This window comes from Podarcis raffonei, chromosome 6 (assembly GCF_027172205.1).
Source record: "Podarcis raffonei isolate rPodRaf1 chromosome 6, rPodRaf1.pri, whole genome shotgun sequence".
In the NCBI taxonomy this organism is placed as follows: domain Eukaryota; kingdom Metazoa; phylum Chordata; class Lepidosauria; order Squamata; family Lacertidae; genus Podarcis; species Podarcis raffonei.
In genome coordinates, this window is record NC_070607.1 from 26,725,563 (window position 1) to 27,013,920 (window position 288,358).

Genomic DNA, 288,358 nt, shown 5'->3' on the forward strand with positions numbered 1-288,358 from the left:
CTGTTATTTAATGTTATTAAACCAATTAAAAGCATATGTTTAAAAAGAAACCTCTGCACTTCTCAAGAACTCTGAGTGCATTGCGGAGGATTCTGGGTCCAGTTCTAGGGCATACGGGATTCAAATGGGGTAGTAGAGAGACCCACTGCTGTGCATTTACCCCATCTGGTCCAAGTGTGACCAAGAGCACACCAAATACTCCCCTGTAGCTATGTGCTACAAGTCAACCCAGGACTAGCCTAGAAGCCATGTGTCAAAAAGTGTTTCAGAACCGACATGAGTGGGTTCTGGTACATACATTATTCCATGAACTTGGGAGTCAACTGGTGTTGGCCACAGTTGCATCCTTTGGATTCTCTTTTCCTCATCAGCTGTATTTAATAGCAGTGAATACAGACAGGCAGTCAATGATAAACCACCCTTTCTGGCCTACTGCCCTTACTAAGTCTCCAAACAAGCTGATCTGTGATTGGATAACTGCAACCCTGGAAAAGTCAGCAGAGTCAGCTCAGGAGATCTGAGATTGTTCCTATCAGAAGCTAGTTCTACCCCTCTTGAGGAGCAAATTCTGTGAGGCATGGAGAAAGGAGCTGCTGTTGTCACCATAAGCAAACTACAGACAACTGACAAGGGACAAAGAAGAAAGAAATGGACATTGCCTCTCAGTTCTGATTGTGCTCTGGTGTGGTACAAATAAGCACACTGGCCTAGAATTGCAGAGTTTCCCCCTCCCTCATTCATCCCTGACCCATCATACTTTTAGCTGATGCTAGATAAAAAGGTGAGAAGAGAAGACTCCTTGGAAAAGACCCTAAAGTTGGGAAAGATTGAGGGCCCAAGGAGAAGGGGATGAAAGAGGACGAGATGGTTGGACAGTGTTCTCGAAGCTACCAACATGAGTTTGACCAAACTGCGGGAGGCAGTGGAAGATAGGCGTGCCTGGCGTGCTCTGGTCCATGGGGTCACAAAGAGTCGGACACAACTAAACGACTAAACAACAAAAACAGATAAAAATGAAATGGCAGGATGCAAAATAGAGAAGCTTGTTGGCACCCCTATCAGCACCCGTCATAATATCCAACTGACCACTTAGAAGAAGCAAATCCTACCAAACTCTTTTAAATCAGAGAATGTTCACCAGCCTGTGAAATCTGGAAAACATATTTCCTCTGCAACTTGGATAAAAGATGTTAGCAAGCCTGTAATCTGTTAATGGACAGATGCTGACCTGAATTCAGACTGCTTCGGAAAAAATACTGAGGTCATCAACAACAACAGAGATTTGTATCCAGAGCTCACTCAGTTTGAAGCAAAAATAATAATAATAAAGCACTCTACCTTACAAACACACAAAGGCAATATCCGTTTTCTTTTCCTGTCACACAAGTTATCTGCAAGTCATCTCCCCAATCCTTGGTACTGATGGAAACTATGTATTGATATATGAAATGCTTAATAACAGATGAACTCCAGAATTAGATACAGTGACCTGCAGTTAATGACTGACAGGGGACTCAGTCCATATTTATCATCAGCAGCAGTAACAGCAATAGTTAAGATCAGCAGAGGAGGCCCTCTTCCATCATTCTCCAGGGTGCCACACAGTGGCGTAGCGTGGGGGGTGCAGGGGGGGCCGGCCGCACTGGGCGCAACATCTGGGGTTAGGGCAAATCCACGGGTTAGGGGGCGCAAATCCACGGGTTAGGGGGCACAAATTACTTGCCTTGCCCCGGATGCTGACAACCCACGCTACGCCACTGGTGCCACAGAATCTATTTTGTATGTTTTCTTAGTAAGAGGCAACAAGATTATTTCGTTTTTTAAAGTGAACACATTTAGTCTTCACTGGTATTACTGAGGACAGACTGTGTGGGACACAATTCATGTACCAGCTTTAGTTAGTTTCATCACTGATGAAAAATTACCCTCCTTGCCACTTGCTACATCTGTTTACCCTTTCATAAATTCAATTGTAGTCTCTGAAAACCAGGAAGATAAAATGTTAGAAAGACTGTTTGCTTGTAATAATCCATTAACATGGCGATTGCTGGAGTGTCAAGCTTTCCATTATCACAGAACTTGGACTCCCTGAAAGCACGGCAGACGTTACAAGGGTTATCATTTATATGTCATTTTCTGAAGTCTTGAAATGGGGGGGGGGAGTATCATTTTCACAGCAGTGATACACTTTTGTCTGTAAGATTCAGGAAATGGTGAGATGATTGGTAGAAGATGAATAGAAGAACATCTTTACTTCTTCCATCCGGCTAATTATCTCTAGGGTCTCTTCCAATTTTGTCTGCTAGGTGCCTATTGATGGAACCCAAAGGAACTCACCCATTTCTGGTTCCAACCCTGATCCCAGTTACCTAACAAGCTCATTATCTGTGCTGCATAACTGATGGTGAGATTATACCCTATGATACAGGTGGCAGAAGGCCTAGATCTGCCCCCCCCCCACACACACACACGATACGATACGATATATTTATTGTCATTGACCCATACAGAATGATGAAATTGAAAAATATACATAAGACATTCAAAAAAAACCTTAAAAACTCAGAAACCCCATTTTAAAATACAATATATTCCTATGGAGACTCCTTATACTGCGTTTAAAACCAGAATTGCATTTGGGTAGAAACTGTTTCTCAGGCGGCTAGTCCTAGTCTTTATAACCCTGTACCTTCTTCCAGAAGGCAGAAGCTGAAAGAGATCATTTCCGGGGTGTGCACTATCATGTGCTATCTCTGCAGCTTTCTTATGGCACCTGGCAGGATAGATTTGATCTAAGGTGGGAAGAGTGCACCCAATTATTCTCTCTGCAGTCTTTACAACCCTGGACAGCATTGTTTTCCCCCTGTAATATTCCCTGTAACACACCATATTTGTATATATTAAGTGATTGGAGAGGTGGTCCCTGAGTCCAAGAACCTAGAAAATTCTCAAAATCCTCGACCTTATGTAGTGCAATTGCCAAGAGAATGCCATATTTTTCCATGTATTTGATGAGGTTTTTTGACTCAAAAATCATGTAAAAAACCTGGGGTTGTCCAATACACAGATAGTGGCATGGGGGGGGAGAAGTGGGGTGCCACCAGCCAGCTCATTGGCGGGGGTGCAGCTTCCCCCTATGTCGCTGCACCCAGCGGGTGCTCCCTGGGTCGTTTCCAGTGTGCAGCGGCATCGGGAGAGGTTGTGCTCCCAGAGCGCAACTTCCCCTGATGCTGTTGCGTGTGGTGGGCACTCCCTGGATTGTTTCCTGCGTGGCGGCGGCAGCATCAGAGTGCAATGGCTGGCAGGAGCGCAAATTCCCTGTGGCGTTTGCCTCCTAGGTGGGTCATAAGGAAAGGGTTAAATGAGTGTGATGTGATGGGCCAGTGGGAACCTGAGGGGAGGAGTTAGAGATAGAATTGGAGTTGTTGGAAAGTCAGTTGAGAGTTGGGAGTTGGAGAAGGAAGAGGGAGGATACGTCCGAGTTGTGTTGTGAGAGAGTGAGAGGAACTGTTAGGTGGAGTCAGATAGATAGTTGGGATAATCAATTTGAAGTTGTTAAGAACATATAGGTCAGTAAACTGTCTGGACCCTGTGTGATCACAAAAGTCCCAGCAGCGGTGGGATAACATCAATACCTGCCACCACTTTTGTGGCGATCACACAGGGTCCCCGGACGTTTGACAGTCTATTGATCCCTGTGCCACCACTGTGATTGCTTTCCCTCTCTCAGGTACACACAGAGTCCAGACAGTTGTTAACATTAACAAATAGTCAAGTTTATTTTATAGGCATGAACAAGTTTATGGTTCCAGTTAATTTTTCTTGGCAGTTTCTTAATCTTAGTTCCTTTACTGACCTATATGTTCCACCTAGGAGGCAAACACCATATTCCCCCGATGCCGCTGCGTGTGGGAAACAATCTAGGGAGTGTTTGCTGCCCCCAGCTGCATGGGGGGGAGGCTCAACAACTCTGGCCCATCTCCCCTCATTTTCCTAAAATTGAGTCCTCTAAAATGGGGGGGTCCTTATACACAGGGACGTCCTGTAGACGGAAAAATACGGTAAGTTTGTGGCATCAGAAATGGTAGATGGAGAGAGGGCTTCAAATGTTTAGAAAATGGAACAGAGAGTCACAAGACTGTTTCGCTGTGTTACATAGTAAGAGCTGATTCACGAATTTATCAAAATGTGGGGTGGAGGCAGTCTGCACCTGATTTTGCACAGAACTTATGACACAGTATATGTGGTGGACATTTCAACTCCAGTAGACCTCAGTCAATCAAGCAGACCTTGGCTGGATCTTCACACAGGAAAAAAAACCCGCTATAAAGAAGTCATAAATTTAATCGGTATAACAAAAAAAAAACCTCTATGTAAAATTGCATTGATAAAGTTTTGTGCTCTACAGCGACATCTTGTGTCGCATGTTTATAACACAGTTATAGCATTCTAACATGGCTAATGTAGCTGAGTCCACTTATTATTAACAGTCAGAAGGAATCATGGAAAAGAATCTTGTTTACTCAGGCACTTGATGGCTGAAAGATACTGTTCCTGACAACCTTTTGAAATTATCAGTTGTGAGGGTACATGGTTATTTCAAAAAAGGTTTTAGATTTTCTGAATTGTTTTAAAATATGCATTGTTGTATCACTTTGTTGTTTGCTGCCCTAGGCTGCTTAGGGAGGAAGGGCAGGATAGGAGCCTAATAAATAGATAAAACTTGCTTGCCACAAAAGGGGTATGTGTACATGGAACTCTGCTTCCCTTGCAGAGTTCAGAAGCATAGTGCCCATTTCACAGCTCTCTCCTACTAAACTTGTTCCTACGTACCTGGCCATTTCATTTGGATGTCAGGTGGTTATTAGTCCTACCTGACAGAGAATAGCCCTCTGTTTCAGTGGCTGCCTGGTTCCAGATCCCTTTAAAGAGCAAGGAATCCTAAGAACAGAGAGAAGGGGCCTTGAAGCTCCCCACCCAGTGCCGGATTTACGTATAAGCTAAACAAGCTATAGCTTAGGGCCCCACTCTCTTGGAGGGGCCCCAAAAATTAAAGGGGGAAAAAACCTGGATGTACATTTCCAAAATATAAGATAAAAAACAAATAAAATAAAACCTACACACAGCAACAGTGTTTTGTGTTGTGTAGGCTCCTATGATGTAAGTCAGGCTTCCTCAACCTCTGCCCTCCAGATGTTTTTGGCCTACAACTCCCATGATCCCTAGCTAGCAGGACCAGTGGTCAGGGATGATGGGAACTGTAGTCTCAAAACATCTGTAGGGCTGAGGATGAGGAAGCCTGATGTAAGTAATGGGCCTCGCCTGCTAGCCTGCTCCCCAAAATATCACTGGTTTGCTCATTTCTATATATAGGGTGCCTATATTCTGCACGTGCAAATGACTTTAGATACCTATTAGGTCCATAAATTGCCAGATAGCATATATTCAACACAAAAAAACAGTAACAATTTGTTGTTGACAAAGGACAGCTGGACATATAAAGGGCCCCATTACCTTCAGTAGCTTAGGGCCTGGCCTCATCAAACCTAAATCTGGCCCTGTTCCCACCCACAGTTACAACCTTGACAACAGGCTCAGCAAACACAGTTCACCGGGTCACAGTCTTCCCCACTATAATGAAATTATTACATTTATATTTAAATTATAGTAATTATTTCCAAAATTATTGGACATACAAGTCTTGACACATAGTCATATAAATTAACCTACACCAATGTTATGCAAACCAGCACCCTCTTTTTCAGTGATGCATAAGTGACCAGCCTGTCTGGTTGCATAGATTTGGACCCCACATGCAACCTATTGCATGTGACATGGAAAATGTCCTGTTCACAGATTGCCCCCCATTGGACTGGGGTCTTTGGTTTTAATCTCCGCTTCTTTGCATCTGGTATTATGCTTAGTTTTCAGTCTGCTTTGTGGATTATACTGTTTTGTCAGGGGCAGAGGAAGATTAAAATATACAAGGTCAGATTTATGCTGTGAAAAGTTCTACAAAATATGAATGGATGGCACAGATGTCTAAGAGTATAATATTGGACCCTACCGAAAAAGACCTCCATGTTTCTTGCCTCTGTTCTGTATTAAGCAGCAGACAAACGTGTACAAATTATTTGCAAACTGCTGAACCTTTTTACATAGTTCCACTCACTGGGTATTGTGATGGTTTTAAATGGATTGCGTTATTCCTTATAAGAGGGTCTCAGCAAGAATATTTTGACATTGCTGTTTTATCTCTATGTGTTGCCATTTACACTAAGGACACATCTTGCGCTAATAAGCATAACTTCTGGAGAAAATATCCCAGCAAAGCTATATTTGAATCCCGTGTTCTACTTAGGAGAAGCAGAAGAATAAATGAATCAACCATCTCATTTTCAGGCTATGGCTTTGGAGCTTCAAAATGAAAAATGCAGTTTTCTGAAACGACTTCTGTATATGTCTATGCTGCAAATTCAAATAAGTTTTGAAGGAGCACTGAGAATTGTAGTTTTGTGGAGGTGCTAGAATAGTTTAGTGCAGGGGTAGGGGTCAGCTGATTGAAGCAGGGAGCACTTCTGCAAAAAGAATCTCAGGAAGGGATTTCTGTAGCCAAAAAGGAGAAGAAACAATTGTTCTCCGATTATCAAAAGTCATTGTTATGGTCTATGAGTTCTAAACTCAACATACACACACCCGAAAAGGTGATTTCCTTGGGCCAAGCTGCAAAACATTATTTACCAACTCCAATTTGCTTAATTGACAGCTGCTATTAACTAATGAATTAGCTGGCTGAAGACTGCTCTTTGCTTCTGGGTTCCATAAGCCATAACATTTGGAAAGACAGAATGTGGGTGGAGAACAGAGAAAGCCATAAGAAGTGAATTTTCAAGGCAAGAGAACCTGAAAAGGCCAAGAAAGTATCAAGGGGACAGCATGAAAATTTCAGAACAGAATTTCAGTGCTGAGATTTCTGCTCCAAAAATCGATGCACTAGAAATCTATCTTGTACATTTGGAACAAATTCCACTCTGGGCTGCAGTCTTGGATCCTGCTTTCCACTTCAGAGAAAAAGGCACCCAGCACCCAATTGCAAACAGGGTTTCATGGGAAACAAGACATGCATATGGCATCAGAAGGATCAGGATGCATCTATCCATGATCACTCATTGCCATGAACTCAGGAATGTGCATTTCATCAACTACAAAGTGCCTGCACACTTTAAAAAAAATTATTTACTTTTTTCCCGATACAAACAAAAACCGCAAAAGACACATACAACAAAAATCATAACACCAATAATAACACCATTTGACAATTTTGATTTGAATACACTGATATACCTATGACTACACCTTTTTAAACAATATTTTCCCACCTCTCTCTCCTCCCTCTACTTCCCACCACTATCCGCCTTATCGCTTAAATATTCATTCCAGATTTATTCATATTTATCCATTCTTATTTTGTGTCGACATGCAATTCGTTTGTATGTAGCTAATCTGTCCATATTATCAATCCATGTGCTCAATGGAATCTGCCTGCAAATTTGATCCCTAGATCTTGGCAGCAGGACTCAAGTGCCTTACTCTCTGGGCCACCAGCATAACTTATAGGAGGAGGGTTGGGTCAGTGGTGCAGGGTGCACTTTGGGAATAGTGGGACGGAAAGAAAGGGGTGGCATTCAACTAAGTTTTATTCAGGGCAGACCCATTAAAATGAATGAACATGACTAAGTTCATAGAATCACAGAATTGTAGACTTGCAAGGGACAACGAGGGTCAACTAAACCAACTGCCTGCAATGCAAGAATCTTTTGTCCAACGTGGGGCTCAAACCCTGAGATTAAGAGTCTTCTGCTCTACTGACTGACTTCAGTTGGTCTACTTTCAGTAAAACGTAGGTGAATACCACCCACAGTATGTAGACCTGGAGCCACTGACCAATAGAGCTAACTAATTCTAGTTTTGTCCCCATTGCCCTCCATTCTGAGTTGCTCAAGAGGAGGTACCGAGGCTACAGAGGAGGAAGCTGATAAGCAACGCCCCATACCCTGAACAAGTAATAAGATGGCAGGCAGACAGGGCTGGCGAAGGGCAGACTGAGGTTGATGGGGCAGTAGAAGAAGAAGAGGAGTTCGGATTTGATATCCCACTTTATCACTACCCAAAGGAGTCTTAAAGCAGCTAACATTCTCCTTTCCCTTCCTCCCCCACAACAAACACTCTGTGAGGTGAGTGGGGCTGAGAGACTTCAGAGAAGTGTGACTAGCCCAAGGTCACCCAGCAGCTGCATGTGGAGGAGCGGAGACGCGAACCCATTACAAGTCTACAAGATTACAAGTCTACCGCTCTCAACCACTACACCACACTGGCTCTCATTCAGCCAATTGGCCCAGCTTCTAGTGGTCTTTCTATGTCACAGCACTCACCTGACCATTCTCAGAAGGGAAACAACACCCAGTCAGCCAAGAAGAAATGGGACTTGGAGAACAAAAAGGACTCCTGCTGACCTTTTATAAGGATTCCCTTGAGATTTGTTGCAATTTCAAAGACTTGCCATGCCTCCTCCTGAACCTGACCACCTACCCAGTTTAGATCACACCCATCAACCTCTGGCCTTTTGTATTTTTATCTGCCTACTCCAGAACCACTGGCCTGTTTGGACCACGGCGTCTGCCTGGGATACAACTGGGCACTGACAGTAGCAAGCACAGTAATGTGCGTGAGGATTCTGCAGAACTCTGTAGTTCTGACACTAAGTAGCTAGCATCAGTCGCAGTCAGCTCCAGCATCCTTGGGGGACAGAATGAGCTGCCTAGCATATAACAATTAAAGTATGCAGCACTATAAAAACCCAGGTGCATAAAACACACACACAAAAAACATGCACATCAGGAGATCAATCTAAATTTGAAAGAAGGATATGCATCATGGTGGATGCAATTGTAACAATAATATATAAGAAAACTTGCCAGTCCATAATAACCCCATTAATTATACCTGTAAATGTGGGATGTTTGGAATTATAGGCCCTCTCGTACTGTATCATCATACTTATTATTCACTTCACCCATGAACTTTAATCCATTATGAATTATTTCTGTATCTGTGGATTGACTGTTGTCCACAGTTTTTTCATAACCTTGCTTCTTGTGAATTAAATAAGTCAAACACTAATCAGCTTCTCAAGACAAATATTAAGTGGCTAATTTTGAAAATCTGAGTCATGTTCACATAATACTGTACCAATTTAAACTAGGTTTTCTTTCTGTTACTAGTGAACTGAGCCTATGACTCAGCTGTCTACGGCTTCCAGAAGAACTCAAACTATCAAAACAGAATCTGTCTGCTTATAATCAATTTTTACTTTGCAAAGACTCTGTTTCATTAGTTAAAATACCTTGGAAACATGAGAGGATGCTATAGCTTCAGGGTTTATTTATGTAAACACCCATGCTTAGGAAATGTTGCCAGTCTTCTGGATTGCATGTATGCCTGTGATATTATTTGGCTGTAGGGTGGTCATGTTGTCCTGATACATTAACATTAGAATTTGGGGACATCCACTGTAGGTGAATGTTGGAAGTTTCAGAACAGACAAAAGAACTTTTTTTCATAGCACATAGTTAAACTATGGAATTCACTCCTACAAGAGTAATGGCTACCAAAAAGGATTTGATGGCTTTAGAAACAGACTAGACAGATTCATGGACGAGACAGCTGTCATTGGCTACTAACCATGACAGCTATATTATACCTCCACTGTCAGAAACAGCATGCTTCTGAATACCAGTTGCTGGATCCTACAGGATGGGAGAGTGGTGTTGAGCTCAGATCGTGCTTGCTGGTTCCCTGTAGGTTGACCACTGTGAAAACAGGGGGCTGGTCTAGGTAGGCCAATGGCCTGATTCAGCAGGCTCTTCGTTTGCTCTTGTGTCCTCCATTTGAAGTTCTGTATCTGAAGGTGTGTCCAACTCTAGTCCAGCTTAAGGGCAAAGATGCATAACTATGAAGATCAAGAGCCTTGAAGTTGCTCATCAGCAGTGAGAACCAGCATGGGAGACTGAGTCAGCACACAGGTCACCTGGTCTTCCCCACTATGGTGAGATAATAATATAATAATAATTTATTATTTGTACCCCACCCATCTGGCTGGGTTTCCCCATCCACTCTGGGCAGCTTCCAACAAAGATTAAAAACACATTAAAATGTCACACATTAAAAACTCCCCTGAACAGGGCTGCCTTCAGATGTCTTCTAAATGTCAGGTAGTTGTTGTTCTCTTTGACATCTGGTGGGAGGGCATTCCACAGGGCGGGTGCCCTCTGCCTGGTTCCCTGTAGCTCAGCTTCTCGCAGTGAGGGAACCACCAGAAGGCCCTCAGCGCTGGACCTCAGTGTCCGGGTAGAATGATGGGGGTGGAGACGCTCCTTCAGGTATACTGGACCGAGGCCATTTAGGGCTTTAAAGGTCAGCACCAACACTTTGAATTGTGCTCGGAAACGTACTCAGAAGTGTACACTTCCACCCATCCTATTGATCACTTCTGTAACTCCCAGTTTCCCACAGATAGGAACGTTTCAATTCAGCAACCAGTTCTTCCAAAGCAGAAATATATTCAGTCTCAATTTTAGCGTTAGCATGCTTTGAATGTACATTTAGAGATGATTGGAAAATGTTTATTGAATATATTGGGGGGTTGCGTATACTTCAAAATGTTGGCAGCATTAAGATAAATTCAACAATGTAAATAAGTTTTGGTGGAGGTAATAATTGAATACTGAATTGTTTAGTTTCTGAAAAATATGCAGGGATTTAAGAGCACCACAACCCCAGAGTCAGTCACGACTGGACATAATGGTCAGGGGTCCCTTTACCTTTTTATAATATGCAAAATGAACCATGGAAAGAGGAGAAGGGAGTCATTGATGTTTTAAGGATGTTTAAATGAGTATTCTAAATTGTAAAACAGAATACACACACACATGAATGCATTCATTAAATGGGAAAGAAAAACACTTCAGCCCTAAAAAAAATAAAGCTCTATAGCTGCAGTTGCCATGGCCCCACCACCTCCAAAACCACAACTTGCGACAATCGGCTCACACCTTTCAGTCTTAACAAAGGCTGCCACGGGTTGCAATATATACTAGTGTTGTGACATAATCCAAGGAACTCTGCATCAAATCTGTTATGTACTGAAGTTCTCACCCTGGGCCAGCAGGTTTTCACTCAGGCCCACATATGCAGATAAGGGATTGAAAGTGACGTTCAGTGATTGGATAGTTACAGAAAATGGTTACTGTTGCGTTCTAGTGGAGCTCTATATAAGCAGGCTGGTTGAACCCTTCAGTTCAGTTCTGTTCTGGCCTGTGAATAAACAAGAGCTGTTTGAAGAATTGCTGTGTTGTCTGATATGTTCACCCACAACTTAACAAAACCGTTGACTTCAAATGCAGCTTCATAACTACCCTTGCGAATTAATTCAGGTCGGGCAACATCCACCTTGAGGCAGGTCATGGCCCAAATTGGACACTGAACGACAGGCAGCTCTGTGGATGCTGTGTCCTCCTTTCCCTTTCCCCTAGAAAGCATCACTTTTGTGCTCCAGGATTACTGCCTAACTTCTGGCCTACTTCTGTGACCTAAGCATCGAGAGGCGAATCAAGGTTGGAAATAGGCCATTTATGAGCCATGTTTGTCTGTGTCGTGGAGTGTACTGAACTGAAGAAGAAGGATAATTGGCATGTTTCTGGGGCATTTATGCTTGGCTGGGAGCACATTGATAGCCTTAAGTGCAGCTGACGTACCTGAACGGCTCCAGTGAACGATTAATGAATTCCTTTGGATTACTCTTCATCCAAGCTTGGGGGTGCAAACAAGTCATTTACAATAAACCTCAACTGGAAGGGTCACTTGGATGAATGATTTATTCTTGGCTGACATTGGCGGGGGGTGCAGTGAAGCAGCAGTTGCTACAGAGCAATCATCTTAATGATGCTGGAAACAGTTGTCAGGTGTTAAGCCACAGGGTCTGGGTCAAAGCCAGCCCTCATGCAGTCATCTGGGCAAAAGGGTCAAATACGCTCAGAGTCAAAGACGCATCGATGCCAAAAAATCAGGAAAGGAACATGATCAGGAAAAGATCGAGGTTAAGAGGCCGGGAGAATACTGACTGGTGGGAGGAAGTGTACTCAAAGCCAAGGACAATCGGGAATTAAATAGACAGGGTGAAAGCAGAACTGGAAGCCAAAGAAAAACAATAAGATGGCATAAAATGAATACACAATTGATTCAATTTCATTCTGTTAAAGAAGGTTTCTCCAGTCCAGAGCTCCCCAGAAGCTGTAGGATGCGAACTCACTTCAGCACCAGCCATTGTAGCTAAGGGTCATAGATGATGGGAGTTATTGTTTTTATTTACTTATTTATTTATATCCTGCCGTTTCCCAAGAACCAGGACTCAAGGCAGCTCACATAAATCAAAACAAAAATGGGAAAAGGAAAGCTAAAAACATATAAAAGATAATAGTTACAAGGTAATTAGACTATAATGGAATTAAAAGGATACCCAAAAATAAATCTTTAAAAATTCAGACAGCATTTAAGACTACATTTATGAGCCCTTTCCTTAAAACCGCTTAGTTCCCCAAAGCCTGCCAAAATAACAACAACAACAACGGTCTTCACCTGCTGGCAGAAAGACAAGGGGAGAACCAGTCTAACCTCTCTAGGAAAGGAGTTTCAAAGTCTGGGAGCAGCAAAAATGAATGCCCTCTCCTGGGCCCCCACCAAAAGTGCCCGTGAGGGTGGCAGGATAAAGAGAAGGGTCTGCTCCAAACATCTCAGAGCCCAGGCAGATTCATATGGGAATATATGGTTCTTCTGATAGCCTGGGCCTAAGCCAGGGGTCAGCAAACTTTTCCACTGTCCCTCAGACCTTGTGGGGGGCCAGACTATATTTTGAAAAGGGGGAAAAATGAATGAGTTCCTATGCCCCACAAATAACCCAGAGATGCATTTTAAATAAAAGCACACATTCCGCTCATGTAAAAACACCAGGCAGGCCCCACAAATAACCCAGAGATGCATTTTTAATAAAAGGACACATTCTACTCATGTAAAAACTGTTACGAAAAAGGAGCAATGCAGAAGCAAGCACCAGGTGGCTGGAATGGTAAACAGGATGTGGATGTTATTGGATTGTACCGTGGGAACCAGGGACAGTCTATTCACTGCTCTGAGCGCCGGATGTTACCTCAGAGTGACACATGACCCTGTACTGGAAGTACATGGGTGGAGTTTATTCTCTCTCTGCAGTTGGAATCAGAGTGTACAGACGTGTTTCTCTGTACTGCTGAAAGACAGAAATAAAGACATGTAGATATATTTCTGTCTGTCTCTTTCCCCCTCCCTGGGGGAGGAGTGGTGTGTTCTTCTTCACGTTGAGGAGAATCGCCGATTGGAGACCTCCCTTGATCTCACCGGGAGTCGCAGACAGGAGGTCATAAGGATTCAAGCCGGGCACCTGGAGGGTGGCCAAATTCCTTTGGACTAAGCTGTGCTCTGCTCGCTTGAATTCCGACATCTGGTAGCAGAGGATGGTTTCGATCCATCGACCTCTGGTAGCAGACCGATGGTTATCTGATCTATGAGAATCTGCATGAGAGGTGAGAGGTCGATGAATCGTTGCCATCCTCTGCACCTAAGGAGATAAAGAAAAGCGTCTGCCTGCAGCCAGAAGCTGAACAGAACAGACAGCTGGACACCGAGAGGAGTGTATGCTCAAAAGGTATGCTGCATTTCGGGCTAGAAAGAATGAACGCAGAAAGGCTTATTTTCTGGTTCACAAGAAAGAGCTGCGTTTGAAAAAAACAAGCTCTGAGGGCAAGCTTGCATACCAGGAATTCCTGTGGTGAGATAAGGAATCCCGTCCTGAGCAGGTTGCTAGGCAACTACCACAAGTACTTAGAAAGTTACTGAGTGGCCTAAAAAGAGCCTGGGAAATCGAAAGTGTATCTGCGCAGCTGTGCAAGGGTTTTGAAAAAACAGCCCAAAGGTTTGCCTGCCAGTGAAAAAGTAAACAGAGACTTTTGGAGTATACTGGCGCAAAAGTGAAAGCTGGCTTGAGAAAACTGACCCTTGGATTCAGCATGGATTCCAAGAAGGCGGGAGGTTTGCCCTATCCCCCTCCCCTCACTAATGACAATTATTCATCTTGGTCTATAAAGATGAAGGCCCTGCTGCAGAATCAGAGGGTCTTTGACGTGATTGAGAACCCCATCCCAGTAGCACCAACCCGAGGTTGGGAGTCACAGAATCTGAAAGCCAGAACGGCTATAATTCTGTGTGTGTCAGATGACCAATTGGTGCATATTCAGGGTTTGGAATATGCACGGGAAATTTGGGAAATGCTGCGAAGAACACATCAGAGGGATGCTGGTTCTTCAGCGTTGCTGTATTTTGAGAAGCTGACCAATCTGAGGCTTGCGCCTGATGGAGATGTTCAAGCGCACCTGACGGAGATGAAATATCTGCGCCAGCAGATGGTGGAACGCAATTTCCGTCTGCAGGAGGAAGTGTTTTGCTTCATGATGATCAACAGCCTAAATCGGACTTACAAAACGGTTGCCAGTCAGCTTGGTTCCCTCCCGGCTCAGGATTTGACCGCGGAAAGGGTGTCTGCCGTCGTATTGAATGAACATGACAGACTTGCTGCACTGGAAGAAAAGGACAGGGGGAGGGAGGAACGGAGTTCTAATTCCCCCGCAGATGAAGCTACTGGAGAAAAAGCTCTAGCTTTGAACGCTGTCCGATGTTACAATTGTGGACAGGCTGGGCATCTTCAGCGGAACTGCAAGAAGCCACGTCAGCCTAAAGGAGCGAAGGGCCGCTCAGCAAAGCCTGAGGCGTCAGGCAAAGGTCACACCAAGACTTCGGTGAAACCTGGAAAAGCTTTGATGGCGACAGGAACCACGCCAGACGTTGGGAACTCGTTTGTTATTGACACGGGAGCGACAGTTCATATGTCTCCACACAAAGAACTCTTTTCATCGTTTAAGAAGCAAAGCTTCGCTGTGAAACAGGCCAACGGTCAGGAGCTGGAAGCGGCCGGCGTGGGGACTGTCTATCTTAAGAGTCTGGACTTGACAATAAACAATGTTTACTTGGTTCCTGAATTGAAGTTCAATCTGCTGAGTGTTTCGCAGATTGCAAAGAGAGGACTGAGATTGTCCTACGATGCTGAGAGCTGCAAGATCTACAAAGATGGAGAGTTATATCTTTCTGCCAAACAGAAAGATGGACTATATTTGTTGACTTTTGCACAAAGTGATTACATGGAATGTAATTCATCTGTGTCTAACTTAGTTTCTCTTGCAGGTGTGAGCAAGAAGAAGACCGGAGTCAACAGAGCATTTCAGCGGGTGTATGCTGATGTGATTGGTCCTCTAGAACCATCTAGAGGCAATGCAAGATATTATCTTGTGTGTGTGGATCATTTCTCTAACTATGTCTGGGTTTATGTGTTGAGAAAGCCACAGGAAGCCTTGGAGAGGTTTCAGGAGTTTTGTGACAAAGTTAAGAGTATGCATGATGCTAACATTGATTGTCTATTCACAGATGAGAAGCAGATTTTTCTTTTACAGGATTTCCAAAGGTTCCTGCAGAAGAAGGGGATCAGACACAAGATTGCTGTTTCAGCGGAAGCGTGGAACAGGGGTGTCTGTGTACGGGTGAACAGAGAATTGCAAAAGGGGATGGAAGCGCAATTGCTTAGTTCACATCTGCCACATGAGTACTGGGCCGAGTCTCTAATGTCGTTCTGTTATACGAAAATGAGAAAGGTTTCAAAAGAGTTGGGAAGTTCTCCTTTTGAGAAACTGTTCCACAGAAAACCTTCTGTTGCCCATTTCAAGGTTTTTGGGTCTCATGTGAGAACAGAAGCTCCAGGTGGAGTAAAGAATGCCAGAGGCATTTTTGTGGGGTATGAAAAGGGTCTCTACAGAGTAATTTTGTCTGAATCTGGTCAGGTGATTCTCACAAAATTTCTAGAGAGTGCTCCTGAACAGGAGAGAGTGATAGTACACACATTTCCCACTGAGGAGATTCAGATGATGATGATTTTACTGATTACAGCTGTAATGAAAGTGATGACACTGATAGCTCGGAGAGCTCAGTTGTCACAGTCATTGAGAGGAAGTCTCACACAATAGATAGGCCTTCACAACTGAAGGATGAACCACTGTTTACCATTGGAACTAGTTCTCCAAAGAGTCCTGAGACTGGACCAGTGAGCAGAGAGGATCAGCACCTCATACGTAGGTCTGAGAGAGTTACAAAGGGTCAACCACCCAAGAGGTACTCAAAAGAGTTTGCTAACTTAGCTGTTGCATGTGTTGCTGTTGTAAACAACCGAGGACAGGTTGGAGCTGTGTCTAAGTCAGAGACAAAGACACAACAGAGAGTTGCTAGCCAAGGTAATGCAGATGCACTCATTCCTTGGAAACCAGACAACCAGAGAGGTACACTGGGGAAACCAGTGGCGGGGAGTTCCAAGGGTGGAACTGAAACAACAGGGGAGTGTTATGTGTATAACAACTGTTTGTTTTCTTCTCTGGATCATGCTTTGCTTGCTGCAACACGCATTGATTCTTTTGGGGGAGGATGTTACGAAAAAGGAGCAATGCAGAAGCAAGCACCATCCGCTGGCCGGATTTAGAAGGTGATTGGGCTGGATCCAGCCCCCGGGCTTTAGTTTGCCTACCCATGGCCTAAGTCATATAGGACTTTACAAGTCATCACCAGCACTGTAAAGAGTAGTTATACACGCTTTGATCAGCATAGCCTTGCCGCAGTTGCCCTCCTGCTGATTGGAGCCCACGAAAAGACTTCTGCTCACACGTTTCTTTAACACTGTATTTTACCTATCACTGAAATAATTCTCAGCCTTGCAAAAGGTACTTTCACTTTCAGGATATGCTATAGGCACAGAGGGGGGTGGGGGAGATAGCTCCACGAAGAGCACATAGCAGACAGCCAAAATGAAGTAACTAGAGCGTGTGTCATCGTGGCCAAATCTGATGTCTCAATGAAAGGACACACCTGGCGCTTCTGCTGAAATTATGCAAATGGGCTCCTGGCAACAGCCATCACCTGTGTATCTGGCCAAGTCCAGAAATACTCCCAGGCGTCCTATGCCAGACACTGTAGTGGAAAGCAGTATAGTTTAAAAGTTGTAACTCAGTAAAGTTCACTATGGCTATTAGTGACTCAAACAAAGACGTAGGTCATGGGTAGGCAAACTAAGGCCCGGGGGCCGGATCCGGCCCAATCGCCTTCTAAATCCGGCCCGTGGACGGTCTAGGAATCAGTGTGTTTTTATATGAGTAGAATATGTCCTTTTATTTAAAATGCATCTCTGGGTTATATGTGGGGCATAGGAATTCGTTCATTATTATTTTTTTCAAAATATAGTCCGCTGTCCGCCCCCAAGGTCTGAGGGACAGTGGACCGGCCCCCTGCTGAAAAAGTTTGCTGACCCCTGAGTAGGTGGTATATATTCAGAGGCTGTACACGTGAAAAGTGAAAGAAAGTGTATGGACATTCTTTCATTACATCACAATATGCTCAATTTCTATTTTTTTATTTTTTGGATATTGCATCTAAGACCCTGGTATAGTTTTAACTCAGGCACTGGTGATACTTCATCTGGGGAACTGTGCTCTGTTTCGGTTTCAGATTCAGCAAATCAACAAAGGGTTTTTTAACTGACAATTTGAAATTTTGGAAGACTCACAGCCACTTCCTTACAAATGTCTTCCATTGCCTGTTGCAGAAAAAGTTCTCATGCCCCAATGTACAGCTAGGGAGGAAATTAATGTTTCTTTAATATTTCCAGTTATGGAAGGCAGTATCTGTATTGAGTCATGGAAAAGAAGAGCGGGCTAAACGTCTCAGGTTTAAAGGTAATGACAACTGGCAGATCTTCCCAATTTCACGCCAGCAAGAGCAGTATGAAGACCATATGTTAGCTTTTCCAAATGGTTGGCCTTACGGAGCATCAACAGACTCCAGAATGACTGCGAGGTGAATTGCAGTTTGACCTAAATAATCTGAGGAGATCTTTAACACCTTCAGTTCATGAATGCCTTCCCTCTCCCCCCGCCAACAGCGTAATTTGATGCTTGTGTTTACTTGGAACGCGGGTGGCGCTGTGGTCTAAACCACTGAGCCTCTTGGGCTTGCCGAGCAGAAGGTTGGTGGTTCGAATCCCTGCGATGGGGCGAGCTCCTGTTGCTCTGTCCCAGCTCCTGCCAACCTAGCAGTTCGAAAGCACGCCAGTGCAAGCAGATAAATAGGTACCACTGCGGCGGGAAGGTAAACAGAGTTTCTGTGCGCTCTGGCACTCGTCATGATCCTCTGTTCGCCAGTAGCAGTTTAGTCATGCTGGCCACATGACCAGTGGCATCGCAGCAGGGGGGCGGTGCGCCCCAGGTGCCATGTCCTGGGGGGGTGACAAGAAGGCACCCTGTGAGGGCTCGCAGCAATGTGAGCAGCCATCGTGCCGCTGCACCCGCATGTGGAGGATCCTCCGTTCGCAGCTGCAGCTGCAAGCAGAGGAGCCCGGCACCATCCGTATGGCGCTGAAGCGCTGGCGGTGGCAAACTGCTATGTACGGCACATGTGTGGCGTTGCTACGTACGACGCATGTGCTGTACGTAGCAATGCCACACATGTGCCGTACATAGCAGTTTGCCGCCCCGGGTGTCACGACACCTTCGTTCACCCCTGCTCATGGCCCAGAAAACTGTCTGTGGACAAACGCCGGCTCCCTTGGCCTGAAAGCAAGATGAGCATCGCAACACCATAGTCACCTTTGACTGGACTTACCCGTCCAGGGGTCCTTTACCTTTACCGTTACCTACTTGGAAGGAAGTCCAATTGTATTCAAGGGGATGTACCCCTAAGTAAGCATGCATAGAATCACACACTTAAAGGCTCCTGCACATGACCTGTTTATCCAGAATTCCTCCCAGTGCACTTGCACAAAGCTTACACAGTGGTTAGCTTATATCAGCATTCATTCAGATTTGTTTACAGGGCAGTGATATGGCAATGAAAAATGCAGTTTACTGAACCACTGATCCTGTGCTCATCCTGCTTCGCTTGTGGGCTGTTTACATAACTTTCCATTAATTGCTCCTTCATGCTGCACTTTTTCATGGAATCATAGAATTGTGGAGTTGGAAGGGACCCCATCTAGTCAAACCCCCTGCAATGCAGGAATCTCAGCTAAAGCATCCATGACAGGTGGCCATCCAACCTCCAAGGAAGCAGAGACCCAAGGGAGACCGTTCCACTCTCAAACAGCTCTCACTGTCAGAAAATGTTTCCTGGTGTTTAGTCAGAATCTCCTTTCTTCTAACTTGAAGCCATTGGTTCGAGTCCTACCCTCCAAGGCAGGAGAAAACCAGCTTGTTCCCTCTTCCATGTGGCAGCCCTCGAGATAGCTGAAGATGGCAATGATATCTGCTCTCAGTCTCCTCTTTTCCAAGCTAAACATACCCAGTTCCTTCAACTCTTCTTCATAGGGCTTGGTTTCCGGAGCCTTGATGCATTTCCTCGCGACTTTCCAAACCACCACGCTTTTTCTTAAAGTGGATTTGTTGTGCTACAGCGACAGAACACTCAAACCTACTCTAAACACATAAATTTAAAAGTTCCAATATATGCACTGCCATCTCTCCTGCAAAATGGTGACAGTCTGAGGGCACTCTAGGTCAGTGGGTCAGAACAAAGGTAACACTGCACAGTCACAATTTATATAATTTGATGTGCCAATTTATTTATTTTTTAAAAAAGGGATGAGAGATTGGAGAGGCTGTTTGGAGAGGCAGAACAAGGAACTGTAAGAATCTTACCAGGGCACTCAGGAGTCTCGCTAGATCTTGCCAAGCACATTAAATCTTACTTCTTCCAGTGGGTTTCATTTCTTCACAGTTTTAACATTTAGTTTTGAACTCTGCTAAAGCAGCCAACAATAACGTTCAACGCAATAGTAAAATAGCAGAGGGAGGGGGAGAATGATATGTTTGCAATCATCTATCATCCAAATTTCAATGTCATACTTAAAGAGGAAAAACTAACGGTTCATTTAATAAGCAGAATATATAAGAAGCAATTATTAAATCAATACATCCCTGAAGCACAAACATTTTAATAAATAACAAGGGATTTTAAAAAAGCAAATGGCACACATATTAATCAAAATAAATACGCTTATAAATATGAATTTTTTGAAATGCTGCAGATATAAATCATTGTAATTGTTATTTTTAAATGAATGAATTGTTTCCATATATACATACATGCTCATGAAGAATCTAAAATATACCAAGGCATGGGGTGACGAATGGGAAAGAAACCCTGCATGATTAAACTCACTCCGAACCTGACCAATACATAGGTGTGAAAATGCTTTAACGGTTTGAAAAATACATTGAATTTTGCATAGCTCACTCTCGCCATCTAGCGTTACATTTGTATATTGCAGTTTGCAACACGTTTAAAACGTTTTATTTGCAGCTGTGTTGCTGAGTCCAGTGCTGAACAATGGCATTTACTCCCACAAGATGTAATCCATGTGATGGCCACCAACTTGGATTTTTAAAAGAAGAATTAAGACTAGTTCATGGAGGGCAAGGCTATCAATGGCTACTAACAATTGTGGCTGTGCGCTACCTCAACGTTTGGGAGGTGCCATGCTTCAGACTACCAGTTGCTGGGAATGATAAGTGGGGAGACTTTTGTTGTGCTCAGAGCTGGCTTGCAAGCTTCCCACAGGCTGACCACTATGACAACCGGATGCTAGACTTGACAGGCTTGTGGCCTGAATGATCCAGCCCAAGGCTCTCCTTGAGCCAGTGTGGCGTAGTGGTTAGGAGCGGTAGACTCGTAATCTGGTGAACCGGGTTCGCGTCTCCGCTCCTCCACATGCAGCTGCTGGGTGACCTTGGGCTAGTCACACTTCTCTGAAGTCTCTCAGCCCCACTCACCTCACAGAGTGTTTGTTGTGGGGGAGGAAGGGAAAGGAGAATGTTAGCCGCTTTGAGACTCCTTCGGGTAGTGATAAAGCGGGATATCAAATCCAAACTCTTCTTCTTCTTGTATCCTTAAAAAATTGGGCAATGTTGGGAATGTAAAAAGGTGAACAACTTCTGGGAAATGATATACAATGAGATGAAAAAAATGTTGAAATATACATTTGTTAAGAAACCAGAAGCATTTTTATTAAGCATTGTAGGAGACGATATAAATAGAAAGGATTGTAAGTTGTTTTTATATGCAATGACGGCAGCAAGAATATTATTGGCACAAAAATGGAAGCAAGAAGTATTACCGACAAAAGAAGATTGGAGGATGAAATTGATGGACCATGCAGAATTAGACAAACTAACAGGAAGAATTCGAAACCGGCGGGACCAGAGATTCACAGAAGACTGGTGTAAATTTACGGACTATTTGAAAAGTAATTGTGATGATCAGATTACGTTTGTAGGTTTGCAAGAAGTTTTGTGAGGTGAATAATTTGAATTAATTGGATAAAGAGGAGGATTGTTAGTTAAGATAATTAAAGCCAATATGAATTTAAGAAATGATAAAAATGGGGGATCATCAGAGGGCTAATGGAAGTCCAAAAAGATTGTATAAGATGTGAAGTTTTGTGGTATGTATGATAATTAATATGTTTAAAAATTAATAAAAATTATTTTTTAAAAAAGTGGGCAATGTGCTCAGTGTGCATGGCAAGCAATTATTATTTCCCAGTCCTCTTGGAGGCAAAAGTGAGAGGGTGTGAAATTCGCCTCATTCTAGTCATCATTATATATTATCTACACCAGGTGCCACAAAATGATTTAAAAGACATCACCTTGTCCACAAGATGAAGACCATACATCTCTTGGCAATATGAATGTTTTGTCATGCGGGTCCCAGGCTCAGGAGCTGTAGCCCTCACTGCTATGTCTTGAATTAATCACTTTGAAATTTTCCATTTTGTCCGCAGAAGCTTCTCCTGTCCCCACATTTTTGTATTAGGCACCCGCACACACTTGTCTACGAACAAGCCCACTCAAGCACCTGTAAGACTGATTTTAAATATTTCTTGAGTATGTACATAGCAATAAGAAAGTTTTTGTTAGCTTCTCGTCTTTGAAAGAAATGGGTAATTGCACATGATGAAACATCGCTGCTGGTGATTTATTGGAGGCTTGTGTTTTGAAAAAGAACCTTAGAGCATATTTTATTATGAGTGATCTTCTGAAGATCTGCCATATAATTTATCTTATATAGCACTATATCACTTAAGAGATGTTTAATGGGAAGTTTGAAGGGCACAGTAGGAGGGCTTGTCAACCAGGTTATTCCTCAAAACAACACATAGAAAAACACTTTTTACTTGTTTGATGCAATAGTCTGAGCGTGAGCCCAAAGCAACTCATTTTGTGGCTTCAAAACCCGTGCAAGAAAGGAAAAAACTGGTGAGGTTACCTTCTTTTCTGGAAAACAATTGGGGCCTGTGATACTATAAGGCAGGTATAGGCAAACTCGGCCCTCCAGATGTTTTGGGACTACAAGTCCCATCATCCCTGACCACTGGTCCTGATAGCTAGAGATGATGGGAGTTGTAGTCCCAAAACATTTGGAGGGCCAAGTTTGCCTATGCCTGCTATAAGGGATTGGACTTGGAGTTGGCTCCAGTGGTAGCTAGTCTACAGATTTCACAGTTGTATGCCTCCTTCCAGCAACTCCGGCAGCCATTGGTCCATGTAGCTGCCTACACTGATTTGCAGTGACTTTCCAGGGTTCTGGCAGGGTTCTCTCCCAGCCCTACCTTTGCACACCTGGACCTTCTGCATGTGCTCTCCCAGTGAGCTACAAACTCTTCTCCTGAACCACAGCAAACATGCTGTTGTGGTTTGAACAAAGTTGATCCTTTTGTAATGATTATTCAACACTGGGTCTCTTGTGTGACGTTTCTAACAGCCATGTCTTCTTTCTCTTCAAAGACATATTTACCAGTATAGTGGTCCTTCTGGCAGCAATCACAAACAGACCACAAACTGAGGGCTCGTCCACTCTTAACGTTTGTCCAGCTGCTTCCCTGCCTCCATGGAAAACCCACTTTTTACTGATGAATTGGAGCAAAGTCAGCTGGGTTTTCTGTAGATTGACGTAGAGCGGGTCTTCCCATGGAAAGCATGGGGGCAAATGGAAAACAGCTCAGACCTATGCCTGTTTAGGGAAGCTTCTAATGTTTGATGCATTACTGTATTTTAATATTTTGTTGAAAGCTGTCCAGAGTGGCTGGGGAAGCCCAGCCAGATGGGCGGGATATAAATATTCTTATTGTTCTTATTATTCTTATTCTTATTCCTGTTGTTGTTGTTGTTGTTGTTGTTGTTGTTGTTGTTGTTGTTGTTGTTATTTCTAGGCATGGGACAAGAAAAGCATGGACAACTTAGGTGGTGATGGTGATGGTTGAAGTGTCCTCAAGGGCAGGCGGGTAGCAAATGTGACAGTCAGCCAGACAGTCCCCCGTCCTTTGCAGATTGGCATGCACAAAGGTTGTTATTACAGTATTTGAAAAGGCATTTTTAATATGAAGTCAAAAGCGTTTTGAAATGAAAAGAGCTGTCTTCATCAGCATGTTGTATTTTGCATATCATTTGGAAAAGGCAAGAAGCCAGTCAGAATGGATATTTCTGCCTGCTTCTCCTATACTGGCAAAATCTTGCGCGCACACACACACACACACACACCCGACTGCCCACTCCTGCCTTCCTTTGTAAGCAGGGCAGTTAATAGAGCTCAAGTAATGTTGCATCAGACTGATTTGTATTAGATGGCTCGACTCTTCCTTCCAAGCAGACAACAAGAATCAATGTGTTGTGGTTGTTGGGGGTTTCCCCCCCCCCGCAAACAAGCTGTCAGCCTTTTATTTACACTAAAGTACAAAATGTTTTGTTCTTTGGCTGTTTTCCTATATACGTGTTAATTAGAAAGCTTCTAAGTGCCAAGGAAAGTACTTAGTATAAGCATGAGACAGCACCAGAAGAATTCTCAATTGACAGGAAATGTCAAGGCGCAGGGCATATTGTTGTCCTTGGTAGATGGCTCACTGATATATCTGGCTAGTGCAAAGGTTTCCCAGCATCCACACAAGATTAGCTACTCCTGGAAGGTTCTCTGGGCAAGAAGCATTTGATGAGGGCATAATTTACCACTCAACAGATACCCAAAGCCAACCCTATAAATTTTCAGCCCCAATATGATCAGTTTTGATAAGGGAGGAGGACCATTGACTAGCTGTGGAAGGGGGGCGGATTTTGCCATCCTATTACTACTACTACTACGACGACGACTACTACTACTACAACTACTACTATTGGGATGCTGGTGGCGCTGTGGGTTAAACCACAAAGTCTAGGACTTGCCAATCAGAAGGTCGGCGGTTCAAAGTCCTGTGATGGGGTGAGCTCCCGTTGCTCGGTCCCTGCTCCTGCCAACCTAGCAGTATGAAAGCACATCAAAGTGCAAGTAGATAAATAGGTACCGCTCTGGTGGGAAGGTAAACGGCGTTTCCGTGCGCTGCTCTGGTTCGCCAGAAGCGGCTTAGTCATGCTGTCCACATGACCCGGAAGCTGTCTGCAGACAAACGCCGGCTCCCTCGGCCAATAAAGCGAGATGAGCGCTGCAACCCCAGAGTCAGCCACGACTGGACCTAATGGTCAGGAGTCCCTTTACCTTCTTCTTCTTCTTCTTCTTCTTCTTCTTATTATTATTATTATTATTATTATTATTATTATTATATTTGTATACCGCCCTATACCCGTAGATCTTAGGGCAGTTCACAACAAAATCGCAACATAAAAACCAGAAAATACATAATAAAAACAAAGACAGCACAACGATCCCTTTCAATGGGGATCACGTCTCAGCCCTAAAAAGGGTAAGTTATAGCCAACTCTGCAATGCTCAGGGTAGCATACCCCTCAACCATCCTGACTTAAGCGGGACATCCTGGAATTACAGAAGCAATCCTGGCTTCTGGTTGGATCCCAGGATCATTTTTTCAGTCTGGTGATCTGGTGCGAGTCAGCAGGCTCCTACGAGAGCTCAGGACCAAAGAACGATCTCCCATTTTGATCAATAGGATGTTGAAGGGTATGTTATATGTGTGCCACTGGCACCCTGGCCATATACTTTTCGCTGCCCTACATCTTCTTCTCATCTCTATTCACTGCTGCAAGGAACAAGGGGAAGGGCCATAGCTCAGTTGGAAAGTAGCCCAGGCTCAATCCCTGGCAGGTAGGACTGCAAATGTCCCATATCACTCTTGGGGAAGCCACTGCTAATCCTTTTTTTTATATATATACTTTTTATTAGTTTACAACCAAAATTGTACATTTTTAACCAAATTTTCACAGATTATACTTTTGAGACTTCCTTCGATTTTTCTGGTAATCATCCATATTTACTCCTAACTAAAACACATTTCCTTTTTTGCATTGCCTTTTAACTTTCACCTTTTCCAATATATATTTTCCCAAACAATACATCTTAACCTTTACAGTGCTTCTTGAAACCCCACTAGCGTTGTTTGTAAATCACATACATTTTTCAGATAATCTACAAACTTCCCCCAATTTTCGATGAACTTTTGATTTTTAAAATATCTTATTTTTCCAGTCAGTTTATCTAGTTCCGCATAGTCTATTAGTTTCATTCTCCAATCTTGAATTGTCGGTGTTTCTTCCTGTTTCCACTTCTGGGCTAGTAGAATTCTTGCCGCCACAACTGCATACTGGAAAAGCTTACAGTCTTTCCTTCTTATTTCTTTCCCTGTGATTCCTAAAAGAAAAGCTTCTGGTTTCTTGACAAAAGTATATTTTAACATTTTTTTTAATTCATTATATATCCCTTCCCAGAAGTTCTTAACTTTCTTACATTCCCACCACATGTGATAAAATGTTCCCTCCTTTTCTTTGCATTTCCAACACTTATTGTCCGTTTTATACATTTTGGCTAATTTAACAGGTGTAATGTACCATCTATAGAACATTTTCATCACATTTTCCTTCAATCCCATGCATGCAGTGAATTTTAAATTTTCCTTCCATAATTTTTCCCAATCTTCATATTGGATATTATATCCAAAATCTCTAGCCCAGTGTATCATTACTGATTTAACTTCTTCGTCCTTCGTACACCATTCCAACAATATCTTATACATTTTTGACAAAATCTTATTGTCACTATTGATTATATCAATTTGGAACCTGGAGTCTTTTTCTACATACCCCTTTTCCTTTGCATCTTTCTTAAACATTTCATTTACCTGGAAGTAATGTAACCAATCATATACATAATCCTTGACTTGTTCATATGGTTTTAGTTTCCATTTTCCTCCTTCTTTCATTACCAATTCTCCGTATGTAGCCCATTTACCTCTCATATTAACTTTCTTTACGCTCATAACCTCTAACGGAGATAACCAGTGTGGAACCCTTGGTTCTAAAAGACTTTTGTACCTGTCCCATACTTCTATTAACGAGTTCCTGAAGATGTGGTTTCCAAATCCTTTATGAACCTTTTTCTTATCACACCATAGATAAGCGTGCCACCCAAACCTATTATCGAAACCTTCAAGATCTAATAATTCCTTGTTTTCTAACTTAATCCATTCCTTTAACCAGCAAATACATACAGCCTCATAATATAGTTTCAAATCTGGCAGGGCGAAGCCTCCTCTTTCTTTCGCATCTGTAAGTAATTTATATTTTATTCTTGGCTTCTTGCCCTGCCAGATATACCTTGATATCACTTTTTGCCATTCTTTAAAGGTTCCACTCCCCTTAATTATGGGGATTGTCTGAAACAAAAATAGCATCTTTGGGAGCACGTTCATCTTAATTGTAGAAATCCTGCCCCAAAAGGACAGTTTCATTCTATTCCACACCTCCAGGTCTTTCTTTATTCCTTTCCACATTTGAACATAGTTATTCTGGTACAGGTCAATATTTTTAGGTGTTAACCATATTCCCAAGTATTTTACTTTCTTCACTACTTCTATCTCCGTCTGTTGTTGCAATATTTCTATCTTACCTTGCTCCATATTTTTAGCCATTATTTTAGTTTTTTTCTTGTTCAATCTGAACCCGGCCACCATCCCAAATTGTTCAATCTCCTCCAATACCTCTCCAACACTTTCTAATGGTTCTTCCATCGTTATAACCAGATCATCGGCAAAGGCTTTCACTTTATATTCATTCTGACCTACTGTCACCCCTTTTATTCGACTATTTTGTCTTATTGCATTCAAGAAGACCTCCAGAACCGTTATGAATAACAGTGGTGAGAGCGGACATCCTTGTCTTGTTCCTTTAGATATTTTTATATCTTCAGAGACCACATTATTAACTATCAATTTAGCTCGCTGCTCTGTATATATTGCCTTGATGCCATTAAAGAACTCTTCTCCTACCTCCATATACTCAAGATTTTTCAACATAAATTCCCATATTATATTATCAAAGGCCTTTTCAGCGTCCACAAACATTAATATCGCTTGCTTCTCATTCCTGGCATTCAGATATTCCAAAGTGTTAATTATGTTTCTTACATTATCTTTCAATTGTCTGGCTGGCAGGAACCCTGCTTGGTCTTTGTGGATAGTACTCATTAATATCTTTTTAATTCTCTTTGCTAAAATACCTGCAAATATTTTATAGTCTGTGTTCAATAAAGAAATAGGCCTATAATTTTTGACTTGTGTTAAGTCCGAATCTTGTTTGGGAATCAATGTTATAAATGCTTCTTTCCATGTTTCTGGAATCTCTCTTGCTTTTAAAATATTGTTCATTACTTCTTTCAATGGAGTCATCAGAACTTCGCTCATTTCCTTATAATACCCTGATGTAAATCCATCTGGTCCCGGGGCCTTTCCCCTCTTCAATTCCTTTACAACCTCTTTAATCTCTTCAATTTCAATCGGGGTGTTCAGCTTGTCTTTTTGTTCTGTCGGGATCTTCTGCACCTTTTTATTTCTTAAGAATCTTTCAATTTTCTTCACATTATTTCTTTCTTTATCCTTATATAGTTGTCTATAAAAGTCCAAGAATCCTTTCCTAATTTCTTTTGGGGAGACTTTCTCTTCTCCATTCACGATAATTCTATTGATTGTATTCTGTTCTTTTCTCTTTTTAATTTGCCATGCAAGCAGTTTGCCTGATTTGTTCGCGTATTCAAAGTTTCTCTGTCGCAGTCTTTTGATGTTCCATTCTATTTCCTTATTTATAATCATTGAGAATTGCGTTTGTAAAATCTTAATTTCTTGTTTAATCTTTGAACTGTTTGGTTTTTTAATTAGTTTTTGCTCCTTATCCATAATCTGATTCAAGATTTTTTTTTCCCTTTTTCCCTATGCTTATTCTTCAATGAATTCTGCTGAATGAAGAAACCTCTCATTACTGCTTTGCTTGCATCCCAAACAATGTTGATCTTTGTACCCTTGTTGAGATTATCCATGAAATATTCGGTTAGTTTCTTTCGTGCCTTATCCATAATCTTTTCATCGTCCAATAGATAATCATTAATTCTCCATCTGAAAGATCTTTCCTCAAACCCTTTTAATTCCAATTCTATTGGGTTATGATCCGAAATTACTTTGGGTTGAATTTCAATCTTTTGAATTCTTGGAGTCAGTTCATTTGAAACCCAAATTTGATCAATTCTTGACATTGACTGATTCGGTTCTGAATAATACGTGAATTGCTTTTCCAATGGGTGTCTGAGCCTCCAAATATCAATCAAGTTACAGTTCTTAGTCATTGAGAAAAAGGTCTTTGGTAGTTTCCCTTCTTTGTTTCTTCCTTCTCTTAGTCTATCCATCTGTAGAGAAACCACGCCATTCATGTCACCCATTATTATAATCTTCTGATCCATATATTCAAATAGTTTTTCTTCCAAAACTTTGTAAAAATCAGTCTTATTTCCATTAGGTGCATAGATCCCGACAATTATTAAATTTTCGCCTTGCAACTTGGTCTGGACTGCTATAATTCTCCCATCTTCATCTTTAAAAAGTTGTTTGGCTTCTATTTTGTTTTTGATGTATAGAACAACACCTCTTTTTTTCTCTTTATCCGATGATATAAATTCATTCCCACTGCTAATCCACGCAGACAAGACTGGGCTAGATAGGCCAAGAGTTGATTCAGTATAAGGCAGCTTCCTCTGTGACAGGAAGAAGAAGAAGAAGAAGAAGAAGAAGAAGAAGAAGAAGAAGAAGAAGAAGAAGAAGAATAGTAGTAGTAGTAGTAGTAGTAGTAGTAGTTTGGATTTGATATCCCGCTTTATCACTACCTGAAGGAGTCTCAAAGCGGCTAACATTCTCCTTTCCCTTCCTCCCCCACAACAAAGACTCTGTGAGGTGAGTAGGGCTGAGAGACTTCAAAGAAGTGTGACTAGCCCAAGGTCACCCAGCAGCTGCATGTGGAGGAGCAGAGACGCGAACCCGGTTCCCCAGATTACGAGTCTATCACTCTTAACCACTACACCACACTGGCTCTCTACAGCAAGCAAAGTTAGGGTGCTGTGGGCCTGCTGGGTTCAATAGAGACCCAGAGAAACTGTGCAGAAACATGGCGCCTGAAGGAAGCAACTGGCCATGCCTCCCAAAGCAATTCCTCCTGAAACCCCGCTGTCCACCCCACCCCCCCAAATGGTAGTCACAGAAACATGTCATGGTCTTGAATCTGGAAACGCTAATCACATCTCTTTGAGTCAATCTTATAAATTAGGCTAGCTGCATTATGAAGCACAAGGAGAAAAATTGCGCTGGCAGGCTGCTCCACACAATGAACAGACCTTTCTCAGAGATGTTGACAATGCCACAGTGATTGCACGAGCATCGAGAGAACTTCATAGCCACATAACACGAGGCCCATTTTCTTTTTGTCATCGTGGGCTGCTGAAATTGCCCTTCTGTGCATGCTGAGGCCCATTTTGCCCTGGATCTAAGCAAACCGCAGGAGAAGGAAAGCGGAGGTTTTGCTCTAATCAACATTCACCTTCAATATCACCTTTAGTGTCACTTGGATGAAAAGGAACATCAAGCGCTTTATAATTTGAAGTCAACAGAATGACAAATTCCAAGCCATGGAAACTCTTTTGGTTTTTAATCCTGTTCAGATTTTGTGTTTTTTCCACCCCGTACCTGCAAATTGCAAGCTACAGTCCTGGTGTAAATCAGCAAGGACTCGTAAATAATACAGTTTAAAAGAAAACCCTTACTTGGTCTGTCTGGAGATGTTTCACATTTTGATATTTCAAAACAGGGAGTCTCTTGAGACGACGCTTGCTTCATTGCAAAGGAGCTGTCTCTTTTGCATGGAAATCAAAGGATTCTTTCATGAAATCACTCTGCTGCTACCTGGTGAACCAGAAATTATTCCTTATAGGAGGGAGAGAACATGAAAATACTTTTTACCCTCAGCTACTTGCACAGTCTTACTTTGGTCCATGTGTCACACAAAGCCTGAGTCTTCTGGTGCCTATATTACATCTGCTCAGTAATCCACCAACTTTCAATCTAGGTTTAGGTTCCCTCTAGTGTGCCTTGGGTTAAACCACAGAGCCTAGGAATTGCCGATCAGAAGGTCAGTGGTTCAAATCCCCATGACGGGGTGAGCTCCCGTTGCTCGGTCCCTGCTCCTGCCAACCTAGCAGTTCGAAAGCACATCAAAGTGCAAGTAGATAAATAGGTACCACTCTGGCGGGAAGGTAAACGGCGTTTCCGTGCGCTGCTCTGGTTCCCCAGAAGCAGCTTTGTCATGCTGTCCACATGACCCGGAAGCTGTATGCCGGCTCCCTTGGCCAATAAAGCGAGATGAGCGCCGCAACCCCAGAATCAGTCACGACTAGACCTAATGGTCAGGGGTCCCTTTACTTTACCTTTAGTGTGCCTTATTCACATCATCATCATCATCAAACTTTATTACAGTCGCAGACCAACATAAGATAAAAACATGCGAACAAAATAAACCATATAAGACTTAAAGAGGAAAGGGATAAAAGCCATTTTCTCTGCTTTCTCTTCAGATCGTATATAAATCTTTTGCCTTAATCCAGAGATAAGGAACCAGGCCTCCTTATGAGGTTAACAGAGCAGCTAGGAGCCACTTTTATTTTAAAAAATGCCCATTCATGATTTGACTGGGATACCAAATCATGATTTGCCATTTTGCTGATTTTTGTTTTAGCCTGCTACTGGACCACTAAATTTGAACACAAAATCTATTGCATTTGGTGGAACAAACGCATTAAACCACAGAGCCTAGGACTTGCCGATCAGAAGGTTGGCGGTTTGAATCCCCGCGATGGGGTGAGCTCCCATTGCTCAGTCCCTGCTCCTGCCAACCTAGCAGTTTGAAAGCATGTAAAAGTGCAAGTAGATAAATAGGTACCACTCTGGCGGGAAGGTAAACGGCGTTTCCGTGCGCTGCTCTGGTTCGCCAGAAGTGGCTTAGTCATGCTGGCCACATGACCCGGAAGCTGTACACCAGTAAAGCGAGATGATCACTGCAACCCCAGAGTCGGTCACGACTGGGCCTAATGGTCAGGGGTCCCTTTACCTTTACCTTTACCTTTACCTTTATGAGGTGCAGAGCATGCTAATTTTGGCTGGTATCTTCCCCCAATCTTGCATCCATGATACACAATCCAGATTGAGGAAGTGGCCTTTCTCCCACCAATTACACTATTTTGCAAGGTGCTTTTGAAGCAGAAAGAAGAAATCTAACTGGTTTCTCTTTTGTGGGTGTGTAAAATGCAGAATCACCAGAGAAAGGCCGGCAGGGATAATGATGGGCAATCTAAATATATAGCGTTTGGCAAGGAAATTTCCCTTCCAAACACAGTGTTTTTGGCAGAAGGCTATTTCAAAGGCACACACATCTGAGCTATTGTTTAGAGTGGAAATCTAGGAGACAGTCTGCTGGTAAGTGGCGTCCTTTAATCTCAAACAAGGCTGATGGCATCCTTGTTCCTTTCAACTGCCCCATCAACCATTTTTAAATCCTCTTTATTATAGCCCAGTGTTCTCCTTCCCCCCTTCACGCTCTGCACATAATATCCCCCACAGCTATTCAGAGACCTATATAGACACAGCATTAGATTAAATTTAGGCGAAGAGGCCGTGCAGACTGTACAAAGAGATGGAGAGTAGGCAGGTGAATACTGCAAGCAAAAGGTGAAGGAGGAGAGATGTGAATAAGCCCAGAGCTGGACCATAAAGAAGGCTGATCGCCGAAGAATTGATGCTTTTGAATTATGGTGCTGGAGGAGACTCTTGAGTGTCCCATGGACTGCAAGAAGATCAAACCTATCCATTCTTACGGAAATCAGTCCTGAGTGCTCACTGGAAGGACAGATCCTGAAGCTGAGGCTCCAATACTTTGGCCACCTCAGGAGAAGAGAAGACTCCCTGGAAAAGACCCTGATGTTGGGAAAGATGGAGGGCACAAGGAGAAGGGGACGACAGAGGACGAGATGGTTGGACAGTGTTCTCAAAGCTCCCAGCATGAGCTTGACCAAACTGCGGGAGGCAGTGGAAGACAGGAGTGCTTGGCGTGCTCTGGTCCATGGGGTCACGAAGAGTCGGACACGACTAAACAACTGAACAATAACAACAAGATGGCCTGGTAATATTTTGTACCATGTGATCTGGCTGGTCACTGTGAGAAGCAGATACTGGACTAGAATGGGTTTTTAGTATGATCCAACAGAGCTCTCGTATTCTTAGGAGGGGAGGGGAACAAGGCAGACAAAAGGAATAGGCTCAATAAGCAAAAGCCTCACAGTCTCCCAACCCCTTGATATTTTCACAGCTACAACAGGAAGCTCCACAACCTGGCAAATCCATGCTTAAATGCTTCTTCCCTGGCCACTTTCTGACACCTCTTGTCCTCCTCCGCTGTGAAAAACAGAATGTCTCATCATGCACATGGTGTGCTTGGCAAAGACAAAAGGCAGTCATTGCAAATTTGGGAATGCACCGTTCCCCAACCCCCCACACACATAATTTCTCTGTATGGTGCATTTCACCAGAGACACACACAAAAATACCACATGGATTCTCTCTTGCATGTGTCCTCCTGTTCATCTGTCTGTCAATCAGGTTTAACTGTTTCATACATAAAGACAAACATCAGTGATGGATCTGCTCCCTGTTTCCTACATCAATATGATGTGTGTGTGTGTGAGAGAGTCCAATCTAGTTCAGTGTCAATAAATGATATTCTTGAAATTAGCTCAGCTCCACCAGCTTTCTAGTCATTGTTTCCCTTCTAATTGTCCATCTGAATGCTCAGATGACTAGGAAAGAAAGGTGTTCCAACACTCTTCAGCAGCAAGAGGGGTCATGTGTCCTACTTTAGAGATGGAAGTCCTCACTCTGAAGGACAAATTGGTCTGCATCCAATTTAAAGGGCCATACAAAATGGAGAGCAAGGGCCTTGAAGCTCTCCATCAGCAGATCACACTTGAACATCAGTCTCCTGACCACAGTCCTCTTCCCTACAGTGAGATGTGCAACGCTGCAATTTAAACTTCAGCAATCATCTCTGAAATTGCACCTATACATGTAAGTGAATATATATCTGCACATTTTGTTTAGATCTATGTTCTCTTTTACCATGCATATGTCACCACCCTACACCAGGATGAGCATTAATTCTTCAGGGGGTGGGTCTAGCCTGATCACTTCCCATGAAGCCCTGTCTGCACTCTCTCTCACACACACACATTCACCCCCTCCCCCCCCCCATCTCTAGGAAAAAAATATATTTCACTACAGTAAACAGAGTACATACAAATTGCTAAGCCATCCTTGAACGTTTTAGTCAGAATGCTGCTTTTGGGGGCTTTTAACAAGTTTGCAGTGTGCATGCTAAATCCATATGGAGCAGAGCATGTGTTTTATATTTCCAGAGCTTCATTTCTGCTTCACTGCCTAGAAAGAAAGGTGGGGAGCGATGCACCGCTCTGTACCGTACTATGCGTAGCTGACTGGGTTTTTTATTTCTTGAAAAAGGCGGCGACATGTAATAAAATTTAATTGAGCCAGAAGCAATTAGAACTGAGACCTAGAACATGCTTCTAATGCCAAAACTCCTTTTTGCAAGCATGTGAAGAAAGATAATGGGGATTTTATCTCACTGCTTGCAGATAAAAGAACCACACAATGCGGTCCTTATCTTCACAACAACCCCACAAATGCTGGGATCTTCTAAAAGATTGTAGCAGGCCCAGGAGCATGCACTGAGCTTTTTGGTGGATTGGAACCCGTGACCTTCCAAATGTTGCTGGACTTCAACTCCCATCATCCCTGCCTGTTGACTATACTGGATGTGGTTGCTGGAGCTGAAGTCCAATGCTATCTAGAAGACCATAGGTTCCCTGTCGCTACCATATAATGCTATGTATGGCTACATTGCAGCGTAGAAAAGATTCAACTAGAGATATGGGGAAGGAACCCTCCTCTCTAAGAAATTTGGCTAATCTTATCAAAATTATTTCTTATTTTCCCTCAAATTTTCTGCAACTCGTTAGCATCCAGATCAAGCATCAATTTTCAGGTAAATTCAGAGGCAGCTCCAGAAGATAACACTGCCTCTACTCTGGAATATAGCTATAGTGGAGGAGACTGTGCTTAATTTGAGTTTTTGCCAGGGACTAGACACTTTTTATATCATTTGGCATTTCTTTATTACATATACGAGGGAGCCATCATTTTCAAGACCATCCTCATCACAAGCCTGGCAAACCTGGAACTATACTTGACAATCAAATAACACTAATAGTCATGAGGACACGGGTGGTGCTGTGGTCTAAACCACTGAGCCTCTTGGGCTTGCCAATAGGAAGGTTGGTGGTTCAAATCCCCAGGACGGAGTGAGCTCCTGCTGCCCTGTCCCAGCTTCTGCCAACCCAGCAGTTTGAAAGCACACCAGCGCAAGTAGATAAACAGGTACCGCTGATGCGGGAAGGTAAACAGCGTTTCCATGCACTCTGGTTTCCATCACGGTGTCCCGTTGCTCCAGAAGTGGTTTAGTCATGCTGGCCACATGACCTGGAAAGCTGTCTGTGAACAAATGCCAGCTCCCTCAGCCTGAAAGTGAGATAAGCACTGCACTCCATCGTCACCTTTGACTGGATTTAACCATCCAGGGGTCCCTTACTTTTAAAAAGGTAAAGGGACCCCTGACCATTCGGTCCAGTCGTGGCCGACTCTGGGGTTGCGGCGCTCATCTCGCTTTATTGGCTGAGGGAGCCTGCATACAGCTTCCGGGTCATGTGGCCAGCATGACTAAGCCCCTTCTGGCGAACCAGAGCAGCACACGGAAACACCGTTTACCTTCCTGCCGGAGCAGTACCTATTTACCTACTTGCACTTTGACATGCTTTTGAACTGCTAGGTTGGCAGGAGCAGGGACCGAGCAACGGGAGCTCACCCCGTCACGGGGATTCGAACCGCGACCTTCTGATCGGCAAGTCCTAGGCTCTGTGGTTTAACCCACAGCGCCACCCGCGTCCCTCCCTTACCTTTACCTTTACCTTTAATTGTCATCCCTTATACTTTCTTACTGTCTTCGCAAGTTTTTTCTGTAGCGACTTAGACTTTGCTATTTAACCCAGCCTCATTCCAGCCTTGCAAAGCAGCTTGAGGCTGGTGCTGCTCCAGCAGCGAGGGTTGGGCTGGCATGCAGTGGGCTCCTTTCGCCCTCTGTGCCCCATGCCCCGTGCCCCGCCCTGTGCATATGTGCACACTCTGGGAGCTATTAAAGGATGCTCCATCACTGGACATAAGCAAGCTGCACTGGCAGCCAGTGAGCTACCAGGCCCAATTCAGTGTGTTAGAACTAGCATATAAAGCCCAAAGCTAGTCCTACTCAGAGTAGACCTCAGGGTTGTAGACCATATGGGTAGGAAACTCCTCCATGTGACAATGATTCCCCTCACCACCATAAAGTTCAGCACTGCTCAAGTTGTCTTACCTAGAGTGGATCTACACACAGGGGGGAAACACTATAAATAAGTCAGTAATTAAATCGTTATAACAAAAAAAAAAAGAACTCTATTTTAAAAATTGCTTAGATTTTTTTGCTCTCTGGCACCATCTGGTGTTGCATGTTTATAACAAATTCAAAACATTGTTTTTTGACTAATGTAGTTCCTTATCACATAACGCTAGTTCTCGCCAGGAACAAATTACTGCATAGAAGTGCTTACAGGTGGTAAGTGTAATGTCTAGACCACTTAATGATTTGTTCCCGATTAGTCACAGAAGTGCCTTGATGCTCTCGCAAAATTAACAATAGGCATTCCAGGTTATACAGCTATAACCAAGGCCTTTTCAGTTGCAGTCTTGTTTGATCAGTCCCTCCCATTAGTCTCATAGACAACCAAAGCTAATTTGCTTTAAGTACACAATGGGTGAACATTTTCACTCCCTTTCAATGCAATACCTGAAAAATTACTGAGAGGGAGGGTTCTCTTAAGCACTGCTGAAAATGTTCCCCAAAGCACACATGTCCCACTTTTTTGCCCTGACCCAAGGCTCGCATTATGATTTAACTTTAGACCCACAGTGACTGACTGATGTTAGAACCCCAAAAATTCAAGTCTTTCAATCATGCCTGAATTTTGCTATAATCATACACAAGACACAACAGACAGCCGGCAGCTCACATTGTATACGACACTGGATTCCTAGCTGTGCCTGCAGAATTCACTACGACTTTATGTCAGGGACTGGACTGAGGAGGAATTGTGGGGACCCACACTCTTTCTGAACCTTCCCAAGAAGAGAAGGACAGTATAGATTTAGAACAGTGGTTTGCAGAAGGTCATAGTTCAGAGGCTGCAGAGGGGAGAAGCTGGGAAATATTGGAAGAGCAACAGGAAGAAGAAGCAATAGGGGAGAGACAGCTGACAGACTTAATGTCTTTAGAAAGCATTCCAGAACCCCCCTCTCCCAAAATCTGGCGGGCATTGAAAGTAGGAGAACAGAAAGCTCAGAGGCAGAAAGCACAGATCAGCTGGTGTAGGGATGGCGTAGAATAGGAGAGACTGAGGGGGTGAGACTACTTGGAGCAACGCCATTATCTAAGAAAGATTGCATTCCTTCGTCTCTCTCTGTGAATATTGAATAAACTACTTGGTAAGAACTCTTCTTGTTTATCTGCTTCTTGGCTGCCAACGTGGGAGGGATGGGATTCCCTGAAGCCTGACACTCAACTGGAAACCTGTCTCCTCTCTTGTGGGGACACTAGCTCATCCAGACCTACCATATTTTTCGCCCTATAGGACGCACTTTTCCCCCTCCAAAAATGAAGGGGAAATCTGTGTGCGTCCTATGGGGGCGAATGCAGGCTTTTGCTGAAGCTTGAAGAGGGGTCGGTTCCCGCAGGGCTCCCTAGGCTGTGGATAGCAGCCTGCTGGCCGGAGCGCAGGGCGTGCTGAAGCAGAGCGCCCCGCGCTTCGGGCAGATATCCGCAGCCTAGGGAGCTGGGGGGGGGATAAAAAAAATTTCTTTATTTCCCCCCCAAAAAACTAGGTGCATCCTATGGGCCGGTGCGTCCTATAGGGCGAAAAAGATGGTACTTCCTTTATGGAAATGTTTCAGAGTCTAGTGCTGTTAAAGAAACATGGCCATTTCACCAATGGTTCCTTCTGATGCCAGCTTCCCTGGCTGAAATATACTTGGAGTTGAGAGTGGATTTCATGCTTTTTATTCAGCTCATAGTGGTGAGGAGGAATGAAAGTTTCCCCAAAATATCTGCTTTATATACATTATTTACACAATGGGCTGCACGTGATTAGCTAATTCCGGGATTCTCCTGTAGGCCAAATAGGTTGTGGATTCACTTCCACCTGGAGCTGGATTGGGTGGCTCCTGCGGACCAATCAGACTGCTGCATTCTGACTCCTATTGTTCTAGGACCAATCAGACTGCTGCATTTTGGATCCTATTACACTCAGTACATAACACCGGCATTTTGGATAAATCCCCAAATTCCTCCATCTGTAGATACAGCTGGAAGAGGGTGGCCCGTGATCACCCTCCAGCATTTTGCCAATGAGAATAAGGACAAACTAGTGGCACGTCTGTTGAGAATTTTGTGCTGAGGATTGATCTCCAGGCCTCACCTCCACAGCACATTGATAAAGGCTGTTTCCGTGCTCCATCTGCAGAACACTCTCTTCATTCCCTTGCTTTGCTGTCCTGCTCCATTTTATAAGTTGAGAGTACATCTATGATTAGGGGAAAGAGATAAAGTTGCAAATGCATATCCCAGGCAGCACACATACTCGCATCTAGTGCACTCCTTTTTGAAGCCAGACACACATACTTCATAAGCCACAATCCACATCAATATTGCAGTCGCTTGAGAAAAAATGCATTGCTATGTGTTTCGCCCTGAACTAGCTTTGAAAACGTCAGCCCATATAAAGACCTCCAAGCCCTCTCTCCACGCACAGGTGTGCACAGACATCAGGCAACTTAGAAACACTGGTTTTTTTCAACTAGAAGTTGGGCACCATTGCCCAGATTTTGCAGCCTCTCGGGTGAGTATCATTGCCATTATAAGAGAACAAGGGAGGTGTTCATGGCGAGTTCTGGCACCTCTTTTCCTAGATAGGTTGCTCACCAGAGCAAGAAGGTTTGAGCATATTACACTGATTGTGGTGTGACTGTACTGGCTACCAAGGAGTTTCTGGGCCCAATTCAAAGTGCTGGTTTTGACCTATAAAGCCTTAAACATCTCAGGAGCACAATACCTCAAGGGCCACCTCTTTCCATATGAACCACCCCAGACCCTGAAATAGTCATCTGAGGCCCTTCTTCATGTGCCTCCTCCTTGAGAGGTCCAAAAGGTGGCAACACGAGAACGGGCCTCCTCTGTGGTGGCCCCCATCTGTGGAATGTTCTCCCCAGGGAAGTTCGCCTGGCACCTTCATTATACACCTTTAGGCGAGGCAAAAACATTCCTTTTTAATCAGGCCTTTGGTTGACCTGATGGACATCCTATACCCTTTTAAAATGTGGCTCTTTTGGGGGGTGTTATTGGGTTTTTGTTTTTGTTTTTATTTTATATAATGTGATCTTTTCTGTGAACCATCCTGAGACCTCCAGGTATAGGGCAGTATATAAATTCAATCAACCAATCAATCAATAATAAAATAGCACTAACAACATGCAGATGAGATTTGAAACAGGGCATGGGGGTAGTGACTCAACTGTGCTTTAAGCCAATAAAATCCCAGTGGTCTTGACAAAGATCCTCCCCTCCTCCCCACGTCCACATACCAATATTCCATTACACTGGCTACCTCTGTGATGGGATGGCAGCCTAATATTTTTACCCTTAAAGATCTTTCTAGCAGACAGTGTGTGTTGAACTATATATGGGTCAATTTCCAGTTTCCTAGGTAGCCTGGAAGTACCTTTGCTCTTCTGATAAACACTTTCCCCTCCATTTTGAAGTAGAAATTTAGAAGTAATACCATTACGACTTTTCAGCTATATCCTTCCTTTAAGAAGAAAAAAGGTGCATGAAACTCTCCCACTGCAACCAACAGGTGTTTGAATTATTTTATTTATTCAGAACACTTCTTTTTAGGTTGAATCCATAAAAATCAGCAAAACGCAGCAATAAAAACCTGTTCCATTTAACAACCAGACTGACTAAAAACAGGACAATAGCTTCCATATTTGAGCTTCCCAGTTTAAACTCCAAAAGCTATTCTATTTTCAAAGCTTGCTTAAAGAAGGTCAGAGTGGGCACTGGCCTAATTCCCCTAGGATCAAATTTCATGAGGAGTGGGTCAATGCAAAGAAGGCCCTGCTTATTTTACCTGCTAGCCAAATCTATTTTACTGACAGACATCACAACAGGGCCTGTATCATACATCTGAACCTATAGCCAATCTCCAAGGTAATCTGATCCCATCCCCCCAAGGTAATCTGGTTTCCAGCTGTTTTGGGACTACAATTCCCATCATCCCTTACCACTGGTCCTGCTAGCTAGGGATGACAGGAGTTGTAATCTAAAAACAACGGAAGACCCAAGTTTGGGAAACCCAGATTTAAAGCCTTCAGGGTTGTCGCCAGTTGAATTGAGTCCAGAAACATAATGGCAGCCTTTGCAACTGGTGCAGAATTAGTATAACATGAACTGGAAGTCATTGATGAATGTATGAATTACCCTGGATAAGTGCTGGACCATGCCCAATGATGCTGAATTTGAGGAGATGCTGGAACCCACCAAGCTAAGCCTTGGGTCCAACCTCACCAAAGGTAAGCACTTTCAGTGGGAGAGTTAAACACCCATTAAAACCAAGGGGATTTTCACTATACTGTGCCCATTGCTAGCAAGGGTGTACATGCAGTATTTGTACTTAGAAGCTCCTGCATTTAGTTATAGGAGCATGACTGATGATTAAACTTTTATGGACAGCTCCTTTTATTTACCCTGCGTCTACATTTTTCATGACAACGAGCGAATGCAGCAAAGAGTATCGTCTCCAAAAAGCACTAAGCCCACTAGTAGGCCGACAGAATCAGAAATATTAATGTTCTTCGTGTAAATATTTAAAATCACAAGATTAACCCTTCCTTTTAATCATCTGTTGCCTGCCGTTAAGTTTTCCCCTCTGCAAGTCACGCGAAAACAAAGCCCAATCAAGCTATTTTCTTTTTATGAAATCCTGCAAAACTTGGAAATGAAATAGGAGGGGAGGCTCCAACAATACATTTGCCCCTTGGGAAATAACCGCAGCTGAGAGAATGTGCTAAAAGAGACGGAATGCATAAAATATGTCATTGGAAGAGCCATGAAACATCGCAGCCTGCCAAAATCATAGCGCACATGAGATTCTTTGGAGTATACATTCTTCACATTGCAATATATTTAGAAGAAATCAAAAGTGTAGCAAGACAATTAGCAAGAACCTATAGTCATACACACACACACACACACACGTTCATTCTATGGAGCAAAAGTAATGTCATCATCAGGGGACGCTGATGTCATCACTGAGAGGGCATCCATTTAGATTTCCCAATCTTGAGAAGCATCACACTTCATGGTGAACTGTGAAACAAGGTGAATTTCTGGCCAGTTCTGCATGCAAAAGATTCAGACAAATCCCAAAACAAGAACTGAAGCACAGCCACTCTGGAATCTCTCTGAAGCAGCCCAAACCACAGCAGGAAGGAACTCCTAAGAGAATCTGGGTGTTTCAAAGATTTGGATGTTTTGTTTTTAAATGTATGTTCATTGATTTTCACATTGTTAACAAATGGATCACAGCATTAACAGCAACCTTTGGATGTTTAAAAAAACTGCCAACACTGCAGACGTTGTGTCTGTAAAAATTCAAACGTTCTCCTTAAACTAGCCATATAAGGAAAATGTCAGAGTGAAATGGGCTAGGAGGGAGAAGGAAGAAATTCTCCCAACAGTTTTGAGGCATGAAGTTCACCATTGGCAGTGGAAATAGTACAACAGCTTTCCTTTCTCTTAAGGTAGTAGTAGTAGTAATTAATAATTTTGCTTCTTTTGTGAACAGCAATAGCAGCTGTGTTGACAGCCTGGTGGGCACCATTTTGAAGTCTTCATGATGCCTGGAAACTAGGAACATTCTAAGGCATTATGCACGGGTGAAGGTGGCTTCCGCAGTGGAGAGTATCTGGACACAATTCTGCAAAAGTGGCCTTCCTCTTTGCTGGAATGGTGAAAAAAAGAAACGAAAAATCAGAAATGTGCTCCGTAAAAATGTCTTCCAAGAAATTTTGGCTCAGCTCTATGCCCTAATATCTGGTACTCTGTAGGACACTGTCTCTGAACCTCTAGGTTCTACATGTCTGACAGGTATCTTGACAGACACATCCTCCGTGAATCTGTGAGTAAATAAATTCACTACCACCAGATAGGTTAAATAGGTTTTAAACATATAAACCAAAAGAAATCAACACTGTCATTTTCTATCAAAACTAACCTCATTAAGCAATTCCATGTCTTTAAATGACTCCCTCCCAGTGGCGTGGCGTGGGTTGTCAGCACCCGGGGCAAGGCAAGTAATTTGCGCCCCCTAACCCAGGTAGGGGCAGGTAGGAGCAGAGTGCTGCGAGTGCGAGTGCGCCCCCCCCGATGTTGCGCCCGGTGCGGCCGGGCCCCCCTGCACCCCCCACGCTACGCCACTGCTCCCTCCCCCCACTTTTGAGATCCTTGCCCTAATAATGCAGGTCCGCTCCATTCACAGACTTTCCCATGTGTTGCTGTCAGCTTTGACTCAAATAGGCTGAGAGCATATTGTAGTTTTATGTATCCATAACGTGCACTCCCTCCAGGCATTATAAATAATTTCCATGGAAACGGGGCTGAGGAGAATTGCTGCAAACCCAGGAGAGATCTCTATGCCACTCTCCATCTGACTTCTGCCCTTCCTATTTATTCATTTTCCTTCGGTAAACTGATAGTAAATGTGTTTATTTTTTCTAAATCACGGCACAAACGGGGGTTAAAGCTGCTGAGGGAAAGGAATGAAGAATGAAGAGCTCACGTAGATTAAGTCACCACTCAGATGCTGCACCTTGAGTCTCGGAGAACGGATGGACTTCTTATATACCGTGTTACACATTCGTACATAACTTTACACCAGGGCTCTGGGATTGGGGATTGAGAGGCGAGTGGAGTCTATCCCTTTCATCTCTCGTTCCCAGCGAAGCTAGGAAAGCAGTTGCTATGCCACTCCATATTTCTCTGTGCTGAGTAAAAAGCATGCAGAGAGCACTGCTTTCAAAAGAACACTCTAGACAACTATTTGTGCCCAGGAAATAGGCAGCGTGGACCTGAATTTCATTCATCGTTATGTGCTAAAATGTCCCCATTCATGCCACTTGCAGTCCAAAGAGGAAATAAGGGATGGCTGACTTTTGTCAATTTCCCATCCTTGTGACATTTGTTCACTAGATTCCAAGCACCTGGGGCTTTCGCATCTCTGAGCATGTACAGAGTTCTTTCTTTTCCCCAGTTAAAGTGAAGCCGGGCATTCCAAATGGAATATTTCATTGCCTTTCTGGAGGCGGCCCTTGTGTGATGTGGGATCTGAGGCTCTGCAACTCACCCTCAGCCTTCCTGATGAGGGTGATGGAGGCCTTACAGGTGTATCTAGTCTGGTGGCAGGTAGAAATTCAACTGAGGGCAGGAGAGAATGAATGACCAAGCATGGTTTTAATGTAAATTTGAATCACAACAAATCAGCACTTCACAAGCTGGTGTTTTGTATGCACAAGATTTTGAAAATAATGGATCTGTTGTGGGAGGGGGGGTATGTGCTTAGCTCCAGAATCAAGATGATAGCAGACCTGCCCAAAAATGGTTTGGTGAGAGGAAAGGAAAGGAAATCTCAGTAGCTTGGCAAGTAGGTGAGTGATGCCTCTGGTGGAGTAGGCTCAGGTGAGGGTCATATGCCTCGTAAAGCCCAGAGTATATCACAGGAAGACCGTCCTGGCCAGGCCTGTATCCAGATGAGTTACCTAAGGGTCAAGCTGAATGGTACAATTAATCTCACACATTTAAGCTAGAAAGGGAGGAATGTGGTGATACCCCAAAGGGCCACAATAAATGTGAGAATGTGTACCTCGGAAATCCTTGAGTTTGCTTGAGTTCTAATAGAGAAGTTATGGTAACCTGTTGCTTTATGAAACTGATGATTTTGCAAGTCCCCCCCCCCCAGCAATTGGGGCAGGAATACAGCTAATATGTGAATCACGAAGATGCAGCTCAAAACTAGAACATAAGTTGCTACATGCTACTAATGGTTAAATGTAACACAGGTTCCCAACATTGCATACAATGGAACCTCGTGTTATGGACAGGATCCATTCTGGAGGCCTGTCTGTAACACGGAAATGATGCAAGCTGAAGTATTGTGTCTGCGCATGCGCGCAGCGCGCTTTAGCACTTCTGCGCATGCACGAGCGGCGAAACCCGGAAGTAACCCTTTCTGGCACTTTCGGGTTGCTGCGGGACACAACACGAAAACATGTAACCTGAAGCAGGCGCAACATGAGGTATGACTGTACTAACACAATGTAACAAATCATGATGGGAATCAGCAAAATTGCCAGTGCTTATTGCACATGTGTATTAAATATTAAATGAGGTAATGATGTATATGATTGGTGAAAATTGAAATGCTTTGTTTGAAACTTTATAAATATCACTGCCTGAACCATCGGGCGGGGTTGTAGTTTTGTGTAACTATCTGACTGTAACCTATTGCTTTGCAATAAACCACGATGGACTCTTAACACCTCAGGATTCTGAATTTATACTGGCATAAACTCAGGAGATAAGCCATTTTTGGCTTACAACCAACTGGTCAGCTAAACCAGGTGAGGGTAGTCAATGGGTCTTAAACCTTTGGTGAGCTATGGACTTCCCCTGCATGCGAAGACAGGCTCTGGTAGATTGAATGGATGGGACCAATAATTGGTCCAGCAGTCAAGAAGACGTAGAGGGAAGTGATATGTGGATAGAGCCACATAATAGGAAGCATGTGAGTAAAAGGTAAAGGTAAAGGGACCCCTGACCATTAGGTCCAGTCGTGGCTGACTCGGGGGTTGTGGCACTCATCTCGCTTTATTGGCCGAGGGAGCCGGCATACAGCTTCCGGGTCATGTGGCCAGCATGACTAAGCCGCTTCTGGTGAACCAGAGCAGCGCACGGAAACACCGTCTACCTACTTGCACTTTGAGGTGCTTTCGAACTGCTAGGTTGGCAGGAGCAGGGACCGTGCAACGGGGGCTCACCCTGTCACAGGGATTCGAACCACCGACCTTCTGATCGGCGCCACCTGCGTCCCTCTAAGCATATGAGTACAAATCCCCAAACAGGACTTATCTCTGCATCTTTCTTTGGCTTCAATCTTCTATCTGCTTACTTGCGAGATCTCCACCGAACTCAGTGTGACTGACTTCTGAGCAGACATGCAGAGGTCTCGTTTTTTCTCAAACGCAAAAACCACCGTCTGTTGCTTCTCCTTACACAGAGACACATGGATTACATCATCATCAGCTGGGAGCTGGAGAGAGAGCTTTGCTTTTGCCCTATCCAAAACTCTTAAGGAAGACGTCTAACAATTAGTTCCCATGGAAACACATTCGCCTGCAGTTTTCTAAGAAAAGGATGTGTCTGGTACCTTTGATGTGAGGCTACCAAGGAATATTTAAAAACCGTTCTTGTCTGATTAACCCTTTTGCTGTCAACCCCCCAAAAAAACTTAACAATCAATAAACACACGGTGCATGCAGTCTTGCAAAACGTTCGTTGCAAAGAGATCCTGGCGACTTTCACAATGTGTTTGTGGAGCAACGTAAACAATGCCCTGATCTGGCATGCACGCATGGTGTTAAATCAGGTGCTTGTTATTGATTTATTGTAACATTTACTAACTGCTCTTCAGCCTTGGCTCTTGGAACTGTGCACGGCCTGTGATATAATATACAACAAGTGCTATAAATAAAACAACAGTGACAAATTGCGGGAACGGTAGATTAAAAAGTCCAGCACAAAATCAAAATACAAACTGTGGGAGAATACAAAGGTTTTCACTGGCATCAGGAAAAGAAGCGCCATAGAACTGCAGAGTTGGAACAGACCCTGAGGGCCATCTAGTCCAACCCCCTTGCAACGCAGGAATCTAAACTAAAGCATCCATAATAGAGACAGTGCCTGAAGAACCTCTTGTAAAAACATAGGCCCATCTAATCCAGCGCCCTGTTCTCACACTGGCCAACCAGTTAGCAGACAAAACATGAGGCCAGCAGCATCCTCCTCACTAGTGGAGAGCCAGTGTGGTGTAGTGGTTAAGAGCGGTGGACTCGTAATCTGGGGAACTGGGTTCGCTTCCCCGCTCCTCCACATGCAGCTGCTGGGTGACCTTGGGCTAGTCACACTTCTCTGAAGTCTCTCAGCCTCACTCACCTCACAGAGTGTTTGTTGTGGGGGAGGAAGGGAAAGGAGAATGTTAGCCGCTTTGAGACTCCTTAGGGTAGTGATAAAGTGGGATATCAAATCCAAACTCCTCCTCCTCCTCCTCCTCTTCTTCTTCTTCTTCTTCTTCTTCTTCTTCTTCTTCTTCTTCTTCTTCTTCTTCTTCTTCTTCTTCACTAATGCTCCCCAGCAACTGGTTTTGGGAGTATTACTGGCTTTGTTGGAAAGCAGTGTGGGGTGCCACAACTGAGAAGGCCCTGTCTCCCATCACCACCTACCTTTACATACCTACCAAGTGCCCTGGGGAAAATGGGACATCCTGTTGTTTTGCTCAAGATTGCGGTGGCCATTTTGGGTGCAACAATCAGGCGTGCTTTCGTGCCTCAGTCTTGTCCCCAAAAAAGCACTTTTGGGGGAGTGAGGTGTGGGTGAGAGTGAGGTGTGTTGACATCTTTCCGCAGGACCTGCAAGACAGAGCTGTTCCGCCTGGCCTTTGGTTTGGACTCAGTCTGACCCTTATACTGCCCTCCCCTTATGGTCTTGATCTATTGGCTACTTTTAAAATGAGGCTGCATTTTAAATTGCATTTTAGCCTGCATTTTAAATTGGTTCCCCCCCCCCCATTATGTTTTTACTGTGATTTTATTGGTGTTAGCCACCTTGAGCCCGGCTCTAGACGAGGAGGACGGGGTATAAATTATTATTATTATTATTATTATTATTATTATTATTATTATTATTATTATTATTAGACTCACCTGGGAGTGCATCCTGGAAGATGCTCACACTGGTTTTGTCTGAAAAAGTTTACAAAGGCACATAGCAGGACCTCTAAAAAAATGTTTAGGGGTACTCTCATTTTCCTACACATATTGAAATACTGCCCCTCAATGAGGCCCAACTTAGGTTCACAAAATGCTTAGGGGTATGTGTACCCCTGCATCCCTCCAGGAAAAAAACACTGGCTGGGTCCATAGGGATAGGTGGTGCTTTAGGTTTGTTGCTCCCGAGCTATTTAGGACTTTAGAAGCCATACACCAGCACTTAAATCATGTGCTCCACATGGCAGGGCCCACCCAAAAAAAATGTGCTGCTGCGTCTTCCACTATCTGCGATTTCAATACCATCTTCAAAGGCAGAGCCACAAACAGCCTTGTGTTGCAAAAGTCTAAATGAAGGGAGATCACTGCGGCCAGGCTGTTTCACCCTATTACAAAAACCTACCCCTTATCAAAGGAAAACATCCTTTTGAAGTGTCCGGTATTACGAGTAGTAATCACCTGTAATATCTTTGAAGTTTTCCAAGTTTGCGGTGAGCTAAAGTGCAGGCATGTAAATAGACATTAACCTGATCACCTCTGGTGAGCAAAAACCACCTCCAGGCAATCAAGCAAAGAATTTTTTTTTAATATCTTTTTTTAAAAAAAAAAAAAACTATATACACACAATTCCTTTCAGGCTGCCAGCATGCTATGTATCTTAGGAACATAAGAAAAGCCTGCTAAATCAGGGCAATGGCAACTGTGGCTCTCTTATCCGGGATGCAGAAAGCATTGCTTCAAGTCATCCATGCCATCATAGCCCCCCCTTTTGGATTATTCTAGTATGTTTCACATTGGACTGCCACAAAATATGGTCTATAAACGTCAGCTACTCTTCAGTAGGATATATCCAGGACAATTTGACAATGATGGAACACTTTTCACCAGTACAGTGGTACCTCAGGTTACATACGCCTCAGGTTACATACACTTCAGGTTACAGACTCCATTAACCCAGAAATAGTGCTTCAGGTTAAGAACTTTGCTTCAGGGTGATAACAGAAATCGTGCTCCGGCGGCGCAGTGGCAGCAGGAGGCCCCATTAGCTAAAGTGGTGCTTCAGGTTAAGAACAGTTTCAGGTTAAGAACGGACCTCCGGAACGAATTAAGTACTTAACCTGAGGTACCACTGTACTTTTGACACTGCACTGACTTCCAGTCTCTTTCTGGGCTCAGTTCAAAGGGATGGTTTTAAGATTCAAAGCCATGAGTGCCTTAGGGCTAGGCAACCTGAACAATTGTCTCCTCTTGTTATACACCTTTTGGTCTTTGGTCTGATTCGGCACAATGCTTCTTATGTGTTTATCTACCTCAACCCTGAGATTAAGGCCCTTTTTGATCAAGTGAGATGCAACAGATGGTCTTCTCAGTGGTGGCCCCTCATCTGTGGAATGACCTCTCCAGAGAGGCTTGCCTGGCACCTTTTTTGGGTGGTCCTATCAGCACAAGGATGAATACCTGCTCATTTTCCAGGGCTTTTATTTATTTATTTTATCTGTTGTATATTTTCAGTAGCAATGTGGTTTCCTTCTCTGACACTGAAATTTTTATGTTGAATTTTCATGTTGAAATTTCTATCAGAATTGAAGAATGGCAGATGAAGATGATGGACTATATGGAACTTGCCGAACTGACCGGGAGACTCCGAGACCAGAAAGAAGAGACAGTGGAAGAAGACTGGAAGAAGTTTAAGGTATATTTGAAAAAATATGTTAATATTTATATCTTAGAATAGCTTTGGAAGTGGATGTAGGTGGAGGGTTAGAAGTAGAAGATAGTGTATTTTATAAGTGATAAAATGTGAAGTTTTTTATGGTTAAAGTAAGTGTGATTTTTAAAAAAATATGGTTAGAAATTATGATATATGTAAACTGCTAAAGATGAAGTAAAATGAAAATCAGATACCGTAGGTGGGACTTGGGGAAGCCCACTTAACAATGTTTAGGAAAATAAGGATATGACAAGAATTTGTTTGTATTGTTTGTCTTTTCTGTTTCTGTTTTTTATTTGTGTTATATAATGAATAAAGGGGGGAGTTTCTATCAGGATGCTAAGCAGAGACCAGTGAGGGCCGTGGCCTGTGGAGAGTGCCTAGACCTGAGGCACCACAGTCCTGAAACAAGTCGCTGCAAGCGCAAAACCCAACTTAATATTGAGAAAAACTTTTTAACCCCCATTGTTCTGCCCAGATACTGAGGTCCAGCTCCGAGGGCCTTCTGGTGGCTCCCTCCCTGCGAGATGTGAGGTTACAGAGAACCAGGCAGAGGGCCTTCATGGTGGTGGCGCCCACCCTGTGGAACACACTCCCATCAGATGTCAAGGAAATAAACAACTATCTGACTTTTAAAAGACATCTGAAGGCAGCCCTGTTTAGGGAAGTTTTTAATGTAAGATGTTTTATTCTGTTTTTAATCTGCTGGGAGCCACCCAGAGTGTTGTTGTTGTTGTTTGTTTGTTTGTTATGTGATGCTGGTTTGGCAAGCCAACAGATGGCAGCATTTATAGCCAAGATGGATACACAAAAGTAATATATTCATCACTGTGCTTTAACTGTCTTAACAAAACTGTGTTGGTATCTTAAGAAGGGATGGGTAAAAATTACATCAGCCACAGAGAACTGTTCATTTTTAATCAGCAGATGAAACGAGCCGGGTCATTGACCCCACTGAGTCCAGCCACCTGCACAGATTCTGGACAACGCATTATACTTTCCCAAGTTTTTGCCAAGCACCACTCTCACTAAATATTTGGCTGATTCTGCCCCCTGGCGGGGATATGTGGCTTTGGCTTATAATTCATCGGTTTCGGAAAGAAATGCGTGGGGGGAATGCAGTCACGAACCAACTAAAAATATCCAATACATTACATCCGCAGCTTAAAAATCAGTTCAGGAGGAGGAGTAAGTGAAATAAATAATCTTCTTCTATTTGGTGAATTCTCAGGTGGGGGGGGGGGGGAGGTTGATCGATTTCCCAGATTTTTACTTCTTGAAATACGGCAACTTTATCTTCTGACTCCTTTTATAATGAGACATTTCCTCCTTTTTGGCAATGCAGATGTGGCCAGTGTCTCTGAAGCTGACAGCTGCTGAACCAGGGTTCAGTGAGGTTGGCACCGTGCATGGAGAATTAACATGATATCTGGCTCCATTTTTAACTGAGAAAGAAAAAGCACTTAAGATAATATGCCCAAAATACAATCCAGACAGCACCCCTGATTAATTAGCATGTTGCAGAAAGAGATGCATGTTGGACATTGCCTTTTGTACACACGTATCGTCTCTTCTGGCAGTTCTGAGAGAACAGTTGTTCTCCTCGTATCTAAAATTATCCTTCCCAGCAAAGACAAGACAAATACAGATAAGCCGTGTGTGTGGTGACATAAAGGGTAATTTAGTCCTCAAGCTAAGGGGGCCCAGGATTCTGTAAATGCTTTGAAAATCTGCGCAGGTTTTCCCTCTAACAATTCAATTCATGTTGTCATTGGTGGGAGCAGGGGCTTTAAAAAAATAATAAATCAGCAAATTAGAGTTTTTTTAAAAAAAAATATTTGTATTGTAGAAATAATGAGACACGTTTTAAATCTGTTAGGATTTATCCAGCCCTTTAATCTGTTAGGATTTATTAGAACTCCCTACAAGAAAACCCATTGGGATAACTAGATGTGAATGAGGTCAGGTCTTCTGCAGTGTAGAAGGCAGGTGTTCTACAGGTGTAGCTAGCCACTCAGAGCCCAGCTGTGCCTGGTGAAATCCTTTTTCCGACAGAACTATTAAAGAAGCAAGAGGTTTGTCATCCTTGGCATCCTCTGGATGCCATCCAACAGAGGTGGAAGACGGCCAAGGTCTGCGTTCCCTTCTGAGCAGCCTTCTTCGGATCCCCGTGGCAGGAGAGACCGAATCAACAGTGGGAAGAGAAACAAATTTAAACTCTGCTTTTCAATAGACTTGTTTCTTTGCACAGGCAAGCAAGCAGCACGGCCATCATTTAATGACACATTCCAGCAAGGGAAAACAATGGTCATGGGTGTGGATGCCAAGCCTTATGAGGAACTGTTGAAGGAGCTGGGTATGTTTAGCCTGGGAAAGAGGAGACTGAGAGGAGATATGATAGCCATCTTCAGATATCTCAAGGTCTGTCACTTGGAAAATGGAGAAAGCTTGTTTGCTCCTCAAGAGGGTAGGACTTCGAATGGCTCCAAGTTACAAGAAAGGAGATTTCAGCTGAACGTCAGGAAGATATTTCTTATGGTAGGAGCTGTTTGACAGTGGAACGGTCTCCCTCAGGAGGTTGTGGACTCTCCTTCCTTGGAAGTTTTTAAGCAAAGGTTGGATGGCCATCTGTCATGGGTGCTTTAGCTGAGATTCCTGCATTGTAGGGGGTTGAATTAGATGACCCTTGGGAGGCCAGGACACAGGCCTGGCCAGGACGGTCTTCCTGTTACAGTGGTACCTTGAGTTACAGACACTTCAGGTTACAGATGCTTCAGGTTACAGACTCCGCTAACCCAGAAATAGTACCTCGGGTTAAGAATTTTGCTTCAGGATGAAAACAGAAATTGTGTGGTGGCAGCGCGGCGATGGCAGGAGGCCCCATTAACTAAAGTGGTGCTTCAGGTTAAGAACAGTTTCAGGTTAAGAACGGACCTCCAGAACGAATTAAGTTCTTAACCCGAGGTACCACTGTATATACTCTGGGCTTTACGAAGCATATGACCCTCACCTGAGCCTACTCCACCTGAGGAATCACACACCTAGCCCTTCCTGGGCTATTTCACAATTCAGGTCAACTTTACAATGTTTCATTTCCTTTCCTCTCACAAAACCTTTTTTGGCGGGTCTTCTATAATCCTGATTCCGGAGCTAAGCACACAAGGCATACAAAACACCAGCTTTGTGAAGTGCTGATTTGTTGTGATTCAAATTTACATTAAAACCATGCTTGGTCATTCATTCTCTCCTGCCCTCAGTTGAGTTTCTACCTGCCACCAGACTAGATACACCTGTAAGGCCTCCATCACCCTCATCAGGAAGGCTGAGGGTGAGTTGCAGAGCCTCAGATCCCACATCACACAAGGGCTGCCTCCAGAAAGGCAATGAGATATTCCATTCACAATGCCTGGGTTCCATTCTACAATGACTCAAGGAGGGTCTGACACAGGGCTAGTGAGCCCTGCAACCTGGGAGAAGGGATGACTGGGGAAAGCCGGGTGGTTTGGGGAGAGTCCCAAGCTCCAGACAGAGAGGTCCAGAAGGCCACATTCATCCCCTAGGCCTGTGTCTACCAAAGTGTGGTACACATATGCCACTAAGACTCTCAGCAAACATGTACACCACAAAACTTTCAAAAAGGGTACGTGTTTAATGTAAGTTTGGAAACCCTGGCTTGCGTCTCAGGTTCCACCCTATGGCCTACGGCCCTGCCCTATGGCCAGCACTGTGACTGGTGGGGCCCAAACAGTAGGCGGAGCCAGAGCCAATGACAGATAAAACCAAGAAATTCCACTTTTGTCCCCAACTTCCTCCCTGCTAGAAGGGCAATTGAGGAGGAGGAGGAGGAAGCTGACAGACTGTGGTGCCTGGACTGGCTGTATGAAAGTAGGTGGGGGGGTCTGGGCGAGGGAAGATTGCAATTGGTCAGTGCCCCATTTTCCCTCATGAAGCAGTCCTGTGATAGAAAAGAACCCTGCCTGTCTAAGATCCTGAAGGGCTGTCGCCAGTCGGAGTAGACCAGGGTGGGAGTCTGTGGTCTTTTGGATGTTGTTGGACTCCCCAACAAGCCTGGCCAGTCAGGGAACACAGGATGATGGGAGCTGTAGTCCATTTGAGGGGGTCACACAGGTTCTCCAGTCCTAGAGTTGATTGGGCAAGACAAATACAGTGGACGCTCAGGTTGCGAAAGTGATCCATGCGGGATGCATGTCCGCAACCTGCAGCCGCGCGTCTGTGCATGCGCAGGTTGTGATTCTGCACTTCTGCACATGCTCAAAGCGCGATTTAGCACTTCTGCACATGCGCAACCTCTGAAACCCAGATGTAACCCGTTGTGGTACTGCCGGGTTTCGGCGGTCCGTAACCCAAAAAAAATCCCCGCAACCTGAAGTGTCTGTAACTTGAGGTATGACTGTAATCCTGTAGAAGTTAGGTCCCTATCTTCCTAAAAAGCCTTCGTACTCATGAATATGTGTGTGTGTGTTCAGTCCAATCCCTTTAGTTCATCATTTTTAAAACATCTGTTGGGAATGCCTGTGTCCCCTGCACAGCTGTATTTCAAGGGATGCATTTACATGAGTCTGCAGCCTGCTGTGTAAAACAAATTTAAAATATTAGGATCTGCCCTTGATAGATATGCAGCACAGTTAATTAAATATCACACTGGCTTTAGAAAAAAGGAAACACCAAGAGTGATGCCCAGGAGAATTGCTCGGGCTCAGTTCAGTGACCAGAAATTGACAGCTATAAGACCTGCCAGAAATCGACAGCTAAAAGACCTGTTGCACACATTGTTTATTTCTCTTTGTTTATCATAAACCTCATGCCTTGGGATCTTCTTCCCCTCGGCACATCTGAGTGCCACAAGCTAATATAATTTGGCAGAGATTTTATTCAAAAGTATTTTTGCTGCTGTCATCTCATTTCCTTTTGTGCTATAAAGTCACTGTTTCGGTTGATGTTTCGAATGGAAAGGTAAACAAAGAAATGCAGTCTGTTGGAGGAAATGATGGGATTGAATTGTGAAGTTTTTTTATTGTAATAAAAGACTTGCTGAGAAAATTGCCTCTTGAATTGGTGAAAAGAGGTACCATATAGCAATCCAGAGAAGAACTGCAGGCATGGGGACCAAGATCAGAGTTTATAAATGGAGCAGAATGTTAGGGCCAAAAGAAGTTGAGCAGTTAACGTATGCAACCAGTCACCATGTGCATTCAGCAGACCTCATGCAGAATGCATCCATGGAGAGGGAGCTGTGCACATTTCCCGGTCAATATGCATGATAACCAACAGGTATTGAGGATTTTGCATATATTGCCTGCATTATGCATATCTTGGCTGCATATATGCAATATACATATACAGTGGTACCTCGGGTTACATACGTTTCAGGTTACATACGCTTCATGTTACACACTCCACTAAGCCAGAAACAGTGCTTCAGGTTAAGAACTTTGCTTCAGGATAAGAACAGAAATCGGGCTTCAGTGGCGCGGCGGCAGCAGGAGGCCCCATTAGCTAAAGTGGTGCTTCAGGTTAAGAACAGTTTCAGGTTAAGAACGGACCTCCGGAACGAATTAAGTACTTAATCTGAGGTACCACTGTAGTTGTTTGTTTCCTTGACAACTGATGGGAGGGCGTTCCACAGGGTGGGTGCCACTACCGAGAAGGCCCTCTGCCTTCTTTAGAAATAATTGTTCAGCCACTGACAAAACTTTAGAATATTAGAACTTGATTTCACCAAAGACCCACTACCCAAGATCCATAGTGACTCTGTGGGCGCTATATAGTTTTGTCACTAGCAATCCTTCCCAGTTTCTCTATTTTCCAGGGGCAGTCCCGGATTTACAGAAGCCATCCCAGTTTCTGATTTGATCCTGGAATGTTCCACTTTTCATTAGGATGTCCCTATTTTCATTGGAGAAATTTGGGGGCCAAGGTGATAAATAACTATACAACCATCAGAAGACATCTTAAGGCAGCCCTGTATAGGGAAGCTTTTTAAAAATGTTTTATTATGTTTTTATGTACGTTGGAAGCCACCCAGAGTGGCTGGGGCAACCCAGTCAGATGGGTAGGGAATGAATGAATGAATGAATGAATGTGTTGTTGTTGTTGTTGTTGTTGTTGTTGTTGTTGTTGTTGTTCTCACTATTATTAGTTGGGTATGGTCACTAGGTGACACAGGACTTGGTTGCATTATGATGGACTCAGGAGTTTCCTCCTGCTTTTCTGTTCTTGAAAGAGACAATCAAATACTTGCCCTGCTGCTTCCTGACTAGTGTGTCCTCTGAGCTTTCCATCACACCGAGCAACAGCTCTAAAGCATGCTCATAAGCATTAAGTCTGCCCTTTGAAGACATTTTATTCTGAGTCACCGGCCATCAGACTATTAGCCAATCCAACTGGTGAGATTAGAGTCTTTCAGTGCTGAGTGTAGCTGCATCTTACAGCTTTGTGTCTCGCTCCTTGGTGCAAGGAGTGACCATTAAAAAAAACCTCCCCTGTGGAGGATGAGTGAGCAGCCAGCACACTGCTGCTGTCATAGACTTGAATCAAATCCCAGAGTGCATGTAAGCAGCATCTTTCTAACAAAGAGCTCACCTTTCTGGCCAAGTCCGTTTTTAGCTCTGCTAAAGCAGCCTCTGATGAGAGAGCACCTTTTAACACACCTTCATCCGTACAGGATTTCTCCCTGCCTTTTTTGAAGGACTGGATTCCATGCCGATGCTTGAGTTTTAACACAGACATGAATTAAGCTTCAGCGTAAGGGTCAGGGGTCCCTTTACCTTTTGTGATGCAGCAAACCAGCATCCGCAACAAAACCTTACACTCACAAGCAAAAGGGCAAGGAGAGAGAGAAGTGGTACTTTAAGTCCAGCACATAATCAGAAAATGGTGATCAGTGCTGCAGAAACAGAGACATGGCTGTAAAACCTACATTATCATGCTAAGCGTATCAGCCCTGTGCCTCTTTCCACTACTATACTGTAGTGGAAGCCTCTAATCCAGGTGAAGGATGCTATATTTGTTGACATGCAGAGCGCCGGGAGGCAAGCTGGCAAGCCCCAGCTGTGCCATCTCTTTCCATCGGCCCGTGCTCCAACGTAAATCAGCGACCTGGACTTCAGAAGCCAGGGCACGCTATTAGCAGAGTGTACTGCGCACACAGAATAGGTGTGAGGTTTGTGAAGTCATACTATAGCTACATATTTATTAATCATAAATCAGGACAAAGAAACATGTTGTCTCTCTCTCATGTCATCTCAGAACAGCAAAAGCAAAAGCTATACACAAACGAAAGTTCCCAGCATACTGTGCTGGAATGTAAACAGACATGTGACACACAACATTTCCACATGCCTGTCCCTTGAGGTGGAATGGAAATGTCAACAGTATTTGTTTTTCCCACACCTACCTATCACCAAATTAAAAACCATAAGGTATGTTCTTGTTAAAAATGCAATAGGCAGAAAAACACAAGAGGACTTCCAATGCAGTGTTGCAGTGTGGAAGTGTTGCAGTGTGGAAGTGTCCTGCTCAGCATTCCATAGCCCTTGACCACACTCGGTCCTCACTTGCCTATTTGAGGGAGCTCTTTTCTTTTCTAAGTATTTTTCTGTATTTTTGTAAATCGTCATGGTCCCCCTAGCCTGCTCTCACCTCCCTCTTGTCCATGGGTGGGCCTGCACTGTTCTAGCAACCTAAGCATTGGCACTTACCGCCTAAGCATCAGCAATGGGCTGGTGCTCCCATGATGGCCATGTTTGCTTGCTGATGGCCTGGTCTTGCCATCACAACCTTCACAGATGAGAACTGGATCAGGCCAAAGGCCCATCTAGTCCACTTCTCAGAGTGGTGAAGCAGATGCCCTTGGGAAGTCCCCAAGCTGGACCTGAGTACAACAGTACTCTCCCTGCCTGGGGTTCCCATCAACTGCAACTCAGAGCTGTACTGTCTCCAAGATGGAGGTAAGAATGGAGCCATTATGGCTAGTAGTCATTGCGACAAAGGCAAAGGCCCCTGACCCAGTGATCAGGCAGAGGCCACCCAGCCCCAAAATGCCTTTACCATGGGACATGCCCTGCATCTCCTAAGCTAGCCTCCTGCCTTCAGGTGTGGTAGAGGACACTGTTGTGCCTCAGATGTTGAAGTAGCCCAGCTGGCTTCTGTATGTGGAATGGTTATTGAGGGGGCACCATATTGTCCTTCACCACAGGCAAAAAACCCAAAAAAGTCTGGAACTAGCCCTCACGTTTACTCAGAATGAAATTCCACTGTGTTCAGTGAGGGTTACCTCCAGTTAAGGTCTGAAGAACCCACCCATTTTGGTTTCCCTCCATTCCTCATTGTTCCAGGCTTAACTCTAGCTCACCACATTTCTACCAGTTTGATTTCTCCGTTTTTGAAACCCCTCATGAAAATCCATCAACATTTTTAGTGTGCATGGTACTACAATTTTGTGTGTGCAGATTTTGCTCAAGACACACAGTTTCCCTAATGAAAGGCATGTTTGTGCTGCATGTTATTTCACCCATACAGACATATGTGCACTTCTTTACTTTTTTGGCTGGAGAACTGCATCTCAAACTTTTTGAAAAGGGTGCGAGTGTTTCACTTCATGCATTGCGTCATGAAGATTAGGGTAGGATGACATTCAGGGATTTCACACCCATCCCTAAGTGAGCACAGAATTGCAGCCTTGGCACTACATAACACCAAGACTGGATATGTCAAAGATACCCATCCTTGCTTGCTTGCTTTTCAGGGAGGGGAAAAGTCAGTACTTTCAGCCAAGCAGATGATGAAATGGATGAGTCTTAATGCCATTTTTTTCTGTCTATTTGAGATCTATTTTTACCTCTGTCAAATGAACGCTTGCCAAGCTGTCTAGTACATTCTATACTGCCACCATCTGGCCTTTGCCAAATATGTGCATTTCCGAAATCCTGGGTTACCTAAAAGAAAACAACGAAATCCTGTGGGATTGTAAAGGCTTCTCGTATGTCCATGGCTCCACTGTAGCACACCTGAAACCAATCCCAAGCTCATGAAAGAAGTGAATATCTCTTTTATAGATGTGCTAGTTCCCCACCCCAGCATTTATTTCCCCTTGTCCTCTTGTCAATCGCTATTTGCTCTGTGCATTTCACAGAAATACCGGGTGCTATTTCTGCATCTGAGGCCTTGAAGCAGTTTCATCAAAATTAAATGTTGCTTTGAGAATTAAATGTAAAAAAAATAACAAAAAAATAACAATTAAGGCAGACTAAGAATAGTTTGGTTTTTATAACAGGCATGCCAAATGTTCCATTTTGTTATTATACAAGCAGTTTAAGAGTGCTAGCGAAACAGATGCCACCCACAAAGCCACTACAGAAGGAATCACTTGTAAGTCACGATTTGGTCAACCTTCTACAAAGCTGACAACACTAGTGCAGAAAGAGAGCAGGCAGAAGGACAATTATATTGCAGAGGAAACTCAATTTCGTGTATATCAGCCCATCTGCAAAGGTGATCAAGAGAGTCAGACTGCTTGGAGAAACTGGCAATGTTCCCTTAGGTTACAACAGGGATGGGAAGCCTGTGGCCCCTCCAATGTTGTTGGGCTCCTAACAGTCCCAGCCATTGTAGTAAATGGTCAGGGATGATGGGAGTTGTAGTCCAACAATAGTGTTGTATTCAAATCCCCCTAATGCACACATCTTTGCAAAGCAATTTCCCCCCATAATATGCCCACTTGTAGGCAAATTTCACTTACACGTACATTTTAATGTGATATTTTGCCCTAACTTATGCATTTTGGACACATTACTTGGCTGGAGAACTACATTGGAAAATTCAGAGAAGTGTGAATTTTGAAGGATGGCTTTGTTTCAGTTCACACATTATTTCAGAGAGTGTGAATTATTTGGTTTGCCTATAAATGTGATCAAATTTCTCCTGCATTCTATAATTTGTGACCAGTAATCAAAAAGCATACATTAATGGTATAAGAGGGGAAGTCATTATAGAGAAATATATTTTTCAGCCTCCCTTGTCTGACTTGGGTAGCCTTGCTGAAGGCAAGGAAACTATTCTACAACATGCGGTCTAAAAATTGTGTGACAGATTTTATGGAGTATAAGTCTCCTGCAATATCCATGCAGTGCTCAACACTGACACCAACATGTCCTTCGTTCCTTGTAAAATTCATGATAAAAGCATCACAAGCCCAGCCATGTAGGAGCAACACTGCATGCTGCTACATAGGAGGCCTAACGGTCCATTCCATCGCTCCACTGGCAGTGTATGAATACCAGTGAATTCTGGCAACACAGACAAGGAACTGCTTTTGCAAGATGAGAATGGGCTCCAATCATAGGATTGTAGCATTTGTTCTCTAAGGAAGCAATTCTCTTAGAGATAATTCTTGTACTATACAGAAGCAAGGCAAGGAAGCCTAGCATTAACTTAACAGAAAGAAGAATGGTTTCTATTTGCACCTTACCGACCTTCACATGATGTCTAGGCAGCTAATTTCACCCCACTATTTATAATGGAAGAAATTGGCCTCTTAGCTAGCCACATCTTGGGCAGGTTAACTAAGGCAGCAGAACAGTTATAACTAATAAATCTCAACTGGAAATTCTTTGTTGGTCTGCAACAAGCAGTATGAGATTTATAATTTTGGGTCACTTACTGTATATTCACAGTGACTCTTTCTTTTTTTTAATTAAATATTTATTAGTTTTTCACAAATTATAAAAACACAAATCACAACAAAAACATACACACACACAAAACACAAAAGAACACCACATGTATAATTTCAAACCCTATTTTCATAAAAGATTTCCCCGACCTCCTCATACCTCCCCTTACTGCATTCCAATTTCTAATTAATTTTGATCAACAAATCCTTCCCTAATTTCTAATAAATAAATTTTAACCTTTCTTTTCATATTACATAATGGTTACAGCATTCAACCTCATATTTTCCAGATCCACAACGTCTCAACATTCCACAATTTTACAGTGTTTCTTAAGATAGTCTTTAAATTTCCTCCATTCTTCTTCCGCTGTCTCTTTTCCCTGGTCTCGGATTCTGCCAGTCATCTCTGCCAGCACAGTGACTCTTTCTTAATGGAGCATAATTCTGAAATATCTATTTGCCTAATACAGTTCCTTTAATAATATTAATAAAGTTCAGTTTAAACTGTTTAGCTTTCTTCCAAGCTTATAAGAGATTTCCACTTTTGCAATCAAAGAAACACTTCCTATTGCCACTATGTATGGCAGAATCAAGGGGCAGAAATCACGGAATTGTAGAGTTGGAAGGGATCTTGAGGGTCCTGCAATGCAGGAATCTCAACTAAAGCATCCATGACAGATGGTTATCCAACCTCTGCATGAAAACCTCCAGTGAAGGAGAATTCGTCACTTCCCAAGGGAGTCTGTTCTACTGTCCAACACCTCTTACTGTCGGAAAGATATTCCTGATATTTAGTTGGAATCTCCTTTCTTGAAACTTGAATCCACGGGTTTGTGTCCTAGTCTCTGGATTAGGAAAGAAAAAGCTTGCTCCATCTTCTATGTGATAGTTCTTTAGATAGTGAAAGATGGCTATGACATCTCCTCTCAGTCTCCTCTTTTCCAAGCTAAACATATCCAACTCTCTCAACCGATCCTCATAAGGCTTGGTTTCCAGACCTTGATCATCTTGGGCACCCTCCTCTGCACACATTCCAACTTGTCAATACCCTTCAATTGTGCTCCAGGTGTGGTCTAACCAAGGCAGAATAGAGCTGTACCTTTGATCAGGACACTCTACTTCTGTTGATGCAGCCTAAAATAGCATTAGCTTTTTTTGCGGCTGCCTCACACTGTTGTCTCTAGCTTGTGGTCTACGAAAACCTCTAAATCCTTTCCACATATACTACTGGTAAGCCAGATGTCCCCCATCTTAAATTTCTGCAGCTGATTCTTCCTGCCTAAGTATAGAACCTTACAGTTGTCCTTATTGAAATTAATTTTGTTTGTTTTGGCCCAATCCTTCAATCTGTTAAAGTCAGTCTTCTTGAATCCTGATTCTGTTGTCTTTAGCTCCCAGTTGGTGTCATCTGCAAATTTCTTCATCCAAGTCATTTATAAAGACATTGGACAACAATGGGCCCAGGACAATGGGCCCTGTGGCACCCCACTTGTCGCTTTTTTCCAATATGACGGGGAACCATTATCATTTATCAGTTTCAAGCAGGTCTAATGACTTTAAACTGGTCATCACATAGTAGTTCAGGAATTGCCAATATAGTGGTTGCGAACACCACAAAAAGGTGTCAGTAACTATCTCATCAAATTTCTACAATGAATGGGAGACGGTTTCCTCTTCCTGCTCAGTTCCAGTTTTCTCAACCTCTCCTACACATCCTTCAATTATGTTCACTTCCATGAGACTGGAAAAGCAGAATTTAAATGATGAGATATGACCGTTCTGAAGAAACTGATTTGGGCCATTTGAGCTAGCCAGGGAATGTGCACTTGTACTAGTAATAATAATAATAATAATAATAATAATAATAATAATAATTTATTATTTATACCCCGCCCATCTGGCTGGGCCTCCCCAGCCACTCTGGGCGGCTTCCATAAAAACCAAGAATACAGTAAAATATCACACGTTAAAAACTTCCCTGAACAGGGCTGCCTTAAGATGTCTTCTGAATGTCAGGTAGTTGTTTATCTCTTTGACATCTGCTGGAAGGGCATTCCACAGGGCGGGCGCCACTACCGAGAAGGCCCTCTGCCTGGTTCCCTGTAGCTTTGCTTCTCGCAATGAGGGAACCGCCAGAAGGCCCTCGGCGCTAGACCTCAGCGTCCGGGCAGAATGATGGGGGTGGAGACGCTCCTTCAGGTATACTGGACCGAGGCCGTTTAGGGCTTTAAAGGTCAGCACCAACACTTTGAATTGTGCTCGGAAACGTACTGGGAGCCAATGTAGGTCTTTCAAGACTGGTGTTATATGGTCTCGGCGGCTGCCCCCAGTCACCAGTCTAGCTGCTGCATTCTGGATTAGTTGTAGTTTCCGAGTCACCTTCAAAGGTAGCCCCACGTAGAGCGCATTGCAGTAATCCAAGCGGGAGATAACCAGAGCATGCACCACTCTGGCGAGACAGTCCGCAGGCAGATAGGGTCTCAGCCTACGTACCAGATGGAGCTGGTAAACAGCTGCCCTGGACACAGATTTGACCTGTGCCTCCATGGACAGCTGTGAGTCCAAAATGACTCCCAGGCTGTGCACCTGGTCCTTCAGGGGCACAGTTACCCCATTCAGGACCAGGGAATCCTCCACACCTGCCCGCCTCCTGTCCCCCAAAAACAGTACTTCTGTCTTGTCAGGATTCAACCTCAATCTGTTAGCCGCCATCCATCCTCCAACCGCCTCCAGACACTCACACAGGACCTTCACCGCCCTCACTGGTTCTGATTTAAAAGAGAGGTAGAGCTGGGTATCATCCGCATACTGATGAACACCCAGCCCAAACCTCCTGATGATCTCTCCCAGCGGCTGCATGTAAATGTTGAAAAGCATGGGGGAGAGGACAGAACCCTGAGGCACCCCACAAGTGAGAGCCCAGGGGTCTGAACACTCATCCCCCACCACCACTTTCTGAACACGGCCCAGGAGGAAGGAGCGGAACCACTGTATGACAGTGCCCCCAGCTCCCAGCCCCTCAAGACGGTCCAGAAGGATGTTATGGTCGATGGTATCAAACGCCGCTGAGAGATCCAGCAGAACTAGGAAACAGTTCTCACCTTTGTCTCTAGCCCGCCGGAGATCATCAACCAGTGCGACCAAGGCAGTTTCAGTCCCATGATGAGGCCTGAATCCCGACTGGAAGGGATCCAAATGGTCCGCTTCTTCCAGGCGTGCCTGGAGTTGTTCGGCAACCGCTCGCTCAATCACCTTGCCCAAGAATGGAAGATTTGAGACTGGGCGATAGTTGGCCATCGTGGCCGCATCTAAAGATGGTTTTTTAAGAAGCGGTTTAATAACCGCCTCTTTCAGCGGGTCTGGGAAGGCTCCCTCACGGAGGGAAGCATTCACCACCCCACGAAGCCCATCGCCCAGTCCTTCCCGGCTAGCTTTTATAAGCCAGGATGGGCAAGGATCCAGGAGACAGGTGGTTGGTCTCACTCGTCCAAGCAGCCTGTCCACATCCTCGGAGGTAACAGATTGGAATTGATCCCACTCAACTTGACTAGACAGAACTCTAGCACTCTCTCGCCCCGGCCCTGCTCCCACGGTGGAGTCTACTTCTTCCCGAATCTGAGCGATTTTATCTGCAAAAAACTTTGCAAAATCATTGCAGGAGAACATGTGGCCCATACTGGGCCCCGATGTTGCAGGTGGTTCCGCTAAATTGTGAACCACCTGAAAAAGTCTCCTGCTGCTGTTTTCTGCAGATGCAATAGAGGCGGTGAAGAAATTCTTCTTCGCCGTCGCTATCGCCACTTGGTAGGCTCGACGTTGAGCTCTAACCTGTGTCCGGTCAGATTCGGAATGAGTTATCCGCCACCGGCGCTCTAGCCGTCTCAACGATTGTTTCATTGCCCTCAGATCCGTGGAAAACCACGGGGCTGTCCGGGCTCCATGCAATCGGAGAGGGCGCTTCGGAGCCAAACAGTCAATAGCCCTGGTTAGCTCCGCATTCCAGCGGGCCACCAGGGAATCAGCTGAAAGGCCATCAACATGGGATAAAGCATCCCCTACCACTCTCTGGAAACCATTTGGATCCATTAAGTGGCGGGGGCGGACCATCCGAATTGGTTTGAACAAGACCAACAAGGTTTGAACAAGACCAATTTAAACTGTTTTAGAATTACAAGCAAATTGCAGGAGTTGGCATATCGACCCATTTCTTAATGTCAGTGAGTTGGAGGTACGTAGTAGCAAAACCAACACAGGCATTGAAGAATCAGGGCTTACCCCCAAGTAAATGGCTAAAGGATTGCAGCCTAAATCAGGCCCAACTGATCATTCAGTATCACTAAAATGCACATTTAAATTTAATCAACAAGATCCACTTATTAAAGGGGAGTTGATTGGTTAAAGGTGAAGCAACTAATCAGCTATCATTTACTAATAAAAAGCTGGGAGAGACATCAACAACTGACAGTGCAAGCCAAAACACATCTACTCAGAAGTAAGCTCCACTCGGTCCAATAGCACTTACTCCCAGGTAAGTGTGTAGAGCATTGCAGCCCTAATTTACTGACATAACCAGCTTGACAAACTCTTGCTTTATTTAGTTCTTCACAGCTCTAGTTCCTAATGTAGCTGAAAAGCTTCCGTCAGCTGTTGATGTAATACTGACCTCTACGTTTCCATGGTAGCTCTCATATTGCCATCTCTGTCAACAATCTGCTTCCAGTTCTAATTTGATCAGGCTCGTGCTATTAATAGAAAGATTCTGCAGGCAGCTATTCTATTCATCTTCTTTCAAATCCAAGGAATGGTTATTGCTGAAAATCAAATTTTGGTTAGCACAATTCTAGTCAGGTTTCAATAGCACATTGTTGTTCTGCTCTCAGGAACAATTTGCACTATCCTTGGAAAGGTTCCTGCTCTCCAGCTGTGTGTGTGTGTGTGTGTGTGTGTGTGTGTGGTTTTCTCCACCCAGGTTCAAACTGCCTCTTTTCCCCTCTCTAGCTACACACTCACACAGGGCTCTGACCAGCTCATTTCGGTTTGTCATCTAGGAACATCAACTGGCCATCAGGATCCATGAGTGTGAGAAAGATTTGATCCAAAAAAGTTGTCCTCTTAGTACAAGAACTTCTGCCTGTACAATGGGACTCTCCTTGTGCACCTCCACCCCATAATCTGTTCTGGGGAGTTCCCTCTGGAGCAGATTGAGGGGGGTGCCAGGAAGAGGAGATGGGTAGAGGGTTGGGAGAAGGTTAGAAGGTTACAGAGAGGATGGGGTGGCAGGTGATGCATGTAATTATCCAGAACAGCCTGGTTTGTCTTGGTAAGGAACAGATGAAATGAATTGTATTATTTTCATGTTCTTTTTAAGGTTCTTTTTTATTTTACAGTGCATTTATGAGCAATTCTTTTTTCTGGGGGTGCTCAAGGCTACACAGTACTGACACCTTCCCTCCCCCCCCAAAAAAAAATGTCAAAAGTGTGACACTTACTGTAACAATTGCATTGTGAGTACTGGCACTTTTTTCCTTTAGGAAAAATAAAGCACTGGTGTGTGTGTGTAATATTTGTAGCCTGCTTTGGAATCCCTTTGCCAATGAAGAGTGGGCTATACTTTCTGCAAATAAATAAATAAAACAGATGGCCTCTCGCATCTCTCTATCCTGTTTGTGTGTAGGAGAGACTGGGAGCAGCGTTTTGCTGAATTCCTCCAAAAGGAGGAGAATTTCAGCGACCATTTTTCAAGACTGCCGCTCACCGTTCATGGAAGAAGCAGTTGGCGGAACATGGGATGGGCTCCCCTGCTGCATCTGCACTGCCCTGAGCTCCTCTCTGCCTTGCCTGCTCCTTCCCCTCTCCCTCTAGGTAACCAGCAGTGATGGACAGCCTTGGGAAGTCAGGTGAGCAGTGTTGCAATGCCCACATTGCCCCAAATGCTGCAAGGGCTGTACCACCATGTTGGCCACTCTTCTTTCCTAAGAGTGTGTGTGTGTGTGTGTGTGTGTGTGTGTGTGTGTGTGTGTGTGTGTTTGCTGCAGTGATGACAGCAATTGTGCTAGATCCTCAATGATGTTCTAGATGTAGCATCGTTCCAGGTCACTGAGGAGGGGAAATGGAAACTGCTCCCCACACACACACACACACACACACAAATCCAAAACCAGTGGAGAATATTCAAAGAAAATTCTGTAGGGTGGCCTTCTCTCTCTCTCTCTCTCTCTCTCTCTCTGATGAGTAAGAAGAAGACAGAACTCTCAGAAAAAATCTATGGTGTGAAATTGTGGCTCAGCTTTACAATCATATATAGCCACTCTGAGCCCGGCCTTGGCTGGGGAGGGCGGGGTATAAATAAAAATTATTATTATTATTATTATTATTATTATTATATAACTGTAAGGTGTCCTGGGGTCATCTAGTCCAACCCCCTGCAATACAGGAATCTCAACACACTGTCCCCCATCCAATTTGAAACCAGACCAGACCCTTCTCAGCTTGGCAAATGTGCTCGCATTTTTATTGCTGCACCAGTGGTGTTAACCATCAGAGAAAGCTCTGAGAAGATAGATCTCTCAAAAACTTAGAGATTCCTAAGTATCATTAGAAGAAAAGAACACAAGAACAGCCCTCCTCGAACAGCTCAAACCACCCAGTTTTCCCAGCAGCCAGCCAAATGCCTGTAGGAAGGCTGCAAGCAAGACTCGAGTGCAACAGCCCTGCTGTGATTCCCAGCAACTGGCAGTCCCAGGCTTCTGAGAGCGGAGGGACAGCATAGCCATTATACTGTAGTAGCTATTGATAACCTATTCTCAAATCTTCTTTTAAAATCATCAGAGTTGGTGACCATCACTACAACTTAGGGAAGTGAAATCCAGGGTTTTTTTTCAGCCAGAACTCACCAGAACTCAGTTTGGGCACTTCTCAGTTTGGCGCCATTGTCATTATGAGAGAACAAGGGAGGTGTTCGTGGTGAGTTCTGGCACCTCTTTTCCTAGAAAAATAGCACTGGTGAAATCCATAGTTCATCTGGAGACCATCTGCTAACCGCAAGTTCCTATTGAAGAAACATCAGCTGATCAACCTGAGCTATTAACACTTGGGTAGGCAAACTAAGGCCCGGGGGCCAGATCCGGCCCAATCGCCTTCTAAATCTGGCCCGCGGATGGTCCAGGAATCAGTGTGTTTTTACATGAGTAGAATGTGTCCTTTTATTTAAAATGCATCTCTGGGTTATTTGTGGGGCATAGGAATTCATTCATCATTTATTTTTCAAAATATAGTCTGGCCCCCACAAGGTCTGAGGGACAATGGACCGGCCCCCTGCTGAAAAAGTTTGCTGGCCCCTGTATTAACAGCAACCCTTCTAACAAAGCAATGGTTAGGCAGCAACAGCAAAAGTCGTAGCACTCAATCTTGTCTGCTGCAATTGAAGAAAATGAACAACATGGAAAGCTTTCACTTTCCACAAGGGGGAGACTTCACCTCACTGGATATGAGTTGTTCATTTCAAATGAAACTTCAGTGATTTTCTATGGAAGCACAACCAGAATTTTGAATGTCTCAATTACAGGGCTTTTGATGTGACTTCATTAGTTTTCCAAAGAAACATCTGAAAACTTGTGTCGCAAATTTGTCGGGTATGATTTTTAGCTGCGTCTTAACTGGCAGTGCTGCAGTTGGATATCTCTGGGGTTAAAAGTGACTAGGCTACTCAAATTCAAAATCCATGAGTCATTGTTATTTCTGTTTTGGCAATGGGCCAGAACTTTCTGCACATCAAAAGCAAGATGTTAACCTTCCCTGGGTCTTTCCTGGGTCATCTCTCCTGCTGTTCACCAGCCTTGACTCAAGATTTGCCCAGGCATACATTCCCGTCAGTTCATGATTGCATTCAAACCCTAAATTTACCGAGGTTAAATATTTACTAATCTGGTTTAGTGTGCAGCTGTCATGTTGAAATCAATAACAGATTGGTGATATTATGCTTGCTATGCCAGCAGGTGCCTCTCCCGTAAATTAGATACTTACGTCAACAAAACCCAATAGCAGTCAGATGGTAGCCTTCATTGTTACAGATTCGAAGTTCCCTACGTACACTCTGACCCAATGCCATTTGCAGTGTGGCACCAATAACTGCTGCAGCAGTTCAAGGCAGTTCCTTGGATTAATCACTGCTCTACGAAGGCACAAAGGTAAGAGATGGGGTGTTTCATGCTATTTGCAAAAAGAGAAACAGATGTATGGGCAAGGTTTTTGCCTAGAGAATTCTACTGTATGACTCTGTATGAGGTTTTCTCATTTCTGTTGTGGTTGGGTAGCATAGCTGTCAACTTTCCCCCCTTTTTAAGGGAAATCCCCTTATTCTGAATAGGATTCCTCGCAGGAAAAGGGAAAAGTCGACAGCTATGTTGGGTAGTGCAAGACCAGCAGGATGTACCCAACTCTTCGAGACTTTACTCCAGCTTTCATAGGCTGCCTCTTCGATCATCACCATACACACCTGTGACAGCCCATTCAAAGTGGACCCCCTATTCTGGATACTTCCTGGGAAGAAAAAAACATCCAGCTTAGGGGTCTACCCAAGCTTTCCTGCTGCCCCTGTTACATAAGAGTGTGAGGGTTCTCAATCTTTTAATGCAAATGATATAGGGCAGAAATCAGGAACCTGTGATCTTCCAGACATTGTTGGATTCCATCTCTCATCAGCTCCAGCCGGCACAGCTGATGGTCAGAAATGATGGGAGATGGAGTCCAACAACAGCTGGAGGACCACAGGTTCCCCATCCCTGATACAGGGACACCAAGTGATGATGCAGCCAGGATACACAAAGAAGGTGTCATACATATCAGGTGTCATCTGTAAGCAGGGGTGCCAACTTGAATAAAATATGGGGGGGGACAGGTAAACCCCACCCCACATAATCGACCACATGATGCGGCACGCACACACCAATTGAATGGCAATACCCATCAACTGGGGGAGGGGGCTGGCCCCCTCAAATATTTTATGGGGGAAGTGAAGGGATCTCAGCTCCTAGGAGTTGGCTCCTATGTCTGTGGCATAAATACACATAGGTAAATAAAAAGTAAATACAGTGGTACCTCAGGTTACAGATGCTTCAGGTTACAGACGCTTCAGGTTACAGACTCCACTAACCCAGAAATAGTACCTCGGGTTAAGAACTTTGCTTCAGAATGAAAACAGAAATTGTGTGGCGGCAGCAAGTGGCCCCATTAGCTAAAGTGATACCTCAGGTTAAGAACAGTTTCAAGTTAAGAATGGACCTCCAGAACGAATTAAGTACTTAACCTGAGGTACCACTGTACACTGATTCACGGGCCACTATGGTTTCGACAAATACATTCCAAATATCATTACATTTGTCCATATATAATTTCCATCTGAAAGTGATCTGTTCATGGGTTACAAGCTTTGGCGTGTCATCTATCCATTGATTGAAGGAGGCTGTCCATCAAAAGGAAGAACATGCATACTTCCCCTAACCACCTTGCAACAAGAATATGGCATCTGCTGCTGAATTTTGCTGTGTTTTCTTTTGACAAACCAAGGGGAAATGGCCAGCGACTCAATGCCACCTGGAAGCTGGAATGTAGAAATCTGGCGCCTAAAGCTTTACAATGGAGGGATCACTGCTGCTATCAAGAGCACTGTGTGTTAACAGGAAGGGAAGGAGGAACCTGAAAGACATATCACACAAGCTTTCCTCAACCTGATGCCCTCCAGATATTTTTGGACCACAGCTCCCATCATCCCTGCCCACTGGCCATCCTGGCTGAGTCTGGTGGGAATTGGAATCCAGCAACACCTGAGAGACACCAGGTTGTGGAAGACTGCACAGCATAATCTCAACAAAGACGAAGGCCCATATCTGAAAGGACAGGTTAAATTGAAAACCAATCTTAGAAGAACCTGAAATTGAGTCTGCATAATTTATGGTGAACTTTAATAGGCTCTTTTTCTCCAGGTGGCGTGAAGTCACTGAAATGAAATACATTTGCGGCAAAGATTATTTAATTGCTTTGCAATTTAAATTAAACCATGATATATGTCTCAGAAATATCCATTTTACTTGTGTCTGTTTAGCAGGCCTCTGTTTTATTACTTATTTATTAGCTTAAAAGGTTTTAATTTTAACTTTCAATTGAAAAATTCAGAGTGGTTTATAATAAATCTGTTGTATCAGATGCGCATGGGATTATACTTAGAATTCTTGTGTTTCCCTTCTTTTTTCCTTCCTTGCTCTGGTTCTTTATTATTATTTTGAAGTACATTAGTTTTGCCCTCAATCTATAATGATTACTGGGGAAGGAATAAAGGAACATCCTCTAATATGATTTACATTATTCAGGTATGCTAACAGAGCATGAACACAGTAAATTTAGACACTCCTTTTATTAAATGGATGCCATTTAATACGCTTTCCCTCCTGGAATCATAAAATCATAGAACTACAGAGTTGGAAGGGACCACAAAGGTCATTCCCTGCAGTGCAGGAATCTTTTTGCCTGATGTGGGACTTGAACCCATGACCTTGAGATTAAAAGTCTCAAACTCTACCAACAGAGCTCTCCCTATCCAACAGCATTGCCTTAGATAGGCTTCCAAGTATTAACGGAATGGCCTGAACTTCAATTACGAGCACCACATGGGAGATGGCTTGGATGTGAGTTGGATGTACATTTGATACTATATGTGAGATACCCTCCACCATAAGCGGTATCTCTCAGGGACCGTGCTGAGGAGGGCTGCACTGAGGAGGAATGGTGGGAGCCTCCCCCTCCCCCTGAATCTTCCCAGGAGCAAGAGGACAGTATAGATTTGGAAGAGTGGTTTGCAGAAGGACATAGTTCAGAAGGCAGAAGCTGGGAAGTACAGTGGTACCTCGGGTTACAGACGCTTCAGGTTACAGACACTTCAGGTTACAGACTCCGCTAACCCAGAAATAGTACCTCGGGTTAAGAACTTTGCTTCAGGATGAGAACAGAAATTGCGCAGCAGCGGCATGGCGGCAGCGGGAGGCCCCATTAGCTAAAGTGGTGCTTCAGGTTAAGAACAGTTTCAGGTTAAGAACGGACCTCCGGAACGAATTAAGTTCTTAACCCAAGGTACCACTGTACTGGAGGGGGAACAGCTAAGAGGAGAAGCAATGGGAGAGAGAGAAAGTTAACAGACACACTGTCTCTGAAAAGTGTCCATCCGCTCAGCCCAAGGTCAAGAAGAGCAGATAAGGTGGCAGCACAGGAAAGCACAGTGGTTGAGAGATCAGGTTACAAGACGCGGTAGTGATGTGGGTGACTAGGGAGGAAGTGGGTGCACCTTCATTCCTAGGAAATGGATTCTTTGTTCCCTCACTGTGATCATTAAAGCTTCTAATTGGTAAGAAAATTCCTTTGTTCTGCTTAGTAAAGGTAAAGGTAAAGGGACCCCTGACCATTAGGTCCAGTCGTGACCGACTCTGGGGTTGCTGCGCTCATCTCGCTTTATTGGACGAGGGAGCCAGTGTACAGCTTCCAGGTCATGTGGCCAGCATGACTAAACCGCTTCTGGCGAACCAGAGCAGCGCACGGAAACGCCATTTATCTTCCCGCCAGAGCGGTACCTATTTATCTACTTGCACTTTGATGTGCTTTCGAACTGCTAGGTTGGCAGGAGCAGGGACCGAGCAACGGGAGCTCACCCCGTCATGGGGATTCGAACTGCCGACCTTCTGATCGGCAAGTCCTATGCTCTGTGGTTTAACCCACAGCGCCACCTGCATCCCTTTGTTCTGCTTATCTTCTGCCAAAGGGGGGAGGAAGCCTGTTCCCTGAAGCCTGACATATCCATTGCCAATGATGGGAACATTACTGACTGCATTTAGTCTCACTGCATTTGGACGTTCCAAACTTAAATTGCTGATAATTTCAAAAAGGATTAACTCTTGATATACTAATTGATGGGCAAAACAATTCAACCCCATGATCTACTACCCTAGAGGTGGCTTTGATGAAGGAGAGGTGTCCCTCTGCCCAGCTCCACCAGTGTGAAGGGTCCTGCTCCACCTGTAGAAAGATGAGTAGAAGCTGCTGTCAACAGTATGCCTATTAGCAGTAGCTTTTTGTATGCTGCCTCCATAGCTCACAGATCTAGTGGGATTCGAGACCAAATGCTTCATTCCTACTGCACAAATTTATTGGGGGGGGGCGTGTAGCACATTTTTTTCCTCAGTTTCAACACAAAGAACCCCAATAGATCCAGGCATTTCAAGTCACCAGAAACAGATGAATATCTGAAAAAGCATATTGAGAGGAAATTCTGCATGTGTTCTCCAAATGCTACAGGCTCTCTGAAGGATCTTGGGCACGGCCAACATTTGATGTCTAGGGCTGATGTTCTCATAAAAACAAATGGGTGAAACAAAAGGGGGAGATTCCTGAGCTACTCTGCATTTTTGCTGCATGGAACCATCCATGTGCTTTCAGGTATTTCCATTCATGGCTATTTTGAACATTCACACACTAACAAAAGCATTTGTGAAATGCTACTGCTATGGAATGCAAGCAGGGAAACTATACAAGATGCAGGGCCTGTCAGAAAACAGTCAAATCAATAAAACTACTTCCATTTCTTTCCCTCCTTCCATATATTATTATCAGGCCTTTTTTTTAAGCCAGTACTCACAAGAACTCAGGTTGGCGCCATTGCCATTATAAGAGAACAAGGGAGGCGTTCATGGTGAGTTCCAACACCTCTTTTTTCTAGAAAAATAGCACTGATTATTAATATTTATTTTATTATTTATTAAATTAGTATACAACCCTTCACCCACAGATCTCAGAGTGGTTCACAACATAAAAATATATATGATAACTTCAGCAAACTATCAAATGTAAAAATGAAAAACAGCAATATGCCAGTAGATGACACAGATAGAAAGAACAAGAGTGTTCCAATCCAATTTGTTCAGATTTGAAAGTTGGGATGGAAATGAGTTTCAGCCAGTGGGCCAAATCCTAATACCCCCACCCCCAATATCTATGTGGGCCACTTTGACAGGTGGGCAGAGCCTGTCAATCACCTGACATCGCCATGATGTCAGCCAATGTGTTTCCCTTTGCAGACCACCTTCGATTCAAGTCAGTCCGCAAAGGGAAAATGTTCACTTGCCTGTCGGTTTTGAAATCAAGCTTCTTGGGCAAAGGAAGCATGGTTTGCTGCATGCCCACTCGGGGAGCTCTTGAGTGGAGCCAATCCCAGTAGGGCTTGCACTGGGTGAGAAATACTTTAAAAGACCCTGACTACAGACCTTGCTTACCCAGGGACAACTGGGATTTGTTGAGATATGAAAATTGGGATATAGCATCATGTAAAGCAAAGACATCACCTTGCCAACAAAGGTCCGTATAGTTAAAGCTATGGTTTTCCCAGTAGTGATGTATGGAAGTGAGAGCTGGACCATAAAGAAGGCTGATCGCCGAAGAATTGATGCTTTTGAATTATGGTGCTGGAGGAGATTCATGAGAGTCCCATGGACTGCAATAAGATCAAACCTATCCATTCTGAGGGAAATCAGCCCTGAGTGCTGATCCTGAAGCTGAGACTCCAATACTTTGGCCACCTCATGAGAAGAGAAGACTCCCTGGAAAAGACCCTGATGTTGGGAAAGATGGAGGGCACAAGGAGAAGGGGACGACAGAGGACGAGATGGTTGGACAGTGTTCTCGAAGCTACCAGCATGAGTTTGACCAAACTGCAGGAGGCAGTGGAAGACAGGAGTGCCTGGCGTGCTCTGGTCCATGGGGTCACGAAGAGTCGGACATGACTAAGTGACTAAACAACAACAACAACAAAAATGATGTCAGTTACGGAGCAGATGGGTGCAGCTTGGGGAAAACGACCTGATGGGCCAAATTAGGATCCCTATGGGGCCTAATTGGTCCCACAGGTCAGGGTATCATACCACTTTTGAAAGAAAGAAAGAAAGAAAGAAAGAAAGAAAGAAAGAAAGAAAGAAAGAAAGAAAGAAAATGCAAAATAGAAAACAAATGGGACAGACTTAGGCAGAAGTGATATGGACTGAAAATAGGCCATATCATCTCCACCCATAGGTTCCCATATGCCGGGGTAGTCAACGTGGCTCCCTCCAGATGTTTTTGGACGATGACTCCCATCATCCCTGTCTATTTGCCATGCCTGTTGGTGCTGATGGGAGTTCATGTTGGCTATTCCTACACTGTGCTGTTCCCAACAAACCCACCAAGATCTAATCAGCTGTTATTTTGTGTCATGTATTGGCACCATCAATCCCATCCAGTTCACAGATTTAGCACACTCTTTTTAAGTATTTATTCTTTTAGGACTTAGAATTTAGGTGAAAACATGTAAAGGTAAAGGGACCCCTGACCATTAGGTCCAGTCGTGGCCGACTCTGGGTTTGCAGCGCTCATCTCGCTTTATTGGCCAAGGGAGCCGGTGTACAGCTTCTGGGTCATGTGGCCAGCATGACTAAGCCACTTCTGGCGAATCAGAGCAGCGCACGGAAACACCATTTACCTTTCCGCTGGAGCAGTACTTATTTATCTACTTGCACTTTGACGTGCTTTCGAACTGCTAGGTTGGCAGGAGCAAGGGCCAAGCAACGGGAGCTCACCCCATCACGGGGATTCGAACCACCGACCTGCTGATCCGGCAAGTCCTAGGCTCTGTGGTTTAACCCACATACCAATGTTTAAATTCCTGTCTTTTAACAGATTAAAAATAGCACAGTTCCAATGAAGAAGAAGAAGAAGAAGAGTTTGGATTTGATATCCCGCCTTTCACTCCCCTTCAGGAGTCTCAAAGCGGCTAACAATCTCCTTTCTCTTCCTCCCCCACAACAAACACTCTGTGAGGTGAGTGGGGCTGAGAGAAGTGTGACTGGCCCAAGGTCACCCAGCAGCTGCATGTGGAGGAGCGGAGACGCGAACCCGGTTACCCAGATTACGTGACTACCGCTCTTAACCACTACACCACACTGGCTCTCAATGAGTTCTTGGAGACCACCGAAAGGGACTGTAGTTAAGTCTTCACTAGTGATAAATGGTAGTAAGGCTCTCATGGGCAGCTAAACCTCCTGCTTTTGTAGCATGGTTTAGCTAAAACCAGCTGGTTGGTGCTAGCATCCAGTAGGGACATGGGAAAATCCCCCGAGGGCCTCATGCCTACTGGGTGGTGAGGAGCTCACAGAAGCAAAGCGAGAGATAATTCCCTCCCAGAAATATGTGTGCGTTGCTCATTCACATGCAAATGCCCTGGATGTTCTGTGAGCTCCCAGCAATTGTAGGGAATCGACACTGTCCTAATTTTGAGAGCTGGCTGTATTCATGGTGAGCCTTTGTGTTCATTTTCTATGAAGAATGTAATTATGTGTGTTTTCCATAGAGCAGACTGGCAGCACAAGAGCCTCCATTCAGCAGAAAGCTTTCCATTAGGGCGTGAACAGATAAAGTCAGCCGTCAGGGCCAAGGAAACAGTGAGTCAGAATATATAGCAGCAATTGTTACGTAAGGCAGAGAGACGTGGAAAGAGTCACGAGTGTGTTCCTGTCAATCTCGGAGGACGAGGGCTTGCACATCAACTGGATATCAGGTGCGAGGGCTGCTTGGTAGCTCGTTCTGTGTTTGCCGGTAAATATTTGCACACTACATCAATGGAATGCCATGCATTTGGCTTGCATGTGCAACTCGCCTGGCCTATAAGCTGCCTGAGCTCAAGTTGGACTAAAGAAGCATGCACAGCTAATGAGATCATGCTGGAATTTCACTTAAGGACCCACAGATGTAAAAATGGCCAGCCAGCCATTCTTCTTCAAAGCAGACATCAAGCAGCCACGAGGAAAGACTGAAGGACATCTGGGACTTATACAGCTCCAGGGAAGTCCAATTTATACAGGAAACAGTTGAAAGGATCCATGCACAGCCCATTATATTCCGTGCAATGTACCTATTATGGCCCAAATGCATGTTTAGCCCCTTCTGGTGGTGCAGCACATTTGCTAGCTGCTAGCACATTTGCAAAGCTAAGCAGGGCCTGGTATGGTTTCAAGCTGGATGGGGGACCTCATGTTGAGATACCTGCATTGCAGGGGTTGGACTCAGGATCTCTTCCAACTCAACAATTCTATTATTCTATGGTTCTATGAACTTCCATGGTGTGTATGGGACCATAACCTACTCATAAAGGTTGTATTTTGGAAGATGCACTGCTGGCACACTAATGTTACACACAGATGTGACAGCACATGTAGAAAGTGCATTTAAACATAGAAAGACACACATGGGAAGCTTAGCTGATTAAGGGTTTTCTACATAAGCAGAATCCTTTATGAATCAGGACTGATATATGTGCATATGAATTAGTTTTCTTTATCGAGTACATTCTCCTCAGCCAAAGGGGAAGATCCCATCAGAAAACTGAGATTAAAGCAGTATGCAGGTTTATCACAACCTGTAGGAGAAAAGGAACTGAAGAGACTTATGTATCTGCTGACTAACCATGTTTCTACAAAGCAGGTCTCTATACGAATGAATTAAAGGTGTGTAATGATTTGACGTGGTTGGTGCTGTTGGTTAAACCACAGAGCCTAGGACTTGCTGATCAGAAGGTTGCGGTTCGAATCCCTGTGACAGGGTGAGCTCCCGTTGCTCAGTCCCAGCTCCTGCCAACCTAGCAGTTCAAAAGCACATCAAAGTTCAAGTAGATAAATAGATACCACTCCGGCAGGAAGGTAAACACTGGTTCTGTGCGCTGCTCTGGTTCACCAGAAGCGGCTTAGTCATGCTGGCCACATGACCCGGAAGCTGTACGCCAGCTCCCTCGGCCAGTAAAGCGAGATGAGCGCTGCAACCCCAGAGTCGGCCACGACTGGACTTAATGGTCAGGTGTCCCTTTACCTTTACCTTTAATGATTTGATGTAGGACCAAAAGAGGCACTGGCCCACAATATACAGAAAAAGAATCAAGTGCTCTTGCTTTCTTCTCAGCAGCAGACACACATGTCTGGGCATGCTGAATGGCAAAGGATATGGGAAGCTAGGACAGGCATGGGGAGGGAGTTCAAGTTGTTGTCTAGCAATCTTGTGACTTGCCAGTGAAATATACTGATCTGGCTGTAAAGAAAAGTGGACTTCTAGCAGAGGTTTAAGAGGCTTATTGACTCAACTCAGAATGTGGAATGCCTTCTGAAGAAGGATCAACACAAGATTACAAAAGTAATTTCTTCTTCTTCTTCTTCTTCTTCTTCTTCTTCTTCTTCTTCTTCTTCTTCTTCTTCTTCTTCTCAGCCAGCTGAACTGAGAAGTCTAATCTGAAAAGACTTAATTTTCCTTTCACCGTTCAAAAGAGCCTATTGTGTTTGCAGTAGATTTATTCTAAAACATTTCCTTTTGGCTTATTGCCAGCTACATCTCTGAGTTATCCATTGCTATTCTCTTCATATTCTTATTGTTCCATCCAAATTAATTGCCAGAACACTTGGGATTCCCATTTAAAATTCATTGCATTTTAATTTTCTTATACTCGGCAAAATTTGTCGACATCTATTCTATGAATAACACCAAATTCTGAACCAAAATGGGAAGAGAGAGACAAGGGCCTTCCTTGCTCAAATCTGAGAAAGCCCAGTTCCAACAGCGGGGCAAAAGGAGATGAGAAAAAGCATTTTGTGTTTAATAATGATACGTGCACATTTTTAGCCTGAGTATTTATAAAGATGAAGAAAGGGGAAAGACAAACCTTCATGATATGTACAAGGCCAGTCAACTAAAAGAACAGACGTTCTCTTGGAGGAGGAGAGCTCCAACTTTCAGCCCTCCAAATGTTGATAAACTACAAGTCCCATCATCTTGGACCATCGCTCTTGATGGCTAATAGGAACCACGGAGAACAACATCTACAGGACCATAGATCAGGCTACCACCCACTTCTCGTGGACATTTTCAAAGACAATCTTTTGTCTTCAGCCAGCAAACATCTTAGTTGGGAGCAGGGGCAGCGTCATACAGTACCTGCATTACCTCACAGGCATAACGAGAGCCAGTGTGGTGTAGTGGTTAAGAGCGGTAGACTCGTAATCTGGGGAACCGGGTTCGCGTCTCCTCCACATGCAGCTGCTGGGTGACCTTGGGCCAGGCACACTTCTTTGAAGTCTCTCAGCCCCACTCACCTCACAGAGTGTTTGTTGTGGAGGGGAAGGGAAAGGAGAATGTTAGCTGCTTTGAGGCTCCTTCAGGTAGTGATAAAGCGGTATATCAAATCCAAACTCTTCTTCTTCTCTTCTATATATGTTGTGTGCAATCACAACTTGGATGTATGTTGCTTGATATTGTTTTATTATAGGGTTTATTGGAAGCAATAAAAATTAGTTTTAAAAACAGACAGACAAACAAATAAATAAACTACTTCCGAAGGAAAATTATAGAATACAGTTTTATAATAGGGCTTCCAGGCCTATGTGTCAGTACAAAGTCTTAAAAACTGATCCTGAAAATCAGGTCCTATTTGCATGCATGTTAGGAAGATAACTGCTTCCTTTGCCCACTACACCTCTGTCGTAAAGTCTGACTGTGCTTTAGATGCAGCCAACGACCTTTGGATATTGAGCCAATCTTCCAGTGCACTGAAAACAAGTCTTCCTTAGTTCAATAGGCTGTATGGCAAAAGACTGAAACCAGTGATGTCAATGAAATCTTAGGGGAGTTTACAGCAATGGAGACTGTGCTTTACACCTGGAATTTATACGTTCAGTTCCTTCCCAAAAATAAAAGCAAGATGTATTACGATTGCAGTAACAAGTAAAGGTTGGCATGACATCTGACACTTCTGTGAATGCAATAATAAATTGCTGATAACATCACATATATCCAAAATGGCCTTTCTCTTTTTTTAAAAAAAATTAAATAGTATAGTCATTGTTTAAACAAACCACTGACTTGGCTGCCCCTGATTTATATTGTTCTACATTACAGAGAAAGGGACAGAATGTCACATAAACACATTAATCAAACATACAGACCTTAGTATGACTCATGCTAAATAACAGACCAACGCATGTTTTTTTAAAACCCTCAATATCAGAAATCACTGAAAGTCTCTTGTGATTCTCAGCATTTTTACTCATAAGATTTGATTTGATTTTTACTTTAGCCTGTTAGCCAATGCTCCAATAGAATCTCTAATATAGAATCTCCTTTCCCCTTGTTAGGACCAGCCCAAGACATTTTGCTGCCCGAGGCAAAGATGGCTCCTCTTGCATTGCATGTACAAAAGCTGACCAGACCACTAATTCAATCTTAGGTCAACTGTCATGGGGCAGTGTCTTCCACTGCACCTGAGGGCAGCAGGTTGGCTTAAGGGGCACAGGGCAGGTCACAAGGCATACACAGCTCTAATATCCAAAATCTTGCTCTCCCCGCCATCCCTCAGGAGCTGCCTCCCTTCTGCCTAACAGTAGGGCTGTTCCCATCCCATGTCAAACCCACTTTCTGAAACTAATTTCCAAGGTAAATCCACCCGAACTCCAACTCCCTGGTTTGTTTTTTCTCAGCTGATAAAAACATTTCTATGTTGGAATGCTTTTTCCACTGTCAAAATGATGTGGGCTGCTCTTTGACTGGCAACTTGCTGTTGAGTTTTGGTTTGGGGCAAACACCTAGATGCCATTATGTTGTAACGAATGCCTTTGGGAAGGGAAGGCAGCTGCCAAATGTTCTAAATAAATAAGACAAGCCTCTAAAAATCTAATTTGCAAGAGGATCTTACAAAATCATTTTTTAATTATCTGGCCAGGCTATGGTTCTAATGTTTACATACCCACCCACATGAAGTAATCTGTGCTCAGGCATTAGTCTCTTAATTCTACGAGTTAGTGACACAGAACTGAACAGGGCTACTTCACATGTTATGAAGTGAGATGCTTTTTCATGGGGGCTAGGATCAATATGTAGGTCGTTTGATGGGGAAGTGTGGGCACATGCATGTACTTTTCCTGCACGCCTGTATACACATACAGTGGTACCTCGGGTTAAGAACGTAATTCATTCTGGAGGTCCGTTCTTAACCTGAAACTGTTCTTAACCTGAGGTACCACTTTAGCTAATGGGGCCTCCCACTGCCACTGTGCTGCCGCCACACGATTTTTGTTCTCATCCTGAAGCAAAGTTCTTAACCTGAGGTATTATTTCTGGGTTAGCGGAGTCTGTAACCTGAAGCGTCTGTAACCTGAAGCGTCTCTATCCCAAGGTACCACTGTACTGTGGTGATCATTGGAAACCCTTGTCCCAAATCTGGTTCTCTAAGATGAACTAGCTGAATCCACTGCTGTCAATTCAGAGGGATGATATATCAGTGGAAGATGCAGTGGCTATGGCAACAAGATTTGGAGGACAGCAGTGTTCGAAACGCCCATTGTTCTTGGTGCATTTTGCGATAGAGAATGTCATTTGTGTGAGCAGTTTCTAAGCTCTGGGCCAGGGGTCAGCAAACTTTTTCAGCAGGGGGCCAGTCCACTGTCCCTCAGACCTTGTAGGTGACCGGATTATATTGGGGGGGGGGGGAATGAACTAATTCCTATGCCCCACAAATAACCCGGAGATGCATTTCAAATAAAAGCACACATTCTACTCATGTAAAAACACACTGATTCCCAGATCATCCGTGGGCCAGATTTAGAAGACAATTGGGCCAGATCTGGCCCCCGGGCCTTAGTTTGCCTACCCATGCTCTGGGCACTGTACTGAGCCTAAGATTTCAGATTAAAACTGCAGAGTGGAAGGAAAAGAGGACCTTTTTCTGCCTCCCCACTTCCGGCCACTCTCTGAAGACTGGAGAAGAGACCCTCTTAAGAATATTAGGGGTTTGGGCAGGGGAAGGACTAGACCATGTGAAAAATGAACATATTTTAGCTGCAGTTTTGTATATTCTTGTTATAAAAAGTGCACCTAGACATTCCATTGTTGTGCCCCTAACCTCGGTTTAAGGTGTCATTTAGCTCCTAGCTTTCATATCTGTTTCTATCACTGGAGGAGAGGGGAACTGGTGTACCATCCTCTTTCCCCTCCTCTGTGCATGCCACCCCACCCATGACCAGAGAGTTATGCATGGATTGCATGCAAAGTGCTTACACTGAGCTGCTAAAGCAAAGACTGGAGAGCCATTTGTCAGGGATGTTGCACTTGAATCCTGGACTGCAGATCCTGCACTACGCAGGAAGATGAATTGGGCCAGATGACCTCCACAGTTCCTTTCAATTCTACAAGTCTACAGAAATCTGGCAAGAAGGAATTTTTTAAATCTGTGAAATGGTTAATGAAGCCCTGTTTAAATGATGCACACCAGTGGTGAAACAAATAGTTTTGGGATTGCATGGTGTTCTTTCACAATTTGCAAAGCATCAAATCATGCGACTGGTGGCTGTGAAATGCTGACCGCTCCATATCTACATGGGCAATGTAGATCTGCTTTTGAGAACTGCGTTCTCTGTCTCTGTCAGAACCACGGTCAGTTAATCATCTGTCCTATAGTCTCATTGCTGCTTCAGGCAATGGTTTAACAACAATCTCAGCCTGTCAATCCCTTGCCTTTATTGCACCTGATTCCACTGTCACTCCAATTTATTGCCTGCCCAGCAACTCACTTTATTTGTCAGAGGACGAAGCTCATCTATGCAGTCTGCCAGGGGAGCCAACCCAGCGATTTGTGGGCAAAGAATGCAGAAATGCACAGCTATGTACCTTTTTCTTCCCCAGGAGGTTCCTCTTTTACAACTCTTGACCAGTCTCTTATTAACAGGGGCTCTCCCCCCACACACACCTCTCTTCAGCATTGTTTCTTACTTGGACTTACTTCCAAGGTCACATCTGTCGCTGCTAATGTTCCCTTTGACTCATTTTCAGCAGATAGTACCAGAGATCCAGACAGATCTAGACTGCCAAATGCATTTACCATTCTGTTGGCTTGCTGTATTACTTTCCTAGCATTTGCTTGTCACCTTGGTATGGTCACTGAAAGCAAGGTGGACCTCTATTAACATAAATTCTGATTGGGACTATGTGTTGGTTTCTCTGGGCTATTGTTTCAGGATCACAACTTTTTTCGTTTTAAGTTCTGCAGCAGCTATATCTGGGCTGAGGTTATGAACTTGCTATGGCTGAACTTGACAGGGGTGCCATTCAAATAAGATAGCAGTCCCTAGCAGTCCCCCTCCTTTTTGTTTTGGATGAAGAAACGTCCATCTAGTTCAGAATCCTACAGAAATGGCAGCCACCCAGAAAATCCTGGGAAATTTACAAGCAAGGTGTGAAGGCAACAAGCCTTCCCTTTCAGTTCCACTTGGAATCAGATACTCAGAGGAACACTGCATCCAAACACAATGGATCCATTTAGCTGTCATCATGGCTACTTGCTATTGACAAATTTATCCCCACCTCACAATTCTTTAATCTTTTTACCTGAAACCATCCAGGGATGTGTACGCAGAGGAGAGGAAGTCCCATTACATGAGAGGAACACCACTCGTGTTGGGTACAAATCCAAGCTTTGTTTGTCACGGTCACACTATAACGGGACAGAATACTTAGAACTGGTGTGTTTAAAAGATATGTATCTTACAAACTTGCCCTTCTAAGGGCATGTCTCCATCAAGCACTGGCACTGAACAATGTCCCATTATTTCATATTAAGCATGCATTAGAAGACAGAAGACGGTATCAAAACATATCACCCACTTAATAAGAAGACAACAGGGGCTTTGATGTTTAATTGCATCCAACTAGCTTGTCTTGGTCTTTTGCTGAATGCAAAAGAATGTTTTCCAAATACATTGTCTGCGAAAGGTTTCTCCTAATACAAAGCCTCAGGTCCATGTTTAGTTTGTTCCAGGCAATAAGGTCTGGAACACATATTGCACATCAAAGGCCTTCTTTCATCTTCATCTAAACTATCTCAGATTTAACGCAGAAGGCCTTGGTGGAATAAACAGCACAATGGGGTTGCTTTGCTGGGCAGGCTTCTATGGCATCATCAGAATGTGAAGTACGTATTGGCCAAAGCATCTTATCCTACCGAGACGTGACGCCTCATCTCTAGGAAACCTCTGTTCAAGAAGTACACATCTAAAATTGAACTAAGCTGGATTCCTGAATTTTACTTCCTTTGCACAGTACAGTAGTACCTCAGGTTAAGAACTTAATTCATTCCGGAGGTCCGTTCTTAACTTGAAACTGTTCTTAACCTGAGGTACCACTTTAGCTAATGGGGCTTCCCGCTGCCGCTGCGCCACCAGAGCACAATTTCTGTTCTCATCCTGAAGCAAAGTTCTTAATCCGAGGTACTACTTCTGGGTTAGAGGAGTCTGTAACCTGAAGTGTCTGTAACCTGAAGCATCTGTAACCCAAGGTACCACTGTACTCTGCAAGTGGATAAAAAAGTATTTATACCTTTACATAACTCCATTTGAACCTTCAGCAAGCCCAGGAGTTCTGTCTCATATACTTCAGTGCCAATCCTTATATGGCCAAAACAGTGCCATCCATGCACAAGAAAGAGGCATCAACATGTTTCAGGGAACCCAAAGCTTTCACAAGAGGCATAAACTGGAGAAGAGAGGTGGAACTGAGGATCCTGGAACTCTGGATCAGGAGCAATCAGGAACAATCCACATGTTGTTGCAGGTCCCATTCTTATATAACCTAGTAATTCTAGATGACTTCTCAGCTACAGCACTCGCTATAAATTGACATCTCAAAACTCAGAATAATGGGAACCATCCACTACAGAAAAAGCTACTGCTGGTCTTGGGAAAAATCTGTAAAACATGGAGCAAGATGCTAACCAGAAATCCATAGGTACATGCAGTGCTTTTTCAGGGCGTACTCAAGAGTACACAGTACCGGCACCTCTTTTTTGTTGTTAAAAAGTGTAACAACTTCATGGTGTGTACCAGCACCTATTTTTCTAGGGGGGAAAGCACTGGGTACATGTATGATCTCACAGAGGGAGGGAGGGAAAGATGTTAGATATTACTTTATGAAGCTGGAGGTTGCACACAGTTTTGGCTTCTATGGCTGGGACACAGTGATAGGTCCAAAGTAACGCAGGGAGCATCATGGCTTAGTGTGGTTTTTAACAGTGGCCTCTCTGGTCCTAGTCCAGCACTCTAAGCATAGTTTGACACTGGCTGGTCTTGGCACAGTACTTTGGTGTATTATTCTGCAGAGAGGAGGAGGAGGAGGTGGTGGTGGAGGAGGAGGAGGAGGAGGAGGAGAGAAGTGTGACCAGCCCAAGGTCACCCAGCATGTGGAGGAGCGGGGAAGTGAACCCAGTTCACCAGATTACAAGTCCACCACTCTTAACCACTGCACCACACTGGTGTGCATCATTTAAACAGAGCAGAGAGGAACAGTGAGGCAGAAGCCTGAGAGAGCCAGGGGTGTGTTTCTGTTTCAAATACGTAAGGGGATCTCTACGACAAGTAGAGAATGGTGGGTGTCATACAACCGTGGGCTAAGTGCAGAACACCACAGCACTGTTTACATTTGGACACTGCAAGGGAAAGCTCAAACGCTTCAAAACAACACCAAGAATTTCATGACGAATATGGAGCAGCCAATGTCCAGCCAGTGTGCCAGAACTGGAACAAACATCCCCTCCACCCACACCAGAAGTAACAGCCAGGGCTTTGGCTAAGGCAGAACAGGAAACTGACATGGGAAACCCAAAACCTGATTGCTGGTTTAATTTTCCTGGCAGAAGCTGCTATTAAGTTATAAGCGGAAGAGGTTTCAGTGTTAAGCCTCCCCCATAAGGGCGTCTTCTGTGTGGATGGGAGGGTAAAATACAACAGAAGTGTTTTGGAGTTGTTTTTTTCATGATCACAGTCTCAACAGAAACATGTCACAAAGGCCCCAGATAATCACCATATTTGACTTTCCCTGGCAGCCATCTATAATGAGCTCTGTACATTTCCCCCTTAATTAATAATCTTCTAATACTATTTCCTGAGGTAGTTAGGAAAGGTAATGACATTCCAAGGGGAGTGTGCTATTCTGATGAGACTGCAGGAGAAAGGCTAGTCTTAATTAAATCTGGTTTCAGAAGCTGCCAGTTCTTTATCACAAAAACACTGTGTGTGGATGTCAGCCCCTAGACAGCTGTTTCCTCCATCTAAGGCTGCAAGGGAGGGGAGAGGAGGGATGTCTCATTAAACAGAGAAATTGACATTTAAGACTCCAGGGAAAGCCAAGAAAGCTGCAAGAATCCTTTCAAAGGAGCACATGAGCAAAAATGCAGAAATATGTTACAAGCAGTTGTGAAATGACAGGGTGGCATTCAAGGGTCAGAGTGCTGAGAAGTGTTGTTTACATGAGCAAATGATATACGCTCTGTCAGAATGGCCTACTTTTGGTGACCACGGCAATTAAGTGATGCCAATGGCGCTGGAAATCATCGCAATATGCTGAGATTTTTGTCCTTCAATGCAGAAATGTAGGGCATCGTCCAGAAGGCTAAGATTTAGGTCATATCAGCACTGGGAGACAGAGATTAAAATGAAAGTTGGAGACACAACCATTTTGTTTTTGTCATTTAATATTCATCGGCACCCGACATTTCCTATCGGCCTTAACAAAAAGAAGTCAATAAAAGATACAAGGCCAAAGAGAATGTTTTTAGATAACATTATTATTTGCCTGCATGGTGACGTTTTTAATGCAGCTTTTGTTTCTTGTTTACTTTTCTTCTTTTATATTGATAATTCATATTTTTGATGGTTTTGTAACTTTTATTCCATTATTTCAATATTGCAAAGCCACCTTGTGAACTTTTTGCAGAACCGAAAGGCTGGAGAACTTTTTTTTTTTTAATTATGTTTATTAAAATTTTCAAAAGAGAATACAGAAGAAAAACAGGGAAAAAAAGAAAAAAGAAAGAAAAAAGAAAAGAAGAAGAAAAAACAACAGTTAAAACAGTTTACCTTAATTACATTCCATACCCAATTTCCTTGACTTCCCCGCACCTGCCCTTCTTGTATTCCAATTCCAATTTTTAGCTCAGCAATTTTTATCCCCCCCCACTTTACCTTATTTCCTCTAATTCAATTAACTTAATCAAATTTTAACTTCTAAACCTCTATCTTTATATTTCAAAACTTATTCTTAACATACTTTTCATAAATTCCTCCATTAATTTAATTAACCTATTTAAACTTAAAAATCTCAATCTTTATACACCAACACTTATTCTTGACAATCTTTTACTAAGGTCGGCCCTAAATCTCTCCCCAAATTCCCCCTTTTTATGTTAATGGCAAAAACCAACTTAATTAAAACAGAATTATATTTTTACACCCTTTAGATTCCCGAAGCCCTACCACCCCCTTTCCCGGTTTCGATCCCCAGCCAAAGTCCATCAGTCCATCCAAAATCAGCCTGGCGATCTCACATCCGAGGCACTTAACCCTCTCTCAATTTCTCTCTGCCGGTTTTCTTGATAGTCCTTTATTTTAAATTCCGAATCTCGAAAGGCTGGAGAACTTCACTCAGTGGGGGCCAAGCTTGTATACTAGCTTCCCCCTACCTCAGTCTCTTCTGGGCATTTAGGCTTTTTCCTCCAACACCCTGACCCCTATGGCTCTTATTGAAACCCCTCGCCCCCCCAGTCCAACAGCAAAATGTTTGCCTTTATGAGAGAATCATTACAGCCACCATTCTGAAATTTGGCAGGCTTCATCCCCTCAGAAGAGCTCACAATGCCTGCAAATTGTATGCCATTCTGGCAAAAAAATAAAAAATCAAAGCGTTATAGGCTTGTCCTTGGTTGTTTTTTTAAATCAGAGTTGAAAGGTGCCCTAAATGAAAAGCCCTGAATTTATTTGCCCACAATTTGGCAGGCTTAATCCACTCTGGAGGGGCTTCTGTGCCTGTAAATTTCTTTCATTTTGGCCAAAAGTGGGGAACAATCATTTTTAGAATTCCCATTGCAGGGAACGGGGCACCCATTTTGTACAGGGTGGGCTTGGAATCAAGAGCACAAATTGAAGCAGAAAGAACAGAGTATGACTCAAAAACAGATCAGATTGTTTGGGGGGGGGGAATGTGTATATACAGATACAAAGTGATTCTTGGGACCTGTGCACTCCCCTTATCAAGTGCCCATTCATTACCCTGGTCCTTTCCCTGCAATGATATTTTCCAAGAAAGTGTCACCCCATCCATGAGGAGAATATTTCCAATACATATCTGGGGAAAGTGCAAAAAGCTTTCAAATAGATTTCGGGTTGTCAGGTATGAGAACCATAATACAAAACATTTAAGTTATGCTTTGCTGGACATGCCAAATTGTAAACCAGCTGAACACAGATGCCGTCAAATATTTTGCTTGTAAAATTCTGAGGATAATTAGATTCAAGGAAATAGATTACTAATTCAATAAATGTACGTGTTTAACATGCAAGGGTTTATGTAAGTGGTGTCTTTTTGCTGACGAAATACTATTTGATTGCCGGAGCGATTGCCCCAGGAGCTTTTTCTTCCCTGAGCCAGCCCTGCGTGACTTTGCCAGGCTGGGATTTGATTAGATCCCAGCCTCTCAAAGCGGCTTGGGGAGGGTGGCATGAGAAGGATGCCATGCAGCCTTCAAACACAGCCTCTCCCCTGAGGGGCTGGGATCGAATGGCACATGACTGCTGCATCCTTCTCACATTGTCCTCCCTAGAGATCATCCTCAGAAAGCCTGACCCAGACTGACCCAGAAACTCCAGCGGGTGCAGAATGCCGCGGCAAGACTCCTTACAGGGTCCTCGCCACGGGATCACATTCATCCGGTGCTATACCAGCTGCACTGGATCCCGGTGGAGTACAGGATGAGGTTCAGGTGCTGGTTTTGACCTTTAAAGCCCTATACGGCCTAGGACCCATGTACCTACGTGACCCCCTCCTGGTATGTCCCACGGAGGACCTTACGGTCTTCAAATAAAAACATCTTGGAGATCCCAGGCCACAGGGAGGTTAGGCTGGCTTCAACCAGAGCCAAGCCTTTTTCGGCTGTGGCCCCGATCTGTCACAAGAGACTAGGGCCGTGTGGGACTTGACATCTTTCCACAGGGCCTGCAAGACAGAGCTGTTCCACCAGGCCTTCAGCCAAGGCACAGTCTGACCCCCTCCTTTGGTAATCCTCATAGAACTCTAGCCCAATGGTTGCCATTAATTTGATTCTGAATTGATTTTAGAATGAATTGATTTTAGAATGAATTGATTTTAGAATGTATTTCAATTAATTGATCATGATTTTATGAAAACTGTGTTACTTTTACTGTTGTTAGCCACTCTGAGCTCAACTTCAGCTGGGGAGGGCGGGATATAAATAAAAAATTATTATTATTATTATTATTATTATTATTATTATTATTATTATTAACATCTTATGTTCAAGATTGCTGTTTTATTTTTGTATGAGAATGAGTTAAGAAAGAAAGAAAGAAAGAAAGAAAGAAAGAAAGAAAGAAAGAAAGAAAGAAAGTTAACTACATATAAAAGATCCTATATTTAAAAGACAGGAGGGGAACAAGTCTGCCACAAAACACAAAGGTGACCATCATGGGACTGGTACATGCCAGTAACAGTTTTTTTAAAGTATGTCACTATTTACAGAGACCAGAACAGTTTACAGACCAGAACGCTGCTAAGGAGGCCTTTTTCTTCAACTTAAAAGGTTTAACAGGGTGGTTATGAATAGAAATAGGAAGGGTGTTCCACCCAGAGGAGTCACGGAAAGCTTTCTTCCAGAGGTTCAGGGCGTGGAACTTCTTGTACGAGGGAGAAAGACAAACAACATTTGCCACTTGCTACGGTGTAGGATTATCTCAGCAAATGTCCCAGGACAACGTCAAGAGAGATGTTCCCACTAGGCAGAGGGAGCTATAATCACTTAGTCCAAGGTTTTAAAATCATTTCTCAGGCAAAGACAAAGCAACTATGGCTGGAAGAATCTGTCAATTTCACTTCTCATTTTTTCAGTTTTAAGTTTGTTACATTTCCACATCAGCTTGCCATTAAAAAAGAGAGAGAGTCCTCAAAAATGTGTCAGCATTTTAGTGTCCTTTTCTCCCAATACACCCATTTTGTAATCAGACACAACACAATGAAAGTTGAGGTGTTTTCTCATTAAATACACAAATTTAGTGTATTACTGTGGTTCACCCTTCTTGTGCTGTAGTGTTCCTGCTATGGAGGGCCCAACCAGCACCAGATTTAGGGCAGTGTTGATGCAAAATTGAGATGATCCATTTGGGGACACCAAATTTTGGCCTTGAACAGGGCGTCATGTTACCAAAGATTACCCAAGTCCATCCCTGGCCCACCATCCTCCCCAAATCAAGTGTCTCTGCCTCTGTTTACATACCCCTCAGCTATCGCAGTGAAACTGGCATGTCCCATTTTTATTTTCGTGTCAGAGTTTGGTGCCCATTTTGGGTGCCACACTCTCGCCTTCTAAAAAGCGTGTCTTTCAGGACCCCGATCTCATGCAGGTCACATGACTTGTGTGGGAATGCCTTTCTGGAAGACGCATGTTGCAGTTTTTCTCTTTCTTTCTTTTATTAAAGATTTTCTTGTTTTACAGAAGTATGTGTATTGTCTCTCGTATTTTTTCCATGTAACATTTTTACAAATCAGTTTCATTTGTTGAGACATTAGGAAGAAAAGGGGTGGAGGGGGGGAAGATGGGTGGGGTCGGGTGCCGATGTTTCTATTTTGCTTAATGTATGTAGGGTTTGGTGACAGCGTTACTTGTGCTGGTTCTCTGCTGTTCACTTGTGTTCCTTTGGTGGTGAGAGAGGTTGGGGTTGGCCTAGGGTGTGGTTGTTTGTTTGTAATTGGCTGTGGTGATCTTTGTTTTTGTGTGTGAGTGGGGTGGGTGGGTGTTTTGGATCAGGTTAGCAATATTGATTTATATGCTGTTGGTGGATTATTGTCATTGTCGCAGTTTTTCGCCTCGACATGCTGCAAAGACTCCTCTGCTCCCTCTGGTTCAGTACCATCACAAGAAAGTCTTGGAGCTCAGGCAACAGGCTTCCTGTTTCCTGAGGCCTGAGACCTCCTTCCAATGGTGATGAGGAATAGGCTCCAGCATGGTCAATGGTCAGCACAGATGGTCCTTAGATTGTCCATTGCTGCTTAAGACAATTGCTCACCTTTGCCTTCTCCATCACTTTAAATGCAGTCCCATTTCCAGCTGTGTGGACCTCAGTTTTTCCTCCAAAGATCTCACAAGGCAGTGAATGTGGTTCACTACCTCACAGTTCCATCATCTCAAGAGTCTTGGAAAGTTAGACTGAGAGAAAGTGAGTGGGCCACTAGGGAGCTCCCTGGCTGACAATGTAGTCCCAACTATGTCTACTCAGAAGTAAGCCCTGCTGAATTCAATGGGGTTGGGCCACAAGACAAGTGATGACTGCATGCCACTAGAAATAAAATAAATAATAATCAAAGCATCCACCCACAGAAGAGACTGTGTATCACTCCATCTCTCCTTGACTCATTGCCCTGGCCTTGCATTCTGCTTGGAGAGGGTGTGGAGATGCAGAAGGATCTGCCATCAGAGGAGGCTCACTCTGCTATTCCTACACTAGTCTACATGATTTGGACTTCCTTTCCCCCACTCAAGCCAGGAGGCTTTCTCAGAACAGTGATTCATGGAGAAACACAGAGGCTGGGCCCTGGTGTATGTTCGCGTGTGTTTATGTATTTCAAATGCAGCTCAGTGTTTCTTGTATGCTGCCTTGGAAGGATTTATATCCCGAAAGGCAGGATATGAATTCTTGCAATAAATAAATAATAATAATAATATAATAATAATTTATTATTTGTACCCCGCCCATCTGGCTGGGTTTCCCCAGCCACTCTGGGCAGCTTCCATAGAAACCAAAAATACAGTAAAATATCACAGATTAAAAACTTCCCTGAACAGGGCTGCCTTAAGATGACTTCTAAATGTCAGGTAGTTGTTTATCGCTTTGACATCTGCTGGAAGGGTGTTCCACAGGGCGGGCGCCACTACCGAGAAGGCCCTCTGCCTGGTTCCCTGTAGCTTTGCTTCTCGCAATGAGGGAACCACCAGAAGGCCCTCGGCGCTGGACCTCAGTATCTGGGCTGAACGATGGGGGTGGAGACGCTCCTTCAGGTATACTGGGCCGAGGCCGTTTAGGGCTTTAAAGGTCAGCACCAGCACTTTGAATTGTGCTCGGAAACGTACTGGGAGCCAATGTAGGTCTTTCAAGACCGGTGTTATGTGGTCTCGGTGGCCACATAAAAAGCATGCCTCCAATTTCCATTCAAAAATGAAAGTGATTTCGTCTCCTGATCAGCTCTTTAAAATTAAAATGTAAAAATAAAATACAACAATAATAATGTTTTATATCAGGGTTGCAGAATTGGAGGAAGCAGTCTTAGAAGATGTTAAAAGCTGTGGGTGGTGGGATATCAGGTGCAATTCTGATGTACTGGTACCAGTCTGTGCAGTTATTTAAAATTGCCTTTAGGATCAAAATATCCATATTCATGTTCAGCTGCTGGTGTTGCCATGAAAATCCCCTATGGGGTTTTTTAAAATAATAATAATAAAGATTATCTAGTCTTCAAGAGCCCCACCCACTTCCTAATACAGTTGTTTCGTTATTTGCTCTGGTAATGCATCATGAAAGCAGACTCCTGCGGTAAAAATAATCCATTATGAAATAGAACTGAATACAAAAAGCATGCAGTGAGGGGTGGACCCCACAAAAGAATGCAATCAGCCTGCCAGATCAAATTGACTACAAATGTTGCATTCATAAGTCAACATCCGTTAGGTCAAAAGAAACGTTTGCTCAGTATCTGCTACAGAGAAACGAAGGTTGGAAACAGTTTTTAGTAGATCGTGCTTCCCAATTTGGACAACAGGCTTGGTAAAAATAGCTGTAAAGGAAACTATTTTAATTGTCACAAATCTCACGAACTCTCTTCCAGGAATCTTACAGAGACCGTGCCTGTTGAAGTTTCTGAGCTATCTGTATGTGATATCTTGGTTATGGCACCATCATAGACAAAGTGGGCTTAAGGCCAGACAAAACGACAGCTGGTCCATTTCTCCCTTTTGCCATGCAAATCCAATTCAGAATTGGATTAAAGTAAATGGTGGGAAAGGGATGTGAGTGGCGCTGTGGTCTACTGAGCCTAGGGCTTGCCGATCAGAACGTCGGTGGTTTGAATCCCTGCGATGGGGTGAGCTCCCGTTGCTTGGTCCCTGCTCCTGCCAACCTAGCAGTTCAAAAGCACATCAAAGTGCAAGTAGATAAATAGGTACCGTTCTGGCGGGAAGGTAAACAGCGTTTCCGTGCGTTGCTCTGGTTTCGCCAGAAGCAGCTTAGTCATGCTGGCCACATGAACCGGAAAAACTGTCTGCGGACAAACATCAGCTCCCTCAGCCAATAAAGCGAGATGAGCGCCGCAACCCCAGAGTCGTTCGTGACTGGACTTAACTGTCAGGGGTCCTTTACCTTTTTTTAAATGGTGGGGAAAGAACATACAGTAGTGATTGAAGGGGGGAAACTCCAACTATCAACAAGTGAGGAAACTATTGAAGGGATTTTTGCAACATGACTCACTTGAAAAACAGTGACATTATTCTTAGTCTGCAATGATATCTATGCAAACTAATCTGAACATAAAACCTACTGAAACTATTAAGCAAACTTTGCGCTCAGTCTATGTTTCCTCATGTATACCTGACAGTAAAACAGATTCTCCTCCCTCTTAAGTATGGGTGAGGACTGAAATATCCCTTCTTTAGCAACCGGCAGAGTGATATGATGTTTGCAGAGGTAGAACATGCCCTGATTGGCTGGGTAGTTCTAAGTGAGTTCTGTCCTCTGCATGTTTGGTTCAGTGCCTCACTGCTATGTGCAAGGCCTAACGTAAGAAAGGCTTTGCTCCTTTCTCCTCAAATTATACACCAGGGGGTTTTGTTTCTTTGTTTCTGCACTCAAGTGTTATCAAATTTATTCTCTTTCTAGGCCTTGTCTGGATTATTTAAAAGACTTTGCTAATACTTACAGCCATGCTTGGTTTAAAAGAAAGGCAAATAACATAAAAATGGGGAAAGAAAACATGCTGACTTGTTCACTGAAGATTTATAATTATCCAAAAGTAGGGGCAAGCAGATAGTCTGTGATTTAGCACCACTATGCAATTCACTTGCTATATAATCAACTATGGAATCAAAACAGAAATTTTGCAAGCAACATGTAGCAATTGGAACACCTTATAAAAGCGAGCAATTCACATACTCCCGTTTACAGGGGCAATACCAAACCATATTAATTCCTCTGGTTATTGTGTCTTTTAACAGCTGGGTGTTGGTGGTGGTTTTGTTTTTGGGTTTTTTAAAGAAAATGACTGGCTAGGTCTGAAACTATTCTGCTACTTAGCTTTGGCAGAACCAGAGACCCTAGAGGGAGGATAAAGCAGGAGTCTTCAAATGCTTAAAAAGTTCTTTTGTAAGATAAAATACCAGCTGTTCAGTATGACCAAAGATGGATAGGCCAAAAGCCTGGGCATCAGGTTACAGGGAGGACAAGTGTGGCCAATTATTTGGAAATTCTTTGTACGTGATTTTGCAACAGGATTTTGACCTAGGTAAAAAAAGTCAAACTGATTGCTGGAAAATAATCATTTCTACTTCATTTTATTCATTTTGGGTATCCAACTTAATCATACTCATGGTAGATTAAGTCATACTCATATCTGTATGATTTACTGTGTTCTATCTTACAGAGTTTAATTTTAAATTATTTATATTTATATGCTTTTTTTATTGCATATGTCTGTATTTCTGGTCTGTGACCATAATAAATCAATTTATTCCTTCATGGTAGACCCATTGCTTATTGACATCAGTGGGTCTGCTCTGTGTTGGATGCCACCTTTTAAGTCTCTTTGGGCTTCCTTTCCAAGTAAGGTCCTTATTATTATTATTATTATTATTATTATTATTATTATTATTATTATTATATTTATACCCCGCCCATCTGGCTGGGTTTCCCCAGCCACTCTGGGCGGCTCCCAACAGAGGACTAAAAACAGAATAAAACTTCAAACATTAAAAATTTCCCTAAACAGGGTTGCCTTCAGGTGTCTTCTAAAATTCAGTTGTTTGTTTCCTTGACATCTGATGGGACGGCATTCCACAGGGTGGGTGCCACTACCGAGAAGGCCCTCAGCCTTCTTTAGAAATAATTGTTCACCCACTGACAAAACTTTAGAATATTAGAACTTGATTTCATCTTCTGATCAGCTTTTTAATATTAAACACATAAAAATAAAACACAGCAACAATAATGTAGTAAATTGCCGTATCTTTCCTTTGTGGTCATCAATCTGCATAATTCCAGCTTTGTGGAAAAGATATCAGGTCTACAGCACAGTGCTTTGAGATGAATAATGTAGAATGTCACTTTTTGTAAACAGAGGCCACATTTGCCTGATAAATTTAAAGCCCTGTTGTGCCAATTTCACAGTTTGACCTAGAGAATTCTGGGAAATGTGATCTGCTAAGGGTTGTGAGGCGCCCACAATTCCACCCCTCCCACTTCCCAAGCAACAATTCCCAGAGTTTCCTGTGAAGGAGTTATTGTTAAACCACTCTGGGAATTGTAGTTCTGTAGGAGGTGAACGATGGCCTCCTAACAGCCGTCAGCACTCTTATCAAACTACAGTTCCCAGGGTCCTTTGTGGGGGGGGAGAGAAGACTGTTAAGTGGTATAAAGGTAAAGGTAAAGGTACCCCTGCCCAAAGGCCAGTCATGACTGGCTCTAGGGTTGCGTGCTCATCTCGCTCAAGAGGCCGGGAGCCGGCGCTGTCCGAAGACACTTCCGGGTCACATGGCCAGCGTGACAAAGCTGCGTCTGGAACGCTGTTAACTTCCCGCTATAAAGCGGTCCCTATTTATCTACTTGCACTTAGGGGTGCTTTTGAACTGCTAGGTTGGCAGGAGCCGGGACCGAACGACGGGAGCTCACCCCGCCGCGGGGATTCGAACTGCCAACCTTACGATCGGCAAGTCCTAGGCACTGAGGTTTTACCCACAGCGCCACCCGCGTCCCATCAAGTGGTATAACAGTGCTTCAAATCTATGGCACCAGGTTGAGGAAAGCTGAGATACAGTGATAGGGAATGTTTCGCCTGTTCATTCCTCCTTGTAATTCAGATAATAAAGGCACAGAATCTATGTGCTATGGACAAGTGGCACTGCATTCCCTTCAACATTTCTCCGTTGAAAATAGGGACATCCCATTCCATTACAACAACAACAATTTTATTATTTATACCCCAGCCCCTCTGGGCTTCTTCCAACATATCATTCCCTCCAACATTTCTTGGATGAAAATTGTTGTTGTTTAGTCGTTTAGTCATGTCCGACTCTTTGTGACCCCATGGACCAGAGCACGCCAGGCACTCCTGTCTTCCACTGCCTCCCGCAGTTTGGTCAAACTCATGTTCATAGCTTCGAGAACACTGTCCAACCATCTCGTCCTCTGTCGTCCCCTTCTCCTTGTGCCCTCAATCTTTCCCAACATTAGGGTCTTTTCCAGGGAGTCTTCTCTTCTCATGAGGTGGCCAAAGATGAAAATAGGGATGTCCTATTGCATTATTATTATTATTATTATTATTATTATTATTATTATTCTATTTATACCCCACCCGTCTGTCTGGTTTCCCACTCTGGACTGCTTTCAACATAAAAACATAATAAAACATGAAACATTTTTTAAAAAAAAAAACTTCCCTCTACAGGATCCCCCTTCAGACGACTCAGGAGTCAAATAACTCCATACCCTCCAGTATTTCTCCAATGAAAATAGGGACAGCCTAAGGAAAAGTGGGACATTCCAGGATCAAATCAGAAACCGAGATGGCTTCTGTAAATCTGGAACTGTCCCTGGAAAATAAGGACACTTGGAGGGTCTGAACATATATAAAAATATAATGCAACATTAAACATTTAAAATCTTCCCTATGCAGGGCTGCCTTCAGATGTCTTCTAAAGGTTGTATAGTTACTTATCTCCTTGGCTTGGTGGTCACATAACTCCATGCCCTCCAACATTTCTCCAATGAAAGTAGGGTTGTCCTAAGGAAAAGTGGGACATTCAGGGATCAAATCAGAAACCAGGGCAGCTTCTGTAAATCCAGGGCTGTCCCTAGAAAATAGGGGCACTTGGAGGTTCAGGCACAGCTTCACTGCACATTTTTCAAAAAAAAAAAAAAGCATATACTGATTCCCATGTTCATCTATATTTGAAGAGATTGTGAAGTTACAGTTACATGATACCAAAGGCATGGAACAATTTCAAACCAACTCAGATTACACATTGAAGAGATTTGTCAGTCTTTTTGCAACGAGCAGATATTATTTTTCATCATTCTACCTGTTTTGCAAGTTTTGTGTGTATTTTTAGAATGCTTGCCCTTTTAACTTGGAAGATAAAGAACTTGCTCAATGTTCTCAGCCGTATAAAATCACATTCAGCTTCACAGTTGTTGAAAAAAGCTCAGCTTTACTTTCAGAGTATGGAAACTCCCCTATAATGAAAGGGGGAACATTAATTTTCTATGTATAGAAAAGATCAGGTCCTTAATCATTCTGAATTAACACTTTCTTCTTTTCCTTTCTAAACACTTTTAATTTATATCCTGCCCTTCAGTGTATGCTAAAAACTCCCAGGTCGCCTTACAAAAGACAATCTGATCACTATGAGTAGGTTATGGTCCCATATACACAATGGAACTTCATAAAACCATAGAGCTGGAATGAACTTCTGAGGGTCATCTATAGCCCAACCCCCTGCAATGCAGGATTCTCAACATATGGTTCCCCCATCCAATTTGAAACCATAGCAGACCCTGCTTAGCTTTACAAATGTGCTGGCAGCTTTTCTTTTTATTTGTTGCACCACTGGGGGACTTCAAAACTTTAGGGTCCATATATATTGCTAATGTCAGGTGAGTACCAGTGATTCTTGCACCAGATTTCAAATTGTCAGCTCAAAGCATTGCCATATTGGTGACCTAGAGAACCATTTTCTGTGACAGACTGAGCTCCCATTGCTCTGTCTGAGCTCCTGCCAACCTAGAAGTTCGAAAGCACACCAGTGCAAGTAGATAAATAGGTACCACTGCGGTGGGAAGGTAAACGGCATTTCCGTGCACTCTGGTTTCCATCACAGTGTCCCGTTGCACCAGAAGTGGTTTAGTCATGCTGGCCACATGACCTGGAAAGCTGTCTGTGGACAAACACTGGCTCCCTCAGCCTGAAATGTAAGATGAGCACTGCACCCCATCGCTACCTTTGACTGGACTTAACCGTCCAGGGGTCCTTTTTCCTTTAATGCTGCCTCTGCAGAGGCCAAGGCATGACTCTGGCAGTACTTGCCTGCTTCTCTTCTCGCTTACCCCAACCCCAAATTCCTCACCACACAGAGACGGGGTGGCAACCAAGGTAGGGGGTGGTTCTGTTGGCACTGTACTGCCGAATGGTAGCCGCTGACATTAGTGCCCCACCTACACACAGCTGGTACATACATTGTACACAACTGTACAATGCCATAAGAACCTGCTATGCAGTGGTACCTCAGGTTAAGAACTTAATTCGTTCTGGAGGTCCGTTCTTAACCTGAAACTGTTCTTAACCTGAGGTACCACTTTAGCTAATGGGGCCTTCCGCTGCCGCTGCGCCGCCGGAGCACGATTTCTGTTCTCATCCTGAAGCAAAGTTCTTAACCTGAGGTACTATTTCTGGGTTAGCGGAGTCTGTAACCTGAAGCATCTGTAACCCGAGGTACCACTGTATAATTCTATCACTAGATTATAAAATGTTTTTAAAGCCTACATTTGAGTTTAAATTTAAATTTAAACTCAGTGGATAGGTCAGTTGGTTAGAGCATAGTGCTGATAATGCCAAGGTTCAGTCCCCATACGGGACAGCTGCATATTCCAGCATTGTAGGGGGGTTGGACAATGATCCTCAGCGTCCTTTCCAACTTAATTCCATGATTCTAAATTACCACACATAGAGACAACACTGTGGGACGGCAGCATTTGGAGCTTTGTTAACTATGGAGCCCAAAATTTGGGATCCGCTCCAAACCGCTGACAGATTTTTGCAGGGTTTCATAGCAAAGGAAACACATTTTGCAACACATGCCCCCCCCCAACTGAGTATTCGAAATTTCAGGGTTTGTGGTTAATTAAGCTAACATCTGGTGTAGTATAGCAGCTAAGGACTTTGAGGAAAAGTTTGAAGCCAGCAAAAGAGAGCTCTGTTACAATTTAGGTTGTGATCTAGGTGACCTCAGGCCAGCTAATTCTTCACAGCCTCGAGCCCTCATCTGTATTATGGGTACAAGTTATAAAGTCTGCCCTTACAGGGGCAGCTGTATGGGTTACAAAGGAAAAGCTTTAAATACTACAAAACTGCTAATTATTCTGATGACGGCATCTCAATGAACATTAAATGGGGGTATGGCTTATAGATGTCAGGGATTTACATTTCACCTCCTTAAAAATAACTACTACCATTGCGCATTAAAGAACTCCAGCAAATATGATTTGCTGGGGGGGTGGGCAGTTAACGGTTAATCTATGGCATGCCAAGTGTGCATATGATTACGACAAAGAATTGGCAGCTGCAGAAGGAAAAGGGCTTGTGTTCTGCCGTTCAAACTTGTCAGTCAACTCATGCCAGTATTCTGGATGTCTGCCTCCCTAGCACACCCTCATTACATGTGTCTGTCTGAGCCGACTCGCTCATCTGTTCGGAGACACACCACATAAGTCGGGAATTCTCTCTCCTCTGTGGGAATTAGATCATAACCCTTCAGAAGCATTTGCCTCGTCGCCCTCCTCCTCCTCTTCCATACGGGAAACCTCTGTGCCTATGTAGTGTTTCTTTGTAGATTTCAAAACCTGTGTGTTTGTTTGATTTCTAGAATGGAAGAAGCTGAACTGCTGAAGGAAAGATTTCAGGCCATAACCGTAAGTACTTCTTCTCTATATCAATCTTTGTGTGTGCTTGTGTGTGTGTCTGTCTTGTAATATATATTTTAGAAAATCATGATCAAAGCTGCTTAGAGGTTACTAAGGTGGCTGGAACGTCTCCCTGTTCTGTATGAAATCCTTCGTTTCTGTCCTTATTTTTTTCTGTTTTGTAGACTACAAACTTTGGGCAGTCAGCAAAATCCTGCGTATGACTTGCATTTATGGCAGGCACATAAATTTGACCATTAGCTCCCAGGCGCTGAATGCCAGAGATGTAGGAGTCAGGCAATGTTTTATATCAGGCATATGTGATGCTGTCATTAAGACCAAGTGGCTCAGTGAGTGTGCACCTGTGCATTAATTTGAAGGACACCAGGTCAGAAAGCTAAGAATGAACTGGAACAAGGAAATTCCATAGTTTAAAAAGAAAAGAAGTACCCTGGGCAATTAATCTTCTGCTTAATTAAATAAGTATTTGTTGGTAGTTCATGGGAACACCAACATTCTCTGTGTGTGTGTCTTTTAAAGGAGTATGATATGGGAAATTCAATCAGTTCACACTATGGTGGAGTTATTTTATTCATAAAGAACCCAGCGCTTGCAGAAAGTTGTCTCAGAACTGTGCTTTTCTTAAGAGGAAGAACGACATCTAATAGCATTAATGTCTAGCTCCCTATTGATCTGATCTAACCCTCATTCTCTCATCTCATGACAGGTTTAGGCCGGTAGATTAGTTCACTGACTATTCTTTAAGGGCAGAGCTATGATTGGCTGTGGGTGGCATCATAGCACAATAATGATCATGTTCCTTTGAAGCGCTACTAAAGCTAGACGCAACATGCTTTGGAAGAATGAGAAAGCTCTTTCTGACATTTTTGTTCCATGCATGTTCCCATTGATCCCAGTGCTTCCCTTGCTTACACAACTAAAGAGCTGATGGTTAAAGAACGGAATAAGTAAATTCAGCAGTTCTTTAACTTTCAGGAGCTATTTATTTCACAACCCTTGGTTCAAACTCTTATTTTGTTTCTCCATGAATAGCAAGACTTCTTGCTGGTGAACTGGCATCACTATCAAACGACTCCATAGTCAGGCTTGCAAATGCAATGTACCCATGACCAGCTTACAACACAACTTGGTCGTTCTTTTTCTCAATTCAGATCAAAGCTGGTTTGGGGCGAAAATGCATCAAAACACAATATTTCATAGGAAATGTCAGGATAGATAAAGGATAGTGGCTAATGTCATGTATCCATTGCTTCCCAACCCAGCTGCGAAAAGGCACTGGATGTGGGCTACTCACTTTGTAGCCCATAAATAAAGAGATCTGCTGCGGAAATATTTTCTTCCTCTTTTTTTTAAGATGGAAGAGAGTCAAGCCTTCCCCATTCCACTTTTCAGACCACAAGTGACTTAATTCACGGTGCGCAAATATCTGCAGGCTAGTAACTTTTATGGGCTTGTTTGCAAGGTTGTTCACAAGAAACATAGAGGATATCTTCCCGCATCCATAGGAATGTAAAGGAGAAATGTTGCTTTCTGCTTTGAGCCCATAGCAGTAGTACAACACTAGACAACTCAAAATAAAAAATAAATCCTTCCAGTAGCACCTTAGAGACCAACTAAGTTTGTTATTGGTATGAGCTTTTGTGTGCATGCACACTTCTTCTTGCATGCACATGAAAGCTCACACCAATAACAAACTTAGTTGGTCTCTAAGGTGCTACTGGAAGGAATTTTTTTGAATTTTATTTTGTTTCGACTACAGCAGACTGACACGGCTACCTACCTCTAACTAGAACTAGAACTAGAGCCAGTGTGGTGTAGTGGTTAAGAGCGGTAGTCTCGTAATCTGGGGAACCGGGTTCGCGTCTCCGCTCCTCCACATGCAGCTGCTGAGTGACCTTGGGCCAGTCACACTTCTTTGAAGTCTCTCAGCCCCACTCACCTCACAGAGTTGTGGGGGAGGAAGGGAAAGGAGAATGTTAGCCGCTTTGAGACTCCTTAAAGGGAGTGAAAGGCGGGATATCAAATCCAAATCCAAACAACTCAGTTGGTCAAGCACTGTTGATACAGTGCCATCAATATACATGACTGCTTGATACGATACAAGAGGACAGGTCCCTGCCTTAGACAGCTTGCAGTCCCAAATTCAATATGGAGGAGACAATAGGGGAAAGTATAGGAAAAGGAGGCAGGGGTATAGCGAGGGGGAATGCATGTTTGTTTCCATTACATGTATTTAGACTTGGTTACAATAGGATGCGGGCACTTGAGGTTGTGCCAAAGGCTTCATGGGAAAGCTGGGTGTGTTAAGAAGGGGTTTGAAGAAAGAGAGAGGGCCTCAAGAAGGTATGGGGGTTTTTTAGGGGAGGTAAGCTGGTGGGGGAAAGAGGGGGAGCTTTTTTGGGCACCCTAGAAGTAAGTGAGGAACCTCACTACAAGAAGCTTGACCAGGCATCTTCATCCACAATCCACTGGAGATGAGAAGTTGGCTTGTTGATTCTGGCTGGTCCTTACATTATTACATTTTCTAAGCTATTAGTCTCAACATTGGCTATGTTCTGGTACCCTTATTTAGCTTGCTGCTTTTGAAAGATTTGTGCTTCTATGGCCCTTTAGTGATAATAAATGCAAGTTAATATAGAAAGTGGTTCGATTAAACACATAGATTTCTTGCTGGAAATGAATGAAGTTTTTTTAATTAAAAAAAACCGGCTGAGAAATGCAACAGCTTTTAAGCTTTAAAAGTGTGTCAACTGACATATATTGAAAGGGGATGGAATAAAGGCTAATGCATTAGTGGAACTTGATAGCTGAATAATAACTCTTTCGTTGCTGGAAGAAGCTCAATTCTTTTCCTCTCACTGCACTGTCAAAGGCCTTTTACATATAATTTTTCTGTTTCGTGAAAGATTCGTAGTAAGAAAGGCAAACAACAACAAAAACAATCCTCACTATGCTTCTGGAATTTTCTGTGACTACAAGCCATATCTATATAAGATCCCACAAGTCATTTCAATGACTGTAGTGAGATGTGGATTTTTTATTTCAACAACAACAAATATATTAGAAGGAAATTCCACTTGTTTCAGTAGGACATATTTTCTTCAAATAATTGTGCCTAGGTTGCTGGTAGCTAGTTTGATCCTTAGGGGGAATAGGATTGCTTTAGCAGATTGCAATGGTAAAACTGGAGGTTCGGAAAAGTAGTATCCCAAACTGTGCTCCAATGCACACATTCATGCCATTCCCAGCAGTGGTACCACAAATATATATATATTGTTAGAATTCCTGCTCCATGATTGCAGTCATGGGATTTTTGTCTATCACATGACGGTGTATGTTTTGACTCCACAGAGTGGGAAGTGAAGGAGACAGGATATTTGTGTTACTGTGTTCCGTGAAGTGGGACTATTGTCCTTTGTTCTTTTTCTGTTTGCTGTCTGATGCTAGAGAGAGAGGGAACCATGTTGAAGTGCTCCATGTGTGTTTTTATATAAATAAAGTAGATTAGCCAAAATGTTGAGTTGCTGAGGTCTGTTATGCAAGCTATGAAGACTCTGCGGATCCCTAAGTGTGCCAGTGTCTGTTGGCATAGGTCGCTGTGATGTTCAGGCAGAAGAAAGCTTTTGAAGCTCCTGAACAATCGACCAGGAAGGCAAGAACATGCCAGTCGGGCATGTGTCTCGGCCAGGGTCCTACTCGAGAGTAGAACGAGCTCCTAACATATATATGTGCAGGGCACTAGGGGTTTTTTTTAGTTTAGTTTAGTTTAATTATTTATCCCTTCACACAACTGAAAGGAGTCCCAAAGCTATTTACAAGAAAATATATAAAATTACATGATACAATATCCATAAGTATGCAAAAAAAAAATACTAAAAGTCTTTATCCAGAATAATCAAAAACAAGAATATCACCTCCACCACACTGCTGTGAACTTCTATGGCAGGAGTCACTAATGGGCCTGTAGGCACACATGTCTTTCTCTGGCGCCCACTGAGTCCCTTCAACCACCTCTCTCCTCACTGAAATTCAGCTTGAAAGAAGAATTCTGTTGTAGCCGGTAGATTAGACTGAATTATGTGCTCATCTGTGGTACGTGTCTGGTGCCCACAACAGCTTCTCCAGTTTGAAAATGAGCCCACGTGCCCAAAAAGTTTAACGGTCCCTGCAATACAAAGTAGTGGTAGCATTGCCTTACGGAAATCCCACAAAACCTGATGGAACACCTTCTGCTCTCTCTATATTGTACTCCAGTGTAAAACTCCACTGCAAATTCATTATCACTTAGGGCATGTCCGGATATACTTAATAATGAGTGGTGATATGTTGCTATATATTCCAATACAGTGGTACCTCGGGTTAAGTACTTAATTCGTTCCGGAGGTCCGTTCTTAACCTGAAACTGTTCTTAACCTGAAGCACCATTTTAGCTAATGGGGCCTCCTGCTGCTGCCGCACCGCCAGAGCACGATTTCTGTTCTCATCCTGCAGCAAAGTTCTTAACTTGAAGGACTATTTCTGGGTTAGTGGAGTGTGTAACCTGAAGCATATTTAACCTGAAGCGTATGTAACCCGAGGTACCATTATATTAAACTTCACAATTAATCCATTACTTTTCACTTTGGGAGGGACCAAATTTATGTTATGTGTGCAGCAAACTAATTCTGGAATTGAGCTCACCTTGTTTTGGCCTTAGTTTATGTGCTGAGCTCAAGAGAATCCCATTTGCCAAAAAAAAGGGGGGGGCTGTGCACTGTTCTGATTGGTTGGCCCTCATAGTGATCTTCCCCCACACCCCCTCACCAAATACCCCAAATTTCCTTAGAAGGGAAGTCCCGCCTTCCTGGAGTCAGGAGAGTGAGCAAAGAGGAAAATTAAATTGTCCCTGGATTTGGAGCCAAGAATGTGCCATTCATTTCTCAAGCAAAAGTGGGGGGAAATCTGAGATCCTTTTGCAGGATACTGTGAAGGTATATCTGGAGGCATGCTCTGAGTTAGGAAAAAGAGCTCTCTTTGGGAGTTTGCTTTTAATCTACAAAGTCATTTTGATGACCTACTGCACCATTCATGGCCAAATTATTTCAAGGCCCTTAATATAGTGGCATTCAGAAGAAAGGAAGGCGTGAAGTTCAGAGACTGGCAGCAGGATGTTCTTGAAATCTGGATTAACTGAACCGTTCAAAATTGCTACTGGGGGCGTACCTTAGTAAACAAAGTTTAAAAATGGAACGACAACACCAGCTATCATTCTTCTCTCAGATATGTTCAGCTGTTTCTCTCAGCAAGATGCGGAAGTAGAAGCAGGAGGCCCTGCTAAATGTATAAACGTTATAAAGGATACATGTAAATACAGGCTAGCAAACTATTTACATCCCAAATGCTGTTTATAGTTGCATTATGGGATGTGTGCCAGAAATAACTCCTATCTGCAATGAAGATTATTCCAAGTCTCTAGACAATGATGGGAACAGAGCCCAACTTGGTTGCTAAATTTTCTGTGACTGAAATTACCTCAGTTAACACCACCCTTGCTGTTTCTCGCTTGTAAATATGTAAAGAAAACAGAGGCATATTTGGGGACTTGAAAGAATTGCCTCCTGAAATTTGAATTTGTTTCCCTGGTTTCCCTGATAAATGAAGGGAAACAATCATTTAATAGTTTTGCACGCCTAAACCTTTAATACTAGACACAGCTGGTATGTACTAAAAAGAAAATGATATGTTGAAGAAGAACCCTGAGATTTGTTTTCAGAAGATAGAGATGGATTTTAAACTATTTTAGCAATCCTTTCCTCTTCCTAGGGAAACCAGGAAGTTGCAGTTCTGTGAGGTGGCATTCTCTAAATTCACACTAAACTGCCATCTCCAGGGTTCTTGAGGGAATCCACAACCATTGAAGAGGTATAAAAAAAACTGTATGTTTGTAGTGCCCAGTGACTTCCTTTCCTTTTCATTTTTTCGCTTTGTTAAATGAAGGCAGAAAAAGGCAGACAACTCCCACATCCCCATCTCAAGCACTTCAAATAGCTTCTAAAATCTAAGATCTCATTTCTTACTACACAAAGTTTTCATATTCCAAGATATACTGTACATTTTATTCTCTTTGGTTTTCTACCATTTTTGTAATTCGCAGGACAAGAGGAAACTTCAAGAAGAAATCACTCAGAAACGCCTTAAAGTCGAGGAAGAAAAACTAAAACATCAGCACTTGAAGGTAACCTGCCCATGAGGAGACTCAAATAATTTTCTTCTTTTCTTTTTTGGAAATCCACTGCATAAAAATTTAAGAAATCATTAATAAGAGTATCAACAATTGGCTTATACAGGTGTGTACATCCCTTGCTTTCTCTACACTGGATGTCTGTTAGCTCAATATTTGACCTGAGTTGATTGAAAAGCAGCTTTTCCCCAAGCAGGTGTACAAACACACAAACACACACACACACACACACACACACACGACTACAATTCCCATCAGCCCCAGACAGTACAGCCAATGGTCAGGGATGATGAGATTTGTATTTCAAAATATCTGGAGGACATCAGGTTGGAGTATGTTGATTTGTGGTGTCACATCTATATTGGCCCATTCACACATGTAAGTAATCACTTGACAAATATGCATGTGTGAACCAGTCTGACACAAGTGTCCTGTCTAATCGATACAGGTCCAGTTACATACGTTCTTTCCTTCACAAATCTAAACATTTCTTTAATTTTTGCAGTTTGAATGTCATCTTTACTTAGGTGTACAGGTGAATTTTGAGTTTTACTAGCTAGAAAACAGAGTGCATTAGTTAATAATTGTCAACCTGGGCTCCTTTGAGAGGAAAGGCAATATATAATTTTAATTAATAAATAGCAGCACTGGGCATTTCTTAAAAGACTTGAGTTGTTTAGTGATGGTTTAGTGATGGCCAGAAATAACTATTTAATAGTATATCTGAAGAAGTGTGCATGCACACGAAAGCTCATACCAAGAACTAACTTAGTTGGTCTTTAAGGTGCTACTGGAAGGGAAAAAAAATTTTGTTTTGACTATGGCAGACCAACATGGCTACCTTTCTGTAACTGTATTTAACAGAAGTATAACTGCACGTTTTTCAGACAAATCAGGTCCTCCCTTAAAGAGGGCACGTGTTGCGGTGAGACCTGGCAACCAAACCCTGTGTTGAGGGTGGGTACGATTGGATAGCCACAACACCCAATTGGTAGGTCCCTTGATGCTGGGTTTAATCAGGCCAATGGGACGCAGGCTAAATGGATAAAGGGACCTATATATACCTATGCACGTGACCCAGAACTTCCTCTTTCGGTGCATGCATTGGAAAACCTGCCAACTTTTAGGGCGTGTTGCTCTTGACCTTGCTATGCCGTTGTTGGGACAGGGGCACAGTAGGAATTTCCCCACTTGGCTGATTGGCTGTTGCCGTTTGGGTTTCGCCTGCCACATAGCAAATCATCACAACTTTTAAGGTTGTGGATAGGCACTGGTTCAGGTGATAGGGATGGGAGAAGGCTCTCGTCATCCCTATGTGAAGGGTATTCCATTAAAGGAATCCAGGGACTCAGTGGTTTGGTCCACCCTGTGAGGGGGTTGTGCCCATGCCTGAGTCCAGGGGGACATCTGGGTGGTGGACATAGCCTGTTCCCGGCTTTCTGCCTAACGGGTGTTCACCATAGGCTGACCTATGCTGGTGCTCTGGGTCAGCGCTACCTGCAATGGTGCAGGGAGCTAGAAGAACCAGAGCCTATGCAACCACTCACTTGCTGTAATCAATAAAGTTGTGGCCTAAATTCTGCCAAAAACCAAACAAAAATTTGAGTCTTGTCTGAATTTATTTAAGCGGGAGGTTTAAAGGTCTGAACATGCAAAGCATTTTCAATTTAGTATTGACTATAGACTCCATAACAATGAGATACACCCAAGCATTAAATAAAAGATTCTTCTAAAATCCTCAGGCAGTAACTTGGTGTATCTGCCAAATGTTTAGTCAATTAACTTAATGGTCCTATATGAAAAGATTTTCTGACCCTGCTTCCCACGCACTACAGAAGCACCTACAGATGTCAAACTTGCCAAGTTCCTTGGTACAAAATCCCAATTACCGATGGATCAAATGGCCAGCCTCATATGAAAAGCTGAGCTTTTCAAGGACAGCTTGACATTGCTTGTCATATGAAGAACGAAACAATAAAAAATAAAAACTCACAGTGCTCATTTGTTGACAGTAGTCAAAACAGTGTCACAAAAATCTCAGCACAAATTGTGTCCTGACTAGAGGCTCAGAAGTAGGACGTGGTTGTCGAGGTCAGTGAGAAAGTGCAAGAACTGCAGAAGTCACAAAAGTGATCTCCAGGTTCTCCATCAGTTCAGCAGTGAAAAGGTTGATGCTGCTGTGGCTGTCATGGCTGGGCGCATTGAGTGTATGCAGGCCACGTGACCCGGAAGTGTCTGCGGACAGCGCTGGCTCCAAAGTGAGATGAGCGCACAACCCTAGAGTCTGTCAAGACTGGCCCATATGGGCAGGGGTACCTTTACCTTTTTACCTTGGGTTAGGTACTTAATTCGTTCTGGAGGTCCATTCGTAACCTGAAACTGTTCTTAACCTGAAGCACCACTTTAGCTAATGGGGCCTCCCGCTGCCGCCACACGATTTCTGTTCTCATCCTGAAGCAAAGTTCTTAACCCGAGTACTATTTCTGAGTTAGTGGAGTCTGTAACCTGAAGCGTATGTAACCTGAAGCGTATGTAACCCAAGGTACCACTGTACATTGAGTGCCTGAGCAAGGGTCCCGCATAGAACTGTATGCCCAGAAGCATCTCTGCAGACAATCTAGAACCCTTGACTGTGCAGGGATCTCAACTGCGAAAACAGAGTGCTCTGCTCATTCAGCTGGACATGCAAGGAACCTATCCAGGCATTCAGTAAACATGGGTGGATTGAAAAAGATGGAACCTGCTGCTCCCTATCCACACATGTTCACCGCACAGGGATTTTCAGTGTACGGATTAGAAGGGATAGGAGTGGGTAACATGTGTCCTCCAGACATTGCTTAACTACACCTTCCCTTTACCCCTGACCTTTGACAATGCTTGGCGGACCTGTTGAGGGCCAGAAGTTGCCCATCCCTAGAGTAGAAGAATGACAGCATAACACCTGAAAAGGACTTCTTTGTGTTTTCAGTTATGACCACCATCCAGCACCCACTACCCTCCCCTTATTCATGGGTGCTTATAGCAGAGAAGTTGTGTCCTGCCAAGGACAAAATGATCAGCTGTTCTTCCTCTACTCAGAGGTCCAGGATATGGTTTAATATAGCTGTGGCACACCAGCTGCAGAATGATTGTTTGGGAGCCCTTAAGTTGCACGTGCAAATGAGCAATGACGAATCTTTTTCTTCAGCCATTGAGAATCTGCATTGTCTTTAACCAGGGAGAAGGGGTGCATGGAGCCCTGGAGCTCTAAAAACCAGGAAGCATGTCCCATCAAACTGGTACACTACTTCTTTTGGACAGCTTCTTGTTTAATTAACATACCCATCATATAAGCTTGCTTCATCAATTTTTACTGCGTCACTTCCACTGTTAATGACCCAGACTGTGTTATGTAGTAGACAGAATTACATAAATTTAACATCTTCTCGCTCTTAAATGAGGTTCTCATTGCTGTCACTCCCATGCTTTCCTGTTTTACCCCCATCCAACAGAGAATTTTAATAGTGTTATTGCTAATAAGTATGATTGCGCAAATTATTATACAGGGATTTAGATTCCATTACAGTATTTTGATAAAATATAATTAAATAATCTTGAGAGAGGCGTAATTAGAAAGTGATGAATCGCTGTAGGAGCAAGGGTTTTCGTGAGCACGCTGCTCTCCGTGCTAAAGAAAGGGCACAAGTACTTGCCTACAGATTGCAAAGCTGGAAACAAGGAATCTCCCACCAACATTAGTGCACATCTCATGGCTAGGTTCCCAAGTGAAGTCTCCAAGCACACGAAAACATGCTCGTTTTTGTGGAATAATTCACATAACACCCTTAATGACTGCAGCACTCATTTAATGGGTGTGAGATACAACTAAGCCTCCTTTAATGGCAAATTATGTTCCTTGGATGCTTTGCAGCCACAGGGGAATGTCGTCACTGGAACTAGAAAAACCCTGGAGTGGGTATAGAATATGGTCAGCTATTGGGAATGGTCAGTTGCTGAGCAAGAAGAGAGGAGTTCATAATCGATTGCTAGTGCTCACAGTCCCAACACGACCTCTGTGAAAGGGACAAAAAGATGGCAGGAGAAGGACAAGAGGGCATTGCTTGCCTTTTGCTCTTGGAGTCTTTTCGCATATACAGTGATACCTCAGAAGTTGAACGGAATCCATTCCAGAAGTCCATTTGACTTCTAAAACGTTCGGAAGCCAAGGTGCGGTTTTCAATTGGCTGCAGGAAGTCCCTGCATCGGACGTTCAGGTTCCAAAGAACATTTGCAAACCAGAACACTCACTTCCGGGTTTGCAGTGTTCGGGAGCCAAAAACGTTTGAGTCGCAAGGCGTTTGTTCAACCAAGGTACAACTGTATATCGTTTTGTAAAGGAGGGTTACCCAGTGTGTAAATGTGTAAATGAGGGCAGTTGAAATGGAAGTGGCATCATCTTTGGCCATATTTCCATGACAATTAAAAAGGTTTTTTATTCTCTCAGACTTCTAGTGGGAACTAATGGGACTGTGCTGTTATGATGTTGAGGAAGGCTTTGACATTCGCTGCAATATTTTGATGGGAATGGGCTTTGATAATTGCTGTCAGCTGCTGCTTCATATTGTGTTTTATTGTATGTTGTTTTAGTTGTGTTATACTGCAGTTTCTTTTTAATGTTGTTACCCACTCTGGAATCGCAAAAAATATATATAATTGAACAATCAATCAATCAAAGCTCTTTATCAATGAAATTTAGGGATATGAGAAGGCAACGGTGAACATTATTATCAGACCAGTTGTTGGTTGACTGCCATGGCTCTGTTAGGCAGCTAAATGCTACATTAAGACCTCAGCTTTCATGGCTACCTTTCCCCAGTTTGAGAGTGGAGAGAGCTGGAATTGCAGTTGCTATGCAACCATGGAATACATTCCTTAACTCCTTCAGGGCAGCTCAGAGATGTTTAGAGACCATGTCCTTTGGTTGCCCAGCAAACCCTGTATGTGCTTGCTAAAAATAAATGAGAACTGTGCCAGGACTGAAACTCTGGCACGAACAGGTTGGCATGACTAGTAAAAGAGAACAATGCTGCAAGGGAAAACAAAAGCCAAAAAAACCAGAAGTAATTATCTGTGATTATAATGGCAGGCCAAGTCCAGGTGGCACATCCCTGGAAGGAGATGGGGGAAAACAGGCCTTAGGGATGCTATCTCCATTTTAATGACATACAGGAGGGTCTTGAAGTATATTTTACAGGTCCTCTTCATTTATTGTCTCCGTTATCCTAACTAATGGGTAAAATGTTCTCATTGAGTTCCGGCTCATAAAAGGAATGTACTTGACTCTTTTAAGAAATTGGTGCTGGGGCAGAAGAATCTGTCTAGAGCCTTAAAAGGGAACCTTTTAGATCTTTAGCTCTTAAAGCACTGTAGGCACATGTGAAACTTCAAGCAACATTTACTTCACATTATGAAACGGTTGGCTACTGAGGAAGTATTGTGGGAAGTATTTGCTTCCAGGCATGCCTGGATCCTGATGGCAGAGGTCCGTGCTATCTAATGCCTCGGTGCCAATAATATGGTGGAATGTGAACCACGTTAGACAAATGTAGCATGCCATCACTGAGGCCATTCTGAGAATCTTATCCCATCATACTGTGTTAGTAGCCTCTGTTTGGCATAATATACTGCAAGCAGTTGCAGCACCTAAGAAGCCACTCCATAAGAGAGACATCCTCTCTTTTTGAACCTCCTTTTTACAAGTTCTCCAAGATTCCTGGTTTGAGGGCCACCCAAGGGACAGGAAGAAATTCCTACATAAGCACTATTTCTGTACAAGTAGCCTCACATTGGAAAGGGGAGGAGGAAAGAGGAGGATGGCAGAAATCAGATTGTTTGTCATGGAGCAAGAATTAAAGATTAAATATAATCATTCAGATGATCTGCTTATGAAGCCAAGATATGAGGCTTTGGGCCATGTACCTAGCCCTTTCAAACCTTCCTTCACTTGAGATGGCAATCAAATCAGGAAGTCTCTAACCATAGTTTCCCATTTCATCCAAACCAGGAAACTAGGGCTTCAGAACAGGATACTGAGCCACCTTCAAACCATGGGTTAATATCCTGGCTTGTTCCATACTGTTGACCACAGTTTCCCAGTGGAAATGAATGAAACAGGAACCTATTCATTAATGGAAGGCTTCCTGGCTTTTTCGCTTGCTCAGAGGGGTTGTATGCATAGCCAAAAGGCTTTTTTAAGCCGAGACATGAAACTTCTGAATGTCACCACTGAGCGACCACAGCTTCTTCAGCCTTGCAGATGCATATCTGGCCTGTGGTAAAACAATTTGGTTGTTCATCAAGGTTGAGCCAATGCATGCTTGATATGGGAATTTGTGCCAGATGTGTGGCAGTCGAAGGAAACTGGTAATGAGATTCTTTTAAAATATGTTAATATCTGTAGAAAAAAGCTCTGCGTGAGAAATGGCTCTGGGATGGATTAAATACTCTGACTCCAAAAGAACAAGAAGAAATGCAAAACCAGAATCAAGAGGATCAACAACGGATGAATGAGCTGGAACAAAATATCCTCAGGTACAGCACAAATTCTTCTTTTTATTGCTCGGTTATTAAAAGCTATGTGATCAGATCACTTTTCTATTCTTAATGGGGATTATTGTCTCTGGGGCCAGCTATTTGCCTTCTGCTGTTTCAATAATACAGCCAAAATTTTCCCCCCAAAACACCTTGTTTTAAAATATCATGTTCTGGATATGCTGCAAGTGGGTGAGATTTCACCATGTTTTTAAAAATCATTACTTAAAATTGGCAGCAACTGAGCATTTTAACATTTAAAATGACACTTCAGTCCCTGGTATCTTCAGGTAGGACTGAGAACAACTGCTTAAAATCCCGTACAACCACGCCTAGTCATTATAGAGAATGCAGAGTTGCATAGGCCAATTTCTGACTCGATATAAGGCAGCTTGCCATGTTCCTGTGACATTTTGAATAGGACAGAGTTTTTAAAATTCTGATGTTCAACTAACAATAATGAAACAAGGAATCAAAGTTGCCAAAACTGTTTCGACATATTTGCATTCCCTCTGTTGCAACACCCTACTTCATTATGAACGCTGGTATCGCAAAGTGTTGACATTCATATTGGTAGAGTAGAGCTCAAATCTTGAAGTTAAGAATTTGAAATGGTTCTTTTAAAAAAAACATTTCTTCTACAGAACGTGGTGGGTTTTGAATTCAGCAGAAGTACAGTCATACCTCGGGTTACAGATGCTTCAGGTTGCGCTTTTTCGGGTTACAGACCGCCGAAACACAGAAGTACCAGAACGGGTTACTTCCGAGTTTCGGCAGTCACGCATGCGTAGAAGCACCAAATCGCAACCCACATGTGCGCAGATGTGCCACTGTGGGGTGCGAATGTGCATCCCACACGGATCACGTTTGCAACCCAAGCATCCACTGTAGTTATTTTCCATATTCCATTCAGTCAACTTTAAAGTGCACTCAGGGGTGTAGCTAGCTGTTCTGGCACCGGGAGCGGTGGGGGCAGGGCGAATTTCCCGCAGGGGGGGCTGCAGCAATCCGCACATGGGGGCGCCGAACAGGGGCGCAGCAGCAATCTGCCCACGGAGTCCACCTGGTTGATGCAAGCCCCATGCTGCCATTTCTGTCAGCGCAGGGCCCTGAGCCACCACGTCACTCCCAGGAGAGATGTGTGGCTTGGGGGCGCTGCAGGCCAGGCCCTGCTGTAAGTGCCGCCCCCCACATTGTACCATATTGTCACCCCCCCCCTCAAGGATAACACCCGGGGTGGTCCACACTGCACCCCCGCACCCCCCTTCCTATGCCCCTGAGTGCACTACCTGGTCTACATGCCTGAAATTTGCCTCTCTGCCTGAGGTGCCCTAATCACCTCGCAATCAACGCAGGTCTCTCAGCAACCATGGAAACTGGTTTCCCACATGCTGTGAGTAGGAAAGATTTGGAGCGTGGAATTAGCATCAAAAGAAACCCCTGTAATGTTGTTACCAAGGAGCACACAACAGCACCTGTTCGGATCCTCTGTGGTCTTATTAGAACTTTCTCGGCAAATTCTTTAGGAAAGAATTCTTTAGAAGCCAAACACCTTAGAAACCTCAAATCCTATCCAAGGCTCAGTACATAACAGTAGGCAGAGCTAAAAACAACATTGGCCGACGCTGGTGTGATTTGGAGTTGCCCCACACATTACACAATGCATTTTCAGTCCTGTGCATGTACATATATACGTGGCAGGAATTTGCGGCCAGTAGATGATACGAACAAGAGAAGATGTGTACCTGTTGTGAGCATGTGTTGCCTCTCTTACATGTACATATTTGGGCCTGGATGAGGCCTCTGCGTGGCAATGGGGAGGGGCACCTCCCCCCTCCCTTCCTCCGTGTAGTGCTGTCTCCCCTCCTCACCCCAGGGGAAAGGAAGCCTGGATGAAAGATTATTGACTTTTAAAACATAATTTGCTTTGTTTGCCAGCACTTTCCTTTTTAATTATTTTTATTTTGACCTTTCACACGCAGGACTCCTCCAAATTGTTGTCACGCCCAGAAAGTCTGTTTTGATGCATATACCCGCCCCCCCCAAAAAAAATAAAAATAAAGAAGAAGTACCCTGGCTTTTGTTGGAATAGATGCTAGCCGATTCCCAACCAAATGTCATCCGTACAAAACCAGAAAGGTTATCTGACAAAAGAGATTCCGTTAACTCCTGGATACAGATAATCATGTAGCAAATTAGATGCTACATGGGGGGAGGGGACAGGGACAAGCAAATACCGCTTTACTCAGAATTGATAGCATCAGGCCATGTTCTACTCTGTTGGCACATTTACAGTGACTCAGTAACTGCTAACTCTTCAGTACTATTTCTCACCAACGATTCTGTGCATCTTTTTTTTCTTAAGCAGTGTTATCAAATCATCCATTTTCAGATTGATTTGGCTGCTAAAAACAAGTATTCATGCCCAAGCTGAGTGAAAGTATTTCTGTCCATTCCCAAGAGAATGTGAACTGCAACTCCTGGCAATAATACATTGTTCTTGACATTCAACTTTTATGAAGTACCAACCCAACAAAAAGATGCTGTACAAAATACAAAATGGAAAAACCCTCTCCCTCACCACACTGCTCCATTCAGTGTTGCACAGGGCAGACAAGAGCACAGCTTTCCAAACTGTGTTTTGCGACACATTAGTGTGTCGGCTGCAGTGTGTAGGTGTGTCGCACGAATGCTCCCTGCTCTCCTCCCGGGGCTAGAAAGGAGTTAGTTTAACCTCCGGTCTGCTAGTAAAACTGAATTACCGTGTTGCGAAATGATGCATGTCTGCAAAGTGAGTCACCAACATGAAAAGCTTGGAAAACTGTGGAATAGAGTGTGAGGCAATTGCATTTGATGACGCTCCCTTTGAATAGCTGGCAATGGAGGACAGCCCTGTCTCTTCATTATCCCAGCTCCCATTTTGAGTAGGGATGAAAGAAGGCAGCAAATTCCATTCTAAGCTGTGTTCATAACAAACAGCACTGTTTCCATTCCACTGCAGTTTGGTTTCTGTCAAATACTATGTTATCTGTCTCACTGTCCCGCTATTTTACATATGTCATGTAACTATTTAGGTAACTAATGTAACTTTCATTCATTTCAATGTAAGAGAAGCAACAAAACAATGTTCAAAAAGCCACTTATTGTATATTGTTTACGGAATTAAACAACAACATGCTTGAATGCTGAGCATATTCGTTTGACTGGTTTCCGTTCCTGGTTTCCACAGACTAACCATGCGAATTGCAGAAATTTCTGCTTCCTTTTCTATTTTCCTCAGAATTTTCTGACATCCATCACTTAAGGTAAAGGGACCCCTGACCATTAGGTCCAGTCGTGGCCGGCTCTGGGGTTGCGGCGCTCATCTCGCTTTATTGGCCGAGGGAGCCGGCGTACAGCTTCCGGGTCATGTGGCCAGCATGACGAAGCTGCTTCTGGCAAACCAGAGCAGCGCACGGAAATGCCATTTACCTTCCCGCTGAAGCAGTACCTATTTATCTACTTGCATTTTGACGTGCTTTCAAACTGCTAGGTTGGCAGGAGCAGGGACCAAGCAATGGGAGCTCACCCCATTGCGGGGATTCGAACCGCCAACCTTCTGATCGGCAAGTCCTAGGCTCTGTGGTTTAACCCACAGCGCCACCCGCGTCCATCACTTAGAGGGTCACTAGTCTAACCAAGCTGATGCGACCCACAACAAAATGTGGCAGACTGTCATGTTCCTTATTCAGTGCCATTCTCCAGGATACTTCATTTCATTCCTCCTCCCACATAGTTTTCTGCAGTATTCCATGGTCACTGAGCATGCTCAGTCCTCGTGGGGATGTTTTCGGAGATTTTTCGTAGCTTTACCAAACCTTGGATTCCTTCAGACCTGCAGAGACCTCCCTCTTGTGCCTGAACATCAGAAATAGGGAAAATGACGAGCTCGAAATAAAACCACTGTTGCACTGTTGGAGATTAGGTGGTACATAGTATGTTTTATCTTGGCACCAGTTGGCACCATTAACCATTGCTTCTCCAAATATTCTACATAATGCAGACTTGAAAAAGAAATTGAGGACCTTGAGAAAGAAGAACTGGCCATCTCAGCTAAAGAAAAGGCCATACTGAAGAAGCTTAAATCGGTAGAAAGAACCACAGAAGATATTATAAAGGTCAGTGTCTAATTTTAAAGTCCTGCTACTGATGTAATCTCTGTTGCTTTGCAAAAAATAATCAATTGAGGGGGAGGCAGGGATGAAGGCAAGGAAATGTCACAGAGCTCCAATGTGAAGTTCAGCAGGGGGAAATAGGAGCGACTAAAACTCACAGTGGTCAAGCCCCTCCAAAACATGCAGATTTATCGAGATATGTTATGTTGAGATTGCCACAGGAAATGTTGCATCACATTTATACCCTAATCCTAATATTGGAATATTTGCACTTTGTGCTCTGAACTACAGCATTATTTTAGCATTAAAAATAGCTCAGGGTTAACTGTTGACTGTATATCTACGTTGGCAGAGTATCAAGAACATATGGAGGGAGGGGGGAGCCTAAACTCAGAGAGGAAAAAATGCTCTCTATGTTTATTCACCCTTCAGTCAAAGACTGAACAAACACGCAAGCTTGCCAACGTGTCCTGAAAGTCAAATAGGCCCAAAGGGGTATTATGCAATCACTTTTGTAGAGAGAAGCTACTGCCATCCATTGCCCCAGAGTGGTTTAATTGAAGATGCGGCAAGGCAGAGAAAGTCATAGACGAAAAGCTATATTGCAAGAACAGTTGTCATCTCACCCAGGAATGACAAATATATTGACCAATAGCATATGCCTCATAGGAAGGTAAAATACCTTATTTAATAACCCAGCAAAATTATTGTTCTTTTTGATGTTTATTAAATTTGTATACAGTCCTATACCCACAGGTTTCAGGGCCATTCACAAGATAAAATCACAAAAATACATAATAAAAATAAAGACAAAAACAACCCAATTATCCCCCCTCCCCAACACATTATAAAAGGGCATCAGTTGTCAATTAGCCAAAGGCCTGGTTAAAGAGGAACGTTTTTGCCTGGGACCTAAAGATATGTAACAAAGGGGCCAGGCAAGTCTCCCAGGGGAGAGACTTCCACAGTCGGGGGGCCACTGCAGAAAAGGCCAAGTCTTGTGTTGCCACGCTCTGGACTTTTAGTGGAGGAGGCACACGAAGAAGGGCTTCAGAAGATGATCTCAGGGTCCAGAAAGGTTCATCTGGAGAGAGGCGGTCCCTGAGGAAATGTTTTATATATATGGAGGATATGGGGTAGCAATTTATAGACATATACACACATATATAGTCCACTGCCGCTACATATTCTGTAGCTGTGTGGTTGACAAGCAGTGACACTTTCAACCCTACTGGTGGTTATTCACAATACTTGTTTCTTCTTTTTTCTCAGTCTGTGAAGGTGGAAAAAGTAGAGACTAAAGAAGGTATGTTCACTCAGAAGCCTAGAATTTTACATTATTTGTGCCTAACATTAGAGGTAAAAGTGGTTATGTATTAACCATTCTCTCTTTTCACAGAGCCACCTGACTACATTTATGCCAACATACCTGACCTTCCAAAATCTTTCAGGCCTTCTGCACTTAAAAGGACAGGGCATCTAGAAGCAGAGGACGATGAAGAAAAGCGAAAAGGTAAAATTCAGCAATGCAGTTAAAGAAAGGGTGTAGATTTATAATGGGGTACATCTAAAATGGGGTACATCTAAAAGGAAATGAAATGTGTATTTGAAATAAATAAGTATGCATAGATTAGATAGATGATAGATAGATGATAGATAGATAGATAGATAGATAGATAGATAGATAGATAGATAGATAGATAGATGATAGATAGATAGATAGATGATAGATAGATGGATGATAGATAGATGATAGAACACAGAGAGAGACACAAATCTTTTTTTTTCTAGTCTATGTAGCTCAGTATTGTCTACTTCGACCTGTAGTGCTCTCCAGGGTTTGATGCATTTGACTAAACTTCTAAACAGACTTTTCTCATAAGATATATACAGTGGTACCTTGGTTTACATACGCTTCAGGTTACAGACTCCGCTAACCCAGAAATAGTACCTCCGGTTAAGAATTTTACTTCAGGATGAGAACAAAAATCATGCAGCGGTGGCATGGCAGCAGCAGGAGGCCCCATTAGCTAAAGTGGTGCTTCAGGTTAAGAACAGTTTCAGGTTAAGAACAGACCTCCAGAACGAATTAAGCACTTAACCCAATGTACCACTGCATATATTTGAGGATGTGTGGCACTGGCTACACACAATGTTGTTTTGTTTGTTCTATTTTGTTTTGCATGAGTTCTGCGTGTGCTTCGTTTGCCAAGAAAAGAGTGTGATGGTGAGCACACTATTCTTCCTTGTCAAAGACACCTTGTTTCCAGAATACTTCTAGCTATATCTGTTCCATGTTCCCGAATATATCAAATGCTGAAAGGAGAGGGTCAGCAGGTTTTTAATTAGTAAACATTTTGAAACGCCCAGAGCTTGCCCTAGAGCATTGGCAAAGACTGAACGCAAACCAGTGCCTTCCAGATACCAACACAGAAATTCAAGCTCAACCCCATGGCTGATCTTTAGCGAGAGCCAAAATGACAAGCTGGAAGATGTTCCCTTAATCGCTCCTTTTGTTTCCTCAAACCTTGCAAGTTGGCAGAAGAACATGAGGTCCAATGAGTGCCATTGTCTACCTTAACTTTATTGTGCTATATCAAACTTGCACGTTATCCCAGTAGCAGGAACGGAAATTGTTGTCTCAGCTCTGCTTCCCTGTCGCCATGGGAGTGGCGGGCTCTTGCTCTTCACCAGCACTGCATAAAAAAATAAGAGTCTTGCTGAATCACGCCAGAGGCCCATCTAGCCCAGCTGCCTTAAACCAAGTCAGACGATTGATCCATCTAGTTCAGCATTATCTTCACTACTGCCAATAGCATTTTGGCCTTTTCCTGCCCTAACCTGGAGATGCCAGGGATCTAGTGGATGCAAAGCACAGTCTCTACCCCTGAGCTTTGGTCCTTCCTGAGGAATTGGTGCTTTCTGTTTTTCAGGCAGTGCCTTAGAGGTGCACATGTGCTCAGATAGGCTAGTAGAACGACTTCCTGTCTTGAATTTATTTGTTACACTGACTTACAAGCTCAGCCCTATTGCCACCAGAACACAGATAACCCACCAACCTGTTCTGGCTTTTCGCGGAGAGGGAAATGGTAGCACAGTATTACAGTAGCTGCTTGTGTGGACCTCCATCCCACACCCACACCCTGGCTTTAAACCATTGCAGGTAGCCGAACAGTAAGACCAAGGGCTGCCTCTCTAGTCTTTAAAGGACAGGCGACATATAGCTCAAACCAGCAAGGAAAAGATAGGGAGGAGGCTGGAAAAGGGAGATGGAAAGCTCTCCGTATTCCTCATGAACTCCTCCTGAGCGCCTCCAATCCATTGGGCTCAAAATCTCCTCCCAAGTAGCAGTGTATTCTGCCAGTGGATCCTAAGATATCTGATGTCTTTCTGAACCATCTGTGACCCCAGTTATCACAGAGGCTAACTACATATGACAGTGGCAAAAGCCATTTCCTGGATTGTGGGTTGTGCTGGACTTACATAAGGTAGGCTCAGGGTGATTGAAACCAGACAGGAAACAATATAAGGGATAGAAAAGATGTGCTCAATCTTCGTGCCTGCACTTTCCCTACTCAAAAACACACTTCCCAGGTGCTTTTAAGAGCAGCAGGGCTTGCCTCCAGTCTTCAAGCTCCATCAGGAGAAAAACAGTTGCAGGGAGAGCATTACAAGTAAGAAAAGTAGCAGCTGGAGAAGAATCTATCACACCCTGCATGCATTGCTTGAAATTATTCAACGCGTTCCACAGGAAACTGCTGGTGCCCCATCTTCTAACACAACCGCCTGCTGCTGTCATGTGCAAGTTCTTGTGACCTAGCATAATATTATTATTACAGTGGTACCTCAGGTTACATATGCTTCAGGTTACATACGCTTCAGGTTACAGACTCCGCTAACCCAGAAATAGTACCTTGGGTTAAGAATTTTGCTTCAGGATGAGACAGAAATCGTGCTCCAGCAGCACAGCGGCAGCAGGAGACCCCATTAGCTAAAGTGATGCTTCAGGTTAAGAACAGTTTCAGGTTAAGAACGGACCTCCGGAACAAATTAAGTACTTAACCTGAGGTACCACTGTAGTATTATTATTATTATTATTATTATTATTATTAAACATTAACATTTGTCTGAGAGAGTGAAGTTGGTGTTGTTTCATCTCTTCAGGTCTTTGTTGATTTGTTGCCACAAGGGGTTGTAGCTGTGGAGGTATAATTTGTTGAGGTTTCTGCTTATTTGTACCCCTAGGTATCTGAACTTGGTGCGGCAAAGTTTTATCTTGGTGATGTTGGCAAATTCTTTTGGGGTATGGGGCACACAGCCTCAGACTTTGCAAAGTTTACCTGTAGGCCCGACACCATTGCAAATGTGTTGAGTTCTCTGATTAGGGAGGTTGCTGTGTTTATGGGGTCTGGTGTTCGACCATTAGGTCGTCTGCAAAGAGCCCTAATTTATTGTATTATTGACATTTGTAGATATCTTTAGCACGTGTGTTACTTTGCTTTATAAAGGACTCTTATTTCTTCCAATGCAGCTTTGTTCGCTATGGAAATTAAAGTTGAAAAAGACCTGAAGACTGGAGAAAGCACAGTTTTGTCGACAATACCACTACCATCAGAGGAATTTAAGGGTGCAGGAGTGAAAGTGTACGATGACGGCAGAAAGTCGGTCTATGCAGTATGTTCCAATGGAAGTGTCACAAACAAGGAAGTAGATGACCTTGCACCTGTTGAAGTGGAGGACCTCTTGAGGCAGGCAACGGAGAAACAATCCAAGTCTCCCACTGAATATCATGAACCAGTATATGCAAACCAGTTTTGCAGGCCCACAACTCCCCAGAATGATAAGTTAGTCCAGGGACCAAATAGCCAAAAAGGAGCTCTTCAAAGCAAGACAAACAGCCTGGACTGTTTTCATAAGGAACCTGCCTATAAAAAAGAGCAACCATTTAAAGAAAATGGCCTAGATTCTTCCAAGAGCTATCGGCACAATTCTCACTCTCCGGTCCTTCAACGAACACGAAGCCCACCACAGATTAGCCCCCCAAACAAGATGGCAACTAACGTTCAAAGAGAAATTCTACAAGAGGCTGTTGAACCCTATCAGAAGATGGGAGAGAACCAAGAAGGTATAAAATTCAGAAACTCTATAAGTACCCATGAAAGGCCTCCTTCAGGAACTCTGGAAAGTGATGAAGGTTCTAGTTATAGTGTGGTCCAAGCTGTGCCGTGTTACGTGGATGATACCGAACCCGTTACAATGATTTTCATGGGTTACCAGCATGTGGACGATGAAGAACTGAATAAAACTGTCTGTGGGTATGATGGACTTATCCATGCAGAACTCGTCGTCATTGACGATGACGGTGAAGAAGAGGACAGCAAGGAGGAGAGTCGAGCTGGAAAGGCTTTGTTTCATCCAGTTGGTCCTTCTAGCCAGGTCTACCAGACCTCCAACCAAACAAGTGCAATTCCACAGACAAACCCCAGCAAAACCACCAGTGACGGTGTAAATGTGTCGCCTTATAAAAATTCCATATCGCTCAAGGAGCAAGAAGAAAGTCTAAGCTGTGCTAATTACAATGGTCAGATCAATAGCCGGTTATCAGGTGATGGAACAGAGGATCCCTCCTTAACAGGTAAAAAAAGGGGCAAGTCACGACACTGTTGCACTCTCATGTGACAGACTGACTACTTCTCTTTCTCCCTTCGTTCCTTCCTTGCTTCCTCTTGGCATCTCTACACCTCAGAGCTGACTAATACAGACTATCTAACTCATTTCTCCCATGTTCTAACACTTTCATTCAAATGTTAACAGTGTTAACCATGCTACACTGAAGGACCTAAGTGCACAATGCAGCAAAAAAAAAAAAAAATTTAAAAGCTCCAGATAGGGCTGGTATAAATCAGATACAGATCTTTGTACTTCAAGTGCAACTTGGAAACACTGATTAAAATGTGGTCCTATGGCATGTGAGAAAAATGGTTGCATTTCAGTAGTAAATAAGAGCCTTTCTTCCTATTCTGCATCTCCATTTCTGGAGCTCAGTCATGCCTCTCTCTGTTCTCCCGACTTTGTACTGTATAATGTACCTTGCACCTTAACACAGAAAGGCTGGTTGAACAGGTTTGCTTTACCTTAACATTGATTTAACATTGGCCACTTCACTTGAAATGTACCGTATTTATGCAAGTTTTGATATCTTTTCTTAGCCTGCTTGATTTGGATGTATGTGGGTTTGTTTGTTTTTTTAAAAAAAATAGTAAGTATGACTAAAATCCAATTCTTTTATCTAACCTCTGTCTGTCTGTCTGTCTGTCTGTCTGTCTTTAAAATAAAAAAGGTGTTACATTTTCTAACCTGTTTGCATGATTACTTTCACTCTGCTTTCACTCTCCTCCTTGCTAGAAACTTTTTGTATTCTGTATGCTTCTTAGAACACAACAGCCTCAAATCCAAGTACTTCAAACTTCTGGTAATAGTTCTGTTGGAGGAATAAAGGACTGGGTCCACCCAGTGTGGACTGCATCATATAGACCTGATCCCCCAAAGAAGTAAAGCTGAATTATTTGGATTTATAACAGTTTACATCTGTTGACTTAATTTAGGACTAATCCTGTGAATATGCATGCAGTTGCACAAAGGAGATCCCACTAACAAAAATAAGAAAAGTATAAAGGTAAAGGTAAAGGGACCCCTGACCATTAGGTCCAGTCGTGACCGACTCTGGGGTTGCGCGCTCATCTCGCTCTATAGGCTGAGGGAACTGGCGTTTGTCCGCAGACAGCTTCCGGGTCATGTGGCCAGCATGACTAAGCCGCTTCTGGCGAACCAGAGCAGCACACGGAAACGCTGTTTACCTTCCCGTCAGCACTTTGACGTGCTTTTGAACTGCTAGGTTGGCAGGAGAAGGACCGAACAACGGGAGCTCACCCCGTCGCGGGGATTCAAACCGCCGACCTTCTGATCAGCAAGTCCTAGGCTCTGTGGTTTAACCCACAGCGCCACTTCAATATAAATGGATTTAGCATCCAACAGATTTATTTCAATGGGCTTTGAACTTTGGCAGGCCTGCACATGTATTGAAGCCTGCCGGTCTGTTTTACAAACTTCCCCCTCTTCGCTCCATCTTTGTTTTCAAGGCAGTTGACAAAAACAGAACATTAATCAAGCCACAGATGAGCCACCATATATGACATTGTGTTGTGTTATGGGGTCATGAGTCCTGCCTGTTTTATGTCTTCCAGCTTAAATGGCATTTACAGAGCCAGCTTTTCATGATCTCTTTTTGTTAAAATTTTGGAACGCATTGCAGCACATTCAGCTCAGGCGCTCACCACCTGCCAATAGTACCCCTCCAAATATGAGTTCCATAGCAGAATAATGGAATTCATATTAATCTAAGCTAGCCTGGAGCACATTGTTCCCTGACTGCAGAACTTGTCCCCACTGCTGAAGCCAAGTAGTTCTTCTTGCTGCTTTGGTCCTCTTCCCATGCATTGTTACTGTGCCCCGCCACATACGGAGTAAGCGGAGAATGCTAGGAAATGAGTAATTTTCCCAAACAGTCTCCTAATTATCCTGCTTGCCCCCCAAAGAAAACAAAGCCAGGAAGACCAGCTGTAGGGCAAGGTAGCAAGCAAACAAAGAGCTGCTTGTGAGAGGGGAATAGAGGCGTTCTCAGATCTATTTTACTTACTTGTTCCTTGTCAAAACCCATCTTACGAAAATCCCTGAAGTCAGTGCCACCGTGCCATGTCAGGGGAAGGCCCAGTAGTCCAGAGAAGCATTCCTGGATGCCTTTCGCATTGGAGGAAGAGAGCGCTTAAAAATCTAAACAAAAAGGGGCAGCCTTTGTAACCGTGGGGGGGGGGGTTAAGAGTTACTTACCAAGGAAGGAAAAGAGGCACAAGTGTCAACAGGCCAGAATGGAAATGGTGACACCTCCTGCAGTTCAGTCCATAAAGTTTCTAGCCTTCAAACATTTTCAAACCCAACTCCTTGCACCTGATTCTGGTTCTAGACTGTGGAGTTTTGATTTTTTTTATTAAAGTAGATCCTACAAGGCCCAACGTGTAATTAGTGAACAAAGGCCGTATGGAAACATTTCCTGGCTTAAGAAACACAGCAAGGTCACTCTTTTCCTTGACTTGGAATGAAGTTGGCTTGGTGGGCAAATGCCTTAAAATGCAGTATTTCATAAGAAATGGCAAGATACATATGAATCTAGCATTGTGCATACATCACTTCCCAAACCAGTGGCGGGAGCGCACTACATTCAGAGTGAACAGAATTCTCAACTGAGAAATTAAAAGGCATATTGTTTACTGTCAAGTGTCCAGCAGGTTAGAGGGCAGATCAATGACCACTTTGACAGCCATGCAAGATATTTTAGTGCCCATTCTTCCTTCACCTGCCATCTATGCTGCTGTCTCTCTGCACCTTAATAACTTCTGATTTTTAACTCTACTAAAACAATGCTCTCTTGGACCTAACCATTTGAGGTAAGTGCAATTCTCTTTAAAAGTTAGATTTAGAAGTGGGATAACGCATGGAATTTGTGACTTTTTTATTTATTTATGTTGCAGCTCTGAGAATGAGAATGGCAAAACTGGGCAAAAAAGTCATTTAGGAGCTGCAGTGGTATAAATACTAAGTATCTGCTGGTGTGATGTGAAGCAGAAGAAGAGCTTTCTACATTTCGGACTTTGACGGCTTTCGCCTATTCAAAAGAAGCATACATAAGAATAATGGCACCCTGCAGGAAAGTGAATGGACCGCAAGTTGTGCTTCCAGCTACTCAACCCAATCCATATGAATTTAACTTCAAGTGCCTTCAAAAATTTCTGATAACAAATGGGACATTTCTAATAAATGCTATGACTATGTAATTGGAAGCTAAGAGCCAGTATCTTTAACAAGGCTGCACCCATAAGAGTCCCATTTATTGAGTGAGGGTTGGCTGTTTCCTATTCAGATCATTCTCTAAGCCCAACCACACAAGCAAGAATATATCTTCCTATTCTTACCAATTGTGGGTGGAGTGTCACAGCTCATGATTTGTACATTCCCATAAATCATGGGCTCTGAAGTGGGACTATGACACTTCAGGATGTTTACTACTACCCAAAGCCACCATCTTCCCTAGAGATTATCTCCATGTGTTCTTTTGGTTCTTGTTAAGGAAACTCCTGGCAGGGTGAACTACATACTCTAACCAACAGCTTTTGTCAGGCCTCATTCATCTCCCACAGGGCGACTAGGGGTGCCGGAAGATAGATTTCTACTTCTGACAGTAGCAGGGCCAGTTCTCTGAACTACAAATAGCCTTGACCTATGTACAATCCCATAAGGGATGCAGGTGGTGCTGTGGGTTAAACCACAGAGCTAGGACTTGCCGATCAGAAGGTCGGCGGTTCGAGTCCCCGCTCCCGTTGCTCGGTCCCTGCTCCTGCCAACCTAGCAGTTCGAAAGCACATCAAAGTGCAAGTAGATAAATAGGTACCACTCCGGCGGGAAGGTAAACGGCATTTCCATGCGCTGCTCTGGTTCGCCAGAAGCGGCTTAGTCATGCTGGCCACATGACCCGGAAGCTGTACACCGGCTCCCTTGGCCAATAAAGCGAGATGAGCACTGCAACCCCAGAGTCGGCCACAACTGGACCTAATGGTCAGGGTTCCCTTTACCTTTACTATGTACAATCCCACCTGGCCCCACTATCACCAGCCTGCCAGCTATGGACCACAGAAATAGAAAGATATTTATATGGTTAACAGTACTTGCCCAAGTGTGTTTGCAGCTTCAAAAGTGAAGGCATCATGCATATGTAAAACACCTACTAGAGATGGAAAACGCTGCCACTCTCTGCTAATGCACTCATACTCAATGCATCCTGCATTGTGTCAACCCCATCGCATTTCCTCATTCAGAATTGGGGCGGGGGGAGGTCAAAAGTCTGTTATGGGGTGGGTGGGAGAGAGACCGACAAGCAGGGTTTAAGGTGGGTTTTTTCCACCATCTTATGCTTACATCCATCTGTCACTTTTCTACTCCATAGTTACAGACCCCCACTGACCTATGAATAAGCCCCATTGAATTCAATAGGATTTACTGCTGCGTAGTCATGGTTAGGATTGTGCCGTTAGCCACTTCAGATTAGACAGCGCTTCCCTGCCCCACTGTGATCATTTTTCCTCCAGCGCCTCTGCTAAACACATTTTCAGACAGGTAGACATGGCCAAAGTTCTCAAGAAGTTAAGAAAAATAAAAATCACAACAATTCATGCTCCAGCATAAGGATTTGCTAGAAGGAAAGTTCTCTGCTTCAGGTCATAGCTATCTGCTGCACAAGAACTCAGCCTGGGCCACAAACAGGACAGAGAACAGAATGGGCAAGACTTGCTGATTTGGAGAATTTCTGGAGACAACAGGCTGAAGTATGTGTACAAAAAAATATTTAAAATAGTTGAAATTTTGTTTGGGCATTGTGCTTTCAAAGCACAGATTTCTATTCTGATAAACATTTAGATTTGTTCTTGTGGGCTGTTTCATTTCTTTGAGTTGGCAACCGTTTAAACTTAACCATGATTAAACTCTGAGCAAGAGCACCCCACAGTGTCTCAACAGTAGAAGTGACAGTCCCAGTGGCTCGGCTGTGCATCCAAGAGTTTTATATCAAAATGTCAAGTGCAGCAAGACTGCATCTTCCCTACAAACAGGTCAAAGACAATGAGAGAGGGAGAGATTTGGCAAGCAGATTAGCCTGCTTCAATGCATAAGTAATACATATAGCTATGGCGAGAGGCCAGGGGTTCTCTTTAATTGCCCATTTCATTAACTTTCAGACAGTGATTCAGGGGCACCTGAAAATACAAGTCCATGTGTGGATGGCACTTGCTTCTGGACAAACTGAGATGGCTTCTTCGTATAAGTATCAAGAAAAAAGTACACAGAGTACACAAAGCAACTCTTTTAATTTATGCAATTCACACTCTCATAATAGGATAAAAAAATGAAGCACTGGAATGTAATGCACGACTATAAAATCAGTGCAGATGGTCTCACACTTGATTTGTGCGGGGTGTAGCAAGTAGGGAAAGCAAGGAAAGGGTCAAGGGGACAGGGAGTAAGAATTCCAGTTATTTCAATCCAGTGTGGAAGACAACATGAACCACAATGGGTGGAATCCAATTGCATCCTTTTGCCCGTGGGAAGAGTTTTTCGTCTAGCAGCAGCCTTTGCAAATGGATGAGGACAGATTATTTTTGCTCATCCTGCACCTCCCCCTCCCACCGGCAGCATCTTCCATGCTATTCTTGAGGGACCCACACCACCTAGAGCATTGTCAAAAAATCACCCACCTGCCTCTGCTGTTTTCAGTGACATCCAATGGATAATTGGATTTCACCCAGAGACTGCAGGTTGACAGTTTTTTTCATACACACACATATTTAGATATACATGTGCCAATCATTCTTTAAACAAATGTTGGCACTAATTCTAGAGAGCTTTCTGGGACAGCTACTAGTTACCTGTTAAAGAAACTCAGAGTGAGGGGAGAGATGTAATCTACAAGAACACTGGTTGCTTCAAAGGAGAAAGGGCAGTTAGATCTCCACCAGAGCTGTTCCCCCCCCTTAACACCATATAGTCTTCCAACAGAGCTACAAATCCAAGACGTTTGTGTCAAACACAATCCTTGAGATCTCCGATGCCTGAAATAAGTTGTTCCAAATGATATCTGGCCCCTAACTGGCTTCCGTTGTCGTTCCCTCTCGACTCACAAAATTGTTTCCAAATATAACTGCTGAAATCCCTATGGATGAGGCATCCTTAAAAACTAATGCCTTGCAGTCTGAAATCCAGCCACAAAAGCCTTTAGTGGTAGACCATTATTCTTCATCACACTGAGACAATGACTATCTGCATCCATGCTCAGGTTAGAAGCAGGCTGGGGAGAGGGATGTGTAGACCTTTAACCATCCTCTAGCTAGCCTATAGACCATGAGCATATGGAGCTCCTATGTCATAATGGTGGCGGTTGCAGGTGGAGACTAGCTAGGAATAACATGAACATGTTGACCTATTAGATGGATGGACAGACAGCTGATCAAGTGCAATGGCAGGCAGTCCATTTCAAATCAATGGCAACCCTGGAACAAGAAAGGCCAGCTTCTCAAATGGAAGCTCTCCCTTGAGCCTTGAAGTGACCGATGAATCTACAGGATCCAGATAGACAAATGTTGAAGGGAGGCGTTTAGTCATGCTGGAGACCAAGGCAGTTCTGACCAGGTTGGGACAACGTATTTGCCAAGAAAGGTCTAATTCTGCCCTGCAACGGCTGTATAACGAGGACCAGGTTTATATGAGGTTTCTTAAATCCTGAATTGGCAGTGTTTACGTTACAGATCGTCCTTCTGCTATGAACTTCAGCAAGACACGTCTCCAACAGTTCTATTGCAAGCTCTTCGGAGTATTAAAGGCTTCTTCTTTGTCATACTTTTACAATTGCTGTCAGGAAGGTGATGAGAAATGCCACATTGCCACTAATGTAGATGAACAGCACTGTCTTTTTAAATGTATGCCCCTGTAAAGAGAGAAAGGGAAACACTGGGAATGCAACCATTTGTAAAAATGTTGAGTCAGTTCAGCAAAAATAAGGAGTGGAGAGGATATACGGCAGGTATGTGAAAACCATAGCTGTCAACATTTTCCTTTTTTTAAGGGAAATTCCCTTATTCCGAATAGGATTCCTCACAAGAAAATGAAAAAGTTGACAGCTATGGTGAAAACTCTGGCCCATCAGAAGCCAACTTCCATCAGCCCTAGCCAGCAAAGCCAATGGTCAGGAGTAGGGGTAGACAACATTTCCAGTTGTCTCAGTTTCTCATTTTTCCACTCTAAAATTGTCCCCATTTGGCACAAATTTGATTATATATATATATATATATATATATATATATATATATATATATATTAAAAACCCTCATGAAAATTTATCAAAATCTTTGTAGGACTTTCTCCTAATAAACACATTTTTATATGAAGGTTTGACTAACTTACACATTTTCGCAATCAATTTCCCTTAATATCATTTATTTTTCTTTGTTATTTCACCAACATATTCATTTTTACACACACCTTCCCCCAGTCTATTTATTTCTGTAAAACATTGTTTGGTTAGGCAACTACATCACAAACTTTGGATAAGTGTCAATTTTGAAGGATAACTGCGTTTTGGTTCACACACTGCTTCAGAAAGTGTGAATTGGACAGATTCGGCTTTAAATGTGAACTGGATTTAATTTCCCCTTCATTCCTAACTCAGGAATAATGGGAATTATGGTCTGGCAACATCTGAAGGGCCACAGGTTAGGAAAGGCTGCTCTGGAATGTACCACTACAGGATACAAATGGGGGGAACCATTATGTTGGTATGGGAAACTGTCGTGTGATGGGCCAATGGCCGTAATAAAGTTCAATACAAATGGGGGGAAGACACATTCCAAACGCTTCCCCATAGAAAGAGAAACCCTCTGTACATGATACATCAAGGAGATGGGAATGGAAGAAGGAAGCTTGTGCACAAGGCTAGTCACCTTTTGCATTAGCTTGCTTTTCCCTTAAAAGCACATGGGAGCATTCAAATGAGCTAGCCTTACGCCCTGAATGTAGTATAGTTCTTAGGAGGCAGCTCCATGCTCAGAAAATATATATATGCATATATTTATCCTCTCGCATGCATTCTGTGCTTACCTGTGCCTCTGCCGTTGTAATGGACTGCAGAATCTGTATCCTGTCATCTTCCAACACTTGAACTGCAAAATAAAAGTTTCACGGTTAATTTTTATTTAGCCTGAAGCCATCAAAGCAGTGTAGAAGGTAAAAATATATAATCCCCCAAAATGCAAATTCTGAAATTAAAACCGTGCCTACAGATCTAGATCAGAGCTACACTCTACCCTTTATGTTTCTGGTCATTTACCAGATTATCTTAAAAGACACCAGACACAATCCAGTGGACAGAATAGATCTTTAAGCAGCCCTGTTTTAGATTTGTGCCTGTTGAGCTTCATCCACCAGTTCAAAATAAAGGGGATGCCGCTCGTTCATTTGAGATGAAGACACTGTTTGAAATGAGCATATTCTGATGGAGAAGTGGGGATGCTGTCCTTGACATGGTCCCATTCTGGAACACACTTTACTTATTCTAGTACAAGAGACTCTACAGGAGGTGTGTGGAAGCTGTGACACTCCATTGGCCATGCTGGCTGAGATTGATGGGAGTTGGAAATCCAACACTAGCCACAAGCTGGGAAAGGTTGTCCAATGGAAGATACAAGAGGGCAGGGGAGAGAAGTGTGGACAGAGATTTCCATTTGGTCCCAGGAGAACAGAGCTCAAATGCCTGCTTATCCATGGGCTCCCCTGGTGTCAGAAGCATTTACCACCGTCTCAGCTTCAGACCCTGTTCCATAAAGTAAACCAACCAGCAGTTCTTTGTGCTTCAAACCCATCTCTCTTCAAACTAATAAGCAAATGTGATGTGTAATGGGCTAGTTTCGATATGCATCCCTCCAGCCACTTCTGCCACATTATTGCTCCTGAATAAAAATTATTTTATCAGGTATATCATGTTACATTTCTCCACTCAAATATGTACCTGGGGCTTTCACAGCAATTGTGAAAACTGCAGGGGGGGACAGCAGATAAGGATAATGCAAACAGGTCTTTAGACAGTGAAAAGCAATCTCTTTCGTGAGCCAGGATATCTGCCTCTTGTTGCAACTGCATTGTGTTCAATGCAAGCTAAAGTAGAGATTGGTCATGCTACCTTTGTGAATGAGGCAGTAGCCATGTATCTCCAGGAGAACATCGGTGCCAACATGCCAAGCTACAAATCCCATCATCGTATATGTATCCCATGGATCTGGAAGGTTGAGAGCTGGCAAGTCCATTCCGAGGAATATTACCACCACTAAAGGACAGGGCCAGGTTTACAAAAACAGAGAGTAAGCAAAATTAGATCAAGTAATTTCAACCGGCAGTACTGCAACTTATTGCTGCAGTGTGGTTAGCAACAAAATACATGATAAAAATACAACCCAAAGTCCCACATAATTACAGGCTACCTGCTCACTTGTATAAAGCAAGAGAGTCCATATCCTCTGTGGTTTCCAATGCACAGACACTAAGGTTTCCTCCAGAACATTTTGTAGGAGTCATTCAAGTGACCACTGAATTTTATAAAGCATTGTGGACCAATAACAACACATTTTTTATTTTATTTTTTAATTGACTCTTTGCAGTTTGGAAATGACAGGGAAATGCACTGACAAATGTCAGATGAACAAATGACTAATGGGAAGATGTAAGCAAATCAGAACAAGTGTCCAATAAAGACCAGACATAGGTAAACTTTGGACAAGCAAACCGGGATGAATACCCAACAAACAGGCTATTTAGAGGAGCTTTAAGCCTTCAGACACAATGTTTAGCAGTTGTAGTCTATGCACTCCCAGTGATGGTCAGATTGTGGTCATGGAACAACGTGCATTTATTTGATATTGCATGTGAAACCAAAGCAATTTCAAGTACACTGGTACCTCGGGTTACATATGCTTCAGGTTACATATGCTTCAGGTTACAGACTCCGCTAACCCAGAAATAATACCTCGGGTTAAGAACTTTGCTTCAGGATGAGAACAGAAATCGCACGGCGACAGCACGGCAGCAGCGGGAGGCCCCATTAGCTAAAGTGGTGCTTCAGGTTAAGAACAGTTTCAGGTTAAGAACGGACCTCCGGAACGAATTAAGTACTTAACCCGAGGTACCACTATAGTCAGCAAGATGCCAGAGTGAAGTTACCACAAAATGCAAGATCTGCAAGTATAGGACTGCCACTTGTAGAAAGCCACACAAATTAACTTAAGAAAAGCATAATTAATACCCATTCTTCCTAGCCATCTTACAAAGTCAACATTTTAGATAAGGCTAGAATGAATCATTCACTCACCTGCTAATATTCTAGCAGTTGTGCCCGTGCTCCAGTGTAACCAGTTGAAGATTTCTCTTCTGTTCCCAAAGAAAAAGGAAAAGAAAGTCAGTGCATGATTCCAAACACCATCAGTGCCCGGGGTGTGAAAAGAGAAAGAGGATGATTACATCACCACACACTCATTAGGGTTGCTGTAACTGGAGTTTGCAAACTTGGGGGTTACAAATTTCTGGAAGAGGGCACAGGTCTGGGGTTTCCATACCCATTAACCACAGGATCATTGCCCTTTAAACCTCTTAACCCGGCTGGTAATTCCCTCGCACTCTCATTTATTTATGTAACTTGAGCATGCAAGAATACCTTGGTGCTTGAGGTGGAGGTCTGAAGCCTGCCATAATGGGCTGAAAGATTGCCAGTGCCATCACCGTACAGCCAAGATATGGATGGAAGCCTGCTTGCTGTATAAAAGATGGGTTTGGTTATGAACAACCCTCCAACAATGCTTTTTTGACAAAGACCACACTTCACAGCAGGATATAGTCATTGCATGGATATGCTATGCAAGTTCTTGAATACAGTGGTACATTGGTTCTCAAATGCCTTGGTACTCAAACAGCTTGGAACCCAAATACTGCAAACCCAGAAGTAAGTGTTCCGGTTTGAGAACTTTTTTCAGAAGCCGTAACATTTCAGAATGTTACGCTTCCGATTTGAGTGTCACACTTCCATTTTGAGTGTTATGCTGAGGTCTATCTGTTTTTGCTATTTATTTTGCATTTTTGTTTTTGCGGCTCTTTCTTTTTGTTTTTGTGACTGTGTGGAACCCAGTTCAGCTACTGATTGTGTTACTGCAGTACATTGTTTATTACTTTCATTTTATGGATCAATGGCCTCGTTGGATAGTAAAACAGATTAATCCATTTTGCATTACTTTCTATGGGAAAGCGCACCTTGGTTTTGGAACCCTTTGGTTTTGGAGCAGAATTCCAGAACAGATTAAGTTTGAGAACCAAGGTACTACTGCACTTAAGGGACCGTTTTCCATACTTAGAAAGCTAGACTTGGAGAGAACACTTTTATTTTATTTTTTAAAAGAATTTTTTAAAAGAATTACCATTATTTACCAAGTATCAAATAGAAGCACACACATGCACAAAGACTCCAGAACAAAGAAAAGGCCCCAAAGCTACTAGGAGATGGCATAATACCGTATTTTTCGCCCTATAGGACACACTTTTTCCCCTCCAAAAATGAAGGGGAAATGTGTGTGCATCCTATGGGGCGAATGCAGGCTTTCACTGAAACTTGGAGAGCAAGAGGGGTCAGTGTGCCCCGCGCTTCGGGAAGCTATCCTTAAGCCTGGGGAGCCCGCAGGAGTTCCCGCAGGGCTCCCTAGGCTGTGGATAGCAGCCTGCTGCACGGAGCGCGGGGCGCGCTGAAGCAGAGCGCCCCGCGCTTCGGGCAGATATCTGTAGCTTAGGGAGCCCTGCGGGAGTTCCCGCGGCTGGGGGGGAAATAATTTTTTTTTCTTTATTCTCCCCCCCCAAAAAAAACCTAGGTGCGTCCTATGGGCCGGTGCATCCTATAGGGTGAAAAATACAGTAATTCTCTCATTGTGGAGCAAATTCTGAAGATAATTATGCTATTGTATTAGGGTGCATTCCTAACCTTCTTTGGACCAGGTTTTGAGGAGGGGTGGATGAAGACTGGCACAGCAATTTACCTCCTACACACACACACACACACACACACACACACACCTTCCACCCCAGCACAAGTTTGCCAAGACCAGACGGCAAATACAGGATTTTTCACTTGGTCATCCACATCAGGTGTCTTACATAACAAATCAAGAACAAACTTAGCTCTCGGTTCTGAACTTTGTGACTCTTTTATAGGTAACGGGAAAGAACAGTGTCAGAACACAAAATTTTTAACATAGCCACACATGGGGAGTTACATTGTTGAATGAAAGCATCAAGCTTATGTAATGTCACTTACATCGCTCCAGCCTCCCCGGTATAAGAATGGAAGAATGAAAGATGCACCTGTAAGCAGCACTGTCATCACCATTAGGGCACGATGGACCTATCGATAAAAAGTTAGGTATTTTAAAGAAAATAGTTTAGTTCAATAGAATCCAGAGACTCATTCTTATGCAAAATTCTAGTAACAAGGAACATGGTGGCAGAAAATCAATCTGTTTAGAATAAAAATGGAACCTATGCTCTTAAGGAATACACAAAAGGATTTGAGGGAAATCTTGCAGAGGGTTGGATTGCAGGACCTTAGAGATGCCTTCCAACTATTATGATTCCTAGCACATCACTTGAATAGAGACAATGGCCATCTTCTGGCTTTTCCTCCCACCTGAAACCAGATCTCTTCTCCAAACAGCAATGAATTAGGCCAGACAGGCTTGAAGAATCGGGCAACGATCACACCAATGCTAACGGTGGTCATCCATGCAACGAACATTAATGCACCTGAAAAAGGAAGACACAAAAGGTTCTTGCAAAGAGCTATGAGTTGTGAAGTAGCCACGATTTAAAAATAAAATAAAATCAAAGGTCACTTTTATGGCTTCAGACATTCAAAAAGCGCTTTTCGAGCCATTATGGTTTCTTTCATCCCCAGCCTGAAATATCAGAAGCTGTTCTTACACTGCTTCCTATAAAGATAGTATTATGTACTGAGTTGAATAGGATCCAAAATGCAGCAGTCTGATTAGCCCTAGAACAATAAGATTCAGAATGCAGCAGATTGGACCTAGAACAATAGGACCCAGAATGCAACAGTCTGATTGGTCCACAGGAGCCACCCAATCCAGCTCCAAGTGGAAGTGAATCCGCAACCTGATTGGCCTACAGGAGAATCCCGGAATTAGCCAATCACATGGGACCCATTGTGTAAATAATGTATATAAAGCAGACATTCTGGGGGAACTTCCATTCTTCCTCACCACTATGAGCTGAATAAAGAGAATGAAATCCACTCTCGACTCCAAGTATATTTCAGATGGTATGAAAGTTTGCACACCTTCTTCCTCTGAGAAGCTTTCGTGTAGAAAACACAGGATGTTGTCTATAAGAGGTCCCATCCAGTGCATTCTGTCGTCCCCCCTAGCATCCCATACAGAACTGCAAGACTTTGAAAGTTCACCTGTTACACATGCTGCAAGAAGACCCCGCCACCCCAGCTACGAGTCACTGGACCACAGGAGACCTAGCCCATCCTTGCACAAGAAACAGAGCATTAGCTTGCCATGGATCTTGATGAGAAGTGGGGAGCGGGATCCTCCAATATCCTTTGCCGGTCCTGTAACGTTAAACTTTCCATCTGTGATCAGAGGCTGCCTGTAGTGTTTATGGATCATACCTCCTGCGCAAGAGATGAAGAACAGATAAGATGTTAATGGCAAAGGAAGGGTGGGGAGAATTATCTGCACCCTGCAAGAAACAGGGACTGCAAGGTAGGTTTGGATAAGAGGTTAGTGATTGGCTCAAGATCACCCAGTGAGCTTTGCAGCAAAGTAAGGATTTGAATCCAAGTTGGTGGACCTGTAAAAGGGTAAAAAGAGTATTGGGAAATAATTTATAATGAATTGAAAAAAATGTTTGAAAGTACTTTTCAAAAAAACCCACAACCTAGAGTCCTTTTTGTTGGGGATAATTCAGACGGAAATTCCCAGGTGTCAAAAAAGGCTATTTATGTATGCCACTACTGCGCCCCGTGTTTTGTTAGCCCCAAAATGGAAAACGAGAGAGCTCCCATCTAAAGAAGAATGGCAACTCAAACTGATGGAATATGCACAGCTTGCGGGTCTAACATATAGAATATGAGAACAAGAAGAACATACGTTTAAAGAAGATTGGAAAATGTTTGCTGAATATATGGGGAAAACTGTGTACACTTGAAAACATTGGCAGCATTAAGATAATTTCAGCAGTGTGAACAAGTCTTGCTGGATGTATTAATGGAATACTGAATAGTTTAGTTTATGTAGAATATGCAGGGATTTATGATATGCAGATTGAACCATGGAAAGAGAAGAAGGGAAGTCATTGATATTCTAAGGTTTAATGAATATTTTAAATTGTAAAATAGAAAACTTAATAAAAATTGCACGCACACACACAGATTTGAATCCAAGTCACTCCAGGAGGGCTCCATTGTCTAACCACAGTCCATAACCAGTAATGGAACCTTAAGGATTTTTGTCACTTTTCTTTCAGTTCCAAACTTACCTTCACTGACTTCCCCATCTGCCATAAATATATAGTAGTTTGCATCAAGATTAAACCTCCCTTGAAGAGCAGGAAAGTGAATTCTTCTTCTGAAAGAACACTGAATAAGTCCGTCAGCCAGCCTCCATGACATTTCATCCAGAGGAGGCTGTGGGGAAAATAAATTAATGCCAATTTAACATTTCTGACTCCCAAGCTGAATGACCACAAATATTGTTTTGTTTTGGTTTTTTACATGCCTAGTGCTGCCATCAAAAGCTTATAGGCAACCGGGTTTATCAGAACAAACATTCCTGATCATGGGCGTGGCCAGGATTTTTGTCACAGGGGGCAGAACATCAGTTTGCTATGTATTTTTATTGATTGGGGGAGCAGTTGCCCCTCCCTGCCTCCTCCTTGGCTATGGCCCATGTTCCTGATCCAAACTGGCAGGCTTTTAGGAAGCAACCGCAGTGCGTTTGAGACAACCAATGTATTTCTAATGCTACATTTGGTGTACCTACACAGTGATTTCTCAACATCACCCTACCAAGACCCATGAGGAACAGAGGCAATTTTGAAAGCTCAGAGTCCACCATACCCATGCTCTGTGGGCAAGAAACTCTTCTATTGGAGTGGATGAGTTGAAAAATGTTTATTCAGATGAAGAATCAGAAGTTCCTTAGTTTCTTAACTTTTCTTTCTTTCTTTCTTCTCCTCTGCATCAGTGTTTTTATTTTACTTAGGTTAATGTTTCAGTTTGGACAGGAAAGATATTTGATAATAATCTTTGTATCTCTCTTTACAAAATCTAGTAAAAAATTATTCCAAAAAGAGAGAGGAACTCTTTGCAAGCAATGGAGAGCAGAGGCAAATAAAAGCTGGATGCATGTGCCAGTTTCAGATGACTACCACACCACCCACAAAGGTGTCCCAGGCTGTGTACAGAACATATATTTAAAGCACATGACTTGACCCAAAGAAGGTTAGTGTAATTTAAATGTTGGTGTTAATTGCATTAACTGTGCTTAGGTCTGTCTCTCAAGTTGCCCTTCCCCTGGGTCTGATTTCTGTTCAGGGTTAGGATGCCAGCTGTGGTGGGCCTTCTGAAACAGCCTGAGGCTGCAGGATTCTGGCATGACTCATCCCTCCCCTTTCTCACCAGAGGGAGAAGTGAGTTTGTGCATGTGTGTATGTTGGCTGATATATATAGCCAGAAGCAACAAGCAGCCTTGCATGGATCTCTGTCCGGTTTGAGTCTCTTTGCCATTCTTACCTCAACTTCCTAAGACGAGGTTACTATACTTAGTTTGTTAGCAGTGTATAGGTTACAATGCACCAGAATCTCCTAACTGCATGTATGTCATGTGAATAATTGTCTTGTTGATTTGTGGCAATAAAATACTTTGCTTTGAACTATGTGGGCAAAGAGTTTTCTTCAACATCAACTCTGAAATGCACTGACAGCAGAAAAGGGCAAAGATCCCAAAGTTTTGCTGTGTTGTTCTGCTAGTTACGCTGGTATAGGTGCGACCTTAAAACGTTATCAAAGAATCCTGGACACTGTAGTTGGTTAAGGGTGCTGTGAATTGTGAGTAACGTACCAGTTCCCAGGATTCTCTGGGGGAAGCCAAATAAGCCAACATGTGTAGGAGTGTACGTGTCTATCAAAGGAACATGATGGATTCAATCCTATAATCTGCATTAAAAAAATGTCCATGGAACAAATACCTCTCTTTGGGAAAGAAAAGACGAGCTTGTTAAAGCCTCAGTGGCAAACTGGGAAATTGATATAGGACACAATATACCGTATTTTTTGCTCTATAAGACGCACTTCTCCCTCCTCGGGGAAAAGCCCCCAAGAGCACACGCTCCGTGTGCTCTTTAAAGGGAGCACGGCTCTTGGAGGAGCCTTCCTCCCACTGCCCCGGAGAGGCTGCGCACGGCTATCCCATAAGCTGTCCTGAGGGCACCAGGACAAAGGCTCCCCCTGCCTTCAAGAGCCTTCGTGCGGCTATCCCAGAAGCCAGATCCCTCTTGCTGTTCTGGCTTCTAGGATTCAGAATAATTTTTCTTGTTTTTCTCCTCCAAATACTAGGTGCGTCTTATGGTCTGGTGCGTCTTATAGAGCAAAAAATATGGTAGATTTTTAACCTCTGGGGAAAAACTCTGGAAAAGTGACTTGAAGTTTACAGCATGCTATTCTTTGAAGGAGAACTACCTGAAAATGATTCACAGGTGGTATTTAACTCTGAGTAGGCTTGCTAAGACGTATAAGTCTGAATCAGATAATTGCTGGAGGTGTAAAGAGGTGGAGGGGACGTTCTTTCATATGTGGTGGACTTGTAAAAGGGTAAAAGTACTGGGAAATTATCCATAATGAATTGGGGAAAAAATGTTTAAGAGTACTTTCCCCAAAAAACCAGAGTCCTTTCTGTTGGGGATAATTCAGACTGAAATTCCCAGGTGTTTAAAAAAAAGGTTATTTCTGTATGCTACTACTGTGGCCTGTGTTTTGTTAGCCCAAAAATGGAAAACGAGCTAGGTCCCAACTAAAGAAGAATGGCAACTTAAACTGACAGAATATGCACAACTCACAGACTTAACATATAGAACAAGAGAACAAGAAGAACATACGTGTAAACTACAGTGTAAACAGGTTTTGATGGATGCAGTAATGGAAAACTGAGTGATATAGCTTTTGTAAAATATGCAGGGATTTATGATATGTAAAATGAACCATGGAAAGAGAAGAAGGGAAGTCACTGATATCTTAAGGATGTAAAATGAGTATTTTAAATTGCAAAACAGAAAACTTAATAAAAATTATATCTATAAAGACACAAATACCTCTGAATCAAACTCTGGATAAGCACGTCCAGTTAAAGAAGCTGTCTTTATGTCAACGTGGTGACTGTCACTAATGCAGAGATAGGCATCATCACCACCACCCTGCAAATAACGTCAAAGAGATTGTTAAATGGCATTTCCAAGGCAGGCAGCTCCCCATGTCTGCACAGGCCCTGGCTACACAGCCAAGACAAATGGAGGCTCATGAAAGCCTATCCAAAACTAGCTCACCATTTAAGGACACATTCACTGAAGTTCCTATTATAACAACCCCAGGACTAGAGTCAATTCAGCTTTAACTTGCACAAGTAGTAAGGGGCTGCAAACTCTGGTAGCGACATGACGCAAGCCCCTAGGTCCTAGGAGTTTGGGAGCACATACAAAAATGAGCTCTTAGGATCTGTACTACCACCAACACAAAGAATAGCACGTCGGAAGACTTTATTTGCCACTCTTGTAAAACGCCCTTCATTCAGCCAAATCCCTGGGTGCTATACAAAGCAAAATAGATTTGATAAAGTATATTAATGAAATGTGCTCTGTACATCTCATACTTATTCAGTACTGGTGCAAGCAGTCATGCAGTTGGAAATGTATATATGCCCTGGATACTCATGGAAGGGAACGTCTAGCTAATTGCAGCTCCCTCGCTCAAGTATATTCTGGCTTTTTATGGTTCATTCTTATTTCCAGAAGTCTATGCAAATTCCCCAGATTGGCAGTAGGATCCGAATGGAAAATAATGTTTACGAACCATCCACTGGTCATGAGACAGTGCAAATGCAATATAGCCATCGCTAGGACCACTCATTTCCACCACAATCAAATCGACATGGTCTCGTTTGAAAGACAGAAAGAAGCAGTCGCGGGCTCCAGGATCACAGTCGGAAGGGTTTCTCACACAGAATTTGTTGCTGCCACAGTCCGATGCACTGAACTAAGGGAGACAAGAAGCCAAATTACATTACCTAATAGATCACTACTTGAGAAATGGCTGACGTTCTGGAAAACGCACTCTCACCGTTGCAGGATTTTAAGGGGAAACCGTTTCCCACAACCTCAGATTTCTACCCAGCAATTACAGTTAGTTTCTCTGGCCATTATTAAGCTGCAAGCCTCAAATCGACATCATTCAAACTCTGTAATTTTGGGTGCACACTACAATCCCACTCTTGTCTTAGTCAGGCAGCTCTGTTAATTGCTCGAAACTTTGCATTAGCAGGAGTATAATTAAAGGCTTTCTGAATCATGCCAAACTGCTCCAGATAATTACACAAGCTCTGTAAAGATTAAAAAGGAGGTCCCTATGGATTTTAATGAGGAGAAAGAATGAAATACTGTCTGTTCATTTTGCAGGAGGCCGAGTGCAAAAAAAAAAACCCACTCTGCAGCAAATAATCATTTAAAGAGGTTACCCTAAAGTTCAGTATTGGAGGCAACAAGATTCATCTAAGTTTTTGAAATGGCGGGAATGATAGTTAATACAGTACTTGACAAGAGACAAGAAGACTGAAAGGAAATCTAATCTATAGCTGCTACCCAAAAAGGCGAACAAGATTCAACAGAAAGCAGATGACTGATGCAATAGATTCATGAAGAGGATTAAAAGTGTGCTTTCATGGTTTGAAAATCTGTGTAAAGGCTGGCATCTATTTCTGCACTTGCGTTTGAGCCAAGGATTAGGCAATAAACAGGGAAAAACGCTGAGCCTTGGGCATAAGACTTCAGATCACCTTGAGCCCCATTTGTCATGAAGATTCTTAACGCAAGAAATCTTATCAGCCAACATATAATTCGTGTGACCAAGATGTGATAAGGCCCAGTCATATTGCACACTCCTTCCAGTGGCACATGTCCACCACCAGGGGGCAGGGGGCATGCAGTTTGAACAAAATTATAGCCCTGGAAGCACATCTAGTGAGGAATTATGGTGCATTCTGGCACCATGCACCAAGATGCAGATAGGTATCTGGAGGTATAAAAGTCATCTGGCTATGGTGGTTTGGAGCCAATCCATGCATTCCTTAGCACACACCAGTCAGTCAGCTGAGAAGGCTGATGCAAAGTGTAGTTGGGGCTGTCCTTCAGCATGGGTCAAAGGGGCACTTACAGGGCTACCATACATCTGGGATTTCCTGGACATTATTGGGATTTCAAAGGCGGAAGTGACGTTTGGGGGGAATTTCCAGAAGGCAGTGGCTTGTCCTGGATCTTCTGCAAGTAAACCGAGAAATCGTGGGGGTTTTGCGTTTTCAACAACTTTGGGGTCTTCCTAAAAAATGCTTTTGGGGTATCCTGGTTTTTACTTTTGGAAATATAGCAACCCTAGGCACTTAGTGAGAGGGGAGTGTGTGACTGGATGCCCCAACTCTCTTTCAGGCTGCAATCTTCCCTGATGAAGTCACATTTTACTAAAATCCAAACAGCTCCGTTCACGAGCTCAGCGCTACTTACTGGTTGGGTTAGATGAGAAACAGGCAGAGAAGTTCCAACAGTCACCTCAGTCACCACAGGTGTTGCGAAGGTTGGTGTATTGGACTGGGAGATTGTAGGACCTGGAATTTTTACCCAAAATACTCTAAATTTTTCTACAACAGTGACTCTGCAAACAAGACAAAAACGAGATTTGAACCAAAATTGTGTACTGTTCTCTTCCGCATAGAACAAGTCCTTTCTGAAATCCAAAACAGATGTTTTGGGCCAGCTTTCTTTAGCCTGATGCCCTCAAGATGTTGTTGGGGGTCCATTTCCATCTGTCCCAGCCACCATGACCAATGGTCAGGCATGACAGCAGTTGTCTGCAGTGCCCCAAGTTGGGGAAGACTGCTACATATTTATTCAGGTGTTAAGTTACCAGGAAATAATCTCTGACCTTATACCATTGCAAGAGAGTAATGGTTGCCACCAGTCATGGTGGCGTGGGCCTGTCACCCAGAGTTTCAAATTGGTGGAGAAGATAGCAGGTGTTTAGTTGGACAATGGAGAAAGATGTGCACACCGAAGACTTGGTTGGTACATTTCCCTGCAAATATTAGCAAGCTCTGTGTGTCAAACAGCCTCCACCATCCAAATGCTTTGGACTACAGCTCCCATCAGCCCCAACCATTGAGGTCCTGCTGGCTGGGCTTGATGGGAACTGTAGCTCAAAGCATCTAGACAGCACCAAGTTGGTGAAGGCTGCTGCAGAAAATCAAAACAAGGTCACAAGCTTGTTATACAGAGGTTTCAACTAGCCTTGCCCCACAGACAGGGAAACCATCACCAATGGGCTTCATCCTCTGCAAAAGCAAATAAAAACATTGAATAAGTGGAGGTGAGCCATCTCTTAACATCTGAAACATGACAGCTTTCAGGAAAGAGAAGTCTAAAATAAATATTTTGAAAGCCACAGGAATATAGATGCAACAGTGGTTTTGGTGATACAACAGTAATGTTATTTTTTAAAGTCATATTTATATTGATTTCCTTTTAGAGAATATTAGAAGCAGGCTTTTAAAAGAGGGAAGCCCTGTACTCAGAACAAAAATATGTTCAAGACTTATAGGAACATAGGAAGTTGCTATTAAAAAGGTCAAGGTAAAGGACCCCCAGTCAAAGGGAACTATGGGGTGTGGGGCTCATCTCGCTTTCAGGCCAAGGGAGCCAGCGTTTGTCCACAGACAGTTTTCTGGGTCATGTGGCCAGCATGACTAAACCGCTTCTGGTGCACTGAGACACCGGGACGGAAACCAGAGCGCACGGAAACGCTGTTTACCTTCCCGCCACAGTGGTATCTATTTATCTACTTGCACTGGCATGCTTTCGAACTGCTAGGTTGGCAGGAGCTGGGATAGAGCAACAGGAGCTCACCCTGTCATGAGGATTTGAACTGCCAACCTTCTGATCGGCAAGCCCAAGAGGCTCAGTGGTTTAGACCACAGCACCACCCGTTGCTATATACAGAGTCGGGTCACTGTTGTCTATGTTAGCTGACAACAGCTCTCTTAAGATTTCAGACAGGTTTCTCTCTTAGCCCTACCTGGGGATTTTTTATATTATAGAGCACCTTGTGCTCTCCAGATGAAGGGTGCTACAAAAATTAGAAGAGGAAGAGGAGGTGGTAGAGGAGGAGGAGGAGGAGGAGGAAGAAGAAGAAGAAGAAGAAGAAGAATTGAACTGAGGACCTGCTACATACAAAGGAGATGATCTCCCACTGAGTCACATCTTCTTCATAGCAGTATTGCTGTTTTCGTATACAGTGGTACCTCGGGTTAAGTACTTAATTCGTTCTGGAGGTCCGTTCTTAACCTGAAACTGTTCTTAACCTGAAGCTCCACTTTAGCTAATGGGGCTTCCTGCTGCCACCATGCCACCGGAGCACAATTTCTGTTCTTATCCTGAAGCAAAGTTCTTAACCCAAGGTAATATTTCTGGGTTAGCAGAGTCTGTAACCTGAAGCGTATGTAACCTGAAGCGTATGTAACCCGAGGTACCACTGTATAAGTTTTGAAAGGAGACTAACCTAAGAACACTCGGTCAGAAGATTCCAGCTATAGCTGAATTTGTCTTTATTATTCATACTTACAGAAATTGTATTCTCTTTGGTGCATCTCTAGGAGCAATCCAATAAGCATCTAGATGGCTTTTCTTGGATTTACTTGTATGGCTGACAGCTGAATTCTGTAACAAACAAATGCCCCATTTAAGCATTACCAGTGAGATAATGCAAACTACTCCGTTCATGAATCCTCTAAATGATTAAAGCAGTCTACCACAAGTTGCATTTTAATATTTGGCTTGTATCGTAGGCTTATGAACATCACATACTAAAGAGGTCATGAAGCTCAGTATGGATTAGAAGAAAAATATTTCTCTGCCAACACTAACTGCTACCAATGGCAGGAGAAAAATCTAGGTGTGATCATCTGGGGATCTTTATAATCCAAGCAAGATTTGAACCAAAGTTTCCCCACATCCAGCCATGACATCAGAGTAGAGTCACATGAATTTTAATTCATAGTACATTCACATAAGCTCAGTTCAGGCTTGGGGCTGATCTGCATACGTGTTTCACGAAAGTGACACAAAATCTTGAGAAACGCTTTAAACAAAAAAATAGGTTCGTGTTGAATGGGGTGGGTCACAAAAGCACAGATAGATTTTATTCCAGAGTTGTTTATTTTATCAATGTTTACAGGATCTAACAAGAAGACAAGTTCTGAGGATTTCATAATGCACTTATTGGTGGCAGCTAGAAAAACAATAGTACAACATGGGGAAAAACCTGCATAATGTGTCTTTGAAGACTTAGTATGGAAACATATGGTATAGCAATATTAGGGGGGAAAGAATTACTTTCTCCACACGTTTGATACAAGGAAAAGAAAAGGCATGGGATTTTAGTGTACAATTTAGTGTGCAGTGGACATTGGAGAATACGAGGCATTACCAGAGGTGGTGATAAGGGTGTGGCTCTGGTGAAGTTGTCATCCACTATGGAGCACTGATTAGGGTACACTTTGAATCATAATGTAGGATTTAGATAAGATATATATGAGATATATACTATATCATTTGGATCACCTCCATAATGGTTTGTGGTTATAGATTATAGATAGATGGATGAGGTATAATTTATTTATATTATTATTATTATTATTATTATTATTATTATTATTACATTTGTAGACTTTGAGATTTTTGTTTTTGTGTACAGTCATGGCTATCCTCCCATATGAAAATAATGATTATTATAATGATTACTTGGTGGTCAAGGCATATGCCAGTTACCAAAGGAAGCTCCATGTTAGAAAAAGTTTGAAAACAATTTTGGAAGCGGTTTCTGGAACAGCTTCTGAAAAAGGAAACCTAGAAATTTGTTGTTTTGGTTTTTTAATACATTTGTAACAAGATGGGCTGCTGTGCTATGTATATTACAAAGGAGAAGTGCCTTTGCTCTGAGGTCCACTAAGGTACTCTAGTTACATATGCTATGGAAAAGACAAACTAAAAGCTAAGTTTAGAAATTGTAGTCTAGTAGCAGCCATTAACACACTTTCACGTGGATACCCCAGTAGAGGGAGCACTAACATTTAATTGTTGCCAGTAAAGGAGAACATTCTGCCAGTTTCATTTATAAATCTTAAAAGAAATAGAAAAGGGTATTTTCATACTCATACAATTTATTTCTGCTATGCCATGCCAAGCAGATGAAGGTGGGGGAAAGTAGCAACAGCATATTCTGCTGCTGGGGGGGGGGGGGGCTAATCCACTTGGAACTAATAGAGAAACCTGCTTGCTAAAGCCATCTGGAAGATGCAGGGACTCTTACCTTAACACGCCCACAGGTGAGGACCTGAGATCTTTTCCTGTCAGCTAGGGCAAAGGAGCCAATGGCAGGCCCCTCCAGGTTCTCAGCACTGCGGGCTTGTAGAAAAAATCCTTCAAACACAGGTCCAGACAAACTAACTGAAACCAGGAGAACGAGGGAAGAGATGGCTATTAATAAGCTCTAGTTATGTCGCCAGCACCTACCTGCCTCTAACTATGTTTCCAGGAAAGGGCGGAGCTGGGCATACCTTTCTCCCTACCTGCTGTTAAGAACTGTGAGCTGCTGGTCTAAGATTCCTTGTAAACGTTTCAGTACCTCATGTTCTTGTAACCTCCAGACTAGACTACTGCAATGCACTCTGCATGGGGCTTCCCTTGAAGCTACAACTGATGCAGAAGCCAGGTTTGTTGGCGGGGCCATACAATGCCTGTTCAGAAGCAGCTGCACAGCTTACCTAGTACCTTCCAAGCCCAAATCAAGCTGTTCAAATTCGCGTTTAAAGCCCTAAATGACTTGGCCTCCAAATACACGAAAGTGTGCCTCCTTCTCTATAGAACCAGCACAGGCATCAGCTGAGGGAGCTGTGCTGGTAGTTCTGCCACTGCAAGCGGTTTTCTTGGGGCCACTACTGACACCTTCTGGTGAGAAATATAATAATTACGAAAAACAACAGCCAGGCCACACTCAAGAAGGGTTGGTGTCACAGGTGAGTAGGGCTGGATGCCTCCCGAGGCCCACATCACCCCCGGTCCTCTGTCCCTGCCTCTGTTCCTCCTGAGTGGCTCTGTCTCCTCATGTCTACTGTGTCTCCTCTGCCCACTATGAACAAGGCGTTCATAGGTTTGATGAGGTCCTAAGCTACTGAAGGTAATGGGGCCCTTTATATGTCCAACTGTCCTTTGTCAACAAAAACTTGTTGCTGTTTTTGTGTTGAATATATGCTATATGGTAATTTATGGACCTAACAGATATCTAACCAGTGATATTTTAGGGAGCAGGCTAGCAGGTGGGGCCCATTACTTACATCATAGGAGCCTACGCAACACAAAACACTGTTGCTGTATGTAGGTTTTATTTTGTTTTTTATCTTATATTTTGGAAATGTACATTCAGTTTTTTTCTTTACATTTTTTGGGGGGCCCCAAGCTATACAGTCATACCTTGGGTTACAGATGCTTCGGGTTGCGTTTTTTAAGGTTACGGACCACCGAAACCCGGAAGTAACAGAATGGGTTACTTCCAGGTTTTGGCAGTTGTGCATGCGCAGAACCGCCAAATCACGCTTTGCGCATGCACAGAAGCGCCGAATTGCAAGCCGCGTGTGCACATATGTGCAGATGTGGGTTGCGAATGCTGCGGGTTGCAAATGTGCATCCCACACGGATCAAGTTCGCAACCCAAGCGTCCACTGTACCTTGTTTAGCTTATACAGTGGTACCTCAGGTTAAGAACTTAATTCGTTCTGGAGGTCTGTTCTTAACCTGAAACTTTTCTTAACCTGAAGCACCACTTTAGCTAATGGGGCCTCCTGCTGCTGCCACTGCACTGCCGGAGCACGATTTCTGTTCTCATCCTGAAGCAAACTTCTTAACCTGAAGCACTATTTCTGGGTTAGCGGAGTCTGTAACCTGAAGCGTCTGTAACCCGAGGCACCACTGTATGTAAATCCGGCACTGGCCCAGATGAAGTAGGAAATCAAATGGGCAAGAATGACACTGGCAAGGGGATGGGACTGAGGGCCCTTCAACGAAGGGCCCCGCAAAACCTGGAGCACCACACCCAAGTATGTGAAGAAGGCGGTGGCAGCAATCACAGAAGCAGCAAGCGTTATGTCCTTCTTGCTGCAGACGGTAGCGAGGCAAGAAGATCACAGTACCTTTCACGTGGTCCCCTGGCTTGAACTCCGTCACATTTACTTCAACGGTGTGCTTCGGGAAGTGCTGAGGCAAAGAGTGTCCATGTAGGGGCATCATAGTCCTGCACGCCTCTGTTACTTTGCCATTTGGGAAGCCGGTTGATGGGCCAGAAAGGCAGGCGAGGACCCAGAGCATCAAAGCTACTCCAGGAGACTCCATCTACAGAAAAGGAACAAAGTTTTAGTCCCCCAGAAACATTTCCGAAAGCAGCAGATTTATATTTTTTAAGCCATGACTGGGAGAAACAGGCCATTGCTGCGCATCCCTCCCCTCTTTAAAGGAAGGAGCTCCGCCCAGCTACATTACCAGATATTTTTCTATAGACTATTTCTGCATCTTTGTATATCTTCACAACAACTCTGCGAGGTTGGTTGGGCTGAGGATGGCGAGCTTCATGGCAGAGCTGGGATTGGTGCTGTGGGTTAAACCACAGAGCCTAGGACTTGCCAATCAGAAGGTCGGTGGTTCAAATCCCCATGACAGGGTGAGCTCCCGTTGCTCGGTCCCTGCTCCTGCCAACCTAGCAGTTCGAAAGCACGTCAAAGTGCAAGTAGATAAATAGGTACCGCTCCAGCGGGAAGGTAAATGACGTTTCCGTTTACTGCTATGGTTTGCCAGAAGCGGCTTAGTCATGCTGGCCACATGACCCGGAAGCTGTACACTGGCTCCCTCGGCCAATAAAGCGAGATGAGTGCCACAACCCCAAAGTCGGCCACAACTGGACCTAATGGTCAGGGGTCCCTTTACCTTTACCTCCAGAGTTACTCTAGACATGACACTACACTACACTGACTCTTCAATTCCTTTGCCCACCATCCTCCCACACTTTCAAGATTTAGAGACCTAAAGTGGCTGTTTTCTATAGTTGCCTGTAATAATTTTGAAAAGGTACAGGCGCTGCACAATAACCAATCAATCCTACATGTTTTGACTTGCATTATCTTCTCTGTCTATTAGCTATACTCCAAAGGAAGATCTGTTCTCATTTCCATTTTAATTTAATTTTGAAAGACAATCCGTTATTCATCCAAATATTCGGGAACTAAGCCAGTGCATCGGAACCCAAATTTCATGTGAATCTATTCCAGTGAGTGATGCCACAGTTACTAAAATTTATATTTCACAGCATGGATAATCTTTAAACCAACTATTGTTTACTTTGGGGGGGGGCAAGTTGGAAGCAGGTTTGTTGCACAAGAGCACCAAATCCTGAATTTGTACAACTTGAAAATGCTGGTATGTGATGGAATCCCATCCACAAAATAGAGACAATTCGGATGCGACCATTAAGCACGATTTTTTCTCCACTCCCAATACTGATAATTATGTAATGCAGCACATAGACTGAACAGACTAAAAGTGTCACCTATAAAGCCTTATCTCCAAGCCCTTTCAGAGGTAATGCAATGCCATGGAATGTTCACACACATTTCAACTGCTGAGCAAGAGTATCAGCGACGAAATCTCTACAGAGCAGCTTCTATACACAGTGAGGGACATGAACTTTTGGACAGAAAAAGGCTTACACATAATGCAGGAATGGGAAATGGGTTTTTTTAACTGTTATTATTTTATCTGTAAGCTGCCTTGAGTCCCTGTCAGGGGGAAAAGGCAGGGTATAAATAAATATATAATAATTATAATAATATTTTTTGCAGGAAAGGATACTAAACAGGTAAACATGTTTAGAACTGGAGAGCCGGGTGAGGAAAATATCAGAGGAAACTAAGAACAAGGAGCTAAGATGCCCTGGGCTGTGGGGTGAGAAACAGAGGGGCTTCCAAACTGCTGTTGTGCACTCGCAATTCTATTACTGCACCAGTAATTAGTGCAGTAATTTGCACACTCTGAATTCTAGAATTGAGCAAAAAGGTTATTCCACTTAGAAAAGTAAATACGGCAGTCTCTTTGCCTTCATTCAAGATCCAATTGGCTGGTCTGCAACCCTAAGCTCAAGGACTGTGGAGAACAATTTCAGAACAATTTAGATAGAAGTACCAACTCATACCTGAGGAAACAAAGACATCATCGGTCAGGATACTTAGTCCAATGGAGTCGAGACATAAATATGGAGAGGAGTCAACGCTTCTTAGCTTTGAAGATTAGACTCCTGCCCTAGCGATTGCTCCTCCCAAGGCATATGGTATTCAGGATAACAGCAAACAACTGTCTGACAAGCAAACTGTATCCAACTTGCCTTAAGAGACCCAAAATGAAAGCTAATCTCACGGTGTCTTGCAGCATCAGTGATACACCAGGAATTGAAGCTTTGGAAGCATCCAGCCTTTTAATATTAGCAATTGTTTCGCACTCCATGTTGAGCAATTCATCTCTGACGCTAGCAGGGAAAAGGTGACACAGTCTGTGACTACCATTCGGCCTTTTAGCTGAAATTGTCACAAATTAATGAAACATAGATGGGCTGAATTTGATGTGCAGGCTTCATAAACTGTACTTGACCTTGGTTATCATTGGCCGTGGTACAGCTAAGGCTGGACCTCAAAGCCAAAGACATGAGCCTTGAGGCCGGGGGGGGGGGTTGCTAATGACCCCAGACAGCAGCTGATGGTGGGAGATCAGTGAAAAGCCTAGGTATATGCACCTGGGCCAGAATGGTCACATGACCCACCATGATAGTCCCTGTTCCCTCGTATTTTTAAATACAACTTTATAGTCAGGAAGCAGCCAGTTAGGCCTCATCTGCACTGTACATTTGAAGCATTATTTAAACAGCCTTGGCTTTCCCCCCCCCCAAAGAATCCTGGGAGCTGTAGTTTGTTAAGGGTGCAGAGAGTTGTTAGGAGACTCCACCTATTCACAGAACTATAATTCACAGAGGCATTTAACAATCAATTCCTCTTCGTAGGAACTCTGTAACTTCGTGGGTAGCAAGTACCCTTAACAAACAACAGTCCCAGGATCCTTTGAGGGAAGCCATGACTGTTTAATGAAGCATGATACTGCTTTAAATGTATAGGGCAGATGCATTAGGAATTCTTGTTTTATTATTCTTATGCTTTAAAAAAATCTCTTCTACAAAAGAATGGTTGTTGTTGTTGTTTAGTCGTGTCCAACTCTTCGTGACCCCATGGACCAGAACAGGCCAGGCACTCCTGTCTTCCACTGCCTCCCGCAGTTTGGTCAAACTCATGCTGGTAGCTTCCAGAACACTGTCCAACCATCTCGTCCTCTGTCATCCCCTTCTCCTTGTGCCCTCCATCTTTCCCAACATCAGGGTCTTTTCCAGGGAGTCTTATCTCTTCTCATGAGGTGGCCAAAGTATTGGAGCCTCAGCTTCAGGATCTGTCCTTCCAGTGAGCACTCAGGGCTAATTTCCTTAAGAATGGAGAGGTTTGATCTTCTTGCAGTCCATGGGACTCTCAAGAGTCTCATCCAGCACCATAATTCAAAAGCATCAATTCTTCAGCGATCAGCCTTCTTTATGGTCCAGCTCTCACTTCCATACATCGCTACTGAGAAAACCATAGCTTTAACTATACGGACCTTTGTTGGCAAGGTGACATCTCTGCTTTTTAAGATGCAGTACGTATTCCCAAATAAATATATTTCAGATCAGTACAGCAGAAGCAAACTCATTCTCTGCCCCCCACCTCCCAAAGTAGTGATATGATTCACACAAGTTTAAAATGCAAAACTGTTATCAGATTTATAAGAAATGTCTGGGAAGAGGAGGAGCAGAAGAAGAAGAAGAAGAAGAGAGACCATCTGATCCTCAGGTCACAATGTCAGGCAATTTGGACGGCGAAATCAACTTGCGATTTGAAAAGGAGCACAAAGTCAATTCCAAAATGGAAAATAGTTTCAAAGTTCTTTAGCTTCATCAGGAAACTATGTATGACGGGTGTGTGATTCAAATCCTATGTACGTACCATCCATTTAAAGCACATGATTAAATTTTCTGTTTTTACAATTTAAAGTACTTATTTTTACATCCTTAAGATATCAATGACTTCCCTTCTTCTCTTTCCATGGTTCATTTTACGTATCCTAAATCCCTGCATATTTTATAGAAAACTATACCAATCAGTATTCCATTATTATATCCATCACAACTTATTTACACTGTTGAATTCATCTTAATGTTGCCATTGTTTTCAGCTGTACACAGTTATTTCCCATATATTCAATAAACATTTTCCAGCCTTCAAAAAAAAAAACTGCACACACTCAGGGATATTCCTTTTTTCTTTTCTTTTTTATCATGACTAGCAAACTTTTGTTTTCCTCTGGTATCTCAGGGATGTAGAACCAGTTGCAAAAGCATGGAATGGTGGCAGAGGGTAAAAGGGGAATGTTAATGTGCTGTCTACAATACACACAAACAGACATGGCCATCTGAAATACACACAAACCATCAAGTCCATGGACTAAAGTTACCAAGCTGCATCACTGGTTGATAGCCATGAGGTAATTATTTTTCTCCCTTACACAGAGACACTCTTGTTCAAAATACAGATACAAACAGTCAAGCTTAGTTTCACATTTAATCTTTCCAAAAGGTTTGTGAAAAGATGAATAGACTCACATTTTCGTGGCAAAAGACAGCCATTAATGTGAAAAACTATGTGTCACATAAATCATCAGGGTGGAAAAACAAAGTCACTCGGGAGACAAGGCTTAGGAATTCCCCATGCAAGGAAGAGAATCAGCAAGGAAGCAAACCACTTACAACTGGTCCTGAAGAAGCAATCAAGAGAAGCTATGGGTCACATTCAACTAACCTTTCCTCAAGGTAGATCCATTGAAATGAATGGACCCAACTTAGTCATGGACATTAATTTCAACGGGTCGACCCTGAGTAAAAGTTAGTTGAATGCAAGCCCACACTGGCTTAGATAAGAATATCAACTTGGAGGTAGAAAGACAACACATGATAGCCAAGGCTGTGTCCACATTCCCATCAACAGCACACTCACTCTGTTTCCCGTGCTGAGTTTTTAATCCATGTTCACATGACACGATCTAACATGAATATGCATCCTGTACTTTGTTATAAGGTGCTACAGTTTCATGCTGCTTTTGGACTACAATTCCCATCATCCCTGATCACTGGTCCTGCTAGCTAGGGATGATGGGAGTTGTAGTCTAAAAACAGCCAGAGACCTCAGGTTGGGAAACCCTGGCTTAAGCTTTTCCTAATTCACCTATAGCTGGGGTGTGAACTCCTTTGCGCAAGGTAAAGATATCCCCATCATGTCAACACCTTCTGGTGTGTGTACACAACCAGAGAGTCATGTTGATGTGGACAGCTAGGGCACTCTAAGTAAACTGACCACATCCTTAGAAGGTATGAACAAGAACAGAAGTTTAACTACCACTTTAAAAATTACCGTGTGATAGTCTAATAACTGCACATATTCACATATCTCTACAGAACTGCAGCAAGGACCTTGGCATGGGTTTCAACAACAGGGTCTTTTCCCATCATTTAAGTAGTAACTTAAATCTAGGCAGAATCCTAGGGACCTGCTTTGACAAAAGAAAAAAGTATAGTCACTTGAGTTCATTGATGGCATTTGCAAGAGGAAATCCCATACCTATCTTGGTTCTCCCATCTATGCTAGAGTTTTGCTTGAATGCCCTGAATGTGCCAGCATGAAATGCTTAATTAAAGGAGAACTGTCTTTAGAATAAACCTGTTCCTTCTACTACAAAAAAAAAAAGAATGGCATAATTGTATGGAACGCTAAGCAACAGTGTGCTATGAATGAATGAATGGTAACACATTAAGAATGTTAAATAATGCTGTCATTTGTTTGCTACCAACAAATCCAGATTATTCAGTTATTGCAACACCAGGATGACCAGTTTGGACTTTGCAAACTAAGCTCCATACTCAAGGCTAAGCCACAGCGAAGTTTGACACCTGATAAGCCTGTGTAGAAACTAACAGGAGACAGTATTAGTTGAGCCTTTTAGAAACTTGGATCTAGCTGAAAGTGGACCAAAAAATTATTGTACAGAGGTACACACCCACACACCACAAGAAGTGCATCAGTTTGTGTTCAGGTTCAGCCTTCCAAGTTATGATTTACTGAGACCCAAACATTCATGGCCATTAAATCACAGTAACTATGAAATGCAAGGCTGTTAGTAGACGTCTAATACTTCATTTATCCATCCACCGCATTCATATGACTACCTTCCTCAAAGGATCCGAGTGTTGTGTGTATGGGTGCCTCCAGATTGTCAGTATTTTGCAGGACGGATATAATTGCATACCAGAACTGCAGGTTTTCACAGCTTTTGTGTTACAGTGCCCGAGTGCAACAAATCCACTTTATGAAAGGCGCCTGTGGTTTGAAAAATGCATCAAAAACCCAGAGTTTCCAATGGAATATTGTCCAATTAATAAGATCAGCTCAATAAATAAATAGCCAGGGGAAAGCTAAGTTTTAGCAGTTACCTAGTCTATCCACATGTGACACCTAGGACAGGAAAGATTTAGAAAGCATTTGCAACCCAGAAAGTTCTCACAATGAGATTTTTCCAGCTATACAGCTGCAGTACTAAGCACACTTGCCTCAGAGTAAGTCCCACTGAACTCAGTGGAACTTCCTTCTGAGTAAATATGCAGAGTCACACTGTGAAAGGAGTAGCACATTCTACAAAGGTTTAGCAAAGATGTTTGGTGAAGCACAGAGATGTGATTTCTTATATTTGTGTTTTCATTCCACACTTTCACCAGGTCATCTGTTTGATCTTTGGTCCCTTGCCATCAATGGGGTTTAACTGCCTGTATCTATGAACAGTCCCTTAAGGTCCTCACAGTCAGACATTTTGACAGGTTCTACACATGGTGCACATATTTTCTCCTCAGCCAGTGCCAGAACTCACCATGAATAGCTCCCTCGTTCTTTTATAATGACAATGGTGCCCACCTGAGAGGTGCCGGAACAGAGTTCTGGCAAGTTCTGGCTGAAAAAAAGTCCTGTCCCCCCCCCCATCCAACTACAGTGAAGAATTTGGGAGAATCTCACCATGTTGTGAAATATAGACAGCTTTGATTTGCCAGTTTGAGAACCCAATTGTTTCAGTAACCACTTCCTTTTTTTTTAATAAAATATTTATTAGCATTTCCATTTTATACAAACACCAAAAAGGAAAAAAATTAAAAAGAAAAAATAATAAAAACACATAAAGTTCAAAGCTTATTTTTCAATAACATCTTTCACTGACCTCCTCATACCTCCCCTTCTTGTATTCCAGTTCGAATTGTTTATCCAGCAAATCCTTATCTCCCAGCATTACAATTAAACCCCTTATTTTCTATCCATCTTCTTATATTATTGTAACTTAAACTCTTGGTTATATACAAAGAAAAAAAGGACCATTTTTTCATAATCTTGTTACCATTACAGCTAGAAACCAATTAATTTCAATCCTGCATCATTCAACATTCATTAATATTGCAATATTTTTGTAGATAGTCCTTAAATTTCTTCCATTCTTCTTCTGCCGACTCTTCTCCCTGGTCACGGATTCTGCCAGTCATTTCTGCCAGTCCCATAAAGTCAATCAACTTCATTTGCCATTCTTCCCGAGTGGGTAGATCTTGCGTCTTCCAATACTTTGCGATGAGTATTCTTGCTGCTGTTGTGGCATACATAAAGAAAGTTCTGTCCTTTTTCAACACCAATTGGCCGACCATGCCCAGTAACCACTTCCATCATGATTCATCTTTCCTATGACCTTCTCCGGGAACTTCTGCTTAAGAAACTTCCTACATTTTGGTGGCTGTTTTTAGAAAGGTTTGAAATTGCCACCACACTGTTTGACTTCTACGTATCTGGCCAAGATAATTTAATGCTTCTCACTGCTCAAGTGCACCCCTTAACTTACAAACTATGGTGTGTTTCATGCAAATACTTTACATGTGTTTATATATATATATATATATATATATATATATATATATATATACATACGGTATGTAAGAATGTTAATAATTGTAACCACTGGTTTTGTTACAATAAGTCACAAGAAAATTGCCAAAAGTATCCAGCAAATTACTATGTATCATATACTATCTTACTAATGAACACAATAGCAAAGATTTAATCTATGTTGCCTCAATCCATACACCATTATTCTTTCTTGTTTCACAATAAATGGGGTTTTAGCCATATTGATACATAACTTCCCAGAAGCAATGATATCTTGTTAACATGTTGCTTTCTATTGAAAGAGGATACAAGTTCATATTTCCCTAACCCTGTCGTTGTCACACTACATTCCAGGAAATCCTCAGATAATCATAAGATGATATGTAAAAGGAAAACAAACGTCCCCGCAAGGTTTGTTCCCGACTCCTGATCTTGCCTTGTGACAAACAACTGCAGGGAAATGTTGGGGTGTCCTCCAAGGTTCACTCTCATTTTACCCACATGGAGCAGCCTGACAGGCCAACCAATGTCTTTCCTAACCCAAGCGCAAACCCAACAACACACAGGAACTAGAATCCTCCTTGTAGCTCTGGAGTTTCTTGATTTACCTGTCAGTACAGAAAGGACTCCCTGAAGGTAGGAAGTTTGAAAACCATGGATCTAGTGAACACACGTTTTCTTCCCACTGTCAAGTGCCCTCTCCTAAAGGTAAAGGTACCCCTGACCATTAGGTCCAGTCATGGATGACTCTGGGGTTGTGCACTCATCTCACTCTATAGGCCGAGGGAGCTGGTCATGTGGCCAGAAAACCAGAGCAGCGCACGGAAACGCCGTTTACTTTCCCACCAGAGAAGTACCTATTTATCTACTTGTACTTGACATGCTTTCGAACTGCTAGGTGCCATAATAATAATAATAATAATAATAATAATAATAATGGGCAGGAGCTGGGACTGAACAACGAGAGCTCACCCCGTCACGGGGATTCGAACTGCCGACCTTTCGATCAGTAAGCCCTATATTGGTACACACCACTCCAATCTCTGAGGAGCAGCAGCAAGATTCAGGGAAGTTCCAAACACTCCGTTGAAAATTCAGAGGCTGTAGCTTTTTAAGATATATGGTTCATTTTACACCTGGATCTAGATGGAGACGAATAGAGTTCACAGCATTGCATCTCCAGAGTGTCTCTCCTTGTTCCTCTCATAGCTTCAGCAAGCTTAAGTCCAGAGCAGCCAGCTATGCTCCCCAGTCTCTGGGTTGCAGCCTCTACAGTCAGAAACTGCCTTTGTTCTCCCTCCTTGTTCCCAGCACACCTTGCTAAGACCCAAGCCCACTCTTTTCCTGTCACCTAGCATGCCCACCCCATCACTTGGCAACCTCTGTCTGCCGAGGACCAAAGATTCCTCCTCAACACCGGCCATCAACACCTTTTGTCACATTAAAAGACTTGGCTTATCCCTTGCTAGCTCTACACAGATGTCTGGACTTGTGATCCTAAACTGAACAAAACAGTGCTTGGCTTTAAAACTAAACTAAACTAAACTTTGTGTACTTCGTGAATTTGCGAGTTGGCTCAAATTCTAGCTCTTTACTGACCCTAGAGATTATGGAGACAAACTCTCCAACATTACTTCCATGAAAATGGGGACATCCTATTCAATAATGATAACGATAATATTATTTATACGCCGCCCATCTGACTGGGTTGCCCCAGTCATTCCAGGTGGCTTCCAACATATATAAAAACATAACTCAACATTTTAAAAAACTTCATTGTATAGGGCTGCCTTCAGATGTCTTCTAAAGGTTGTACGGTTACTTATCTCCTTGGCTCAGGGGCCACATAACTCCATACCCTCCAACATCTGCTGAAAATAGGGACGCCCTACAGAAAAGCAGGACATTCTAGGGTCAAATCAGAAACTGGAATGGCTTCTGTAAATCTAGGATTGTCCCTGGAAAATAGGGACACTCAGAGAGTCTGTGGAGAGTCTGCCCCTCCCACAAACTCATAACATCAAATATACCCACCCACAACTTTGAATATTTGGTTACATTAGCACACACTGCATTGAAACAAAGGCAATAAAGTTTATAAGTACAGAATCCGATCAAGTAATAACTCTATTTAAGAGCTCCTTCAGCTTTTCCTTAATTAACATAACCAATCTCTGCAATATATATTGGGATTTTTTTAAAAGAAGAAGAACAGGGTGAGAGAAGGCACAGGTTTGGCAAAGCCATCCAACCCACAGCCAGCCACAAAGTCCCCTCTTATAAGCGTCACACTGAACACAGTGTCTTAAGCACAGCATAGACACCCAAGATGCACACGCACACACCCTCTTAAGAAAGGAATTCATAAGACACCTGTTTCTTACCTTAAGGAACACGCTGCTCGTGCGGCATAAACGCAGCGGCTAGGCTTCCCCCTTTTACCCAAACAGGATTTTTTTCTTTTTTCCTTTTAAAGGGTGGGCATTTCTCTGGCAAGCAAGTCGTTCCGACTCCCTGCTGTGAGCATGGAGGCTGCAGTGAAGAAACGCGCTCTTATCTTGCAGGAGGCTCTTCCTGCTTTCTGACAAGCTGTATCGCATCTCTCAGACGTGGGTGGAGCCAAGCAAAGTTAAGGCGAAAGCAAACTCGTCCTTGAAGCGGCTTTGGGGAAGAATTGGGTGGGTTGGTGAAAGCCCCACTGGAATCAGTGAGACTTACTTTTTCAGATCAAGGAGGGATACATAGACTCAAGCTGCTGGGCTCCTTTCATAGATACATCTGGGAGTGAACCCCAAGGAAAACAAAGCCCATCGAAGCTTGTGGGATCCACTTCCAAGTAGCTGAATTTTAGTCCCCCCTGCAGACCCTCCAAGTGTCCCTATTTTCCAGAGTTTTACAGAAACCCTTCCAGTTTCTGATTTGATCTCAGAAAGTCTCACTTTTCCTTAGGACATCCCCATTTTCATCGGAGAAATGTTGGAGGGTGTGGAGTTATGTGACCCCGCAGCCAAGGAGATATAGTAACTATGCAGCCTTTAGAAGACATCTGAAGGCAGCCCTGTATAGGGAAGTTTTGTAGTGTTTAATGTTTTATTATGTTTGTATATACGTTGGAAGCCACTCAGAGTGGCTGGGGCAACCCAAACAGATGGGTGGGATATTATTATTATTATTATTATTATTATTATTATTATTATTAAATAGGACATTCCTATTTTCATCAGAGAAATGTTGGAAAGTATGAATCCTGCTAAGAATATGCACCCAGTTTTACAGCTGCCTTTTAACCAAATAATGAAGAGGCCCTGATCCTGCACTAACTTACTGCTAAAAGTCATTTGAAATCAACTAGACATCCTTAAGCACATTTGGCTTAGGATCAGCTACTTGCCTTGCCGCCACCTCACCTCCCTCCCTTCCACCTCACAATACCTTAAAACCCTCCAAGAAAAGAAAAACCAGAGCAATTTCATAAGTTGGTCAATGTTCAATCCATTCATAAAGTTCGGAATCTTTTTTTAACAGCAACAAAAAAAATGTGTGTGGCACTACATGCTCCTTAAGTATTTACAGAGCAAGGGCAGCAGAGACAACCCATTTCACTAGCATTCTTCCCTTTAACCCCTCAAACACTCATTTGGAGTCATCGGAACAGCTGCAAATACTTCCATTTTCAAGTCCTATTTACCTCTGCTCAGGATCAGGGAGCAAAGTCCTGATATTGCCTCTTTCCTCCATTTGCTGACCTGTTCCTTTAGCTATTTGCTTGCACAAAGTTTGTCCAGAGGTTAATGAGCCTTATTTATTGAGCATTCGTTCTGATTTGGTGGCAATGGAGGTTATAAGACTTCCTGCGAATCAGCTATGTTTCTCTGTTGCAAAACTGCATTTCTATGGGTCTCAGACAGGAGAGTGAGAAAGTGTCTCTCTGAAAGTATGCCTTGGCAGACTGCATGTTTTTAGCCGAGTTAATGTTAGCACTGGGTGGAGGAAAGTGGGCATTTGCTAGAAAAAATCAAAGGATGGTGGTTTATCCTTCTCCTGCCTGCTAGTATCCCTCCTGCCTGCTAGTATTCCCTGGCTTTTTTCTGGCCCGCATAGGACCAGTCTGGATAGTTAGGCTTGGTGAAGACTTGACATTTTCATCCCCCAAAAAGTTTTTGAGTTTCTGCTGAAATGAGGCTGCATTTTAATGTTGTATTTTAATCAATTGTTTTATATCTGGTGTTAGCCGCCCTGAGCCCAGTCTTGGCTGGGGAGGGCGGGTTATAAATAAAATATTATTATTATTATTATTATTATTATTATTATTATTATTATTATTAAGACTCTTGTTACTCTCAGTGGATGAACTGAGCTGAGGGGAAATGGCCAGAGAACGGGATATGGAGGGGACATGGTGGGCAAGGGGAAAACTAAGCCCCCTCCTGCCCTTCAAATCCTCTCACCCACATTAATGTTATTAGTTTTACCTCATAATGAGTAGCTGTCAGCTGAGATGACAGGCGAACAGACTGCTTGGGAGAAGAGAGTGCTTGGAAAATCTTGGTAATTCTCAATGTGCTGCTTATCTGCTCATCTTGTTATGGCTGGTGGCAGTTACTGCTTCAACCTCCCCCTGAACTGAAAGGACAGAGAGTGGCTTAAAGCAGCAAATCACCAACCCAGACCATCTGAGGCTCTTTTCTGTGTGCCTTCACCATGAGAGGTCCAGAGTGTGACAACACGAGAACAGGCCTTTTCTGCAGTGGCTCCCCGTTTGTGATATGCTCTCCCAAGGGAGGCTCTCCTGGCGCCTTCATTGCATATCTTTTGGCACCAGGCAAAGTCTTTCTTATTCTCCCAGGACTTTGGCTAATTAAACAATATATGGCCTTTTAAAGGGGAGGAATTATTGTTTTCGTTAGTTATGGTGGTACAGTCATACCTCAGGTTGAAGTAGCTTCGGGATGAATATTTTCGGGTTACACTCCGTGGCGACCTGGAAGTAATGGAGTGCGTTACTTCTTGGCTTCACCACTCGTGCATGCACAGACGGTCAAAATGACATCACGCGCATGCACGGACGCGGGTTGCGTTCGCTTCAGGATGCGAGGTACCACTGTATTATTTTTGTGTTTTTATATTGTGAACTGCTCTGTGATCTTCAGATGAAGGGCATTAAACAGATTTAATTAATGATGGTGGTGATAATAATAATAATAAAAAAACAACAGCAACAGCAACAGCAACAACAATACTGTAATGATGGTGAGCATGATAACTATGTACCAATAAGAAATGGAGCAGCATGTCTGCACCCAAACCATTGCAGATGCAAGCAGTACTGAAAGCGAAATTGCTTATAAATATCTTGATATCATCAGGAGCAACAAAATCACAATAAAAAGCTACCTTCTTCTTGTCACTTGGGCTGATCACAATTCCCCCACCCCACCCCACCCCACCCCACCCCCCAATCTCTTCTCTCTGGTGAAAATGAGGGGAAAGCCATGCCAGTTTCACCAGTACCTTCTGATTTCTTTCAATGTCTCCTGAAAGTCCTGTTTCAGGGATTCTGGAGGAATTTCCACCCCTTTTTTCCTGTCCCTTTGGGTTTCCTTCAACACTGTGTGCTGTGTACACAGCCCAACAAGACAATGACAAGTATCCACTAATAGCATATGAATCAATATGGCTGGGTATTCAAAAATACCCACCCACCCCACTCACACACGAAAACAAAGTTCAACACAGCCAATCACAAACAAGCAACCGCACCCTAGGCCAACCACAATTTCTCTCACCACCAAAGGAACACAAGCGAATAGCAAAGAGAACCTGCATAAATGATGCTGGCACAAAAACCCATACATACATTAAGCAAAATAGAAATATTGCCTCCCGACCCCACCCCCACCCACCATGGCCCCCTCCACCTCTTCTCCCTTTTTTTCTTCCTAATGTAACCCTAATGTCTCAACAAATGAAACTGACCTATGGAAAATGTAACTTGAAAAAAGAGACATTGCGCATACCTTTGTAAACCAACAAAATTTTAATAAAATGTTTTTTTAAAAAAAGAAATCCCACAGACTTCAAAAGGACTTACTCTCAAGTAAGCATGCATAAAGGTAAAGGTAAAGGGACCCCTGATCATTAGGTCCAGTCATGACCCACTCTGGGGTTCCAGCGTTCATCTTGCTTTATTGGCCGAGGGAGCTGGCGTACAGCTTCCAGGTCATGTGGTCAGCATGACTAAGCCGCTTCTGGTGAACCAGAGCAGCGCACGGAAACGCCGTTTACCTTCCCGCCGGAGCAGTACCTATTTATCTACTTGCACTTTGACATGCTTTCGAACTGCTAGGTTGGCAGGAGCAGGGACTGAGCAACGGGAGCTCACCCCGTCATGGGGATTTGAACCGCCAACCTTCTGATCGGCAAGTCCTAGTCTGTGGTTTAACCCACAGCGCCACCCGCATAGATTGCAACATTAACATTAAATCGACAAGGCACTTGAAAGAACCAAATAAACTTAAGAATTGGACAGAGAAAAACATTGTGTGTGCACCAGCATGTGTGGTGTGCCAAGTACTACTTTCAATCTTACTGGAGCACAGGAAGGTTGGTGAAGTACCATATTTTTCGCTCTATAAGACGCACCAGACCATAAAACGCACCTAGTTTTTGGAGGAGGAAAACAAGAAAAAAAATATTCTGAATCTCAGAAGCCAGAACAGCAAGAGGGATCACTGCACAGTGAAAGCAGCGATCCCTCTTGCTGTTCTGGCTTCTGTGATAGCTGCACAGCCTGCATTCGCAGCAAGAGGGATCGCTGCGCAGCTGTGTAAATGGCTGTGAGGTGAGATGGAAGGATACATCTAGGTCTGCATCCAAATCTAGTTTCAGCAAAGTTTATCGAGCCAGCTTTGGGTAGCCAAACAAGTTAATGTCCTCTTCTGCACCAGCTAGAGCAGTTATAGTGACATTTACAGTAAAAGTATCATTGGCAGACAAGGAAGGGCTTCCTGGTGATAATTACAACATTTCAAAATACAGCCAACAAAACCAGTTTTATCAGTTTTCAGCTCCACCGGGAGGCATCCTTTGTAAGGATACTGGGCTTTGATTGCCTAATTCAAACCAAACCACACATTTGGCTCAATCTCTTTAATTCCAATGTCATGCCCTCCAAGTATCCCGATTTTCCAGGCACAGTCCCGGAATTACAGAAGCCATCCCAGTTTCTGTTTTTTTCCTGGTTTTCCTTTTTCCTCCCCTCTGTATCTCAGAGAAGTATTAAAAGTGGTGTGTGTGGATTTGGGTGTATGTGCAGAAATGGAGTCTGTTTACATGGGAAATAAAATCCCTGAACCAAATGAAGGAGATGTTGAAGCTGGGATACAGAGCCCTTCCTATAATTTTGAAGAAAAAGGCGTACCTGTTAATTAGCTGCGAGAATCCACATCTTTGCATTGTTTCTTGTGGCTTTTGACAAAGTTGTAGAAACTCACAATGTTGGTAAGCTATCCATTCAGGAACCCGCTCTATTGTTCTAGCCATGGCAGGCATCGCTCAGTATGGAGAGCATCCTTGTGGCAACTATAATGTGCGCTCCAGTCCGGTAATATTTCTCCAGCTGCTTGTAACTTCCATCCTTTGCACCTGGCAAAGTGATCAATAGGAATTATGTCCCTGTGGAGCGGAGGCCTATTGATCTCCATAAAACTTCAGCAAACGCTGAAGTTGTGAGCTAGATTACATTCATCCCAGCATGTAGGTAAACTCAAAGCTTACATTTCAGGGTTATAGACGGTGGAGGAGGCAGACTAGGTAATGTAATATTTTGTGGGACACAAAGACATCATTAGAAAAATTGATTCTATTCTGATTTTGTTACTGTCCTGAGAGCTGTAACACAGGGACACTCAAAACATTTAAGTTAAGCAAATCACTTGGCATATTTGCAAAGCACGCTGTTGCGCTTAACAACTTGTGAAGAACCTTGTCCATTTTAACTAATGGTGTTCTGTTGCACCAGAAGCGGTTTAGTCATGCTGGTCACATGACCCAGAAAGCTGCCTGCAGACAAATGCCAGTTGCCTCGGCCTGAAAAGCGAAGATGAGTGCTGCACCCCATAACCGCCTTTGACTGGACTTAACTGTCCAAAGGTCATTTACAGTGAATGGGGTATGGATATTGAGAATGCAAATCAGATACTGTGTAATTTCTATCCAGTCTTCTTTTTAATTATATCTTCCAGAATCCTAGAATTTTAGCAGTACACAGAACTGTAATTATGTTCTGCAATGACCTATCTCATTATGTAGGTACTGGAAAATAGATATACCACAAATCCCAAACCATATCAGATTGTTACGTCTGCTCAAGCTCATTTTATTTATGAACCTTCAAGACCCTAGGAGCTGCATATAACATGTACCAAAATGCAATATAAAACAAATCTTTGTGTTTCAATGAAGTCAGTCAACAGAAATAAAAAGGAACAAGCGAATATATGCAAGATGAGGATAACATAGGAAATCAAACACATTTGGAACTAGAATAAAGTTTTGGGTTGTTCCAGAAGGCTTTTCTTATGTCCTTATTGGGGGAAAGCATGGTTTACAAATATACTGTTCAAAGCCATGGCATCGCTGTTGCATACAAAAGTAATTGCTGCTGTTGTTTTTCTGACCCTGGAAAAGAGCTGTGATCTTCCTGCTGTACTGTTCATGTGAGGGGGCTAGTCATAGGAGCAGTTAGTTGCACTTACAATGACCTAAGGAGGAATTCAGCATAGCGCTAAGCAGATTGCTCCATTAGCCACTACTGCAGCAAGATTGAACGCAGGAGAAGTGATGGGGGGACCAATGCAGCTCTTTGCCAAGCATGCAAGGGACCCTAGGTATGCCTCTGACTAGAACTAGAGCCAATGAGGTCTAGTGGTTACTCAAGTATCAATCTAGGACACTGGCGGCCAAATCCCCACTTGGCCATGAAGTTCATTGGGTGACCTTGACTCTTAGGACTAAGCTACAATAGTAAAAGATATATATATATATAAAAGTGTTATAACACTGTGACACCAGATGGCGCTGTAGAGCTGAACACTATGAAATTTTCCATTGTGAGCTTTACAACGTTTTTTCCCCAGAGCATTTTCAGAGCGGTTTTTTATAGCTGTGTGGATGCAGCCTTAGCCTAACCTATTTCACATGGTTGTTGTGACAATAAAACAGAGAAAGGAGGGAAAGTGGGAAGTAGATGTTGTAAATAAGCATAATGCAGTCTTTTTATAAAATGGGTCAACTGCAGCTGTTGTCGTTGTTACTGTTGTTGTTGTCTGCCTCGAGAGACAATGGAGTGCCCCTCTAGAGGTGAAGTGAAACCGCTGCATTTTCAGCACCCAGGTGACCTCTCCAGGGTGCAAGCCTGGGCAGTGTGAATGGAGGTCCTGGGCTACACAGATGACAAGACCCCCCTCTCAGCCTCGCTGATGTGGTCCAAAGGAAGCAGAGCAATACGTTTGGCAACAGTTTGGCTGCAGGAGTTGCCGGAAGGAGTTGCCCGCAAGGCAGCGGAGGTGCCTTGCACAGTATGAGTGTCACAAAGCTAAAGGACTGAGAAAGGATCCAGCATAACTTTTTGTCCTTTTTTAAATTACAACAACAACAACATAGTATCATCCATTTTAATATTTCCACATGCTTGACTGATATAATGTACAAATTAATATAAACACTATACTGTACCTGAATTCTCCAGTTGGCATTTTCCCCCCTTTCATATAGGCTTGCAGCTGAACTTTTATCCTTAGTGTCAAAGTCCTTTAAGTTGAAATGTTGCCTGAGCAAAAATAAACCTGTTTTCATGAAATGCAAACCACCTACTTCTTTGCAGTAAATATATAGCACTGTTGTGCAAATCCTTCTGTGCACATAGTTTCTGAAAAATGCCAGGGGAGCAAATTCTGTGCAGCAAGCACTCAGTGAGAAAGAAATTTTGGAGCGCATCTCCACTCATTACAGCACAAAGTGCCACTGTTTTTTTCTGAGTTTAATAAACTCTGTCACAGCACAGTAGCAAGTGCTGTGCGTTTTGAAACTCGCGAATGACCTGTTTTAATTAGAGGCGATGGGAACTAAACTGCATGCTGGCTAAATGGATGCCCCGGGAACTCTGCGGGTGCCATGTTGTGTGGCCAGACTAATAAGGCATTCAACTGCCCGAGTCAAAGGACAAGAGGTTGCTCCCTCCCCCATTCCATGTACATAGAAACTGACTGGACTTGCAGCTGGAATCTTATTTTAAGGTTGGCATTTGGACAGAGACTTCTGTTGCCCTTGAAGACAGCAGGGTAGCTTTGGGGATAAAGGGCAGGCCCCAGTGGAACATATAACCCCAGCATCAGCTGCCTGAGGTGGCTGCCACAGGAGACCTAGTAGCAGGACAGACCCTGGAGCCTCTCCATTCTTTGTGTGCTGTGCTCCAAAACAGTGCTACTGAAGAAGCTAGGTCAGAAATCAGGGGTCCTGCAACCCTTCAAGCCTCTCTACCTATCCCTTTTCCCAGGCTACTCATCCTCCTCGGCCACACACCCTTTTCCCAGGCCACACCCGTCACCAGCTCTGTTTTGTCTCTCCCCCTCAATGGTTTTTGCCTGCCCGGAATTTGCCCTCGAACTCATCTTGATACTGTCACTTTCTTGCCTGGATGGGGAATAGAGAGGGGTGTGTGAGTGCGTGTAGAAGCCACCCTACCACGCAGAGGTAACATTTGCATTCAGTGCTCCACTTGCTTTAGCCACTGGCCCTACTCACCTCTGGCACGAGGCCCTCAAAAGGTTGCCCAGATGAGAATGTGGCCCTTCGCTTTCTCACATTAGAGAACTGGAAAGATGCCTGGGGGCTTATAGCAGGGCGAGAGGGTCATTGTTGCCTATGCGATAGGAGCTCATGGTGTGGGTGCCCTTTGTTATTGAAGATGTCCTGGGGTTGTGTTCCTGTTGGCTAGCTTCCATTGACCCCCTCCATGTGAGCATCATTGCCACAACAGTCCCTGTTTGGCAGTGTTTCCATGGTCACTGGACTGCAGCTGTGTTCTTTTTCTTCTTCTGCCATTTTGCTATGGGGTTTTTCTCATCTCACCTGGGCTGAGCATGTAGCAACGACATATCTCCACCCGAACCGTAGCCAATGCAGACGGCTGCCTGCTCCAGCTTGTTCAACATGTTTTGGTAGCCCCAGTGCTACTTAATCACCGTCCAGGCAGTCTTACAATAGACCTGTATGGGCCTTCCTACAGCTCTCTCAAATACAGCTTCTGAAATCCCCTTACAAGTTCTAAAAGATCTTTGTGTGTATGTGTAGGTTTAAACAAAGGGAAGGGTGGCATTGGTTTTTTCCAGAAATACAAATGCAAAGCCTTACTGGATATACAGATTTAGTCATAGTTCTCTGGATTGCAAAATTTACTCACAGACTAGCAAAACGCCAGTATGATGGATTGCTCAAGTGTTTGGAGCTGGGCAAGTCGCCACAACTATAGTCTCCCATGGTAGCAGCCTGCGTACTTTCTCTCACAGAAGTCAGCAAAGGTCTTGGCGAACTGAGCTTATCCTTCTCTACATTCTCCCTTTCATTACCTGGTCACACCTTGGGTTCATTTCTTGCTCATGCTTCAGCCACCGATACAATAGCTTCATTTTAAAAACATGATACCCTGTAAAATTCGTACAAGCGCTTGATGTGCCCATATCTTTCTGAAAAAATATTTTTATTAAGGCACTGTACAGTTGTGCTTCATTTATTGATGCATTCTCAATTTTATGATGATCATAGAGAAGATGGAGGATCTATCCCTACAGGGAGGCAGCCCCATCAGTAGATATTTGGGCACACTTAAAAGTGTCTTTCTTTTTTAATTTAAGGAGAGCACCAAGTGGATTTTCTGCCTCAGGTGCCAAAATGTCTTAGGGATGTTGATGCCAATTGCATTTTACAATATATTCTTTACTATCATTTGCCCAGAAAGAGATGCCCAGACATGTGTGGCTGCTACGCTCCAAATTTCAGCATTCTACCTGCAGCTTCTGGTGAAGAAGAGCAGGGTTTGGAAATATAATGTTATTCTCACTGATTATGCATTTTAAGCCACACTGTTCTATATTTTATAAATTTCTGTACACATTTATTTAGGTGGAATAATGTGAAGAACTGCGAACTTTGAACTAGCTGTGTTTCAGTTTGCATATTGTTTCAAAAAGTGCTAATTTGTTAGGTTCGCATTACAATCCTAACCAAACCAAATTGCTTCTCCATGTGTAATGCAGAGTTGCTATATTTGGTAGCACTCATGTTTCTTGTACCATGTAGTTATAACCTAATGTGAGGAAGGGTCGCCTCTACTGTTAGGCAGAGTGAGGTGGCTGCCTCAGGCAGCTGGTTTTGGGGTGTCAGGAAATTGCTTCATTTGTATTTTCTATCTTATTAAGAAGAGTTTGTGGGATTTTCTGCTGCTAGTTTCAAATAACTTGATCAGCCTTACTTACTGTGCACCTTGAGTGTGGAAGAGAGTCTGATCTTTGCTGTTCTGTCACAGGTAGCAAAATACCTCATGACAGCTCTTGTTTCCAAACCTGCATGCGCTGAAGTAACTCAAATGCAAGGTGTGAGGGGCACTTGTAGAGAACAATCCACACAGGATGTGCAACTTTTCTCATGCTCGTTTGTTTTTTCCATATGAATCCCCCCCAGGCCACTGCCCCCTTGATAGGTCTTATTTCTAGTGTCTTGAGCCCAGGGGGCTTTTGAGGGGGGAAGCTGAGGTAAAAATGGCAGAGAGGGACATTTTCAGGGAAGAATCAATGGATACGTGAGGAAGATTAAAGTACCCACCTCTTGCCCACTGGTTCTCCCCTACAGACACACAAATTAGCAGGGCCCCAAATTTGCCTAGTAACGTATAGCTCCACCTTGAGAATTTGCTTTTTACTATTAGTAAGGCTTTGTTTCCATGGAAAGGCCACAAGATGGCACCACACGCTAGAATGATCACATTTTTTGCACTAGCGGCACAAAATCCAACAGCAACTGCGAAGAACTGATTCAGGGCTGCCAACTTGAATAAAATATATGGTGGGGCAAGTAAGCCCCACCCCACATAATCAATCACATGATGGAGTGCACCCACACCATTTGAATGGCAATGCCCATCAACTTTTGGGAGGAATGGCCCCCTCAAATATTTAATTGTGGGGGCGAAGGGACCTCGACCCCTAGCAGTTGGCTCCAATGAACTGATTATTCATTCCTTATTTATCCCATCCTGCCCCCAAGCAACAGGTTAGAAGTGTTTGACCACACACACACACACACACACACACACACACAAATATTTATCACCACAACAGCCCTGTGAAGTCTGTGAGACTGAGCAAGAGTAATTCGCCTTAGACAATTCAGTGAGCTTCTTGACTAAGTAGGGATTTCAGCTCTGATGTCCCCAGTCAAAGTCTTGGCTGCAAGGATGCTGTCTGGCCAGGCTGCATTTTGTTCATGTATGCGTTGCATTCAGGCACAGAAAAATTAACTGTGTGGTATTTCCCCCTCTCACATACTTGAGTACAGTTTCCCCTCCCTCCTTCCGGACAGATGAAACTCTGCCTCAGGCTTACATTTCAGAGACCTGTCAGAAAACTGTTTGATGAGCCCATTAAATTATCCACGCCTGCATACAGCCTGAATAAGTAATCAACGTTCAACACCATGTGAATTTGTGGGGGGAATTGTGCGGCCTTGATGTGAAATATTCTGCAAATACGTTTACCATTGCTGTAATAATAATTGTAACTATTCTTGTATAATTGTAATTAAGTTCATGTGACAAATTTTTGCATAGTAACATTGATATGATCTTCTCTAGCAGAGGTGGTATTATTTTAATGTTGTAGTAGTAAAGTATGACCACAAGCAGATATGATGTTCTTATACCCAAAGTACTTCAGGTTAATCAAATGTATACCAGCAGAAGACCTAGGTTCGATCTGTAGTATCTCCTTATCTATTTCAACTTTCTGATTTCAGCACCATCTTAATTCCACAGTATGGTGTCCTTGCAAACATTAAAAAAAACTCACCAAAGTGACTGTAATTTGAGAACAGGGTGGGTTTTTTTAAACACCTCTGAGCATTGAAAATAGACTGACCTTTGACTACTGACCTTCTCTGCAAAGTGTAGTTAAAAATATTTCATTGCTGAGACACTTGTGAGCAACTGGACTGCTTCTGTTATAGGGCTGGCTGCAAATAGTAGGAAACTAGGGGTGCAAAGCTCTGAAAGAAGCTAAGTGGATTGTAGTGGCAAAAAAAATAAATCAGTGTTTCCGATTATATAATTCACAGCAAGAAACTGAACAGAGACATGTATTGCTCAATATCCTGAGATGGTACATACTGTGGCAGTTTAGAAATGACTCTGCTACAGCAAAAACTTTTAAGCTGTGATCTTGTGATTCCAGTTAAATTAGAAGTACTAGTGGCATGCTCATGCTACTTCTCTTAAAACACATTGAATTTGTTACCCCCTCCGCCCCATGTGTTGTACAGCTCTTTCCTCCCTAACTGTTCACATCAGCATGGCTTCAATAATGTCAGATTCGTTTCCGTTTGTGGACACACCAGGAGGGTCTTTCCCAATTGGCCAGAGGCAGATTGGGAAAGACTTAAAAGACTCCAATCAGTGTCCAGTTTGAGAAACAATGCATCAAACAGCAATAAAGTGGTACCTCGGGTTAAGAACTTAATTCGTTCTGGAGGTCCGTTCTTAACCTGAAACTGTTCTTAACCTGAGGTACCACTTTAGCTAATGGGGCCTCCCACTGCCGCCACGCCGCCACCACACGATTTCTGCTCTAATCCTGAAGCAAAGTTCTTAACCCGAGGTGCGATTTCTGGTTAGCAGAGTCTGTAACCTGAAGCGTCTGTAACCCGAGGTACCACTGTATGCATTTTGGATAAAGTCTATTTTGTGAACACAGATTAAGAACCCAGCATTGGAAATGCAATGAATGCCTAGTAAATTGGAGTATGAACCTAAATGTGTTGTCTGGCTTCTTTGAATGGGCCTATCACGATGAGATATTCAGGGTCACACTGCGATGGTTATTCCATTGTTGCAAACATTTCTTCTTGCCGGACAGAACTATCCCCTCTCCCTCCACTGTTCTAGCGGGTTATTCCCTCCAGAGCAGATTTGCACATGGGGAGGAAGGGGGGGAGCCATATTGTACAGTGGTACCTCTGGGTGCGAATGGGATCCGTTCCGGAGCCCCGTTCACACCCTGAGCAGAATGCAACCCACATCTGCGCGTCACGATTTGCCGCTTCTGCGCATGACATCATTTTGAGAGTCTGTGCATGCACGAGCAGCAAAACCTGGAAGTAACCCGTTCTATTACTTCCGGGTCGCCGCGGGACACAACCTGAAAAGATTTAACCCGAAGCGACTTTAACCTGAGGTATGACTGTACTTGCACTGGCTTCTGCTAGCATGCTCAGTTAGTTGAATCCAGCCCTACCCAGTTGGAATTCAGGATCTGATAATAGACTGTCATTGACAGCAGACGGTTATTGCTGTTGTCGCTGGATCATCACCTTGCCGTGGTGGCTCCCAGCAGGGTCACCCAAAGCGGTAAGGTCAAAGGGGAGGAGCTAGACAAAGAATGATCCCAGAAATCCTCAAAGGCAAAATAGGTGGAAGGTAACAAGCAGTGCGTTACAACAGCTGTGAAGGCAAATGAAGGCCGCAGCAGATAAGAATCTACTGGTCCCCATGAAACTCATGCCATCGGAATAGAGCCTTACTGCAAAGACTGTGCATTGGTCGGCGTGCACTGATCTACAGACATAAAACAAATTCACGCGTCTTCCCAAAACCCATCCCAAATCCAAACCCAAGAGAGTCCCATGGCGATCGGCAAATGGTAATGGGGACACGACCATGAAATCTGGAAGCCCCTAGTCATGAACCAGCACATGGGTGGTGGATACAGATTCAGATGAGCATCTGAGAGCATCAGCACTTCAGAACTGCGAAGCCGATTCCAGATTTTAAAATGTGCAGTTTTTATGTATGGTTTTATGCATAATTGTTGTAAGCCGTTTGGAGATTATTTTATGAATACAGTAGTAGTAAATGAGTGTTTTTGAGTAAATAATTTAAAAAAACAACAACCAAGCAGGCTCTGCAAGAAAATGTTGCAGCAGAGGGCACCTATAAAGATATACCAATCTTCTGAGAAAGCATACTACACATCCTAAACATCATATGGTTAGTATTGTTGTTGTTGTTGTTTAGTCGTGTCTGACTCTTCGTGGCCCTTCTCTTCGTTGGTTACTATTAGACTGCTGTTATTTGTTATTTATTACTGGCGGGTTTTCCCCCCTCTAGGGGAGAAATGCTTGAGATTTTATGCCTCAGCTGCCGAAATAACTTTGCTCTCCTCTGGTACTATGGACCTTGACTATGTATAGGTGCTATTTTCTGCAAAAATTACTTGGGCCAGCCCTGCGCACATACTGTATTTAAAAAGAAACTTCTGCACGTGCTCAGAGGCACTTATCATCCAGGTCCCGTGAAAAGGTAAGATACTCCATGCCTGTCAAAGAGCCAGATCATTGGAAACCACCAGAAAAAAACCTTAAAAGGAAACATTGGCAACACTGGCCCAGGGTGCTTGTGTTCGCTCCCGCTTCCCACCACCTTCCCCACCTCTGTGGTTGAGAAAACACCTTGGTGCACAGCACGAAGAGCCACACTTCCTCAATCTGGCCATTTATCGGAGTCCCAATGCCGTACATCGTGGCGCTCGGGGGAAATTGCAATTGCAGGGCGCGCGCGATCAGCTCCGGACATTGTTGGACTCCAACTCCCATGAGCCTCCGCCAGCATGGCCAATGCTCGGGAGGAGGAGAACTGTAGTCCGGCAACCGCAGGAGGCCCACAGCCCCCGGTCCGGAACCTGGTCCAGTTTGGTGCCCTCCTAATAATAACAACAACCACCACTTTATTACTTGTACCCAGCCCATCTGGGCAGCCACTTTGGGCGGCTTCCAGCACATCTGAAAACATAAGATGTCAAATGATCGCGCTGCCTGGGGCTGATGGAAGCCGGAGCGCAGAGCCGGCAGCCGGGGAAATAGAAAGAGCCTGTTTTGCAAGCGCCAAAGGCTTTGCATTGGGCGCATTTTGCAACGGCCTTTGCGGCAACTTCCCTCGGCTTCGCAGTTCCTCTTCCTCCTTTTCCCCACCTCCTCCTCCCCCCTTTCCTTTGCTGCTAGAGCAGCTCTCGCTGGGCGTGGGAGGGGGGCATGCCAAAGGCGAAGCCGAGCAACCCTGCGCCGCCGCTAGAGCCAGTCTCCCTGCACGGGGCGAGCGCAGCAGCCTCCTCCTTCCTGGAAGCCCTTCAGGCAGGCGGGGCTATTCGCTGCCTTGCAGAGGCCGAGCCTCCTCCCGTTAGGAGCTGCATCCCTCACTCTTCCTTTCCTTCCTTCCTCCCTTCCCTCTCTCCGGTCCGTCTCTCTTTCGACTCCCGCCTCCCTCTTTGCGCGCAGGAGCCGCGTCTCCGGGTGAGTGGCGAGAGGCCGCGCGCCGTATTTATAGACAATCGCAGGCGGGGATAATAGGGGGGGACTGGCTCTACAGTGGCGCCGCCGGGGCAGGTCGCATTGTGGTATGTGGGGCAGGTGGTTGGGGGGGGTGGAAAGGAGAAAGAGTGACAGGCGCCAGACCCTCAGGCCCCAGAGGAACAGCGCCCTCCTGCAGACCCGCACGGAGGTCCTCGGTGCTTTGCAGCCTCGCCAGATTTGGCTGGGAGAGAAGGGGTTTTCTGCGCGCCCTTGGCAACCTTCCCACACACCGGCCCCCACCTCCCTCCTGCCCGGCCCTCTGATACAGTTCTCTGCCGAGTCGTTTTATTGCAAAGGGGGTGGGTGAAAAATGTAAGTGTCCCTGGGTCTGGGTGACTTCTTCAGGAGGACTTTCAAGGTGACCCCTGCATGCGCCCATCTCCTCCCTTTGCCTGCTGCAAAACGCTGCTCTTTTATTTATTTTGTGTATGTGTCTTGCTTGCCTAGGAGCTACTCCTTTCTTTCCGAAGCTAATCTCTGTGGCCTGCAAGGGCTGAGAAAGCCAGGCAGCCAAGATGCCCCACGGTAAGCAGACAAGAGTGCTTCTTCTCAACGACATGGAAAAGCTGGACAAGACCCTCTTCCGGCTGGAGCAAGGTCAGTGTCCCAGACAGCTGCTTGTGTGTTCGGGTTTTTTGTTTAACAAGTTGCGTTGGATCCTTGTGCAAGAGGAAACAGTTGTTAACTCTTCCATCTCGTCCTGTTTTCCTGTGCACAGAGATTGATGTATGCTTTACAAAGGAAAAAATAGATTTATTTTTTTAAATGGAGAGGCCTCTGCCCCAAGCAGCTTACACACAGTCAGCATGCAAACTGTAGCAACAGAGGAGCTTACTTCTGGGTAAATGGATCACATATGGCTGCCAGGAGTTAAGAAATGGGTCTTGTGAAAAAAGGTGGGTTTTGAGGAAGGCTTTGGAGGAAACGAATTAGGTGCATCATCTAGCTGGGACTGTGAACACTGACATTATAAATAACTTCAATAAATAAATCAGTACTTTAACAGACGTAAGAGGCAATGGGAGAGGTGGGTGGAACCATTTAAGAAATGAGAGTTTAGTTGGCTGAGGAGTATGCATAATGCATAAAGAAGTCAATATGATCCATTAATTTTTCTGAAGCTGCTCCATGCTTTGCAAATGGTTTATGAATACAGCATTCCTCTGAGTGGTCATAAACTGACTAATTATAAGTTAGGCTCCAGGCTTGCAGTGTTCTTCTTAAAAAACAAAAACGCTGAAGGGCTAAACTAAGTGTGTGTTGGCAAACAGGTCAAAGAGAACAGATCACTATTTCTTTGCTTTAAAGCAGTAAGCAGAGGTGCTCTCAAATTGTGCTGTTCGCTGCACGAAACAGGGGTGGGTAGAGAATAGCTCAGGAATGGCAGGGGTACAATAAGCAGGGAAGCATTAGCCACTTCTGTCACTTCTGCCATACAAATTGTGCTTAGCACCTGCCAGTTCATTTTTGTTTTTCTGTTTTGTAATGGGAACAGAGTTAGTAATCACAAGTTTGCCACTGAACCCTTAGCCTTGGAGGTATGGCATCTTAATGTGCCCTTAATAATTCCCAATGAACACAATAAAAGTGTTCTTCTGAATAAACTTGTGCAGCTGTGTCTAAACATGGCTATAGTCCTGCAGTTAGTTGTAAATCTGCCAGTGTTGTCATCAAGGACATCTGTTACCAAGGTTTCTGCTGTAATTCTAAGCAGTTAGTGGGATTGGCTACCAGCTAATTTTTCTTAAGATGGATGTGCCATCTTCTAACATGGGAAGAACGTTCTGACCCTGAAAGTAAGATGCTAGGATTGCAGTCCTCAGAGGGATATACACAGGAACTGATCTCAGTCGGGCCCATCTGCTGTAAGAGGAAGTGCAATGACAGTTTAAGCTGTTGTAACTTTGAAGAAGATTCTATTGAAAGTTTGGAATGTAAGGAAGGGCATTTTTGGATGTGGTGGTGAATGACATAGGCTAGAAAAAAAATGGAATGCACTTTCATTCCCCCACAAGAGAGGGGGCATTAAATACCAGAGCCGCTTTGATAGAGGCTGGTGCATGGGTTCTGACTGCAGAATTGGCAGCCAAGTCCACAGAGTTGGCTTGCATAAATGTTATCCCAAGTGCTAAGCACCCACTTGCGGAAAATTGGTTACCATGCAGCTACAGTAACGTTTAGGACTGCAGACGAATGCCCCAGTTAGCTGGGAGTGAGCCCTGTTCAGTTCAGTAGAACTTGCAGTGCAATCAATCCTAACCATACCTACTCAGAAGTAAGTCATATCCAGATTTTAAAAGTTGCACCTCCTCTACGCAGGAGATGTTTCTGCAGTCTTGGACAGGGAACACACTAAAATAATACAGTGGTACCTCAGGTTACGAACTTAATTTGTTCCTGAGGTCCGTTCTTAACCCGAAGCGGTTCTTAACCTGAGGTGCATTTCGCTAATGGGGCCTCCTGCTGCCGCCATGCCACCGGTGCACGATTTTTGTTCTCATCCTGGGGCAAATTTCTCAACTCGAGATTCTGGGTTAGCGGGGTTTGTAACCTGAAGTGTTTGTAATCTGAAGCATTTGTAATCTGGGGTACCACTGTGGTACCTCGGGTTACATACACTTCAGGTTACATACGCTTCAGGTTACATACGCTTCAGGTTACAGACTCCGCTAACCCAGAAATAGTACCTCGGGTTAAGAACTTTGCTTCAGGATGAGAACAGAAATCGTGCTCCAGCGGCGCAGCAGCAGCGGGAGGCTCCATTAGCTAAAGTGGTGCTTCAGGTTAAGAACAGTTTCAGGTTAAGTACAAAACAAAAAAAAAATTTCCTTCCAGTAGCACCTTAAAGACCAACTAAGTTAGTTCTTGGTATGAGCTTTCGTGTGCATGCGCACTTCTTCAGATACACTGAAACAGAAGTTGCCAGATCCCTCTATATAGTGAGAAGGTGGGGAGGGGTATTACTCAGAAGGGTGGTGGGAATGGGTGATTGGCAGATAGCTGTGATGAGCCTGTTGACGACTCTTAACGACTGCAATAGGTCTTACAGGAAAAAGCAAGGGGTGAGAAGGTGAAAAATGGCTTTGTCATGTATAATGAGATAAGAATCCAATGTCTTTGTTCAGACCAGGTCTCTCCATGGTTTTAAGTTTGGTAATGAGTTGCAATTCAGCAGCTTCTCTTTCCAGTCTATTTCTGAAATTCCTTTGTAGTAAAACAGCTACTTTGAGATCTTGTATAGAATGTCCTGGGAGATTGAAGTGTTCTCCTACTGGTTTCTCTGTCGTGTGATTCTTGATGTCCGATTTATATCTGTTTATTCTTTGGCGTAAGGTTTGGCCTGTTTGTCCAATATAGAGAGCTGAAGGTTAAGTACAGACCTCCGGAACGAATTAAGTACTTAACCCAAGGTACCACTGTACTTCATTGACCGTGTAGGCTAGGAAATAGGTAGTTTGAAGCATTTGTGCTTCCTGCTTCATCTGTACCATCTTGGGTGCTCGTTTGTACATTAACAAGGCTATCTGTTGCTCAGAAGGAAGCTCCATTCAGGTTAACGAGACTTACCCCCATGTTACTTGTAAAGCATGGAATCCCAAGTACACAAACTGGACAACAGCCTCCATAGAAAAGAAGTAAACTTAAAGCATGGTTAGGTTCAGGCTGTAAGAATTTTATTTGCTGAATGCTGAAGAACTTTTGAAACCTCAAAATTTTTGAATTTTTATTTTCTTAAATTCCAGCTTTTCATTTATAAATTAAGAGGCTCAAAAGTGGTTTCCCCACATGCATAAAGCAAAATCAATAAACAACAGCAGTTAAAATTGACCCAAATAGTAATGTAATCTCAACAACTAGCCGGAACAAAAAATAATTCAACTGTGTTTAACAAATTACGCTCCTCTAAAACTAGGAATTTGCTCAGGTGATTTGATTTTATAATTTGGAAAATGGCTAGGGGAGCACCTCAAGGGCAATGCACTGTGACAGTGAAGGGAAATGTAGCTAGTTCTTATCTGTATTTCTGCTCTGCAAGATAGAAAAAAATTATTTGGGAAAACTTTTAAAATAGAAAAAGCCATGCAGTTCCACATAGCAGAAAGAACTAACAGATAGACGGTGTAACTAATATGAGCTATGCATTTTTAGTCTACATGGGTTTTAGGGAATAAGATATCAGTAGCAAACATCTCTGCAGTCTGATCTATGTTTAGCAAACTATAAACAAACTTGTCAAGCCTGTAGCAAAAGCACAAATGACCTGATCTTAGATTTATTTTTATAGACATTGTTATGAAGGCAAAGAACCTTAGGCTTAACAAATTATTATTATTATTACAATATTTATTAAATTGGTATACTATACCCTATCCATAAATCTCAGGGCGGTTCACAACACAAAAACACAAGATTAAAAAAAACGCAAAATGCATGATGAAAACACGAACAACAATAAACCACTAACCCCAGAACACATTTAAGATGGTATTGGATGTAATCAGCCAAAGGCCTATTTAAAGAGGAATGTTTTTGCCTGGTGTCTAAAGTGTAAAATGAAGGCGCCAGCCGAACCTCCCTAGGGAGAGTATTCCACAGACAGGGAGCCACTGCAGAAAAGGCCTTTCCCAAAGATCTTCACGCTGCTTACCAATTCATTTCTGTGTCAGTAAATGAAGGTAACAGTTGCAGATGAAATAATCATGGACTACTCATGTATATATTTGTACAGCTTCATTCTGGCATTGCTTTTGAGCTGGCTCCGTTCCATATCTTCTTTGAAACAGTTATAAAATGTTGCTGTCTTGTATAATTTCGTAAATTGTGTGTAGTACTTTATGAGCTTTGGAGGCCACAGTAGCCAAGGCTGTTTTGTTTTGGATGAACAGATACTTTGTGTGGTGCTGGGTTTTTAAAGAAAATAATCTTTGTGTGAGTGCTTTGTTCTTTGTTGTTCATGGCTCCCTCTCGCATATGGTTTGCAAGATCTAGGCCTTGGTCATTAGTGGCTCTTAATGAGTGAACAACTATACCGTTCTGTTCATATCCGTAGCTCAATCGATTGAGCTGGTTGATGTCTAAATATTTAATTTCCAGCATTCATCTGCCCTGAGAGCTAATGCATATAACCACATTGGGGTCTTTCAACCTGTGCAGCCCTTCCTTTCCTCTGTGGATAAACAGAACTCATGGCAAACAAACCAGCCATTTCCTCAACAGTCCTTTCTGGCAGTTGGCTCATCGTTCCATGTTGATAAGTTTTAAGATACGGGTGTTTGCGCTCTAACCGTTGCCTGTCTTGCTCTATTCAGGTTTTGAACTACAGTTCCGTCTGGGGCCTACCTTGCAAGGCAAACACGTTACGGTGCATACCAACTACCCAGCTTCTGGAGAAGGGTTCAACCGTCACAAGTTCAGGTGCCTGTCGTGGCACAACCCAACTGGGAAAGAAGATGATTCTGACAAATACTGCAAACTGGATCTCCAGATCTCTGGGTCATACCAGTATTATTTCAGTCATGAGTAAGTAATGGTTGGATCCAGAGGAAGATCTCATAAGCACCTCCTGTTTCTTAGGCTGTCGTACCTTCGATCTCAGACGCCTTGGCTCCCAAACAAATCGGCTTCCGATCGATCAAAACCTGGAAGTGAGTGTTCCGGATTCCGAACGATTTTTGGAAGCGGCTTTTCTGGCTTCCGATTGGCTGCAGGATGCCCCTGCAGCCAATCAGAAGCCGCATCTTGGTTTTCAAACAGTTCCGGGGCTCGAACAGACTCCCAGAACACATTCTGTTCGAGAACCAAGGTATGACTGTATTGGGAGTCGTTCACATCTTAACCCTGCTAGCAGTCTTTCTGTGTGACAGAGGAGTAGGCCGCAAACCTTAAGATAGCCCTGGGAGGCTGGTTCTCCATGCAGAGGTTTGTGTGTGTCTCCCCCCACCTCAAAAAGAGATGGGGAACAGTCAAGCAGTTAGGTCTATATGTGTATTGACTTACTATGTTGAGTGCCTCCCTCAGACATTGAGTTAAGCAAAGCTAGATGCTACCTTTCTTGTGTGGTTAGCAAACAACAATATATGTTGGTCATTAAAAAAAATTTAAAATACTAGGCACAGTGGGGGCTGGTTCTCATTGGACCACAACATGTGAAAGCTGGAGGTATTCCTCTCCAGTTGTGATCTCTCTGAAAATGTGGCCTTGTGCTGCAGTTAGGGCCGGGGGAGAAGGGAATTCACATTGGCACAAATGGGCCTTTTCCCTCCCAGAGCTAACTGCAACACGGGGTGTTTTTTTGTTGAGAGCACAGCTGGAAGGGAAGAGTTAAACCTCCCCTCTCAATGTGCTGCAGGCCTAATGAGAATCCTTTTCCCACCCCTTCCCTAGTACTTAATTTGGGAGGGGGGAGAGGGAAAGAGACATGACTGCTAACCAGTCAAGGAAGGTAACATGTAGTTTGGCCTAAGATAACATTTGACAAAGGCACTCCACATAACAAGACTATATAAGTTGAGACTAAATTTGCTATTTTGTCCTCTACCTCTTTCTGAGCTGAGAAGAGGCACACAAGCCTCAGGTGTGCATTGCTGACACGTAAATTAAGAGAGGTTGCTAATAAAGGAAGACAAAGAACTCTGGTTTGTTGAAAATGCAGTCCTTGATCTTGAAAAAATTGGTGGCATATTCTCATTGCATGTGAATGTCAAAGAGGAAATGTAAAACCACATCTGTTTATAAGTCATTTAAAAGAAGATCCCAGTACTGTTTTAAAAGTTGAATTCTCAGATATTGTTTGCTAGGTTTGTCATATTGGGGGGCAGTCTGTGGTATTTACAACCTTTAGGTTTGTTTTCAGTAAATGTTGGGTGTTAGTGCTGATCTTCAAATGCCAGGAAAAGATCAGTTCAGCGACTTAAGAGGTCAGCAGTTGTGCATGTCATGGTTCTATGTGTTTTCCTTCTTGAAACACCACAATGAGTTTTTAAAACCTGCATATCATCAGTGTAGCTTTGCCAGCCAAGCGCACCAATACTCCTGAGGTAGACTGCCTTTTGAGTGCAGGGTGCATGTTCCAGACCAGCTCATTGACCTTGCCCCGTTTTCTGGGCTTCTCTACTCAGGTTACTCTAAAGGCAGGGAAGTGCTCCTGCAAGTCAGACAGCTATGAGGATACAGTATGGGAAAATGTAATAGGAGACCCAGAATACATACAGTTTCTCTGCAGGAAGATCCTGGAAACTTCTGTGCAGATTACAAGCTGCTTGCATAAATCTTCAGATGGAGAGATACTTAAAAGCGCACCCATGTTATTGTTGCTTTTTTTAAGGAGAGGCTCTGTATCTCAATAATTTACAAAACAAAAACCTTTTACATCTCTTATGGCAGAATGGTTGTGTGTGAGCTGGAAAGTCTTCTGCTTTGGGCAAGCCGTCATGTCCCAGCCTGAATCTGCAACAAAGCCATAATAGTGGCTTATGATCCCCAATATTTTATTTATTTGGGTATTTTTTCATCATTGCTTTTCAGGGCCAAGGGGCGACTCGGAGATATTCACAGTTAAGGGTCATAAAAAAATATAGTTTAAAACAGTTAAATCATCCAGCCACAAATAAAAGCAATTACAGTTAAAATTGTGGACAGCCATCCTGTTCAATTAAAAACAACTTGGAATAGTAAAATCTTTAAGGCCCACTTGAACACAACTAGAGGGGTGGGGTCCAGAGGCATACAGGGCATGTGAAGCATTTTGAACACTATAAATCAGGCTTCCTCAAACTTGGGCCTCCAGATGTTTTGAGACTACAGTTCCCATCATTCCTGACCACTGGTCCTGCTAGCTAGGGATCATGGGAGTTGTAGGCCAAAAACATCTGGGGGGTGAGTTTGAGGAAGCCTGCTATAAACTGCTTTATAATTATAATTGCAGCAGCAGGGAAACAGTCTCATAATGTCAGGAAGGTCACAGGTGAATTTGAGATGGTTTCTGGGGAAAACTCCTCGATTCTTTATAAAACATGGGCTAAATGCATTTGACTTTCCTAGCGTTCCTGTTTCAGCCATTCAACAGTTTTTATTCTATGTTTGGCTTCTCTTAAGAACAATTCTATGTATATCTACATAGGAGTAACATCCATTAAGTAGTGGGGTTTACTCTTCTGGGTTAGTGAGTATACACTTGCAGGCTTAAAGGGTTTTTAAAAAGCAGTATCTTCTGAGCTTCAAAGTATTGTAAATGCATTCTGATTCCCTTAAAGACATTAAAATAATTTTAGAATAGCAAGCAAAAAATATATTGTTAGGTCCTGGTATTAATAGGTGATTGACTCCAGCAATTATTTGCTTTTGTATTGATCAAAGATGTGTGTGTGTTCTTGCAGAGATAAGAAAAGCGGTGGAGGTTACATAGTTGTGGATCCTATTTTGCGTGTTGGTGCTGACAATCATGAATTGCCCCTGGATTGTGTTACACTCCAGACATTCCTGGCTAAGTGTCTGGGACCATTTGATGGATGGGAAGATCGTCTTCGAGTCGCAAAAGAATCTGGTAATAAACACATTGACTCCCAAATCAAATCTCTGGTACATAGCACTGATTGACTGACTGTATTTAAATATCCTATTTCTTCCGGGGAGCTCAAGGCAATACACACATGGTTCCCAGGCAAATCTCCCATTTGGATGCTAACCAGATCCAGACCTGCTTGGCTTCACCAAGCTTGCTGCATGCTTTTATGAAGGGTTGCTTTCAGTACTCAGCAAGGAGCGGGTGGCGCTGTGGTCTAAACCACTCAGCCTCTTGGACTTGCCAATCAGAAGGTCAGCGGTTCGAATCCCCACGATGGGATGAGCTCCTGTTGCTCTGTCCCAGCTCCTGCCAACCTAGCAGTTCGAAAGCATGCCAGTTCAAGTAGATAAATAGGTACCGCTCTGGCGGGAAGGTAAACTGTGTTTCTGTGCACTCTGGCTTCCATCACGGTGTCCCGTTGCACCAGAAGCAGTTTAGTCATGCTGGCAACATGACCCGGAAAGCTGTCTGTGGACAAACGCCAGCTCCCCCAGCCTGAGAGTGAGAAGAACGCCGCACCCCATAGTCACTTTTGACTGGACTTAACCATCCAGGGGTCCTTTACCTTTGCCTTCAATACTTAAGACTGCCCAGTCTACTATAAGTGTCATGTTAATACATTTCATTATTGCTTTGTAGGTTACAACATGGTTCACTTGACACCAGTCCAGAAACTTGGTTTATCAAGATCATGTTATTCATTAGCTGATCAGCTGGAAATAAATCCTGATTTTTCAACCCCTAACAAAAAGTGTTCTTGGAGTGAGCTTGGACAACTAGTGGAAAAAATGAAAAATGAATGGAATATGCTTTGTATTACCGATGTAGTCTACAATCACACTGGTATGTTCATTTTTGCTGTCATTTGAATTTAACCTCAAGGGTGAAAATGCATAAGGTAATAGTTTCTCTGTCTTATCCACTGCACTTAACAAATGCACACATTTGTATCCAGCAACTTTTGCATTCATGTGCAAACTTCACAAAGACCAGTCGTGTCCAGGAGTATAAAAAGAGAATTTTAAAAATATATTTTTAAGAATTAGTTCGAGCTATGGCAGTAAATTTCCCTCTAGGTTCTGTGTTGTTTAAAACTGTATTTTACTTAAATAACCCAGAAAAAAATAGGGGATGGGCGTTTGGTAGTGATCTTAATATTTGTAACTATTCAGACATTTTTAATTGACTTGTTTTCAAAATGCTTTGAGGGTTACAGCTCCTGCAAGCATGAAACGTTGTGTCTCCGTTAGCCAAGAGAAGAAAGCCCTTTTTTTTCAGTATCTGAGGGGGGGGTTGGAGGACATTCCCATGCCAATTTTCAGAACTGGGCAAAAGTATTGCAAAAATAGAAGCATTTGTGCAGCTAAGTAGAGACTGACGAAAGTGTCCAAGTGGAACGCAGCCTCATTTTGTCAGTTCAATTGGCTGGCTGCTTTTACCGCTAATGGCAGAGCTCCATGTTTATAAAGGTCAGACCTTCTGTGAAAAGTAAGATCTTCATGGCTTTAGAATGCCAGGTTCTAAAGGATCTTGAGTTTCAGTGTTGGAGGACAATTTTAGGTTAAGGAAGAACACCTTGCACCACAACAGAGGTGCTGTTCTTCCCTAGACAGTTTTCTCTGTTTACTTGATATCCATGCAAGGGCCAGGTTTTATTTTCTGCCACTCCTATGTGGCAGAGAGAGAGCACACTTATTGAATGCCCCCCTCCAGCAGACTTATTGAGACACACATGTACCTCAATGATGGGCTGGTGAACCTTGAACTGCTTGCATCGGAAGAAGCTTTGGGCCTGGATGATGGTTTGAGATGTAAAATATCATCACTGGATATATTACAGCTATCAAGTGATGAATATCCATATTTGAGCTTGCACTTATCCCCGGAGAACTGTATCAGCTGAAGTCTCACTCAGTGGGATAACCGTTTTTTGAGAACTTGCAGAGTTCCTTAGTTCCTAGGTGTGGGTCCTTCAACATTGTCTCCTTTGATTACAAAAATTTAATAAGCAATGCAATTTCAGTAGTTGGCAAAGTTCTCCCCGAAAAGGAACATAACTTGCGTGTGTGCTCTTCAGAATTTTGGGAAATGATTTTATGGCAATGGCGAGGAAGTGACTAAAAATTAGTGTTGATGCCTTCCTTGACATTGCAAAGTATATATGAAGGACAACATTTAAACTTCTAAAGATCTAGGGCTGGATTCAGCTATAAGGTTCCATTAGTGGAAGCCAGTGCAAGGACTGCCACTAGTGCAATGGTTATTCCCATGTGTAACTCTGCATCTCCCCTAGTTCTGCTCTGGAGGGTCAGGAAAAACTCCAGATCACCCCATGATGGGAGGCAAAGATAGATCGTTCTGTGAGCACAATCATTTCTGCTTGCCCAAGAGAACGATCTCGTTAGCACTACGTTGAAGCCTACCCAATACCTGTGAGTGTTCGCATCAGTCTGATTAGTAATGACAGGTTATTGGAAAAACACCTGATCAGTTAACATTAGAAAAGAGGTATAACTTTGGCTGATTGCTGCCATTGAAAAACTCACTTGCCAACTGCATCCGGCAAAAGGCCAAGCTACAGATATGGGCTTTGAAACTTGGCAAGGCTTTATTGCTTTAGCACTTGGTTGCTGATTCATATAGAAAAGAATGAGCAACAAATCTCACCGCTGTGGAACGGAAAGATTTATAATATCCTAGTAGTGACTCTTGAACGGAGGAGACTATATGTGCTCAGCTTCTTCTGATTTTTTTACTTTCAGCAGTATTCCTAGACTTCTCTGTAGACCAGGCTTCCTCCATCTCGGCCCGCCAGATGTTTTGAGACTACAATTCCCATCATCCCTGACCACTGGTCCTGCTAGCTAAGGATCATGGGAGTTGTAGGCCAAAAACATCTGGAGGGCCGAGTTGAAGGAAGCCTGCTGTAGACAGAAAGCAGTAAACAAATATGAGAGATGCCTTAGAATTCTGTACATGGTCGTTTTCTGCATTAAGAAATTAAGAAGCACCTTTAAAAAAATACTTAATTTGACATATCCAATGTAAGACTTCCTAGTTTCCTGTCCATTCAGAATCTTAACTTTCATACATACACTCCATAGAGGTAATTGGCAGGATAATGGAAGTGCCATCTTGAGGTGCTATGTGCTTGATATTTAATTTTTCCCCCTTTCTAATTGTGTATCTCTTTGTTTTCCCCAGCTTCAAATAGTGAATGGATAACTCAGCATCCAGAATGTGCATACAACCTTGTTAATTCTCCTCACTTGAAACCAGCCTGGCTTTTGGACCGAGCCCTGTGGCATTTAACCTGTAAAGTGGCTGGTGGGAAATGCAGCGACAAAGGCGTTCCTCCGCTGCTTGAGAACGAACACCACTTGAATGTAAGAAATAAACACATAATATATCGCTTGGTGGGACGCGGGTGGCGCTGTGGGTTAAACCACAGAGTCTAGGACTTGCCGATCAGAAGGTCGGCAGTTCGAATCCCTGTGACGGGATGAGCCCCCATTGCTCGGTCCCTGCTCCTGCCAACCTAGCAGTTCGAAAGCACCTCAAAGTGCAAGTAGATAAATAGGTACCACTCTGGCGGGAAGGTAAATGGCGTTTCCGTGCGCTGCTCTGGTTCGCCAGAAGCGGCTTAGTCATGCTGGCCACATGACCCGGAAGTTGTACGCAGGTTCCCTCGGCCAATAAAGCGAGATGAGCGCCGCAACCCCAGAGTTGGTCAGGGGTCCCTTTACCTTTACTTATATCGCTTGATAATACGTTCTGTCACTGAATGTAAGGGAAGTCTAATTTATAATCTGTGGAACTTCTAACCGTTTCACTTTTTGGCTTGCCTTTCTGCGAGAGGATTAAAACTTCATTTCCTTCAGTATGGCAGTAGTCTTTTTATATAATAAAAAAGACGGCATCTGTATGCTAATCCTTTCTATTGTACTTCGTCATATTTGTCTTAAGTACAGTAATATTGGGTTAGATCCAATGTGTGGCAATTCTAAGGTTACCAGATTTTTCCCAGTGAATCCAGGGACACTTTTCAACTTCAATGGATTTTGTATGGAGACTGATTTGTAAATCCGGGGACTGTCCCCGGGAAACAGGGACGTCTGGGTAACCTTAAATTAGACTCTTGTTTTCACGGCATGACTTTCCATTCCTCTCTTCCCGCTCTTGCCTCCTCAAGAGATGTCTTGTTGCAAAAGGAAAAGAAGTGTTGTTATGCAGCAAGACAGGCTTTGCCCATCTTAGTTCCAGGGTATATGTTTTTTTTTAAAAAAGTTTTTCTTTCTGGCTGTGTATTGCAAGTGGTCTTGCCATGAATATTTTGTAGAATAGTGACTCATAAGTTCATATAAAAGTAAGTCATATATGTACTAGGGTTCAGCTCAAAACTTTCCCTGTTTGTTTGTTTTTCTAAATAAATAAAGTATTTGCTGCTGGATTCTGTGCTTTCCTGTGGAACAGTATAAATGCCTCACAGAGTGTTGTGTATGTAATAAAGGAATGATGGCTCAGAACAGTTTTGGCACAGGAGCATTTATAATAATTTTTTGTATATGGCACTGAATTTTGTTTACCTGCCTGACGTGCTGCTTTTATTTTTACAGAATGTCCGTAAAGTCATTTGGGAGGATATTTTCCCGAAGCTAAGATTATGGGAATTTTTCCAAGTAGATGTTAACAAAGCAGTCCAGCAATTTAAAACTCTATTGACTCAAGGTAAAAAAAAAACCTTATAACTCTCAGCATGAACAAACGCCACCTGGGATGCAGGTAGCCGCGGTTGGCTTTGGCTAGGCCAGTGGAACTTTTAACTACCTTTTTTGTAGCATGTTGCAAATAAAGCTACTTTCAAAAGTCCCTTCCGTTCCCAAAAGTAGCTTGTTACGGGGCAAGAGGACATCTTGGGGAACAGGATTCAGCTGGTGGGGCAGATTCAGAGCTTCCCCATCCCTGGCAGGCCACTTTGAGAGGGTCTATGCCCTGGTATCTGATTACCTATTCTTCTTTTGCAGTGTGGCCAGAGTTCAAGTGTAGAAAGTAGCTCAAGCTAAATGGGATGTGTCTGTGTACATATGGTTATACGTGCTGAGAAATTACCATAAGATACATGGGAGACAGGGGGCAGGTGCGTGCAGGGGACTCCCTGGTCCTGAATGGGGTAACTGTGCCTCTGAAGGACCAGGTGCACAGCCTGGGAGTCATTTTGGACTCCCAGCTGTCCATGGAGGCGCAGGTCAGTTATGTGTCCAGGGCAGCTGTCTACCAGCTCCATCTGGTACACAGGCTGAGACCCTACCTGCCCATGGACTGTCTCACCAGAGTGGTGCATGCTCTGGTTATCTCCCACTTGGACTACTGCAACGCGCTCTACATGGGGCTACCTTTGAAGGTGACCCAGAAAGTGCAATTAATCCAGAATGCAGCAGCTAGACTGTGTGACTGGGAGTGGCCGCTGAGACCATATAATACTGGTCTTGAAAGACCTACATTGGCTCCCAGGACATTTCCGAGCACAATTCAAAGTGTTGTTGCGGACCTTTAAAGCCCTAAATGGCCTTGGCCCGGTATACCTGAAGGAGCATCTCCACCCCCATTGTTCAGCCCAGACATTGAGGTCCAGCTCCAAGGACCTTCTGGCGGTTCCCTCACTGTGAGAAGTGAGGTTACAGGGAACCAGGCAGAGGGCCTTCTCGGTAACGGCGCCTGCCCTGTGGAATGCCCTTCCATCAGATGTGTAGGAAATAAACAACTGTCTGACTTTTAGAAGACATCTGAAAGCAGCCCTGTTTAGGGAAGTTTTTAATGTTTGATCTTTTGTTGTGTTTTTAATATTCTGTTGGGAGCCGCCCAGAGTGGCTGGGGAAGCCCAGCCAGATGGGCGGGGTATAAATAATAAATTATTACTATACTATTATTACGCTTTAGGAGCACTGAAAGCGAACTTTGTGGGGGGGGGGAATTTTGATTATTTTAGAATGGAAGGAGTCTGCCCACTGTACAACAAGTTAGACTGCTGGGTAGCATTTGGATCTGTGAGTTCCTTGGCTTTCAGAATAATAAAGAATTGACCAGTTATGTAGGCAATAAATGCTTTTAAATTCATTTAAAAATATTCTGTTTCTTAAATATACAACAGGTGGTTCTAAAGTTAAAACTGACCCCAATCAACATCTTGCAATTGTTCAGGATCCTGAATTCAAGAGACTCGGCTGTACTGTAGATATGAACATTGCATTGAACACCTTCATACCTCATAGGTATGTCCTTGCTCAAAGTATTTTTAAACACTGAAACGTCTTGGTGGCACATGCTTTTCCAGGAGGGGAGAGTCAGACCTGTCATTCAAGGGTCAGAAAACTGGGTCTGCTCCATTCACAGAAAAACGAGGAGCCTAATAAATGCACTGTGAAAACTGCACAGCTAGTGGCACCTCGTTCAATCTAGCTGGCTGTAGCATTTGCATGAAACACACCCACTCAATTTGGTATGAAACAGGTTGCTTAGCACCTGAATTTTCTGTTCTTACTTGGAAGGCTCATTGTCTGGTATGTCACATGTTGTATAGTTCTTATAGAGTGCTGTTCCCATACATATATTTAATGAAAAAGATGTACAGAACAAACTATTCCAGATTCACCAACGGTGAATGTTTGATATCAAAGGTAGCTTGAATGAGAAAACTTACAAATAGGCCTTGACTGTCTTAGACACAGATTGATTTTGCATCAACTCGATGTTGACATTTGGAGTGTAAGGAGACATCAACTTCCTCATGGCTGTGCATGAATTAAACTCAGAACTCCCGACACATTTATTTGAGTGGCATTTCAATGTTTTCATGCATTGTTGTTTTCAGCAATGGGCCTGCAGCAATCGAGGAATGCTGTAACTGGTTCCGCAAGAGAGTTGAAGAACTAAACGGTGAAATGTACAGGCAGACAAACTACCATCAAGAGCAGGTTGTACCAATAAGACATCTTTGAAGTTCATGCTTGCATTCATTTGTTCATTATTTGTAGCATCCACTGAACTGTTAAAGCTGTGCTAAAATGACTGCTTTTACTGGCTTCCAGGCAGCCAATTGCGTTGTGGCGACTGTGAACTATGAACGACTGGCTGGGCATGGTCCTAAATTAGGTCCCGTAACCCGAAAGTTTCCATTAGTTACGAGGTATTATATCTTCTACACTCAAAAGAAAATGTATTTGGTGATGGATAAAAATGGTTGATGTTTGGTAATATGTAATATGTCAGAAAGTAAAGATTGTAGAATAAGACTCTTGACTTTGAGTGCGTGGCATGTGTATTTTTGTTTAATAAGCCAAGATATACACACACCCTCACTCAAACATGCGCACAGCCCCTTCTCTCCTCCTTTTGCAGCATGCATGTGTTAAACCTAGATGTCTCCAATTAATCAGTATGCCAGTGTGGTGTAGTGGTTAAGAACAGTAGACTCGTAATCTGGTGAACTGGGTTCGTGTCGCCGCTCCTCCACATGCAGCTGCTGGGTGACCTTGGGCCATCACACTTCTCTGAAGTCTCTCAGCCCCGCTCACCTCACAGAGTGTTTGTTGTGGGGGAGGAAGGGAAAGGAGAATGTTAGCCACTTTGAGACTCCTTCAGGTAGTGATAAAGCGGGATATCAAATCCAAACTCTTCTTCTCTTCTTCTTCTCTGAATACCAGCTGCTGGGGAATGTGAATGGGAGAGTACTAGCGTGCTCATGTCCTTGCAGGCTTCCTGTAGGTATCTTGCTAGCCATGACGAGGATAGAATGCGGAACTAGAAGAGCCTTTGGTCTGATCCAGTACCTATGTTGTAAACATAGCTTCCTGTTGCATCCAACTCTGGTAGCCAGGTTAAAGACAAAGTAGGATCATAAGACACAGCTTTTGAAGTCTGTTTAAAATCCTGGCTCGTTCTGAACATGTTAGCCACTGTTTCTTGGTTTGGGTAAGAGGGGGAACTATGGTTCATTGGAGACTTCCTTGTTGAAATGCAGCATGTGACAAATGGAGGAAAGAAAGGACTCACCTAGGTATTCTGAAAATTTAATTCACCTAGGTATAGTGAAAATTTCAGTCAAATTCTGTGGACATCTAAGATGTGCCGCTGAATGTTGGCAGTCATCTAAATTTGATTGTGTGACTTCACTTGTGCATCTGTTTTTGGATGTTCATGAAGTTTCACTGAAATGGTGAGCGTTCATATGTGTGGATATAATATATATTGCACACAGTGTTCATCAATTAGACCAGTGAGATTTGGGTCTTTTTGCTGGGGTTGATGGATGTCAGATTTGGGGGGGCAATCGTCAATCATTTGACCCAAGGCCTCTTAAACGTATTAAAGGCTTGAAGGCCTTTGGAGGTGCAGTTAGAAATTTAAACACACAAATAGTTTAAGTCAAGAGACTGAATTAAAAACTTGTGTTTCACTGTTTGGAAAGATTTGTTTTTAAAAGAGTGTTTACAAGTTTTGAAAGCTAGGATTCATCCATCTACTTGCTTGATGTATGTGAAATTGTAGATGTAATATAATCTTCAGTGAGATCGCTGATATTCATAAAGTAGTGGGGTTACTGTGTGTGGAATTTGGGCCTCACGGTTTGCTAGAAGAGACAAAAAGCTCAACTCCAGACAAAAGCGGCCAGTATTAAGCTGATTGTGGCAGAAAGGGTTTACAATACTGTAGGGACGTCCTTTATGAAAAACCCTTTTTTTCTTTCTGGTACGAGGCATTTCAATTGTCATTTTATACAATCTGATGCTCTAAAATGGATGGGGAACCTCTGGCCCTCCAGATGTGGCTGGGCTGCAGCTTCCATCAGGCCTAGTCAGCATAGGCAATAGGCAGGGATGGTGTACCCCTCAAACATCTGGAGGGCTATGGGTTCGCTACCTCGGCTCTAAAAAGTACTTTCCGTACTTTACAGCTACTTTACATACCCATTTAAAGAGCTAACCTTGGAAGAAGAAGAACGCATGTTGCATCAACCTGACAAAGCAAGTTATTTTATGGCCCACAATGGTTGGGTGATGGGAGATGACCCTTTAAGAAATTTTGCTGAACCAGGTAGGTGATTCTGAAAGTTATATATACCTTTTTTTAAAATGCCTTTTGCTAGCGTAGGTGAACAGGGATGTTGTGCCCATTCTCAGTTATACTGCAACTTCTTATTGCAGTACCTTGAGTAGTCTCCTAGACGCCTTTCGATAAGACATTGGCTTCCTAAGAACTGTCCGTTTCTGGAATTTCTTTGCCCAAGGATCAATCCATCCCTGTCCCCATAGCATTGCATGCTGTGGGTGAGGCTGCCATTGCAGAGACTTTGGGGTGATGAAGTACAGTTGGGAACCAGTGCAAGTATGTTGTAAGTTCATGTTATCAGTAAGTGCATAGGGAAAAGTAAGTCCCCTAAATTGTAATAAATAAACTAACACATGTTAGCTTTGGAATTTCTGATCACTTAAATAGAGTTGTTGCAAAGTATGACGGGCTTAGATTTGAACTTATATTATTTTTGTACTGTTGTTGCTCTAAAACTGATTATATGTGCATGGGCGTAGCCAGGATTTTAGCTGCGGGGAAGGCTTGGGGGGTGGAATCTGATTTAAATTGATTTGTATTTATTTAGGGGAGCACCTGCCCCCTCCTTGGCTACGCCCATGTGTGTACATATTGCATATATACAAATAATTTTAACAGTTGTAAATATGTTTATTGTAAATTGCTTCAGGGTTCCTCATGGAAAGAGGTTCATAAATGAAATAATAAACAAATAAATAAAACTTTCCATTCTGAGTTTTGATGTTACACAGATTAGTTCCGCATGTTTTTCTAGTTTGGCGTAAGTTGAAATGGCCTTTGTTTCTATCGCTGGTAAGAATGCTGAGAACCACAACTACAACATCATGGGGTAAATTAGTTTCTCTCCCCCTTTTTACAGGTTCCCATGTTTACTTGAGAAGAGAACTCATTTGCTGGGGTGACAGTGTCAAGCTACGTTACGGGAACAAACCAGAAGACTGCCCTTATCTCTGGGCTCACATGAAAAAATACACCGAGTTGACTGCCAAATATTTCCATGGAGTGCGGCTTGACAACTGTCACTCGACGCCTCTTAATGTAGCTGAGGTATAGAAAAATTTAAGCGTCTCCTTTGCAACTGTGTACACAAACACACAAGAGAGAGAAAAAACTTTGGAACCATTTTAAAACTTAGGTCTGTTCCAGCTGATGCTCATCACAAATGTTTCATCTTTGTTTCATTTTTCTGACTCCTCGGCTGCATGTGCAGGGCTCTTTGAACATGCTTTCTAGATCCTGGGTTCTTTTGGCCAGGTTAGCAGTAGAAAAGCTGCGGTTTTTTCCTCAGCCGCATGCAGGTGTGGCACAATCCTGGGCATCTTAAAAGGTAAAGGGACCCCTGACCATTAGGTCCAGTCATGACCGACTCTGGGGTTGCAGTGCTCATCTCACTTTATTGGCCGAGGGAGCCGGCATACAGCTTCCAGGTCATGTGGGCAGCATGACTAAGCCACTTCTGGCGAACCAGAGCAGCATACAGAAACGCCGTTTACCTTCCTGCCGAAGTGGTATCTATTTATCTACTTGCACTTTGACATGCTTTTGAACTGCTAGGTTGGCAGGAGCAGGGACCGAGCAACGGGAGCTCACCCCGTCACGGGGGTTCGAACCGCTGACCTTCTGATCGGCAAGTCTTGGGCTCTGTGGTTTAACCCACAGCGCCACCCGCGTCCCTTCCTGGGCATCTTACTCAGATGTAAACCCCCAGCGTGCTCAGTGAGGCTTGCAACTAGGCAAGAGTGCAAAAGATAGCAGCCTAACAGTACAACCTTGTGCATGTCTACTCAGAAGTGAAGTCCAGTTGTGTTCAATGGGCCGTACTCCTGGGTAAATGTCTGTAGGACTGCAGCCAGTGTCGTGGGTTTTGTGGTGCAGCAGTTGGGAGTGTTAGACTTGCGCAGGAACAACCTGCTCAGCTGAAATCCCTGCTCAGCTATGAAGCTTGCTGGATTATTTTTCAGTTAGGTCACATTTGAAGGATGGAGCTATTTCCCTGGATTTCTGTGAGGTGACATAACTTGAATAACTCTATACACACACACACACACTCATATTGCCTTGAGAGTGATGGGACAACATAGAAAATAAGCAAAGGTTGGAAGTAGTTAACCTTGTAAACCAATTTCTTCAATAAATCAACTTGGAAAACACAGAAAAATAGAAGTGAGAATAGGGCCTGCTTATTTACACCACGTTGCAATATATATTTTAGGTTTTTCTCATCCGTGTTCTGTTTCATTTTCTGTTCACTGGTTAAGACATTGCTCAGAATTTATACACAACTTTTTGAGGTCCAGTTGCAAAGCTAGCCTTATAAGCACCGCTGAAAGCAGTTAGACTTGATGTCTGTTGTGATTAATTTGGCTATTGCCAAAAATGGACCTACTCACAAAGAAGTATGTGAGATAAGTTAGAGAGAAACAAATTTTCAATATGCAGGCTGAGCACATATTTAAGTTTCTAATTTTACATATTTGAGCTTTATTCTTCCTTCTAGGAATGAATAAATCCCCCCCCAAAAAAATTTCAGAGTGATAATTTTGTGTATAATCTTTGCAAAAGTTTATCCTGCTACGAGATCCACAGTTGCATTTCTGCACACAGTTATTATGGAATAGATCCAGCCAAGCTGGATGACATTTTAAAGTTACAAAACTTTATTTCAGTTGAAGAGATAAAAATTGGCAGAATCATGCCCACTTCTTGCGCTCCCCCTTCCCCCCATATTCTCATCTCTTCAGCTTGTTTTAAGAACTGTGCTGTAATTGGGTAGCATTTGTGCCATATGCTATTGGAAAGCACATGTTGTAAGGAAGCTGATTTTTTTATATATAAAAAAAATGTATTATGATCTGTAGGAGATGCTGGCAGCAGCCAGGTCAGTCAGACCTAATCTTTACGTGATAGCAGAACTCTTCACGGGAAGTGAGGTCATTGACAATGTCTTTGTCAACCGCCTTGGGATTACCAGTCTGATTAGAGGTACCAAAACCATGCTTGAAAGGTTTGTTGCAGGATTGCTGTGTTTTGTATACATATATGAAAGTCAAAAATCTCTTTACGTGGAACTAACTTTGTGTTCTTATTTGCATTTATTCTTGTGTCCTTTTGCCAATTCAATGCCTTTCCCTCTTCCTTCTTTGCCGGCCTGTCGTGTGGGTTTTTGCCCTCTTTCCCGAATCCTTGGTTTGTGCAAACGTTTCATGCATCTCTCATAACTCAATGTCTTTGGTTCTTTAATCTTGGGCTTTTCGTTTTTGTCTCTTTGCTGTGCGGCATTTTCCCTGTTGCCCAAATCCATGCCTAGCCTTGCATCCTTTCTTTTCTCCTGTTCTGCCTTTCCCCCCTGTCTGTCGCTTCCTTGGCTGTGCTTTTCGCAGTACATGATGGACACGGCTAGAAAATTGCGGCCCAACTTGTATGTAGTGGCTGAACTGTTCACGGGAAGCGAGGAGCTGGACAATATCTTTGTGAATAAGCTGGGCATTAGCTCTCTGATCAGAGGTAGGCTTGCTACAAATTGCTCTTCCTTTTCTTAACCCTGAATTCAGGCATGATACGCTGCGAGTGAAGGACGTGCAAAACACTGACTCTGCATCCATTTATTATAAACACATGACATTGCATTCAACAATATGGCTTCTTTGCACGATAATTGTAGCATTGTGGTTGTTAGGAAAGGGTATCTTGTGTATGGAAACAGTTGTGATGGCCACCTCTTCATACATCGCCATATGAACTGGTGCCTGGAGAACCCATTTCTCATCTTCAACCTCAAGAGACATCACATCGCTTGTCTCAACCATGGTTAAGGGATCAGGGATGAGTCATGTGGAACGCCCTCCCATCAGATGTCAAGGAAATAAACAACTACCCGACTTTTAGAAGACATCTGAAGGCAGCCCTGTTTAGGGAAGTTTTTAATGTTTGAAGTTTTATTCTGTTTTTAATGTTCTGTTGAAAGCTGCCCAGAGTGGCTGGGGAGACCCAGCCAGATGGGCAGGGTAGAAATAAAAAATTATTATTATTATTATTATTATTATTATTATTATTATTATTATTAATTTACTTTCTCCTATCTGGAGTATGAATGTGCTCTGCCCTTTCCCTACCAGCCCTAACCATGGTTTATGGTTGCAATGCCACTTACCTTGATCACAACTATTGCTGACCTTTTTCCTTTTTAACCAGGGCTTACTAACCAGGGCAACAGCAAGCCCTGGTTGAGAAGAAGCCTGGCGAAGTTTACATAACCCATCATTAAAAGATCTGAGGTTTTCCTTACAATCTAGTGGTATATCAGTTTTCTGAAATAAAATAAATATAAGAGTGAGTGAACCAGGAGATGGTGAGAAGGGAGTGTGCGATTCTGTGGTGTATCACCATGGTTAAGGGACTGTCTTACGTTGTGTTAGTATATGTTTTAGGGGTCAGCATAAAACCTTATTTTTATTTGTTCCTTCTTAGCACACTGTGAGACTCTAGACCTGTTCAGATTGTGCTTTTCTCATCCATATGCAAGGACAAGGAAGCCTTAGGTTAATGCACACCCCATCCAATTCCACCATCTATTCCATGCAAGAAAGAAAGAAATGCCCAGACTGTTCATATGTGGAATTTTCCTAGCCTGGCGCAACCAATTTTGCCTTCCAATCCAAGGATAGGATTGTGGGGTCACTGAATAGACAAAACGTCTATTAACTGGCTCGAGTATTGGGTTCTACATGTTGTAAAGAGATTGGACAAGGAGGGCAGCTGTCTCCCACTCATCATACTATATTGAATCTAGCCTCTCTTAAAAGTGTTTTTGGAATATTGACAGTCCTAGCTGTAAGTAGCTGGAGTGATTATTAAAGCATTCTCTATAAAGTCTTACCAGGTGTTCAATGAATGATTCTTCGTTTAGATGCTCACGTAAGCGGTTTTTCTCGTTCTCTAGAGGCAATGAGTGCTTACAACAGTCATGAAGAGGGGAGATTAGTTTATCGCTTTGGAGGAGAGCCAGTTGGGTCTTTCGTTCAGCCACGCCTGAGGCCCTTAATGCCTGCTATTGCTCATGCGTTGTTCATGGACATAACACATGATAATGAATGTCCAATTCAGGTAAGAAACACAGCTGCCTTGATTGCTCAAGTACTGTTTTAATGGCTTATTAAAGCTATATAGACACTATAAATGACTTTATTACGTTTATTAATTCATGAGAGGTAATTAATACTACTTTAAGGTGTATGGGATTTAAGTGTTCTTAATGTTTTAGGCACAGATATATATATGTGTGTGTGCGTGTGTATGTATATATGTGTGTGTGTGTGTGTGTGTGTGTGTATTTACACCCACACACCCACAGTGGTACCTTGGTTTTCTAACGTCTCCATTGATGAACATTTCGGTTTTCTAACACCGTAAACCCGGAAGTAAATGCTTCAGTTTTCAAACATGCCTCAGAAGTTGAACATGCCACGTGGCTTCTGTATGAAGGCTTCCGTACTGAATTTCTGGTTTCCGAACGTTTCAGAACTCGAATGGTCTTCCGGAACTGATTACGGTCGAAAACCGAGGTACCATTTTGTGTGTGTGATATCAAAACCTCAAAGACATAAATATTACAATTGCAGACAGTTAAAATGTTAAATGCAGTAGAAGTTATTTGATACCTAATGTTGAACTTTGCAGTGCTATCCTACGTATTCAAAGTAAGTCGTATTGAATCCTCTGCACACAATCTCTACAAATTCTGCAGAACCACGGTGTGCCACTTCTGGTACAATGGGTTGCATTCAGTTTTATGGAAATAAAAGTTGAACCATGTAGGTATGACTCACCCTCTCCACCTCCCCCCTCACTGTAGCCTCATGCTGCCCCCAAAAGTCTCTTTTAAGGGTGAGGGAGAGGGGGGGTGTCCTCAGGAAAGGTCTGGGACACAACATATGAGCTGCTGTGGGAGAGGGAGAATTGCTTTAATTCGGAGACACTGAGATAATGGTGCCTTCCCACTTGCGTGCAAGGTGCCTTTGGAGTGAAAGTCAGATTTTTCTGTTTTTTAAAAAAAACCTAGTCTTCCGGGCTTTACTTAATTCATACACACCCTTCTCGTTGTTAGCATCGGTCGGCATATGATGCCCTTCCCAGCTCGACTATCGTCTCCATGGCCTGCTGTGCCTCAGGCAGCACTAGAGGATATGATGAACTAGTACCACATCAGGTATGCATGTTAGCAGTAGGTTCCTCTTTTGTGTCATTGGAGTTATTCTGGCATGTTTTTCCATCCATTATACCTGAAGGAGCATCTCCACCCCCATCGTTCAACCCAGACACTGAGGTCCAGCTCCAAGGGCCTTCTGGCAGTTCCCTCACTGCAAGAAGTGAGGTTACAGGGAAACAGGCAGAGGGCCTTCTTGGTAGTGGCGCCCACCCTGTGGAACGACCTCCCAGCAGATGTCAAGGATACAGTGGTGCCCCGCAAGACGAATGCCTCGCAAGACGAAAGGGTTTTCCGTCGCGGAGGCGCATCGCAAGACGAAGTTCCCTATGGGCTTGCTTCGCAAGACGAAAACGTCTTGCGAGTCTCGCCATTTCCCCCCCGCTTTTTCCCCCCTTTTTCAAAGCGGCTAAGCTGTTAATAGCCTTTTAACAGCTTAGCCGCTAAGCCGCTAATAGCGCTAAATCGCTAATTGCGCTAATCCACTTAGCCGCCAATGGGGTTGCTTCGCAAGACAAAAAAACCACTAGAAGAAAAGAATCGTGGAACGGATTCTTTTCGTCTTGCGAGACACCACTGTATAAACAACTATCTGAGTTTTAGAAGACATCTGAAGGCAGCCCTTGTTTAGGGAGGTTTTTAATGTTCGGTCTTTTATTGTGTTTTTAATATCTTGTTGGAAGCTGCCCAGAGTGGCTGAGGGGACCCGGCCAGATGGGTGGGGTATAAGTAATAAATTATTGTTTTTATTATTTATTAATTATTCAGAGTTTTGACTGGCCCTGCTTACTCAGATCGTATCTTGCCACTCCTTAAAATTTCACCGACTGCTGGTTTTAAATTTTTTACTAGCTTTCATATTTTAAACTCTCCACATTATAATTGCTACTCATGTGTTCTGGTTCTTCTGAGTGTATTTGTTAGTTTTTGTAAACCACCTTGAAATATTTAATCGAAGGAGGTATAATAGATGTTTAAAATAAAGTGTGGCTGCAGTATTTGGAACACTTTGCTTCAGAGCCTCTAAGAAGAAGTCAAAAGTTTCAATTCCTACTAAATGCACCATGTGTGTAACTTCTGTGAGCATAGGGAGAGAAAAACACTGCAAATGCTATTTTTAAAACATTTTTATTCACAGATTTCTGTAGTCACTGAAGAGCGATTTTATCCAAAGTGGAATCCAGCAGCGACACTTTCCACACCTGGTGAAGTAAATCTCAAAACCGGAATTATAGCAGGAAGGCTGGCTATCAACAGATTACACCAAGAGCTAGGAGCCAGAGATTTTAACCAGGTAAATGCTGGGCCAGATCCACAGGGCATCAAAATGAGGCATTTGTCTGGGGTGCTGAAGGGAACAAGAAAATGAGGCAGGGCTTAGGAGAATAAAGAAGTCTCGACAAGCTGCTTCAAGGCTTCAAGCAAAGGCACCACAATGTCTTCTTCTGCTCCCTTTTCTTAATCAGGATCGGTACAGATCCTGGTTAATGGAAACAGATGCTGGCTCCCAGTATGTTTCCGGGCACAATTCAAAGTGTTGGTGCTGACCTTTAAAGTCCTAAATGGCCTTGGCCCAGTATAACCGGAAGGAGCGTCTTCACCCCCATCGTTCAACCCAGACACTGAGGGCCTTCTGGCGGTTCCGTCCCTGCAAGAAGTGAGGTTACAGGGAACCAGGCAGAGGGCCTTCTCGGTAGTGGCGCCTGCCCTGCGGAATGCCCTCCCATCAGCTGTCAAAGAGAAAAACAACTACCAGACTTTTAGAAGACATCTGAAGGCAGCCCTGTTTAGGGAAGCTTTTAATGTTTGACGGACTACTGTATTTTAATATTTTGTTGGAAACTGCAGAGAGTAGCTGGGGAAACCCAGCCAGATGGGCAGGGTATAAATAATAAATTGTTGTTGTTGTTGTTGTTACCTTGGTTTAAGAACAGCCCTGTTTATGAACTATTTGGTTTACGAACTCCGCAAAATCGGAAATAGTGTCCCGGTTTGTGAACTTTACCTCAGTCTAAGAACAGAATCCGAATGCTGGAAGGGCACCAGTGGTGGGAGGCCTCATTAGGGAAAGCGCACATCAGTGTAAGAAGGGTTTCAGTTTAAGAACGGACTTCCGGAACGGATTAAGTTCGTAAACCGAGGTCCCACTGTATTTATATATAATGTGTGTGCATGTGCACACACACAAATCTTCAGCCCACTTCTGGTTCTTGGCCTGCTTGCATGAGACATCTGAGCAAGCGACTTTGGAGTACTCCCTCTTTATCTTATCTTTCAATGTGGGTGTTGTTGTGGTCTAAACCCCTGAGCCTCTTGGGCTTGCCAATCAGAAGGTCAGCAGTTCGAATCCCAGCGACGGGGTGAGCTCCCATTGGTCTGTCCCAGCTCCTGCCAACCTAGCAGTTCAAAAGCACACCAGTGCAAGTAGATAAATAGGTACCGCTGCGACGGGAAGGTAAACGGCGTTTCCGTGTGCTCTGGTTTCCATCACGGTTTAGTCATTCTGGCCACATGACCTGGAAAGCTGTCTGTGGACCAACACCGGCTCCCTTGGCCTGAAAAGCGAGATAAGCGCTGCTTAAGTTAAGTCCAGTCAAAGGCCCACAATGGCCTTTGACTGGACTTAACCGTCCAGGGGTCCTTTTCCTTTACCTTTTACTCCCCCTGTTTGTACTCCACTTTGTACTTTAGAGTCCTCACCCCTCTACCAACCCTTATCCAGGGCCTCCAAAAACCCTGAAGCCTGCCTTAACATGTCCTGGCCAAGAATTTTGACATGGTGATTATTAAATCTTAATTATAGTATAATCTGAATAATAAGAATCTCTGTCCACTTTTCCCACCCACCCCCTAAAAATGCCCTTTTCAGGTATATGTGGATCAAGTTGATGAGGATATTGTGGCTGTGACGAGGCATTGTCCTAACACGCACCAGTCTGTGGTCGCTGTTTCGCGAACAGCTTTCAGAGATCCCAAAACATCCTTCTACAGCCAAGAAGTTCCCCAGATGTGTATTCCAGGTAAGGTTACCCCTCTGTGCAGGTGGCACTGTTGTCTAAACCACTGAGCCTCTTGGGCTTGCCGATCAGAAGGTTGGTGGTTCAAATCCCCGCAACGGGGTGAGCTCCCATTGCTCTGTCCCGGCTCCTGCCAACCTAGCAGTTCGAAAGCATGCCAGTGCAAGTAGATAAATAGGTACCACTGCGGCAGGAAGGTAAACAGTGTTTCCATCACAGTGTTCCATTGTGCCAGAAGCGGCTTAGTCATGCTGGCCACATGACCCGGAAAGCTGTCTGTGGACAAACGCCGGCTCCCTCGGCCTGAAAGTGAAATGAGCACCACAACCCCATAGTCACCTGTGACTGGGCTTAACCATCCAGGGGTCCTTTACCTTTTACCTTTTACCCATCTGCATTAGGATTTGAATGCAAAGTGTCCCATTACGTATTTCATCTTCGCAACAACCTGAGAGATAGCAACTGTCCTGAGAGTTTTGTGGTTGAGCAAGGAGTCTGGGTTTTCCCAGTCTGAACATCTAAACATGACATCATGCAACCTCTCCAGCTGAATTAAACAACTTCAGAGACAAAGATTGGTGCTGGGGGCGTGTGTTTCACCCTTCTGTGCACCTTTTCACTTTTCTGGGGCAACCCAGTCAGAGGGGCAGGGAATAAGCAATAAATTAATACATCTATTATTGTTGTCTTGTATGTTGGGTACCATCCCACTCCATGACTACACAATTCCAGGTATGCCCACTCAGAGCTATGCACTATTGAAGTGAATGGTCCTTATTCCCAGGTAAGTTGGTGTAGGATTTCAACAGAAGCCCAAAAGTGCTGACTTAGGGACAGGACTGAAGCATGAGCACCCCCAATGCTGGGCGACGTGATCTCAGTTATCATCATCCCTGACCGCTGGTCCTGCTTAGCTATGGATGATGGAAGTTGTAGACCAAAAACAGCTGGAGACCCAAATTGGGGAAACCCTGAGCTAAATGGACCCAGTGGTCTGACTCTGTATAAGGTTGCTTCCTATGTTCCTACTTATATATATATATAAATGCTAGCTGTGGTATTGAGAGTTGTCTGGGGGTTTTTCCCCCCTCTTCCACAGGCAAAATTGAAGAGGTGGTTCTCGAAGCGAGGACCATCGAAAGAAGTGCTCCCCCTTATAGAAAAGACGAGCACTCAATCAATGGATTGCCTGATTATACAGTTGAACTCCGGGAACACATCCAGGTAAAAGCTGTGTCTCTTCCTCTCGTTTGATTAGCCTAAAAATTTGACACCTGAGATTAAAGTGATTTACTGAATTCATCTGAATTCCTTCTCTCGGCAGCTCAAGGAAAGTAAAATAATAAAGCAAGCTTCAATCGCTACGAAAGGCCCTAATGAATTCGTACAAGAGATAGAATTTGAAAAGCTGACACCGGGAAGTGTGATCATATTTAGGTAAAACGTCATTACTTTGGTTGGTGTGGAAAATGGCAGACAGAGTGATGATTAATAGAGCAATCTCAAGCCACTTGGTGCTGGGCTGCGGGTGGTTTGGATTGAACAGAGATGTCCGCCCACGTAGCCCTACCAGCACAGAGCTCCCCTCTCTGCCTTCCAAAGTGGGGCAGCCAGCCTCCAAACTGCATATTCTAGCAGAGGGGAAGGGACTAAACTGGCTCCCCTGGGCATCATTCTAAGTACCGTATTTTTCCGTGTATAAGACGATGCTTTTAAAAAATTAGGCAAAAATTGGGTGTCGGTCTTATACACGGATAGTGATTGCAGAGGCGGGACGTGCAATTAATGGCAGCAGCAAGCAGGAGATTGGCAGCAGCGATTGGGCGGTTGATTGGTGGCTGTGGCAAAGCCTTCTGGCGATTGGCTGTGGCAACTGGGCAAGCGATTGGCTGCTGTGGCGAGGCAGGCAGGCGATTGGCAGCTGTGGCAAGTGGGTGGGTGGGCTGCTGGTGGCAGCAAGCGGGCAGACAGATGGCAGCTGTGGCAAGGTGTGCGATTGGCAGTGGCTGTGGCAAGCGATAGGCAGTGTCGGGCAGGCAGGTGAGCGATTGGCAGAAGTGACCTCCCCCCCGAAAAAAGCTAAACAATTTCTTAATTTGAGGTTTTTAAAAAATAGGGGTCGTCTTATACATGGGGGCATCTTATACACGGAAAAATGTGGTAATTGTGTCCAATTCAGCCCCTATCATTCTGCTAGCTCTACATTAGCCTGCCTCCCCATCCACCTCCCTTGGCCAGCTTGCTCTGCAAGGCTGCAGATGGGATGGTGACCTTGAAACTTCATTAAGCCCCAGCAGGCAGCCAGGTTAGGATTTCACCCTTTGCCTCTTCTTCCCCCGCCCCCCATTGACATTTTGTTTTGGCCAATCTTTGCAGGGTAAGCCTTGACCCGAAAGCACAAGAGGCTGTTGGAGTCCTGCGTAACCACCTGATTCAGTTCAGCCCTCACTTTAAATCTGGAAGTCTTCCCGATGATTGTTCAGAGCCGATACTCAAGACACCCTTCTCAACGTAAGTGGGCCATTCAGTTGAAACCTATGGGGAACAATGCAGAGGCGACGTAAGAGATTCACTTCCACAGCCGCCGCCTCCAAAAGCAACCTGTAGCCAAATTAGTCCTGAAGATTTAATACCCCAATAGCCTCTTCGGTAGTGTGCAAGTTGTCTGTTTTTGTTGTGAGTGGTTTGCTACTTTCGAAACAGAGAAGCAACTTAAGATGCAATCCTAGTTTTGTTTTTGTTTTTAACCCGGTCAGTGTATCTCTGTCTCTCTCACAGTATTGCATCAAAATTAACCTTGGCAGACCTAAACCATGTATTATATCGGTGTGATGCTGAGGAGCAAGAGGACGGTGGAGGGTGTTACAACATACCAGACTGGACACCCCTTAAATATGCAGGTCTTCAAGGTAAAAATTGGTTGGAGACAAATGTATTGTTATTAGTCAAACTTTAACCACCTGTATGCCTTCTCTCTGAAAGTCAAATTCAGGCCAGCCATGTACTTTGGACTGAGGGCACTTGAAAAACATCCTCATCTCAGTTGGTTGGTTTTTAGCAATTCCAAGCAGACAGCAAAATAGGATGTTCCTCAAGACCTAGTGGCTAGTAGCTCGTCAACCGTGTTTAGCTTGCCATGCCAGACATTGGTTGTCTTCATATGCTGCATTCTGAGTATTAGGACTAGCTTCTAAGTTTCAAAAGGCAGGGAAATACAAATATGTGGGTGGCGCTGTGGGCTAAACCACAGAGCCTAGGACTTGCCGATCAGAAGATCGGTGGTTCGAATCCCCACGATGGGGTGAGCTCCCATTGCTCGGTCCCTGCTCCTGCCAACCTAGCAGCTCGAAAGCACGTCAAAGTGCAAGTAGATAAATAGGTACCGCTCCGGCGGGAAGATAAACGGCGTTTCCATGCGCTGCTCTGGTTCTCTAGAAGCGGCTTAGTCATGCTGGCCACATGACCCGGAAGCTGTACGCCGGCTCCCTCGGCCAATAAAGTGAGATGAGTGCCGCAACCCCAGAGTCGATCACAATTGGACCTAATGGTCAGGGGTCCCTTTACCTTTACAAAGAGAAGCTCAGAGAAATGTTGACAGTAAGTTCAATAGGCTCAATTTCGACTTCCCTCCAAACCCTAGTTTATGCTAACCTTGGTTAAGCCCCACACACACCATGACTTGAGCTTCTAGGCATATAGCAAGCAGACCGTACTTCTGAGCAACTTGTCCACTTTTATTTTCTTTCTGTTCAGTACTTGACTTCGTACAATCGCTTGCTTCTCTACGATGCTGCAGCCACTTGAGGTGAAGCAATGGCCCTAACTGTACTTCATGAATCCAAACATAAAGCAGGCCACAAGTAGCACAAACTGTGGTTTGCAAACTCAATTTCAAATGATAATTTGTTATCCTTCTTTAGTAACTTCTTACAAACTAGGGTTTGCAACCTTGCGTCTTTGTACATAATGCCAAAGCATGGTTTGGCTTCCGCTTATTATGCATGAAAGCAGACTCGTATCATAGAACGCTTTCAAAGCTGAGCCTCAAGATAAGACCTAACTAAAGAATATGCAAGTTAGTGACCCACTTTATGGTTTTGTTAAACTCACTCGCCTAGGGTGAGCAGCTGGGCAGCATCTCACATGGCACAAGACTGGAATTAGCATGAGCACCAAGGACAAAGGACAGTAGGTTTTTAAAAAGTAATCAGTCTGCACTCTAGTTTGTCTGCAGAATTAAACTCACCTTGATCTGGGTGTCTGGCACTTTCAGAATATTATTTTGCAGCCGTTGCCTTCTTTTTAAACACTCAGCCTACTTTTCGTGATAGTTTCTTGACCTGTAATACAGAACCATGTTTCTTTGGTCTTTCAGGAATAATGTCGGTGATGGGAGACATACGACCAAAGAATGATTTGGGCCATCCTTTCTGTGGTAACTTGAGAGCTGGGGACTGGATGATTGATTACGTGAGCGATCGGCTAATTGCCCGTTCTGGCGCCTGCTCGGAAGTAAGTCAAGCAGTGCAAAGAGAGAACATTACCCTTTCAGATAGGCATTTATACGTTACATGGTCATTTTCGATAATTCGTTTTAATTCAGTGCAACAATTTGTTTCCCTTGAAATAACAATAGGTTGGCAAGTGGCTGAAAGCAATGTTTGTCTACCTAAAGAGGGTTCCTCGTTACCTCATTCCATGCTACTTTGATGCCATATTAGTTGGTGCATACACGTCGCTGCTTGACTTGGTTTGGAAACAGATGTCTAGGTATGTTTGTCCATACCAAAAAAATGTGGTATGGATGCTTTGTTTCACGCAAACACAGTTGTATACATTTCTGAACGTTTCATCCGTTCTCCTAAAGAAGTGAAATAAGTGTACTATGACCAAGCCATAGCAATCCTGACCAAAGTCAGAAAAAGTTTCCTCTGCCATTCTTTCCATAGCAATGAAAGCAAAACGGCTAATAGTCTGTTTCACATGCTTTTGTCCCTCACATAATGTCTCATTGCTTATCGCTCAGTGACTCAGCCAAGGGCGTGAAATGTGTGCCCCCAGTCCTTCTTGGAATCCGATTCATAGCAACACCATCCAGGATAGCCAGTGATCAGGGATTCTGGGAGTTGTAGTTCAGCAACTTCTAGAAAGCCACAGTTTTCGCATCCCTGCTTGGATAGTATAGCATGTCACATATGGTATTTAATTGTTCACATTGGTACACGAGGACTGGGCATGGTGAAGCCTTCTGCGTCCCTGGGATCATGCCCGGTAGAAGATGATAGAATCACTGGCAGATTTGGGTGGTTGGCAGATATTTGCTAGATCAAAAAAGAAAACCCCAGTCCACCATTCGGGTGCAGATCTGAGCAGTTTTGTCTTGAATAAGGACATTTATGCTCATTTCATGAAATGCAACTGAAATGGGGTTAGCTATTTTTGTATCATGTCAGTTTTGACAAAATAAAAACGAAGTAGGGTGCAAGAGAACCATTTGTATGAGTTCTGTGGTATTGTCCATATACCTTACCTCATACTCCAGATTTTTCAAATAGCTTAAAGCCACAGAGGATCTGGAACGTTCCATAGCTCTCAACAATGCATGCATTTGAAATCAGTACTGCTGGTTGCATTGATACTGGAAGACTGAAAAGGGGGGAATGTTTGTAGGCTTGAGAAATAAATAGTGTTTAACGGAAATCACTGGGTTAAAGCTGACCAAAAGTCCAGAGGTAGCATTATTATCAATTTACGATGGAATAGAAGGTTCACAGGCTATGAAAGACTTGCTCGCAAATTTATTGACAGCTGCGTGAATTATTATAGCTAGGAAGTGGAAGGGGCAAGCAGAATATAAAATGGAAGAATTGTATAAAGAGATGTGGGATATAGCTATTAATGATAAATTAACATGTGCCATTAAGGTAAGATGGGGAATATGCAAGAGAAATGATTTTGAGGAGATATGGAAGGTGTTTGCAGAATTTGTACTGTCAAAATGGAAAGGGGTCAGACCATTGCAAAAGGTGTTGAAATTTTGGGAGGTTGGATAGTTATAATGGAATGGTCTCAGTGGCAGGGTGCACATTTTTGTTCTTATTTATTTATGGTTATTACTTTGTCAAAAAAAAAGAATGTACAAAATGTAAATAAATGTATAAAATATAAATAAAAGAATGAATAAAAATAATCATAAAAGAAATGAATAGTGTTGCTTTAATTACAGCTTTGTTCAGAATGGATCGACATTTGTTAAACATCTTTCCTTGGGTTCGGTCCAGATGTGTGGAATAGGGAAGTATCCGTCCTTGCCCCCTCTGTCTCCTGCCATTCAGGATGTTCCTTATAGGCTGAACGACATTACAAAGGAGAGAGAACAGAGCTGTGTTACTTTAGCAGCTGGTAAGTAAAGAAAGAAAGAACATTTTGAATTTGAGTGTTCTGAATCCTTTCCAGGTCACCGAAATGGGTGCGCTGGTGCTCTGCAGAAGTTTAGGAAGCCCGAGAGACTTTGCGGAGCAAATATGAGCAGCCTTGCTAAAAACTGTATCGATGGGAAAGGTTGTGTGAACCTAGTAACAAATGCTGGGTTCATTCCCCACTGTGTGCCTGTACTTTACCTGTCTCCCACATAGAAGAAGTGGGTAGCACCTGGAGGCCCTGAACAAGTAGACAAGCACTGTTAACTAGCCAAGACAAGTGTTCATTAGTCATAAAGGTCCATTTCAGTTGACACACTAACACAGTATTTCTCGAGCTTGCGTCCCTGGCTGTTGTTGGACTACAACTCCCATCATCCCTGACCACTGGTCCTGCTAGCTAGGGATGATGGGAGTTGTAGTGCAACAACAGCCGGGGCCCTAAGTTTGAGAAACACTGCCAACCTAGGAGCAACAGGGGATATTGCATGCTTTTATTTGTGTTGATTGATTAATGGTGGAACAATGATGATTTAGTCAAGGTGTGTGCGTTATAATACAGGTGGGGAGCTGAGGAGGGATCAACTATAAACAGAAATGAGAGCATGTTTGGAGTACCATTAAGTTCTTAAATATATATATATTTACTGTTTTAGGCTTACCTCATTTTTCATCTGGCATTTTCCGCTGCTGGGGAAGAGATACATTCATTGCATTGCGAGGTCTGCTGTTAGTTACTGGACGTTACTTGGAAGCGAGGTGAGATCAGGTTCACATGTCCATAGTGACTAGCTGACGTAGCTGTTGGTATAAGATTACGCCAGTGTAGCCAAGAACTCTTTTTTATTTTATTTTTATTCACTCTCAGGAATCAATTATGTTCTGGTGCTGTAGCTCTTAACATTTTCCTAACTGAAGAAAATATAAACACACATAATTTAAGATTAAAGAACGGGGGAACATTGTGTATGTATCAGTATTCAAGGACTGTTAAATAATGGGATCTATATTGTTCTAAAGAGCTTACAGCTCTCAAAAGTAATTTTGTGTCCCTTGTGTTCCAATTATCTTCATTATTCTAGTCACTGTTTGCACTATTTATCTAGTTTTTTGGAACTACATGTAAATGTGAATTTGGAAACATGTCCTTTTCTTTTCCCTCCCTCCCCCAATTTCAGGAACATAATTTTAGCGTTTGCTGGTACGCTGAGACATGGACTCATTCCCAACTTGCTTGGCCAGGGCACTCATGCTAGATTCAATTGCCGTGATGCTGTCTGGTGGTGGCTACAGTGCATACAAGACTACTGTAAGGTCGTTCCAAATGGCACTGACATTCTCAAGTGTCCTGTATCCAGAATGTATCCCACAGATGACTCCCCTCCTCTGCCACCGGGTCAAAAGGTAATCTATAATTTGCCCTTCTCTTCAAGTTGTGGCTTGACTCTCTTGCTTGCGTGCATGCGTCACGGGCGTGCTAGCTCTGGGGACAAATCTTCCCGTCATGTACCTCTTCCTCACTCGTGGCACACTATGGCCTTAGACTGATCTGCCAAGGACTGTTCTGCCTGTACTGTTGGAGACAGGATGTCTCTGGATACCAATTGCTGGAAATCACAATTTCGGGAGGGGGCTGTTTCATGTGGCCTCCACATAATCTTCTGGTTGTCCATAGTCATCTGGTTGGCCTCGGTGAGAACAAGATGCTGGACTAAAATGAGCCTTTGATCTGATCCAGCAGAGTTGCTCTTACATAAACTAATTTTAACTGAACTGTGACTGTCTCCATAGTTAAGACAAAAAACCTTTTTTTTAAATATAATTTTGCAATTGCGTAACACAACTTTGGTACTTCTGTTGTGTTGTTTCAGAGGACAAAATGCCAAATAAATCTCTTAAGTACCATAAAGTACTGTGGCTTCATTCTGTTTTTAAGGGTGGATCTGCAAACACAGAAATTAAATTGGTATAACAAAAGAAAATCGCTATGGAAAATCGCAAATATTTTTTATTTTATTTTTGCTCTCCAGCACTATCTGGGGTTGCATGCTTATAACGCATTCAGAATACTGTTTTTTCACTAATGTAGCTGAGTCCTAAGTGTCTGGCTTAACTTTTTTTGCTGTTCCCATTTCTTTTCTTCTTGTATATTTGAACCAACCCAAATTCAGGACCAGCCACTGTATGAAGTAATACAAGAAGCCATGCAGAGACATATGCAAGGCATACACTTCCGCGAAAGGAATGCTGGTCCACAGATAGATCGGAATATGAGAGATGAAGGTAGACTCTGATCCATCAATTTATTTTCTGCACCAGTAAAAATAAAATTCTTCCTTTTTAAACCACCTTAAACATTACTTTCGAAGTGTATTGTATTTGCTTAGACGATCTGTCCACACACATTAAAAGGTAAAGGGACCCTTGACCATTAGGTCCAGTCGTGGCCGACTCTGGGGTTGCGGCGCTCATCTCGCTTTATTGGTTGAGGGAGCCGGCGTACAGCTTCTGGGTCATGTGGCGAGCATGACAACGCCGCTTCTGGCAAACCAGAGCAGCGCACGGAAACGCCGTTTACCTTCCCGCCGGAGCAGTACCTATTTATCTACTTGCACTTTGACGTGCTTTCGAACTGCTAGGTTGGCAGGAGCAGGGACCGAGCAACGGGAGCTCACCCCGTTGCGGGGATTCGAACCGCCAACCTTCTGATCGGCAAGTCCTAGGCGTCCCTCTCCACACACATTACAGTCATATAAATGTTTAAATGTATCTTTAAGGTCTCTCTTGTTCTGGAAAGAGATATTTCGTTAAACGTTAATCGTACTGCACTAGAAATCTTATTTAGTTTTGGCTGGGGTGCTTCTCGGGTCCTGTGTAAGATTCCTGTCTCTTTCTCTCTGTGGGTCTTTGCAAAACATCTGATTTTCACGGTTGGTAGGTTTTAATGTGACTGCGGGTGTGGACATGGAAACTGGCTTTGTCTATGGAGGGAACCGTTTTAATTGTGGCACATGGATGGATAAGATGGGAGAGAGTGACAGAGCTCGCAACAAAGGAATTCCAGCCACTCCAAGGTACAGTATAAAGATTTTACAGCGTTATGGGTATGGCATAAGTACATGGTGGCTGTTTTTAATTCCTCAATAAAAGTGTGCCAAACAATATTTCTTTGGACTTGCAAAGTTATGAGGAAATGATGTATAGATTTTCAAAACTGTATTTTCAGACCCTATTAGCTGAAATCAAAATGTGTAAAGTGCCCGTTTTGCTCAGTCACTAGGTACAATTTAGCTAGTCGTTCATCCACAACTTCTGTAAGGGCTTATGCACGCAGAACTTTGAGTGCAGGATTTGTCCTGCTTCTGGATTCCAACCCAGTATGTTTAAGGAACCAAGCTGCTTTTCCAAAACATCAATTAGTAGCATAGTTGTGTTCTTCAGCTTAACACATTTTGCCCTGTGCTATTCATTTAGCCTTGTGGGTTAAATAATTATATTTAGTTATATGTGCAAGCTGTCTCCTGCATTTCAAAGGCTGCCTGGTTTGCCCAGCTTTACCATTTTAATATGTGGACACTTCATGAGGCTGGGTAGGTCAGATCCTGAAGACCCACTTCCAATTCCCTCCACGTGTAGGAGATCATCAGCTTTCTGATGTCTGAACCAACCTTGTCATCAGCAACTTCTGCAACAATATTAAGCTGCAACAATATTAATCCATGACTTTTCAGATCAGGCCTGCACATTGAAGGGAACCTCGGAAGTTGCCTTAGTCTGATACAATAAAGCATTGTGGTCGATCCCTCTGTAGTCTTGTATTGTGTATTCTGTGTTCTGACTGCCAGTGGCTCTCTGGTGTCACAGGCAAAAGTCTTTGGATCATTTTAACAAAAGATGCAGGGACTGAACTGAGACCTTTGAGCATGCAAAGCCTGCCGTCCTGCTTCGCTATCTGTCCGGCACCCTGAGATGATTCTGCTTCCTTGTAACCTTTTCTCATCATTGTGGGAATAGCTAAAATATGCCCAAGCCCATCAGAATTGCAAGTAGGGTTAGGAGAATGTCTGCGTCACAAATTAGGCATTGCTGCTCTTTTTCTCCTGGATTTGTATGTTGAAATCGGTTCCCAGTGTTTCCCAAACTTGAGTCTCCAAGTTTGTTTTCGGACTACAGTTCCCATCATCCCTGACCACTGCTCTTGCTAGCTAGGAATGATGGGAGTTGTAATCCGAAAGCAGCTGGAGACCCGAGTTTGGGAAGCCCTGTCCTAGCCCTTTGCAGACAGCCATGCTGCGCAGCTCATCCGCTGGTACAAATTGCTGGGAGGGCGAAGGCCTTGTGTGTTGCTGTTGGGCAGTTCAATGAGTTGGAAATGAGGTGGGGGGAGACAGAAAGCAAAAATGGGAGGCAGAAGAAAGGGAGGTCATAGGTACAGACGCTTAGAGGCACAAAAAAGAGTAGCAAGCTCTGTGTGGAAGAGTGCATACCTTGGGAGGGGAAAAGGGGTTAGTAGAGAATGAAGGAAAAGAGATGCCAAGTTAAAATGGTAACAAAAACACTGGATGCAGCCCCAATTAAAACCTACAGAAGTGGTTATTGGAGGATTCTGAGTTGGATACGCTTGGTTTAGACTCAGAATACATACTGATAGAAGGAATCCTTGGGCAGTGTCATTTATAATCTTGCTTTGTAAATCTTGAAACCTATATCTCTCATCCTTTTAGGGATGGTTCTGCTGTGGAGATAGTTGGTTTATGCAAATCAACAGTTCGCTGGTTACTGGAATTGTCCAAGAATAATATATTTCCTTATTCTGGAGTTACTATCAAAAGACATGGTAAGTAGTCTCATCTGCAATGTACGATGGGAACGGAGAAAATTCAAACCATTTCACATGCATTATTTAGTTGTAGTATTTACAACTACTCTGCAAGGTCAGTCAGTATTTTTACTTCAAAATCATAATTATTATTAACTGTGCTGCACCCAAGGATAATGTTCTGAGTGCGAAGCAATATTTTTGACAGTGGTTTTCAAACTTTCAAGCCTGAGGAATCTTGTTGACTACCACGGAACACCAAGCCATAGTACTTATATAGCGTATATTTCAGGTTCACGTTTGTCTTTGAAATTAAACCAACACAGGTCTTTATATGTTTTTTCTGTTGGCACTGAAGCATTATCAAAACCCATCTTTCACGTTATATTGTTTTCCAGGGAAAGAAGAGACCATAACGTATGATCAGTGGAACAGAAAAATCCTGGCACACTTTGAAAAGCTGTTCTTTGTCTCTGAGAATCCAGCAGATCCCAATGAGAAACACCCAACTCTGGTTCACAAGCGAGGCATCTATAAGGACAGCTATGGAGCTTCAAGTCCTTGGTGTGATTATCAACTAAGGCCAAATTTCCCTATAGCAATGGTTGTGGTATGTATTGTGTAAACATACTTTTCAAACCATTTTTCTCTTTGTTTTTCTCTTCTTCTTCTTTTAAACTCAACTATTACGTAGTTTAGGCTGCAGTCCTAACTCTACTTACCTAAGAGAAAGTTCTATTATATTCAATAGAACATGCTTAAATTCAATAGAACATGCTTCGGAGTAGACACATATAGGATTGTGCTTTTATTTTAGCTTTTCTTCACTGGCGCTTTACAAGCTATGATGAGCGAAATATGATTTGGTGGAGGAATCCCACTGAACATTACTTCTGAAATAACCTCTCCAAAATCTGATGGGTCCGTTAATTCGTTAGCGTTAGCATGAGCATTTTGGGTGGGATCCTTTTGTACCCTCCCCCAGGCCCTTGCAGGAAGGGCTATTGATTCCTCTCCTACTGGAAGAAGAAATGAGAAAGTCTTAGGACCCTGATCCACAATTCTGTGTCATACTGTAGCGCCGGATACTGTGCTATGTTGATCCCATCCCCTTTAGCCAACAAATTCCTATGAATCACTGTATGGAGTTGGAGGGGATCCCGAGGGTCATCTAGTCCAACACCCAACCCAAAAATGCATATATTAGTGCAACTGTATATTAGTGCACAGAAACAAATGCATATACTGCTGGAAACCAAGATGCATTATATTAGGGGAAATGCATATGGGTCTCTATGCTGACTTTTTAGAAAGATGACAACAACGATAATGATTATAATAATAATAACTTGTACCCCTCCCATGGCTGGGACGTGGGTGGTGCTGTGGGTTAAACCACAGAGCCTAGGACTTGCCGATCAGAAGGATGGTGGTTTGAATCCCCATGACGGGGTGAGCTCCCGTTGCTCGGTCCCTGCTCCTGCCAACCTAGCAGTTCGAAAGCACGTCAAAGTGCAAGTAGATAAATAGGTACTGCTCCGGCGGGAAGGTAAACAGCGTTTCTGTGCACTGCTCTGGATCACCAGAAGCGGCTTAGTCATGCTGGCCACATGACCCGGAAGCTGTACGCCGGCTCCCTTGGCCAATAAAGCAAGATGAGTGCAGCAACCCCAGAGTCGGCCACAACTGGACCTAATGGTCAAGGGTCCCTTCACCTTTACCCCTCCCATCTGACTGGGTTGCCCCAGCCACTCTGGGCAGCTTCCAACATAATAACACAGCAAAACATGCTCTGGGTGGGTGCATAATATATTTGCAAACCGGAGTGAAAATTGCCTGAACTGTGATCAGCTGTGAACTTAAGATTGGGAAAATGAGAAATGAAGAGAAGGCAAAGTTCTCAGATTCGTCTATTCCTTCAGTGAGGTCTAGACTCAGCAGAGTTCATCTGCCATAGAACAATCAGAAGTGCTCACAAACCCCACAGAGAACAGCTGCTAGCCTGTGATGTTCAGTTCCCCATTGGTGAGGTGCTTTGAAATATTCCCTCCAGTCCCTGCAATGCTGGTGGTTCTCACATCAACTGGGATCCATAGTCTCTGGGCTCAAGTTTATCTGGGCTCAACTTCCTTCCCTGGCTGTGGGGAGTCGAAAGGAAAGGTCAACACTAGCAACTTGGAATATTGGCAAATTGTGCTCTATTAAAAATTAGGCTATTTAAACACTGATTTTACATTGAGATTTTAGGTTGCATTGTGGATATACGGGGGAGGGGCGTAAAATATGTGTGAAAACCAGGATGAGGCTTGTTCATTTAAATTTCCAGGGTTTTGCTATTGGTTTTTAAGTGGGTTTTTCCCCTTGGTTTTTTTGTCAAGGCACCTGAATTGTTCTCACCTGAGCGAGCATGGAAAGCACTTGAAATGGTAGAGGAAAAGCTACTAGGTCCACTTGGCATGAAAACTTTGGACCCAGAGTAAGTGTGATAGAAGGCTGATTAGATCTTGCTCAGAATTAGGAGCTAAATTCTGTGCAAGGCAGACACAGAAGTCTCCGTCTCCAAGGCTTCTTCATTAACAGAAAAATGGACTTCTCTTCCATCAAATATAAGATTCCTTGACAGAGAAACTTTGTTCAAAAACTCCCAGTGGGTAGCATCTATCTTTCCAGTATTTCCCATCTCAATCCAGCTAATATGATTTCCCCTGTGCTTTAATGCAACCACATTTTGAATACATTTGCCAGGGGGGGAAAGTTAACTTTGAACATGTAACTAAAATGGTGCCATGCTCCATGGCTTAAATAAGTTTGTGTCCCCATCAGTGTGGAAATAAATCTTTTGGAAGAAAAAATTAAATAACCATGCCATTTTAAAAGCAGTTTGCGAGACCAAGCTTCCCTGAAGAGGGAATTACGCAACTTGTTGCCACCTCTGAAAATATACGTGCAGAATTGATCTGTTTAATGTTGCTTACAAATAGCAGGGGGTGGGTTAGATGGGGGAGGAGATGTTGGAAAAGTTTTGATTAGAATTCTTTTGAATTGAGATCTATTCTCCCTAAACAATTCTGTATCTTTTCATGCAGCTTTCTGTAAATGTATTTATTTGCCCTTTGTGATTTTTTTTCTACAGTGATATGGTTTACTGTGGTGTCTACGACAATGCCTTAGACAATGATAACTACAATGTGGCAAGAGGATTTAATTATCACCAAGGACCTGTAAGTTTTGTGCTTCAGCACTTTTTTCCCCAACAGATTTTGGTTTTCCATTGCCAAAAATGTGTGTCCTTAATTCTGCTTCTCTTGCCTTTTTTATTTTATTTTAAGGAATGGCTGTGGCCAATTGGATATTTTCTTCGTGCCAAGTTGTACTTCTCCAAGTTAATTGGTCCAGAGATCTATGCGAAGACTGTCTATTTGATTAAGAATGCTCTTTCTCGCCATTACGTCCATCTTGAGAGGTAGCTTTTCATTTAAGCAACTTGAAGTATCACTGTTGCACACCCATTTGTTTTGATATTTCTTCCAAAATAATATGGCTCTGTCATCTTAAATACTTACATACACACTGCAGCCAAACAAGAGGGGGAAGGAAGAGGGATAATGAGGGAAATTCTTTGCAGAAGAATTACGGAGGATGTGATGGCTGTTTTTATGAGACCTATGAAATGGAACCAGGGCTTTTTGCCACTACCAGTGTTTCCCAAACTTGGGTATCCAGCTGCTTTTGGGCTATAACTTCCATCATCCCTGGCTAGCAGGACCAGTGGTCAGGAATGATGCTTTTCAACATCTTTATGTGCCCCCTCGCCCAACTTGTCCAGAGTTTTGGGCTGGGCTGCCATCAGTATGCTGATGACACCCAACTCTATCTGTTGATGGATGGCCATCCTGACTCGGCCCCAGACACACTGATCAGATGTTTGGAAGCTGTGGCTGGATGGTTACGTGGGAGCCGGTTGAAGTTAAATCCTTCAAAGACAGAGGTCCTGTGGCTGGGACAGGACGATATGAGATTGGGGGGGCAACTCCCATCTCTTGCGGGGGCGCAATTAGTGCCAGCACCGTCCGTTAAGAGTTTGGGTGTAATCTTCGACACCTCCCTTTCCATGGAGGTGCAGATTGCAGCTATAACAAAGGCGGCATTTTTTCATCTCCGCCAAGCTAAGCAGTTGGCTCCTTACCTCTCTCGCCCTGACCTATCCACTGTGATCCACGCGACGGTCACCTCCAGACTGGAGTATTGTAACTCGCTCTACGTGGGGCTGCCCTTGAGACTGACCCAGAAACTCCAGTGGGTGCAGAATGCTGCAGCGAGACTCCTTATGGGGTCCTCGCTGCGAGATCACTTTCCCCCGGTGCTATACCAGCTGCACTGGCTCCCTGTGGAGTACAGGATCAGGTTTAAGGTGCTGGTTTTAACCTTTAAAGCTCTATACAGCCTAGGACCCTTGTACCTACAGGACCGCCTCTCCTGGTATGTCCCACAGAGAAACTTACGGTCTTCAAACAAAAACATCTTGGAGGTCCCAGGCCACAGAGAGGTTAGGCTGGCCTCAACTAGAGCCAGGGCTTTTTCGGCTGTGGTTCCAATCTGGTGGAACACTCTGTCACAAGAGACTAGGGCCCTGTGGGACTTGACATCTTTCCGCAGGGCCTGCAAGACAGAGCTGTTCCACCAGGCCTTTGGCCAGGGCACAGCCTGACCCCTTCCTTTGGCAATCCGCACTAAACTCTAGACCAATGGTTGCCATTAATCTGATTTGAAATGATTTTATAATGAAATGATTTTAGAATGTTGTATCATTTTACTGTTGTTAGCTGCTCTGAGCCCGGCTTCAGCTGGGGAGGGCGGTATATAAATAAAATATTATTATTATTATTATTATTATTAGTTGTTGTTGTTGTAGCCCAGAAACAGCTGGAGAGACCCAAGTTTGGGAAACACTGAGCTGTACATTTTAGACAAGAGTGAGACTGCAAGTGTATCACGAGCCATTATTAATTTGTTGTGATACTCTCATGCCTCAACCCTAAAGCCTTTTAAATTGGAGATATCTACTGGCCTAGTCCCATCAGCAGTAACCTGTATGCAGAAGTAGGAAATCATTTGTGAATCATTGCATACGAGACATATAAATACCTTTCTGTGTGTAGGGATGGGGATGGAGAGTAAATGCCCACATCAGGCAAGTACTTTGCTTGCTTATCATGGTTGCCTGGGAATCTGCAATAACAGATTATCCTTGCAAAAAGTTGGAAAGCCAGTTCTTGGTTGGGGAAAGATGTTAAAGTTTGTGGGTTGTAAATCCTTTGACCCACTGAGTCTGCTGCAACAGCCCTGCAATAAATTTGATTTATTGCCACTCCGACAAACTTCAATGGCGCCCACACGCTGCCACTCGCGCGCTGCCGGATAATAGCAGAGTTCACACACAGCGTAAAATGGCTTTATCTGTGTCTGCATGGTGTCTTCAATAACTCAGCTCGACACCAGTGCTTCTACTTTAACACTCTTTATTTAGAAGCATAACAAACAGAAAAGAAAACCTACAGAATCTAGCTGCATGTTCGCAACTTTCTGTCTCTCACAAAAACGAAACTACCTTGCTCACATTCTCAGACAGACTGCTCTCTGCAGCCTCCAGAGAGCATAAAGGTAAAGGGACCCCTGACCATTAGGTCCAGTCGTGACCGACTCTGGGGTTGCGGCACTCATCTCGCTTTATTGGCCAAGGGAGCCGGCGTACAGCTTCCGGGTCATGTGGCCAGCATGACTAAGCCACATCTGGCGAACCAGAGCAGCGCACGGAAATGCCGTTTACCTTCCCGCCAGAGCGGTACCTATTTATCTACTTGCACTTTGACGTGCTTTCGAACTGCTAGGTTGGCAGGAGCAGGGACCGAGCAATGGGAGCTCACTCCATTGCGGGGATTCGAACCGCCGACCTTCTTACGGCAAGTCCTCGGCTCTGTGGTTTAACCCACAGCGCCACCCACATCTCCAGAGAGCCTAGATGAAAGGAAAATGCCCAGGTCATGTGGGCAATGCTCCCAGTGAATAAGAACGCTTCCTGGGGTGTTAACTCTAAACTGTCCAGAACCATAACAAAAGAGGGGGGAAATGCAAGGAAGGGGGCAGGACTTGGTCTGGGTGCTCCATCTTCCGAAAAGTTTTTGGTTGCATGCAGGAATTCATCATGTTCTCAGTGTTCTTGGTGGTGGTCAACCCCCATCTTATCAGATGGGCAGCATGAGACACTAATGTTTTCCTTCCCCAGTCTTTGTTGTGTAGAATGTCACTGCAGTAACATGCACACACTGTTCTCTGGGCCAAGGTTTATGTTTTTTGGAAACCAGCAGTTCTGCCTCTACCTGGATCCTGCTGGTCTGTTTTGCTTGGTCCTTGTGTACTGAATGACACAGGCTATTTCACTGAAGTACCAAGGCAATGAATGTAAATGCAAGCCCCAGTAAAAGGGAAATTGGGCAACAATGGAATATATACACAAAGTGATCTTAATAATTTTCTCTGTGTCCAGTGATTGAGTATTATTGATAGCATTGTTTTGTCATTAATATAGAGTAGAGCAATTTCTTATTTTGATTTATGTGGAAATCATTCCTTTTGATTGTGTACTTTGGATGCTTTATTTATTGTTTATGACTACTTTTGTTATATATGTAATTATATGAGTTTTTTCATGTTGTATGCTGCCTCGAGCATGGTTTGAACTGTGGAAGGGCGGCATACAAATAAAATTGTATATAAGAGGCTGTGAGTGAAATTGCTAGTTTTAAGAGTGCCCCTGAGGAAGAACTCATTTCAAAAGGCAGTGCTTTTTTTCTGGGAGGGACGCAGGGGTACGCATACCCCTAAACATTTTGTGAATCTTTGTACTTTTGTCCATTTACTGTATTTATTTTCTCCGATTTGAACTATAAAATGGTGATTTTCTTGAGTCAAAATGAGAGTACCCCTAAACATTTTTAAAGAAAAAAGCACTGTCAAAAGGCATTGGGCTTAGTAAAGTTTTGTCTTCAACACCTGCAATTCTCCTTCGTCTTTTCCACAGCTGGGACCTTCCCACTTTTTCTAATGTACATTACACCTTTTTAAAAAAGGGGGGGGTGAATTTGAAATCGGAGCAGTTTGCCAAATAGTTATAATTCCTGGTCTATACTCTTTCACACACACCCATGTGTGCTATCCTTTATATGAGATGGGTTGCTTTAATATATTAAAATACTCGGTAATTCCAGTAGTGATGCATTAACTTTTGGCTTGTTTGTTTTGGCAGATCACCTTGGAAAGGTCTTCCAGAACTGACTAACGAAAATGGTCAGTACTGCCCTTTCAGCTGTGAAACTCAAGCCTGGTCCATTGCTGTGATCCTTGAGGTTCTCTATGACTTGTAAACATGTTTGCCTGCCTTGATGAAACTGCTAGCTTTGTCACGAATGCCGTAACCATGCATATCCTGCTTTTAGTAGTGGACTGTGCCTGCACTGGCAAGACACTTGTAGGAGCATTTGATGCCCATCCTTTGAGAATCACACCATGATATTTGTTTTGATCGCGAGGATCAGAAAAACTTAAAAGAACCATCACTTGAGAATATAGTCAGACATGTTTAGATTAAAAGTATTACACATTCTACAGTAACAGGTTTCAAACTCGGTATCTCTCTTTTCCTCAAGGTGACAAGCTAATCAAATGTTGATGTGTTATGTGCATACCTATAACATTCAACCAAAGCTGGTTTCAAGTGGTGAATCGGTGCTCTGGATATAGCTTACAGAGTCACCTTGAAGGGAATTGGTTACCTCCTATGACAGGCATAGGCAAACTCAGCCCTCCAGATGTTTTTGGGACTACAATTCCCATCATCCCCGACCACTGGTCCTGTTAGCTAGGGGTCATGGGAGTTGTAGTCCCAAAACATCTAGAGGGCCGAGTTTGCCTATGCCTGTCCTATGATAAGTGTTGGTTTTCCTCGTTCAGGTAATTAAGTAAAAGTCGCAGCACTGATTCCTGCTTTGCACCATGGAGCCATCATGTCAAGTAGCTGCATAGCAGTTTTTAAATCTCGTGTTGCAGAGGCTTCCTCCATGTGACAGGCTGCTTATCTAAAGCAACTTGCTACAACCATAGGGAAAAAATATATTCTTTCACCCCACATGCACTTGATCTGGATCTCAGTAGCCTGTGTTCAGCTTTGCCATTATATCAGTGCAATTAATTAATCAGCGAGAGACAGATTAGGCAAGGATGTCCCCTTCTGTTGCAAAAAAAAAGGAAATGGCTTAAAATATACTGTGGTGACAATTAAATTTCACTGCCTGTTTCTTTAATTTGTGCCTGTACTAGTAATACTTTATCGATTTCAGTGCTTTTTTTAACACTTATCCCCAAAGCGAAAGCATAGTAGTTAGAGGTTTATCAGAGAACATGCTGATCATAGAGGCAGCTTATATTCTCTGTTCTTAAAATCACTCAGTGCAGACAAACAGGTTGGAGAATATACTATGCCGCAGCTATATTGTGATACATATCACTTTTTAAAAGCACAATATAGTTAATTTGTCTATATAGGTACTTTGATACTAAGAATAATTTAAGAAATCTGAATGGTTGATACTTGGACTACAGCTTCCATTTGGTCATAATTATGTCACTGAATTTCACCTAATATTTTTTGGTAGGATTTTTTTCATCGATAAACAACAAGTTCTAATGTTTATATTATTTTGACATTTCTAATCAATTACAATTATAGTAATGGGTGGTTAATTAAAATATTATATATCTGATTTTTATTTTTTTTTAAGACTCTTATCAAAAGGACTTTTTCTTAGCCTGGTATATATTTCCTCAATCTGTTGGGAAAATTTACTAGCCTTAACATATCTCTTGGCATTTCAAATAAATTTCATTAAAACAATTAAAGCTGCAATCCTATATTCATTTGCCTGGGAATCAATCCCTTTAAACTCAATGAGGCCAAATTCTGAGTAGACTGTACTGTTTTGTTGCTGGAAAACAAGCTACTGAACCCAGAATCCATTTCCTTGGAAATTAGAGCCAATTAATATGACCAATTTGTGACAAGTGTTACTGAAATTGCTACCTTGAAGAAATTTATGGATATTACATCTGCCCTTGTAATAGCTCCACCTAGATTACCTTTCAGCAGGCAATGAATCAATAATACTGACAGTTGTTAGAGACTCTCAGGCAATTAATATTGTCAGAAAAGCGAATTACCGTCATAGTGACATATTTCCAAGTTGTGCTATTTAGTATTGAAATCCCTTGGTGCCTGGAGTAAAAGTTTATATGAAAGTGCCAGCTCTCTTGCATTTTTGCTTCCAGAACTCCACTATCTTTCAGGTGCAATTCAGTCACATTTCTGCAAATTCACATTGCACAATGAAAGTGGTTTTGGCGCTTTTGCACAGCAAACCTTTCCCCCACCCCACCCCAAAAATATGGCTTATTGCAATAAGGAAAGGGATGGGGAAATGCACTGAAAGATATAGGATAACAGCTGCTTGATGCTACATCATATAACCTGACAAACAAATCATTAGACATTGTATAACCTCCATGCAGATTGTGTGCAAACAAATCTGGATGAATGCACAAAAGCAGGCTATTTGGAAGTGACCTGTATTGAGCCCTGTGCTGTCCTGACTGCATGGGAAGGCGGGTGTCTGATTTTTAATAGCAAAAGGTTTGTTCACAGCTTAAAATTCAGTTTGCCAAATTGCATTTGTTACTAAATAGATTTGCACATGGTTTGGGCATTTCACAACATTGAACAGGAAGAGTGAGTTGTCAGTGTTTTCTGTTCTGTTGAAGTTTTTCTTAAGTTGCACTGCCCTGTCTGAAAACAACAGATATTTTCATGTTAATATATTTCTTATTTTGCAGTGATTTTAAAAATGCTTAAATACATTTCAGTTCTTCACCTGTACAAATAAATAGCATACCTTAAGATTTTTGAATTATGCTAACTGTTACCAAAAAAACTAATGTTTTTAATGTCAATTGAAATGCCTTAATTGCGGGGTGGGAACTAAGCATTATTTTACCAACAGTGCTGTTGACCTAAATTTCACTGTCCAAACTTGGTTGGGAAGAAAGGACACTTTTGTATGAAAATCTCCATTCTGCTATTTAGCCAGTGAACTCAGGCATTCATGATATTTGTTTCTGTCAAGATGGAGAATAGAAAAATCTTCTGTGGAACTCATAGTTAGTATGTGCTTGGAGAACAATATTTAATAAAGATAAAGAGACTTAACAATTAGGAGATACTAGTATCTTACACTACTGTGCATCTTAAAGCAGTATGCAGGTAACTCGCAACCTATGCAAGGGTTTGGCCGTGGGGTTCCACACATAAATGCAAAAAGACGTAAAGCCAGGAATACCCGGGACCGCCCCCCCCCCAAAGTTGGAGGACTTGCTTGGTTTTGGGGAAAAGGCTGGAAGGGCTCTAGGACCTTGCCAGAGCCCTTGTGCCACCTTCCCAAAAGTTGGGTAAGCCTGCAGTTGTAGCTTTCATGGGAAGGTGGGAAATAAGCAAATGGAGAATGGATTTCTTCTGCTCTCCATTTCCTACCCACAAATGCAAAGCTACGATCGTGTAAGTAAAATAAGCCTTTGAGTTACCTGTACACAATGTGAGTATAAAATGCGACTGAAGTTTACAGCTTGTTCTAGCAGACATTGCAAAGCCAACAGGTTGATGCCAACAACATACGATTAACAATACTCTCTGTAGGTAGACCGAAAAGGTAACTGCATATCTTCCACAGTCTTATCTTCTGCCATGCATCCTAGCAATCAGTGTTTCGTTCTCTTTCAAACAATAGAGCAAAAGCCATCTGGGTATCTCATCTGTACATGTTGCTGCTGCTGCTTAACTGAAATAGCGATGTAATTTGCATTTCAGAAGGTACTTACCAAACCTGAAAAACAATTTAAAAGGGAATCATAGTTAATGCTGCATGTCATATGATGAGAAGTGCAATTGTTGCACACGTGAGTCCTGTGTGTCTTGTCTGGTACAGTTATTTTTGTTACATGGACGATTATTTTCTGCAGTTATGTGAGTGACATACAATAAAAGTCTAACAAAGTTGTGTGTCCCTTCATTTATTAATACATAATCATAACTGGTGGTCCTAGCAAGGGATCATGGTGGTCCAGTGAGAGTTGGAACCTTTTATTAGAAAACAAGAGCCAAATTTGGTATCTCTGGCCAACTGGTGTTCAAAAGAAAATGATGTTTCTGGGCAGGTCAAAAAGGAACTTGATGCTGGAGTGCCTTTTGCCTGTAGTCATTCCAGGAGTTTGCCCTGGACTCATTTTGCAGGAGTCAGGCTGATGAGTGGTAAGTGCACACTGTCTCAAATCATTCAAAACAATGTATTTAGATGATGACCTTGGTTGGCAAGAATAAACTACTTTCAAGAGAAAGCCTAAGCACCATGAGTTTAATGGGACTTGCACTTTAGTAAGCACCTGAAATCCTGGAGAGTCACTGCCTGTCAGTGTAGACAATACTGGGCTAATGAACCAATGGTCTGACTCAGTTTCTACTATAAGGAATCTGCCTTAGACTAAGGACCAGAGGCAGCTCACCCATGAGGCAAGGTGAGGCAACTGCCTCAGGCAGCAGAATCCACAGGGGCAGCAGATCTGGCCTCTGAGAAAGTCCTCACCCACTGCTGCTGCAGTAACAATGACTGTGGTGCACTCCTTCGAGGCCAGATCTGCCACGCCACCCCCCAATGCCACCTCTACAGTGGCCTTGCAACAAATAGAAAGCGCTGCTGGTCTCCTACCCCTAGAGAGGAAATGGCAGGGGCTGCCCTCAGGGGCGGACTGTGGTAATCTGGCACCCCGAGCATGGTCAGCATTTGGCACACCCAAATGGAGCTTCTCAGTTTTGTGCCCCCCCCCCAGCTTGGTGCCCTGTGCATGGGAGACAGTGTTCAGACCACCTTAAATCTGGCACTGCTGGGGTATCCTGAACCTGCCCAGTGTGATTCAGAGTACCGCCCTCCTGTGACAGCGTTTGATTCTCACTTAAAACATCAGGTAAGGTCGATTTGATTCCCCACATGTACACCTTCCCTGTGTATATAATAATAATAATAATTTATTATTTATACCCCGCCCATCTGGCTGGGCTTCCCCAGCCACTCTGGGCGGCTTCCAACAAAACACTACCATACAATAACCTATTAAACATTAAAAGCTTCCCTAAACAGGGCTGCCTTCAGATGTCTTCTAAAAGTTTGGTAGTTATTTTTCTCTGACATCTGGTGGGAGGGCATTCCACAGGGCAGGTGCCACTACTGAGAAGGCCCTCTGCCTCGTTCCCTGTAGCTTTGTTTCTCGCCGTAAGGGAACCACCAGAGGCCCTCGGCGCTGGACGTCAGTTTCCAAGCAGAATGATGGAGGTGGAGACGCTCCTTCAGGTATACTGGACCGAGGCCGTTTAGGGCTTTAAAGGTCAGCACCAACACTTTGAATTGTGCTTGGAAACGTACTGGGAGCCAGTGTAGGTATTTCAAGACCGGTGTTATATGGTCTCAGCGGCTGCTCCCAGTCACCAGTCTATCCACTCAATCCTTTGTTCCTGGCGGGGAGGCGCCATTTTGTGGTTTGTCTCTGGTGCCAAAATGTCTTGGGCAGGCCCTGCTCTGGGATGTACAAAGTAACTACCTAGACCCCAAAGCAACCACTCAAGGATCTCAGGATTGTGAGTTTGAGCCCCACGTTCGTCAAAAGATTCCTGCATTGCAGGAGGTTGAACTAGATTAACCCACAGGGCTCCTTCCAACTCTACAATTCTATGGTTTAATGGCGGCCAGAAACTGCATTATGCTGCTACATAATTTATCTGACTCCCTTGACCTGTTAAGAGAGTAGTACTACTTCTGTCATAAGTGCGCCATCATTTTAGAGTACGGATTGCTTTCTTTAACAGTCTGTTAATGGATGCTTTTCGTCATGCAGTTGCATTATGTTTGTATAACATTTAGCGCATTCAAGGCTAAGCACCTGACCTGGGCCGTCTAAGCACAACTGGAATGCAAGTAAGAAATAATGATTACCACTGGAAACTTAATCTCTTAAGGATCCTGCCAGTATTTGCTTTTGTGCTGGCATGGAAATGAGGCTCTAAGCCTATGATGTGTCAGAACATGTATTATAAGTATGTTCAGTTTTATGAAAAATTCCTTGCATCGCAAACGTAGTCACACATCAGCCCCGGTGGGAAATCCTTAAGGAAGCAAAGCATAATATACCACATCAGTACAGTGGTACCTCAGGTTACAGATGCTTCAGGGTACAGACTCCACTAACCCAGAAATAGTACCTCAGGTTAAGAACTTTGCTTCAGGATGAGAACAGAATTCGCACGGCGGTGGCAGCAGGAGGGCCCATTAGCTAAAGTGGTACCTCAGGTTAAGAACAGTTTCAGGTTAAGAACGGACCTCCAGAACGAATTAAGTTCTTAACCCGAGGGGCCACTGTACTTTAAATCATGATAAATATTTGTCCACTAGTACAGTGACAGCGGGGGGGGCGGGGGGCTCTGTGGGTAAAACCTCAGCGCCTAGGACTTGCCAATCCCATGGTCGGCAGTTCGAATCCCCGCGGCGGGGTGAGCTCCCATCTTTCAGTCCCAGCTCCTGCCCACCTAGCAGTAGATAAATAGGTACTGCTTTATAGCGGGAAGGTAAATGGCGTTTCTGTGTGCTGCGCTGGTGCTGGCTTGCCAGAGCAGCTTCATCAGGCTGGCCACATGACCTGGAAGTGTCTTCAGACAGTGCTGGCTCCTGGCCTCTTAAGTGAGATGAGCGCACAACCCCAGAGTCGGACACGACTGGCCCGTACGTGTGGGGGTACCTTTACCTTTACAGTGACAGTGACAGCAGCAGTTCCTTTTTCAGCAATTTACGTTGGTGCACATTAGAAGTCCATATTCTGTTAATGTTCCATGTCTCTCCGCCAACATCATGACTCAAGGCTGAATGTGAAATTTGCTCAGTGTGCAATCTGTACCTTGCAGCAGCAGAATATTTTACTCACTGTTAAGCTCAAGCACAGATTGTGTTTTTACATCTTGTTTCAAAGACGGCGTCTCTGCCCCCCGCTTCCCCCAGAAGAGCATGCGAGTAGAAGGGTTTTCCTCTGGTAAGCTAGATTCTAACGCACTGTCCCTTAGGGTAAAAAAGAAAAACCTTTAAAAACCTGGACGGAATTGAATAATGTGAAAGATAGATATAGATACATCTATCTGTAAGATTGATATATCTATATCTGATCGCCAAATAATCGATGCTTTTGAATTATGGTGTTGGAGGAGACTCTTGGGAGTCCCATGGACTGCAAGAAGATCAAACCTATCCATTCTTAAGGAAATCAGCCCTGAGTGCTCACTGGAAGGACAGATCATGAAGCTGAGGCTCCAATACTTTGGCCACCTCATGAGATGAGAAGACTCCCTGGAAAAGACCCTGATGTTGGGAAAGATGGAGGGCACAAGGAGAAGGGGGCGACAGAGGACGAGATGGTTGGACAGTGTTCTCGAAGCTACCAGCATGAGTTTGACCAAACTGTGGGAGGCGGTGGAAGACAGGAGTGCCTGGCATGCTCTGGTCCATGGGGTCACGAAGAGTCGGACACGACTGAACGACTAAACAACAACAAATCGGTAAGATTACAATCCTGCCAGTTATACACACTAAGGGCAATATTAAACTTGGTGGTACTCTGCATTAATAGATGAACACATTATGCAGAACATACATCGCAGAAGCAATTTAAAATACATAGGGAAACTAGAAAGGCCACCGTATCTCCATCTCGACAGCTAGCCAGTGTCTTGGAACAGAGTTTGAAGCATGTACATTTTGTTCCTGCGAGACAGATCAGCAGCGCTCATGATAATAACTTGTTCACATCTAACGGCTGTTCCATTTGTGCCATTCATTTGCCTTGAGGGTTATACCGGTATATCCTAAAGACTCAGAAATTCAAGCGTCGCAAAGAATCCACCCGGCGTTTTCCGTGCCATGTGGTGATGTGCCAAAAGCTGTTTGCTAATCTCCTTATACAGCATTTGTTTTTGCCTTCCTGACCCCCCCACCTGCAGTTCTCACGCCCCCAAATGCTTCCTAGAATGGTTATTAAAGCAAAACAAGTTAACGTCTCCACACAACTAGGTTGCCTGGCAAAAGGCTGCTGTTTCATTTGCAGTAAACGTAGTCTGGTGAGGGAGAGAGAGAAAGAGAGAGGATGAGAATATATGTATAAACGTTAAGGCCATATTTAGTTGTCAAAGAATGGTCACAGTGGGTTTAGAGTCTTAGATAATTTATTACGGTCAAAGACCAGCTCACATAACACAACAAAAACAGCGTTCATAAAGGTAAAATATACAATCGGAGCAGATTACAACAATAGCTCATGAGTTAAAATTGAGAAATATACATACACCCATACAACTGAGATTTGGGCTACCATAAAAAATTGACCCTGAGGCACCCCAAGGGCAACTTCAGCATTTCCCTAGTAAGCTATTTTATTCTAGAGCAGCCTTTCCCAACCTGTGGGTCTCCAGATGTTGTTGAACTACAACTCCCATCACCCCTAGCTAGCAAGGCCAGAGCTCGGGGATGATGGGAGTTGTAGTCCAACAACATCTGGGGACCCACAGGTTGAGAACCATTGTTCTAGAGGATGATACGTGCCTACAAATCTGGGCACAGAATCTGGCTACCAGCCAGGTCATCTTATGATCTTTGCCCAAGAGGAGATAATTAAGTTTAGACTTGGGTCACAGTGGGTTCTTCACCCAAGGCAGGGATGGAAACCTCTAGATATTGCCACACTACAACACCAGACATTCCTGACTGCTGGCAGTGCTGACTGGGGCTGCTGGAAGCTGGAGCCCAGCAACAGCCAGAACGCCACAGGTGTGACCTGATAAAATTGTTCATTTAAAAGAAAAAAGAAAATGCTAGAAAAGGACAGAACAACACAAGAATACTCTTCTAGTCCCACTTCTGGCCTGCTAGCAAGAGCATGCCAGCACCCTTTGATAAGGCAGATGGAGTCCCTTCCATTCTCTCCTCACCCCACCCACAAGCTGTAGGATTGCAGCCTAAATAACTTTAAACTGCTCCTCACATTTAACCTTTCCCTCTCTTACAATCCCTTATGTTTCCTTGGGCACACCACAACATCTTAGCATCCTGGTTCGGTGCTGTGACACCTGATATATGGCATGATCCGTCCCCTCCCCTTAGGACTTACTCCTTGGCTTCCCCTCTGAGCCCCTGGCTGGGTGCAGACGGTGATGTTCCCAGCAGCTCACAATGGCCTCATTCAAAAGACCACACGTCAGTTGTCTGATGCAAGGACCACATTTTGTGCCAAGTACAGGGAGTTAAGATAAGGTCTGTACGTGCTGCCCTGTGGAACGCCCTCCCATCAGATGTCAAGGAAATAATCAATTATCTGACTTTTAGAAGACATCTGAAGGCAGCCCCGTTTAGGGAATTTTTAAATGTTTGATGTTTTATCATGTTTTGAATATTCTGTTGGGAGCTGCCCAGAGTGGCTGGGGAAACCAAGCCAGATGCGGGGTATAAATAAACTACTACTACTACTATTATTATTATTATATCTTTTACAACATTCCCCACAGGTTTTGGTAGACAGGTGGTTGGAGCATTTGCTGTGTAAGGTAAAGGTAAAGGGACCCCTGACCATTAGGTCCAGTCGCGGATGACTCGGGGGTTGCGGCGCTCATTTTGCTTTACTAGCCGAGGGAGCCAGCGTATAGCTTCCAGGACATGTGGCCGGCATGACTAAGCCGCTTCTGGTGAACCAGATAAGTGCACGGAAATGCCGGAAGGTACTTGCACTTTGACATGCTTTCGAACTGCTAGGTTGGCAGGAGCAGGAACCAAGCAACTGGAGCTCACCCCGTTGCAGGGATTCAAACCGCTGACCTTCTGATCAGCAAGCCCTAGGCTCTGTGATTTAACCCACAGCGCCACCCGCGTCCCGCTGGATAAATCTGTGGAGGAACCTGTTCAGACATCGCGAAGGAGTGTCAATATTGCAGAAATTGTGTCCTTTGTATTTATCATTGCAACTGCAATGGATCAAGAATCCCACCCAAAGGAGTCCTTCATATTGACAACCAAGGACCCAACCACCAGTAACAGACCCTCCAAGTGTCCCTATTTTCCAGGGACAGTCCCGGATTTACAGAAGCCATCCCAGTTTCTGATTTGATCCTGGAATGTCCCACTTTTCCTTAGGACTTTTAAAATGTTGGAGAGTATGGAGTTATGCAACCCCTGAGCCAAAGAAATAAGTAACTATACCACCTTTAGAAGACATCTGAAGGCAGGCCTGTACAGGGAAGTTTTGTAATGTTTAGCGTTTTATTGTGTTTTTATATTTGTTGGAAGGCACTCAGAGTGGCTGGGGCAACCCAGTCAGATGGGCAGGGTATAAAGAAAATGGTTGTTGTTGTTGAATAGGATGTCCCTATTTTCACTGGAAATATGTTGGAGGGTCTGCTGTAATGGACACTCACTGCAATCATGGTATATTCCTTACTATAAGCGATGAGCTGTATGTTCTATGGAAGCCCCACCCTATAAATACAGCTCAGGAGATGCATCTTAAGGCTAGCAATGGTTGTGGAACTTCTTAAACATGAGGGCCACATTCCCATCGTGTCAACCTTCAGGTAGCGGGGGCACATGTCAGTAGTGGATGAGACCAGAGGCAATAGTAGGAGGGGTAATTAATGTAGCGGTGGAGGCAGGGGTCTGCCAAGGAGGCAGCAGACCCAGCCTCCAAGGTGCATGTTACAGCCATCACTGACCCAGTAGCAGCAGCAGCAGGCAATGCATTCCTTGGAGGCCAGATCTGCTGCCCCTATGGATCCTGCTGCCTGAGGCAGTCACCTCACCTTGCCTCATGGGTGGGCCGGCCCTGGTGTGGCTGTTGATTTTAAAATCACCACTTCCCCTGGGTCCATGCTGACATAAGTTCAACCTTTAGGAATAGGGATCCGTCTGCTTTTGTTTTTAAATATAGGAGGAGGGTGTGGGGAGAGGCTCATGTAGCCTGCCCTAAGCCACTGTAATAGAGGAGGCTATAATGCAGAAATAAAATACAACTGGAGAACATAGAGGCAGCTTATTAATTACTGATGAACCCAAGAATGGCATTATAAATCATTGCCCGGATGCTGCATAAAACGCATCCTGTAAATAATCCCATTCAAATAAACTTGGTTTGTTTCTCTCAGGACTACCATTTTGCATGACATATGCTTTCAAAGGTTGTCCCTTAGCCAAAGCAATTATTTAGTAAAATGCTGAAAGCCACAGAGATGCTAGCAAATTGAAAGCCTGTGGATTCATTCCGAAAGCTTTTATGGCCCATTAATGCACCGTTCTCTTCAGTATTGATCCTTCCTCTTCCCAGTAGCTATTCAGAGTGTGTGGCTTGTTATTTTAAAAAATCGGGATGATATTCAACTAAGCTCTACTCATGGTAGACCTCATACCTGCCAACATTCCTCTGATGAAAAGAAGGATCTCCTATTTCATAATCATCATGATCATCATCATCATCATTATTATTATTATTATTGAATTTATATACCACCCTATACCCACATGTCTCAGGGCCGTTCACAGTATAAAATCAAAATATCAAACCACAAAATACATAATCAAAATAAAAACAACAACAACCCAATAACCCCCCTCAAAAAAACACATTTTAAAAGGGCTTGATGCTATATGGCAGGGCTGGGGGGCCTATGGACCAGAGCTCCTATTGTCTCTGACCACTGGTCATGCTGGCTGGTGCTGATGGGAGTTGTATTCTGGTCTACAGGTTCCCAAACCCTAGCCTATGGAACGTTGTGCTTTTTGGTGGGTATTTTTCATTTATTCATCCATCCATCACATGTGAGTACTTAGCACTTTTCCCATAACAACACTTATCCCCTGTATACAAATAAGAAAACATCAGAGCATCCAATGTAATTAAAATTGTTTATCAACTTAAGCTCACATTTTCTAAAAATCCTGCATAAACATTTAAATAATTCATTTTGTTTTCTGGCTTCTTTGAATGCTTTCTGCATCGAAACAAAGTTAATCACAGTGATTTTCTTTTAAGACGTAAAGCAGTATTTAAAATTCAGATGCAACAGAAGAACCCAGGAAACTAAAAACATTTTTTAAAAAAACAGGAATAAACTTTGTGTGAAATTACAGGGATATTTATGAGCTTGTCTCTGTCAGAACAAATTACAATATCTCATTTAGATGCACTCTCTGCTCACAGAAGAGATGCAAATTTAAATGTATTAAGGCTGATTATCTTCATAGCATAACTGCAGCTGCAGCACCAAAAAGTGAAGCCTGCTCTCAATCATCACTCTTCATAGATGCATAAACAGAACACACTAAAATGTTAAGTTTCTAAATATAGGAAGCATGGGAAATGGAATGACACTGCATAGACAAACTATACATTTCTAAACTCCTACTGAATCACAATGGCTTCTCCTTAGTCAAAAAGGTAGGCTCCTTTAAGGAAATATATTACATTTATTTGCCAGGCTTCACACCTGGAATTAGAAAACAGCATACTTTAAATTTAAACACGCTAAAATATGGCAGCAATTTCTGAATTAAATACATTCTGAAACTAAATAGAGCTTTCTATGCAAATGTAAACAAATGGTCCCTTAAGCTAGTAGTGGGTCTGTATTTAGGCTGGGTTCAGATGGGGCCTTGCCCCATTACAGAACCATTCTGGGGCTTGTCCACACTGGAATTTACTGTGTGGACAAGTAAACTATTTGCAGCTGATTGCATTCCCATTTCATTTACATAGTCCACATAGCACTCTATCCACAAACACCAAGATCAATGCTTCCCTCCCTGTAAATTTGGGTTTTCCCAATATGGGGGTAGATTTGATAAACTGGGGGGAATCACATTCCAAACCACTCCACTCCAGGTTGCAGATTATCTGTTTCATTGTTTTTGGGGGAGGGTGGTTCAGTTTTCACTCCCCCCCCCTTCCCTGCTGAAATATACTCAGAGTCGCGAAGTGATTTCATGCTCTTTATTCAGCTCATAGTGGTGAGGAGGAATGAATGAATGTCCCCTCAAAGTATCTGCTTTATATACATTATTTACACAATGGGCTGCACATGATTGGCTAATTCCGGAATTCTACTGTAAGCCAATCAGGTTGTGGATTCACTTCTATCTGGAGCATGATTGGGTAGTTCCTGCCAACCAATCATACTGCTGCATTGTTCTAGGACCAATCAGACTGCTGCATTCTGAATCCTATTGTTCTAGGACCAATCAGACTGCTGCCTTTTGGATCCTATTGTTCTAGGACCAATCAGACTGCTGCAGTTTGGATCCTATTCAACTCAGTACATAACACCCCTCTCCTCTAAGTTCCAGTCCTGCCCGGGAGGTCGCATTCATAGTCCTCGAGGTACGCTGGCGGCCTACGTGTGCGTTGCGGCCTGTGGTGTTCCCTGGTCCGGGGTTCAGGTTCTGGCTTGTGTTCCAAGGATGCTGGCTGTGATGGGGCTATTTGGTCTGGCGCAACCGGCTCGCTCAGTCGTGGTTCTGGTTCCGGTGTCCTTTCGGCCTCGCAGGTCCTCTCTGTATTTACTGATTCTGCCTCTCCTGCTGGCCCCTCGTGCTCTATGGGCCTCACTGCCCCTCTGTTCCCTTGGGACTCCTCTGACCTTTCCTCCTCCTGGTTTTCTCCCGGGAATCGTCGCCGTATCTGGTCGCAGTGGCGGCACCAGCACTGCCCCCCATCTGTTAGCACCTCGTACGACACGGGGCCAGTGACCCTGATGACTGTGGCGGGTACCCATGCTGGGCCTGCCCCAAAATTCTTTGCGTACACTGGGTCCTGGGCCTCGAAGGTCCGGGGGTTCCTGCCTTCCCCCACCACTACCTCATCCTGAGCTCTATCGGGGTGAATGCAGTCCAATCTGATTGCAAGGCGCCGACCCATTAGTAGTTCAGCGGGGCTCCGGCCAGTTGTTGAGCTGGGGGTGCTGTGCTGTGCTAGAAGGAATGTGGCAAGGCGGTACTCCCAATCCCCTTGCGTCATGCGGCGAAGGGTGTCCTTGGTGGTCCGCACCATGCGTTCTGCTTGGCCATTGGTGGCAGGATGGAATGGCGCCGAACGGATGTGGCGGATGGCGTTCTGCGCTGTGAAGGTTTGGAATTCTCCTGACGTAAATGCAGTCCCGTTGTCTGAGACGAGAGTGTCAGGGAGCCCGTGGGTTGCAAACAGCCTGCGTAGTACCCGGATGGCTGCGGACGTAGAAGTGGACGGTACCAGTGCGACTTCCAGCCATTTGGTGTAGGAGTCCACCACTATGAAGAATGTTTTCCCCTGAAAGGGGCCAGCGAAGTCCACATGCAGGCGTGACCATGGTGCTCGGGCGGACTCCCAGGACTGGACTGGGGCCCTTGGGGGATCTGGGCGGGATTCTTGGCAGGCCTGGCAGTGTTTGACCCAGGCCTCTATCTCTCCATCGATCCCCGGCCACCACACATAACTCCTGGCAAGGGCCTTCATTCTTACTACCCCTGGGTGTGTCTCGTGTAGGGCTGTGAGGACCCTTTTGCGGAGGGGCTGGGGAACAACGACCCTGCTTCCCCATAACAGGCACCCCTTGTGGGCCGACAGTTCATGTTTGCGGGTTGTGTAGCCGGCGAATTCTGGCCCGGGGCTGCTGCTGGGCCATCCCCTCCACACCCAGTCCAGGACCCGGGAGATGACCCTATCTTTCTTGGAATGGTGTGCAACTTCTTGTGCCTGAATGGGGCGGTCGGGAATCAGCTCCAGGCTCATAACCTCTTGTGCAGGTGCTGGGTCGGGGCCTGTTTCCGGTAGTGGTAGCCTGCTGAGGGCATCCGCATGGCCCATCGCCTTCCCCGGACGGTGAATCAGTGCATACTGGTAGCTGGCAAGGAAAATTGACCACCTGAGGACGCGAGGAGACAGCACTTGGGGGGTCTGCTTTTCAGGGGCAAATAAGCCAAGCAACGGCTTGTGGTCAGTCACCACGGTGAAGGGCCGCCCGTACAAGAAATCATGGAATTTTTTTACTCCCTTCACGATTGCCAGACCCTCCTTGTCGATTTGCGAGTAGTTCCGCTCGGTTGCGTTGAGTGTCTGGGAAAAGTATGCCACCGGTACCTCTCTTCCATCCGGGAGTTGGTGTCCCAGGACAGCGCCAATTCCATAGGGCGAGGCATCGCATGCTAGCACCACCGGCAGCCTCTCGTCGAAGTGTGCCAAGACCGAGTTTGAGACAAGCAAGTCCTTGACTGCCTGGAATGCGGCCTCCTGGCGCTGGCCCCACACCCAAGGGGCCCGCTTGTCCAGGAGTCTGTGTAGGGGCTCTGCTACCGCCGCCTTGTGGGGAAGGAAGGAATGGTAAAAGTTCAATAGTCCCAAGAAGGCCTGAAGTTCAGTCTTGTTCTTGGGCGCTGGGGCATCACAAATGGCCCGTACCTTGTCCCCAGTCGGGTGGACCCCTTCTGCGTCCACCATAAATCCCAGAAAGTCCACCTGAGGCACTCCTAGTAGACATTTTTCCCGCTTCACCTTGAGACCCGCCGTCTGGAAACGGTGCAGAACGGTGCGGAGGCGGTCCTCAAACTCCTCTGGTGTGGGCCCGGCAATCAACACATCATCGAAGAAGGGGGTGACGCCAGGAATCCCTTTAAGTAGAGAGTCCATTAGATTCTGGAATATGCCTGGTGCCACGCTGACACCGAATTGCAGCCGCTTTACCCTGAATGCTCCTCTGTGCGTCACAATCGTCTGTGCCTCTGCTGTGGCCTCATCTACTGGCAGCTGTTGATATGCTTGGGCCAAGTCCAGCTTGCCAAAAATTTTCGACCCAGCCAGGGTGGCAAGAACATGGCTGACCACTGGCACTGGGTATGCATGGGCCGTGAGGGCCTTGTTTATGGTACATTTGTAGTCTGCGCAGATGCGGACTGAACCATTAGGCTTGACGGGCGTGACGATTGAGGTTTCCCAGGGGGCATTAGGCACCGGCTCCAGCACTCCTTGCTCCACGAGCCGGTCCAATTCCTCGTCTATACGGGGTTTCAGGGCGAACGGGACCCGGCGTGCCTTGAACCTGACCGGTCGTACTGCGGGGTCAAGCTGTAGAGCAATGGGGGGGCCCGTATACTGTCCCAATTTCCCATCGAAAACCCCCGGAAATTCCTTGCATATGGCGTCCACGTCCACTTGTAAGCTAGTGTGGTTCACCCCGGTGACGGCTAGCCCCAGTGGTCCAAACCATGCCAATCCCAGTAAGCTAATGTAGGGGCCCTTGACCACAAGCAAGTCCAGTTGCCGCGTCCGCCCTCGGTATTGCACCCTGAAGGTCCCCACCCCCATTGTGGGGACCTTACGTTTTTGGAAGTCCCGGAGGGTGAATGGGGCCGGCCTGAGTTTGGGACCCCCAGTAGGACACAGTTTCCTTAAGGTCCTTGCCGAGATTATGGATAGAGTTGAACCCGTGTCAAGCTCCATGCGGCATGGGGCCCCCTCTATCTGTACGTCAACATAAATTTTCTCTACGTTGGGGTGGGGCAACTGGTATACCTGGAAGTCCGTGAGCTCTGTCGAGTTGCCTTGGTGCGTTGGGCCCCGGGACCTGGGGCTCTTGGATTGGTCATCTGATGCCTGGCGTCAGGTGGGCCGAGCCCGACACACCCGGGCGATGTGTCCCAATTTTCTGCACTGCCTGCACTCTGCGTTGCGGAAACGGCAGGTCCTCCTCTCGTGACTTTCTCCACAGCTTGCGCAGTTCCCTCCTTCTCGTCGAGGCAGCTGTGGTATGTGGGCTGCTTGAGTGCGCTGCTGTACTCGGTGCACCTCCTCCCTGTCGGATCCTGAGTCGTCGGTGAGGTCTTCGTGGTGGACCCTCGGTTGGGACAGCTGGCTCGGCCGTGCCTCTTGCGTCGACCTCTCGGCAGCTTCCGTTGCCAGGGCCTCCTCCAGAGCGACCTGGAACGTTAGGTCCTTCTTAGCGTAGAGGCGTCGTTGCAGCTTCTCATCCTTCAGGCCACCGACGAGGCGGTCACGAAGCATGTTCTCCAGCTCTGAGAAGTTGCAGAACCGGGCGGCTTGGTGGAGAGAGGTCACAAACCCAGTTATGGTTACCCAAGGGGCTTGCCGCTTTGCGTAGAAGGCATTTCGACGAGCCACCACTGAGGGCTGCGGCGAAAAGTGCCCCTTCAGCTGTTCCATTATTGTTTTGTATGGAACAGTAGCGACGTCTTCAGGCGCAAGGAGAGCCCGGGCGATTTCAAACGTCTCCTCTCCGCAGACGCTGAAGAATATCGCCCTCTTCTTGGCGTCTTCTTCGTCGGTGACCCCTTTGGCTTCTAGGAGGAAGGTGAAACGGGAGGCGTACGCTTCCCAGTCTCCAGATGCTGGGTTGAATGGCGAGAAGCTGTTGTCGGTTGCCATTCTGAGTTCCTTGTGTCCCGGAGCTGAAGCCTGGATACACGGTGCGAGGCAGCGGTGCGGCAGGTGGCGGTGCTGCGGTGCTGTGTGTGGCAGTCAGCTCAGCGGGATCCCATCTTCGTCGCCAGTGAAATATACTCAGAGTCGCGAAGTGATTTCATGCTCTTTATTCAGCTCATAGTGGTGAGGAGGAATGAATGAATGTCCCCTCAAAGTATCTGCTTTATATACATTATTTACACAATGGGCTGCACATGATTGGCTAATTCCGGAATTCTACTGTAAGCCAATCAGGTTGTGGATTCACTTCTATCTGGAGCATGATTGGGTAGTTCCTGCCAACCAATCATACTGCTGCATTGTTCTAGGACCAATCAGACTGCTGCATTCTGAATCCTATTGTTCTAGGACCAATCAGACTGCTGCCTTTTGGATCCTATTGTTCTAGGACCAATCAGACTGCTGCAGTTTGGATCCTATTCAACTCAGTACATAACACCTGCTTTCCATTCCCACTACCTTTCTAGCTGTGCTCATAACTAATTCCAGTGTGCTCATGAATAGAGGATTCCCCCCTCCCTTCTGACCCTTCAGAGTTGCACAAAACTGGAAAAACCACACAAGCAAAGCACATTAATAATTTCTCTTCTGGATATATCGGGCAACAATCTGAAACAAGTGTGCTGAGAATTTAGAATTCCTTTTCATTCTTCCCCAGCATGCTAGCAAGGGCGAGTTGGGAGCTTATATTCATTGGATCACTCAGATTTGCACAAAACTAGAAAACTGCACAAGAAAGTTTACAATTGCCTGTCTGTGTGCTTTTGCACATTTCTTGGGCAGGGAGAAGAAGAAGAAGAAGAAGAAGAAGAAGAAGAAGAAGAAGAAGAAGAAGAGGAGGAGGAGGAGGAGGAGGAGGAGGAGCAGCCCTGGAGTTCAACTCCAGTTTTTGTGACCTTTCAGCATTTCTCTCTAGTGTATATTCTGAGCCCAGAAAAAATATCTGTAATTACTTAAGTAGATTTGCTCTCTTAGGAACATAATAAATCTGCATTTTGCTGTACGTTTTAAAATACAATGATAACCTATTCAGCACACAGCTTTCTTGACTGCATCTCTACAGCTATGGACAGAGAGAGAACGCAGTACTTTAAGAATTGATACAACAAATCGCCCTGGCTGGAATATTCCATTTCCAGTGACGGAACTCTCTCTTATGCTTGCAGAAAATATTTTAAAGAGAACGTTGGGAATCTACTTCTCTCTATCACTGGATTTAATAACTCTAAGGCTGCCCTAGAGAGCAAAGAAGGAGCAAAAAAGCCTGTTAGTTACTAAGGTTAGTTACCTTTTGAATAGAAGGTTAGTTACCTTTTGAATAAAATGCTGTTCTGCATTAGTGTTGTCAAATGCCCAGCTTCCAAATGCGACTCTAAATAGGGTGTCAGAAGCAGGCCATCACTAAATCACACTGTGCTGGTTGGAGTTAACTTTTATTAGCAAAACCACAACTGGCCCAGGCTTGGTGTAGTGCCAGGCCTAATGAGCACAGCAAATCATCTCCAGGAAGTCTTGCCCCATGAAGCAATTGCTGAGGCTGAAGGTCCCTGCCCCACCACAGCTGCCTAAGTCCCCTCATCTCCAGGGTTTTTCCCCCAAGCAATCAGAGTCTATTCCTGCCTGTCCATCTTTGCTCCTTCCGCCTCCTGCCTCTTCTGGGTCTGGGAGACCGGAGGGAAGGAGAGCTTGTCCCTGCAGGAGGACGAGGCACCCGTGACTCTTCACAAACCTGACTCAACTCAGCCTCTCAACCTCCCTCCTCTCACCCTCCTGCCTCAGCAATATTTCGTTTCATGGGACTCAGCTGCATTCTCCACTGAAAAAAAATGGCTGCACTTAATAGAGAACACTAATTTGGCTTTTCTCCCATCTTGTGGACAGGCCAGATTCCCATTTGTTTCCACTAAAATTAGGTCATTGTCATGCCACAAACATCCTGTTTTGGACTTTGCAAAGAATTCCTCTAATTCGGAGGAGCCAGCAGTTTCTTTTATTTGTTCCGCTGGTGATCTTTCAAACAGAACACTGTCTGCCAGGAGTAGGCAACGAAGTGTGTTCCAGATGTTTTGGACTTCATCACCCTCTACCATTAGCCATGCTGGCCGCAGCTGATGGAAGTTGTAGCCCCAAACATCTGGAAGACATCACATTAGCTTGCCTTGCTGTAAGCTATTCTTTAGGGGAGAGCAGCCTATGAATAAATAAATCTGCATGGCTTTTACAGAGGATTACTTCTGCATATTGGCATGGGAGGGGGGACGTAGTCGCCTGTGATGCGCAGAAACCAAAGAACAGCCATCCTTTGTCTTCTCAAGCATTTTTGTCTGCTGCTTTTCCAACGGCAAGAAGTATTAAATGGACCCTTAATAAGTATTAAATGACACTTTCATGCCATCTAATTCCTTAGTAATTTTTACATTAATACTGACTATCATAGGTAACGAAGCGGCTCTGTGCCTCATAAATTTGTAATCACTCTATTAATATTTTACATTTATTTCCTCTTCAGTGCCAAATTAGCCCAGAGGTACTTTAAATTATGTGTCTGGGAATTAAGTAATTGGTGAATAAAACGAGCCAACCTCTCAGGAAGAGGGCAACATTTAGACTGTGGCAGCAGTGCGTAGCCCACTTTTTAGGCAGCCTCAATCAGCTGAATATCTTGTTCAAAATAATGCAGGCGTTTCATATGTACACACCGTAACCTCGTTAGGAATGGGGTGGCCGGAATTCCTCATGAACGCTTCCCTTGTTCTCTTATAATAGCAGCGGCACCCACCTGAGGAGTACCAGAACTGAGTTCCGGCAAGTTCCAGCTGGGAAAATGAAATAAACTCAGAGTCGAGAGTGGATTTCATGCTCTTTATTCAGCTCATAGTGGTGAGGAGGGATGGAAGTTCCACCAGAATCTACCTTATATACATTATTTACACAGTGGGCCCCATGTGATTGGCTAATTCCGGGATTCTCCTGTAGGCCAATCAGGTTGCGGATTCCCTTCCACCTGGAGCTGGATTGGGCGGCTCCTGTGGACCAATCAGACTACTGCATTCTGAATCCTATTGTTCTAGGACCAATCAGACCGCTGCCTTTTGGATCCTATTCAACTCAGTACATAACAGAAAAGAAAGCCCTGCCTTGGACATTATGGCTTGCTGGTTGGGCAGGGCAGGGATGGGGAACCTGTGGCCTTCCAGATGTTTCTGAACTACAGTTAGCAACAGATTTATGACTAAGGTTCCCACCTTCCTTCTGGCAAAATACAGGACAGGGTGGTGTGGGGGGGCTGATATTTTTTCCCCATCTGGTGCTGCAATGACTTCAAAGCAATCCATTACAGTCTATTGCAACCTCTGGAATTTGTCGCACACATACACAAACACATGAATTTGTAAATCTGTCTGTGCTTGGCTACCCAGAGCTTAAATACATGGCCTTTCATGCACCCTTTCAAACACATGCATTTGGAAAAGATCCCCAACTCGGCCGAGAGAAGACACGAAATATAGGACAAAACTGTATCATTACAGGACGTAGCATTTTACACTGAAATAGGGGACAATCCTGTATTATACAGGACAGGTGGCAACCCTATGACTGAACAGATATCTATGCGATCGTGGAACTGACCAGAAGTAGACTGCTTCCTGCATTCCTAAACTGGAGTATGGCATGACAGTTTTCCTCATGGAACACATGGCAAGCTGTGTGTTGTTGTTTTTAGTGGGGGTGTCACACCAGGACTGAGGCTCTGAGAGAAAGGATTAAAAAACCCTGCCACATACACCACAATCCCAGTCCTGATCAGCTCCTCCATTTCCCCTCAGCTGCTTATTTTTGTTAGGGCTCAAATTAGCTGGCACACCATACATTTAAAGCAGAAGGTTTCCAAAAATGGAGACCGGTTTCATTTAAGGGGAGTCGCTTTCCCCTGCTTTCTAGGCATCCTCCTCTGAGATGCCAGGGAGCTCAGCACATTTAGCAATACTACCTGGTTTGTTTTTATGTGAATTGCAGCACATTTCTTCCCTTAGGCAAGTTTGTGGAAGGAGTGGCAACAGCTCTGAGCAGCTCATGGGCAAAACAGGCGCAATTAAACAAAAGAAATGTTTATTCAGGCAAACATAAAAAGCATCAACCCTCGGATCCTGTCTAAATGGTAAGCAAGAATCAGGATGCACGATCCCACGGACTCTCCCACTCAAAACCATTAAATTAATTCATCAGTGGAATGTCCCACTGAAAATCATGTGAGCTGGCCCTGGATTCATTTAAAACAAAACATTAGAACCACGGTATTTATCAGTGTTATAATGCACAAAGCAGACCTGTCTACTAGCCTGGCAGCATTCGCTACAAGAATGTTGTGTCCAATTAAATAGTCAGTGAACATGACCATGTATGAGACAGAAGTCTCTCATAAACAAAAGAATTCCTCTGACGGTAGTAGTGTGCCATAACAACTCCATGTGGGGGTGAAACTAGACTGTGTTAAGTACTCAGAAACAATGGGTATCTGCCAAAGGCCTTAACTTTTCCCTAGGAAGATTTTCATTTGAAGACTTTCTTGTTCAAGGATTTCAGTGTCCTATGTCATTACGAGAATTCAGGCTTAGACTTTGAATGAGCCTATTGGCAGCCCATACTCCCTTGATGGAGGGACCTTGGGCTAGTCACACTTCTCTGAAGGCTCTCAGCCTCACTCACCTCACAGAGTGTTTGTTGTGGGGGAGGAAGGGAAAGGAGATTGTTAGCTGCTTTGAGACTCCTTCAGGCAAAGATAAAGCGGGATATCAAATCCAAACTCTTCTCCTTCTTCTTCTGAAGAACTGTTGAAGGAACTGGGTATGTTTAGCCTGGGAAAGAGGAAACTGAGAGGAGATATGATAGCCATCTTCAACTATCTCAAGGGCTGTCACATGGAAGAGGAAACAAGCTTGTTTTCTCCTGCTCTGGAGGGTAGGACTTGAACCAATGGCTTCAAGTTACAAAAAAAGGAGATTCTGACTTAACATCAGGAAGTACTTTTTGACGGTAAGAGCTGTTCAACAGTGGAATGGATTCACCTGGAAGCTGATGGACCTTCCTTGGAGGTTTTTAAGCAGAGGTTGGATGGCCATCTGTCATGGATGCTTTAGTTGGGAGTCCTGCATTGCAGAGGGTTGGTCTAGAGGACCCTTGGGATCCCTTCCAACTCTACCATTCTATGATTCTGCTTCATGGAGTCACTGTGAAGATATAGTGTGATAACCCCAGGATTGCCACCCCACTCCAAACACAGTAAAGGGAGAATAAAATGTGAATGTCATAAGTAAATGACAGCAAGGAAGTACACTTGAGAGGATGTTCGTTTCATAGATTAAAGAGGTGTGCGGTATCAGATCACTTTTCCCTTTTCTTTTTTTTACTGCGAGCTATTAATGAACCACCTTTTAACCTTCTTTTGATAACCTACTTATCCAGCTCTTCTAGTGCCTCATAATATAGTGCATTTTACAGCTAATCAATATTTTCCATTGCTCTTCTTTGAAACCTTTGCCATTTTTCCCCAATATCTTTCCAGGAACATGTTCACATAACAGAAGACATGGGGCAAGAATAATCACTTCCCAGTATCTTAAAAGGGCTTAGGGTAGCTATATTTTGCTAGACAACTACCCAACCTTGTATCTATGCCAAATAACAATTTGTGCATCCCTTGAACTGGAATCTAGTCGCTGCATGCTGCAATAAATCTGTTAGCCTTGAAGGAGCCTACAGTGGTACCTCGGGTTAAGAATTTAATTCGCTCTGGAGGTCCGTTCTTAACCTGAAACTGTTCTTAACCTGAGGTACCACTTTAGCTAATGGGGCCTCCCGCTGCCGCCGTGCCTCTGCTGCGTGATTTCTGTTCTCATCCTGAAGCAAAGTTCTTAACCCGAGGTACTATTTCTGGGTTAGTGGAGTCTGTAACCTGAAGCATCTGTAACCCTAGGTACCACTGTACAGCATTCTTCCTTGTTTACATTAGGTTAACAGTCATTTACAACTTCATAACTTTTAGCATCCCATTCATCTATGCCAGGGGTGGCAAACCACTTTCGTGGGGGGAACCCACGAAGGGTTCTATGCATAGACACCTCTTCATCTTCCATTTAGGCAAGCAAGAGGCATTATCACACTTCCATGAGGAATAGGCTGGTGGCTTCCCTATCCCAGCCCCTCCAAGTGCCCCTATTTTCCAGGGACATTCCTGATTTAGAGAAGCCATTAAGTTTCTGATTTGATCTCGGAATGTCCCACTTTTCCTTGGGATGTTCCTATTTTCATTGGAGAAATGTTGAAGGGTGTGGAGTTATCTGACCCCCCAGCCGCCTGAAGGCAATCCTGTATCGGGAAGGTGTTTTTTTTTTAATGTTTAATGTTGAATTATGTTATTATATATGTCGCTGCCTAGAGTGGCTGGGGCAACCCAGTAAGATGCGTGGGGTATAAATAATTAAATTATCATTATAGAATGTGACGTCCCTATTTTCATTGGAGAAATATTGGAGGGTATTCTATCCCTTTCCCTTTGTGCTTATGCGCTGGTCTGGCGGCAATGCTGAAATAGGCTGCTCAGCGCCACTGCAGGGAAGTGGGGTTGCAATTCACTGATAGGTGCAGAGCGGGGAGCATCTACGACAGCTTGCCCAGGCCCTGCCCCCAAATCTGGATGAGAAATCCAAGCTGGACAAAATAACTGTAATAGAGAAACTTTCTGTAATAGATAAGGATATAACGCAGTGGAGGACATTTGAGAAAAAACACTGCAGAAGTGAGTGTGGGAAGTCAGTTTATGAAACAATGTAACCATTTGATATGAAGATTATTGTGAAAATGTTTGGGAAAAATTATACTACCCACCCCCCCAAAAAAACCCGCCACCCCATAAATCCAGGTTGGGAGCCTGTGTAAGACTTGCCCAATCAAAACCACACACACAAACACAAACAGGAGTAGTTCCAATGACATATTAGTGGAGGCAACAACAAATATGAACTCTTGGTTTGAGGAAATTCCTCATTCCCCCCCCCCCCCCGTGTCAGGCAGCCAAGGATCCAACCCCACAGTAGGTTACCAGGAATGGATAAGACAAGGAAGTTCTTACCAATTGCTTTTTATTCAATGTTCACAGAGAGAGGCTTAGAAATTCAGCCTCTTGGAATAAGGACGTTGCTCCAAGTGAGTCTCCACCCCCTCCCTCTCTCCCATTATGCATCTGTGGGTGCTGAGAAGTGCCCTTTGCCTCTGAGCTCTCTGCTCTCCCAGTTTCAATGCCTGCCAGATTCTGGGAGAGGCGGGTCTAGAATGTTTTCTAAAGACACTGTGTCCATCAGCTGTCCGTCCTCCCCTCTGGAGCTTCTTCCTCTTCCTCTCCCATTATTTCCCAGCTTTCCCCCACATCTGCCTCTGAGCTGTGACCTCCCTCAAACCCCTGTTGTAATTCTGATCTCTCTTCTTCTTCTCTGGAAGGGTCAGGCTGGGGAGGCGGTCTCCACCATTTCTCCTCTGCCCAGTCCCTGACAATCTGTTGCCACAGGACTTTGCTTCACATTTATCTCTCTGCTTTCGGAGATATACTGTTTTTACCTGTTCCAAATCAGCCACAGGTGTTTTCCCCCCCACACACAAAAAGTGCCAGAGAAAAGCAGTTTGTGGGATGTGTGCTTTGGGGTTTGTTTGTCTTTTTCCAAGTGCAAATGAATGAGTTAAGCATCTCCTCACCATACTCCCCTCAAAGACACAGCTTCCTGAATCTGCATGTAACATCTAGTTATACTCACTGGTATTTTCAGTAGTTCCTTTGTGGTTGTATTGTTAGTATATATGCTGTTGTTGTTGTTTAGTTGTTCAGTCATGTCCAACTCTTCATGACCCCATGGACCAGAGCATGCCAGGCACTCCTGTCTTCCACTGCCTCCCGCAGTTTGGTCAAACTCATGCTGGTAGCTTCGAGAACAGTGTCCAACCATCTCGTCCTCTGTCATCCCCTTCTCCTTGTGCCCTCCATCTTTCCCAACATCAGGGTCTTTTCCAGGGAGTCTTCTCTTCTCATGAGGTGGCCAAAGTATTGGAGCCTCAGCTTCACAATCTGTCCTTCCAGTGAGCACTCAGGGCTGATTTCCTTCAGAATGGAGAGGTTTGATCTTCTTGCAGCCCATGGGACTCTCAAGAGTCTCCTCCAGCACCATAATTCAAAAGCATCAATTATTCGGCGATCAGCCTTCTTTATGGGTTGGTATATATACGTCTCCTTTAAAAACAACAACAACAACAGAGGAACTGCTGCTGCATTGCATTCCCTTATGTGTTGCTTAACTATGTTTCAACCCAGCTCAGCAGCCTTGGAGAAAATAAAATAAAACAAACAGAACTTGGGGGTAAGAAGATGCATGCTTCTGCACAAACAGCTCATGCTTGCACTCAAAACACCCTCCTTGACCTAGGCTGCCTAACTTTGCCCTTTCCCATTTGCAATGGTCGAAGGGCACGTGCTGATCATCTTAATTGCGCTCCGGAATTCACTGTAGCTGACATAACAGGGTCCTGTGGCACATTAAAGACTAGCAAATCTATCACAGCGTGAGCTTCCATTGGCAAGAGCCAACTGCATCTGTGAATGTACTACCGATGCTCTGTCCCTGCTCCTGCCAACCTAGAAGTTCAAAAGCATACCAGCGTGAGTAGATAAATAGGCACCGCTGCGGCAGGACGGTAAACAGCATTTCCGTGCGCTCTGGCACTTGTCACGGTGTCCTGTTGCGCCAGAAGCGGTTTAGTCATGCTGGCCACATGACCTGGAAAGCTGTCTGCAGACAAACGCCAGCTCCCTTGGCCAGATAGGGAAGATGAGCGCCGCACAGCATAGTCAAGTTTGACTGGACTTAACCATCCAGGGGTCCTTTACCTTTATCCCAAGGGCAAATTAAAGGTAAAAGGTAAAGGTACCCCTGCCCATATGTGCCAGTCTTGACAGACTCTGGGGTTGTGCGCCCATCTCACTCAAGAGGCCGGGGGCCAGCGCTGTCCGAAGACACTTCCGGGTCACGTGGCCAGCGTGACAAAGCTGCATCTGGCGAGCCAGCGCAGCACACGGAACGCCATTTACCTTCCCGCTGGTAAGCGGTCCCTATTTATCTACTTGCACCCAGGGCTGCTTTCGAACTGCTAGGTTGGCAGGCGCTGGGACCGAGCAGCGGGAGTGCACCCCGCCACGGGGATTCGAACCGCCGACCTTTCAATCGGCAAGCCCTAGGCGCTGAGGCTTTTACCCACAGCGCCACCCGCGTCCCAAGGTGGCGAATTAGGGCAAATTAGGCTCCACTAAATGCACTGCTGCTATTGGAAAGAGCAGTCATGTGTCTGGCTCCCTGCTCTCCCTCCTAGTACAGGTGGTACCTCAAGTTACATACGCTTCAGGTTACATACGCTTCAGGTTACAGACTCTGCTAACCCAGAAATATTACCTTGGGTTAAGAACTTTGCTTCAGGATGAGAACAGAAATTGTGCAGCGGCAGCACAGTGGCAGCAGGAGGCCCCATTAGCTAAAGTGGTGCTTCAGGTTAAGAACAGTTTCAGGCTAAGAACAGACCTCCAGAACGAATTAAGTTCTTAACCCAAGTTACCACTGTATTGGCTGACAAGGAAATATGGAGCGTCATGACACAGGGAAGTTGGAAACAGTGATATGGCTACATTTGGTCCCTTCAAAAACTGTGGTTTCATAATCACTGCATCATGGTGACAGACCTGATGGCGAGGCAGAGTTTCAACTTGGGATTTCACTTTTTATGCCCAATTTAAGTTTTAGCGGGAACATACTCTCTTCTTTCATGCAATGAGAACCTTGCAATCAAAACTTGTATTGGTGCCTCCACCAGTTCTCAGACACATTTATTTCAAAATGTGCATAGTGCAATTCAGCAACTTGTGAAAAATGAACTCGGCTTCAGATCAGCACAATGAAGGCAAGCTTTGAGCTTTGCCAACAGATAAAACAAAGACAGATGGCCCGGCTGGCTGGCTGCCTGGCTGACGGATGGACGGACTGTGTTTCCAGCATGGTTTAAATTCTCCAAAGTAAGAACTCTGCCATACTCCCAGCAGTCTCAGACAACACTTCAGGAAGGGGAATCAAACACCTGCCTTTATGTGAAGGTCAGAGATGGAATCAGTTCAACTACTTGCAAAATCAAGGTGTGTTCAAGGTGTGGGCAAGGAGGAAGCCAGCTCATGTTACCTTAAGCAACTACTGCACACCTCCATAAAAGGGTTTGCAAACACTAGACTTCATTAATACATTGTTTAGGCCCTGCCTGTTGTACAAACTTGCCTTATCCCTGGTACCAATACACCACTCAGGGCAGCTGACAACAATTAAAACCAACAATAAATAAAATTCCAAAGGAATGCATTATAATAAAAAGCAGATACAAGAGCAGCAGAAAGGAAAATTGAAATCTCAAGCAAACACTTATAAAATAAACACCTGCCTAAACAGGAAGGTTTTTACTATAGGGTGAAATACCACAAGAGAGGCAAGGCAACTGAGCCTTTCAAAGTACAGAATTCTACAAAATGGCTTTGATTAATTCTGGCCCTCACTTCTGGCTTGCCAATGAGTGTCCATTGGATAAGGCAGCTGAACCATCTGTGGTCCTTCCCTCCAGCCTTGGGAGTGCAGCTGTGTATGTGTGTTTGCTATCACCTGGTTTGACTTTAAGCTTACTTAATTTGCCAAACCTTTAGTAGACATTATACGTATAGGCCATCATAAAACATCCATATATAAAAATTTAAAATATATACAAATAGACAGCCATGTAAAGTATATAATGATGAGGATTTTCACTGTAAGAGATATTATTAGCTTTAAGCTTACGAGGACTCTGTGTCCTATCCTTTGTGTTGGTGAAAGGAAGGAAGGAAGGAAGGAAGGAAGGAAGGAAGGAAGGCTGTATAATATGAAACACAGCATAGGGAAAAGACCACATGTTAGGTAAGTTAAAAAGTGGTTTACTTACAAACTCTTCATAAGTCAGTTTCCTGGGCTTCAGAAAAGCTGCGTAGGCGGTAAAACTTGGCTTAGTTACAAAGAGCTAAGAATTCCTAGAATGCAAGAGTGGCTTGTGAGAGCCATGTGGTTGACCTGGAGCAACTGGCTCAAACCTCTTCCCACACTGAGCTTCTCAGGTAGACTGAAGGAGAGGAAAGGCCTGATTACCACATCCTCCCAAGGTGAGGGGAAGTGAATATAGCTAAGCCTGGCAGGACAGCTTATTCTATAGTATTAACTCCTTCATGCATTAAGTTGACTTAAGCATGTTGGTTATATAAGGCTGTTGATCACACACTTTGGATCTGAGTTCCACTATTATGGGACTGTTATCATTCACTATCTTTGAATCACCTTTCTGACCTCAGAACCTATACCTCTTCCTTCCCCTTTCTGTCTCTCCACCCCCAGTTCCTTCACACATTTCATTATTGGCCCAATTTTGGTAATATGCCCCATAAATAGTGTTTAAAATAAATAATAAAATGAATCTACATGCTTCCTTTCTCTTTTTCAGTACAGTAAAATCAGCATGGCACTCGGCATTGTTCGGCGATTCTAAGAAACCAAAAACTCAATGCAGTTTTGAAAGGTTCAGTTTGTCACCTGGATTCAAAATATCACCCAAGACAAAAAGTGTTTTACTCGCCCATTGGGTCAATCCATTCTGTTTAACTGAGATTTTAGTCTGCTGGGATTAGATGGCATTTTTATTCTCGCTTCTTTTTTGCATGTGCTTTTTAGAGAGATGGTCATGCATGTGGCTCTGAACCGCTGTAATCTATTGCAATGTTCATTGCAGGGTACAAAAGGAAATGTACATAAACAAACATTTTGAACCGTTTTCTTTCTGCTGTGCTGTGCAACATCCCACTCTGAGCTCAGACTTCTGCAAATATGCTAGAAGAAAACACGAGGAACAAAAAAAGAAGCCCATCTGGACTTGCTGATATAGGAAAAGAACATCCTCAACGGCAACACTTTTTTGCTCTTACCAAAGCAGAATATTTTTACTACGTTGCTAGTCGTTTTGCATAATTTACAGTGGCTTTGCTCCTGAGGAATTCTAGCGCTCAGTGTTCCTAATCAATGTAGGACACTGTACACTCAGCAGAATCTTTGGCATTCTGACTTCACAGTGCTACTCAAATTCTAGAATTTGTTTAAGAGAGCATTTTTCCACAAGGACAATAGCTATATACTGTAGAAGTCAGCTTTTATCCAAGTAACAACATATCTTAATGAAAATCAGTCACACCAGCTGTTTAATTTTTATTTTTTTAAAAATACTTTATGCAATGAAACACCACCACAATCCTGGCATTTTGATCCTATACACATTTACTCAGAATTAAGCCCCTCTATGTTCAACGGGCTTGCTCCATGCATATTGCAGATGATTGCATAGAATTGTAGAGTTGCAAGGGACCACACAAATCATCTAGTCCAACCCCCTGCAATTGAGGAATCTTTTACCCAACAAGGGTCTTGATCCCAGAACCTGAGATTAAAAGACTTGTGCACTGAGCTACCAAGTGTACCTTGCAGTCCAGTCCTATGCATGTTTATTAAGGAGTAAGTCACATCCAGTTTACTCACAGATAAATGGGCATCAGATTACAATCTATTCTCCGGGCACATTAACCCAAAGATACTGAATTTATGGGGATGTTATACTTGCCTCTCTAAGCAAATGTGCACCATCTGTTCTTGTCCCAAGCAATGATCCCAACTTGTCCAAGGAGGGGCGTATGCTAGGGGCCGAGTCAATAGACACCAGCACTAATCCTGTTCCCAAATGTAGGAGCAAAGTCAGTGCCTAATTCAGCAGCATCAGGCAAAACAGAGATCGACCTCCCAGAGAGAAATAAGCTAAGCTTAGACTTGAATATTACTTTGACAATAAATCCAGAATGAACCTTAAACAGGACTGCAGCTTCCTTTGAGCAGCGGGTCCCACTCTTGATGGGTAAGTGGCTGGTGGGGCTGGAGCACTGAGGTTGTGTTATGGCAGGAGTAGGGAACCTTTGGCCTTCCAGAACAATAGAGTTGGAAGGGACCCGGAGGAACATCTAGTCCAACTCTCCCTGCAACGTTAAACTCTCTTCATCCTTTGACACTGGCCATTCTTGCCGGGTCAATAGGAGTTGCAATTCAGCAACCAAAATGTTCCACACTCCAGTATTATGGCCTCCAAGTGGGATTCTCAAGGAATTGTGACCTCTTGGGTTCCTGCGGCGCTGGAACCTTCAAGGAAGCAGGGATAGCAAAGCGTGATTCAGAGGGGTACATCTCCCCCTAGTGCATGCACTCTACCCCTTTATGATGGGGTCAGTCATTGCTTTCTTCAACACTTCTTCCTCCCCAGAAAATAGATAATACAGTAATTTTATTTTGCCATTTAATCAAGACATATATTTCACTGTTTTGATGCTCTGTATGTTAGTGGGACGCGGGTGGCGCTGTGGGTAAAAGCCTCAGTGCCTAGGGCTTGCCGATCGAAAGGTCGGCGGTTCGAATCCCCGCGGCGGGGTGCGCTCCTGCTGCTCGGTCCCAGCGCCGGCCAACCTAGCAGTTCGAAAGCAGCCCCGGGTGCAAGTAGATAAATAGGGACCACTTACCAGCGGGAAGGTAAACGGCGTTCCATGTGCTGCGCTGGCTCGCCAGATGCAGCTTTGTCATGCTGGCCACGTGACCCGGAAGTGTCTCCGGACAGCGCTGGCCCCCGGCCTCTTGAGTGAGATGGGCGCACAACCCCAGAGTCTGTCAAGACTGGCCCGTACAGGCAGGGGTACCTTTACCTTTACCTTATGTTAGTGGTAGATACAGGTGGTACTGTACTGCTTCTCAACCTTTTATTTACTGCACCTCCACAAGTTCTTTTTAACACTCAGTTGCATTCAATGAGCTGCTCCTGATGCTCCCTCCCTGCCTGCGTTGTTTGCGTACACGCAGGGCCAAAAGGGTTATCATCTGCTCTTGCAACCTTCCTCCAACCACCTTGCTTATGAGTTCTCTTGCCCCCTTCCTTCCTTCCTTCCTTCCTTCCTTCCTTCCTGGCTTCACTCATTCTCACAAACCTATTCTTATCTCTAGGGTTCATGTGAGGTTTCTGCCCCAGCCAAACTGACAACTCTCCATTCACGGTGAACTTTCTGACAGTATATAATCCATGGGTAGGCAAACTAAGGCCTGGGGGCCGGATCAGGCCCAATAGCCTTCTAAATCCGGCCCGCGGATGGTCCGGGAATCAGTGTGTTTTTACATGAGTAGAATGTGCCCTTTTATTTAAAACGCATCTCTGAGTTATTTGTGGGGCATAGGAATTCGTTCATTTCCCCCAAAAAATATAATCCAGCCCCCCACAAGGTCTGAGGGACAGTGGACCGGCTCCCTGCTGAAAAAGTTTGCTGACCCCTGGTATAGTCCCTGTGTAGTTGAAATGTTGATGAACATTCTATGCCATCACATCAGCTCAACCACTTGGCATGATAGACTGAAGCGGCAATACTAAAAACCACTAATTTGTTCTGCAGGTGTAAGTGTTATTCCACTGGTGTAGCTTCATCTCTGCCAACAAAGCTGCACTTCTGCTGCTTCCTAAGGTTGCTCAGTGAATCCCCACTACAGAATTGCATCCTTATTCCCAGATAAGTGTGCATAGGACCGCTGCCTTAAATTTACCAGAGCGTACCATTCTCCTTTGACACCGAAGTAACATTTTACAAATGAGGTGTGAAACCACTGCTAATTCACTTGTGGTTACATAAAGCCTGTCTCGAACTGCCTGCTCAATTGTATTTACTGGTGATGTAAGAGGCTTGTGCTGTGACACATATGAGAATAGAAGTGTAATTTTATTCACCCATCAGTAAACCTCTTGTTGTTTTTCTCTGTCGTGCATTGTGACTAATCATCCTAATGTCTATTATTAATGGAGAATTGCTGGAGTGAAAGCAAAGCCCACATCTGCTCTGAAAAGAATGCAGCTATTTAGGATTTGCATCAGAGTCACTTTGAAAGCATGGATGACAGATGCCCAACAGTGTCGCCCAGTGAATTCAAATAAAGGCAAATCAGAGACCAACATAGAACCACAGAAGCCACTTAGTAGTGGAGTATTAGGGTTTTACTAGTTTGTTTCATTGTATTTATTCTAAAAATATATATTCTGCGTTTCAGGACAAGTATCCCCAACAAACTGGCATACAAAGCCAGTCATAAATACTTTAAAAGCAGGGTTAAGGATTTGCTGAATTAATCATTTGAATTGGAATACAAAAAGGGGAGGTATGAGGAGGTCGGGAAAATATGTCAATGAAAGTAAATTATTGTGAACTTAATGTGTTTTTAATTTTTATGTATCTTTTTTTCTGTTTTTTCGTATTTTTTTTCCTTTTCCTTTTTGATTTTTTATATCTTTACTGTATTAACTTTGAAAATTTTAATAAATATCTTTTTTAAAAAATACTTTAAAAGCAACAATTTTAAATCAACAGTAAGATCATGCCCCTTTATAAGAAGCAGTAAAAACATCAGTAAGATGCAGCTAAGGGATCCCCGTGTTAACTGTTAACTGAAAAGATACCAGTTGATGCTGTGTGCCTTGCAACCTTTTTTTTGGTAAAACCTGGGCTGAAACTGCTTGACTTTGGTGAAATGGAACACTGGTTGAATTATCTTAACATTACAGTGATGATTATAGAATCATCAAGTCAGATGGGACCCCCAAAGGTCATTGGTCCAACCCCCCACAATGCAAGAATCTAAACTTGCTATCTGTTGGTGCTAAGGGACGCGGGTGGCGCTGTGGGTAAAACCTCAGTGCCTAGGACTTGCCAATCGTCAGGTCAGCGGTTCGAATCCCCGCGGCGGGGTGCGCTCCCGTTGCTCGGTCCCAGCGCCTGCCAACCTAGCAGTTCGAAAGCACCCCCGGGTGCAAGTAGATAAATAGGGACCGCTTACTAGCGGGAAGGTAAACGGTGTTTCCGTGTGCTGCGCTGGCTCGCCAGATGCAGCTTGTCACGCTGGCCACGTGACCCGGAAGTGTCTTCGGACAGCGCTGGCCCCCAGCCTCTTAAGCGAGATGGGCGCGCAACCCCAGAGTCGGACACGACTGGCCTGTACGGGCAGGGGTACCTTTACCTTTACCTGTTGGTGCTAGAGCCATTTGCTTCTGGATTTTTCCCCTTGGCATTTTGGTAAAAGAATTAGCAGTGATTTTGTGTATTCTGTGGCTGACCGGCAATGACTAGAAGTCCTACTCGGAGCAACCCGCATGGAAATGGATGACCTAAGTTTGTCATGTTCATTAATTTCAATGGAGCTACTCTGAGTAGGACTAGCATTGGCAACAAACCAATGAGTTTATATTTCAGACTGAAGTTACTGCTGCAAAATCATTTTATTAAATAAGAACAGAGCATACTCGTTGGGAGGCAGAAATGCTCATTGCATGGTCATAACATTTATTTCTACGGCTCATAATTCTGAATCCCATCACCCCCTGCTCAATTTAAACCCCTTAGGCTGTTATCATGCTTTGATTGGATAGAATATTACCTGACATTTTATTTCTAAGTCAATTGGCAAGAGTCTTGTATTGTGTTTTTTAAACTATTGAAACAAAACAGCCTACCAGAAGATCTGCAGACCTAATTTAAAACTCCTACTCTCTTCCACAGGCTCATTGCATGGTATTACCTGAAAGTATAATATGAAACACAATTATACATTAGGAAGTGAAAAGCAGAAAAAGAATAGAGAAAGATAAAAGCATGAAGAAGAACAGATACATTCATTGCCTTTTTGAAAACCTGCTCTTCAGGGTCATGATGCATCAGAGGCAATGGAAGAATCAAGCTGTAGCAGCAGCAGGTATTGAAGATGTAAAAACAAGTGAAACACTGGACCTCAACTTCCCACAAAAGATGTAACAGATTCAGTCACTTTTGAAGGTAAAGATGGAAAATGCAACCAAGTGATGAAAAATGTACTCCAGTCAAAATAGAAGACAGCATATATTTTAGAGAGGTTCGTTACATTAGCGACATCGCTTTGTAGCCTAATTCTCTTTCATCAGATATGAATGCAACTGATAAAAGATCATTCAACACCCTTAAAAGAGTCAAAAATTACTTACATTCTGCTTTATCTCAAGAGCATTTAATGAGTTTAGCAATTTTAGCAATTGAAAGTTCTGCATAGCAAGATGTAAAATATGACAAGTTAATTGACAATTTTGTGCAAAGGAAGTGTAGAAGAAAACATGTATAAATTTTATATCTATAAATATTTCATGTAAATCATTGAATTTTCATCTATATTTTTCCTTTAAATAAAGTTCATTTTCAAGTGAATAGAAGTGTTTTCTTTTCTCTCTATATACATATATCATTAATTAGAAACAAAAAATACCATTTAATAGCAACATGTTATTAGCTCCATCATATTTTCAGCTCCCTAAAAGGGCTGTGCACAAGACCCAATGGATCATAAAGCCACCACTGATGCTGAAGGACTTTTTCCATTATAATTTAATATTAAATCTAAATACTCTGATGAAATTGGTTTGCGTGACATGGGTGTTCAGTCTTCAACACACACCGCTTGTTTGCACTGCACTCCTAGAAATAATCACGGCCTCATGTACCTGGCTGTGGCCTGTTGGGAAGGTATGAGCAATAAGAACAGGAGAATAAGAGCATGGATCAGAACCAAAGGCCCATTCAGTCCAGCATGCAGCTCCACAGTGGTCAACCAGAGACCTGTGAGAAACCCACAAACCAAACATGAGGGCAATAACCCTCTCTTCCTCCTGTTTCCCAGCAACTGCTTCCCAGCATATTCCTTCTGATCCTCAATGCCATAAATGGCCATTGTGACTAGTAGTCCTCCGTAGCCTTATCCTCCAGGAATTTCTCTAATCCCTTTCTAAAACCATCCAAGCTGGCAGCCCTCGGGACATCTTGCGGTAGCAAATCCCATACTTTAACTATGTGCTGAGAAGAAGGGCTTCCTTTTAAGAAGGAAGTTAACCGAGAACTATGGAACTCTCTCCCTCCCGTAAGAGGCAAGCAGTGGCCACCGCCTTGGATGGCTTTAAAAGGGGCTTGGACGAATTTATGGAGGATACAGCTAACCATGGCTACTTACTGGCCGTGATGGCTTTGCTCTGCCTCCACAGAGGCAGCATGCTTCTGTATACCAGTGGCTGGGGGGTAAACAGCAGGAGGAAAGAGTGCTCTTAGGCTCAGGTCCTGCTCACAGGGGGTATCTGGTTGGTCATGGGAAGAATGACCAACTGGGCTAGATGGACCATTGGCCTGACTCTCCTGATGTCCCTTATTATGATAAAGTTCTCCCCATATGTGTAGCTGTGTGTGTGTGCTTGCGCAGCCAGGGGAAATGCAGAGCACTCTAAACATGCCCAGGGGCAACCTTCTATAATAATAATAATAATAATAATAATAATAATAATAATAATAACAGAATTAATAGAACATCAAACATTAAAAACTTTCCTAAACAGGGCTGCTTTCAGATGTCTTCTAAAAGCCAGATAGTTAATTTCTTTGACATCTGGCGGGAGGGCGTTCCACAGGGCGGGTGCCACTACCAAGAAGGCCCTCTGCCTGGTTCCCTGTAGTTTCACTTCTTGCCGCCGTGAGGGAACCGCCAGAAGGCCCTCGGCGCTGGACCTCAGTGTCCGGGCTGAACGGTGGGGGTGGAGACGCTCCTCCAGGTATACTGGGCCGAGGCCGTTTAGGGCTTTAAAGGTCTGCACCAACACTTTGAACTGTGCTCGGAAACGTCCTAGGAGCCAATGTAGGTCTTTCAGGACCGGTGTTATATGGTCTGGGCGGCCACTCCCGGTCACCAGTCTAACTGCCGCATTCTGGATTAGTTGGTGTTTCTGGGTCACCTTCAAAGGTAGCCCCATGTAGAGCGTAGTCCAAGCCAGGAAACCCCGCTTCACCACCAGCAATGTTGTTGTTTAGTCGTTTAGTTGTGTCTGATTGTTCGTGACCCCATGGACCAGAGCACACCAGGCACTCTTGCCTTCCACTGCCTCCCACACTTTTGTCAAACTCATGCTGGTAGCTTCGAGAACACTGTCCAACCATCTCGTTCTCTGTCGTCCCCTTCTACTTGTGCCCTCCATCTTTCCCAACATCAGGGTCTTTCCCAGGGAGTCTTCTCTTCTCATGAGGTGGCCAAAGTATTGGAGCCTCAGCTTCAGGATCTGTCCTTCCAGTGAGCACTCAGGGCTGATTTCCTTAAGAATGGATAGGTTTGATCTTCTTGCAGTCCATGGGACTCTCAAGAGTCTCCTTCAGCACCATAATTCAAAAGCATCCATTCTAGCTAGGTGGGGAATGGGCAAGGGTTCCTAAACTTAGGACACACATAGGGGTGCCAACTGGAATAAAATATTTGGGGGGGGCAGGTAAGTCTCATCGCTCAAATGCACACTATCATTTGAATGGCAATGCTCATCAACTGCGGGGTGGAGGGGAAATCAAATATTTTATCGGGGCTCTGGGTGCTGAAAGGACCTGAGGCCCCAGGACTTGGCTCCTATCACCCTCCCACCCAGGGCCACGTCCGCACTCGAGGGCGATGCGGCTGCCGGCAGGGGAGATTCGGGGCTGCGCGCCACGTCGCCGCCCTCCGCAACCGGAAGCCTCCCCGCCCCCGCTCCGACGCTGAGGGGGAGAGAAAAGAGGAGGCGCCACCGGGCGGGTGTCGGCGGCAGAAGCGGCGCCTCCTAGTGTCTCTCAGGTCCCTCGAAGGCTGAGGAGAAAAAGCCGCCCTCTTCCCTCGCGCCGCCCGCCTTCTGACAGTTGCCAAGCGGGGCGGGGTCGGGAGAGCCGTTGCCGCCTCCCCTCTCCCCCGCCCCCTCCCTCCCTCCCCCCGGACTCGGGCACGTTTCGTTGCCTCGTCGGCGGTGACAGAAGAAGGCCGGCGGCCCCCTCGGCCCCCTCAGCGCCGGGCGGACGCAGGGGAGAGCGGGCGCCTCTCTCGCCGCCCTCCTCCGGGGACTCCGCCGCGGCCCGCTGCGGGGATGTGCCATCCTTTACCATGGCGAGGAGGCTCTTCGCGGGGGCCTGGCTCAGGAAGCCCTATTACAGCCAGGTGAGTCCGGGGTGGGCCGGAGACCGGGGTCAGGAGAAGGGGCTGCGGCGGGCGGGCGGAGGAGGAGGAAGGCGGCGTCGGCCGCAGCGCCGGAGGGGAGGGAGGGAGCGAGGCCGGCAGGTGCGCGAGGCGGGGGCGGCGCACCTGGGCGGGAGGAGAGGGAGGCGCGCGGGGCGCCGTTCCCACGGGAAGCAGGGGAACGCGTGTTAGATCTGTCGCCGCCCAGCAGACCCACCACCCTTTCCCTTCCCACCCCGCTCCGTTGGAGTTTGCCCCTTAACAAGCCTACCTACGCGGGTGCCAACTTGAATAAAATAATTGATTTTTGGATGGGGGTGGGGCGGGTAAGCCCTGTCCCGCATAATCGATCCCATGACACGAGCTGTTGCCACACTGTTGGCATGGCAATGCCCAAAAACTTGGGGGGCGAGGGGGGGCTGGCGCCCTAATAGATATATAGATATATTGGGGGGAGCGAAGACCCCCCCCAGGAGTTGGCTCCTATGCCAACCTTCTAGGCGTTGTAATGGAGAGATGGAGGTAGTAACATAGGAGCCAACTCCTAGGGGCCTGAGGACCCTTTGTGCGCCCCCCCCATAAAATATTTGAGCGGGCCACCAACCCAAAAGTTGATGTGCATTGCCATTCAAATGGGGTGTGTGTGCCAAGTCTTGTGATTGTGTGAAGCAGGGATTTACTCCCCCCCCCCATATTTTATTAATGTTAGCGCCCCTGGTTGGCCATTTGCGGCTCTTGCTTGCCCAAGCTTTCTCCACTCTTCCGCTTCTCCTCCCTCCCACTCACTCCTTCCCAGTCCCTGCTGTTTTTGGAGCGTTTTTTGCTTAATCTGGTGGTTCTGGGGTCCTCCCTATGTAACTTGAATTTTTTGAGTTTGCGCAATGAATTTTGTACCGTTTTTCCAGATTTCAGATGTACCCGGCTGGTTTCTCACCTCCACAGTTCAACAGTTTGAATCTATATTATATATATAAATTCAACAACAATTTATATGCCACTTGATTTTAGGAAAGCCTCTTTGCAGTTTACAAAAAGATATTGCACTGAAAGGCTGCAGCTTCATGTCAGCTGCAAGATAAGACACAATGTTAAAAGGCAGAAAATGTGCTTTAGAAAGTGTTAATCTTGTTAGAGAGGCTAATACAGAAACAGCCAGATGTACTAGTTTTACGCATGTTCATCTGCCTTTGGTTATGTACTAGTTCTTTGAGAGCACAAGTGAGAAGAATACTGTTGCAGTCATGTCCTGCCTATGGACTTCCTGTATAAATTTTGTTGGTTGTTGTGAGAACGGGATACTGGCCTGATCCAGTATGTATGTGTGTTATGTATAAATCTGTATCAGAATAACTGTGGAGGAAATACTGTGCTTTTTATCACACATCCATGTACTTCACTTATCTAACCTAGCCCCTAACCTCTCTGGGGGAGAGCATTTCACAGGCAGGGAACCACCACAGAGAAGGCCTGTTCTTGGGTTGCCAACCTCCAGCCTCTCATGGAGGAGGAACATGAAGAAGGGCCTCAGATGATAGTCACAAGGTGGTTCATATGGGGAGAGGCGATCCCTGAGGTATTGTGGTCCTGAGTCATTTAAAGCTTTATAGGTCAAAACCAGCACTTTGAATTGGGCCTGGAAACTAATTGGAAGCTAGTGTATTCAGGCCAGGATTGGTGTTATATGCTCAAACCATTTTGGACAAGTGAGCAACCTAGCCGGTGAAGTTTCTGAACCATCTTCAGAGGCAGCCCTTGTATAACATGCTGCAGTAATCTAACCTAGATGTTACCAGAGCACAGACAACAGAAGTTAGGCTATCCCTGTCCAGATGGGGGCACAGCTAGGCTACCAGCTGAAACTGATGGAAGACACTCTGTGTCACTGAGGGCACCTGAGCCTCAAGTCATAGCAATGGACCCCGAATTACCCCCAAGCTACATACTCACTGATTCAGAGGGAGTGTAACCTCATCAAGAACAAGCAAACTCCCATTCATCCGGTCTAGGGAACCACCCACAAATGGTGCCTCAGTCTTATCAGGATTGAACTTCATTTTGTTGGCTCTCTTCCAGTCCATTACCAAGGCAACACAACAGTCCATTGCCACACCAGCAGATGTAAAGGAGAAGTGTGTCAACAGCATATTGCTGACAAGTTACTCCAAAACTTCAGATGACCCCACTCAGCAATTTCATGTAGTTATAAGTGATAAAATTGAACCTTGAGGGACCCCACATTGAAGGCTCCATGGGGCTGAAGAGCACTCCCCAAGCACCACCCTCTAGAAATGACCATCCAATTAGGACCTGAATCATTACAAAGTGGTGCCACCCACCCCTAACTTGGACATCCACTCCAGAAGGATACCATAGTCGATGCTGTTGAAAGCTGCCAAGAGGTCAAGGAGAATTAACAAGGATACATAGGTCAACATACAGGAAGATCAAAGCAGTTTCTGTGCCAAAACCAGTCCTAAACTCCAATTGAAATGGATCTAGAAAATCAGTTTCCTCCAAGAGGACCTGCCCAAGAAAAAGAGATTGGCAACTGGCCAGTAATTACTTAGATTTTCCAAATCCAGGGAGGGTTTCTCAAGGAGTGGTTTTACTACTGCCTCCTTCAAGCAGGCAGGGACCACCCCCTCTCACAAGGAGGCATCAATCACCTCCCTGGCCCAGCCAGCTGTCCCATCCCTACCAATTTTTAACAGCCAAGAGGGGAAGGGTCCAGAGCGCAAGTGACTGCCTTAACTGAGCCAAGCACCTTGTCCACATCCTCAAGCCTTGCTAACGGAATCTCATCCAATATAACAATACTAGACAATGCTCTGGTTTCATCTGCTATAACACTGGAGTCAAGAGCCTGTTGGATGCAAGCGGTTTTATCCTCAAAATGCTTTGCAAACAGGTAACAGTGAGCTGTCACCAGTTCAGTCACCTCCTTTAGACCAGACTGTAATTGAGGATGCAATGGAGGCAGCAAAGTATCCTACAAAGAATAATAACTTCCTCCAAGGAAATTAAAGTTCTTAACCATATTCTCTTGAATGAAGAATACCAGTCATTCCCGGAAGTTGGGTGTTTGATTTAATTCATCCAATGTGCTGTGTATTATTATTTTTTAAAAATGTTTCCTACACGTTATGCACAATTCTCTGCTTAGGCACTGCAGACAGTTACCCCAGTGTTTTAAGTGAAATGTTTGTTTTATCGGTATTTTTGTAACATGGTCAGTGTGGTATCTGCTTCCACTTTGATTTTTTAAAAATTAGTATTTATATTGATTAAAACCTATATGGCACAAATGAAATATTGTTCCTTTGCCAGCCTGTTGGTCCCTGGGTGTTTTGGACTATGATTCCTATCAACCCCAGGCAGCATGGTGCTGGCTACATTGTTAAGAGATATATGGTATTCTAAAATATCTGAAGGGCACCAGACTGGCTGGTGAAGTGAGGATAAGAACTTCAGGTATCTTGTTGGTTCATGTGCAATTTTTAAAATATATTTTTAAAATATATTTTAATTCTCTGTGTTGTAAAGCAGAGAATTATGTACGTACATTTTTTGGAGGGGTGTCTTTTAAAAGAAGCACAAGAAGTTGGAAAAATTGCTTCCTGGAAAGACTGGTGCTTTTCATTGTCCAAGCTGGAAACTTGAACAACTTCACTGATGAGGAATGTATCCCAAGCAGGCAGAAGTTACTCATTTGAAGGCACTTCAGTGATACTTTATTGAACTCGGTGTTTTACTGGTGATCTGTATCTGTTGGTATTTTTTTGCTATTTTGCATTTTTGTACATGGTTGAAAACTTATATTAGTACAATAGAGCTACTTTGGATAAAATTGGGGCTCTTTGTTTGTTGTGCAGACTTTTAGGGAGGCAAAAGCAAGGAAGAGCAGCATAGTCTTTGTCCTTAGTTTGCCTTGTGTTTTCAAATAACTATCTAGTAGCAACATGGAACACAGAAGGGGTTAATGATTAGGAAGCCTGTTAACTGTATTCTGTTTTATTTTTATTTAAAGGGTATACCTTGCCCTTCAGTAAAAAAAAAAAAAATCAAGGTAGCTTACAAAGAAATCAAGATTATGATAACAAAGGCAACATCATTAAACATTTCAGCCAGTATTTAAACTAATTTTGGTTAGGGTACATTGGGGAGAGAGCTGTGCAAACATTCTGCTAAACAGGGTGATGTGGCTGCTTGCAAGGTCAGACAAATGTAACTCTCTGTCTAAGGTCAAGATACTTCAATATTTTATCTTTGTGTATGTGTGTAAGTCTGTCCTAAAAATAAACAGCATTAACAGGGATCTATATTTTGCTCTGGGCAAGAACTATATCTTGTTTCTGTATCAGATGCTTCTCACTCAGTGTGTGTTCATGTATATTTGCATATGGTGTAGGCAGCATAGAATATAATTTTATCACTGAGCACTTGCATTTTCCCATTTGTAAAGCAGAGGAAATTGCCTTGTTTCTTATTTTGGTGAAACATAACACCTGCAAAGTATAGGTATATTACAGTTCTGCCTTTGTCCTACATTTCTGCTTCATAGCTTGCTCTTCTTCGAACATAAATTGTAAGCCTTTCCCCACTATGGAAATCCAACACATTTGCATCTCCATCATGCCCCTTTCTTCTAGGTTGTCCTCAAATCTTTGTGTCCTTGGAACAGTTTCAAGCCCCATCGTTTTCCTCCTCCACAAGTAATTCTAGAAGCTATCTGATTCAATGAAGCATATTGCAGCATCATTGTTCAGTTCCAGTACTTGAATATGCTTCCATATTCAAACACTTGTTAGAGATTTATAATTGACAAATGCATATGGTGCCGTATTTGTAAGCTGTTTTCTATAATACATACATTTCTGATGTATCCAGTTAGCATCTTAATCTTATTCTAACTTAGTACATATTCTAACTTAGTTCTATAACTTTAGTGAACCCCACCCTCAAAAGGAACAGAGTATAAAATAAAGTAAGGAGTCTTTTTTTTTTTTTGAGGAAGGGAAAGCAACTTTTAAACTACACAGAGCTGCTCTTAGGAATGTTGTTTTCAAAAGACATCATGATACAGTTGCCTTGTGTTTGCTTTGTGTGGATGTTAAAAACATGGTTAATAGAAATAACGACTGACATCTTTTATGACAACAAAATTATATGGAGAACACTAATGTTTTCTGATTTGTTTACCTGCGGTTGAAGATCTGACATCTTCACTTCTAGAACTTTGTTTATAGTACATGAAGTTTGCTGCCATACCCTTGTATTGCCTTGACAAAGAGAGGAAGGAAGGGAGTTGTTGTGGGGTTTTTTTAAAAAAAAGACTTAGATGCTTTAAGTCTTATAGGGATCTCCACTCTCATGGGTTAGTAAGCCTTGTAGGAGGGCTGATGGCTCCCTCTTAAAAATGTTTAAGAGCTTAGGAGGTAGCCTCTAGAATGGGTACTTGCTGTACTGGCTTCTCTCTTGGCATTTGATTTCTGTCTTCTGCCTTCAATGTAATTAGGGGATGTGCTGGCACTGAGTTTAACTGTGGCTGCATGTGGTTAAGATTCCCATTTAATCTGGATTTTAAATCTCATGGGCTTCTGTAAAAACACTGAAGCTAGAAATCCACAGGAAGCCACATATTTCAATTACTTGATTTGGTTATTTGGCCAAACTACAATATTAATAAGCATGTCCGTCTTCTGCCACCATCTGCTTCCTTGTGCTGCTCCTGGCAACCACAACAGAATTTTTGTGTGTGTTCCTTAGCCATGCCATGGGACTTGACTTGTTGGCTATCCCTTATTTCAGAGAGAAAGCCAAAACTTGCTGTATTCAGAAATCTCTGCTGTTTTTTCCCTGGTTGTGGTAGTGAGGGGGGAAGGGGTGATTATGAAGCTCCTAGGCTGCACTTTTTCTAGTTCCTGGCAGCAGGACAAATCTTGTATGCAACAGGGAAGGCAGAAGATGAAGGATCTGGGGAACTAAAGCAAGGAAATATGGAACAGCAGAAGGCTGCTTTAAACTTCTTTTGTAGCCCATTAATATTAAAATACAATAGTTCAAAGCACTGCATCTTATTCATCATCATCTCTGACTAGGTCTGTTTCTAGTATCAATGTGCTCTGGAACCTTTCCAGACTCAACTTTTGCCAGAAATTGTGCTGTTTGAGATGCATCTCACATGGTGAATAACTAATTACCATGCAGTTCACACTGTTTAACAGAATATTGACTCTGTAAATGCCTTGCTAGGTGTCGTCATTTGCGTTTTTTCTTTCTGTGGTTTTTGGTTCATTTCCAAGAGGATTAGTGGGAATGAGAAAGGCAGTAAGGGAAAGAAAATCATTTGCTAGCTCTGAAACAATTTTATTCTGATGTCACAGTTTCCCCCCCCCCCCCAAATGCTTGTTATTTTACTTTGACTTAGCATGACTAGTTAAAGCTTTGTGGGGAACTGATGCAGAGTTGGCTTGTATATCTGTAAATAACCTCTTATCACTTAACAAAGCCATTTTCTTTAGTATTCGTAGATGTGTAAGTTTTTATATTGAACATCTAATTATTTTAAGGTCACATCAGTGGAAGTGCATTTTGCCAGCTTGTTTCCATGGCACCTCCTGGATATTTTAATTTGTTTTGTTTTTCATAATTTTTATTAGCAAACAGAAAAGTTTCACAGTACTCTTAGTTATATTTAATTACAATGTGCATTAGATCTTTGTGTCAAGAAAGATTATATGAAAGTGAAGGAAAGGAAAGGCATTTCAACATCCTAGAGAAAATAAGAATTTGACTTAAACAATGATAAAGCTATTACTTATTATTACTTATTATAGTCTTTTTAAAGTTTTTGTAATGAACATAGTATAGTCTTTGAATCATTTGAAAAGAAAAGAAAACTGTTATATTCACATTAATGTAGAAATGAAAGAAAAGAAGTCATCAACCGTATTAAAAAATATTTTTGCGGGGCAGTTTGTCTGGTTATTTAGAGTCCAGAATGCAATGGCCAGAAAGTGACTTTGGGTGGCTAGCTGTACTAGTTTCCAGTTACTTGGAGCATCTGAAGATGCTTCTTCTGTACTCTTAAAATAATGACATTGTTTGAACTCTGGTCACCTGCAGAAATATAGGAAGCTACCTTATACCATGTCGGACAGTTGGTCCATGTAGCTCAGCATTGCCTACACACTGACTGGCAACAGCTCTCCAAGACTTCAGGCAGGGTTCCCTCCCAGCCTTAGCTGGACATGCTAGGAATTAAACCTGGAATCTTCTGCATGCGAAGGAGATGCTCTACCTCTGAGTTATTGTAATCTACCATATGCCCTCCCCACACAAGCGTCATCAGGATTGTCTATGAAGAGCTTTGGCTATGGGTATCCCATATATCACAAGGTCAGAGCCTCTTTAGCAGCAGCTTCCTGCTTAAAGAAACCCCTGCCCAGTCAGTCTGCCTTTCTATATTGAGGACATTGGTAAAAATAGACCTTTATAAGAATTTGGGTTTATTCAAAATTATGTTGGGTTTCACTGGCTGTTGATGCTATCTGCTGCTAATTAGTTGAATTTATTTCAATGGATTTTATTGGCTGGTAACTTTGACATTGTAGCTTTTGAACTGTTAGTCTTTCAAAGCACACTAGGAAGTAGAATATAAATAAATGAAGTCTTGTGATACTGGCAAACGTGAAATTCTCTGTATTAGTAATACTATTGGCTATAACTTTAATTGTGCCATAAATGTGATTTTCAGTAGGCTTTATACACACAGTAAATGCTATGCTGATAGTTTTCTTTAGCAGTATCTGTTTTTCTAATGTTAAGAAATAAACATTCTGTCTAATTCTTGTTGATATGCACTTAATAGGCTTGAGTTTAGTCTGCAGTTTTATTGCTCATTCTTGCATGCCATAGATAGCAGTTGAGTCTTTAATCTGACTTCCTTCATAACTTTCTTTTGTGTGGAAAGGGAATACAGTCTGGTGTTTGGAGATTACTGTTCTGGTTATTATGGGTTAATTTCCTTTCGCCATAAAGCCTCTTCTGATGCTGGACCAATTCATTTTCTGGAGGAAGTACCTTCCCTGTGATATCTTTGTAGGTGAAGGCAATGAAAAGTAGATAAGAAATATTTTAAATAAATAATAAACAAGAAGGATGCAAACAATATATTTAGCTTGTTGAATTCCATGTTTTGCCAGTGAGCCCTGCTTTGCACATAAAAATGGCTTGATCCATCATACGTTTTTCCAGCAGTGGCCAGTTGACTATCTCCTAGACCCCATAAAAATAACCAGGGCACACTGGTGATAGCTTTTCTATGATTGCTCCTAAGTGTTCGGCCTCATTGTCTGTGGAGGTTTGGGGCCTACTAAGACTTATATCCGATATATCAATTTCAGTAACTCATATTTAGTACAAAACCAAATCCAAGACACACAAATACCGTATTTTTCCCTCTATTACACGCAGATTTTTTCTCCTAAAAAGTAAGTGAAAATGTCTGTGCGTGTTATTGAGCGAATGTGTGGTCCCTGGAGCTGACAAGCGCGAGTGAAGGCATAAATCAGGCAAATATCAAATCGTCCGGAGACGGGAGGAAAGGAGGAAGTTGCTGCTTTCCTGCATTCTGCCTCAGGGTCTTACTGCCCACCCGCTTCTGTTTCCTTACTGTGTTTGCTCAAACGGAACAAAGAGCAGAGAAAACCCCTCCCCTCCAGGCAATTCCTTTCCGTGCGTCTGGGACTCGAAGGCAACATGCAGGTTGGGGGGGGGGGAGAGAGAGAGAGCTGGCTGGCTTGTGAGGGGGGGGACTTTTGCCTTCCTTTCCTCCCTCCGGTAAAACCCCTCTCCTGCATTCTTAGCCAGCTGCTTCTCTGCACACCCCTCTCCTTGTCGCTTCTATGTTTTTCCTTCCCTCCCTACTTAAAACGTGGTTCCAATCACGGATCCACATGGATCCTCAGGATCTTTGCATTGAGTCACCCCAAATTCACCATCAGATCACATAGCAATGATCTGATGCAAAAACAGGGCTGCAATGGTGCAAAAACATGGTTACAAAGCACGGATCCACATGGATCCTCAGGATCTTTGCATTGGGTCACCCCAAATTCACCATCAGATCACATAGCAATGATCTGATGCAAAAACAGGGCTGCAATGGTGCAAAAACATGGTTACAAAGCACGGATCCACATGGATCCTCAGGATCTTTGCATTGGGTCACCCCAAATTCACCATCAGATCACATAGCATGTCCATGGCTACAGCCTGCACCAAAAAAATCACGCACCCACTGTTGCCTGGGGCTGCAATGGTACAAAAACGTGGTTACAAAGCATGGATCCACATGGATCCTCAGGATCTTTGCATTGGGTCACTCCAAATTCACCATCAGATCACATAGCATGTCCATGGCTACAGCCTGCACCAAAAAAATCACGCACCCACTGTTGCCTGGGGCTGCAATGGTACAAAAACGTGGTCACAAAGCATGGATCCACATGGATCCTCAGGATCTTTGCATTGGGTCACCCCAAATTCACCATCAGATCACATAGCATGTCCATGGCTACAGCCTGCACCAAAAAAATCACGCACCCACTGTTGCCTGGGGCTGCAATGGTGCAAAAACGTGGTTACAAAGCATGGATCCACATGGATCCTCAGGATCTTTGCATTGGGCTACCCCAAACTCACCGTCAAATCACATGTCTGTGGCCGCAGCATGAAGCACAAAAATGATACATCCACTGTTTCATTCAGAATTTTTTTTTCTTGTTTTCCTCCTCTAAAAACTATGTGCGTGTTATGGTCAGGTGCGTGTTATCGAGCAAAAAATACGGTATAAGCCAAAATTAGACTATACAATAAGAGAAAACAGGTCCATCAACTTCCTGAAAATTATTCCTTTTAAAAATGTCTGTACATATGAATTGATAATCTCCAAGTGTCCCTATTTTCCAGGGATGCCCCTGATTTAGAGAAGCCATCCTGGTCTCTGATTTGATCCCAGAATGTCCCACTTTTCCTTAGCATGTCCATATTGGAGAAATGGAGGGTACGGAGTTATCTGACCCCTGAGCCATCTGAAGGCAATCCTGTATAGGGAAGGTTTTTTTAATGTTATTGTTTTATTATATTATTATATATGTTGGAAGCCGCCCAGAGTGGCTGGGGCAACCCAGTAAGATGTGTGGGGTATAAATAATAAAATTATCATTATGGAATGGGACGTCCCTATTTTCACTGAAGAAATGTTGGATGGTGTGTGAATGCCATTGATGTCATGGGTTGTGAGTAAACTTCCGCTCTCCTGTTTTGTAACTTCTCTCTTCTCATTTCCCTTCTTTCACAATGCTGCATATTGTTAAATTTCAGCCAGTTGTATAAATGTAAATCTAAGACTATGCTAGATCCTTACAACAGTACTTCTGGGTTAACAAAAAAGGGCATTATTAATCAGGATCTGCTGTCTAGTCAAGGAATGCAGCTTCACCTGTATTGTTGTCTCCAAGGAACAGCATCGGCATTACAAACAATTGCATGAAAATCCTTTTTTTTTAAAGGCACCTTTGGAAGGAACAGAAGGAAACAGAGAATCAGCAGGCATGGGTGCTAAACTCTTTCCCCTGCCTGTTGCACACCCACTCCTAATTCACCCTTACAACCACTCTTCCTCCCCGGCCTCCATCAGACTCCATGCATGCTGTGGGTGAGGCAGTTTTGTGGGATGATTTGAAGTTGTAGTGGGGTGGTTTGAGCAGAGAATTGTGGGGCAGCCCTCTCCATTTTGCTTCTTTTTGAAGTTGACATGGGGAGAGAGGGTAGTTCATTATATAATTTCACATGAAATGCCTGTTTCAGCCTTAGACTTAGATGTCTGGGAATAAAAAGCAACTCTTTCTCACAATATTTTGATGGAGTGTGGAATGGAGTAGTTTCTTTCCTCTCTTCAAAATCTATTTAAAAACCTAAGCGGTAAACCTTTAAAAGGAGCCAAAAAAGAGTGACGGCATAAGTAAGCAACGTATGGCTGAATCGTACAGAGAGGGAGATACCACATTCATTCTGTGGACCAAAGTCTGCCAGTGTTTTTAAAAAGGGGGAGTAGTGCAACAAGTCTCACTTTCTTGCTAGAGGGGGTGTGTGGAGAGAAATGCATTAAAAGCCTGTGGAAGGTGAGAGTGAACACTCCAACTAGTTTGCCAGGCAAAGTGAAATTTGACTCCTGTTAACTTCAAACAAACTTTTATATATGAATAATGGTGTTTTTTGTTTGTCTCTTCATATAAAGGAAACTGAAGTCTGTTTGTTCACAGGTTGGGTACAATACAGGCAGGCAAAGAATGAGTTTTCTTTTACTGACCCATCTCTGACCTGAAACTTGATTTGAAGGGATCATGTTTTATGGATAAAAGACAATTAGTTTTTCTTCCACATACCTCTGATCTACACCTTCATGAATTGGGGCTTTTGATAGTTTTGTTACTTGAGCAATAATATTGCATACCTTTTGTTTGAAAAAGTAGGCATAGCATATGCACTATATAGTAAGTGGTGAGTGAATACCTCTGAGACATATCTGGTAGCTGGCTTCCCAGGCCAATAAAGTGGGAGAGTAAAGAAGTATTGGTACTGAAGCACTTTGCAGAGGAGGCTAACCTGCCACCCTTTGCATTCTTTTCAAATGTGGTATTTAATCAAAAGCGGCTTGTTACATGAATTCCAGAGCTAAACTTATGTATAGACATAGATATTGGATCATCTAAAACATCGGTAGTGCCAGCTGGCTAGTTCCTGTGTCAGGCTACTTCAAATACTGTTGTGGTAGTATTATTATTGTTATTACTACTACTACTACTACTACAGTTATAGCCCATTTTTCCACCAAGGAGCTAAAGTGGTACACATGGTTCTTCCCTTCTCCAGTGTTATCCACACAGCAACCCTGTGGCCCAAGGTCACTCAGTGTGCATCATGGCTCAGTGGGGATTTGAATCTTCATTCCTCCAAGTCCTAATCCTGGTCATGATAGTACGTAAAACTTCCATAGAAAACGTGTGTGTGTGTGTGTGTGTGTGTGTGTAAAATCCTTAAATTCTTAAGTTCAGAAACTGCCATTTCTTGCTATTGCTGGTGCTGACAAGTGAGATATAAATGATAAGATACTTTCCCTACTCAGGTGAAAATAAAAGAACTACCTCTACAATTCTGTGTTATTGGTATATATCAATCTGAATAGATATTGGATTATTCTGGACCAGTTTTAACAAGTGGTGATTAATTATTACTTTCTAATTCTCCTTCCAGTTACTCCTACCTACTTCACATGGTGGCTATATGACAGGCCTAGGCAAACTCGGCCCTCCAGATGTTTTGAGACTACAATTCCCATCATCCCTGACCACTGGTTCTGTTAGCTAGGGATGATGGGAGTTGTAGTCCCAAAATATCTGGAGGGCTGAGTTTGCCTATGCCTGTTATATGAGGACAAAACTTGAACTCCCAACGGTTCACCCAGAGGTTTCTGGAGAGAACTGAAACTAAATGTAATTGAGTTTGCTTTCAATGCTGTGAAATAAAATTCTCTACTTTATTTGGATTGAAGCTAATGCCAATTTGCATTTTATTTACTACCAAAGCACAGTGAAATTAGGTTATGCAAGATGTCATAAAATATTACTGAAACCTTTCCCTCCCATCCCCTCTTGTTTGTCTCTCTACCCTAAAGGTTCGCTTCTCTTACATGCGGATGAAGTATCTCTTCTTCTCCTGGCTAGGGGTATTTATTGGCAGCTGGATTATTTATGTTCAGTATTCATCTTACACAGAACTTTGTAGAGGGCATGATTGCAAGAAAATAATAGTAAGTACATTTAAAAAATATTTTAATTATATATATAATTATTATAATATATATAAAATAACCAATGTTATCTTTTGCTATTGCGTATAGTGAATAGCACAGTTTTCAGCAATTTGTTGTTATGCACTACTGTGTATCAAAATGAGGTATACAATAACTTTTCTTTTGTGCACTCGATATTTTTTCAGATAATTAACCCAGTTTAATATAAGAACATAGGAAGAGCCCTGCTGAATTAGGCCAAAGATTCATCTACTTCAGTGACCTCTTGTCACAGTGGCCACCAGATGCCCATGGGAAGCTTTTCAATATGACAACAGTTTCCATACTTCTGGCACCCTACAACTGGAATTCAGAATCATGTTGCCTCTAACAAGGGAGGCAGAACATATCCATCATAGCATAGCCAACAATAGCCTTTCTTCCCATGAATTTGCCTAATCTTCCTATCACTGCATCTTCTAGAAGAGCATTCAATAATGATGTGAAAATGTTCTTTCTTTTGTTTAGTTGGAAGAGAAGAAAATGGTTAAGGCAGTGGGAGCAGATGGCGGGCAAAGGGAGACTAGACAATGAAAATAGAAATAAAATGTCTGGAATCTTGAGACCAAAGGAACCTTCAAAGTGAATCAGGGTCGTTGGGTCCCCGGGATACCCGATCATTGGAGGTAGAAAATGTATTGATACTCATATAGTGGTCTTCTCTGCCATTTTTTCCAGTGTGATAAGTACAAGACTGGAGTTATTGATGGATCAGCATGTAGTAGCCTATGTACAAGACAAACTCTGTATTTTGGAAAATGTTTGTCAACCAAGCCCAACAATCAGGTATGTCTGCTCTATATTTTTGTCAAGTTCATAAAAACATTAAGCAGTGATAAATCTGGTAATTGGACAACTTTGGTATATTACTGTCAAAAGGACTTCTGAATCAAATACAGAAGAAATGCACTCAAAAATATTCATGTTATATATACTGCCTCATGATTTAAAAACACTGGATACTGGCAGCATCATTTCTTCTAATACTGAACCTGGGTGGTAAATTTGGCAGGAAAATAATTCCACCTGAAAAATAACAGTTTCTGCATATTTAGACTACGTCAGTGTATTGAAGTTAATTCATTTGTAAATTTCAAAGAAAATTAAACTTTTTAAAACAACAACAACCGCCCTGTGTGTGTTCAGTGACTTGCAGGATTTATGGGATGTCGAAGGTGTCATTTGAAGAGTAGGGAGACTGGCCATTTTGAGCACCTTATGGTATTCTGGCTAGAGGACTAGGATTTTGGGAAGTCCTCTTGTTAGCTTACACTAGTTCTATATTACACTAGAATGCTTCAGGAAAGACATATTTGCTTAGTATGCTGAACTCCCCCAAGCCCCTCACTGTATAACAAGAGGGTACTCAGGTTTGGCAATAGTAGCCTTAACCCTTTAACATTTTATAGCACTAGAGAGAGTGGTGACTGGGAAGTTATGTCTCCTGACAAACAGGAAAAGGGCACACACTCACCTTCCAGAAACCCCTTAGTGTGACATGTTTAAGGGTGGCTGGACCACAGAACAAGAGCACCTGTTAGGATTTGGGTGCCACAGCATTTTGTTTGCCTTTGGTTACCGTCTAAAAGGAGTCTGGCTAGAATGGTTTGTAATGTCATGCAGTTCTATTGCAAAAAAAAGAAATCTGAATCGCCAGCCAGTGGAGAACATTATGACCCCAACCCAGCTACTTGTGATTATCATTGAAACAGTGGGTGGTATTCAGCTAAGATTTACTTGGATTAGACCCATTAAAATTAATGAACATGACTAAGTTAGGTCCATTAATTTCTGTAAGTCTACAGTTGAATACCACCCAATAAAATGAGTTCTGTTGCTTAGTCACAGTTAAACTTTAGCTAGGTCTAGATCTTTTTATGGAATAATCTATTTTTAATATACTTTAGTAATATGTTGTAAGGCTAATGCTTCAAACTAAGGTTTGGCATTTGGATTTGCTTTACATTCAATAAGTGTCTGAGCTTGTCATCACTCATAGTTAATGGAAAGAAAATGAATATGGCAGAATTTTAAAACAGTGATTTAAATTCAATGCTGGATTAAAAGAATGCATATTTAAACTTCTGTAGATGGATTTATTTGATACAGACTACAAAGCACCCCTCTTTTCATTATTTTCTATGTAGGAACTTCAGCCCTTTAAAAAAAATCTCCCCATAAAAGTGGTAGAATATAGTGCTCACTTTAAAAAGTGAGCATATCACTAAATATGCTTGTTTAGTATATCACTAAATAACAATCTGGGTGGTATAGATAGTATTTGCATTCCAGTGCAGTACATTTTGAGTATCTATCATGATCAGTGCAAAATGAAGTACATAGTTGAGAAACTGAGATCCTTATACATGACATGAGTTTACTGCTAGACTACTAAAAGCTTTGGATAGCTTTTAAATACTATGTATCTTGTACAGTCCCATCCCTGATACACAGGCAGTTACCCTGAATCTGCCAAAGTATTATACTGAGCAGGACTGTTACTAAGTTAAAGAAATCTTAGACCATAGTTTATCTGAGTCTTATGTGACTATTCATAGGCATATTTCTATTGTTTTAAAATCACTAGTCCTGAAGAAGAAAATGAGTGTACTTTTTATGATTCATGCACCCATCTCAGTAGGCACTACCTTATCAATGGCATTCTCTTCTGTGCCCGAAAAGAACAGGGACGTTTCTAAGAAAGCACTTGCTGCCTGCGCTACTTTTGGTAGTACTTGTATATAAACATTAAATCTGTCCAATTAATAGAGGCACCATGCTAATGAAAGTTGTTTCAATAATTAAGCTGGAAATTTAGTCAATTCCAGAATCTCTCTCTCTCCTGTGTTGTGTAGATGTATTTAGGAGCCTGGGGCAATCTACAAGGTGTAATAAAATGCCAAATGGAAGAAATTGCTCACATTGATCTCAGAACTGAACTAGAACCGAGAAAGAAAACTATTCTGTTTGATAAACCAACTAGAGGAACTACAGTTCAGAAATTCAAGGAGATGGTCTATGGACTCTTTAAAGTGAGTATTTACTCTCACTACCTACCTCTAGTCTATTTCTATGCCTCTTTTCATCCAAATGAATCTCAAGGCTTAGAAACAATAAATAGCAATAACATGATAGAACGTAATGGAACATCACGCAAATACAGCATAATCATATGGAATAAATAACAAATCATCAGTAACACAATTACAGTCTGTGGAACATTGTTAACAAAGCAACAAGCAACAAAATAAGCTGAACACACAACAAATCTATACAGCATATATATAATCAATAGAACAACATTAGCAACATAAAAAAAATAGCAACCAAAAGACAAACTAAGCACTGTTAAATTCATACACACGTTTTCCATGCCCCCATGACGCAAAAGTTTCAATCCAGCTGGCTGCTGAGGTCTGCTTTGCCATCATGTTTCCCATGAAGCAGTGCTCGGCAGAAGTGACACCCCCCTGCCTACCAGCTGATGTCACTAACTGATGGACAGATAAGTGGGGTTTGGGAGAAATAGCCTCACTGGCCAAGATTGGCTCATGGGCCTGAGGTTCACCACCCCTAATATAGGTATTGCTTCAGGACTAGACTGCATGATGGATTATTTGAAAACCTAAAAGCCACCACATATTATAAAGTAAGTGGTAAAACTTCCATTTGGTGGGTCATTGTAAAGAGGATTTGGAGTTCTCTTTTAAATGGATAACTGGACAAAATTCTGTCTGAAAATAAGAGTTGAGATTTTCGAATTCTTTTGTGACTGTAAAAATACCACCTCAGTTATTACAGAACAATACAATAATGTTAAAATGGCTGCACTACTTAGCACAGAGGACTGTGGCAGCTCGGTAATACACTTTGTTCCTAAATGCCTTTGAACCAGAATAGCTTCCCTAACATTACTAGAAATAGGAACTGAGAATGAGAAATACGCACCAGCATTTACAGCATTATGTTGGTACTTAAAAAAAAATACATAATTTTATCATATATCTTTTGTTTCTTTTTAGGCAAAACTAGGAGAGCAGGGGAATCTTCCTGAGCTGGTTAATCTCATATTGTCTGTTGCTGATGGGAACAAAGATGGCCGAGTTTCCTTGCCAGAAGCAAAGTCAGCTTGGGCGCTTCTCCAGCTGAATGAATTTCTGCTCATGGTAATTCTCCAGGATAAAGAACATACTCCCAAACTGCTAGGTTTTTGTGGAGATCTATATGTGATGGAAAAAGTTGAATATACCTCTCTTTTTGGAATAAGCCTTCCGTGGATCATAGAACTTTTCATTCCCTCTGGATTCAGAAGAAGCATAGATCAGTGGTTTACTCCATCGTGGCCTAGAAAGGCAAAAATAGCCATAGGGCTTCTAGAATTTGTGGAAGACATTTTCCATGGACCTTATGGGAATTTCCTTATGTGCGACACGAGTGCCAAAAACCTGGGTTACAATGATAAATATGACTTAAAAATGGTGGACATGAGAAAAATAGTGCCAGAAATTAACCTGAAAGAACTAATTAAAGATCGTCACTGTGAGTCTGACCTGGATTGTGTGTATGGATCGGACTGCAGAACTGTATGTGACCAAAGTAAAATGAAATGTACCACAGAAATAATTCAGCCAAATTTGGCAAAGGTGTGCCACTTGCTCAAAGATTACCTGCTTCGTGGGGCTCCTCTGGAAATACATGAAGAGTTAGAGAAACAGCTGTACTCATGCATTGCCCTGAAAGTTTCAGCAAACCAGATGGAGATGGAACATTCCTTGATACTCAACAACCTGAAAACTCTACTGTGGAAGAAAATATCTCATACAAATGATTCTTAGTTTCTTTGTCTCGGAAGAACATTGTTGCTGCTGTAGGAGCTGACTACTTTTTTTCAAACACAGCTTCAACGTTGAAAAAAATCTTTATTTAGCCTCCTCTCTCATCAATGCTCCTTCAAACACAGCCACCACAGTGATTTTTTTTCCAGTTGGAAAATGTATGTTCTCTAAATATCTGCCTGGCAGAGACTACTGAAGCCATATGGCTATAACACTCCCATTAGGGAAAGAATACAGGTTACACATTCTCCTCTTGCCCTTATTCACATTTAAGATAATTTTAGAAGAGCAGAATCAAGATCCTTTTTTCTTTTTTTAGCAAAACTTGCCTGTTGAAAAAATTCACATGGTACAATTCTAGATGGCTTGTCCTACTTCTGAATACAAATCACGTTCAAGTACTTAGGCACTTCAGATACTCCCTGCATGTGAAAATGTGGCTTGTCAAAGAAAGGGTTGTAAAGTAACCTTCAACCTGAGATGCTAGCTATTTGCATCCTGAGAGGTTTTTGAAGCAGAGTTCTGAAGAATCCCACAAGCCCAAAGAAGGCTGCAGCCCTTAAACAGTGTTGTAAGTTACTCTTTTTCTTGCTGCTCCCTACCCCTTCTTCTCTTGTCACTCCCCCAAATTACAAAATGGGTTGTAGTGCTTTTAATTTTTCCTTTGAGGGCTTTTTGAAAAGTGAAAGTAACTTTACAAACATTGGCCACAAGACCCACCACTACTAGAAATTAACGTGGTAGAATCCAAGCTACTGTTTATAAATGAAAATAATATTTTTGAGATTGTTTACTAATTTTAGCATGGCAGAATTTGCACATTAGTGATTTTTAAGAAAGAAACTCAGCGTGACAATTGAACATGTTTTAACTGGAGGTTTTTGAAACCAGAACTTTTTGTTACATTTATACATTTGTATACACATTTACCTCATGCGTACATTGAATGTTACTAAGTTGTTGAAACTTCCTAGTTAAAAGTAGGTGTTTTCCCATGCTAGCAGTTGATTTTAAGCACCCACACATCTTGTAGTAGCAATATTTAATGACACTAAACTGATAAATTGCAATCATATGGGTCCTAATGTAAGCAGATGTGTAACTAAAGGTATTACACAGTCTGAAGGCAAAGAGTTGTGGGACACTAAAACTGAATTTTATACATGAGTTGGCAAACTCATAACTTTAGTGCAATTAATAACCCAACTGTGGTTTGTCTGATGGTAAAACGTTAAAAATCAATCTGGCCAAAGGTAAGCATCCAGCAGCCAAATTCTGTCACATGTTTATTCTGAGGTAATTCCATTACAGCTCAGCAACTCCCAAGTGTGTCGAAATATAAGCCAAGTCCTGTCAATTTCTATGGTTAAGCATTGATATTTGAGAAACAAATATGCCTAATATTGATCTCACCCAGCTGTGTTCCTGAACCAAGTAAGCCAAAATTCTTGAATGCAAACCCAAATGTCGTATAAGTTAATTGCTCTGGCTTTGTGGGTCAAACTTACCATGCTACTTTGAAAATCTGGGTATTTTGAAGTAGACTCTGGAACACATTATGCAGTATCGAAGCTTTTTCTAGAACATGTGGCAAACTGGTAGGAAATTGCATTTAATGGTCCTAAGTTGTAATGTTGCTTACAAAATAGCAAAGTGAAGCAAGACAATGGTAGGGTGTGTGTTTGGACCACCCACCACAGTTCTGTTTTCAGAACTGTGTGGTACTTTTCAATATCTATTTTATATGCTCTTCTAGGGCTAGGGGCACAGTCCTCAGTTCTGAACAAATATGGAAAATTTGAACACATAGCTGTTATTTTACTTTAACTTCTTGTTGCTGACATGTTGCATCAAACAATCATCCACTTCTACCTATTCAAATGGCATTTGTCATTGTTTTGACAGAGCTCTTCAGCGTATTCAACTTGACACTAATTCACTCTCTCCACCCTTCACTTGATTCATTGGTATTTCTGTTATAAGAGGGAGAAAATGATGAAGTCTCTTACGTTAATGTATCTCTTCATCTGGGTTTCTTGTATTTAACATGCTCTTTTGTCAACACAACTTAAAAGATTTTTCCCCCACATAATGAACATGCACTTAACAAAGCAAACCCATCTTTGTTCCCTGTACAATGTGTAAAGTGTTAATAATTTGCTCTAGAATCTTGCGCATTTTTGCCTTGTGTAAATATTTTTACTAACAATGTTCTTGCACAATGTCCACTTTGTTTTTAAATTAACAGATGTTATTTAAGAGGCAGCATTTAATATTTGCAACCACTAAACAAATCTTTTATCTTACTAGGCATATCCATGCTGGATAAACCTGAATGTCAATATTGTTAAAGTCATTGCTCAGTGGGAAAAAATATTGAGCCAAATATTTCTAGATATTTGAAATTTTCGAATAATGGAACTTGTCAGCAATGCAGTTTGTACTGTATTTCATTTTGATTGCTGTTAAATCACCATCTCCAGGAGACTTCATTTTGAATATGAATTGTTTACAATAAACTGGAATTATTTCCCCATTCTGGCAGTGGTGTGGAATAAAATAGAGTAGGAGGGGAAAGACCTCAATTTTCTGTTGAAAGTAAAGTATTCATGTTCTTCATAAGATAATGGAAATGACAGAAGGTTAACCGCTTCTTGGGCATGAAAGCTAAGCACTCATGGATCCATGTGTTCTAGTTGGTTCCTCCAAATACAGGAAACCAAATGGGGAAGATAGAATGGACAAAACTAGTCCATTTGTACCGTCAGGTTTCCATTTTATACCTGCTTAGTAACATCTGCTTATTCCTTTTTACAAGGCCTGACCTTGTACAAGCCTACCGTATTTTTCGCTCTATAACACGCACCAGACCATAACACGCACGTAGTTTTTAGAGGAGGAAAACAAGAAAAAAATATTCTAAACGAAATAGTGGATATATGATTTTTGTGGTTCATGCTGTGGCCACAGACATGTGATCTGACCGTGAGTTTGGAGTAGCCCAATGCAAAAATCCTGAGGATCCATGTGGATCCATGCTTTGTAACCACGGAGGAGGGAAGGAAGGGGAACCATGGATCCTCTGCTCACGACTGCAGCAGATCCCCCCCGCCACCATTCGCTCCATAACACGCACAGACATTTCTCCTTACTTTCTAGGAGGAAAAAAGTGAGTGTTATGGTGCAAAAAATACGGTATATAATTGCATTACCTGATCTGGTAGTGAAATAAAAGATCAAAGTCTAAACTGCTTCACAGTAGACCTTGCCAGTTAATCAATGGGAACCCTGAACTGCCATGAAATCCATTGAGTCAATATGCTACTTCGCCTCTCTTCTTCAAAGATCAACTTAAATTCTTGTCATGACTAGTTTGTACTGCCCCCTAGTGGCCCAACCATTACATCCCCTTGCCTGGGTAGCATCAGTATTGGATTATTGCAATGCACTTTACATGGGGCTGCCTTTGAAAACTGTCTGAATGCTTCATAGTGCAGATGGGGCTGCCTATTTTTTGAGGTGAACGAATTATAGACCACCAATTGCAGCTATACTGGCTGCCTGTATGCTTCCTAGACCCATTCAAAGTGCTGGTTTTAACAGATGACTCAGGATCTCTTTTCTGGAATGTCTCTCCAGCATGAACCTACCTGGACCCTTAGATCCTCAGGCCCTCCACAAGTCTCACCTCTGAGGGACGCTGGGTGTGGCAATAAGGAGAGGGACTTTAGTTGTGGCTCTCATCGATGTAATGATCTCCCCAGCAAGGTCTGCTTGGCCCCTTTGATGACATTTCAGTGCCAGCTGGACTTACCTTTTGTATTAGTACATAGTCAAGCTGCTGCATGGAGTTATCTTCCCAACTGAGGCTCTGAGATAACAATTTGCTCCAGGAACAAAGAGGGCAAAGTAGGGACTACACGCAAAGCCTCATGTAACATCACCTATTGTGTCACACTGCTCACCTTCAGCATCAGGGATGAGGTGGATAAGGCAGGTCTTGCTACAGAGAAATGTAGAGGGAATGTGATACTGGGCAAGTTTCTCAAATCTGTCTGTGTTCTTCCAGAAGAAATTTGATAAATCTGCTAGACGGCTGGGCATTATGTCTGGTCCTGGCACATCTAGCCCTTAAATCTTCTATCAGATTATCCTTCCTGCATCTTAGCAAATGCTTCCAACATTGGAATTTCTTCAAGGTCTAACAGCACGTCATTCTTTAGTGGAACATGTAAGGAAGTAGGCAGGTTTTTCTAACACTTTTGCTTTTACAAGTATTTACAGCACAACTTTCCTTTTGTCAGGCCTGTGGATTGGATTCAGACATAGTCATACTTAGACCCACTGAGTGCTGCCATCTGACTCTTTCCACTCTCCACTCATATTTTAAGATGGACTGCTTGGTTTAGAGGAAGGTGCTGCCATCTCTCTCCATGGCTCGTACCTCAAATGTTAGAACTGTGCCTGCTACCCTACAGAAGGGAAGGTGTTTGTTTTAAAAAGAGAGCCAACATTCTTCTCCAAAGTGCCTGTTCTGCCACTTTGACTGAATTAGACAAGCAACACAGAAGATGCTTCATGCACACATACAGCAAGCATAATTGCATGCCAGTTCCATTCTCTAAAGCCCACCCCATTTTCCTCCTCCCCTACTGGCACCTTGTCATTAAGGCTTGGGAGTGACGCTAAGTTCATGGAAAAACAACTACTGTTCCTAGAGCTGAACCCAGTTGAGGGATTGGGGTTGGTTTGCATTTCCAAGACCTGAATGGACTAAGAAAGTGGACTTTTAATATCCAAAGAGGTCCTCAGCTGAGCACCAACAGACTCCATGATGGAGCAAGGGCAGCTCTGAACAGAATCCCTCTCAAGGTTCCATTTTGACAAAGCCCTAATTTAGGCTATGGAAGTTGGACAGAACAGGGTAGTGTCCCTTAAAGCTTTTGTCCTGACTGGCTCAGAAATCATTCTCCATAATTAATCTGTACTTGATAAACAAGAGCCCAACACATGCAAAAGAAGCAAACTCCAATCTTCTCACATGGTCTGAAGGCCACATGAGATCACCACTTTCCTGAAGCTAAGCACTTAGATAGGTTAACTGCCCAGAAACCACACTTATGACACCTTGGACTCCCTGGCAGAAGAAAAGAGGGATATAAATGCAAAGGGATGGAATCTGTATTTTAAATAAAAGAATAAAGCAGGTAAAAAGAAGAAGCCAGCAGGTGTTCAGTTATCCAACAGCAGCTATGATGTAGCATCAGTAAGTCAATGCTTACAACATTGGTTCAATAAGTTTATTCTCTTTTCTGACATCTCCATAGAAAATTATGGAAGGCCTCTTAGCTATCAGCCACACGCTCCTGGGCCCTTAGGAAGCTAGCCTTCTTTTGGGCCACACGATCTTTCTTCTGGGCAAGGGACAACTTGGGACGGTTCCACCTGCAAACAAGAGATTGTGTTAGTGTTGCTGGTGCATTAAGCATAAGGCATGAGCCTTATGAACATTTTTTTTAAAGGAAAAACTTGAAATCAACTGTGCCACTCAGGGCTATCTTATTTCACCATGTAACATAGTCAGGTATTGAGAGGCAGTGACATTCTTCCCAGGAATGTCAGATCATTCTAAACATGCCTGTATGCTATAACTCCAAGTATATGACATCAATACAGTCCATCCTCAGAAGGCAGGATTATTATAACTCAGCATCATATGTTTACAGCAGAGGACCTACCATGTCACTGCCTCCCCCCACCCCAAATTTCTGGGGTTATCAGTTCTGCAGTGGCTTAATTTTCCAACTATATTTAAATCTACCTGATGTGAGTCTTAACATGGAAGGGAAGGGGAAAGTTTTCTTATGCAGCTGCATAAAATAATTCAAATCACTTAACTGTGGCCAAGGATATAGTGCAGAGATGGGGAGCCCTTGTTTGCTATGCTGAGAACCAAAGATCCACCTAACTGGGACTTTTGAAATTTAGCCAAATATTGCATGTGGCCCTAAAGCCACAGGTTGTTCACATGTATGACTGCCTCTCTCAAATACTCTTCAAGACCCTCAGGGAAAGATGGCCCCATTCCATCACTCAAGTGTTCACTGCTAGATTTGCTAATTTATACCAAATACAGACTGGCAGGTCCACCAGGAATACATCCAAGCTCTGTGAGATTTACACTCACCACTAACTAAACTAGGTAGGCAAATGAACATGGCTGGGACCCGTGAATGCTTTACAAGTGCCTGTGGGAGACTCCTAGAAGAGTAGGATACGAGGTGATTTAAAAGTTAAGATGACATTCCCAGAGCAAAAGGTGTTCTATTAACTTGAAAACTAAGCAACCACTGTCCTATGAGCCAATAACTTTCAACGAAGAATGGAAAACTCTGTCATACCAAAGAACACTAATAACCAATGAAGCCAAAACACCTCTGGCCTATGAAGCAGGCCAGAACGATCATAGGAACTAAGTGGAACTGCTGCTTTTCTCCTGCAACCGAATTAAGAGCAGCCCATGAAATACATGTTAAGTGATAACGAACTGAATTGTTATCAGTTCTGTTCTACAGCTGCTCAGTACTGCCAGTACTGCCATTTGTAAGATCCTTTTTTTGTTTTGATCTACATTAAGCAGAGATCTTAAGGCCCATAAGCAGCACCCAGCTTGCAAAGGCAGAACTTGCTGCAAGGATCAAGCTCATGAAGGAGGCTGCAACACAGGAGGAGATTTAGCAGCTTGGATGCAACCCTCAAGCCTAAAACGATCTAGCCCAAGCTGTTAAAGCACACAGGGCTTTAACACTAAGCTTCCCAATAAGCCAAAATGTTTCTGAAAATGCAGATTCCTGCCACAAAACTAAGAAATCTTCCCATCCTAGTATTCGCCAATTTTCAGTGTTAATGCATTTCAAAAAGTTTCAGTGGCACAGCACTTTCAGTAACAAACATTTCTTTATGGCATATCATCTTGCAGGAGGAGAACATGACCATCTCACCTCTTCTTTTTGACTTCCCTCTTGGGTTTCTTTTCGTGGACTGGATTTTCACGTATTCCAGCGTGGGCTTTTTTATACAGTTCTTCCATCTGAAATAAGGATTTTAGAAATCAGTTTTACATTGTGTACATGTTGACCAAAATTTACTTGGCACTCCCGCCCCCGCACTCTAATGCATTATAGGAAGTAATGTTTTAAAACTAACTCTCATAAAATGTCGTCATAACTACATACCCCAGAACTATTCTAGATAAGGACACAGAATGAATGCACAAATCAATATGGAGTTCATGTGTATGACCTTTCTTTCAAGGTTTAAGTACGTATGAAAGAGACCCACAATTAGAGGAACTTGGGGCAAATTCACATTTGGGGAAGTGGGAGGCGGGAAACACCTGTGTATGAACATCCATCATATGCACAGCACTAGTTACTTTTTACAGGCTGGGACTATTGACCGCTGACCATTGAGTACCAACATCCCTCACAAGAAGCGGTCAGCCACTTTGCCACTTGAATGTTTTGATTCCTTCACAGAAGCAAAAGTAGCTTAGTCGGGCTCTAACTTCACACACACAAACAGAGATCTATGCGGTTCAGAGGTTTTCAGCCTCCTCCAAATCAACTGAGGGAGTGGGGATGAACACCTCCAACTAGGAAACTTGCATCTTACTTTCAACAATAAATTATAATTTTGCAAATGTGTGAACATCTGTTCTTCTAACTAACCACTCTGAAGCAGCCAACCTAACAGTTTCTTGGTTACCAGCTCATGAACTCGGGCAAGCAAAATTTCCACAGGGGCTCTGGAGTTCCCAAGTACACCAAATGGCTTAATACTACAAATGCATTTCCTCTGAAGGGCAAATTATGCTAAAAATTTATCACAAACCAAAGTACTCGTGGTTTAAAGTAGCCTTGCATATCAGCAATTTTATCTGTGACTCACAACAAGAGTGCTGGTGCTGGATGAGTGGCCACCTGCAAGGCTGGATTTAAGACTCATTTCCTCATATCCAATTAGCAGTGCAAGAAAGAAGGAATTCATGCAGCTCTGACTATTCACGTCCAACTGAATTCCCAGTGCTTTATGCCCCCTGCTTCCCAATCCAAGGCTACTACTATCAAGATGCTCGCTCATCAAACAGGAACTCCAAAGGTCTGAGCAAGCTTTGAGCCTTTTAAACAGCAGAAAGGAAGACAATTTAGGAGTTAACCAGGGAATTTACAAGCAGTCAGGAAACTGGACACGTATTTGTGGTGGATTTACAAATGGAATGATAGGTCATTATTTAATTAGATGTTTTCAGAGATGTGCAAAGCTCATAACACAGAGATACTAGGCCTGAGATCTGAAAGATCCCAGATACTTGCTAGTATTTTCCCATAAAAGTGTCCATTGCCAGCAATATCAGTTTGACACAAGACACACTCCTAGTACTTGCTTTTTCAATCACTGTGAACAGCAAGCATCTTACCATATCAGGCGTCACGTTGTTCTTTATATACTGGGAGAACTGTTTCTTGTAAGCATCTTCGTCTTCCTCCATCAAGTAACGCATGTAATCGGCAACATTCTGGCCCATGATGTGCTTGCGGTGGACCTCTGCATTGAATTCTTTGCTCTCCGAGTCATAACCAGGGAAACGTTTGGTACTGTCAGACATGAATTGAGGACCCCTCGTTAACATTTGGGAGAAAGCATTTCTTAAGCAAAAATCAGTCAAGACCAGCCAGAAATTTCAGCCGCCATCAGTCCCGTCTTGAAACACTGAGCTCTCTCATACACATGCCAAGGACCAACTACAACATGTTCAAGTCAGTGGGACATCATCACATAGCAGCCAGATTGAAGACAAGAAGAAAAAAAGGTGAATTATTAAGGAGGACTGTAATAAAGGGGTTTTTTGGTGGGGCAGCAGAAACGACAACCTGTTTTACTCTTCTGGGTATTGCTTGTACAATCTACTGCTTCTGTCGAAGTGATGAATGGTGGTAATTATCGTATGAGCCAGATCTCTGAGCGTCTGGTATGTGGAAGACTGTTGTAGAGAGGAGGCGGCAAGTGAAGTCCGCAATGGGAATATCATACCCAGGGCCAAGTGACAAGATGCAGCAAGTAGCATTAAGCACCACCAATGGTGAAAGTTAAATACACTGAATTTAAATTTCAAAACAACAACATCTCCATTTCTAGAGAAAGTGTCTGAACAATCAGTCCCGGGGGGTGGGGGTGGGTTACCTGTGTGGAATGGAAAGACCACCATCCACAGCTCCTTTCAGAGCACCGAAAACTTTGTTCCCAGTGGTAGTGCGAGCAAGGCCTGCGTCCAAATAGCACGTAAAGGCACCAGGTTGCCCATCCACGCTTTCTACATTATACTCATCACCCGTCACTTCAACTTGACCTTCGTAGATCTTATCAAGGCCAAACTTGTTCAGAAGCTGCAACAAACAAGGCAGAGAGGTCTAAGTTCTTCTTCATAGATCTACTGCACTGGAGACCAAAACAGGCTTTTGGCGAAACATTCCACATATCATGAGACAGAAAAACAGGCAGTATGCAACCCACTCCAAGGGCCAGTTGTGACCAGAATGGTAAGCTATTAATTTTCAAGAAATTAACTCATGCACCAACAATCTTTTAGGAGTCAATTGTGCGCACAAGTGATTCTACAGAAGCAACCTTTTGAGACTACAGTCAGCAAAACATTTTCCAGCCCATTTTCAGCATGGGATTTGCCATTTGGATAACACCCTAATATGAGAATTCTAAGTTACTAAATGTAAGTTGAGCTTGCCATACCTCGACCACATACAATGCCAGGAAGTCTTTAAAGCCATGGCTGAAAGGTGGGAGAACATAAGAGCTACAGAGGAAGGGAAATAGAACCTTGCAGTAAAGAAATTCCACTGATATAAGAATTCTGCGAAAGTAACTTTACTTTCATCAAGTACTAAGGAATAACTGGTGGCCGATATGCTGAAATGACAGAAGCACAGACATACACACCCAAACCCAACGTTCTGCCATCTTCTCTAACCCAGTATTTATTTCTTGCCCAGTTCATTTTACAAGGTGCCGTCTTAATACATACAAAATCCCAGGTTTGTACTCGAGGACTAAAACAGAAACAGACTGGGTAAGTGGTGATATGCATATCCCACCTCCTACAGACATACACTTTAAGCCAGTGCTATAAAACCCTAAATTTCCATTATTTGTAAATTGTGTGTCTTAATTTGTGTCAATTAAGCTGGTGTAGATGTTATTCTGATTTTTCAGAATAGATACATACCCTGCGGGCCAGCAGCAAGCCTGTGCAATAGGCAGCAGCGTAGTTGGTCAAGCCTACTTTCACTCCGTACTTTGGCAGCTCGTGAGCGTATGCGGCACAGACAATCATGTCGCCTTCAATTCTGGCATATGCGATCTGACAACAAAAGCAAGGTTAGTGGGCGACCTCCAACCAAACAGCTGCAATATTAATTCACTACAGTCTTCCCTCTATTTGAGAGGAGTGCCATCAAAGTCAGCAGTCCTGTAGTGCCAACCTTCCCTCATACCAGAGTGTACCCACAATGTCTGTAAACACTGTATATCTACCTAAGAAGCATGAGTGAGTAAAGCACATATCGGCGACAGCTAGATCTTTGTCGGAATAATAAAACCTTATAAAAGACACTGACCAAATCATTCTCTCCCTTCATCATCTGCTCAGTTCCCACCTTGCCCCCTACCATTGATCTATTGATCCTGCTCCTCCTTTCCCATGCCCTCAGAGGGACATGTTGAGACTCTCTTGACTGTGAAGGGACTACTGGTACTTTAAGCCAGACAAAGGGAGAATACACATACACAGTAGCTACAATAGTCCTACATTTTAGTTATTCAACTAAAAAGAATGGTGGCAGCAGCATAAGGGCAGTTAGGCAAGTGCTGCTATAAGACCAGGACAGTTTGCCACTAAGCTTCTCATCCAGGACAGCTGGTTCCTCAGGACTGTATGGCACATGATTAACATTTTCCAGGTTTTCCAAGGCATTCCAATATGAAAATATAACAGGGGAAAGACTGCCAGTGATGATATACATATTTAGTCCATTTTTTCCAGTTTTTCCACCCCAAATTACAAAGACTTTTGAACACTGTTGTCAAAAAGTAAGAGATGTGTAGACTAAAGAAACCTGTTTCATTCATAGCTTTGGAAATCAATAGTACTTCTGGAGATTTGCTTAGCACATGACAATTTCCACGTAAAAGGGTCTACAACAGCAAACCATCAAATGCAACTTTGCCAAGTAGAATAGAAGCACTGCCACCCAATCCTACGCCACTCATCATTTCCCCCCTCCACCTCTTTCCCCCTTTTCTTCCTAATGTAACATTAATGCCTCAACAAATGAAACTGATCTGTAGAAAATGTAACCTGAAAAAGAGACACTGCACATACTTTTGTAAACCAAGAAATCTTTAATATATATTTTTTTAATGCAACTTTGCCAATGATATTGAAGTGAGTTTTTTTTTTAAGCTGTTCAGCAGTCCAGTCTTCCAGATTCAGGTAAATTAAGCATAAAATCTCTCTCTCTCTCTCTCACACACACACACACACACACACACACACACACACACACAAAGAAAGATCTACAGCTTTGAAAACCACTGACATACACTTATCCAAGATCAGAAGTTACACTCAAAATGGAATTCTGACAATTTCTGTGTCAGTCCTTACCAAATTCAGAAATGCAACACATGCACTGTAAGTTTAAAACTGATTTTACACTAGTTTAAGTTATGGCTTCCTCAAAAGAACCATGGAAATTCTAGTTTGGGAAAGGCACTGAGAGTTATACCAGTGATTACTAGCCCTTTTGCAAAACTACAATTCTCAGTGCTCACTTGTTGGTAGCCAAGCCAGTTAAATAGCTAAGAAATGTCTAAGCAATTTGTTCCCTGCTTCTTTTCTACATGATTCTCATAAGCAGGAAGGGTCAGGGGAAGATTTTTAGAAGAACTAATAGAACAGTTAAAAGAAAATGCCACACGAAGATTTGTGAAAGAATAATTTCACCTTCACTCTCAGCATTTTCTACAGGCTGGTAGCTCTTTTGTTCCTAATGAAAGCATGCTGAACATTTTGAGATGCAACATGTATCTTTGCACAGAGAAGCACATCAGAAATTAAGTAGCAGAAAGCAAAGCCTGGAGTCAACTGAACCTGCTTTGTTCAATAAGCTCCTTTGAGAAACAGCCAAAAAGGAAATGTGGATCTGCAGTAATATATATACCTGGCAAAGAATTCCAGGGGATGAAAAAATGTTTTGAGATGGTAACATAAAGGGCCTATTTTGCTTATTTTAAAGATTTCTTCCTAGAAAAAACATTCAAGACACCTCCTCAAATTTATCCATTACCAAGTCTTGCTTTCCTACAAAAGGAAGTATTGTCACAGGATATGGCCTATTCTAGAGTTTAGAATAGTTTCTGCCCAAGAACTACCTTAGAAAAATACTAAGTTCTTCTCTTCCTTTATAAAGGCTTATGTACATGTTACATAGGCATTTCTATGAAGGAAATTTGTGAAGTGCAAAGCAGTACAACCAAGGACAGAAAGGAGAGCTTACCTGGCAAATGATATCTCTGTTGGTGACACGTACAATCATCCTATATTTAGGGGTGTTGTACTTGTTTTTATCTTGAATCACCAAACGTTTACGAGCATAGTAATCAGTCTTTCCCTCTGAAACAGAAAGGTGAGATTGGAATGTATTTAGAAACTGCAGGTTCAAGGCCACATCCATCTAATTTATTGAAAGCTTGCCAAGAAATAAAACATACCTCTCCTTCTTCGGAATTTGACTTGATACCTCTTGAAGTAGGCCTTATTCTTGACAACTTTCACGAACCCCTTGAATAAATGTGACACAGAAACATTAATGTCAAAAATGTTTGCATAACAATCTTACAGGTGAAGATAGCAGGAACTTAAGTCAACAAGGAGAAAAATGGAAATGTGTTTGAAAAGTGCACACACTTATACAGACACACAGCCTAAAAAACACATATTATAAACTTAAGACTTCTTTATGGCTGTGATGCAGAGGAAAGCAAAGTCTTCAAACTTGCTCAGTAGCAAAGTGCTTAGCACCCATTAATGACACCTTCATCTTCAATGATAAAACGCTTACTGTTTTAATATAACATGCCATTGAAAGTTACAAGGCTTTCCAGAATCCACTAACTACAATTGGACTACGTAAAGCATTTATGGTAATGATGGAAAAAATACAGTAAATACTAAGTTTAAAAGTAGCAAGGTGTCTGGATGGCAATGTGGAAACCGAAGACTTCCCAAAACTGAAGGATTTCTGCTGACCATCCACTAGAGGGGAGAAGACGTTAATAAAACTATCCCACCAACGCCTTGCCTTACTTCAAACAGCCATCACACCTTGGCATCATTACATTTTCCTATAGGCAACAACGAGACAGGCCCACAGGCCCTTCCCACAAGCCCAGGATTGCTATGGCAGCTAAAGCTCTAGAACCTGCCTTTCGTCAAGTTACACACATGCCGGCAAATCCAGCTTTGCCAGTGACACGTATTTGACAAAGTCGGGATGGAACTGACGTACTGTAGATGTTTACACGCGGTAAGACATGTGGCTCTTCCAAGACAGTCTTTAAACGGGACCAAAGGGGGCATCGCCTGACCTCCCCGGACACAACACAGCGCAAAGCTTCCAGAAACGAGGGACGCTGCTTTACGCGAGACCTGCGATTAGAGACTCTCCCCTCCAATTCCCCGCAACGCCTTTAGACGGCGTGGGTCTTGATCCGCAAGTTATCCATCACACTTCCTCCCCACCCCCGCTTCCCGATCGCGCAGCTATCGTGAAGGCAGGCCCGGAGCCATGTGTGCACGCCTTGGGGGGGGTGCATTCAGACACGCAAGGCCCGAACCCATCGCTACTGCTGCGCTCAAGGGCCGGAAGATTTTGGGAGGCAGGAGGAGAAAATGCAACCAAGTCGGAGAGCGGGGGAAAGAGGCGCTGTGCGGGCGGGACCGAAGAAGGGGAATGCAAACGGAACCAAAACGGGGGAACCCGAGGCGGGGGGGACCCAAAGAAACCGACCCGGGGAGGCGTGTTTGGGGGGAGCACCAGCCGCGGCCCTTCTACTGCCAGCGTCTTAAAGGCGGCTGGTTGCAGCCATTAGGCCACGCTGGAACTCGCTTCCGCAGCCGGGCCTGCCAGCTGCGCAATCCGAATCCATCCGGCCGGCAGCGGGCGAGGAAGCGGGCAGCCGGGGTTCGAGAAAGCGGAGCCGACTCTCCCCTTCCCATCCTGGCCCATTTGGTGCCGGTACTGACCATGGTTCTCGGTTCTGTCCGCTTTCGCTTAGGCCGGGGGCCGCGCAGCGAAACGTCCGCAAGCCGTAGCGCTGGGGGAAAAGGCCGAGCTCAGCGCGCAGGCGTTACACGTCACCTGGCCGACAAGGCAGAGAGAGGTTCCCCTACCCGCCTGCAAAGGGAGGGAGCGCTGCCCCCTGGAGGCTTGGAGGGGAAGTGCCCTCATCCTCCCCCCCCCCCCGCCCGCCGCTCGCTCTCGTGTCCTTCTTCCTGCGCCGCCAGCGATGACGCCAATCCATGTCGTCGGAGCTCATAGTGTCCTCCGCCGCTCTGAGTGTGATGGCAACGCGCTCAGCAGAAAGTCGGCGGGTGCGCCACCTAGTGGCGCCTCGGTGCTAAGCGGCTTTTGCTCATAGATTTCAACGCGGATTCTTCATACCAAGGACTGGGATCATGTGGTCCTCCAGACGCTGCTGGACTCCCTTCAGCCCCAGCAGGCTTAGCCAATACTCAGGGGTGGTTGGGAGTTGTAGTTCAGAAGCATCCAGAGACCTGTAGGGCCGGCAGCTGTATGCAATTTGCATTTTTTAAAAAATTGGCATTTGAGAACCACATCGTCTCTCATTAATGCTCACTCCCCCTGTGGGAGCATTGCTGAGAGTGGGAATTATATTCAGGAGAATGTGTTTGTAAAGTTCAGCCCATTTCACAGACAGGATGATTGGTTGGCCTTTAGGGACCTTCCTCCAAACGACCATAATGAAAGAACTGCCCCCTTTTTAATGGGGTCCCTTGATCAATACTGGGAATATGTGTCTCATTGTGCTGCTGGAAGAAGCAGAGAATAACTTCCAGCAGCAAGAATGTGTCCTACTCTTTTGCTGCAGAAAATGTCTAAAAGGACTTTCTTAAAAAGGGGGGGG

The 288,358-nt window shown here is 43.5% G+C and overlaps 5 protein-coding genes and 1 non-coding gene across 10 annotated transcripts; 3 read left to right on the forward strand and 3 right to left on the reverse strand.

Moving 5' to 3' along the window:
* Positions 1-67,410: 67,410 nt before the first annotated feature.
* On the forward strand, positions 67,411-124,300 carry PALMD (palmdelphin). Of its 2 annotated transcripts, XM_053391746.1 has the most exons (9): positions 67,411-67,544; positions 98,405-98,450; positions 104,596-104,676; positions 111,122-111,252; positions 115,295-115,409; positions 116,679-116,712; positions 116,806-116,919; positions 119,938-121,041; positions 123,992-124,300. In XM_053391746.1, exons 2-9 carry the CDS (start codon positions 98,406-98,408, stop codon positions 124,033-124,035), a joined length of 1,668 nt encoding a protein of 555 aa, XP_053247721.1. In that variant the 5' UTR covers positions 67,411-67,544; position 98,405; the 3' UTR covers positions 124,036-124,300. The 2 variants fall into 2 exon arrangements, with proteins under 2 accessions (XP_053247721.1, XP_053247722.1); XM_053391747.1 differs by lacking the exons at positions 67,411-67,544; positions 98,405-98,450; positions 104,596-104,676 and adding an exon at positions 109,616-109,718.
* A 2,057-nt stretch (positions 124,301-126,357) lies between these two features.
* FRRS1 (ferric chelate reductase 1) lies at positions 126,358-157,207 on the reverse strand. The gene is made up of 16 exons (XM_053391753.1): positions 156,994-157,207; positions 146,663-146,861; positions 144,787-144,923; positions 143,041-143,135; positions 140,931-141,078; positions 139,231-139,413; positions 138,477-138,578; positions 135,648-135,795; positions 134,665-134,781; positions 133,771-133,886; positions 133,402-133,488; positions 131,761-131,858; positions 131,419-131,477; positions 130,237-130,380; positions 129,159-129,220; positions 126,358-127,989 (listed from the first exon to the last, which is right to left on the reverse strand). Exons 2-16 carry the CDS (start codon positions 146,859-146,861, stop codon positions 127,897-127,899), a joined length of 1,788 nt encoding a protein of 595 aa, XP_053247728.1. The 5' UTR covers positions 156,994-157,207; the 3' UTR covers positions 126,358-127,896.
* Positions 157,208-171,942: 14,735 nt separating this feature from the next.
* Positions 171,943-221,557, forward strand: AGL (amylo-alpha-1, 6-glucosidase, 4-alpha-glucanotransferase). Of its 4 annotated transcripts, none has more exons than XM_053391750.1 (34): positions 171,943-172,219; positions 172,727-172,876; positions 177,589-177,799; positions 180,655-180,821; positions 181,482-181,685; positions 184,047-184,228; positions 185,459-185,570; positions 186,991-187,111; positions 187,711-187,813; positions 187,928-188,025; positions 189,793-189,932; positions 190,807-190,994; positions 192,806-192,929; positions 194,887-195,050; positions 196,051-196,152; positions 197,288-197,443; positions 199,019-199,169; positions 200,266-200,390; positions 200,491-200,603; positions 201,543-201,677; positions 201,945-202,075; positions 203,542-203,678; positions 203,803-203,936; positions 205,393-205,568; positions 206,242-206,344; positions 206,764-206,989; positions 207,757-207,868; positions 208,524-208,659; positions 210,310-210,422; positions 210,803-211,014; positions 212,783-212,880; positions 213,538-213,625; positions 213,734-213,867; positions 217,708-221,557. In XM_053391750.1, the coding sequence occupies exons 2-34, from the start codon at positions 172,795-172,797 to the stop codon at positions 217,823-217,825; spliced, it is 4,596 nt and encodes a 1,531-aa protein (XP_053247725.1). In that variant the 5' UTR covers positions 171,943-172,219; positions 172,727-172,794; the 3' UTR covers positions 217,826-221,557. The 4 variants fall into 4 exon arrangements, with proteins under 4 accessions (XP_053247725.1, XP_053247724.1, XP_053247727.1 ...); XM_053391749.1 differs by lacking the exon at positions 192,806-192,929 and adding an exon at positions 193,328-193,451 and having other exon boundaries at positions 171,944-172,219; XM_053391752.1 differs by lacking the exons at positions 171,943-172,219; positions 192,806-192,929 and adding exons at positions 172,229-172,323; positions 193,328-193,451.
* Positions 221,558-254,766: 33,209 nt separating this feature from the next.
* On the forward strand, positions 254,767-275,612 carry DIPK1A (divergent protein kinase domain 1A). Its single transcript, XM_053391754.1, has 5 exons — positions 254,767-255,307; positions 268,065-268,199; positions 268,920-269,027; positions 271,097-271,273; positions 272,264-275,612. The coding sequence occupies exons 1-5, from the start codon at positions 255,254-255,256 to the stop codon at positions 273,074-273,076; spliced, it is 1,287 nt and encodes a 428-aa protein (XP_053247729.1). The 5' UTR covers positions 254,767-255,253; the 3' UTR covers positions 273,077-275,612.
* Positions 275,613-278,362: 2,750 nt separating this feature from the next.
* RPL5 (ribosomal protein L5) lies at positions 278,363-287,583 on the reverse strand. Its single transcript, XM_053391755.1, has 8 exons — positions 287,457-287,583; positions 285,923-285,992; positions 285,709-285,824; positions 283,377-283,511; positions 282,320-282,522; positions 281,556-281,733; positions 280,078-280,166; positions 278,363-278,521 (listed from the first exon to the last, which is right to left on the reverse strand). The coding sequence occupies exons 1-8, from the start codon at positions 287,457-287,459 to the stop codon at positions 278,422-278,424; spliced, it is 894 nt and encodes a 297-aa protein (XP_053247730.1). The 5' UTR covers positions 287,460-287,583; the 3' UTR covers positions 278,363-278,421.
* On the reverse strand, positions 281,823-281,919 carry LOC128416790 (small nucleolar RNA SNORD21). The gene has a single exon (XR_008331304.1). It is a non-coding gene; the product is annotated as a small nucleolar RNA SNORD21 (small nucleolar RNA).
* Positions 287,584-288,358: the final 775 nt, after the last annotated feature.

What these genes read in the sequence shown, in the direction of transcription:
- DIPK1A (XM_053391754.1), top strand. Translation starts at nt 255,254, where the DNA reads ATGGCGAGGAGGCTCTTCGCGGGGGCCTGGCTCAGGAAGCCCTATTAC. An exon ending in GGAAGCCCTATTACAGCCAG is followed by an intron (nt 255,308 to 268,064) that starts GTGAGTCCGGGG and finishes TCTACCCTAAAG; the next exon opens with GTTCGCTTCTCTTACATGCG. An exon ending in TGGTCTATGGACTCTTTAAA is followed by an intron (nt 271,274 to 272,263) that starts GTGAGTATTTAC and finishes GTTTCTTTTTAG; the next exon opens with GCAAAACTAGGAGAGCAGGG.
- AGL (XM_053391750.1), top strand. Translation starts at nt 172,795, where the DNA reads ATGCCCCACGGTAAGCAGACAAGAGTGCTTCTTCTCAACGACATGGAA. An exon ending in AACTCCGGGAACACATCCAG is followed by an intron (nt 200,391 to 200,490) that starts GTAAAAGCTGTG and finishes TTCTCTCGGCAG; the next exon opens with CTCAAGGAAAGTAAAATAAT. An exon ending in TAAATATGCAGGTCTTCAAG is followed by an intron (nt 202,076 to 203,541) that starts GTAAAAATTGGT and finishes TTGGTCTTTCAG; the next exon opens with GAATAATGTCGGTGATGGGA.
- FRRS1 (XM_053391753.1), bottom strand. Translation starts at nt 146,861, where the DNA reads ATGGAGTCTCCTGGAGTAGCTTTGATGCTCTGGGTCCTCGCCTGCCTT. An exon ending in AGATGGGGAAGTCAGTGAAG is followed by an intron (nt 134,782 to 135,647) that starts GTAAGTTTGGAA and finishes TCTCTTGCGCAG; the next exon opens with GAGGTATGATCCATAAACAC. An exon ending in CTACTGCCTCATTCACAAAG is followed by an intron (nt 129,221 to 130,236) that starts GTAGCATGACCA and finishes TTTATTTTGCAG; the next exon opens with TTCAAGTGTTGGAAGATGAC.
- PALMD (XM_053391746.1), top strand. Translation starts at nt 98,406, where the DNA reads ATGGAAGAAGCTGAACTGCTGAAGGAAAGATTTCAGGCCATAACC. An exon ending in AAAAGTAGAGACTAAAGAAG is followed by an intron (nt 116,713 to 116,805) that starts GTATGTTCACTC and finishes CTCTTTTCACAG; the next exon opens with AGCCACCTGACTACATTTAT. An exon ending in CGATGAAGAAAAGCGAAAAG is followed by an intron (nt 116,920 to 119,937) that starts GTAAAATTCAGC and finishes CTTCCAATGCAG; the next exon opens with CTTTGTTCGCTATGGAAATT.
- RPL5 (XM_053391755.1), bottom strand. An exon ending in ACAGAGATATCATTTGCCAG is followed by an intron (nt 283,512 to 285,708) that starts GTAAGCTCTCCT and finishes TTTTGTTGTCAG; the next exon opens with ATCGCATATGCCAGAATTGA. An exon ending in GCTTGCTGCTGGCCCGCAGG is followed by an intron (nt 282,523 to 283,376) that starts GTATGTATCTAT and finishes TGTTTGTTGCAG; the next exon opens with CTTCTGAACAAGTTTGGCCT.